Source organism: Carassius carassius, chromosome 18 (genome assembly GCF_963082965.1).
Source record: "Carassius carassius chromosome 18, fCarCar2.1, whole genome shotgun sequence".
NCBI classification, from domain to species: domain Eukaryota; kingdom Metazoa; phylum Chordata; class Actinopteri; order Cypriniformes; family Cyprinidae; genus Carassius; species Carassius carassius.
Window position 1 is genome coordinate 11,195,828 of NC_081772.1, and position 268,726 is coordinate 11,464,553.

General features: G+C 38.1%; 12 protein-coding genes and 1 long non-coding RNA gene across 33 annotated transcripts in view; 5 read left to right on the top strand and 8 right to left on the bottom strand.

The window, feature by feature from the left end:
- Positions 1-1,799: 1,799 nt before the first annotated feature.
- Positions 1,800-3,962, bottom strand: LOC132092366 (uncharacterized). The gene is made up of 3 exons (XR_009422220.1): positions 3,900-3,962; positions 2,687-2,755; positions 1,800-1,947 (listed from the first exon to the last, which is right to left on the bottom strand). It is a non-coding gene; the product is annotated as an uncharacterized LOC132092366 (long non-coding RNA).
- Positions 3,963-5,592: 1,630 nt separating this feature from the next.
- Positions 5,593-8,325, bottom strand: LOC132091713 (uncharacterized). The gene is made up of 7 exons (XM_059497844.1): positions 8,249-8,325; positions 7,775-7,907; positions 6,962-7,128; positions 6,292-6,445; positions 6,097-6,183; positions 5,676-5,846; positions 5,593-5,627 (listed from the first exon to the last, which is right to left on the bottom strand). Exons 3-7 carry the CDS (start codon positions 7,121-7,123, stop codon positions 5,593-5,595), a joined length of 609 nt encoding a protein of 202 aa, XP_059353827.1. The 5' UTR covers positions 7,124-7,128; positions 7,775-7,907; positions 8,249-8,325.
- A 2,139-nt stretch (positions 8,326-10,464) lies between these two features.
- Positions 10,465-14,410, bottom strand: LOC132091714 (apolipoprotein B-100-like). The gene is made up of 8 exons (XM_059497845.1): positions 14,208-14,410; positions 14,013-14,122; positions 13,719-13,926; positions 13,440-13,615; positions 13,172-13,332; positions 12,960-13,069; positions 12,480-12,853; positions 10,465-12,383 (listed from the first exon to the last, which is right to left on the bottom strand). The coding sequence occupies exons 4-8, from the start codon at positions 13,603-13,605 to the stop codon at positions 10,465-10,467; spliced, it is 2,730 nt and encodes a 909-aa protein (XP_059353828.1). The 5' UTR covers positions 13,606-13,615; positions 13,719-13,926; positions 14,013-14,122; positions 14,208-14,410.
- Positions 14,411-14,487: 77 nt separating this feature from the next.
- Positions 14,488-26,140, bottom strand: LOC132092362 (apolipoprotein B-100-like). The gene is made up of 17 exons (XM_059498559.1): positions 26,012-26,140; positions 18,662-18,691; positions 18,356-18,459; positions 18,123-18,268; positions 17,847-17,994; positions 17,600-17,748; positions 17,373-17,501; positions 17,200-17,285; positions 16,658-17,111; positions 16,457-16,571; positions 16,218-16,364; positions 15,934-16,139; positions 15,665-15,860; positions 15,400-15,576; positions 15,112-15,315; positions 14,836-15,003; positions 14,488-14,703 (listed from the first exon to the last, which is right to left on the bottom strand). Exons 1-17 carry the CDS (start codon positions 26,064-26,066, stop codon positions 14,494-14,496), a joined length of 2,724 nt encoding a protein of 907 aa, XP_059354542.1. The 5' UTR covers positions 26,067-26,140; the 3' UTR covers positions 14,488-14,493.
- LOC132092365 (hippocalcin-like protein 1) lies at positions 16,983-44,961 on the top strand. Of its 2 annotated transcripts, XM_059498562.1 has the most exons (5): positions 16,983-17,117; positions 17,874-18,011; positions 42,343-42,763; positions 43,311-43,416; positions 43,926-44,961. In XM_059498562.1, the coding sequence occupies exons 3-5, from the start codon at positions 42,386-42,388 to the stop codon at positions 44,021-44,023; spliced, it is 582 nt and encodes a 193-aa protein (XP_059354545.1). In that variant the 5' UTR covers positions 16,983-17,117; positions 17,874-18,011; positions 42,343-42,385; the 3' UTR covers positions 44,024-44,961. The 2 variants fall into 2 exon arrangements, with proteins under 2 accessions (XP_059354545.1, XP_059354544.1); XM_059498561.1 differs by lacking the exons at positions 16,983-17,117; positions 17,874-18,011 and adding an exon at positions 35,420-35,568.
- Positions 44,962-46,801: 1,840 nt separating this feature from the next.
- On the bottom strand, positions 46,802-52,180 carry LOC132092363 (protein disulfide-isomerase A6-like). Its single transcript, XM_059498560.1, has 13 exons — positions 52,015-52,180; positions 51,333-51,477; positions 50,914-50,971; positions 50,333-50,459; positions 50,102-50,208; positions 49,892-50,022; positions 49,579-49,693; positions 49,169-49,309; positions 48,954-49,038; positions 48,198-48,270; positions 47,886-48,044; positions 47,638-47,734; positions 46,802-47,556 (listed from the first exon to the last, which is right to left on the bottom strand). The coding sequence occupies exons 1-13, from the start codon at positions 52,028-52,030 to the stop codon at positions 47,488-47,490; spliced, it is 1,323 nt and encodes a 440-aa protein (XP_059354543.1). The 5' UTR covers positions 52,031-52,180; the 3' UTR covers positions 46,802-47,487.
- A 1,881-nt stretch (positions 52,181-54,061) lies between these two features.
- Positions 54,062-111,411, bottom strand: LOC132092367 (otoferlin-like). 9 transcript variants are annotated; one of them, XM_059498566.1, is made up of 48 exons: positions 111,132-111,411; positions 109,364-109,422; positions 93,563-93,651; positions 88,120-88,219; positions 87,643-87,839; positions 76,617-76,690; positions 76,154-76,280; positions 75,773-75,827; positions 74,833-74,964; positions 74,491-74,553; positions 74,269-74,353; positions 74,025-74,184; positions 73,625-73,811; positions 73,342-73,528; positions 72,994-73,217; positions 71,355-71,463; positions 71,020-71,209; positions 70,661-70,781; positions 70,421-70,521; positions 70,223-70,313; positions 70,014-70,130; positions 69,784-69,936; positions 69,473-69,662; positions 69,223-69,347; positions 68,692-68,826; positions 67,843-68,004; positions 67,555-67,626; positions 66,372-66,491; positions 66,083-66,244; positions 65,832-66,000; positions 65,083-65,237; positions 64,838-64,867; positions 64,592-64,735; positions 64,432-64,507; positions 63,759-63,895; positions 63,469-63,606; positions 63,236-63,373; positions 63,032-63,159; positions 62,753-62,923; positions 62,428-62,588; positions 62,194-62,336; positions 61,865-61,953; positions 59,003-59,101; positions 57,078-57,319; positions 56,699-56,877; positions 56,426-56,526; positions 55,278-55,479; positions 54,359-54,497 (listed from the first exon to the last, which is right to left on the bottom strand). In XM_059498566.1, exons 1-47 carry the CDS (start codon positions 111,208-111,210, stop codon positions 55,299-55,301), a joined length of 6,147 nt encoding a protein of 2,048 aa, XP_059354549.1. In that variant the 5' UTR covers positions 111,211-111,411; the 3' UTR covers positions 54,359-54,497; positions 55,278-55,298. The 9 variants fall into 9 exon arrangements, with proteins under 9 accessions (XP_059354548.1, XP_059354553.1, XP_059354550.1 ...); XM_059498565.1 differs by lacking the exon at positions 55,278-55,479 and having other exon boundaries at positions 54,062-54,497; XM_059498567.1 differs by having other exon boundaries at positions 54,355-55,479; positions 65,098-65,237.
- Positions 111,412-125,055: 13,644 nt separating this feature from the next.
- On the top strand, positions 125,056-165,876 carry LOC132092369 (fibronectin type III domain-containing protein 1-like). The gene is made up of 22 exons (XM_059498572.1): positions 125,056-125,164; positions 129,789-129,983; positions 130,086-130,172; positions 133,737-133,796; positions 136,938-137,147; positions 137,335-137,433; positions 137,513-137,633; positions 138,137-138,324; positions 138,940-139,047; positions 140,538-140,726; positions 140,815-143,017; positions 143,119-143,230; positions 143,748-143,859; positions 143,939-144,283; positions 148,316-148,480; positions 157,960-158,196; positions 160,352-160,460; positions 164,461-164,540; positions 164,628-164,657; positions 164,833-164,994; positions 165,208-165,330; positions 165,469-165,876. The coding sequence occupies exons 1-22, from the start codon at positions 125,092-125,094 to the stop codon at positions 165,582-165,584; spliced, it is 5,124 nt and encodes a 1,707-aa protein (XP_059354555.1). The 5' UTR covers positions 125,056-125,091; the 3' UTR covers positions 165,585-165,876.
- A 21,290-nt stretch (positions 165,877-187,166) lies between these two features.
- On the bottom strand, positions 187,167-193,445 carry LOC132091859 (superoxide dismutase [Mn], mitochondrial). Its single transcript, XM_059497954.1, has 5 exons — positions 193,356-193,445; positions 192,348-192,550; positions 188,138-188,254; positions 187,819-187,998; positions 187,167-187,540 (listed from the first exon to the last, which is right to left on the bottom strand). The coding sequence occupies exons 1-5, from the start codon at positions 193,382-193,384 to the stop codon at positions 187,395-187,397; spliced, it is 675 nt and encodes a 224-aa protein (XP_059353937.1). The 5' UTR covers positions 193,385-193,445; the 3' UTR covers positions 187,167-187,394.
- A 1,108-nt stretch (positions 193,446-194,553) lies between these two features.
- Positions 194,554-201,053, top strand: LOC132092370 (pre-mRNA-splicing regulator WTAP-like). Of its 3 annotated transcripts, none has more exons than XM_059498574.1 (8): positions 194,554-194,740; positions 195,536-195,573; positions 195,670-195,725; positions 195,821-195,879; positions 196,012-196,139; positions 197,022-197,200; positions 199,594-199,748; positions 199,859-201,053. In XM_059498574.1, the coding sequence occupies exons 2-8, from the start codon at positions 195,544-195,546 to the stop codon at positions 200,506-200,508; spliced, it is 1,257 nt and encodes a 418-aa protein (XP_059354557.1). In that variant the 5' UTR covers positions 194,554-194,740; positions 195,536-195,543; the 3' UTR covers positions 200,509-201,053. The 3 variants fall into 3 exon arrangements, with proteins under 3 accessions (XP_059354557.1, XP_059354558.1, XP_059354556.1); XM_059498575.1 differs by lacking the exon at positions 194,554-194,740 and adding an exon at positions 194,825-194,875; XM_059498573.1 differs by lacking the exon at positions 194,554-194,740 and adding an exon at positions 194,858-194,886.
- Positions 201,054-201,362: 309 nt separating this feature from the next.
- LOC132092371 (acetyl-CoA acetyltransferase, cytosolic-like) lies at positions 201,363-208,502 on the top strand. The gene is made up of 9 exons (XM_059498576.1): positions 201,363-201,543; positions 203,519-203,653; positions 203,763-203,944; positions 204,035-204,152; positions 204,241-204,384; positions 204,889-205,011; positions 205,115-205,269; positions 205,846-205,956; positions 207,917-208,502. Exons 1-9 carry the CDS (start codon positions 201,417-201,419, stop codon positions 208,085-208,087), a joined length of 1,266 nt encoding a protein of 421 aa, XP_059354559.1. The 5' UTR covers positions 201,363-201,416; the 3' UTR covers positions 208,088-208,502.
- Positions 208,503-217,732: 9,230 nt separating this feature from the next.
- Positions 217,733-220,859, top strand: LOC132092372 (heme-binding protein 2-like). The gene is made up of 5 exons (XM_059498577.1): positions 217,733-217,840; positions 218,405-218,492; positions 218,690-218,825; positions 219,627-219,807; positions 220,298-220,859. The coding sequence occupies exons 2-5, from the start codon at positions 218,418-218,420 to the stop codon at positions 220,476-220,478; spliced, it is 573 nt and encodes a 190-aa protein (XP_059354560.1). The 5' UTR covers positions 217,733-217,840; positions 218,405-218,417; the 3' UTR covers positions 220,479-220,859.
- A 2,238-nt stretch (positions 220,860-223,097) lies between these two features.
- LOC132092374 (NHS-like protein 1) overlaps positions 223,098-268,726 on the bottom strand; it is a 99,688-nt gene continuing 54,059 nt past the window's right edge. For 2 of the 10 annotated variants that reach the window (XM_059498578.1, XM_059498583.1), the window contains exons 2-9: positions 239,033-239,185; positions 238,059-238,186; positions 236,174-236,366; positions 234,878-235,009; positions 229,304-232,495; positions 227,494-227,620; positions 226,233-226,271; positions 223,098-225,054 (exon numbers count right to left, since the gene is read on the bottom strand). In XM_059498578.1, the coding sequence (XP_059354561.1) occupies positions 224,430-225,054; positions 226,233-226,271; positions 227,494-227,620; positions 229,304-232,495; positions 234,878-235,009; positions 236,174-236,366; positions 238,059-238,186; positions 239,033-239,185 (4,589 nt within the window). In that variant the 3' untranslated portion in view covers positions 223,098-224,429. Of the gene's footprint in view, positions 225,055-226,232; positions 226,272-227,493; positions 227,621-229,303; positions 232,496-234,877; positions 235,010-236,173; positions 236,367-238,058; positions 238,187-239,032; positions 239,186-242,577; positions 242,784-259,052; positions 259,481-262,357; positions 262,485-267,934; positions 268,432-268,726 lie in introns of those variants that run through there. The other 8 variants (XM_059498581.1, XM_059498585.1, XM_059498579.1 and 5 more) reach the window with 8 other exon arrangements.

Genomic DNA, 268,726 nt, shown 5'->3' on the forward strand with positions numbered 1-268,726 from the left:
AGACAAACTGGTCCTCAAAAACATAGTTTTACACACACACACACACACACACACACACACACACACACACACAAAGATAGTTGTTGTACAAGCACACTCTCTCTCTCTCTGTGTGCATTTATATTCGGGACACACATGGCTTATATCAGTGGCGTACGTTTGATTTTGAATTGATGTAGGCCTACTGGCGCTCGTTGTATGTGTGCATGCAATGTATTTTTTCCCCTCGGGGCTTGCCGTAGATGCTGTCGCGGGATTTTGGAGTTAGTGATTGATGTGTGGTAATAAAGTGGAGAAGGGTTCAAACTGCTATCGTTTATTATTTTATTATTTCTGTTAGTATAATGTGAAACCTGTACGAACGTTTGGTTACATTAAAGATGATTAAAACCATATTAAAGTTAAAATCTATAAATATATTTTAAGTTCTCCTCTTAGGTTATTAACTATTAGTAGTATTACTTTAACCCATGTATGGTGTTCGGGTCTGTTGGACTCGTTTTCATTTTTTATCAAAAGAAAAATGATACAATTAATTATTTTCTCAAACTGACTCATTGGCCTTGGCTCATTTTCTGTGAGAAATCAGAACACATTTTCAATGAAAACACACTGTACACCCCCCTACACATTTATATTACACACAGGATGTTCGGGTCCACTGGACCAGGGGCTAATACAAGTGTGGAAATTGTAGGTCCTGTGTACCTTTACTCCTCCTCCTGTCAGGGCCTGCTGTTAGTGTGTGTGTGTTCTTGTATATGGTTTATGAGGACACAAATGCGTATAATGACATGGGTATTACAACGTAAACATGGTTTATGATGACATCTGTGTCCTCATACTAAAACGTACTAAATGGTGTTTTTTGAAATTCAAAAAATGGCAAAAGTTTTCTGTGATTGGTAGGTTTATGGGTCGGGTTAGTGTAGGGGGATAGATTATACAGTTTGTACATTAGAAAAACCATTATGCCTATGGAGAGTGACCGTACACCACATATCCAAGTGTGTGTGTTGTGTCTGTATGTATGTGTGTGCATGAGTGTGTGTGCGCGTGTGAGAGAGAGATTGTGTGTAAGTGTGAAAGAGTGCAAGAGTGAGTTTTGTGTTTCTACTCCTGCCATTCCCACACGAGGTTGCAATTCTTAAATGTGATCTAACAAAGGTAAAGAGAAAATATTAACCATATATGCGGTTTATATTGCTTCTAATTGGGATGAAGTAAACATCTGTTGAGTATTTTAACATAACATTTTTGATTGTGTCGAATTAAAAACCCAAAAATGCAGCGGGTCCAACCAGACCCACGAACACCGGCTGAGTAACAAAAATATGAACACCACACAAGGGTTAAGTAGACTATTAGGCCTATTGTTAGTCAATTTGTTCAACATTGAATCTACACAAAACGGAAGCAATGCCAACTAGGTGGCTTCAGTGATAGCAACGTCCATAAACCATTTAAAACATGTTCAACTGTATACCAAAGTTTCCACAAATATCACAAACCATCTTTTCAATTTAATTTTTGCCAAGCATCTCCCAGTGACAGCAAGACTGTTAAACATGTAAAGTTATGATGAAGGTTAGGTCCTTGATAAAACTCAGCCCTACTGAACCAATGATGAAACATATATATATATATATAAAAAAAACAAGTAGACTCAATTCAGAACAATATAACTTTATTGGTCCCTTTATTTTTGTGTGTGTGAATGGGTTGGGGCCGTCAAGACAGTAAAACTACTCAAACAAGTAACAAGTTATCTTCAGGGTGTTTGCATGGTGTTTTGACAGTGAAGGCACATGTTTTTTTTAAAGCTACATGCCGTGTGTGACCATGATTGGCACACTGTGCACTGGGACCATGAACGCCACTTCTTTTTAGCATTTTTCATCTTATCATCAAAATGGACACGGCAGATACAGCACAAATTGCCTCCATCTACCAAAGGAAAAACACAAATAACCAGTTAGTTGAAATCATACTCATCACAAACATCTCAAAGGCAGCTTGTTCATTTTTAACTGTTGCCAAAGGAATATGTGGGTATTGCACATCAATTAATCTCAGATCTTGCTGGTAATCAATCAAGATAAAAGCAGGTTTTCCTGGGTTCAATTTCAGAAAGCGGCTTTAGTATTTCGGGTTAGGCACCCTGAAATAAGGAAAACTCATGACACAGTTCTTCAGCTTCTTTCAGAGCTTAACATTGTTGCAGGTTTATGATTACTAATTGTAAGGTCATAACTGATACTGAAAAATTTGTTTTGTAAAAGAATATCCTAGGCAACATCCTTTGCACTCTCAATATATTTATACGTTACAGAGATTGGAATAAGGCTGTTAATTTCTTCTGTAAATTCTGCCTGCAATCTGACCCTTGAAAGACTTAAAAGTAAATCTAGTTAAATGCTGTTTCATCCTAAAAGGATTGGAGACCAATTTGTCACAGTCAAGTGTTTTTTTTTCCCCTTTTTAAAAGGTCTTAGTCCATGCTTCTGTTTCCATATCTATTCTTAATGTAGTATTGTAATCTGTTGAAACTGCCTCTTTTTGTAGATTCATAGATTATATAGATTCACTGCTAGTCTTGGCCAGGTCTACTACGAGGAAGAGCTCATTTGTCTCAATGAGACCGACTGTTAAATACAAATAAACACAATGTGGAAAGATACAGTACCTTTATCTGCAGTCATAACAATGGCTACAGTAGTGGCTGTTTCTAAGGACTCTTCCATCTGCTGTACACCTAAAGTACATAAAACACAACAACAACTTAATTACAAATTCATAATTCAACTTGTCAGCATTAATACTGTCAATAGTTAATTAGTAAATCATTGATTAAAAATACAGTTCCATTATTTGCATATAAATTCAATTCAGTCAATTCAAAGTGTAAAATTATCAGAATATCAACCTTATACTGTTTAATGTCACCTGGATAAATACTGTATTTATAAATTGTAATTTTCAAACAAGTGAGCTTTTCTCTTTGTGTCAAATGTCAACGGCAGACTTCTCAGAACAATAGGCCTTTATCACACTTCCTGCTTCCGGAACGCGGAGTAGGGATAAAGAACTTACGGTCAATAGTATTTCTCTATAAGGATTTAAATATTCAGCCTTAATGTCTAAACCATCCCAGGTAGCCTGACTACGAGCTATGAAGTTGTGAAACGAAGGTTTCTGCTCACTATAAGTTAGTATGAAATCGATCTTGTTTTAAGAAAAACAGGTTTTATCCGCAATCTTATGGAAAAAAACTACACTACCCACAATGCTAAGCGTAGCAGGAACATCTGCTGATTGGTCCAACTTGCTGTTACCATGGAAACGTTTACCTTACTGACGAACCAGGAACTGTCAGAGCGAGGCAGCGAGCTTGATACTTGATACTTTTGCCTTCTTGGCCGTTTTAAAAACTTTTTGTCGACTTGGTCCCAGACTTAAAACTCTTTATAAAATCAATTTGTAGGTCACGGTTTAGCTCTATTACAACAATGGCAGGCTACACACGCAGCTGTTGTAGTGTACCGGGTTGCTCTACATCAGGACGTAGACAGCCAAAAAGTTACCTCAGCTTTCACGCTTTCCCGAAGGAGGAAACACTCCGCAAGTCTTGGGTTAGATGAATAAGTTTATTATTAGATTAACCACATCGTCATAGGTGACTTCAGGCAGGTTGCAGATAGACTTGGTCAGGCAGTAACTATCGGACTCCACCATTGTAAAACGCTAACCGGAAGAGTCGTATCCCTACTAAAAGACGTACTTCCGGTCTTCAATTGTTGCGTGACATAGGCCTATTGTTTTAACTAAGTTCGAACTTAAGCAATACCAAAAACTGATTTGTAGCATTTGGTAAAATGTCTAACAAATACAAAAAATACCATTTTCACACATGGCCTCTAAAATTTCCTCCACTGCCTTCGTCTGGATGCCATCTGCTGTGTTTGGTGATATGAAAACATTAAACCATCATACAAAGGTGAAAATTTAATCTTTTGATTTAATATTATTGAAATAATGTATACCATGGTTAAATGTGCTGTGCAATGGCCAGTTACATATCTAGTAAACTATGCTCCTTAAGCTTAATGTTATACATTTATTTAAAGATAAAATAAAAACAACTCAGCGTACCTTCTGCATCAACATGCTCGGACATTCCCTCTGCCATGTCAGTGGGGTTGCATTGTGCTGCAAAAATGCATATTTTGATTTAATATTACTACAGTAATGTATACATTGTTTAAATGTGCTGTGCAATGGCCAGTTACATATCTAGTAAACTATGCTCCTTAGGTTTAATGTTATACATTTATTTAAAGATAAAATAAAAAACAACTCAGCGTACCTTCTGCATCCACATGCTTGGACATTCCCTCTGCCATGTCAGTGGGGTTGCATTGTGCTGCATCTGATGTATATTTTTTTAGGAAAAAACAAAACAAAAACAACTGTGTAATATGATCATAACAAATAATTAGACTTCCTACTGGAAAAAATAATAATCACACAGCAGTATCAATTAAGGAATATTATTTGCAGAAGTTATATTATACATAGAATTTAATTAGCATGAAAAAAAATGAAAACCATTGACAAGGGCCAGTCACTAGTCACATTTAACTAAAAAGCTATAGATATTCTGGAGATGTGCCTTTTTAGAAATTATGTTGCATTATAATGACAAAAATAGAAATAGTGTCACATCCTTTACTAACTGTCAAAGACACATACATATTCTGTAACCAGAATCATTTTTAATTCAATTTTAGTTATATAGCGCCAATTCATAATAAAAATTATCTCAAAGCACTTTTCAAGCAGAGTAGGTCTAGACCATACTCTTTATAATATTATTAACAAAGACTCAACAATTCCACTACTGTAGGGGTTAACTAATGTTAAAGCTGCCATCTGTAGGATTTTTTTTTTGATCATATTCAGTGAAACCGACACTATGCTCCAACAGAAAAACATAAATCAGCCGGTTATAGAAAAATACCCGCGCTTCCACCTCCACCTGGAGCCTGTTATTTGTTTAAAAAAAATACACTGCTCCCGGTTCTTCTAGTCCAATCAGCGCAGGGCTGTGTGAGAGCTGTCAATCACAGTTCATGCCCACGCCACAGATCCCCCCTCCCCTCTCGCGCACGTTACAATATCACATGCAGTCGCCTGAAGTTTGCTGGTGTGTTGGATTGTACGAAGCATGATGGCGGAGAGAAAATCTACTTACAAGCTTTCAATTCCTCGGTTAAGCTAGGAGCTAACCAGAGCTAGGAGGTCCAACAACCCAGGAAAAGAAAATTATGCTTCAATCTATGCTGAAGAGACAGGCGCGTTCACAGAAAACCAGGTACACACACCAGCACGAACTCCATGGGAGGGTGCTCATGGGAGTGGGGGAGGGGCATGAGAGTTGTTAACATTCAAAAACAATTCTATGTTCACTCAATCTTCCAGGGTTGCCGACTGCAGCTTTAACATGTAAACTTATCAATAAGAGCCCCATCTGATGATGCAGATGACCAAGCTGATTGATCAATGTTGCCAGTGCGACTCGACCAGAATGTATCAGATTTTCACCACTTTGTATAGAGCCAAATGGTCTGCCAAAACACAAGTGGAGAAAGACAAACACTGGTAATTTCACTTACCTATTTCAAACGTAATCTCCTCTGCTGCTTGCAATATTCCTACCAATTGGTTCCTTCCATAAAAGGAAGGCTTTTTCAGGGTAAGGCTATTGGGCAGTCCAGAAACTCTAATGACCAAGCCCTGATTCACTAGGGACTGGTAGGGGACCCTTCCAGTACCTCCGGCCTCCTCTTAAAGACATGGGCACACATATGTTAAACAATGTTACACAGTTGGACAATTGTGACCCTCCCTTCTAGTTGTTAGCCAGTGTAAAGGCTGCAGACAGTCATTTTGGTGAGGTGACAATCTAATGGTTGATGGGCAAACATTAGATAATTTATTTATTTGATAATACCATGGATTCATGAAGGTATAATAGGTTATCAAGATAAGCAGTTTCTTTACATCCTTTTTAAAAGTATTTGAAATTATGCTTACTGTATTTTTGGTTGAAGAGATCTTTTACTTTTCCCACCAAAACAGTGACGTGTTCTCTGGCACTGGGCATTGCGGCTGAGGAGCTGGCTACAGATGCAACAACAGACAACAATTAATTTCATAAAACTGTATTATGTAAATTTGCACTATTATGGGCCTGAGACGATTTCTGTGGATTTTAATATAAACCAATACCTTTGAAATGCAGTGCAAAGTTGTTCACTGTGTCAGATTTATCAAGGAAATCAGTGGCTCCTCTGCTGCTCATTTCAAAAACCTCTAATGAGGACTTTTGACGATCAAAGGACAAGATGGCTGTTTCCACACCCAACTCCTCAAGCTTGGACACCTTTACAATATTTAGATAAAGAAGACAACCGCAAAAATAGTAAATAATTTATTACCGGTATACACAAAATAGACAAAACTTACTTTTAAAAATCCAACATACACTGAGGAAACAACTCATAACAGGGCTTGGCAATATATGAAAACAGTGTTGTCACACATGGCAAATAAGTGGTCAGGGACCACCAGGGTTACAATAACTATACATTAGCTGTGTTTTTATATGCAACTAATAATTTGACTCATAGACATTTGTGACTACTAATGCTTCAATTGACCACCTTGATCTGAATAGACTAGCCTGTGAGAATATTTGATGTTGAAAGCCTTGTAAACAAAAATCAGATGGAATATTAATTTGGAATAAACTCATTTGAAATTATGATAAAATCTACAGATAAACAATCCAGTTGTCTAAAACAATGTTCTGCACACATTACAATTGCTGTTGATCATCCTTCCATCTAATTATGTAAGAATATCACTAATGCTTAGTAAATGAATCCTCTTTCCAAACCTCTAACTTCATCTTCTTGAGGTGCATTTTTATCCGGGCATCCCTCATCTCAGGGCTTAGGTCCTGTGCCTCCCCATGTGCCCTCAGTGCTGCTGCCTCCTCAACATACTTCTTTTTTTCTTCTTCCCCCAATGTGGCCCACCTTCCCTTAATATCATTCATTGTTCCTGAGGAAAAAATAGATGCACAGAAAACTTAACACAAAGTCAGCATCTTCTTTTTAAAGTAAATTTACATGACGACAATAAGTCGAAAACACTGGTTTTGGGTTGTGAAAAACCTACTTCTCTGTAACAACTCTGTAAAAACAAAATAACGTTAAATAGATCAACTGATGATTCTTTTGCAACTTGCGTGAGTGAAGTACTTGCTAAATACTAAAATATGTTTCATGACCTTTCATAACCCTCATGAAACTGATTTCAACAGGTTGTACAAAAACAAACAATTTAGTATAAAAATTAAAAGCAGTCGTTAAAGATGCTATAAGCGATCTTGGTTGGCGTACCTCTTGTTGATGTTTGAGCTAACACACAAAACGGAGGCTAGCTAGACCCTCTCTCCTCATCCGTGCAATAACCCCCCAAACCCACCCCACAACATTCTTGTCGGTTATTGGCTGGAACAGTTTGTTATGTTTTGTGCTGCTGGTCACTCTGTATGTTGCTCAGTTTGTTTGTGCTGCAGTTTGTGGAGCCTGGGATGTCTGCAGAGACTGTTTTTTTTTTTTTAACAGTGTGTTCAGTGTGTTGCGATATGTGAAAAATAAAACGTGCAAGATTGCTTATAGCACCTTTAAATTGTGTTTCTCACCTTTGTTTTTCAATATATCTCTACAAAAAAGATTATAAGGCGACAACTCTCGAATGTGAGTTTTGGCCTTTGATGGCCGGGGCTCAGATGAAGCATTATCCTTTTCTGACCTTTTGTAATTACCAATCCAGTTCTGAAAAACAAAAAACAGCAAAAGGGCATTACATCAATTAAACTGAATGTTAACAAAACACTTAATTTATATATATATATATATATATTTGACATGTTGTTTGTTAGTGTAGCACTAAAGTAAACCTTACTTCTACGACACTGGTGTCCAAACCAGTAGCCGATGCAGCTCTAGGAATTAATTCAGAACCAACTCGTGTCATTCCTTTTTCAAAGAATGACCTCAGGGTTTCCTTCTGAATTCCATTAATGGGAGTTCTCTCTTGTTAAATAATAATGAAGAAAGAAAAGGCTAATCAGTAATAAATCAGTAATAAAAAAAGACAGTGTTGCAGATCATACAATCGTTTTCAGACACTCTTGCCTAATGCTTCTAGATTAGCAACTGTAAGGCTTACCTCTCTGGGCCATCTTCAACCTAAAACATAAACATAGACTGGCACAAGACAGATTTGTGGACAATGAATTCCAAACAGCCCAAAACCAAATTTTATATTGTTCAACAAAAACAGAGCATGCATGGTAGTAATAAAAACAAACTTACCACAGAAGTTCTTGTAAAATTAAATGTATGCTGTAAAGGGAGACAAAAAGTTAGGTAAATAGATATTAATGTGACACAGGCAGGCAGAAAAATGTTTAGACAGACCTGTGCATTTGGGTTTTATTTTTCAAGTTCAGTGTCGAGGACACCAATAAATGGGACACAGACACCACAGTATATTTAACGTTAACGTTACTTCTAATAAATTGTCAGTGTTCCTCTTTTGCATTAATTTGTAAGCTTCCTCGTGTGGGATCAAATAATGCAGCCAAGCTTTGTTCAAACCCACAGAACTTTATTTTACATTCTAGTCAATATTCCAAGGTTTCCAAACAGCCATAAAATACGTCTTGGGTTTGAATATTTCACTCAAGTCAGTATGGGTAACGTTGGGCCTATGATATGGCTTCAGTGAAGCGTTATCGAGCATACACAATATTTGGAATAAGCCTTACTGTCAGTGTGTAAAAAGCAATTTTTACAGTTTAACTTTGCGTTTAACTATAAACTAAATTCCCCCATTAGCTTCAGAAATAAAAATATGCTTATTAGCAAATTTAATGCTCACATACAGCATGTAAAGTAGAGACAGGCTAATAACGTAATATGGCCTAGCTATTACGTTTGCAGACACATATCGCAATGCGCGTATTTCATGCAAATGTAGTACTCAGAAATATGGAAAGATTATTAAAATTAAAAAACGAGTGCTGCAAAATGATGGCTCCATTGTCGTTTTCCTTACTCAAAACCAATATAATAAATGGCAAAGCAAATGCTAAGTACATTACATTATGCATTTCTCATCCCACATGTAGCATTTACAAACGCATCTGGGATATTAATCACATCTTCATTATGTAACATCGTATCTGATGTACAGTACTGATTAAGACGAATGCAATGCATAATTAATTTAACATACATGAAGGGTTTAAATTACCCAAATGCACACATTTCAGATAGGCCTATACTAAACTCTGAGACAACATTCTAAACACTCACTCAAATAATATTAACATACGACGATTTATAATGCTACCACTATTTGGTAGTATAATAATGGATAGGAATATTATAATACGATATAATATTATTATAATATATAATAATGTATATTATTATCAGCTTTTGTAATGCTACCATTTACCCATGCTAACCATGTGCGCTCAGGCAGACTACGTTAACGTTAAGTTTAAATTATGTCATGATATTCATATAGTAAAACAGACAGTATTGCATCAAACATAGTTTATACTAAAACGTAAGTTTGTTGTGTGCACTATGTGTTGCATTTACCTGGAAAGAAGTAACTTTTGAAAAAGATTATTTAAAGATTAATAAAAACGAGGGCCGCAAAATTATGTCTTCCTCTTCTTTGCTCAGAATGAAGCGCATGACGTCGGATGACGACATGACGCAAGTTTTCCCCAACTAATTCATATGCATACAACGTTCTTTTTTAACATAAACACAAATAAGAAATTAAACAGTATTTGAAAGTATTAGACAATTAACATTTTACTATATTATAAAGAAATGCACAAACATACACGGCTATGCCTAGGCTACTCATATTACATCAACAATCATGTCACGCTCACGCAATACGATTTGTATGTATTGTTTTCTCTTATTGGCTAATTAATTACAGCTTAAAGGCTTAGTTTAATCATTTTAATGTCTTACCTGAAGATATCAAGCTGGAAATGTCGCAACGTTACCGCGTCGTCCAGTAGATTATTTGTGAGTGATCAACCATGTGGATGGATAATAACAGCCTTCTGAGCCTTCTAGTAGTCCTGCTCTTGTATATTTGTGGGTGATTAAGCATGTGGATGGGTGATAACAGCCTTCTGAGCCTTCTAGTAGTCCTGCTCTTGTACATTTGTGGGTGATTAACCATGTGGATGGGTGATAACAGCCTTCTGAGCCTTCTAGTAGGCGGAGGAGCCCCCTTCTGGCCCATATATATCAGCTGATAACCGCTGATAACGCCCATTCAATCGTGTGATCACAATCGAATCGGGTGAATCAGAGCACTTATGTACTTAGCTAGGTTCTGAATCTCTGCAATGATGTCTTCTCTGTTTATATAATACTGCATGGCCTCAGCAATCCTTAAAATTGTCATTTTGATATGTTGCAGGTCCACAGGAAATGTCTGAATCAATGGCAGGCTGTTAGTGTTTTTATCATATTTTAGGAAGGCTGAGAAAAAGTGGTCTTGGTTGTCAGCATCAACTCTGTTGAAGAGGTTTGTGATGATGGATCCAGACGCTTCTACTCCAAGTCTTTCAGGGTTGATGTAAGTACTCACATCTTGGTTAAACAAATGGTTGTTGACTTTAGATTTCAGTCTCATTGTGGCCTGCTGCTTAGATGGTGTCAGCACAGTATCAATCTTATTATCGAGGTTGATTTCAATTGATAGACCATTGTCCAAATTGTGAGCTGTTGAGACTTTGCATTCGTGTGAGTGTGCAAGAGCCAGTGGTTCTGCCTTCATAAGAAATTTTGTGTAAACTTGTGCGCTTTGTTTTCCATACAGATGCAAATCACCATCTGTATTGGCCATGGCATCAACACTGAATCTGAAGGGAACAGCAGTGGCATGAAAGTTACCATTGAAGCGTAAGTACTCTGAATTTAAAAGTGCATCACTGCTGAATGTGACTGAAAGTCCAGCAACCTCGATTTCTGTGTTGTGGCTCATGTGAGATCCCATAAGTTTTCCAGTAGAACCACACTTGGCAGTGAAAACCAGATCTTGATATTTCATCTCGTATGTCTGCTTCAGTTCATCATCACCAGAGAAAAGCTTCCATCTGCCATTCAAGTCAGCTGTGAATGGATGTGCCTTAAACTGGACATCATTAACCACAGTGATGTCCAGAACATGCAGATTATTGTGGATTGTCACTGAAGTACTATATGGTTCAATCTGAATGGAGATGTCATGCTTATAAGTTACAACATCATCTTTAACATCCATTATAGAATTGAATGCTACCGAGGACAGAGATCCAGACAGAGAATTTGTATTTTTAATTATCATTTCATCAAACTTACCCTTCGTCTCAGCTGACAAGGAAAGCTTTGAAGTGTCAAGGGCTCCACTGAATTTGTTCTCAAGTGTCAAAGGGACGAGAGAGCTTTCCAGTGAAGTTGTGCCACTCGTGGTCAGGCCATCCCTGGTCAGAGATAGGCTGCACTTGTGGGAAGCTGTCTGTTCGGTCAGATTTGCGGAGGCATCACTTTTTACATCCAGTCCATTGGCATCCAGTGTTGCTATAAACTGGGAATGGATATGATTTTCAACCCCAGCAAACAGATCGGCATTAGTGTCAATCTTAATGTTGACCAAATCAGGACTAGCACTAGCCTCAGCTACATTTCGGATGTTCAGACTGAGAATTTTTGCCCTTGTATCTGACTTCAGAGCAAGTAGAGACCCTGTATAGGTAACTTCAGCATCATGCATCAGAGTGTTCTCTAATGCAGTAGTTTTTGATATAACAGTGAGCTCTCCATTGGTAAAAACTGCTTCAATTGTATTCTCTGCCTGGAAATGTTCTGAGTTTACTTTCAGAGAGGAATCAATTTTCGCTTCTGGCTTAAATGGGAGTAGGATAAGTGACTGCCTGAGAGCAACTGTTCCATTCAGAGGGCCAGCCTTGATGGAGCCCATCAGATTACCGTCTCCGGAGATCTCATCCTTATTGACTCCAAACTGGCCTGTGTGTTCCAATGAAATCTTCAAATCCAAGGGACTGTTTGCCTCAATCTTACTGCTTGACTTAAATTTGATTTTTTCGGCAGTTGTCATTTCCTCAACATAATTAACACTGGCTTCAATTAGCTTGTGATCAAGAAAGGATTTCATCTCAGCCCTCAAATATTCCCCAGGTGTGTCTTCCACTAAAGCAGATCCTAAAAATAAGCATAATAACAATCAAGTAATAAGTATTTTATTACAGAATACGAAAAATTAAGTTAGGAAAAATTTAATTGCAAACCAACAAATACCTTCCACTTTGAAGGAGAGGAGATCCACTGGGCTAGTTCCAATGACTTCAAACATGGCAGAATAGCTTGGTTTCTCAACAAGTTCCCTGCCAGCAGAAGCTGTTGCCTCCATGTTGTAGAAGTTGCTGCTCAGCTTGCTGGACACCTCTGCTTTTGCCAAGTGAGGCAGTGACACAGACAGACTCTCAGGAACAAAGACCTCTGGAAGAGGAATGCTAATGGAAGCAACTTCCAGGCCAAGCTGAGGTACTTCCAGCTTTGGTGTATTCAAGGCAGCAGGGAAGTTGAAATCTCCAGAAGATTTCCCACCAAGAGGAATAGGAATGGAGATGGTATAATAATTCTGGCCAAACTTGTATTTAGCAGAACCCTCACTGTTAAAAAAAATGTATTAATGTACTTAACATTAATTAGTATGTGTAACATCATAGACATGATTCATGTTTCTGCATTTTGTTGCTGTATTTTTATTTCACTCACGCCTTCAGGAACAGCTTCTTGGGGACAGTGAATTCTGGGAAGGCAGGAATCCTAATGCCCTGGATATATGGGATGTTGGTGGCAAATTGTTCCAGGTAGGCATTTGAGGCCTAGATAATTATTGAATAAGTGTTCTAATTCATGTTATCTGTATTCCTATGTTTTGCTTAAATTTATGGGTTTGGAGAAACAAGGATTTATTTTGCATTTACCTCAAGTGATTGGATCAAGGCATCACGGATCTTCATGTCAGACATTCCAATCTGCTGGTCAAGCAGGTCACTGACTGTGGCTTTGATGGCATCAATATGAATATTGTTGTGAATCTCGGTGCTGACATCAGAAGTGACCTCAGCCTCAATCTTCTCCGCATCTGAAAAGAACATGAAAATTAGTTAATATGACAGAGGACTTCCAGTTTATTTGCTGAATATGAGTTGAAGTTGAATTTAAGGAAGTACACTTAAAATTCAAATATACCATATTTCAGAATGACTTTCTGAATAGAGGAGGTTGTCTCAGGGAGCCTAAGGTCACTCTCAAGCTCTACTGTGAGGCCCTCAGCATGTTTCAGTTGTGCAGTTACTTTAGCATCAGTCTGAAAATGAGGAATGAGCAGCTGAACCTGCAGCATGGCATCCTTCATTGACTCTATCCTAAATAAGGAAAAGCCCAAAAGTGTATTTGAACGATAATGTGTGATTATTAAAAATATAAATTATTATTGTTAGAACATATGTAATATGGACATGTGCACACTAAGCAAGGGCAACTAGAGATGCCTCAGGTATATTTTTGTTGATGAAGTCAATCTGAATGGAATTTGTGGCCCTGCTCTCTGTGCTGCGGTCAATAGAATGAACCCGAATTCCAGCTTCAAGGTCATAGTCAGGAATCTGGAGATCAGCTGAGACGCTGTATTTCTGTCTGTCAAACATCAGTTTTGCTGTGCCCTCAAACGATGTTCCTGTTATATGAAAAAATAGCTACATTTCAGTTGCTAGTTAATATGTCTAGAGATCTTAAGGGATTCTTTTGGAAGCACTGCTTTACCTTCTGCCTTCAGACCAAAAGTCACCATGTCAACCTTGTCTTCATACACATAGTCAACTGTAGTTGTGTATGCAGAAACCTCACCAGTGGGGTGGATCTCAATGGCAAATCTAAAGATGCAGGTCTATGTTCAATATTTGGGATTCCAAAAAAAGCAAGAAAACAAACAAATTAATAAAACAGTATTTCCCTTACTTGCTGTCACCAGTCAAGGGGAAGTAGGGAGAGGCATCACTGGAAAAGGCTGAGTATTGTATGGCACTGCAGTACTTAAATCCAGGGAGGAATGGAGTGCATTTTTGTGCTTTCACATGTTCCATCATTGGAGGAATAGTCTTTTTTTCAGTACCAGTTACTGAGAACAAAGAGTTGCTGTGCAGAAAAAACAAAATGCAGAATGTATTTGTAGAGCAATATTATTTTTTTGTTTGTTTGTTTGTTTGTTTATCATGATTGCATTTTTTGTGTTAACAGTAGCATCTTATGTCACACTGATGAGTTTTGATGGAGCTTGGGGTGTGGGAAAGGTCAACTTCAGCTGCTTTTTGGTTACAGCAACCCTTACTTTCAGGCCGCTCTCATGGTAGATGTTAGTATGCATCTCCAGGCCAGACTCAACATAGTCAGGTAAGAGAGCTCCAACCTCAGTCACAAACTCCACACCAACAGATGGCATGAAAGCCATCTCGCTCTGTGTGAAAAGACAAAGAAATAGGTGAAGTAATTTGGTATTAAAATTAAAATTATTGGTAGCTTGGTTAAAAAAATAAAATAAATTAAATATATACATAAATATATATATTTATTTATTTATATACCATACCATATCAGGGGCAATTTTCAGTCCTCCTTTCACTCCTGGAGCAAAAGTACCAGACAGGGCAAGTCTAAATGGAATTCCGGTACCAGTAGGTAGATAAAACTCATTGTCCATGAAGACATAGTGAAGAAAAAGGTTGTTGTTGACACTCGAGTAAAGGTTCCTTATGAACTGTAAAACAAATCATTAATTTGTTCAAATCATTCAAACAATATATTGGTGTTTTTGGGCATGGCAGATTGTTAAGCATTAATATTTATTTTACAGCCATACACTTACATCAACTGGGAACATATTTAAGAGTCTATTAGTCAGCAAGGTAGCAGAGTAGGCCATGTCTTCCATATCCTTGGTGTTGAGATAGCCTATTTCAGCCCCCAGAAGTCTCAGGTAGATCATAGCTTCTGGGTTATCCTGAACCTTCAGTTTCTGGATGAGCTTGTTAACATTATTCATTATTTCCTTGACGATGCTTTGAGGGGCCTAGAATGAGAAGGATATGTGAGTAATAAACTGAATCAAAGAAAGTTCTTGTAGCAACATTTTGAATTGTAAAATGTAAAAGACCTGTTGCATTTTTATGTTATCCCATAGGGTTGGGAACATGCTCTGCATAATGTCATTGCCCCTGGGCACTTTATCAGCTGCATAGTTAATGGTCTTCTGCATGGTGTCATGGAAGAATCCATCAATGCCGATTAGGGCATCAACGGTGGGTTCCAGTCCTTTACCATTCAACCCGATCTGTAAGAACAAAAAAATAATAAGATATCAAAAGAAAACTAGAGAAAAACTAAAGGAAACCATTTAAAAATGTAGAATAATTTTGTACCTCAAACATGTCTATGTCATATCCAAAAGCATTCAGAGTCATCTCCAGGATGACTTCATTGGGCAGAAGTTCTTCAGACTCAAAGATCACATTTCCTTCTAGAGAGCCAATTTTGTAATTGCGAGAGTACTTTGTTGGATCTGTGGAATTTCTGATCTTATTCCCTTGAAGGGTATTGAGAATCTTCTCTCTAAGTCTGAGAAGCAGAAGAGAAATGAAATAAAATTTTTATAATTAAGATGTTAAAATGTTTGAAGATTTATACTAACTCCTTAGTCTCAGATGCTGTGGAGCTCAGGATGTTGATAAAATGTGAGTTAACAAAGCTCATAGCCTGACAATTTTTAGGCAGAGCAGCAACCAGCTGAGCCAGTTCAGAGGGCTGAGGGTCTTTCATCACAATGAGATATGCAGCAACACGCTTCTGTATGGGAGCGGCTGAATCAAAAATGACCTTCATTAACACCTCTCTGCCCTGTTAGAAATATCAAATTTATGTTAGCCAATATTTATTTAAAATTACATTTATTATTTTATTGATATATCTGGTTACCTCATCAGGGACAGAAGTGAGTCTAAAAGCTTGAACAGCAGCTTGCTGGACCTCAGGGGATGCAGCAGGTTGGTTTATGCACTGGATAATTGCTGATTTCAGAGCAGGGCTTGCGGCTCCAACGGCAGAAGCCATGTTTCCAATGACCTTAGAGATTTCATATACAGATTTCAGTATCCACATATAAGCTGTTATTTATAACTTGGTGAAGCATGCTTAATGGAAAAAGTTGAACATACCCTCAGGGCCAGGTACATATGTTCCTGATCGCCTGTGCAGTCACTGATCTGTTCAAGGGCGTAATTGGCAACTCCCTGAATCTCAGGGGTGACTCTTCCTTCAGCTTCATAGAGTCTTGCATAAGGCAGATGAATAAACATTAAATTCTCATATAATGATTAAATACCATGACAAATGTTTACTTGTGCTTGTTTTCTCACCTCCTGACAGCATTGCTGAGAGCATAGTAGATGGGCTTGCTATCCTTGAACTTGGCCACCTTCAACATTTCCATAACAAGGCTTCTGGATGGGTTGGGAACCATTCCCATGGCATATGCTGCAGCATCAATTTCTACTGAGGAACGGTCAAACGTTCTGAGAACCTGCAAGATGGCAGTGGTACATTCTGGCGTGCCACACTGGAACAACGCCTGGTACACCAGGGAGCGAGAAATCTCAAGGGCCTCTGGTAGAGCAGTGCTCAGGCTATCAGCATTCATTTTGCGGATTGTAGCAATGAGCTTGTGAGCTAGGTAGGCTCTGTTGTGTCCATTGTTGGTCTCAGAAAGGCCATCCAGTTCCCTTAGAACTGACAGCATGACCTCTTTATCCTCAATTGGATGGACTGAGTCAATGCTTCCATCGAGGTGCAGTGTCTTCATGTTGGCTTCATCTAGAGGTGGGTAATCAAGATAATTCCATTAATTCAAATGCAATTACTGCAAACACAGGCTAATTTAAGTGTCTAAATGATTGCTTACCATGCTCAAAGATTCTGTCATTGTGCACAGACACTCCCACCAGAGTCAAGACTTGTTTTCCTACATTAGTAACTCCATACTGTACTCTGTTTATAATCAGAATGAATTAGCAGATCAATAAATGAAATGGTCAAAAAAAAAAAAAAATCCCATGTAGCTGTCAATGAACTCACTTGTAAGAGAAAGGCACAAGCATGTGGTTTTCAGTACAGGAAGCAAAGGTCATATGTTTCTGTGCATTATCAAACTTGTAGTTGCAGGTTTGGCTGCTTGTGATGAGCTGAGCAAGTGGGTAGTGCTGTGTGATGAAAAAAACAAGCAAGTTCAAACATTATTGAAGCCATCAAATATTCATCACACAGTTATTTTGCCTTATTCAAAGTCAGGATGACTTGCCAAGCCTGTGATAAAGGCCAGGGGACTGGTGTGGTCCTTGATGGGCCTAAAATTGTCACATTTAGACAGATCTCTGTTGAGGGTGACCTGGGTGGCAATGTTCTCTCTGGCGTTCACGGTGTACCCTGTCTTGCACATACCGTAGATAGTTGGCTGGTTTTGGGAAAGAAGTCAACGGATTAGTCAATGCATATCAACCTTTTACCAAATGAAAACTTTTCGCAACATTTTACAGGTAATGAATGACTGACCATTCTTCTGTTTCTTTCCTCCTCTAGCAGAGGCACTGCCAGAGCAGAGATTAGACCTCTCTTGATGTTCAAAATATTGACTGGTTCATCATCCTCAGGAAACAACTTGATGTCATCATTTCCCTCAACGGTGAACTTCAGTGGGTTCCTGAGAATCGAGATCAGGTTAGATGTTTAAAATGGTTTCTTCTTATCTGCTCAAAATAACTCTCTTATATCATTCTGATGTGTATATATATGTATATCGTTTGGTGTGGAATGCCTTGAGAAATGTACTTCTCCATGGCAGCCTTGAAAGCATCTGCACCAGCAGACGGCCCAAAGAGAGGATTTCCTTCTGTATCAACATCGATCACCTCACTCAACGCGCACTCCGTTGTGCGCACAATATAGCTGCATGTGTGTGGGACCTCAATTTCAACCTGTTTAAAAATAAATATGTATGAAATTTCAAGTTTTATGAAGAAAAAACAAACAAACAAAAATATTGGCTGTGTTGACATTTATACCTTGCATCTTGCTTTGGGGCCATTGGTTTCTCCATTCATGGCATTTAGAGACTCTGTTTCGTAGGTGTATTCATACTTGTGAAAGCTCTTGTATCTTCTGGCCACTAGGGGAGCAAAAATCGCATCTTAAATCTCTAGACTAAAACATTAGATTTTCTAAAAGAAAACACTTGACTTGACATGACTTGAAGAGATAAAGTATAAAATTGTATTATTACAGTAACACAGATACCATATAGAATTTCTTATACATCATTTATATTTTCTTAAAAAAATTGTTTTAAATAAAAATAGCTTAGCACTTACAAAGGCATGGTAATTCCTCATCTTGAGCATCTAAGGTGAAAAGACAACAAAGAGTAGAATATTGAACAATTTCAATCATTATATAATACATATGATAATTAAATGTTATTTGTTTAAAACAACAGAAAAAATTGTAATATAATACCAAAAAAAGATGAATAAATTATGATAACATAGATAAGACTGTTTCATATTTATTTTTATCATCTATCATTTTATTGTTATCATCAAAATTTAATATTCTTAATGTATGTTTATCAGCAGTTAATACTGTTGTAATATATATATATATATATATATATATATATATATACAGTACAGACCAAAAGTTTGGACACACCTTCTCATTCAAAGAGTTTTCTTTATTTTCATGACTATGAAAATTGTAGAGTCACACTGAAGGCATCAAAACTATGAATTAACACATGTGGAATTATATACATAACAAAAAAGTGTGAAACAACTGAAAATATGTCATAATGTAGGTTCTTCAAAGTAGCCACCTTTTGCTTTGATTACTGCTTTGCACAGTCTTGGCATTTTCTCGATGAGCTTCAAGAGGTAGTCACCTGAAATGGTTTTCACTTCACAGGTGTGCCCTGTCAGGTTTAATGAGTGTGATTTCTTGCCTTATAAGTGGAGTTGGGACCATCAGTTGTGTTGTGCGGGTGGTGAGTTACACACGAAAGACAAGCAGCGTTTGGTCCTCGGGAGCGCGAGGAACTTCAGCAACTTTGTGTTTTGTTGGTGAAACCCGTGAATAACGAGCAGAGACGAGTCTCTCGGAGAAAGGAGCGTATGGAAGTGGGAGTTTGGAAAGAGGTCAACTAAAATGGAGAAGAGGGAGAAGGCAGCGGGTAGGCACAACTATGTTGAGAATGGGTCAGAGTGGAAGGACACCGATATGGATGATAGTCAGGGGGGTATGGATGTAAGTCAAGAAGATAAAAAAAAGAGGGACAAAAGAGGAAACACTTTTGCTGGGATCAGTACAAAAAGGGCAAGGAGTAATGAGGATTATGGGAAAGTAATAAAAGATAATGGTATGAAAGGACTAGAGTTTAAAATCATATTGAGATTTGGTGAGGAGAGGGGAATTTCGTCAATAAGTCCAGTGAAATTAACAACTGTATTGAGAAACCAGGTCGGAGATATTATAGTAGCCAAGGTGTTGAGAGATGGTAATCTAATGATCGGTTGTAAAAATGAAGAACAGAGAGAGCGGGCTGGAAGGATTAAAGAAATTGGGAGGTTTAAAGTAATAAGTACAAGTCAAATTGAAAGAGGAAACATGTGGAGTAAGGGAGTGATATGGGGGGTACCAGTCGGGGTTACAATGGAGGAAATCAAAGCAAATCTTAAAGGAGGACATCTAAAAGGTGTCCGAAGGATGCAGATAACTCGGGAGGGAGTGAGGAGGGACAGTGAGCTTGTGATTCTGGAGTTTGAGGAGGAAGTACTCCCAAAGAATGTAACACTAGGTTTTTTGAGTTATAGTGTAAGAGAGTATGTTCCAAAGCCAATGAGGTGTTATAACTGTCAAAGGTTTGGACATACAGCAATAACATGTAAAGGCAGAAGAAGGTGTGCAAGATGTGGAGATGATCATGAGTATGGTCATTGTAATCACGAACAACCAAAGTGTTGTAATTGTGGGGGTAGTCATAGTGTGGCTTACGGTGGATGTGAGGTGATGAGAAGGGAAATGGAAGTACAACGAGCTAAAATTCAAAATAAGATCTCATATGCAGAAGCTGTGAAAATGGTTAGTAAGAGTGATGAAAGAAACCGAGAGGAAAGACAAAATACAAGAGTACCAGACCAAGATAAGGAAGAGATCGTAACGGTTGATCTAAAGAAGTTAGTCACTTTCATAGCAGGGGTGATAAATGCAACTATGGAGGTTAAATCTAAAACTGAGAGAATACAAATAATTGTAAAAGCAGCAATTCATCACCTAGATATCAGGGAGCTGACATGGGAGGAGGTGAGGAATGAGCTAAACCGTCAAGCAAGCCAGGAGCAAGTAGGGACTGGATAGTATTAATAATGGTCCTCTTGCTACAATGGAATGCTAGGAGCTTGATGGCCAACGGACAGGAATGTAAAAAGTACATTGATCTTCCCAATAAACCAGACATTATTTGTGTACAGGAAACTTGGTTGAGACCAAATTTAGAATTCAGATTAGATGGATATTCTTCTGTAAGGTGTGATAGGGGGGATGGAGTAGGGGGAGGATGTGCTACATTTATTGGAAATGATATTTCATTCAGAGAAGTGAGTGTAGGGGGGAAAGAACAAGAATATGTTAGTGTAGTGATATGGACAAATGAGGGAGAGTGTGTAATTATAAATTATTATAATCCATGTAGGAAATTAGAGTTGGAGCAGATAACACAAATAGTAGGGTTGGATGGTAATAAGGTGGTGGTATGTGGTGACTTTAATGCACATAGTACGTTATGGGGAGGAGTAAAAACAGATGTAAATGGTGTGGTTATAGAAGAATTGTTAGAAGAGAGAAACATGGTGTGTTTAAATGATGGGAGAGGGACTAGAATAGATGTACATACAGGGAACATCTCAGCATTAGATTTAACTTTAGTTTCTAGGAATTTAGCGGGAATATGTGAGTGGGATCTAGCTGAAGAATCATTGGTAGGTAGTGATCATTTTCCAATATGGTGTAGTGTTTTATTGGAAATGAATAAGGATCAAAGGGAATTAGTGGGGAAATGGATATTTAGTAGTGCAAAATGGGAAAGATATAAATATATGTGTGAGCTAGAAATGGACAAAATAGATCTAAATGAGGAAATAGAGGACATTGATAAAAATATTAGAACAACAATACTACAAGTTGCTAAAGAAACGATATCTAAAAGCAAAGGGAAAATGAAAAGAAAGGCAGTTCCCTGGTGGACAGAGGAGTGTGGGAAAATAGTGAAAGAAATGAATAAAGCACTCAGATTATTAAGAAAAACACATAATTTTCATAATTTGATTAAATATAAAGAAACACAAGCAAAGGTTAGGAAGATTATACGAAAAGCAAAAAAGCAAAGCTGGCAGACTTTCTGTAACAAAATTGGTAGAGCAACACCTGTTGGAGATGTGTGGAACATGATTAAGAGTATGCGAGGAATTCGAAGGGAATGGAAGTATCCAATATTGAAGATGGGGGAGGAAGCAGCAGTGTCTGACCAGGAGAAGGCAGAGATGATAGCGAAGGCATTTACTCTTATTCATAGTTCCGATAACTTAACGGAGGAGGGCAAGAGAGGAAGGACAATGACAAGATTAGCATATGGAGATTCACTTGAAAGAAGGGAGGATAGTAACAGTATAATGGATGCACCAATTACAATGGAAGAAATGAGAAGGGCAATAAAAAGATCTGGATTAACATCTCCGCGTAAAGATGATATCTGCTATGTAATGTTAGAACATTTAGGTGTTTTAGCATCTAAAAAATTGCTGGGGTTTTATAATAAAGTATGGGATTTAGGGAAATTGCCAGCTGGGTGGAAAGAAGCAGTAATTATTCCAATCAGGGAAAGATTTGTCAAGCCCAATGAATTATAGACCAATAGCACTTACATCACATGTAGGAAAGATAATGGAAAGGATCATTACAGATAGATTATCTTTTTATATGGAAAGTAGAGGAATTTTATCACCTCATCAGAGTGGATTTAGGAGGGGTAGAGGAACGATGGATCCTGTTATGTGTTTGGAAACCGAGATCAGGAAAGCTCAAGTTAATAAAGAGTCTGTAATGGCAGTGTTCTTTGATGTAGAAAAAGCCTACGATATGGTTTGGAAGGAGAGAGTAATGATAAAATTAAAAATGATAGGAATAGGAGGTAGAACATATAAGTGGATTAAGGGATTCTTGGATGAGAGAAGTATACAAGTAAGAATAGGGACAGCTGTTTCAAGAAGATACATGGTAGAGAATGGTACTCCTCAGGGCAGTGTAATTAGCCCTATACTCTTTTCCATAATGATTAATGATGTTTTTTCACAAGTACAGGGGGATATCGGACAGTCACTGTTTGCTGATGATGGAGCCTTATGGAAAAGGGGAAGGAACATTAATCATATTAAAGGTAAAATACAAGAGGCAATTAATGTGGTGGAGAGATGGTCAATTGCATGGGGATTTAAGTTTGCAATTGGGAAAACCAAGACAGTGTTTTTCACTAGAAAGAGAGGGGTTGAAGCTAAGGTAAAGATGTATGGGCAAGAAATAGAGCAAGTAAAAGTTTAGGTTTTTGGGTATGTGGTTTGATGATAAGTTAACATGGAATGAACATATCAGAAGGGTAAATACCAAGTGTAAAAAGATACTAAATGTGATGAGATGCTTAACAGGGTCAGAATGGGGGGCAAGTAGGCCTGCTAGTAAAAATGTGTATATAGCATTGATAAGATCAGTATTAGATTACGGGTGCATTGCTTATGGATCGGCAGCAAAAACGGCATTAAAAAAGTTGGATGTGGTGCAAGCTCAAGCTCTAAGACTATGCTGTGGGGCTATGAAAACAACTCCTGTGGCTGCTCTTCAGGTTGAGATGGGGGAAATGCCGTTGCACATTAGACGTAAGCAGTTAATGATGCACTACTGGATAAATTTACAAGGGCATTCTGGGGATCGACATCCTACAACTAAGATACTTCTCCCATGTTGGGAGAGTGAAAGGGCTAAACGGGGATGCTTTGCATTGAGATGTGAAGAAATAGCTGAAGACATGACATTAAATCAAGGTGGATATATCCCGACAGTGCCATTATCAGTGACACCACCTTGGTTGTTTCCTCCAGTGTCAGTAGATTTATATTTCCTGGAAAAAATGCAGGGTAAAAAAGGATTTGGAAATATAGCAGTACTGGTGGAAGATAGAATACAAACACTATATCAAACAAATGTTCAAATGTATACTGATGGATCCAAGGATCCTAATACAGGGAAAGCAGGTTTTGGTTTTAGTATTCCTACATTACATGTTTCTGGTAAGAGAAGGACTTCAGATCATCTATCAGTGTATACAGTTGAGATGGTGGCAATCGTAATAGCATTAGAGAAGGTAGAAGAATTACAAATTAAAAAAGTTATTATATGTACTGATTCATGCTCTGCATTAATGTCACTGCAGTCATTTACATCTAACAGCAGACAAGATATAGTAAATGAGATCTATGAAATATTGTATAGAATTAAAAATATGAACATGCAGGTAACATTTATGTGGATTCCGGCACACAGAGGGATTAAAGGAAATGAAGATGTGGATGCATTAGCAAAACAGGCGCTGATGCAGGAGGAGGTCTTGTGCGTTCCACTCAGTAAGTCTGAAGCAAAAGGAATAATTAAACGAAACATCATTAAGGAATGGCAGAACAGTTGGGATTCAGGAAACACAGGGCGACATCTCTATATATTACAGCAAAATGTGGGAACAGGAAGGATAACCAGAAGAAACAGTAAAGAGGAGAACATTTTGACAAGGCTAAGGGTAGGACATACTAGGCTTAATAAAACCTTGTACTTAATAAATAAGCACCCTTCAGGAGTGTGTGATCACTGTCAAATAGAGGAGTCAGTTGAGCATGTAATTCTTCATTGTCAAAAATTCTATAGAGAGCGGGAAGTATTAAGGGAGGAAAGTAGAAAGTTTGACCAGGAAGAATTAAGTTTAAAAAATGTTTTTGATATTGAAGTAGGGAAGTTATTTTGTTACTTGAGAGAAACTGGGTTGATAAATAGAATTTAGGGACAGGAAATATTTTTAGTATTATTACTAGTAGTAGCTGTATTTATTATTATTTATTAATTTTTTTACTCAAGGGAAGGAAAACTCTGACCCACACTCCAACATAGTAGGTGGGGGTAATGCACCATAATGCTGGTTGCCACCCGCCATTAAACGAAACAAAGAAGAAGTTGTGTTGTGCAGAAGTCAGGTGGATACACAGCTGATAGTCCTACTGAAAGGAATGTTAGAATTTGTATTATGGCAAGAAAAATGCAGCTAAGTACAGGAAAACGAGTGGCCATCATTACTTTAAGAAATGAAGGTCAGTCAGTCCGAAAAATTGGGAAAACTTTGAAAGTGTCCCCAAGTGCAGTCACAAAAACCATCAAGCGCTACAAAGAAACTGGCTCACATGCTTTGGTTCCAACCACCGTGTCTTTGTGCGACGCAGAAAAGGTGAACGGATGGACTCTACATACCTGGTTCCCACCGTGAAGCATGGAGGAGGAGGTGTGATGGTGTGGGGGTGCTTTGCTGGTGACACTGTTGGGGATTTATTCAAAATTGAAGGCATACTGAACCAGCATGGCTACCAAAGCATCTTGCAGCGGCATGCTTTTCCATCCGGTTTGCGTTTAGTTGGACCATTTATTTTTCCAAAGGACCATGACCCCAAACACACCTCCAGGTTGTGTAAGGGCTATTTGACCAAGGAGAGTGATGGGGTGCTGCGCCAGATGACCTGGCCTCCACAGTCACCGGACCTGAACCCAATCGAGATGGTTTAGGGGTGAGCTGGACCGCAGACAGAAGGCAAAAGGGCCAACAAGTGCTAAGCATCTCTCGGGGAACTCCTTCAAGACTGTTGGAAGACCATTTCAGGTGACTACCTCTTGAAGCTCTTTAAGAGAATGCCAAGAGTGTGCAAAGCAGTAATCAAAGCAAAAGGTGGCTACTTTGAAGAACCTAGAATGACATATTTTCAGTTGTTTCTCACTTTTTTTTTTGTGTGTGTGTTAATTCATAGTTTTGATGCCTTCAGTGTGAATCTACAATTTTCATAGTCATGAAAATAAAGAGAACTCTTTGAATGAGAAGGTGTGTGCAAACTTTTGGTCTGTACTGTATATATAATTATAGAAAATATTTTACAATATAAAAAACATTATTAAAGTTAAAATTATCTTTACAAATACTTTTTTTTTTTATTTTCTTATTTTTTAAAAATAGAAAAAGGATTTGCACATGGTTATGCTCCCTTTATTTCAAGAAGTTAAAAGCAGCAACGTTTCAGTCAAAGGCAAACCTGACAAAGGTCTTTGACCGAAACGTTGCTGGTTTTAAGTTCTTGAAATGAAGGGAGCATAACCGTGTGCAGATCCTTTATTTTTTATTTTTGATTAATCCCTTGATCTTGCACATGGTCAAGACTTTTTTTGGAAGTGCGTATCTTTTTTTTTTCTTTTTCTTATTTTTGTCCATAACTAAAAACAAATGAGTACTACTAGAACTGAAACATGAAGAAATGTATCATAAAACAAACTGCACCAGTCACAAATGTTTCTATTAAATCCTTAGTAGTACTTACTTGTTAAGAATATTCCACTTAGAAGCAACAAAAGGCAGAGCTTAGTGTCCCCCATAATGGGTTCAGTTAAGCTCTTTCATTAAGACTTTTGAGTATTCAGATGTGATCTGCTATTGATGACTTTATATATTAAGGCAGTTATGGGAGGAGAAATGGCAGCTGCAAAAAGTAAAGTCCCTACTCCAAAGTTCATATCTTATGCCTCTCTGGCAGGACAAAGGCAGCTATTTTCATAACCTACCTTTAAAAGTTTTAAACAGTAACAGCACAACAACTTCCTCCTGACTCCTCTTGCCGTGTAATGTGATGGAAGGTAGCCTATTTTTATTTCATGCCCACTTATGATGTTGCAAAGTAGGAAATTAGGCACCAAACCAGATGAGGTCATATAACTAATCTTGGAACCAACATGTGTATTTTGACTACATTTTGTTTTGACATCTATTGCCAAGGGTATTGCCAATCAGACATGAACTGATACTGGAATAAATGATTAAACCTTCTGCCCTTTAGTTTACTGTACTGTGTAATGAGTAAATACTAATCACTTCTGTCCTGGCAAGTCTTCTTGGGTACATAGAAAGTTGTTCGTCAAAGCTATATATATATATATATATATATATATATATATATATATTTATTTATTTATTTTTTTTGATTTAGGGAAAGCTATTCAAGCAGATTGTTCTAGAATTGGTCCCTAAACATCCTTATAAGCATCACAAGGTATTATGTTATGAAGCACATAGGGCTGCCCGCTAATAGTCGACTAACCTTTAGAACAGGCTTGGTCAACCAAAATGTTATTAGTCACAGAAGAGGAAAAATAATCCACAGGAAGTGGTGAGGTCACACAGTCCATGACAGACAGATCGTTAACAGCTGGATTTATTAGTAATTCAGTACATCCACATGCTCGCCTATTATTCCTCGACCTCAAATATGGTTTATCAGCTGAAATATGTAAGTAGTAGTAGCAACTTTACATGGCCACTCAATCTAATGTTAACCTAGAAAAATGTGTGCTATTCAAGTGTCTGTGCAGAGTATGAAAGCTGAACAGTAGCACGCTCACAGTATGACAAATGGAGGCACCGGTGCAGTCACTTACTCTTAACATACTCTGTCATTTAGTCATACAGAGTAATTCATCTTTCGAATTTGTAAAGCTTCTAAGTTTATTTGTGTGCACTCAATATAAAAACAAAACATTGTGTTTAAGTAAAATAATGAAAGCAAACAGGATGCGCTTCCTGCCGTCTATGCCTCTGTGAACTTGAGTGTGAAACTCCTTGTATACTTGCTTTACGGACATGAAAAATATATCTATAGAGATTGAAATGTATACTTTCAAATGAGACAATTCAAATCTGAAGACATGAATTTTCTCAGATTATGTAATCTGTGTGAAATTTGCATGCAGGCAAATCCACTAATATGGAGATGATGAGTCAAGAGAAGTTTTATAAATTAATGCACTAAACTGATCAAATTGTCATTTATTTATTTTAAGTTTGTCATGTAGTCTATGTCTTTTATGACCTGGAACTATGCACTCTTTGAGAGTCTTTAGTCAAGGCTCCACCCTAATCCTAACCCTGAGAAGATACAATTTTGTCTATTGGGGAAACTGACAGTTTGTATAAAAAAAAATTTCAGTTGAAAAGAGTCTTTTCAGTTGGAAAAAGAGAGCACATGCACAGCAGCCCCATTTTATCATGAAACTTGTCCACTGACATCAAGGTTCAGATATTGACAGACTTGCCTTTACTATTTACATAAAAAAGAAAAGTGCACTGATTATGTCTGGACATTTGTTTCTCATTCTAGTGCTTTAACAAAAATAAAGGAAAATAATATGCAATATATAAATATTTAAAAAAATAAAATGAAAAGCTGACCAACGTCCCTGTCTGCACAAACTATTATTTTGCATTATATGGTTTATGCCAGTATCACACTGGGACCTTGATGCAACTTGTAGAATTGACTCTTTTTTTTCTTGTTGAAATGTTCTTTTATGATTTTCTATATATATATATATATATATATATATATATATATATAAGAATACTCTGTAAAACTAGGGCACAATGGTATACCATTCTATAATTTTAGTTTTAAAAATGTTCACAGGTGTTTTACCCATATTATGAATTACGCATTGCCTTATGTTCTGTTTTGAGAGGGTTGAAGGAGATGTCTGTACTCTCAACAAAAAAGGTACTGGTAATATTCTTTTTTCTTTTTTTTACAGTGTAAAGTAATCTTATATTGTCCCTGTGTTCGTTTATTTTTGCTCTTTTGCTATTTTCAAACTATATAATTTCCACTGAAATTTAGAACTTAAATGGGTAAAACGGTTGAATGAAGATGTTTTTTTTTTTTCATAGATCTGATAAAATTAAAAATAACATTAACACTTGTGTCAAACATTCTTGTATATAATATATGAATAGTAAATTTGATAAATTTGACATTTTGATAACTGTTAATAAAAGAACTTTAAAAAATGAACCATCCATTTGTTAACCTAGTTAACCTAGTTAACCTTGCTGATGTTTGTGGTGCATTATATTGCACATGTAAGACAGAGACATGAGCAGGCATGCACGCAGACCCTCATGTGCTCATTCCCTCGTTAACATATGGTTATTAATTCTGCACTTTTATCAGTCTCTGAGCCAGGCATTATTCATAGCTGATGGACAAATGTGTGAACCTGACCTCAGTACAGTATACTGTACAAGAAAGATATGCAAAGACATTATCAAACACAGACAGTTGCACAACTACTGCGAGATAACTGTTATCTAATCAACAAAACCACAAATAAAAGCCCTTTTGTGAGGGTTTGCATGGGTGGCTTTATCAATGATTTTATTAAGGTATAAATTGTTATGAATTATTATTCATATTGATGACAAATATAATAATGAATTTTCTTTTTTCAGTTTATAGCTTTGATGATTTAGGAGTGTTGTATAGAATTATTGTATTGTAAATTCTAATCAGCTGCTTTCATTGCTGAAGTAAACACACAAAATACAAAAGATTTCACAGAGTATTGCCTAAGAAGCATTTGAGGTTTGTAATACACCCTTTTATCAGCACCTACTCTGATTACAGACAGTTTCTGATAAGGGCTTGAGCTTAAACAGTTTTTGGATGCTGTATATTATGCGATTACAGCAGCACAGGCTCATATATGTTAAACAGACAAAGAATCATTTTAATTTAACGCAAAAATTATTATTGTAAACTGAAATGGCAAGCGACAAAATAAACTAGATAAAAAAGTTTTGTCAAGGCAAACTTTAAGTTGGCTTGAGAAAGCTGGACCAAAAAGTTTGTAAAGATTAATAAGTTTAGGAACTTTAAAACGTTTGATGGTTTTCAGTCTGACATAGTTTGAAGTTTAAAGTAGTTTTAAAAGCTTAAAATTTGAATGTTTTGAAGGCAATACAGTCTGTCAGATAGATGGTTGTTAGGGTGTTGCTATGTGGCTGCTAGGGTACCCGGGGTTGGTTGCTAAGGTGTTGCTATATGGTTGGTAGGGTAGCCCACCTGGTTGGAAGAGGTGGGCCAGGGCACGGTTCGGTTGGGTTTGGGTGCGCTACCCGAGCAGTGTGTGTGGTGTGCAGAGCAGATATTATTTTGTGTGCGCTACTGTCATCATTACGACTGCAAACATATTCTATTACTACTACTACACTACACCATTCAATAAATTTAATTAAATCAAGTATATCAAAGGTTATAATGGCTCTGGTTCTTACCTTATTGCTGAACAGGAAATGTAGTTTGCAAGTAAAACTGCAAATTATTTCATTAACCTCAGCTGTCTCCATAATAATTTTCTGATTCATACAAGTGAAAATCAATGCACGGCTTAAATTATAAATTAATTATTGTTAATTATTCTGCAGAATATTAGCGAAAGTGGTTTTCTCCGTTATCTCATGCATGACGTAAGCATGCTCCAGCCCGAAATGTTTAATGTAAGTGTGAGTGCAGGCCAGCGGGGGATCGGGGAGGAGGGATAATTGTGCTCAGGCTCGGTTTAAAGCACTGTGCGTGAGTCTAATGGGCTTCAGTGTGTTTAGATTTGAATTTTGACAGTTGGAGTTTGACGGAATGTTCAGATGAGCCTGGACATTTAAATGTAAGTCTATGGGGTTTTTTATGATTTTTTATCTTAATTTTTATGAAAACCAGTGTAATTTATCAGTTAGAAAAGATATAGCTTGGACATATCAGTCTGAAGAGCTGGGCTGAGTTTGGAATCTAAAGAGTTAAAGCTCTAGGAGGAGTAGGAGTCAGAAATTTTAGTCTCAGCAGTAAGATGGCTTTCTCAAGCCAACTTAATAATTCATGAAAACCTGTTTGTGTGAGTTTAATATAATTTTACAATTTAAACCTGTTTTTTCATGTTTATTCACAAACAAGTGTATATAATAAATATTAAATTTTCTTAAAAACTCCTCGACTCTGTTGCTTGATATAAAGCATGCATACATTTTTTAGTGGACACATTCATGTACATGCTGCACAGCCTTTGATCAGGACATTTAGATCAGGACATCCAACCTTCGTTCTTGCATTGATGAGCTTATCTTTTGTCTTAGGAGGCAAGTTGCTTACCTTATTGAGTAGATAATGTCATGGTCCATGGACCTTCTTACTCAGAGTAAGCAGAGTCAGGGTCAGAGAGGCTTTATAATCATTTCAGCTCTATACAGCTTGTACACAGTGAAACGAAACATCGTTTCTCCAGGACCATGGTGCTACACAAGACAACTTTAACTACAAAACTCACATTGTACTGTGCAAAAGACTATACATAATTAAATTATTTAAAATAATCTAACATAATACTAAAACTGGAAAAAAGAAAACTAAAAGGTGAACATAAAACAAAGTACAGACTACGTAAAGTGCATATGTGCATGCCTGAATTATAGGGACATTTGCTATATATACTGTATATATATATATATATATATATATATATATACACACACACACACACACACACATACATAGAACAGGTGACAATATTAATAGACAAGGCACAATAATGAGATAGATTTTATGCAAATGTACGGATGTGCAAAGTGTGCAGTTGGATTCCAAGTATTTGTAATTCAGGTATTTATAGTAGGGCTGTATATGTGTGAGTGTAGTTGTCACGGTATTGTGTCCTGTCCTGCTATATTTTAAAGCAATCAGAGTCCTTTAAATAAATTAAATACATTTCTGTTGTTTAGACACATGGACTTTTAGCTGTGGTATGACTTAATGGTGACTGATATAGTGATTCTTTACTAGACTAAACCTTACAATAATTGCACTGATGCCTGAAAGCATTTCCTCTCAATGTAGCATTTGTCAGATACTTTGGTTAAGTTCAAAACATTCAATCAGCAGGGCCTTCTCTCTAAAAATAAAAGATGGTTATTTAAAGGTTCTTTACATCTATTTAGAACCATAGCATCCTGAAGAACACTTTTATGATGAAATGGTTCTTTGTGTTGAAGTTTATGGTTCTTTTTTTCCAGCCTTTTTTTTTTCAAATCAGTAACTTCACCTCTTTACTGATTTTCTGGAGCTCAGGGATCAAACTACACAGACTGTCAACACACTCTCAACAGGTAAACAATTTCATTCTTTAATTGAATTGCAAATTTAACTTTAAAATTGCTACTGGTTTCCAAACAAACATGTTCTTTTCTCTTTTATTTTTCTATTTTGGGGCTTTTGGCCTTCATGAACATAATTGTTTTTACTTAAATGAAAATTGTAACAATAAACTCAATTGTGTATTTCAGATTCATCACGTCCCACAACCTCATCCTCAGAGAGAAACTGCCCCTCAATCACACCAAAATGATAGACTTAACGGCATCATTGCACATGCTTATGCACATGCATATGATTGTGAAGATTTTTCATTGGAGCTTTGTCTTCATCACATCTATTTTTTGTTTTACTTCTTTATGTATTAATTGTTCAGTGTCAATTGAATGAATGTATAACAATGAATGTATAACAATAATAACTGTTGTTTTGAGCACTGACATATTTGCTGAAATTTCACATCAATAAAAAGTAACTAATTCGCACAATATGTTGTTGCTATTGTTGTTGTTGTTTTCATGTAAATCCCTAATAGAAACTACACACATTGCATTGCTGATTTTTTGGAGCTCAGCCATCCAACTACACAGACTGTCAACACACTTTTAACAGGTAAATGATTTCTTTCTTCAAGTGTCTATCATTTTTATCTTTCAAATTGTGACTGGTTTCCTATTCCCACCAATCATGTCTTTTTTCTCTTTTTACTTTAACAGAACATGAAAGTGCAACCAGCTCTGTTCAGTTAAGGATATGTCTATCTTCACCACTAAGTAACAAAAATATTGCATTTATATTGTTTTTATTTTAGTATAGTTAGTATTTTTTTTTCAAATACTACTTTTGGCCTTCATTAACAATTGTTTTTACTTAAACAAATGGAAGGAGACATATTTCAGATGCTGTTACATCCAACAACCTTGTCACCTGCAGAGAGAAACTGCCACCCAATAACACCAAATCAAGTCACCTTTATTAATATAGCATTTTTAAAATGCAGATTGTGTCAAAGCAACATTAATTAGCATTTATGTTTAATTAGGCAAAAGGACAATAGTAAACACAATTTTTTCAGTTAAAGGCAGTTCATCACTGCCACTACACATAAATACATAAATACACATAATGATGGAATTAAAGGCATCATAGAGGATCCTGAAGATCAATTGTAATTTAATACATTCTGCTAATAACTGTTGTTAGAGTACTGTAATTTAGCTGAAATTTGATGTCGTTAATAAAAAAAAAAAATAAAAGTACTTAATTGAAACTACAATTAATAGTTTTTATAATTTTTTGAATAATTTCAAAGCATGGTTCTTTGTGGAACCCTATAAAAATGGTTCTATTTAGCACCAACAAGTGTTCTGCTATATTGTTACAAGCTGAAGAACTTTTTCTGGTACTGTTTAGAACCATTTTTCTTAAGATATGAGACCTCAAAATGGGAGTGGGAATTGCTTACTGTGCAATAGATACATGTACTTTACTCACATGCTTTGCATGTGACACCCAACATGACATCTACACTTCATCATGATTAAGGGAGAATGTAGATTTGTGCATTTAATCTGTGGATGATACGCAGAAGACAGCAGCATTATCCCATAATCCATATACAGTTAATGGCAAGCCTGTCATTAAAAAAAGACTTGCATTTTGATTTTTCATCTTTTGAACAACATTGTATATTTGACAAAATTAAACAAAATCTTACTTTTCTTAAGAATTTCTAAATAACATTATGTGCAAATAATGCAAAGATTTTCTAAAATAATCTAGACACTTTTGAGAGAGGAGACATTTCCTTGCAGTCTGATTGGTGCTTATCTAATGGGTGGTTGTTTTTATGCTAAATCAACAGACAAAAATCAATCATCTCAAACCCAACAACCAGCATGTACTGTTTGTTTTGTAGTTAAACTTCAAATCAGTTCCTAAAATGAAAAATCTTAAAACTGGACTTTATAATGACAAACATTTTCAGTCTACCGCAGGAAGATTTGGCCTATTTTTTATTTTGTTTGTTTGTTTTTAAGTTTAGTTGGGTTGTGTTAAATTCAACTAAGTATAGATATTATATTGATTTGTTTTGAGTATTTAAATATATTATGCCATAAAAGATAGATAGATCAAAACAATCTGTGCATTTTATGTGTATATTTTTGTTGTATTATACTTTATGCAAACTGTTTTTAAGCAGAAAACATGCATGGAGTCAACATGGTGTGTTGAATGTATATAAATACAAAATATTATAAAAACATAAAATAAGTTTTATTTGCATAAACTCATAGAGCTTCATGCAACTACACCTTTGTTATTCCATAACAAGAGCAAAGCTCATTTGTATAATCATAGATCATATGTTTATTTCTGTTTTGGAGAGGATATAATGTATAGGGCCTAGAGATAAGTAAAGATTTCTCAAGGAATGTGTGTTGGAACGTATCAGAATGTTGTGAGGAAAAAACAGTTTTTACATATACAGGAATATACAGTAGTCTAATATCAGAAATTATGTCAAGCCTTGCACACTTTTTGCTACATGAGAAATCACAAGACCATATCTGCTGCCTCCTGGTGGAGATGTCGAACATATTTCCATCAGGGTTTTCAATCTCAAACAGTATTTACATTCACATTTACATTTAAACATTTAGTCATATAGAAGAGAAGTGGACCAAGTACTGAGCTTTGAGGAACTATATAAGCCTTGAGGAACAGTATATAAGTGCTATAATATTGTAAAATATAAAAATAATTTTGGAACTGTGAGAATGGTATTCAGATGGTCAGCTTGAGCTATTGAAAACATGTCAAACATAATAACTGAATTTTAAAATCTAAATTCATATTTAATCTCCGCAGGTTGATGTTAATTGGGTTAAATTGAGTCATTAGGTGCCAAGGCAGTTTGCAGTGATTGGATATTGAAAAAACAAAAAAACAAAACAAAAGACAAACTAAATAAAAAGTCTGCCACAACAGTACTTGACATTAATTAATCTGGATTTGCTGGCTGTATAGAGGAAATTCATTTAACAAAAACGTATTCAACATGAAACGGCATGTGAAACAAGATTTTATTAGGTAGATATATAGATATATAGACTCGTTATTTAATTAAATGTAAATATACTTTATTTACATTTTAGCTATTAGGCTTATGTTGTCAAACGCTTCCTTTTTGTAATCAAGAATAGAGAGAGAGAGAGAGAGAGAGAGAGAGAGAGAGAGAGAGAGAGCGAGAGCGCGAGAGAGGGAGAGAGGGAGAGAGAGAATGAAACCGTGTCCAGCTGCAGACAAGTACACGCTTTCTTTTTCGCTGGCGAACTGTTCTTTTTACAGTATATTGCAATCTGCTCTACTTCGAAGTGTACAGACTCGTCCAATGAGTAGCCTGTTGTCTTGCTCTCTCCAGAACTCTGTGTGTGCACATAAATGGTTTATTACTTGTCTTCAACCATATCGCAACGTGAAGCATGAGTTTAGAATGTGAATGTTCTCAAATGATACTGAAATCCTTTTCTTAGATCCACAAGTCCCCCCCTACAGTCTAGTGGTGGTCTCGTCCATTGACAGCGGAGCAGAGCTGTGTGTGGTGTCAAGTCTCTCGCTCAGTGATGAGGTGGTTTTAAGTGCGCCTTTGAGATGTTATGGAGCCTGTAGAATATTCTGCAATTTATAGTTGTTTCGCTTCGCTTTTATTAAAACGACATTCAAACTGTTAGACAACAAGATCGACCGGTACGTGTAAACGTACCTTATTTAGTTTTTTTTTGTATATACAAGCTTCGTTTTTTTCATGCAGCGAAAATGTTGAAAGTTTTGTGAGGACACTCCTTCAGGACCCGACGGACCAAGGCTACAGCTGACAAACTGAGGGACGTATCAGCTCTGTCATTTTCACAGAGGTAAGTTGATGTCTCTTTTCAGCGTCTAATAGATTTTTTTCAACAACATATGCCGCTGTTTGTAACCCATAATTTGCTCGCATTAATTTGACACATTAAATAACATGATTCCTCGATACACACCGAGTAAATTGACATATATGAATATATTAAGTTACTTTCTGTGTATAATATAACTGGGTGTATAATTATATTTCCACTCCTTGTGATAGCTCCCTTATGTTATATAAATATTTGCAGTGCAGCTTTTTAATGGAAGTCTATGGATGGACTGACAGGTTATTCTTCCAATTCAGTTGCCATTTGTATTCTTAATTTTTCCTGTATTATGATCACCTTGTGGATCACAGCATGATCTTCACAGCAGGAGTAAGAGGTCGATTTCTCACTTTTCCAATCAAGTCTCTCCATGATGCCTTGCAGTCATCTCAGTGGCATACCTGCCAGCCTGCCGTCACTGTCAGAACAAACCAGAACTGCTGTCAACATTACATTTCCATCTCTAATTTTAGCCTAGTTCTGGTAAATATCAGCAAAATGTGTCAAATTTTGGGTGGAAATCATCCTCGGTGGGAAATTTATTGGATGACCTCTTTACATCATTACATTTAGCGGCAAGCTATTTCGGGGAAAAATACCCTGAATTCCCAATTTTTTTAATGTATTTATTTATTTTATTTGCACTGTATAGCTTTTTGCACTGGTCTGTGAAAAAATACATGCCACGTGAGTCTGTGGAATCTGGTGGCATGACACAACATTCACGTTTGCCAGAGTGGCAGTGGGTCTATACTCTGTAAAAATCACTGGGTTATTTTTTCAACCCAAATACTGGGTTGAGACAGCTGGGTAAGACGTTGTGTGTTTTTTTACCCAATTTTGGGTTGAAAATTGGGAACACGGACGTGAAAGAGAGCACGCACGTCACGTTAACATCGGACGAAGCCAGTGCGAGAAGCCGTCATTTTCTCAGTGAGAAAGAAGCAAGAAGCGAGTGAAAGACATTATGGTAAGTAAAGATTAAAAATTTTAAGTTATTGTTTATTTATGGGAGTAGTTTGAGGTTTCATGAAAGGCGGAAATAAAAGAGCTTACTGTTTATTGAAAAATACTTAAGAAACTGAGGTCTCTTTTACTGAATGGAAGAGGTACTTTTAATATAAAGTCCGTGAGTGTTTTATGTCATATTTACATAAGATTTTACAATATCTGGACTTTTTGAGGTGTTAATAGATGGTTATTAACACATTTTCGTGTTCATTTGTTATCTTATTTTTCACGGTTAAACTGAATGTAGTTTCCTAAAGGAAACAGCGTTATATAATAAAGAGTAGCATAATTATTTTGAGGCTGTTGATGTGGTAATTGTTCAATGTTTTGCATGTAATATTTCAGACTTGTTGAGCTTGTGTCTTCATTGTGCCCACGCCGGGAGTTAACTACCCAGAAGCCTGCTTGTATGAGGAGGAAGCAATTTTCTTAGCTTCTTCAGAAGAGAGGGGTAAAGACGGTTTTAAGGCAAGTAAACTTCATAATTCCATGTTATCAATTATTTTTTTATTTTTACTAAGAGTAAAAGAATGTTTGTTTTTTGTTTTTGTAGAGCATCATTCTTCTGAGATTTATGTAAGTTATTTTTAGAAAATAAAATGTTCTGTTGTCTCCAGCCTGATTACTTCACATTTTGATTCAACAACAGTGTGATTTCAGGCTCATATTTCATGAAAACCGTTGATGTCTGTGTTTTTCATTGCAGAACTCAAACCAACTTTGGAGTTGTCTGATTTGGAGAGTCATCATTCTTTAGTCAAATTTTATCTTAAAAGTAATATTCAACAAATGTTCATGCTTTATTTATAAACTCTGTAGCTGTTAATGCCATACTTCTTCTTACATGCATGTTACTTTTTGACAGTTTTCTCTCGTTTTTAATAAATATTTACATTTTGATAGTTATTATTTGTGTGTAAAAGTGATTTTAAAATGAACAAGATTTGTAGGTTTAATGTAGGGCTGTACCTATCGAATATTTTAGTAATCGAGTATTCTACCAAAAATTCCATCGATTAATCGAGTAATCGGATAAAATGTTTTTTTGCAAAAGTGCAATTAAAGTGAAATATTAATTTCCTTTTTTAGAATTTTTTTTTTTTTTAAATGCATAGAATGCAATGCTTACTTCAAAAATAAACATTTAATTATTACCCATTGTTTCTCTCTACTTGTACTGTGAACAATGACAAAAAAGTTGACAGATGAATTAAGTGCATTTAAGTGCCATTCAGTTGGGGTTTTAAATAAAGTATTTTCTGAGATGCACATTGAACATTAAACACATAAAACATTAATTTAATTTATCTTTTAATTATTGAAAATTAACTTAACTTTTTTGTAAACAAAGGGGATTTACTATAAAAAATAAAACATGGAAGAAATGTTGTGTGATTAAACCTTAAAAAAAAATGTAAAAAAAAATTTTAGTAGTAGGCTATGTACATTCTACAGAATTTTATTTTGACGGGTTGACGTACCTTTACAGTTCTGTGTATGTGATGTGACGCTAGTTTTACTCAAATCAAACGATCAAATGCTCATGAAGTGACTGTCAGAGCAGTTCTGGAGATGTTGTTCATGTGTTCACATCCTTATTTAGTGAGACAGCAGACGCTGAAAGCGTCATGCGCGCTTCAGTGTGTTAAAGGATGACGCGCTTCTGCTCCATTCATTAACAGAGACACGCAGAACATGCAGGATTCATATTTAAATAGACTGTCCCGGCTTATTATTTACAGATATTAGTCCATATCGTGATTTGATGTAAGTGCAATGACCTATTTTTGATTAATTCATGCAAAATTTGTCGAATTCCGTGCCATTCCGCATTAAACTGTACATTACGTTTTTATGACTGGATTCCGTGATTCCCTCCACGTTTTCTGCATCGCGGAAATCATAGGGCCCTAGTTGTGGTATGCCAGCTCTATCTTGCAATGGACACATGCCACTACGTTCTCTTTACGTTTGCCCGTGCCCTAAAATCAAAACACTGCTGACTCCTTGCAGTCATAGACAGTAAAATAAATGGACACAGCGACCCCATTGGATTCAACTGAGAAAAATGAAGTCAATTAAGCACGCACTTCCTGGGGGTCGGGTGTACTGCGCAGACTCAAACTGAGCTTGATGACGTAGATGTCACGTGAGCAATCTGTAAGTCTTCTAACCGCTGTGCCAAGAGAAATCTGAATCACCCACCGAATCTTGCAGAGAAGGCGAGCATGAACAGAAGCACATTTTGGTAAGTATTCTGATTAATTATCTCCCTTGACTTTATGCCTCCACGTCCCCCCGATAGCCTCATAGACAGTAAAAGATTGCCTGCGAGCTTCTCTTCCTGTCCATACGTTAATTTCTCTACTGTGCGACAGAGAGTCGCTGGTTATGTCGCAATCGTTAGCCTATTTTTTACAAAAACTGCTTCTACGGGACCATAACGTAAGATACAAGGTAATGGAGGCTTTTATACATTCTCGTATTTCTTTAGAAATAATTAATGGACAAATGGAGTATTTAAACGCCTCAGATGTAAAATTATTTGCTGTCAAAGTGACTCCAAAATGAATGGGAGTCAATGGAATGCTAACAGCAGGTGGGGGTCCGCTAGCCAATGGCGGTACCCAGGGGTGCTTCAAAAAAATATGAAACCCTGCCCCCCTTGCTTGCAGTATGCGATTTCCTATGGCGATTTCGGACGCAGTGTCTCCTTCCACTTTGTGGGTGACGTAAACGCGTTGTGTCACATTAAAAAAATCATTGCAAAAGAACCTGACGTGAGATTTAAAATAAATTAAAAGAGGCTTCGATTTGCCTCGATCATTTTTGAGTTACTCGATTTACTCGAGGAATCATTTCAGCCCTAGTTTAATGCCTAGCTCGATTTGGGTTAATTTTAGTCTAGCAATGTAATAATTTTAAATCATAAAAAAGCAACCCATCATGCTGGGTTAAACATAATAACCCAACTTGTTGGGTTAAAATAACCCACCGCTGGGTTGCCAAAATAACCCAAATTAGGTTGTTTTCAACCCAGCAGTTTTTAGAGTGTAATGAGAGGAGGGAAGGTAATAAAAACAAGCTGTGCAACCAGGGCTACTTTTATTTTTTTCATACATTGATTGACATTTCCAAACCCATTTTCACCCTTAGCCTTTGAGGTTTTTTCCTTCTTCAGTGAATCAGTTTATTTGGTTCACAAAACTAATCTGAACATTTCATTTTGATCCAGATAACTTTCTGCTTCTTTATGTCCAGACCGTCAGTGAACAATAAGTTAAAAGATTAGATTTCAGTCTATTTGTGAGCAAATTATTCTTGTGAGTTGAATCTTTTCAATAAATCATTTAATTTGGTTCACAAGACCATTTAGAACGAATCAGTCTGTACAGTTCTCGAGTTCTACTCAGTTGACTAGTCCTCTATGATAAATCTATCAGTGAATAACTGATACAAAGTGAAAGGATTCAATTTCAGTCTATTAGACAATGTAATATTCTTTTCAGTTGCATCTTTTCATTTATTTGGTACACAAAAGCAATTTGAACAAAACAGTCTGATCCAGTTCTTGAGTATAGCTAAACTGACTGGTCTTCTATGTTAAGACTATTAGCGAAAAACAAGTGAAAAGATAATGTTTTTGTCTATTCCTCACACAAAGCTATCTTAGGATTTCAGAAGATTTCCATATAAAACATATCAACTACTTGTATGATACTTTATGGCTTTAGTTCTCATTCTTTGTAATTTAATGAAAAATGACCAGTAAGTTCTTCTATTTCTCATTTTGTGTTCCATGAAAAAAAAAGAAGAAGAAAAATAAAGAAGTTCACAGGCTTGGAATGACTGACAGTAGTAGTATTTGAATGATGTCAGAATTTACATTTTTGGCTGGACTATTCATTTAAGAAACATGAGTTCATTTTTGGGATGTTGACATAAGAAGCTATATGGTTTTCCCAGTTATCTTTAGGGTGTGTGAGTGCCAATTGTATCGTTTACAGAAAGACGCCAGTTGTGCAACCACCTGTAAAGCATTATGGTTTGTGACTTGAGTGGCAGAGGATATTTCTGAATCATGAAGTACTGGATAATAAAGTAATACACCATCTGCTCTCCACTCACAATTGATTTGAGGAGATGTGTCTCACACTTCGCTGTTCTGATTCAATTGTTTGCAAAGGGCTTTTCAAGCATTTGGAAAATTATGGCTGTGTTTTCTCCTCACTTCTCTCATCATATCTTTCATTTTGGTTCCTCTTTACAGAAAGACACATATATAGGCCGGACAATCAGCTCTCTATATATGCCCATATTCCACCCGTGGGCCTCTGGGGACCCTACATTTTTCTTTTTTTTCATTTGACTGCAGCATAAGCTTGCATTTTTTTCTTTCCGAATGGAAAGTTCTGGGTTTCTTGTGGTTTAGTGCGTGTCTGAGGGAAAAGAAGGAGGAAGCAGCAAGCTACGCCCATGTTTATGTCTGCTGCCAGGCCAGTAGCTTCACCCATGTGACTCGAGCCAAGGGAGGAGCCACCCTTATGATGGCCATGACAAACTAAGCAAGTGGGGCAAAACCATTTTCTGAAGAGGTGGACAACGTGTCTAGAGAATCAAGTTTAAATGCCTATTAAATATATTTCTCTTAGAATGATCCTATCCTACACTACTATCGAAGAAAAGAAAAACCTTCTTAAGAATGTTTAGCTTTAATTGAAATAAAGTGCAGATATAAATAAATATTTAAGGTATCTTTGAAAATGAAAGGTTTTTTAGGTCATTGTAACTTAGTAACCCATAAGTTTTTACTAAGAAAAAAAAACACTCTCGTAGATGCAGCATGAGATAGATAGCAGAAGCTGTTTAAGTCCCAAGAACACACAATTTATATCTGTAATGAACCATGATCTCACTTGCCACCCTGCAGTCTTGAAACCAGGAGCTTGTGGGCTAAAGTAAGACATCCTGCTACACTGGAAAGAAAGATGCTTTGCATGAAGATATATTTTTGCAAACTAAAATATGACCAGTCTGGTCATAGTAATAGATTTCTGCTTACACAGGTCTAATTGTGACCAATGATCTTTTTACTTTAAGAGTCAAGATCTTCAAAATATAAAAGTCAGATTCAGAAAGGAATAGGAATAGATCAACTGATAGATGGAGCAAGAGGCTGTAGTAAAAAAGTGCAAGAATATGGGAGCGAGTGCATATGGTCATGTAGCTTACATAACCTATCGTTAAATTTCACCTCCCGGCCACCTCACCATTTATATAGTCTTTATATGATTTGTTTAAATAGAACGAGCAGTGCTTCACACTCTGCTCCCTCTTAACGCCGCGAGCACAGGCTCGTGTGCAGTAAGATACACCAACCGTTCCAAATTACCCACACACATGCAAAAAAAAAAAAACACATCTCTTCATCATCTCCCTGGTAACCCACGCTGACTTGATTGTTGCTAAGGTTGGTTAGCCTAACCCACTGTGAAGGAGTCAATAAATTATCACCGTAACAAAGTATTAAATGGTTTCCATGGATACCAGGATTCACTTCCTCAGTTTGGAAGGGTAACACATTTTCCGATTATTCCAAAACCTACATCTGGCAGAGGAAATGTGAATCTCTTTATTATGGCATGTGCTGAAAGTATAAAAGAGGCACATTTTGGGTTCAAAATAGCTAAGTAGCTACTTTTTTCTTTGTGTTTGTACTGACAGGGAGCAGCAAGGGTCTGGGAATCATCTGTGAGAGTGTTTCGTCATGGGTAAACAGAACAGCAAGTTGCGACCCGAGGTCCTCAATGACCTGCGGGAGAACACTGAATTCACGGACCACGAGCTGCAGGAGTGGTACCGCGGCTTCTTGAAGGACTGCCCATCTGGCCACCTAACGGTAGAGGAATTCAAGAAGATCTATGCCAATTTCTTTCCCTACGGTGACGCTTCGAAGTTTGCAGAGCACGTCTTCCGCACCTTCGACACCAACGGCGATGCCACCATTGACTTCCGGGAGTTCATTATTGCCCTGAGCGTGACCTCACGTGGAGGTCTGGAGCAGAAGCTCCGCTGGGCCTTCAGCATGTATGATCTGGATGGCAACGGATACATCAGCCGAGCTGAAATGCTGGAGATCGTACAGGTGAGGTGCTGTTTAGTACTTGCTTCCTTTTGGTTTCATTTGCATTTCTGTATTTCACCCGGCGAGTCATTGTTTTCAGAGCAGCTTGTTCCATATCAATATTGGCTCAGTCTAATGTTTGGTGATACAGACCTCCTGAATAAACAGATCTCCTCAATCAAGTGTTCCACAGGCCATATGGTCTTGCCACAAATGGTGGCCAAGCACAAAGGATTTGTTCACTGGAGGTCTGTAGGGTCTGTTGACTCTCCATGTTAATAACGTAGATGGCTCTTTTACATGGGCGAACAAGGACATGTTATTTAACAATATCTGAAAGTGATATTAAATGTGTCTGGCAGAGAAAAGGGCTCATGGTCATTTGCATTGATTACGCTGATATGAGGTGTTGATTGAAGCTGTAACAGTTACAGCTGAGTTATGGAATTTTTGACTGTCAGTCGTAGCATTAAGACAGGCTTATCAAACTTGTTGCTACTGAAAACCTAAGCCTTTGTGACAGCAAATGACCATATGCTTTAACACACAGTTACATTAATCTTAACAGGCGATTTATAAAATGGTGTCATCTGTGATGAAGATGCCTGAGGATGAGTCGACGCCAGAGAAACGCACAGATAAGATATTTCGACAGATGGATACGGACAACGATGGTACGCCTCTCGAGATCCATCTCCCACTCACTGTTAATATTCATATAATAGTTGAACCACACAAAATGTCATAGAAACTGCACTTGAAGAAAAAATAAATAAATAATAATAATTATATATATATATATATATATATATATATATATATATATATATATATATATATATATATATATATCTCCTTTAATTAAGTTTCCATTTAGGTTTCCTAATCCAATATCAGAATTTAAACCATTTTCTTTTTACCCAATTTCCAAAGTTTTTTTAAGCCAAATTTTGTGCTTTCATGTCTTATGTAACTTTGGTTGCCAAGGAAATTTTAACAAAAATACTGATTCAGAAAATCTATTTTCACCATGTCCATGGCAACCACTGACACACAGATAAACCAATACTGTTTTATTTAGGATTCAAGTTCTAGGATATTTCATCAATATTTTCAACACTCAGATGTTACTCTTGTAAATGGGTGAAATAATCTTTTCATTTTTGCTTTTTCAAATTTATAGGCAGACTCTCTCTGGAGGAATTCATCAAAGGTGCCAAGAGTGACCCCTCTATTGTCAGACTACTGCAGTCTGACCAAAGCACCTCTCGGCAGTTATAAATACAGATCTTAAAAGCAGACAGGAAACTACACTGAAAAGGCAAGATTTTACTTAGACATGTTGTTTGAATTATTAATGAGACACTTGTATCTTTCCTGCTTAAAAAAGCACTTGTTAGTGGGTGGTGACCAGTTTCATCAGTATTCCAGCCTGTTTTTGGAATTGAATTGCTGAGTTGTCATAACATCTGGGCTCGGTCAGAATTTTGAAGAACCCTTGAAATCAATTGGCAAAATTGAGATATTTACATTTATATTTTAAAGGGGTCATATGATGTGATTTCAATTTTTCCTTTCTCTTTGGAGTGTTACAAGCTCTTGGTGCATTAAGAAGATCTGTAAAGTTGCAAAGACTAAAGTCTCAAATCCAAAGAGATATTCTTTATAAAAGTTAAGAGTCAACCACTCCCCCCTAAAACGGCTCATTCTAACATGCCTCCACGTCTTCGTCACGATGTGGGAAGATTTGCATAACACTGCCCAAATGTTCACGCAAAGAAAGAAGGGATAACTTTTATTCTCGCTGTTGCCACCGGCAACATGTCATGGAGAAGCTGTGTTTTGTTGTGAAAGCAAAGTTACTTTGTTTGGCCTTCCAAAAGAGAACACAACTAGAAATCAGTGGTTAAGTTGTATTTACAACACTGTTCCAGAACAGTTCAACCCAAATATTCAGATGTGTGCAGCGCATTTTGCGGAGGAAAATGATTGTTTCCTGTGAGAACAGCCTACAATGCAGGTGTCTGTTTCTATAAAGTGGGACAATTCCAACTTCGCAAGGACAGGCGTTTCTGACTCACAGTCTGTAAGTTTTAAAGAATTTGCCACTGATGATTCAAATGTGTGTTTTCAGCAGTGTAGAGTAGCGCTTGTTGTTTTTTCTTTCTCCGATCACAAATGCAGACATGGTTTTATGTTTATGCAGTGCGATACGCAACGCAACAATCACAACGCACTGGATAGATGGCCAATCAGCATAGACCTCACTTTTCAGAATAATGATCTTTGTAAAAATTTACACGTTTCAGGAAGGTGGGGCATAGAGGAGAAACAATAATGTACAGCATGTGGAAAATAATGTGTTTTTTGAACCTTAAACCACATAAACACATTGCATTACACCAAATACACAAAATTAAGTTATTTTTAGCAATGTCATATGACCCCTTTAAAACTTACTCTTCTGATTATTGCTTGCATTACACAGATTTTTGTCCAGTCAATTGCTTTTTAGAATGAATCTATACAATTGTCAAATGGCTTCATAGTTTCTTTAAGAGATGACCTAAAAAATAATTACATTTCCACAATTGTATTCCACTCAAAGTGTGAATTTATGGTTGTAAATATTCCATTTGTTTTGCATTAATTCCAAAAATCAATCTCAAATATATCCAGAGAACTATTTGCATGCTTCTGGCATGTCCTATTTTTACTAGGTGTTTTTTGATTGAACATTTTATACATCAGGTGGTTTAACTGCATCTGGAGCGACCTGCTGTCCTGCCAATCACTCTGAAACATTACAGTCTGTGTTCTGCAATTTAAAAGGAAAGTATTGCTTCTTTAAGTGTGTAAAAAAAATGGCAACAGTTTGGTCAGTAAGATTTTTTAAATTGTTTAAGGATACAATAAATTGATCAAAAGTGATAGTAAATACTTTTGCATTGTTACAATTATTAGATTTATATTTCATATAAATGCTGTTCTTTCGAACAAACTATTCAAAGAATCCTGGGAAAAATGTATCATGGTTTACACAAAAATATTCATCTGCACAACTGTTTTCAACATGGATAAAATATGTTTCTTGAGTATTTTTGATCAGACAAATGCAGTCTTGGTGAGCGCAAGATATTTTCAAAACAAAATGTTTTGAACAATGAATGCCCACTGCTGGGTGCTTGGGTTTCATTATCATGTATTTTGAGTTCAAATGTAGCTTTTAGATTTAAAATCTAATATGCTAGAATAAGTTTCTCAGGAGGTCAGAGAATGATTTGAATTATAATGCACATTGATGAACGGTTTTAAAGTGCGAATCATGCATGATAATTTTTCCTTTGTTTTGGTTTCAACTCTAAAGGAAACTTCTTTAATGTATCATAAGCAGTTAGTCAAACTTTTCACAACCGTTTCTGCCCTGAAGGTAAAAAATAACAGCAACCAGCAGCCTTTAGGCTGCTCATGAATATTTAAACACTGTTGTCTGTTTGGACATATGGAGCAGATAGAATGGCAGACAGGTGGTTTGTTTCTATTTGTCCTTTCACCAGTCCAGTATTAACATGAACAGTATAGATGCCGTTGGATAAGTAGCTCCATGGAATGTAACAGGAAAACATTGTGTATAAATACAGTGTATTCATGCTCTTTCGGTTAATGGAAACATTCTTTTACTCGGTTAATGCTCTTAATTTGCTCTTTTGCATGTATTGTATTTCAGTGCTCCATTTTCTCTCTCTCTTTCTATGTAGAATGATTGTTGAAGTAAAATGCCAAAATTAATATTTGTACTGGATATAAATTTATATTTGATTTATGTCATTTCTAATTTTGTATAGTGTTAAATCTGCTGTAAGGAATGATGGTTGACAAAAAAGTTATATTGCAGCTGGGAATGGGATTTTTGTGAAACCAAAGCATCAGTGTGAATCTTAATGTTGCATCATTACAGTGTATGTGTCTGCATGAATTCTCAATAAATCACTGATTCAAAGGCCACCGGTGTTCATCTGAGTAACTTTCTAGATGAGCTGTAGTAAAAAAAAAACCTAGTCAACTTATTATTTTTGTTTTATTTTCCTAAAAACTTTTTACTTTCAAAACAGTGCTGTGTAAGAAAAATCTACACAACGGCCACATTACACCCAGTCCAGCACATTAGACAAAAGGGCAAACAGGGATACAGGTTGGATGACATTCTTTTCAGAAAACCTATTTAAAAAAATAAAATCACATCAGAGGGAGAAAGGGTGAAAATGGAAACAACTTTAAGCATCTTGCAACTCCAGGGAAAGGAGCTGCTGAAATTACAGAGAGGCCAAATTAAATAACCACTAGTTTATCTCATTACCAGAAAGACCAGCACCATCCAATTAAATCTAGTCAATGAAAGTGTCTATGAAGAGCTCTGTGTGACATCTGCTTACTGGAAACAAGTGTTTGATAATCAGTGAGTCACATTCTGCTTCATCAAGCTGATTGAAAACTCCAATCAGTCACTAAATCAAAAAGTGAAGAAGGAACTTGAGGCAGAGTGTAGCTCAATCATGATGTATATACTGAAAAGCCTCGTTTCTCAACTAACATGGAGATTTTTTTCTTTTAAAAAGCTGCACAATCGTTTGCTTTATTTGCATCTTTTCAGAAGTCTTGAGGAAGTTTGTCTCCCAACCATCCCCTCATCCATGGGAGAGAGGACATGGGCATTCATTTGGAGTCTAAAATAGTTAAGACCAGACTCATAACTCAACCTTCTCCAGATCATCCAGATCCACATCACTCAGGTCAATCTCATCCTCCGTGGGCAACTGAGAAAAAGGCCAAAAAAGGGGGGTTGAAAATAAGGAAGGATGACATCCATACACCCCCACTTTATTTTCTATACTCACCACTCCATCTTTCCCATCCCAAGGTTCTACAGTGTTGATCTTAGGCAAAGCTCCACCTCCCACTGTAGCAGTGGAGCCACGGCCAACAGAAAGTTCCCTGCATAAATAAAGACATTAATAGTTTAACAGCATAAAACATGCTGACAGTTAGAAGGGCCCTTATAAACAACACCTACAGTTTACTGTATGCTAACAGTCTCTGTGACGTAACTTGTTACTCAGAAACATAAACAGCAGTCTTCTGTTACCTTAGGAATTCGTGGATGCCCATTTCACTGAATGAGCCTCTGAGCAGGGCGAACTTCATCTTGCGAGCATTAATGGCTGCCATAGCAGGATAGCCAAATCCACCGATCCCAAGAGCAGACTCCAGCTCCATCTGTGCCCCTGCTTCAGTCCATAACCAGCTGTACAGAGAGAGAGGGAAGAGTGTGATGTGTATGACTGTATCCTACTCATTATTCCCTAAAGTCTCATCTCTGGTACACAAGCAGTGACATGTACAAGTGTTATTTATGGGCAGGCTGATCTCAACTTGTATTCAGACTGAAAACACTGACCCCCACATCTTCTTCTTGTATTTCTCTGCCATCGTCCTCATCACCTCCAGGTAAGAGTTTCTTCCAGATGCACCTGCGATCATAGAAAAATACAGAGATTGAGCTTAGCTTCCACAAATGAACAGCATTCATTTATATTCATTAGAAATGTTGGCAACTAAATAGTAAAAAAATTAATAAAACTAAAATTAATTCAAATAAATAAAAATGACAAAAGCACCATAACATAACAGTTTTTTTAATTACTAAAATTTGAGAGATAAAATAAATATAATAGCACATAACATTCAAACTATAACAGTAATATTACATATAGTAATATAATCTATATCTATACATTTAATTTTGGCTGATGATAATTATTTGTAGGTTATGGCTGGTATCTGATCAACGGTTGGTACTGAAATTCTATACTATTTTGTGTAAATTATAATAAATCTAAAATCAAACATTTTAAATGCAACAAGTGAAATGAGGCATCCGCATTATACTGTATATTTAACTGTGATTAGTTATTTGTAAATATTAAGTGAATATTAGAAGATGGACTAATTTATGAAATGAGCATGCATAATACAATTTCCAACCCTGATCAATATATAATATAAAAATGTTTAATATTACATAACCAATATGGTTCCAGTATATTGGGCATCCCAAGTGAATCATTCTATTTAAGAGGATTCTCACTTTCATATTTTAATTTGTAAAACACAGATATCAGTATCTTGTTTTAAAGTTGAAATTGTATTGTACCCGTGTCTAAAATGTGAGGCAGCACAGATATGATACACAGCTGATAGTCCTCGCAGGTTTTCTTCAAAATGTCTTCATTCAAAATCTAAAAGGAAATAAAATTCACATAAAATAATTGTTCTTAAACAGGTAACAATACCCATTAATGTTTACTAATTAAAAACACGCTAGTTAAACCATATTCTTTTATCTTAAAAAATAGAAGAAAAGAATACCTCTCGAAGCTCTGGAGGAGGGATGTTGTCAGAGAAAAGATCCATGGCATGAGCAACAATGTCAGATCGGGTACGTCCTCCCTGATAGTCCTCTGGCTCCTCTCCTTTACGAAAGATCTTTATGGTGGGGAATCCTCGAATCTACCAAAAAAAAAAAAAAAACAGCAGAAATGACAGGAAGTCCATATGCAATTAGTGAACCCAAAAACCAGAAAAGAAGAAAAAAAAATGGAACGCAGAAACATTTATTTTGCAAGACTGGAATAAAGACAGACGTTCAACTAAAATGCCAAAATTGATTTATATTGTTTGTTGGGATATCACTGGAATCTAAAAATGAAACTAGAGATAATATAAGAATTGTTTCTATTGCAAGACAGTTGCAAGACAAGTGCTGACATCAGACGTACCCCATAGCGGCTTGCCAAGCCCTGGTGAACAGTAGCATCCACAGCACCCAGTTTCACTTTACCCTTTGTCTGCTCTTTGACTTCTGTGGCGGCTGCCATCCATTCCGGCTCAAGACTGGAAACATTAAAGAAAGTCAACAGGGGAAAGCCCAGCTGGCAGAGGAATATCATTGTCTTTGAATCCATGTTAATAATTGAAGATGTATTCTGCCCTTCAATAATGCATGGCACAGCATGTCAGATACTATTTCAGCAGAATGACAGACAGGCAGGTCTTATGATGTATGCGAGACACAAAGAGGAGGCAGCATACTTTTTGCAGTGTCCACACCAGGGAGCGAAGAACTCCACCATCCAGACATCACCACTGTCCAGTACAGTACTGTCAAAGTTATCATCGGTCAGCTCGACCACATCCTTCTTATTGCCGGCACCACCTCCACTCTGATCACAATGGAACACAAGAGTCAATCAAAAGGCAAACATAACAATATAACAAAGTCATCATGGTTGACTTCAATACCTGTCTGCCAGAGTCTGATCCTCCAGTCTTTCCACCAAGTCTGTCTTTCACCAGGGAGCGGAGAGCATTCAGAGCTGAGTCTACGATTGCCTGACTGCTACGACCACCTAACAGAGACAGAGAGAGAGAGAGAATAAACCATAGACAAGAGGAGCAACAGACTGTCATATCGCCATAAAACATTTCCTTTATGTACATGCCAAGATGTTTTATGAAGATGCAGTACTGAACCTTGATAGTCCTCTGGTTTGTGTTTGTTGGCGCCGAAGATCTTGATAGTTGGGAAGCCTCTGACTCCGTATTGGCCTCCAAGGGAGTTGTGCTGGTCTGCGTCCACAGCACCCACCTTCACAATGCCCTGTACAAAAACACGAACGGCATTAATCAAATAATCAAAAAAAAAAAAAAACTAAACAAAAAACAAGCATTTAAAAAAAAATGAAAAAAAAAAAATATATCTATTATTTAAGACCATTTATTTAATATTTAGAAAGTTTAATATTTTATGAAAACAGTGATGCAATTTTTTCAGACTGCACTTTGTTGAATATAAAGTTCAATAGAGCATTTTTTATTTATTTTTTTTATATATTTTTTTTTTATTATAAATGTATTTACTGTCACTTTTGATCACTTTCATACTTCCTTGCAGAATATTATGCAGAGTATTAATTTCATCAACGGTTCAATTCATCATTCTGTGCCAGTAAATTGAACTAGCTCTGCATAAGCACCATTTCTCTCGACTGTCAACCCTAATATCAATTGCTGAAGAGGAATTTTTTTTATGTAATCTAAAATTCAGAATTTACCTTTAAAGCTGTGGCTGCTTTCTTCCATTCAGGAGCCAAATTCTTACAGTGTCCACACCTTAAAAAGAAAAACAATATTACTGTACATAAACATCTAAACACAATAATGAAATGTATAGCCACACAGGTGTAATAATGATGCTCACGACTGTATTATACATCATATGCAAGCTAAAACTAATGGGATGTAAATCATGATGCAAATAAAGTGCCTGAAATATTAGAGAAGAATAACTAAACTACGTATGCTTTTTAACAATATCCACTTTGAAATGAGAGTATATACTGCTTAAGATATAAGCAACAGATTGGACTAATTCAGCACCAGCATTTCAGACAGGAACCTGATCTGTAACTACAGATCTACAGATCTCTGTGAGTGACACGCATCTGGGTTCGCCCAAACTCTTCCAACTCACCAGGGGGCATAAAACTCCACCAGCCAGAGACTGTCACTCTGCATGACTTCCCTGTTGAAGTTGGAGGGGTTGAGTTCAACCACATCATCACTGGCAGAGTAGAGACCGTGGACAGAGAGTACAGTCAGAGAACACGCCAACACACCTGAGAACATACAGATGATAAGATAAAGAAGGAGCATCAGTACTGGAGCATCTCAGGTGATTTCATCAGCTTTATTTAAAAAGCAACCATGCATCTTTCTGTAAAATCAAGAACCACAGGATCAAACCTTGCATGTGGTTCATAACGAACAGAACTTTCTAATTCCAGACTCTAAGCAGACACAATGGATGATTGCAGAATTTCAGTATGAACTGTGATTTTAATTATTAGACTCCAATTGTACAATACGAAGATGAATTTGCTGTAATGTATACTAGGCCCAACCACCTTCACTCACTGCACGTTTAACTATACTAAAATGTTACATTTATGCATTCAGTGTAAACAGAAGCTTTCTAAACCACTCAGGTGGTTTTACAGAATGTTTTGATTTCCCTTTTTATCATATTACCCTGTATCCTTCACACTGCAGTTCTACATGTTGACTAAAGTTAGATTCAGTTTGCTTGCACACACATCTGTCGATAAAACGCCACTCCACAGCTGAGTTCACACCGTTTTGTCATTATAACTCACCCAAGAACGCTCGCATGGTTGTTCTTTGTGCCAAGTCAATATCTTGTTCAATTCAGGCTGTGCAGAGATGTGTGCGTGCCGCGTGAACACTCCACCTCACTCACCGCATCGCACACAGCCGGTGTCTAACCAGCAGCGGCGCAACACAACACAGTCGTACCGTGGCCCGCGCTGATTGGCGCGCCTCCACCCAGAGACGAGCTCAGCCAATAGGGGCTCGACGTGTAGTTCTGTGCCTCAGTGAAGTACGGTAGCTGGGAGGTTGCAAAATTGTTTAATGTGTAATGTACTAAAGTAATTAATACTATCATAAAAATAATATATCTGATGACATTACGTTGCCATTTAATTTTTGCATTGTCCTGCACCCACATGATCCATTTTAATTAAATATAAAGATAAAGAAAAGGGTACATACATACATATTTAAATTAAGATGCATGCAATAATAAATACAAACCGAATCGCCTGTTTTAAAGAAACATTTTAATTTAAGCCACAATATTATAAATGTAGCAAAATAGGGAGGCGCTTTATTATTAAAATTACTTAAAGATACCTTTTACCTTAAAGGTAAAAATCCCCTTTTGTGTGACATTTCTAATCATGATTTTGCAAATAAATAAATAAATAGAAAATACACGCAGTTAGCATGAACATATAAAACTATTTGTGATACATAAATTGCCAACTATGAAATTAGCTTAAGCAACACAGTGAGGGAACATACAATACTGTGCTTTGAGATGATGTGGATATGTTTATATCCAGATGGATATGTTAATGACTTTCAGAAATAAATGTTTAAAATGACATAGATTTCCTGTGCTGCATGTATAGACACTGTTAGGTTGTAATAAAACAAATGAGTTAAACCAATGACAGTGCAACAGAAAGGCAAAAGAGCTCATAGTTGAAGAGACACCTCATAAAAAGCCTTCAATGGGCAAGAGTCTCTATACATACTTGGCAAGTGCCAAACACCAACATTTAATAATATTCTTAATTGACAGATGATATAATATTTGCCTTAAATCAGCAATAAATTGCATTTAATCAGCAATGCTTTGAAATGATTCCATCCATTCCTGCTTTGTGCATATTGTGCTGGCATCAGGTGATTATCCAGAAATGTTGAAGATCTTCTGGGTGAAAGCTGAAGGTAGGGAAAAGAACAGGAGTCCCAAAAAGATCAGTCCAGTAATGATGAGCAGAGTCACCACTGTTGCCAGTTTATACTGCCGGCAACACATTATGCAGGTCACTCGTATTGGACTCAACAACCACGACAGGCTGGTAGTCGGACGACTGTGTGAAAGAGAACAGGGTTATACTGTAAACTCTCTCACACCCATGCATAGCCACAGTATGGAAACAATAAACATGTTCAGTGTTTTATTTTAATCAGTTCATTTTATTAAGACTTCGTACTGACAAAAATAAATCAATCCATATTGCACACATGTAAACAAGAATTAAAAATACACTCTTTTTATATTAACAAGCTAAAGTCAGTGCAAACAGTTCCATGGTCAAATTTACCATTCATTATATAGAGCAACATTAAATAGCAAGCAAAAAGTACAATGCACACAGCAAGCAAAAACAACAGTATATTCTATCACATTCATATGTTCTTTAAACTTGAAATGTCAAATGAAATGGCATTCCCCTACTACTGTCATTGTTCCTCTAAAGGATAAACAACATTATCTTACCAGAGTAGGATAATGAAAGTGCAAACATCAAGGCAAAGTGTAACCAAATTACATACTGTATATATGAGGCCTACAAGCCTATCATTACATTTATAAGATTGTTGCTTCTGATGAACAACTCATCTTTCTTTAGACAAACTTGCATGCTTATTGTGCTTTTAGCAGCAACATATACACATGTAGACAATAACAACAAAATCCAATCCAATAATCTGAAGCAATGCATTAATTTGAACATATGCCAGAAATATATACCAGAAATGCTAGTCCAGTTTAGTTTATTTTGTACCAAAAATAGACACGTCACTGCTTTCTTTTTCTCCCTATGAACAGTTATTCTTGAAATGCATAAATAGAAAGATTAGTTAATTGATCTTTTTTTGGGTTAGACATGCAAATTGATACTGAAAAAGTCAAGATATTTGATACGTTATGCTTTGAGTGCAACTATGAGGGATGTTAAACTCTTAAGATGTTGTAAAAATAAAAGAAGTGCTGCAAGTTGTAATCAAATATTAGAAAAGGGCCACTTCAGAGAGCAAGGTCACATCAGAATTTCTTAAATGAACCCTTTTGACCCCTCTTTAGACCCTCAGCAGCTTCTTGACCAGATAGCCTGGCATGCTGTAGAGAAACAGGCCCACCATGATCAGCAGCAGCAGAGCTAAGATGATCTTGATGATGAGCCATTTGTAGCGGTTGCATATCAGGTAGCGGATGGCTTTCAGTGGGCTCAAAAACCACAGGAAGGTGGTGTCAGGCCGGCTGTGATTGGAAGAAGTGGTGGTGGTGAAGGGATTGCAGGTAAGAGGTGGTGAGTTGAAAGGTGAAAAGAATGATGGTGGTTAGAGAGGTAATACAAATGTTAGTGGTTAGTAAGAGGATTGCAAAGTTGTAAAATCTCTTTAAGGCATATTGTCCATTTAATGATAGTTCACTTAAAATGAAAACGTCTTAATATCTTAAGTATCTTTTCAAACCTGTATGACTATTTCTTCTTCTGAACACAAAATAATATATTCCCATTGATTTCCACATTATAGACACTTTTTTTTACTACTTTTGTTTTTCACAGAAGAAACAAAATGTCATACTGGTTTGGAACGATATGAGGTTGAGTAAATGATGACACAATTTTTCATTTCTGTGTGAACTATCCCACAGAGCTGGTAAAAATCGCATATGTGCATGATACTTTAAATTTGCAATGGACTGAGCTCAGAGCAGTGCACTTACACATCAGGCAATCATAGTTATGTTCATAAAGCATAGTAGCAGCCAGTCGATAATATAAAATAAAATCCATAATTAATAAAACTGGAACAGAAAACTCGAGACAAATGATAACCACAAAGACCTAAAGTGCAACATAAGTAAGAGATGGAATGATAATGACCAAATGAAAAACACTATCACACACAATCCATCAGGTCCGAGTTGTAGGCCTTTAAAGAAAGTATGAGTAGCAAAAAGACAGAAATGCATTTTGAATGGCTCAGAGAGAGACAGAAAGCAGAGAAAACAGAGGCAGTGATAGTGGGCTACCAGTGGTCTTCCCATCTCCCCTCACGCCCCTAGGAGTTTCTTAACCAGGTATCCAGGAATAGAGTAGAGGAAGAGCCCAACGAGGAGAAGGAGGAGAAACAGGGCCAGAGCCTCCAGGATCAGCCAGCGGTAGTTGTGCCAAATGAAGTATCGAATGGACTTCAGAGGGTTCATGAACCACATTAGACTGGTGTCTGGACGACTTTTTCCAAAACAGGAATGGGGGTTGGAATGAAGGAAATGAACAGGAAAGAATAGGCGGAGGAAAGGGCAGTCACATGAGGAAGGAAGGATGTGAAAAAGGAGAGTGGAGGTATTAGAAAGGGAAGTTAACAGTTTTAGAGGGGCATTCTTCACTCAAAAGAATGCTTCTGACTTAAGCCCACTTTACTTTACAGGTATGGCACAAACACTGACATTATCTATAGTATTTATATGAGACTCTTTATGTCTCCTTTCTATAGCCGTATAATTAGCACATCAACATCAGTTAGACTGTATACCCAAAATACGTCATGTATGCTGGCTACTATGGAAGCCAGTTCCAGCATCAGAGTAAAAAATAAAAGGGTAATTGTCAGTTTATTTCTTGTTATTGCAACTTTATATTTCACAGTGTTACCTTATAAACATTGTGATTTTATACACAGCCATGGGTTCAATCAACTTTTTAAAATAAATTAATATTTTTATTCAGAAAGGATTCATAAAATCTATAAAGAGTGACAGTAAAGACAATAATAGAAAACTATTTTATATTTACGTTAAAACGTTATAAAACGTTATTTTAAATTGTAATAATTTCAAAAAACTACTGTTTTTACTGTATTTTTTTATTAAATAATGAAGCATAAGAACATAAGATACTTCTTACAAAAACATTTTAAAAAATCTTACTGATCTCAAACAATTAAATGGTAGTGTACCTGCATGCAACTTTTCTTATTTATCTTATTTTAAACATATCTCAGAATTAACATTTTATTTTTCACTCTTGATTCAGAAACAGGTTTTCATAGTCTAGGCTATATGAGATATGATATATTGCATGTTTATTCACACACTGAAACTGCATCATTACTCAGATGTGCTAGGCACCATGTGAGTGGAAGCAAATGTGTGTGTGCATGACCGGCTTTATGTCTTACTTTGGTTTCTCAAGTGGCTCAGGTTCATTACGCCCGAGGCCGACCGGATTTTTCTCTGCCTCCTCCGTGGTCAATAGATGGAGCTCTGCCTCCACTTTTCCCTGCAAGCATGACATGGTTAGAATATTAATGAGGTAATCTTATACAATCATTTCAATACACTGCATGCTGGCAAATTACCAAGCAGATGTAAAATAACATTTGGGTAATAATTTTATCTGGCAATGAAATGCCTGTTTTAATATTTTCCATTTATTTATTTTATTAACTTACTGTGAGCTCAAACTCATCATTCTCATCCCGGGCCACAAATGGCCACCAGCCCTTCACTCTCTTCTGTTTGAAGATGGAGATGGTTGGTAGCTCATGCTCTTTGAGAACCATGTTGAGAGAGCACTGCTTAGCTGTTTTTGCCCCACGGGGAAACTTATTCAAGTCCAGCTCAATCGCACCTGCGAAAAACACAGAAAGCATGAAAAATGTATTTTGCTTAGGAATCAAACACATAAACTTTTAACTGAGCAAAATCTTATTTACAATAATTAGTTCATTCTTTGAAGCCAAAATGATCTTGAGTACATTTGAGGAAGTCATAAATATATCAAATAATGTGTGTTGTCTTTTTGTTGTTCTTTCTGAATTTGTAATGTACCCAGGAAGTCATCTGCAGAGAAATGGTCAGCATCCCATACTTGAAGGGTGAGTCGAGCAGGAATCTTGTACTCTGTCTCATCCCAGGAAAACATGGATTCCTTCTTAGAGATGACTATCTTCTCCTCAGCCATGAGATAGTCAAAAGGGAAGACAAAGCGCCAGTTGAAGTTCCCTTCCCCAGTTAGAGAGTGATAATGCACATCTGTGTCCTGTTTATCCTCCTGCTGTCCTTTTAGCCAGCTGAGCAGGGAGATAATTTTCAATTGTTAGAAGCAACACAATTTTAATATTTGTACAAACAGCAAAGTGAAGAACACTTATGGCCATCAGTCATTCAGTAAAATGAAGTTGCATGACAAAACATGCACAAATGTTCTGAAAAAAGAGTGCATTTATACACTTGTATAATGTGTGAAGTGTATATACAAACATACTTAATAGACAACATGCATAAAATAGCATTTATGCATATCAAGCTAATACTCCAATACTTGATCAGAAAACTGGAAAATTCCAAATTCTACCCCATTGTCATTGCAGTTACAAATAGAGGTTATTGAACATTTTAATGAAGTTCAAATTATTATATTTTTATAATAAAGTGCAAATAATATGTAGATTATTAATTTATGACATAGAAGAGTTATGTGCTTGTTGCTCTCATATAAATCACAGATGCATTCTCTGGAAACAGAAAAGAAAGAGATGTCAGACCTGACATCTAGTCAGTTTTCTGCAGTCAAAAAAATAGTTCACCCAAAAATGAACATTTGCTTAAACTGATTTCACCCACAAGTCATAGATGAGTTGTAGTTGTAGAGTTTGTTTCCTCATCGGAACAGATTTGGGGATATAGCATTTTATTTGTTTCTTAAAAACACACAGCATTTCCGTTCACAAGATGTTAACTGATTGACTGGAGTTGTTTGGATTACTTGTGGATTAACAAGATGTTTTTTATTAGCTATTTGGACTTTCATTCTGACGGCACCCATTCACTGCAGAGCAACCATTCATGAGCAAGTGAAGTACAGTAATTCTAAATTCTGATGAAAATGAAATCTTGATTTTTAACAGATTTTAATATTTGGGTCAACTATTCCTTTAAGTTGTGAGGCTTCGATCTGGAGAGCATACCAGTTTGAAACACAAGTCTGTCCCAACAGTATTACATAATTTAGAGGTACTGTATTTATTTGAACCACTAATAGCCAACTTTATGGATCAAATACATGCATTATTGTATGTGTAACTTTTCAAAAAAACAAATTAAGTCCTCTGGACAGATCCTTAACCAACATATTGGTATACAAACATACATATCTTATGCTTTCATGCAGTATTTGATGAAGACATACTAAATAAGACATACAGTACTAAACACTAGTACTATGGCACTATAAACCAAGACCATACCAGTTATTGAATCTTAAAACATCTATTTATAAGCAATTCAACTGAACAGCCAATTTAATTAATTTTAAATAACATTATACAGCAAGGTATTTCGAGGTAATAACTAGAAAGCAACATCATTTTGATTGATATGGTCCCGTTTAACTTGAAACTGTATGGAAGGTGGTATTTGTTCAGTTGTTGTGAATGGAAGGTGCAGATTTCTGCAGGCAATGGGCAAAGCAGTCAAGCCATGCAATCGTATCATCTTTACCCCCTGACATAGATGTCAGACATCTTCTCTCCTGTCAGGAAAGCATCGTCTTCTAGAACTACGTCATCAGTGTTCCAAATAATAACACGAAGCTCAAAGCTAGATAACAGCACAGCAATGACATGGGGGGCAGGGAGGTGGGATAGACAAAATAACACCAAACGCAGACAACAAAACAACAAAAGGAAACAGAAACAAACAAACAAAGGTAACCGATTAAACCACACCCTTTTCACACACCTGCCCATACCTACCCCCTCACAAAAATGTCACTGGACTTTTCCCCTGTGAAGTAATCATCGTCTTCCAGAATTACCTCGTCAGTATTCCATATTATCACCCTGAGCTCACATCTGGGAGATGAAAAGAATGGGATCGTCATCTCACTGTTAAAAGTGTTTTAACCCAAAAATGTGTGTCAACTACAGTAACTGTTTAGAGTAAAAAATATACTGTATATATATTATTTGAAACTATTAATATGAACAAAGTTATTTTGTCAGATTAGGTAAAAACTGCATTAATCTGGATAATGATACACATAGCTGCTTATGTTTATAATGCAAAGCAACTCACTATTTTACTTTTTTGCAGCATATGAATATCTCAAACTAAAGAAAGACTGCTCCACAGTGCAAAACTGGCACATTTTTAGATGATTAACATTAAAAATAAAGGCAGATGAGAGGCGTGAAGCCTGAAGAGTAAGTATGAGAGGAAAAAGAAAAAGCAGTATGTGTTCTATCTACAAACTGTTGGTTTTTAGTGTTTTTTTTTATCTATCTTTTATCAGTTTTTTTGTGGTTCCTTGTGGTATCTAAACTATAACTGAATGAATCACAGTAGTATCATTGTGTTTACTGTAAATAGAGTTAAATATGATTATAGAAAACAATTATAGAAAGCATGTGAGATAAAAATACATTCTTTAATTTGGTAATTTGCCATTCAGGGCCACTTCACCATCCAGAGCTTTTAAGACATTCAAAGAATATTAATTGCATAAGCAGTCAAGAAAACAAAGTAGTCTTTTCCTTGCTTAAGGGTATAATGTTTTAAGAGTGAATATGTGATCACAGCATGCTCATTATTAATGCTTCCTATTTTTTGTCTAATCCTCTTCAAGGCTAAACTTACTGATGCACATATCTATGGAATTACATTTGCTTCAATAAAAATGAACGAAACTTTATAAAACTGAACGTTACTTTTTCAGAAACTATCAAAAATATGCCATTACAAAAGAAGAAAAACACAATGAAAATGAAAAAAATTAACTCAGTCGCACAAATTAAACAGGCTCTTCAAATATGCTTCATTCTTTGTTACTGTTTTTCAAAGATTCGTTTTCACTAATCGTGGATTCTGAATGCATTGCCACAGATTTCGCTTACGATTCGCAGTTTTTCGTTTGGTGTTTTGACACAAACTTCTCGTGGGGGCGGGGTAAACAGTGATCTACTTTGATTGGATAGTGAGCTTTTGATGGACAGGTGCTCTCTGACCGGGAAGTACAGACGCCACTCAGTGGCAGGCATATTGGAAAGTTCTCGCGGTGATTTGTATTACTAAATATGTAAATAATATTTGACCTTCGATTATCTCAGTCTGTAAAGATGAGCTCTTGTCCTTCAAGGCAGCTTGAAGTAAGCTTGTGTTACTGAATGACAATAATAACCTGCAACAAACGGTTGCACACTGTAACATGAAAAACTTGATGTTATTAGTTACTTCAGTAACACAACCTTACTTCAAGCTGCCTTGAAGGACAAGCGGAGGAGGAAGACGATGCCGCTACGTGTCTCCTGAGAGCTCATCTTTACAGACTGAGACGATCGAAGGCAAATATTACAGTATTTACATATTTAGTAATACAAGGCACGACATATTACCTACAAATCACCGTGAGAGATTTTTTTTCTTTCTCTTTTTTATTAGCGCAGATAACAAAAACATATAAAAGTATAAGCCTACATCACATAATATCAACCACAAAAAAAAACAAAGAATAAAATAGAACTAAAGAACAGAGGGACAAAATCTAAACAAAATTACACAAGGATATCAAAGGCAGAGCAAAGTCTAACTGTCCTTATAGCTTTCTTATTAGTAGATACTGAGATTCCGTTCAAATAGTTTTCCATTTCTTTTAGGAAAACAGAGAAGACGGGTTTATAGTTGGAGAATTTGCATTTGTGAATGTGAAATTTGTTTAGGAAAATTGTTAAATTAATAACAAAAATTATATTTTCGTTTGTGGGGTCGGAGTCATAATACCCAAATAGAATGTTTTTCATATGTACTGAGAAGCCGCCTGGCAAAATCTTACACTTGACAAACACACCAATATCATCCCAGAGTTTCTGAGTGTACTGACATGACCGAAATAAGTGTTCAGTTTCTTTAGAACTCGAACAAAAAGAGCATGTAAGATCAATGTCAGATTTAAATCTGTGTATAAACTTCTTTACAGGGTAGAACCTGTGTATGAGCTTAAAATAAATTTCTTTCACTTTGTCTGTGGAAAAGAATTTTTGCGGTAGAGACCAGATTTAATCACCGCGAGAGGTTTCCAATATGCGCGCCACTGATTGATGTCGGTACTTCCCAGTCAGAGAGCACCTGTCAATCAAAAGCTCACTATCCAATCAGAGTAGATCACTGTTAAGCTTGCCCCCACTAGAAGTTTGTGTCAGAACACCAAACGAAAAACTGTGAACCGTAAGCCAAATCTGTGACAATGCAGAATCCACAATTAGCGAAAACAAATCTTTGAAAAACATTAAAAAAAGGATGAAGCATATTTGAAGAGCCTGTTAAATTTGTGCGACTAAGTTCATTTTTTTCATTTTTATTGTGTTTTTCTTCTTTTGTAATGGCATATTTTTGATAGTTTCTGAAAAAGTAACGTTCAGTTTTATAAAGTTTTGTTCATTTTTATTGAAGCAAAGGTAATTCCATACATATCAAAATGACATTTTGTTTCATGTACCTAGAGACTTTAAGGAAAAACATTATGTACAAATAAAATATTAATACCTTAACTACAACAAACTCCTGGAAATTAAGGAAAAGCAAGACTCTGTCGAGACTCTGAACGGAATCATCTACTGTACCTCTTTGGTTTGCGTGGCGATATGTCAATGGCTGATCCTGGTGCTGGTACATCCATAGGAAACATGTCCACCCACATTTCAATCCTTCCCTGTGGGATTATGAAAATTCAAGGAGCTGATAGTTACATTACATATTTCTTTTACAATGTTCATTTATGTTCCCTCATTTAACACACATAAATAAACTGCATCTGCTGAAGTTGATGCAGTTGTTTATTCTTGCTCTGAATTGCTTTACTAATGACGTAAATCTCATCAAGGTCACTTGGTGAACCTTGGAGTATGTCTTTGGTAATCACAGTGGTATTTTGTTGCACACCCTTGCGCACCTGCTCTATGCCTGGCTTGTCCGTGTTGAGGAGCGGCCTGGTCTCCACGTGCTCAGGGATGAGTTTGCAACCAACACGTGGGATCTCCTCCCAATGCCTAAGAACAGTAAGAGCCAAGTGTTCTTCTGTCTGCTTCTTCAGACCTGTTAGCCAAACAAAATTTATATATTTTCATAGACTGTATAACCAGAAAAAAATAATTATAACTCTGTATAAGCTCTGTAAATTTCTCACCACTGTCATCCTCAATTTCTGTTGGCCCAAGAAAGATGCGGTTTCCAACTTTGACCCTCCCACCAGGGCCATAGTGGGGTCCATCCAATTTACCTTCTTTGCACAACTTAGCAAGGATCTGAGTTGGCTTCTGAGGATCACGCCATACATTGTAACCATGGCTGGATGGTTTCGCAGAGAAACAAAAAATAGGACTTTATGGATTTTATGTATATTTGACAACCCCCAAATTAAAATACTTTAACATGTTGTTCTACAAAGATTTAAGTGGTTCTTGCTCCATGTGTTGATATCCTATAAAAAGTACAAGAAAGAAAGTACTCACACAGAGTAGTTGGACGCAATGCCACATGTGGCTCTATGTTTGCTGTAGTATCTGTTCTCCAAATCAATCTTAGTCTCACCAATCAGGTCATCAGTTCCAACCAAATCCCAATCATATACTGCCACAGTCAGCATGGACTCCATTGGAAATGTGGCCTCTATGTCGAATGACCTTAAGGACAGGAGAGAGAGGAGAGTGTGCTTTCAAGAAATTATTTTTTAGTTTGAGTTCTTAACAACTTATTGGTTTGGTTGGTTTACAATAGTATAGCCTACTCACTTTCCAAAGACTGGATTTAGCTGCTTGGATATGTAGTTTTCCTTGTCCCGAATCTCTGTCTTTCCCAATCGAATGACTATATAAGGGTCTGCTTTACCATTTATATCCGCAGGATGCAGGTCTGTGGCCTGAGAAGAGAGTCATGTTACTTTAAAGACGGTACCATATGAATAACAATTACAATTCAGAGTTGAATTCACTTACTCTGATGATATAAATTCTTATGAGAACATTGATAGGGTCATTGTGAGGAATACTTTGGAACATGCCCATGTTTGGATCAAATCCTGCCTCTCTGGTGATCTCCTCAGAGATTGGTAGTTTAAACATACAGAGGGAGCCCTGGTTCATAAGGAGACAGATTCAGACATTTCAAAATGAAGTGTTCATAGTCCCAATTTGAAGCCTGATTTATACATGATATATTCTTATATTACCTTAAATCTGCCCACAATCCTGTCATCATCAACCACATTGTGGTCATCATCATCTCCAGCCTTTCCTCTATACAGGTTGAAGGTGTGGAGCCAGTCCTCAAAGTTACCAAATTCAATCTCCAGCTCTTTATTGTAGACCTGAGATAAAGGTGTTTAAATTCACATTAAAATTAGCATAAATTGCTACAGATCGGAGTGTAGCTAACATATGTTCAAAAGGGTCAGGAAGATTTGAATGTTTTTACATTTTTTAATTTTGAACAGTATTCAAGTGTTCAAGAGGCACTGACCACAAGTTCATCAACTTTTCGTTTTGGAGGTTTTTCTGTGCCCTCATGGTTCTTCTTTTTGTCCTTGGAGCTCTTCTTGTCTTTGCTCTTCTCCTTGAGTTTGGTGCCTTTCACTGGCAAGTCATCAGCTTTGATCTCTGAAGTTAGGGGTGAATGGGTAGGTAAGGATGGAAATGAGGAAATGAGAAACGTATGAGCACAACACCAGTCTGAATGGATGTTTGTACTGAACAATGATGCTTCAAGCCATGAGAGTTATTTTAAAGACCCAAAATGCATGTATATTATATAGAAATGTACTTGATGGATTCCCTCAAAGTATAAAAGATCAAATACATTTAAATTCAATTGAATTAAAAGTCATGACTACAATGGAGACGGATATGTGATGACAGTGCTCATCTGAACACATTCCTAACCAGAACGTTAGTTCTACTCAGGAACACTACACCAATCATGATAGGTAAAAATTGATAGCCTGAATGCACTGTAAGTCGCTTTGGATAAAAGCGTCTGCTAAATGCATTTATTAAATTAAATTAAATTAAATTAAATTAAATTAAATTAAATTAAATTAAATTAAATTAAATTAAATTAAATTAAATTAAATGTAATGTAATGTAATGTAATGTAATTTAATTTACACCAGGTCCATGCTAAACTCTGTGGTTACCTGCACTCTCTGCTGCTATCTCCAAATCTTCTCTTTCCTCTGCCTCTGCCAGAGCGGCCTCCTGGGCTCTGAGATTCTGCATTCACATTAAGAATATTGCAGTAAAATATTAAAATATGACACACTACATGTGTGTAAAAAAGCTAAAAGTCCCTCCCACCTCCATCATAGTCTCTACTGAGGCAAAGTATTTGGACCACCAGTCCAACATGCTTTCATCGGGCTCTTCTTCATCCACTTCTTCTCCCTTCTTTGTTTTCTTCTTCTTCTTTTTCTCATTCTCTTTATCCATCTCATCTTCATTCTGTTAGTAAAAAAAGATTTAATTTAAAATGTAATGTGGATCCAAATGAATGTAAATAAAATATAAAACATTTACATCTTTCTGAACCAAAGCAAGACTTACCAAGTCAACTTTAACAACAGCATCTGTGGTCTGCAAGGACAGGGTCACACAAACATGCATCAAATACAAACAACATTCACAACAGATTCTACTATAACATACTAGCATACACATAACATGACTGTTGGTGCACTAACCTTAAAGGAGTAAAACATTCAGAACCACAGTTGGAACAAAAACACACCAAGCAGAGAAGTATTCTAAACCATAACAGTGTGTTATCACAGCAGGGCATATCTACTCACAGAATCAATCTTCACAACTGTGTTCATCTTCTTAATGTTGGGTTCAGGGTCCATATTGACCACAATATCACCTGAAGGATGAGAAATGGGGTGGGAGTGGGGGCAGGAATGAGATGTCCCATTCGTGAGAGCCATGTAGCCATTGGCCAGTCTAGCTGGTGTGGGCAGGGTCATATGATTTAGCCACCAATGACCCAAGACCAGCACCAGGACAGAAAGGATAAGACCATGAAAAGATCAGAGGAGGAAGGAATAGAGAAAAGGAATGAAAAGTCAGAAAAGCTGGAAAAAGATAAAGTCTATATCAAGAATTTAAAATAAAAGTAGGTAACACTACCGTTCAAAAGGTTTTTAAAATAAATCTCTTTGAAAGAAGTTAAAAATACAGTCAAAATATTTATATCTGAATATATTTTAAAATGTAATTTGTTTGTGTGGAGATTAATAAAACATTCAAAAGAACAGAATTTATGAACTTTTAAACAACAGTCTAATCCATTATAACTGAATTGATTACTTATATATATATATGTATATATTTGCTGCTGTTTCTCACACATTATGGTGTAAAGCATAAAACGTTATGCAATAATGACTGGAATTTGACTGATTTGACATTAAATGTGTAATTTATTTATAAATATTAATTATATTATTAATTAGAAGATCATTAGGAGAATCTTATTATATTGTATTGTTATGTTATTTTACTCAGATTTACAGTTAGTATATTTGTATATGATAGATACCAGTGTGAGTCCAGTTGTTAGCTCCAGTTGTCTTGTCTGGGGGGCTGTAGATGAACTTGCGAAGGCTGGTCACGGCATAAGAACCCACCAAGGTGAAGCGTCCAAATGCCCTGCAATCCACCACCCGTATATTGAGTGGTGGATGAAGTAGCTCATTTTCTGGCAGATCCTGCAGCACGAGATTACTCAAGTTAACTTTTTTTTTAAATCAGAAATGAAGTGAAGAATTTGTATTACATAATTTCACTCACCACTTCAAACCACTTTACTAACGTGCTGAAGTTTGGATTCTTCTTATAATTCTGAATGAGGGCTGACTGAACCCCTTTCCCTGCACACTCAATGTCCACACGAGGCCTGTCCACCTGGGCCAGGTTGATTCTTTTTAGGTCCCTAAGACCCCAGAACAGGACCTAAAGAGAATTAATGACCATGAGCTCAACAATACTGATGCAAAAATAATATGAGCTCCAGATGTAATAAATGCAATTGTTAACATAAGCAAATTGTGGTTGTGGCTTTCTGTGACAGTATTTTCACCTCTATGCGATATCTGCTGAGAACTGGTCTTATGCCCAATGGAACAGGCAGAATGGGTCCGCGGTCAGAATCAGTCAGGCCATCAATTGGAGGAAGTGCTGCCCGCCCTGCTGGACCAATCTGTGGATAAACAGATACTTTAGAATAAAATATAGGCCTATAAGTCATTAACTCATGAAAGACTGAAGTTATTACCGAATAATAATACTGATTAAATCCTCATTTTAATTTCAAACCTCTACCTTGTAGACTTGTGCCGGTATTCGGTAATGCGATATATTGCGGTGATTAACGATATTGTTATTGTGGGCACTTCTAAATACCGTGAATAAATATACATTACAAATTATGATGTAAACAAGCGGCGCATGAGAAGCACATGGAGGAACACGTGAGAGACGCGCTGAATGAAAGCACATTCACTCTCTGACAGCAGATGGCGCTAATACGCAGCCCTTACATAGTAAATAAAGCAGCTGTTACATTCTAAACCATATTTAAATAATTTACAAAAAAACATTCAGATTTGTGTTTTCCCTATGGTGTTTATTACAGAGCCAACTACTGAAATATTTAGACTTAATAGGCTATTTATCTTCAAACATTCTTTTTTTTTTTTAAATCTGGACAACAACATGCCATAGATATTGTTTGAAAGGGTTTTGATCTTGTATTGTTCATTCACACTTTACATTATGGCTTCATTAGTTAACATAAACTGCCAATGAAAAAATTATTCTGAACATTCATTAATCTTAGGTATTCCAATATTTAATAACACATTGTTAAAATTGAAAGTTGCAACTGTGTTATTTAATGAGCTAACATGAACTAAGACTTTTGTATTTTTTAACAAAGATTAATAACTTCTATAGTAAATGTAGCTATTGCTCATTGTTTAGCTGTACACTTATTGAATGAGCACTATTTTTTATAAGAAAAAGTTATTTAACCTGTTATACTGTATTATGACCACTTTTTGATAATTGATAATACCATATACCATGATAAAAGCATTATCAATTAACCGCAACAGGAAAATTTGAAACCGGCATATCCCTACTACCTTGTAAACAGGAAAAAAGCCAAAGCACAGCAATAGCAAAGAGGATGGAGTTACTAACTTAAGAAAGGAAAACAAAGCAGAATTAAAGAGGCAAAATTGTTATTTTGTTTATTGCACCTTGATCTGAGGTACAGCAAAGTCATGGACAGCAATAAGAGCACTCCTGATCTCCTCATCATCATAAGGAATCTGTTAAAGTTGCCATGGAAGAGTACAGCAGAAAGATGGTGGATTACGGAAAAATGAAATGGGAAATCACAAAAAAAGATCAAGAATCAAATACAAGTAGGAAGAAAAGAGAGAATGATCTGCGTCTGTGCTATTCAAGCAACATTTATGAAAAGATACTCAAGATGGAGTATGTACAAGATGATCACATCCACTTTGTGCTCTGTACGCTTGTACCTGCAGTAGTTCAAAAGCAGCCAACAGATCTCCTGCAGTGCAGTTTCCTCTGTAGAGCTGATAGTATTCCAGCTGAGGGGGAAACTGTGGGGGCCCGTAGTGTTCATCAACCATCTTAGTTAGTGGCTTTGCAAATGTTCGCCCAATGAACTCAGCTTTCCCCTAATTGCCACACAAAAAACACCGGTTGCAGTTCTGCCTCTCAAGACCAGGGGTCAGTGTGGTGGCAACATTCCTTGTAAAACTACTTGCAAATCATAGCTAATGTTTTGCTGGGACTTTAAGATCTCAAGCTTTGGTTGGCAATTACAAATATTTTTATTAAATGTTGAACATAAAAGTTCATAAAATGATATATGCTGTATCTGACAGCTGTCAATGAAATAAACCACAGCAACGATTACTACAAACTACTGTAGAGACTACAACTACAAAGAAACATCCAATTGTAAACTCTCTGAACTGCAAGAGAATCCAAGGGAATGCAAGAGGCAGTTTATCGCCACAGGAAACAGGTGTTTTATCACCATGTAAGTAAGGGAAATGATCTGATCTTGTTTTTGGGACAGAGTCCCAGTCAATTCCACTTCTTGCATGCCTTGGTTGAATTCAGCTATACAAACACAGACTGAAAGCAGTGTTGAGATAAGTGTTCACACTCTACTTAGCCAAAACGTTGTCCAACAAAAGGCCGGGACCACAAGATTTTAAACAGGAAGAAAAATCAAGTCATGGAAAGGATAATATCAACAGTACTGTGTGCTGAAAAAGTAAAACAATGACATTTAACTTTGTATATTTAGCTTTTATTTATGGGTATAAGTCTTGGGTTTTGCTATATAAACTTACCACAGTGTCTTGGTCATACAGTTCAATAACAATAATTGGAGGGTCGTCACGGAGTTCACCAGCCTCACCATAGAGTTCAACATTATCAAACACAAGCAACTGATCCCATGTAGGACAGAGTGTCTCATTGAGGACCTGAAATATACATACACAAACGTTGTATAAAAAATATAAAGTATAAAAAAATAAAAAACAGTAATTGTGACGACTATTAAAATCTCACGATTACGGTTAAATAACCCTTCATCCTTCTGTAGTAAGTTTTGTCTGTGTGTGAAGATGCTGCAGGCAGTGGTGTAGTGCAAATCCCTGTTGTTAAGTAAAGTAAACTTCAGCCAATTTCCCATGTGCAGGGAGTAGGAAGCAATGAACACTGTGTAGGGACCATTTCATTTGGAAAAAACTATTACTGTAAATTATTATGGATTTGTTACCGACATACAATTACAGCACCCATAATATTTGTTCACGGACAGCAGAGACAGCCCTTGAAATGCACACTCATAACCAAAGACTCCAACACACACTCACCTCTGTCACCTGGCTGTGGGTGGAGAAGAAAACCCTTGCAAAAGGGTCAGACAGGCCACTACTGTCAGCAGCAAACAGACTGCGAGCCTGATACATGTGGGCTCTCAGCTGAAAGACCTGCTTCACTACAGAACAGGATATTGAGGGTCAGTTATCACACACTGTACATGCTTTAACATACATGCAAACTTCAACAAAAGCAAAAAAAAAAGTACTAACCAATCATATTTAAAACATATAATAATCTTACTGTTATAAACCAGGCTGATGGGAGGAACAGCTTGTATGCCTGTTCCTTTCGTTGCCTTGTTTTCTTCAAAGCCGCTAGGGAGGCCACTCAGGTAGTCTTTCTTCTGTTTGTTCAACCCCAGCCACAAATACATCTCTAGTTTAGCCTGGACTGTCCATCCAGCAGGCCCAAAGCCTTTCTTTCCGGGCAGCTATAATGAACACAAGCAGAATGTTTACATCCATATTATCCAACTTAATTTAATTCCTTCTAATTAACGTGCTTATTCAGAGGAAGAAAGAGATGGAAATGGTATATAAAGTAGGAGTTACCCTGAGAAAAACAGCTTTAACTTTCCCACAGTCTTTTCCCATCTCTTCGCCAACAATTGAGTAGAGGATGTCTTTGGAGGGTATGCGGGCGTACGCTATGCGTTTGTTGTTGCTAATCATCCATATGAACACATCAGGGATGCTGTGCTGGGGCTTTTACAGAAAAATAAAACATTGAGACTGAGATGATCAGTGTGAATGGAGTAGTAAGACGATGTGATTTCTTTTACCTCATCTGCCAGGAAACGAAGTCTGTGAAGGAAATTGAACACTAGCTTGAGTTTGTCTCGAACTGTGTTTCTCTTCACTTGTGTGCGAATAGTCTTTGCCTGCTGAGCCATACTCTCCTGTGAACAATATAACCATGCAAATTACATTAAACAACCCATCAGCAGTTCTTAATGTCCAGGCTGAGACCATATAGGGCATGTAGGCGTACCATCTCTCTCATACAGGACTTCAGCCTCTCCTTGTCCAGCTTGGTTCTTCCGGATAGATTCTGATCTTTGTTTGCCAGTTTAACAAATCGACTTCAGTTGTGGAGAACAGGGAAAAAGTCAAAAGACTGTTGATTGTTATGTGTGCTGTATATATGTTAACTTTGATTCAAATTCAATTCACGTTTACATTCTCTCACCTGCAACTTGTGCTGAGCTCTTCTAATACACCTCTAAGTCTGCGTTCTGGATAAGCCTTCTCTGTTTTTATGATTTCTTGAACGTCATTCAGACCTTCCTCCTGTTTACATTGACAAACATGTACATGCTTAAACAGTATTATAATGTCTGATTTTACAAAAATAACCCAAAATCTAACAGCTTCGAAGGAGGAGATTGACATTTTAACAGTCAGACAGCAATTTTAGGGGGAGCCTGACCAGTTTATCTGCTATCTTGTCCATTATATTGGAGTTGTAGAGCCGTCTTCTCTGGTCTTGCCACCAGTTCTTGATGTAAATGCAGGGTTTCTTTTCAAAGTAAGGCAAGTGAAAGTAATTTCTGTAAATGGAGCAAAATGGATAGTTAAATTCCTAGATACAGAGCTCAAAATTAGCTGTTATCTATTTAAAAAAAGTGTGATTTTGACAAACTGCATATAGTTCAACTTGCCTATGAAAGTGATTTTCAGTCAGATAATTTTTACAGTGTAAAGTGTTTTCTCAAAACCATTTCTAAATAGTTTGATGACTCAGTATTTCTTTAACATTTGATCATTTTCCTTTCCCTAACCTCTGACCTGTCAGTGATAACTGGTTTCATAGGAGGGGTGGACGGCACAGACGTCAAATCTTCATCATCCTCTGCCTCTTCATCGCTGGAGTTGTGGATGAGCTCGGACTCCTCTTCTTCACTCTCCCCTCCATCCTCTTTCTTCTTCTTTGCTGATGAAGACTTGCTCATGCCGTCAATCTGGTTCCCATAGTTACCTAAGTGGAAAATTGTGTAAATGTGGTGCTGTACAATTTTTTATTTCAGATGTTTTGAATTTACTCAGGCACTTGCCTGACTATTTCCATATTGAAAAGTGCATGTTTTGAAAAGAGAAATCACAGGTGTTTGACTTCAGCTTACCGATAGTGACTTCAAAGCTGATAGGTTTATCTCCAATTTTTCTGTCTATCATTGTGGCCTCCAAGATTGACCCAAAAAGGAAAAACTCCTCCATTTTCCCTGTGGCACTCTGATAAAAAAAATAAAAAAATAAAAAAGTAAGATCCTTTAATGTCAAAATTATATCGAAATAGCTGTTATTGATTTTATTAACATGAAAAAAGTGTTAAATAACTATCAGCTGAATGGGACCGATGCAGCAAGTGTGTGAGCTCAGTCTGAAATCATAATTGACTTGAGATTATGGCAGCTCAGTGCTGCATTGTAACCCAGCCGGGGTTTCCTCTCAACTGATGCTGTGATTTTTGATCAAATATAAAACTCACTGATGTCCTAAGCAGAAAATAAGAAATGAATGAATGCCTTATCAAAATGTAGTTTTCTTTTCCACTGTAGTAACCACCAGTAACTATCTAACTGTGTTCCAAAATGTTTATGCTAAATCTATTATGGAAGAATCTTCACCTTTATTATAACGTGCACTATATTCTAAACCTTATAAAGCTTTCTATGATAAACAGACCGAAAGTTATTCATGATAAATCTTAAAGATTGACTAGTAGGAATGCGCAATTCATAAATTAATAGTACTTCTCAGTCAAATCTTTTGAAAACGATCAGTTGATCCACCTCCAAAAACAGATCTGAATGATTTGTTCAAGAAATTTACTTCTGGTCTGGTTCTCTAGCATTGCGCTGGATGGGAAGATTGCCAGGTGAATAATGACTTCAGCCATTCTGTGACACTTCAGTGGTGCATTTTGTGTATGCAGGTGATTTTGGAGCTTCACAGTCTCAGTTCTTATGCATAATTATTATATGGATTTATAATTATGCATAAGAACATAAGACACCATGGACTACTATGACTACTATGCTTTAATGCTGTATTCACTTTTACTTTCTGAAGAATAAAATCTCTATTTCCCTACATGTTACAGTAAATAATAAATTGTACAAAATGTATCCTTTTGTGGTCCACAGAAAAATGTATTTGTTTTGTAATGAGTAAATAACTTTTTGGAATTTTTATTTTTTGTGAACTGTGCCTCAGGAGTTTCACCTTCTCCTCTTCCAAACACTAAGAAAAGTTTTTATGTCTCTATTCTTCATGTAGCTTGGATCAATTCAAAGGCTTTTTAAACCGCCAGGTTAATCATGCCATGAAAGGCAGCTGGGACTATCAGCATCATATGCTTGCCTCTACATCAAGTGTAAAAACAAAACTTGTGCTTCAGTAAAATGCATCGACAGTATATTTGCTCCCAAAGAGCCACACAAAATCACACACAGCTGGACTCCCACATCTGCAGTGACTTTTTGACACAGAGCTTGGCCTTGTAATTTCCCAGTGGGCAACTAATATTTCGCAGAATCTGGACTGAGCTGAGCTTTTTAAACATTGTTAAATAATGAATATCGCAGGCCTGCAGATGGGTTAGAATAAATCAGATGACTTTCAAAAAACCTGTTTGTAATGTCATGGTGTGACAGGAAAGTGTAGAATAATTTATGATTCACAGAGATTTCAGCACTGATCTCAAGGGAAATGTCACAGTGCCTTGACCCAATCTCAAAAAGAGGAAATAAGTAATCTCACCTCTGAGATGTTGGACACCGGCTCTATTTGTACCTCAGTAGAGCTCATTATTTCTGCGGAAGAGGTGTCTAGGATCTCCACTGCGATACTAATGAGGAGGCGTGCCCTGAAGGACACACCTTCTCCCAGCCCCTCGTTCAAGTCCTGGTGCTCATCCATCAGGGTGTAGTTACGGGTAGAACCATACATATTCACCCAGGCCGGGCCCATAGTGGGAAGGAACCCTGGGGAGAGATGGAGCAGCAGTTAATTCTCTTGTTCTTTAAGAGCTCTGTTTATTTACAGCCTCCATTCACCCTGTACATTCATTAAACTGTTAGTGTTGCACTGGGACAGATCGGTCAGTACCTTTGTCTCCATCATTTGCGATCTTTCGTAGATCGATGAAATGAGTTCCTATGGCAACATCATTCACCTTGTCTGAATCACGGATCTGAACTTTCAGTCGCCTACACAAAGGTGGGAACATCTCGGTGAAGATTATTTGCTCATTCCAGATGGGCTCGTAGCTGCTTTTCTGAACTGATGTTTTACCCTGCACGTGTAAGGTGACATTTTAAAAAAGTCATCCATTACATGTATAATGTAATGCATATTGATCTCTTATTGAGTGTTTTCATGCGTTTCTTACTTTCTGCCCTGCAAATTGGACCAGGACATAAGGGTCCACAAGGTCCCTGTTCTCCCCGATAAAAGCTTTCTTCACGTTAGCCATGATGCTGGTGTTCATTTTAGGTAGTCCCTCAGCTCTATAAATCTTGACATAAAACCGAGCCCATAGTCTCTCTGATGGAACACCCTCCGGCAAAAGAAGATTCCTGCAATATATCATAAAGAACAGACCAACATGACATAGATTTATGAATAAAGAAATACATTTATGAATAAATAAGTCATTAGATGGTGTAGAATACAGTATGAACGTTAGTTCATGAACATCTGGGAATCTAAAATGCAGTCCAATACATTAATTAATTAACTAAATAAATGAATAAACATATGCATTTTAATGTATGATGTCCATTTCTGACCCCTCTATGTCATCCTCATCTGTTTCATTGGCCTTGTGGGGAATCTTGATTTTGTCTCCTTTTCCTATGACTGCAATGTCACACTTAACGTAACCTTTGCAGCCAGCTGTGATGTCATCATGGTCTGACAGCATTGCCCATTTGTGGTGGAACTGATGTTCTGTAAGAGACATGCACAAATTAAAAGACCTTTCCATCTAAGTATATCTCTTATTACGATTTCCATTATTCCATGGTTACTGACCAGGTTGTGAGTAAACAGTTCCCACATCTAATTTGAAGGTGCCCACCAGAATACCACTTCGTAGAAGGTTTTTAGAATGTATTACCTTAATTTTAGCATGAGAGAAGAGCAGAAGCACAAAATAATCATCTGCTGTTTTCAATGGTTTTTCATGTAGGTTTGTTATAATACGTTATGTATAATCATATGCTGAAAGTGTGAACAAAGGCTTAATCTACTCACTGATATCTTTAGGATCTTATCAAACATGACATCTGGAGGCACATGGAAGTCAAAGACAAAGTACTGTTGAAAGATAGAGAAAAATATTGAAATTAAGTATCTGGATATGAAGTTTATAAAAAAAATGAGGTTGTTCATGATTTCAAACAATGTGGGTGGATTTAGGCATTATGTTGGTGTTGATACAGCAATTACCATAATAAAAAAAAATACTACAAAATAATCTGTTTTTCCAAATACAATGAGATGATTCTTGCCCTTGTAATCCAATATACATTAGGCAATGAACTGTCTGAAATTATATAATTCCTTTGCTCAGATTTTCAGCAATGTAAATATAACCTCATTGTAGTAGGGGCAGTTTGTGGACTCCTTCATTGATGTATACTTCTTCTCCTCGCCAATTTCCACACAAACCACAGGATCCATGTTCAAACCAACCAACTGACGGGCCTCGATTACTGTAACACTAATCTGAAAGACATTTTAATAGGGATTTTATAAAAATGTAAAAACATACAGGATATAAAACACTGAGCTAGTATGTGTCTTAGATGCAGACTAAGACTGAAGAGGCCTTTATTAACATGGGTGTGGAATGTGTTACGCTTTTATTACTTTAGAGGGCTAATTAGTCAAGTTGGCTTTAGGGAATCAAAATAATGACAAATGAGCTACAGTATCTTGTACACATCTGTGGCTGGACAAATAAACAAAGCCAAACTTAATCAAGAGAAGGAAAATCATAATATTTGTAATTTTAGTTCTAGCTTATAAGTCAGCAGATCCATCTAAGTCAGATTTGCACAGTTCGAATGAACTACCAAATTGCACTCTCTCTCTTATTTTCCTTACATTGGTGTGGTCTTTATTACACTTCAAAGTTAATTTTTTATGAAACACATTAAAGGAAATAAACCTCTCTCTGCAAAATAACAGAAGCTGGATTCCAGAAGAATGCAGACAATAATTTTAAAGGAATTATACAGTGCCAGTACTGAAACAAATTTGCAGTTCAACTGCTCTACACAACAGCCATGCAGAGGACAATTATTGAGTAAACATCAAAGGCTTCTCTGACACACTGAAGCTCAAAGCCAATGTTGTTTATTTGGAATGGCTATGTATATCCAGGGCTTTGAGCAGAACTACTCAAGGATAAATGCCACTAATTTAACATGTCTGGTTGGCAATTCAAGGCCTGGAGTTATTGTCTTTCAGAAAGTGGGAAGTTTATTGAGCTCCCCTAACTTTCTCTGTGTTCTTTCGCCTCTCTTCATACCTGATAATCTACAGGACGCCATGAACTGGGCTCCATCTTAATGGTAGGCTTTGATCTGAAAAACAAAACGTGAAGATCAAACTTCATAAAACACATTTAAACTAGGACTGTCAATTAATCAGTCATCCTCATCAAATGAATTACATGAAATATTAAATCAGGTCTCTGTTGTGGATAAAATATCAACATGCATACTTTAAACTCAATAAACTGCTCTTACTCCTCAAAAAAAAAAAAAAAAAAAAAAAAAACAAGCACTCAGAAAAAGAAATACTGAAGGGTTTCTTCCCTGTGACCTTTTCAAAGGATGTGAACAGATAAACATCAAATGTGAAATTGTACTGCTTTAAAAATACACCATGTGCACATGAGATATGTTACCTTTTGTTGGAGACATTAGTGGTAACTGCAGTAACAGAGGCCAGTGAAATGGTATCATGGTCGACCCCACCGCCCAGACGCATGACCTTTCGATCCAGATTTTCTGCATCCAAAATGGCAGGATCATCTGCACACAAGAGCACTGCTGAGTTGAAATTGCATTTGAATTTTATGATTCTTTTTTCTTTCCTACATCTGATGTCTAAAATCTCCTGAAGCAAAACCAGTTAAGATTCAAGAAGTTTAAGTTCAAGAAGTACAATTAAAGTTAAGGTAATAAAAGTACAATAAACTTGAGCTACAGTATAAAGTGCTTTTAGCACTAAATTGATCCAAAATGCAGACACAAAATTTAGTAAGTTAAAAACAATGCCGTTTGTTTGTTTTCCTCTCTCAACAAATACTAAATAAATACAATTAACTGTCTTGTAAATCCAGCTCTCTAATAATCAGCAATATATACCTCCTTTTTTGTGTCCATCTTTAGAGACACGCGTCTTGCCCAGTTTCATGGCTGAAAACACACCTTTTCCTGTCCTATAATATAAAACAAACAATTGAAATGGGCATGAATGGGGGAAAAAAGTGACAATATTTGCACTGTGATTCAATTTTAAATCATCTCTACCTCTGGGCCTCCCAAACACTGAATAATTTATACCAGTTTAAACTCGGATATATGATTATGTTACATAGATATTGTATAAAAAGCAGTGAACAATCTGGATACATTTCACGATCAAATAAATTATTAATAAATAAGGCTTACACATAGGTAGAGCAAAGGATAGATATTCAAGTATCAGAATGATTTCAATTTACAAATGTTTGATCTATAGGTCAAGCATGGGAGGTTTCCCATGATGGAACATTTCTGTGATATTTATCACTCAGACCAGACACTCCTTTCAACAGCGAGCCCCTACTCACAATAGCCCCAGTGGTGTCCAATAACTCTGCACTGATATTATGGTGATTAGATATAAGTTCACCTACAAAGGGCTGATGATGTCACAAGCCGGCTGGACAAATAACGGTCCGTAATTATTCAACAAGATGAGCACAGTTCTCCAATTAGCTGTGATCTGTGGATATATATACTTTCTCAGGACAAGATGAAATATTTCCAGATCGTTTTGTCCCTTTATATTCTTTGAGAATTTTAAATAGAAAGAAAATGTATCAATATCACAGCACACTGACATCATATTATTTAGATGTTTGCCTTATATCACAGGTCAAGAAAGTACTGATTATGCAAATGCAGATACTTTTTTCACAACTTCAGACATTATTCTGTAATTAAATTTTTTTTTTTTTGCATCTCAGTTTTATGATGGAAGGACATCCTACCAAATTGCACTCACTCTCTTATTTTCCTTACATTGGTGTGGTCTTTATTACACTTCAAAATTAAATTTTTATGAAACACATTAAAGGAAATAAACCTCTCTCTGCAAAATAACAGAAGCTATATATATATATATATATTCTTCTTTGGTCATGCATATAGTGATGTATATACACACACATCACACACATTTAACACAAGCAACACAAGTTAAATTAAGCTTTCCTTATTAAAAGAAAAGAATTCCTTATTAAGCAAGTTTAGTTGAACAAGTTTATGAAATGCACAAGTGAACCAAACCACTCACATATACAGGATACTTACCTCACTCTGACAACCACCAGAAACTAACCTGCACCACCCAGGGTAAAAAATAAGGTATTCCTGACTATTGTACTATATGTCCATTTTCAGTTGCTAGTCCAGATCCAAGCAAAACACACACTTTAGACTGAACGGGACATCCACAATAAAGGAGAACTTGAGATGATGAACAGGTATGAGTGAAAAAGTAACAGGAGAGTATGTGACCAAACACACACACATACACATAGACATAATAATACACACCCACATTCCCTCACTCTCACTCTCTTACAGATGTGTCTGATATAATTACCTATATTAACATTTCTGAAGGATCAATTGACACTGAAAACTGGATTGACTGATGAAAATTCAACTCTGCGATTACAGGAATTAATTACAAATAATTGTAATACTTCGCAACAGTACTGTTTGTGCTGCATTTTTTATTATTATTAAAAATAAATACAGCATTAGTGGACATAAGAGCCTTCTTTCAAAACCATTAAAATATCTTACCAACCTAAAATGTTTGAATGGTAGTATTAGTATTAGTATATATATATATATATACTGTATATATACACACACACACACACTCACCTAAAGGATTATTAGGAACACCATACTAATACTGTGTTTGACCCCCTTCCGCCTTCAGAACTGCCTTAATTCTACGTGGCATTGATTCAACAAGGTGCTGAAAGCATTCTTTAGAAATGTTGGCCCATATTGATAGGATAGCATCTTGCAGTTGATGGAGATTTGTGGGATGCACATCCAGGGCTCAAAGCTCCCGTTCCACCACATCCCAAAGATGCTCTATTGGGTTGAGATCGGGTGACAGTGGGGGCCATTTTAGTACAGTGAACTCATTGTCATGTTCAAGAAACCAATTTGAAATGATTCGAGCTTTGTGACATGGTGCATTATCCTGCTGGAAGTAGCCATCAGAGGATGGGTACATGGTGGTCATAAAGGGATGGACATGGTCAGAAACAATGCTCAGGTAGGCCGTGGCATTTAAACGATGCCCAATTGGCACTAAGGGGCCTAAAGTTTGCCAAGAAAACATCCCCCACACCATTACCCCACCACCAGCAGCCTGCACAGTGGTAACAAGGCATGATGGATCCATGTTCTATTTCTGTTTGCGCCAAATTCTGACTCTACCATCTGAATGTCTTAACAGAAATTGAGACTCATCAGACCAGGCAGCATTTTTCCAGTCTTCAACTGTCCAATTTTGGTGAGCTCATGCAAATTGTAGCCTCTTTTTCCTATTTGTAGTGGAGATGAGTGGTATTCGGTGGGGTCTTCTGCTGTTGTAGCCCATCCGCCTCAAGGTTGTGCATGTTGTGGCTTCACAAATGCTTTGCTGCATACCTCGGTTGTAACGAGTGGTTATTTCAGTCAAAGTTGCTCTTCTATCAGCTTGAATCAGTCGGCCCATTCTCCTCTGACCTCTAGCATCAACAAGGCATTTTCGCCCACAGGACTGCCTCATACTGGATGTTTTTCCCTTTTCACACCATTCTTTGTAAACCCTAGAAATGGTTGTGTGTGAAAATCCCAGTAACTGAGCAGATTGTGAAATACTCATACCGGCCTGTCTGGCACCAACAACCATGCCACGCTCAAAATTGCTTAAATCACCTTTCTTTCCCATTCTGACATTCAGTTTGGAGTTCAGGAGATTGTCTTGACCAGGACCACACCACTAAATGCATTGTAGCAACTGCCATGTGATTGGTTGATTAGATAATTGCATTAATGAGAAATTTAACAGGTGTTCCTAATAATCCTTTAGGTGAGTATATATATATATATATATATATATATATATATACATATATATATATATATATATATATGTATATATATATATATATATATATATATATATATATATATATATATATATATATATATATATATATATATATATGTATATGTCAAATGTACAATGTCCTTTTTCTGTGTGTTGGGTCACCATACATAAATATATTCTAATATATATAATAACACTCCAGTCTAGGGTTAGACTTTCACTTGGACATCACCTATGATTAGAGTGGACAAAATCAAGAAGATAAGTCTGTTATTGTATCTAGACATGACAAGGTAACCTAACACTAATTAGATGATTTTTAGAGCGTGATGAGACCAGCTTTGTTAAATAAAAGGCCTCACTTCAGCAGTCAAGGAGAAATAGGCAACCTACACATATGAAATGATAAAGGGATTTATTGGAGCTAATTCTGTGCCACAGTAGGTCTACCTGTCTAGATACTGTAGGGTGTTCAGTAAATCATCAGTCTGATGAACAGCGTTGCTAAGAGAACAAAACCAGAGTCTCAGATTGCCTTCTTAGCTGAGATCTTTATGCCTAGGAGAAGGACATTTGTGGAGACTGTCAATTAATGAAGCACTTGAACACATTAAATGCCAAATGCTGCACTTTTACTGGCTTTCATATAGTATATCTCAATCTATCTACAGTATATTAAATGGACCATCTGATGTTTCCTTAAGAAGTGAAACCTTCGCAAAACGACAATCCCACTTTAATAAAGTGTGTGAATAACGAGTGTAATTCCCCCAGTTTACTGAAGAGTGACCTTTGCATTTAATTTAGTGTGTGGGGGTGAGATCAAGTGACATTTGAGATATTATGAGTGATGATGCAAAACTGGTATGCACAAAAAAAGTCACTGATCCTAAACCAATTATTCTAAACCCTGTTTAAGAATTATGACCTGTGCCTGTAACATAATACAAACAATACAACAACTGTCAACACAATATGAAAAGAGATAACATGACACCTGTGAGAGAAATGTGAAAGGCACTTCATTTGTATTTGCTTGAGGCATTCAGACATGATGGAATATGAACACTCAAAATCCTCGAATGTGGCATAATGTAGTACATCAAGACTACACAAAAAGTTAGAGTAAGATTGAACATAAATATCATTCAATAGTCTTGGACCAGTAAGATTTTGTCCTGTGTTTTAGTCTTTTATGCTCACCAAGGCTCCAATTGTTTGATCAAAAATACAATAAAACATTAATATTATGACAAATTATTAGATATACTGTAATTCAAAATAATATTTATATATTTTTATTTTTATATATATGAAATGTTAATTTATTCATGTGATGGCAATGCTGAATGTTTTTCATACTCAGTGTCATTGTAATATACTGATTTGGTGCTCACTAAAGGTTTTTTTTTTTTTTTTTTTTAAACAACTGACACTCAAAAACAGAATCTTTAAGAGCTTTCACATCCACGAAAAGTCTCAGAGTATGTCATAGGCCATTTCTCAACCATGACATGAAATACATGCACAACAATATATTTAAACAGATAAATGGGATGCATCGAAAAGCATAAAGCAGCGTATCCGTTGTATATTGCTCAAGCACTTGCGAGAACTTAGTGTCTGGGGCTAGTTTCTCTAGCCAAAAAAGCTAAGCTAAAATAGTCAAGTCAAGTCAAGTCAAGTCACTGATCAGAATAAAGTTGTGGGCTAACATACAGTAGCATAGTATTAACATAATTATTTTCCCATCTGGGTCACTATAAAATTATAAATATAAACTGTATAGATCAGCTACAGTTTAACAGTTTAAACACTATTCAGCAGAGGCATGCATACTCTGAAGTGTTTGCTCTAATACGAGTCTCCTTTGTATTTTTTTGTCATTTTTTTTCACAGAAATGCGTAAATGAATAAGCACATCTCTGTTTCATTAATAAGACTCTCTATTAAAGTAATGAATTTTTAAAAAATGAGTGCGCTTTTGAGCTTTTGTGCCCTAGTTTCTAAAGTGCATGTGGTGGTTCATTGTGACAGTTTTATGCAAGGAGGATGAGAGAATGGAGCGATTGAGTCTGAACATTATAATTCAACAAAGACAGCAAACTGGACCACTAGAGTAATGCAACAGCTCTAAAGTGGCAAACATCCCTGTGCAAATCCCTTTATTCTGTAAAGTTTCATTTGACTGCAAGCTTTTGCCTGTCACTGCACCAGGCTCAAGAGAATAACGCTCCTGCTCTCATGATTAAGCTTATCTTACAAACAGGAGGCTAAAACAATTTATCTGATCAGAACTGGCAATTTAAACATCTTAAACCAACCTAAGGTAGTTAGCTAGTCTTAGATAATTTAAACCACTTTGTCTGCTCTTCAAGATTGCATTAGATTTCGCTTTTCAGCCAGTCAGCCTATCCAGACAAAAATGTCCCAAAACCCCTCTACAACCATAAAGATAAACAGCATAAAAAGCTGACCCAAGCTGGGTCACCAGTGAATCACCCAAGGCCTGATTAAACCCACAACAGGGTGGTAATTTCTGCTTTACTAAACATGAAAGCACCTCTTCTAATGCAGCAACGTCCTTTATATGATAATGATGTTGCACACAAAAGGCCGATAGAAGCTGGATGGTCCAACTGAAGCCTCAAAAGCTTTATTAAACTGGTTCACTGATGCAGGTGCATTTTGTGGAGCTCTTCAAATAACATGTAAAAGAAAATGAACAAAACCCTTGTACAATTCTGAAAAATATAGAGCTTTAGATACATCACACATTTACAAGTGCAATAGTAATGCAAATCCATCACAACCATTTAAATCTAGCCTAGGATACAAGCCACATACCTAGTCCAATACTGGGAAAAAGGGAAAAGGATTTACCTGGATTTGTGAATCATGAATTAAACTGATCATTAAGCTGATACCATCTTCAACTAAGTCACAACAGACACAGTCTTTGTAAACAAACGTGAGAGTCCAATCAATGAGACAGAACTGGAGATATTGGTCAGGGCAGCCCTGCAATTCACAGGATGCATTGCCTGATGCAAAATAAAATAGACTATCATCAGTCAGTGTTTCTTGTGTTTATTCGGCATTCTATTTCCTGCAACTGTCCATGGACACTGGACTGTTTTCAAGAATGAAACAGCACCAGGAATGATACATTATTAAAAATGTTAATGTAAAGTAACCTTAAAACTGTGGAAAACTTTTTTTTATTATTATTACTTATAACAATTAATATGACTACATTAGTTTAAAATAACATTTAAGTGTCTAAATCAAATATCTTTAAAGATAACTGTTCAGTTTTCAGACTGTTCCAGACATAAGTAGATACAAAAATACATTTTGTAATTAATATTAATTCTTCAAAGTGTTATAGACGCTAATTGGTATGAAATATAAAGTAGCATTGAAGCCTGACTCTTAAAATTATATTCAGTTCATAACTAGGAAGCAGAGGTGGAAAGAGTACAAAAATATTCTACTCAAGTAAAAGTACCATTACATTAATGAAATTTTACTTAAGTACAAGTAAATGTACCAGTCTAAAAAATCCACTCAAGTAAAAGTAAAAAGTAGCTCATTTAAAATTTACTCAGAGTAAAAATTACTTAGTTACATTTTAACCAGTGGGAGGGAGTCAAAAATGGGACAGACCAAGGGTGTCAAACTCAGTTCCTGGAGGGCCACAGTCCTGCACAGTTTAGATTTAACCCTAATTAAACACACCTGATCCAGCTAATCTAATCATTTAGGTTTATTTGAAAACTACATGATATGTGTGCTGGAGCAGGGTTAGGGCTATGGCCCTCCAGGAACTGAGTTTGACACCCCTGGGATAGGTCTATTAATCTCAAACTAGTTGTTTTTAATTAAAGGAATCAGTTATTTAGAATAATAAAACATTTGGGCTGTTATCTGGCAAATCAGTATCAACATACTCATTTTTTCAATACAGAGGAAATGCAAAAGCTTCATCGGACGTGGCATTTAGATGTATTACACTGTTTAGTGCAGGACAAGAATGCATTTAACCTGCAGTTACAAATGCATGAATAATGTTTTGATATGCCAGACATAAAATGTTGAATACTCATTTGAAATTATAAAAACTTAATTATAAAAAAAAAAAAAATCAAAATATACTTTAAATGTGAAATTAAAATGGCCAGTATGTGTCAGCAAGTCACTGTTAATAAGTGAGTCATTGCGATTGAACCAAATCATTTAAACAGTTGATTCATTCAGAAACGAAACACTGTCATGTTGCTCAGAGATGCAAAATTTTGCTTTGGTGGCTGTGTTTGGAATAAATTTTTGTTGTAGAAATAGAGCAAAAACAATGGCAATATGGTGTCTAAAACGCAAGTCTCTTAGTTTACTGTCCTGTTGTAAAAAAAAAAAAAAAAAAAAAAAAATATATATATATATATATATATATATATATATATATATATCAGTGGCGGCTGCTGGTCTTTCAAAGAGGGGAAGCTCATTTTCGGCCTACATTATAACCCTCTGATGGTCTTCATTTGTAGTGACACTCGGGGTCTTTTTGACCCCAGACAATAACATTTCATTTTGTAATAGTAAAATATTTAAATTTTTTACAAATATAATTTTACTCTGTTCATTTATGTTTTTACTAAACTTTGTACAGTTTTTGGAGGATTTAAATCTTTTACATTTCTATAAATAAATAAATATTTATTTAAATAGGCTTTTTTTTTTTTTACAAAAAAAGAAAAAAGCATTTCAGGTAAAATTCACTTCATAAAAGACCCAGATTTCTAACTTTCATACATGGGGATACCATGGATAATTTTATAAGGTTTAATGTAAGATTTTTGCCCATTTTTGGGGAAATTCAGTTTAAAAATTGTAATAAATCACTTTAACCACTAGATGGCTATAGTGAGTGTGTGTGTGTGTGTGTGTGTGTGTGTGTGTGTGTGTGTGTGTGTGTGTGTGTGTGTGTGTGTGCGCGCGCACATTTTCAATCTGTCTTAGTTACCAATTTAATTTTGTGGTGGTTCTGCATTTTACAAATATCAAGAAATATTGCCGCAGTTTGTCTTTCGAATACACTTGAGAAATCCGCGATCATGGGACTGAGCGTGAAACAGCTTCGCCGACTTCTTATGGTGCAGACCGCTGTCAGTCAAAAGGAGATCGACAGATCCTCCAATCATCACGCGGAAGCCCAGTCTTCATTCACCTCCAGAGACGCTGAGCGTCCGTGGGCGGGACATAATCGCAGCATTTATCCAATGACCGTCTAGCTTCGGAGCACTGAAAAAAACTGTTCAAAGCAGCCCCATCGAAGTCAATGGACGCTCGGCTTCAACAGGGAAATGCACTGTGACGCTACGGGAATGTATGAGAAGAAAATCGAGTCAGCCGACATGTAGCTGATTAACACAATACATAATACACAATAGTACATATTTGACCGTTGGGTTTTTTTTACATTAGAGGGGAAGCTGAGCTTCCCTTGCAGTCTTAAAGAAATCCCCACTGATCTATATATATATATATATATATATATATATATATATGTGTGTGTGTGTGTGTGTGATTATGATTTTTAGAGGAAAAGACAGTATTCTTTGTGTGATTTTGATTCTAAATGATTTTGATTGATTTTATTCTAAATGCATTTCAACAGACTGAATCACACAGTGAAAGAACACTCTAAATGCGCGCGTACATCATTAAAACAACAATTATGATATTATCGCAGACAATATATATCGCACACTCCGCACCAGTCTTTTTGGCTAATTTGTGCAAAACCTCTTGCTAAAATGTCAAAGCATCATTTTAACCACCAATGCAATGACGCAATTATTTAGCTCACCTCTATATGCTTACGTGGGGTTGATGTCTTGTCGAGATTTTATAAACTGCTAGTTTGGTCTCCCTAGGCAAGCACAGCATACACAGCATAATAGAGCATACATATGGCCAGGGGTTCACTTCATTTCCTTGAGTTCAACTTCAGAATATGACGGGGTTTCGTTTTCAGCGGTGTCTGCACCACTAACGCCTGTTTTGTCCGTCTGCATCTTTCTTGTGATTTTAGCGCCAGTTTGCCATACCTTCCAGGGAGCGATTTTTTTTTTACTCAGTAATTAATGTGTTTTAAAATGTAGCGAAGTACAATACTTCAAACAAAATATACTTAAGTAAAAGTAAAATTACAGATTAAAAAAAATACTTAAAAAAGTAGAAGTACACAAAAAAGCTACTCAATTACAGTAACGCGAGTAAATGTAATTCGTTACTTTCCACCTCTGCTAGGAAGAAACTTTGAAAGAAAAAACATAGGCTCAGGGTTTTCAAAGAGTCTCAAGGCTTTGAAAGAGTGAATAGTGAAGTGACATTCAGCCAAGTATGGTGACTCATACTCGGAATTTGTGCTCTGCATTTAACCCATCCGAAATGCACACACACAGAGCAGTGAACACACACACACACACTGTGAGCACACACCCGGAGCAGTGGGCAGCCATTTATGCTGCCGCGCCCGGGGAGCAGTTGGGGGTTCGATGCCTTGCTCAAGGGCACCTAAGTCGTGGTATTGAAGGTGGAGAGAGAACTGTACATGCACTCCCCCCACCCACAATTCCTGCCAGGAAAGACTGGTCAGAAAAATAAAATATGTTGTATAAGGTCTCCAAATGCATTGCTTGCTTACTAGTGAGCAGAAAGGAATGGAGAAAAGAAACTGAATCTTTTCTGGTGTGTATGTTTGTGTTTGCTTGTTTGTCAAAGTTAAGAGCTGTCATCTATCCCAACTATGCAATGCATAATAAACTATCATATCCTATTTATTCAGACCTGAACGATTCCTTCTCTCTTATCTGCTCCCTGTCTCTTTTCATTTGCTCAGTTAATTAATGATAAATTAACATATGCTAAAGTTGCTTTATTAATAATAGTTCACTAACAAGAAATTTTCATGCATTAAGATAAGGCCCATATCCAGAGGCAACATGAACAGAGTAGTATATAGATTTAAATTGTCTTAAACTAGGAGCATCACTTTATCTTATGAATCCTGAGGGAAGGCATAAGAAGTCACACTAATATGGAAAATGAAATAGATTGTCTTCATAGAGATTTACTTGAAATAAAAAGAGAGTAAGCAACCAAAGGTAATCTGAACAGATAAGCAGCTCTCATAAAACACTTGCTAAAGAGAACATCAATCTAAAACAAACACAGATTTAAATGAATACTTGAATTCCAGAAATAACAATATGATTTATTGGCTTAATACTTACTAAATGAAATGGGACTTTCGAAACAATCCAAAACCACCTACAAATCTCTTGTGGCTGCTTTAATTTACCTAGTAGTAACTTCAAACGACTTTGCCGATATAGATTTTTCTAGCAGTAATCATCAATATGCATCAGTATGTAAACACATCCACAGAGAAACACTAACGGTGCCCACGCACAAACCATGATGGAGCACGCTTGTGTCTGTGTATGGCTATAGTTTATAGATCAGTGGACCTGTGGAGACTGGAAGGCTTAGTGGAAAACAGCGCATCCCACACACTCCAGTCATCCATGTCTTCATTACTCAGCAAAAATGTCCTCACTGTTAAAAAGATGTGCCAATAATGTTATTTGTTAATACAATGAGCAAATGTATGTTGTTTGATTAGATTACTTCTTTTATATAGCTGTATATATTTTTTTATATACAGTATATACCTCTGTATACACGTATATACAGTACTATATGTAACACCACGGTCCTGTTAAGCATGACATTGCGTTCGTTGACATGTCTTTATACTTACTTGACTTAACTTGACAAATATAATAAAAATGCAAGAATACTTTATCTTATTTCCTCCTCATTATCTTCTTCATCCCTATTATCATCACAGAATTATCTGTACCACTGCAAATAGAGGAAGATGATTAGGGTGTTTGTTTTAACTAAGGCTGGCTAAGATGACACACTTACTTGCGGAATGTGGGAATGCCGTGGACAGATCGTCCAGGTGATGCCCCGGAGCCCTGGCTGCGTCCAGAGAGTAGACTGTCTGTTTCAAACTGGAAAGTTCCATCACAGTCATCTGGAATATCAAGGAATTCACCATCGCTCCACACCTTCACACTCCCATCCATGGTCTGATATTTGATCTCTATGGAAATACTTGTCTGAAATACAAAATTATCAATAAAATATATAATAATTTAAATTAATTATACATATTTATGTCAAAATATTAATATGCACAGTACATATTTATTTAACTTTTTTACTTCAAGTGGATTACTGTATAAGATAAAATAAAAGACAAATTTCAAGCTTTTCTGATGTCTCATCTCAACAGAAAAAGAAATCAATAAAAATAAAGAATCAGTTATATGGTTTTTGCAGAGTATTAGACACACACACACACACACACACACATTGCCTGCGATCCTCACGTCTCACCTGTATGGCTGTGTTATTGTCATCAATAAGAGTGTCAGACACCTCCAAGTGACCCTCCTCCACCACCTTCTGCAGAACCATGCAGAAAGTGCCAATTAACCTGCAAACACAAAAAGATCAGTCAGACAGCTGTGTTAACGGTCTAACACTGCCCTTCACTCACTTTGGTCCGGCTCAATGTGCACTGAACTTAAAAAGGTGGTTTGGTCACAGTGAGGGACACACACTGTGACAACTGCAAAGACAATGAAAAATAGCAACACTGTGAGAAACACACACACTCACACACACAAATAGACTCTATACATGATATAAAATATTAAAGTATGTAAAGCTGAAATGGATATCATGAATGTCTTTACGAATGTCTTTACAAATGTTTTATATCTATTTTTAAACTTTATAAATTTACTGCTACTGCTATTAGCAGTCAGCCATGATTAATTTTAATACTGTTGAAATGTTGGTAATATTTTTGAAAGCTGCATTTATTTGATCAAAAATACAGCAAAAACAATAATATTGTGAAATATTATTCAAATTAAAAAAAAAGTAACTTTAAATTTTAAAACATAATTATTCCTGTGATGACAAAGGCGAAGGTTTCATCCTTTAAAAATCCTTCAGAAATCATTCTAATATGCTGATTTAGTGCTCAAGAAAATGTCTTCTTATCATCAATTACTGTTTTGAGCAATTTATTTTGTCTTTGCTGAATAAAAGTATTAATTAAAATATTTTTTTATTATTATTTTTCAAAAGCACTATTAATATATTTTGGTTAGGAAACAGCCTTTAACAGCATTAGAAAACAAATTGGGAACATACTACTAAACTGCTTGTACTGTTAAAATATATATATATATATTAAATTACACTTTTTATTGTTTAATTAATGCTGAATGCTGTCCCTTCTATGAATCATTTTTTCAAAAGAAGTTTAATTTCTTTATTACAACAAGAAAGCTGCTTTTTACATGCGTTTTATGTAACCACAATGTCTGTCATGAGTTTAGAAGCCACAGACACAAGACACATCAAGACATAAGAAGATCAACAAACACATGGGTGATAGTGATATTTCTTTGTTCTGATTGTTAACTCAACTCTCTATGAAAACTGAGGCAGTGAACCAAAGCAATCAGAAGCTCTGGACTGACCAATTAAATGCCACATGTAGTTAGCGTGCACACACTCTCTCTTGTCTATTACTGCATCACTGTCAGGAAGAGAAAGAGAGCCAGTGAATATGATGAGAAAACACATTAAACCACTCTAAACCGCTAACAGTTTTAGCACCTGCCTCTATGGTACAGCTATATTCAAATGTGAAATGACACACTCAGCACCATTGTTCATCCAGAAGGACTCGATAAAGGCAAAATTCTGATTGATATGTAGCCAAATCAGTGGTGAAATAATAACTTTTTGACTGTCATTGAACTGCATGCATCCACGGGTGAATAATTCACTGATTCACAGGTTCTGGCTCCCGATCAACTTTTCTAAAGACCCCACATACATTATTGATCCCCTGAGCAAACAACAGACAATTGACTTTCATCTGCTCCATAATTCACTGCGTCCTTCCTAGTCTAGTTGTTGTAGAGGTCAGAACTGGAGAATTCCCCAGCCATAAATATCCATATTTACAAAAGTAATGTAAAAACGAAATACACATTTTTTTTCAAGCATTACCCAACCATCAGTCTTTCCCAAATTGTTTACGCACATTTTTACAACGCAAATTTTCTACAGTACTGTATACTGAAACCATAAAACACTGTCAAGTTTATTTCTGATGATCTGATATGCATTCTAAATTATAATTATTACCAGTTTTGAGAAAAAATTGCTCACAGCAGCAGGGGCGGATCTAGAAAAATATTGATGGGGTAGCGAGAAGGGGGCAGGAATTTTTGAGGGGTGGCAACATAAGGCAGACATATGTATACTGAAATTTAGTCACAGTTATCACAGTTTGATGATAAATAGTATATGTTCACACTACAAAAGGGCACAGGCTGCCATTTACAAACTTAATCTCATGCAATCAATGTCTTGCATTTGAAACAGTTCATATAAGGAATAAGTGACCATACAATGTGATCTCACTTAATAGGAGAAAGAGGTGTGATAGAAGTAAGGGGCATTATCACAGGAAAGGCATTAATGTTAAGACACAGGTGATGAGTGGCAGATGTGGGAGAGGGGAAGCAAACTTTTTTTTTTGACTGTGACTGTATATACAAAATAAGAAACATAAAAAAAAAACACTGCTTCATATTCAGAAGGATTTACACCATTTACACCAGTGTCACATTTTAAACTTTGTTTCTCACTAATGCATACAGTATGCATCGACATGTAATTGAGAGCATTCTGAAAGATTAAGTGTTATCAACATGTCAATTTATTATAAGAAACACAAGACTTTAATAGCCAAAGACATTTACAGCTGGGGGGACTCAACTCATTTTCTACTGTTTAATGTTAATCACCATCTAACTCAACCAGTCAAGAGCTACATTTAGCATGATGTTATATGAATATGGTCCCTGAAGCATAGGTTTTATTAGCTGACAATAATAATAAATTAATAAACATTATAGGCACAAATACAAATGTACTTTAAAAACTTGGTTTTGAAAAATATGGTGATATGGCCAAATATGGCATTTTTGAAAATTTGGCCATAACTTTTAATTCGTTGCTGCGAACTGGGTTGCCAAGGTTTTCTTTAAGGGTGGCATTTGCCACCCCATGCCTCCCCGGTAGATCCGCCCCTGCACAGGGACATATCTAATACCAAGGAACTGCCGAGAAGGAGTTTTAACTTTGTTAGCGAGTAATATAAGTGGACGTGTTGGAGCCAGAATTTGAAGCTTTTCTGCATATTCGCTGTAGTTGTCATCAGTAGCACATCCTGATATAGAGCAGCAGTGCTCTCTCATTTAAATGCATGAAAATGCAGCCCAACTTCTGATATACATCCACTGACCTAAAGCATTACATGACATTGGATTTAAACCCAGGCTTACTTCTAGCCTATCTCTCTACTACTTTTTAAAATAAGGCAAGTATTTAAAACATACACATACTTCCATTTAAAAGTTTGGGGCTCGATAAGATGTTTAAATGTATCTCATCTTTGAATGTCTCTCTATCTCTTTGTCTTCATTTGATTGAAAATACAGCAAATTATTTTTACAATTTAAAATAATGTTTTCAATTTTAAGATATTTTAAAATGTAACGTATTCCTGTGATGGCAAAGCTGGATTTTCAGTCTTCAGCGTCACAAGATCTTTCAGAAGTCATTCTTACAGATAATATCTTACAGATAATCTTTTCATAAATCTTTGATAAATCATGTTCAAAAGTACTGTCTCTTTTGATTTAACTGATTTCTTCTCATGTTGACTTTAATTGCAGGATGGCGTCCTATTAAAGGGATAGTTCACTTTCAGATTAAATTTTCGTGTCTTAGGTCATCAATGTGTACTTACGATGGGGAATTGTTTAATTTGGACTTCTCTGTGCATGCTCTTTGAGGTGGTGACCATAGACCTCCATTATATGAGTCACAGACAAGAATGGTTTGACCTAAAAATATCAAAATGGTAACTACTGCAGAAACAAAGACACCTACATCTTGGATTCCCTAGAGGTAAGCTAAAACATATCAAAATTTAATTTGAAAGTGAACCATCCCTTTAATGCCTTTGCATAAACTACAGTGTCACCACCTGGTGGTCAATTGTTCATGAAATAACAGCAGTGCTGAATGAATCTTCCCAAGGCTAGGAAATCTTCATCTCTAATATACAGTACAACCTTTAAGTCTTGCATAAATAAGATTCACATCGGTTTCACACCTGGTGTTTTGTCCGGACCTACTGAGTTTGCAAAGTTTAGGATATCATATGGTGTTTGACGATACAGTCAACTACAGTACGTAATGCATATGATGGATAGAAATTACATCTGTAAATAACAAACAAATAGCTAATGAGCTGCATGGTTGACATATGGCACGGTGACATGTGAATTATTTAGCAGATGCTTTTCTCATACATTGTGATCCCAGGTGTCACTGAGACCACAATAGATGTGAACTCAAAACAATGCCTAAGATAACACAAAACAAAGCGCTGATCATTGATTGCACACCATAATTAAATTAACTTAATAGTCATGGTAGATTTTTCTACTGGGGCCCATGCACGACAGCTGTTGATTTACTTAGTGACGTCAATGTAGCCAGATCTGTTGAAATGGAACTGACTTAGACTGGAAGAGAGACATCAGATTCGCTCACAAGCAAGAGCAACAGAGAATCTGTTATCACCACTGCAACTTAACATCTCAACGCAATCTAGAATCTGATGTAGTCTAGAGAAACATCAGGAGGTTAACCATATACAGTATACACCTACACATACTGATGTCTGCATCAGCAAAAGTGTCACACCATTCAGGACACAGAATTTACATGTCATTCAGTGGAGAACAGCTAGTAATGACTGTCAGCCATTCCACCACCACTGGAGGAAGACAGTGGATGGAAACACACCACAGCAATTCTTCAGAAAAAGAGCAGTATGGGGGAAAACTTCACAAATTGAATACTGACAGATACAGGTACAAAAAAAAAGAAAAAAAAAACACACTGGACACTCCATTGCATCAACAAGTTTCTAGAAAATGCTGTAACCGTAACTGATAGTTACGGACCTCTATCCTGTGTCTGCTCTCTCATTCAGTGTAAATTAGAATGTACATTATAATAAAAGTAATAAACTATAAATTGAAATGGCTTTAATACTACCACTAGAAAACAATTAAAACATTATAATAATATTACAACACCTTAACATTAATTTTTTTTATAAACCTGAAGAAACATTTAAACCATTGTTTTAAAAAATATTTTTAAAATTTAACAATTCTACAGAAAATATAATTTACTTAAATAAATACATATTTAATATATAAAATACAATCAATGATTTACAGCACAAAACCTGCAGTAGGATGGCCTTACCCCTGCAGCTGTTATCATGTGTAATAATACCTCAAAATACCAGCATCACAAAGAGCTCAGCAGTTATGAGTTATGAGGTCGTATATGGTCAGATGGAAATAACAAAGACTTGGTGCAAAACAAACAAGCTTCAGTTTGTCTGAGAGAAAATATTTAAATAACCATTGTTTGGAGACCACAGGTTGAAGCCATGAATGTTAATTACTTGAGTTAAATGGAAAGTATTTAGGCTTTATTTATAGCCTTGCTTCACTCAATTTGTTATAATTCTTGTATATGTCTTGATTATATTGTATTTTCTAAACATAACCTCTGAAATACAGTATATAGAGATGTGTGTCAATAAATTTTTTTAGATGATCTGATGTTGCATAGCAAATTAAATGAATTCTCATACCTGTTAGTGAAGACTTTGCTGTAATTAAACACTTGGATCTCCAGCATCTCATTGCCATCCACTTGACTCCCAATTGGCCAACGGAAGGCCTGGAAAACAAACCAAACAAAGAAAAAAATCTATGCGTTTAAACAGATTGGATATCTTTCTTGCTAATTATTCACATTGCATTGGAATAAAATTAAATCCAAAAGAGCTCTAGCACCACACCGCACTATTAGACTATAATTTCTTATTATATCAAACCAAAACAAGCCAATAATCAGAATCATTATTGGCATTCCAATAAAACCTTAATCTGAATTTAAAAAAAAAAAGTATTCTGCAGGAAATCATTAATGACACGAGGAAATCAGCAGCTGAATGTTATTGATACTCTGTCATGCTTGGGGATCTACAGAATCTTGTTTATGCCTCAGACTACAATATAAAGAAGGTAATTGTTAGATATAGTTTAAAATAACAAATAGTCATATTGTGAGATATAAAGTTGCAATTGTGAAATATGTTTTTTTTTCACTCCGAGGTAGAAACTGGCAGATTTGATCGTTTCCACATCTATAAACATTTAATTAAAATGGTGCTTTTAAATTATTAATGTACCTCTTTTGTCTGACCAATATGACCAATTTTCAATCTAAATACTCTAGTCACTTGCCATTCATTTGTCATTAACTTCCCAAACTTTAGTATGGATCAGTGTGAATATTATAGAGCAGCGGTTCTCAATTCCAGTCCTCGTGCCCCCTGCTCTGCATATTTTTTTATGTCTCTCTTATTGCTTCAGATGTTTGTTATATTCGAAAGTAGTGCCCTGCAATGTGGACATCACAGGATATTCCACCATGATTCCAGTTCAAAACATACATATTTGATCCATTCAAAGTGCACTGAAGTGTGCGAGTCATGAACTTAAATTGTATTTATTTACAGAGGTATATGATGTCAAAAATTCCGTGTGTGAAGACGTTGCGCAGCGCAAATACGTGAATGAATGTTCCGAAGTGAGGTAAACTTCAACAGATTTTAGGGAGTAGGAACACAGTTCATGCACGGAGCTCACTTCTAATGAGCTGATTATCTGAATCAAATGTGTTAAAAAGAAACATGCAAAATATGCAGAGCAGGGGATCACAATGACTGGAATTGAGAACCGCTGCTATATAGGATATTGAAGGATGACCCACTTGCATTCCCTTTTAAACTAATTGTTGCAATCTATGACACAGCAGGAGTCTTTTCTAGCACTAGGGCTCTTAACAGTGGGATCATGCATTAACTTTCTACTGATCCCAGAACATGGACTCCCATTTGGCACACTGATCTATACAGACAAATGGGATGCCCTGAGGGCTGCTGAGGCATTCTGTTTCACTGCGATTATTGAGAACAGCGGTACTCCACTGCCAGGCTGTGGGCACACAATGTTTCTTGCCAAATTAATCAGTGCAGCGCTGAGACTGGCCAGGATGCTCTAGCAAGGGAAATTAGATTTGTTGTTGTATGGTTAAAAAGTTGGCATGGTCATGTGCAGGTAAATAGGGTTGTCACTTCTGTTTAATCCTGTTTTGAACAGTTAGCTTATTTAAGGAGTGACAGATGTATTCGACAGGCAAATTAAATCTTGAAAAATTAAAGACGTGATAAGTGATAACTGAACAACAGTACCCATAGTTGTTAATTGTGCAATTAAAAGCATATCAGAGATCTTTGTTTCTCTTTTCCGAGTATGGTGTAAACAAATAACATGGAAAAGAAGTAATGAGACCCCCCCACCCCAAACCCTGTTGCCTGTTTGCTTCTCTTTTTAAAGAGCAAACAGACAGTAACTCTGTAACAAAGGGCAAGTGGAAAAAATAACATAATAACATAATGAGGCCACTAGTTTCATCAGTATGCAGAAATGAGTCAATGATCCAGTGCAAATAGGGAAAAATTATATCTAAAATTAAACTCCAGTCTAATTAAAATTTTTTTTTAAAAATCTCCAGTCATGGAAATTGCACTGTGTACATTTTAACCTCAGAAATATTGTGTAAAAAGAAGTCTTACATCCAACTGTGCTTAAAATCACACATATAGTACATTACAATTTAAAGCTTTCTGTCAATGTGCTATGCAAATGAGGCTTACACAAGGAAATAAAGTATTTAAGAACATAATTAAGTGAAACTTAATGGGAGAAAAAACGGGAACACGGTAACACGGGAACATGGGATGATCTCAAAAGGAGGAATATGGCATGTATGGAAACGTACTCGGTTACTAAACGTAACCTCGGTTCTCTCTAGAAGAGCGAACGAGTACTACGTCTTAGCTAAGACGCTACGGGAAAAGTCTCTTTTCACGAAATACTGAAGCAAAAAGTTATCCTTAATTTTGTATTTTTGTAAAGCGCATTTGCAGCAGTACACAGCCATAGGCGAGACGGCTTCAAGGCGGGAACCTCCAGGTTATAGAACCTGATAAATGTAGACGGCGAGGCCCAACCCGCCGCCATACATATATCCTGCAAGGAGATCCCAGTAGACCACGCCCACGACGAGGCGACGCCTCTTGTGGAGTGTGCTCTGACGCCCAACGGGCACTGAAGGCCCCTGGAAGCGTAAGCTAACGCTATGGCGTCAACTATCCATCTGGATAGAGTCTGTCTCGAAACAGCCATTCCCTTGGAACGTCCACCGAATGAGACAAATAGCTGCTCCGTCTGCCGAAAGGCAGCAGAGCGAAACACATAAGCTCTTAAAACCCTGACAGGGCAAAGAAGACTCGAGTCTCCATCCTCCCCTGACACCGGCAGGGCAGACAGGGCAATAACCTGAGCCCGAAACGGTGTGTTGAGGGATTTCGGCACATAACCGTGCCTAGGTTTGAGTATGACCCTTGAGTCATTGGGCCCAAACTCCATGCACGACTGGCTTACCGAGAGCGCGTGCAAATCACCCACACGCTTCACAGAAGCGAGAGCCAACAAGAATACTGTCTTGAACGACAGATGCTGAAGGCTAACCGATTGGATAGGCTCAAAAGGGGGACCCTTCAAGGCCTCCAAAACCGCCGCGAGGTCCCACATAGGGACTGACGGAGGTCTGGGAGGATTCAGCCTCCTAGCTCCTCTGAGGAACCGGATGACTAAATCGTTCCTTCCTATTGACTGACCGGACGCCGTTTCAGAAAACGCCGCGATGGCCGCCACATAAACTTTGAGCGTGGATGGGGCTCTGCCCTTATCCAACAGCTCCTGTAGGAAGGAGAGGACCTCCGTCACCTCACAACTAAGGGGTGAATAACCTCGAGCTGTGCACCAGCTGGAGAACACCGACCACTTCGAGGCATACAGACGTCGTGTCGACGGAGCTCTAGCCTGAGTGATGGTATTTAGCACTCCCACTGCGAGATCAGCGGGTAACCGTTGAGTGCCCATACATGGAGGGACCACAACTCCGGTTGAGGGTGCCAAATCGAGCCCTTGGCCTGCGAGAGGAGATCTCTCCTCAACGGTACCGGCCATGGGGCGACATCTGCTAATTGCATCAAATCTGGGAACCATGGTTGGTTCTTCCAAAGAGGTGCCTCAAGCAGTATTGAACATCTCGTTTCTCTCTCACCTGCGGAAGGAGGGAGACGGGAGGGAACGCATAAAGCGGGCAGCACGGCCATTTCCGTGACAGCGCGCTTTCGTTCTTGGAAAAGAACGCGGGGCAGTGAGCGTTTTCGTGGGACGCAAAGAGGTCCACCTCCGCCATGCCAAATCTCTCCCACAACAGCCGGACTGTTTGCGGGTGTAGAGACCATTCGCCCGTAGGGACATTGCCTCTGGACAGCCTGTCTGGACCCAGATTCTGCAGTCCAGGCACATACACTGCTCTCAGCGAGCGCACGTTGCATTGAGCCCAAGTCAGGAGGCGTTCCGTCAGCCTGCACAGGTTTCGGGACCCGAGACCGCCCTGGCGATTTATGTAGGACACCACGGACATGTTGTCCGAACGGACTACGACGTGGTGATCCTTGATATGGGGACAAAAGCGCGTCAGCGCGTTCTCCACTGCCAGCATTTTCAGGCAGTTGATAGGACGGTCAAAGGACGGTCTGCCTTCGAGCAGCGCTCCCCATCCCGAAGTGGAGGCGTCCATCGACACCATTTTCACACTCGGGGAAGTCCCCAGGCTTACACCTGATCGGTACCAGCCGTTCGCTGTCCAAGGTGCTAGAGCCGCAACACAGCTCTGATCGACCTTGAAATGCAGCCGGCCAGACGCCCACGCTCTGCGCGGCACCCGAGCCTTCAGCCAGAACTGCAGGGGGCGCATGCGGAGCAGGCCCAGCCGCAGAACCGGAGATGCTGAGGCCATGAGACCCAGCATCTTTTGACAGTGTTTGAGCGACACAGTCGCGCCGCAGCGGAAAGAACTCGCTGCGCGCTGAATGCCCATCGTGCGCTGTGGTGACAGTCGCGCCGTCATGGAACACGAGTTCAGAACTATACCCAGAAACAGGATCGTCTGACTGGGGTTCAGCGAACTCTTCGCCCAATTGACACTGAGGCCGAGCTTCTCGAGGTGATCGAATCTCTCCACAAACTCGTTGACGGAAGATCCAAAGAGGCCGGCAGGAGTTAGCGGAGCGTCAAGAAACGCAGCGCGCTCAGACTCCTTGATGTCAGAAAGCGTCAGCCAAAAATGCCTCTCAGCCACCGTAGCGGAAGCCATAACCCGTCCCATGGCCTGTGCAGCGGACTTAGTAGCGCGGAGGGAGAGATCCGAAGCACTCCTCAGATCCGCGAGACAGATCGCTTCAGGTCCCATCTCATCCAGCTTGCGGAGAAGATCGCCCTGGAAAATCTGTAGCGACGCCATGGTGTGTAACGCAGACGCAGCCTGCCCAGCAGCAGAGAATTTCCGTGCGAGCAGCAATGACGTCATGCGGCAGGCTTTGGATGGCAACGCCGCCTTAGTCCGCCGTCCAGCAGAGGGCGGGCAAAGGTGCGCTGCTCTAGCCTGTTACCCCGGCGTCCAGTGTGGAGAATGCTGACGAAACAGATGAGCGGATTCTCGCCGAGAATGGAGCGTCCCAAGCCTTCGCCACTTCTTCGTGAAGCTCAGGAAGAAAAGGGGCGTGTTTTGAGCTTGAGGAAGAGCGCTCATCCGGAAGATAGCTACCATCCAGCCGGGAACGTGAAGGGGGCGCTGGTGCAGACCACTCGAGGCCGAGGCTCGCCGCGGCCAACGAGAGTACACGCATCAGCTCCTTATCGATATCCCCCCGTCTGCTGGGCCTCTGAGCAGCGGGCGCGAGATCCACGGAGCTCGCCCAACCCTCACTGCCCAAAGCAAGCAGAGAGCACGTGTCTTCTTCCTCCGACGCGGGCCTGAGATCCACTTCCTCCGATGATGCGTCGGCAAGCAGCGGACGCTGAGCATCGGGAAGCGATGCAGGGGAGACCGGCGAAGCGGAGGGAACCGGCGAGCTCGGCCGAGCTGGAGGCGGTTCTGGTAGGCGCTGCGAGCAGCGCTTCTTACGGTGCTGCGGCGCAGCGGATGATGCAGGCTTCGAGAAGGATGCCAGGCGAGTCCTCAGAGTCACCATAGGCATCAACTCGCAATGAGGGCATCCGCCATCAGCGAGCGCGAGCGCTGCATAGTCTTCACCCAGACAGGAGAAGCAGATGACGTGACGATCTCCTTCGCTGAGCGGGGTTCTGGATTGTAAAGGATATGGGCGCCGGATAGCGCAGCAGGAACGGCAGTGGAAGGCGGCAGTGGAAGGCGGCGGTGCCAGCGGCTTCAGGATGGCTCGTCCTGCTGATATGTTCTTCCAGACGGCGCTTGCTTCCTCGTGATCCAGCGATGCGTGAGCTTTGCTGAAGAGATGAAAAATCAGGTGAGTCAGCCTTTTCGAGCTCCTTTTATAGGTTGAGCCACACCCGTTTCGGCGGGAAGTGGCAAGAAGGGCGCGAAGCGCCCTTATTGGTCTGATGTTGCATCAGCCTGCGCTCGATAGGCTGTGCAGTTGCCGCAGAACAAGCCAATGAGCGAACGAGCCGTCTCGCCTATGGCTGTGTACTGCTGCAAATGCGCTTTACAAAAATACAAAATTAAGGATAATTTTTTGCTTCAGTATTTCGTGAAAAGAGACTTTTCCCGTAGCGTCTTAGCTAAGACGCAGTACGAGAGAGCTCTCGTAAGAGAACTGTGAAGTCATGTCGAACACAAATGGCTGAAGGGAGGATGTGTGCGAAATTTATTAGAGGTCTCAAACCACCTTCATTCGCACTTGAGCAGCTGCACAGACTCTGGTTCTCAAAACAAGGAAGTTATTTTTACTTTCAACAACAGCTTGTAAGACGCAGCCAAAAAATGCACTGAGCATTGGAAATCACCCTTATAGGGATGTTTCACCCAAAAATGAAAATTACTCCATGATTTACTCACCCTCAAGCTATCCTAGTTGCAGTGTTGGGGAGTAACTAGTTACATGTAACGGCGTTACGTAATTTAATTACAAAATAAATGTAACTGTAATCAGTTACAGTTACTAAGAAAAAGTGAGTAATTAAATTACAGTTACTTATGAAATTTTTAAAGATTACAAAGGGGATTACATTTCACACATACACATACAGATTTAAATGATTTCTTCGGAGACACACGGCCCTATAATTTCCGCGATGCAGAAACATAGTCTGGTTCGTAGAATCCAGTCATAAAAACGGGATTGCTATTGCCTAACGCGGACAGAATATGCCACATTTTGGACAAATAAATCAAAAGTAGGTCAGTACACTTGAATCAAAGCATAGCCTAGTGTCTGTTAATATTAAGCCGCGAAAGACATTATGAATCCTGCACGTTCTGAATGTCTGTGGAGAACAGGCGCGGACCGGACATCTGGAGAACCGGGACAATTCCCGGTGGCCTGGCAGACGATTTGTCCCGCTATTTTAATATTATTATTGTATAATTGCCTGCCGAATGTACTGTACTAAAGCGATCATTTCCGAATCCGCCATTCGATAATTACATCTCTAATAATTCATGGATCGGTTAGTTGTGACTGGCAATGGTTGGGCGCGCGCGCTCTCCGCGCCTCCGCCGAACGGTTTGGATCAGACTCAGAGTAATCAATGCAAGAGAGAGAGACCGGAGTGGAATGTAGCGCACAGCTGGAGCAGAGAAGCAAAACTACTGTTCAGGGTTTGCAGTGCAGGTCAGTTTCATCTGTAAAGATGCTATAGTAGTTTTGTATTTGTTCACTTAGTCAAGGCGCAACAGCACATTGATCACACTCACTCAAAATACTGCATAAATGACATCATTATTATCTATTGTAATGTTGCAGTAGTAATTAAGCTGAAAAATAATGAGATTTTATTATAGGTTTAGGGGAAGCTACGACAGACAACTACACAACCCTTACGAAAATGTATGTTTTAATATTTTGCTATAAATCCAGAGACAAAGGTTACTATTGCCACAAAGCACACAATACACCATGCCACAAATTAAAAATTATTTTACAAATGTATTTATTTAAAAACAAATACAAATGGTAATCCATTTGCAAATAAATAAAACAAGGTTAATGTACTTTTATATAATAAAAGCATGGCAAATTTGTCTGAGGGAAAAACATGACTCATGAATTAGGATTTTTCTATAAATATATTGAAGTGATGCACTCATTTTGACATGTAGGCAATTTAGAAAGTATAGTTTTGTTAAATCTTGAGTATTAAAGTCATGAGAGAAATGGATAACAGGGCAAAATAAAGAGACTGAAAAGAAAAATGGAAGTGAAGGTGCAGTTCAGGAGAGGACTTATAATTATTTTGCATGTCCCCAAACTAAAGATTTAAACCTTTTTTATGTCAGGTCCATACAAAAAATAGTGTTGTCCATGAATTTGTTTGTATGAGTTAGAGATTTCCTGGTCTGAAATTATTTCCCAGTCCACCCCTCATGGAAATTGATGCAGACTTGCGGTTTCATTTACTATACATAGGCCTACTGAAGCTCGGAGTGATTTCAACCTCTGCCGTCTCGATATATGAGTACATGAACACATAAACACAATCTCTATCATGAATCACTTCATGAGCATTTAACTTGTTTTGAGAAAACTATCATCATATACAAAGAGCAGCAATGTTTCAGGAGTTTAGTACACAGAATAGGAGGTATGCTTATTACATAAACATATTTGAGTTGATGTATATGCTTTTATTTATTATTTTTTAATTAACTTTTTCTTTCCAAACTATTGTTAGAAGCAGTGTTTCCTGTAACTATGCAAAGATTTGGTTTCAAAAAAAGTTTCACTAAACAATTTCTTTTAAATTTTAAATTTGCATTGAACTTCAGATCAATCTTAAAGTAAAATGCATAACTAAAGTCTGATTGTGTGGTGGATGTGTTCAAATTTGATCATCTTAATTCAGGTGATGAAGGATGGTGAAAGTCTGACAGTATTGAGCTCTACTTTAAGGTTAAACCTGCATAGTGTAAATGTTGACTAACGGTTGCAAATAAGCATTTATTAGAGATTTTTAAAAGTAATCAAAAAGTAATCAAAAGTAATCAGTTACATTACTTTAATAAAGTAATTGAAAAAGTTACACTACTATTACATTTTAAATAGGGTAACTTGTAATCTGTAACCTATTACATTTCCAAAGTAACCTTCCCAACACTGCCTAGTTGTATATGACATTCTTCTTTCAGACAAATACAACCGGAGTTATATTAAATAATGTCCAGGCTAATCCGTGCTCTATAATGGGAGTGGATGGTAACCCAAAATTTGAAGTCCAAAAAATTGCACCCATTCATCCACTGGATACCAGTCTCTCATGAACGTGTGTATAACAGTTAGCGAAAGCTAGAGATTAAGGTTTAGAAAGTTGTAAATATGGATATTTTTCTTACACAAATGCATCGCTTCGCTAAAGAAGGCCTATATTAACTCCCCCAGAGCCATGTGGACTTCTTTTATAATGGATGAGTGCATTTTTTGAGACTTCAAATTTTGGGCTACCATCCACTCCTATTATAGAGCATGGATTAGCCTGGACATTATTTAATATAACTCTGATTGTATTCTTCTTAAAGAAGAATGTCATATACACCTAGGATGGCTTGAGGGTGAGTAAATAATGGAGTAATTTTCATTTTGAGGTGAACTATCCCTTTAACAGATGAAAAGGTATGAATATGAAAATATGAGATTTAGCTGAAGAATGAAAGCTGTATCAGATGCAGGCAATCACACTTGCTCAGTCCATCTCTCTCTCACAATACTTTATTACACAAAATAAAGTGAACTTTTAATACATTAATACAATAAGCTTTTAATGAGGCAACCAAAATTCCTTCATTAATAGTTCATTAAAAGTGACGTTTTCGAATTAATAACAGAGACATGGGCTCAGCTGTTAAATCGTCAAACTGAGATTTTAACCCTTGGCAGAAGAAAGTAGTTCTGTAAAAAAGAGAGCTTTTAAAGACATTCAGTTGTTGTCACTTTTTTATTTACACACTTCTGCCATCGAACTGTTGTATAAATGCAATACCACACTCGTAGGCGTGTGATGGCTTTATACAGCTGTATTGCACTGCTAAGTGATATTGCTCATATACAGTGGGTACAGAAACTTATTTTTTTCACTCTTTGTTATACTGCAGCCATTTGCTAAAATCATTTTTTTCCTCATTAATGTACACACAGCACCCCATATTGACAGAAAAACAGAATTGTTGAAATTTTTGCATGTTTATTAAAAAGGAAAAACTGAAATATCACATGGTCCTAAGTATTCAGACCCTTTGCTGTGACACTCATATATTTAAAGGTCCTTTTAGATGTTTTAAATATTCTTCACACTAAGTAAAAAAAAAATATTATAAGAACTGTTCACTGAAAGGTTCTTTGGGATTCCCAAAATGATTCTTCCATGGCATAATTGTGAAAACCCCTTTTTGGAATCTTTCTAATGTTCTTGTTTCCTCTGCTTGTGACAGTCACTCAAATAATGTGCACCCTGCTTTTAACACAAACCTCAGTCATATTTTACCAACTTGCATTTAATTTTTCCAACCCATGCTCTCCTCCCCCTCTTATATAAGCTGTGAATAGATGAGCTCTCTGCTGATGGTGAAGACGTGAGACGATTTGAGTTTGCATTTCAGCTCTAAGAAACTAAGAGCCTCCTCACCATTTAAATGCAAGGAGAGTGAATTATTCAATGGCAAAGGATTACAAGCTTTGACATCCCATATTTCCCTCCCCATCACTTCTTACCTCTCTTTTGGTCTGTGATTCAGATAATGGAAAGATACATGAACACTCAACAATTTCAGCGAAATCAATGCCTCACTACAAAATGTGCACTGGACCTGACATCAAACTGCATCTCCAATCAGCCTACTCTGTCAAGCCCCCTGGTGTTTTTCTCTCTTGCTCTCGCTTGCCCTTCCACTTCTTTCTCCTCCTCTCCTACGTTTATCTGTCTCTTTCTCACAGACCATACATCTGATCTGATCTGCTCATTTAGCTGACGCTTTTATCCAAAGCGACTTACAATTGCTTATATATGTCAGAGGTCGCACGCCTCTGGAGCAACTAGGGGTTAAGTGTCTTGCTCAGGGACACATTGGTGTCTCACAGTGGATTCGAACCCGGGTCTCTCACACCAAAGGCATGTGTCTTATCCACTGCGCCAACACCACCCCATACATTTTAGTTGCTTCTTCTCCCTTATTTTTCTAGCTTCTTGCTATTTGAGCTATATTGATTTCTCAGCTTTTATGTTCATATTTATCTTCCAAGCTCTGTAATATTTCATACAAGTCACTTCCTGACATTAATCCAGGAAGTTAAAGCATTTCTTATTTCAGAATCTCAACTCTCAGGAACATTTCAGCTAATTAATCTTATTAAAAACAGATTGTTTTGATTTACCACAGTAATCCGGAATGATTTAATGAGACCATTACCTCTGCACTCTTCCCTTTCTACACCATATGGCCTCACAGTGTGTAATTTGTCCTGCAGCACCTCAAACACCTCACCCTCTGCAGACTTCTCTAGGTGACCTCACTCATTTATGAGTCACAGCAAGCTCACATCTTCCCTTTTCCTTTGGCATTAAATCTCTCAAGCATCATTAGAAAACGAGGCATGTATTTACATGCCTGTATGTTGTTTTACAAATTCTAAAGAAGGGACAATAATGTTAGACTCTACCAGAAGCCAGAAGCCAGAAGCATAGTAGTATGCAGATTGTATACTGTATGGCAATAGCATAGTTACATGCAAAATGCTAGCCTATTGTCGAATGATCTTAAAATAAGTCTGTGACGAGTGGGGCGGGGCCGAGGGACATGGGAGCGAGGCCGGGGGAGTGATTGGAGATGAACTACACCTGTTCGACCCACCGGTCTCGAGGCCCATGGAGGAGATGGAAGGATATAAAACTGGAGCGACGACAGTGAAGGACGAGAGAGGACCAGGCCTGGGATTTTAGTTGTGTTTTGGTTTTTATTTGCGCACACCAGTCGTCCGTGAGGGGCTGGTGCGCTGTTTTGTGTTTATTTTAAATTATTAAAATGTTGTTGATTGTCCGCCGGTTCCCGCCTCCTTCTTCCGGATGAATATGAAGGTTTGGTATCGTTACAAAGTCACCAGAACTTTTGTTCATTTATTTGTCTATGAACAGAATCCACACCTTCCTAGAAGACTATTTTACACCAATGGTTCTCAACTGATACAAAACCCAACATTGTTCTGATTAATATTAATTCACCTGTCTTTTAAGTCAAGGTGCATACAAAAAAATAAAATAATAATAATTTTAATTGCATGCCCCCCCCCCCCCCAAAAAAAAACTATACACAGAATACAAATTTAGCTGCTTGTCACCATGTATCTGCTGAAAGAATTAAAAATTACTTAATTCAGACATTTAGAAATATTTTAAATTAAGTTAAAATTAAAAACACAGCATCTAATGTGAAGTGTCAACATTTCGAATTTCAGAGAAATGTCAGTGAGAAGCATGTTGCTGAAAACTGTTATACAGAAGGGAAAAAAGCTGTTAAAATAATTAGACTGACAAAGGAGAGAGATTGGTGGAATTTAATGCTTCATTGGGCCATTTAGGAGAATAATCATATCAGATGAGATATGCAGGTCATGATGAGACAATTCCCCATCAGCATAATGAGAAAGCAACTCTCATTTCTTCACTGAGACACTGATGCAGTGTGATAGGCAAAGCTGAAGTTTTGTGAAGTGCATGTGAACTAGTGGGGGCTAGTTTTGCATGTTTCAGCAATTACAAGCACCAGCAGAGAGTGTTAAATGCATGGGAGAGTAATAAGGCAGGGGAAAATTCTGTTTGTCAGTCTTCACATATAAACATCATTTAAAGCATATGCACGCATTAATACAAACAGCAGCAGTGGTGCTATAATATCATCTTCATGATCTCTTGCAGACACATTTTTTAATCAAAAAAGGATTTGGGGCAAGCATTCATTTTTTAAACATACTTTTATTGCCTCTGGTTATATGATGTATTCCTGTACCACTATGTCATCACTTCAAGTATTCACTCATTAGAATTCACAGAATATGTATTTTACTAGGACCATATTTTAGTCATGGCACATAGTGTCCCAGCATTTATTGTTTTATGCACCCCCACAGCCCTGTCAGTGAGGCTCAAGTATCCTTTCTTCAAAATAAAACCACAAATATGTTCCTTCACTTACATTAAAGAAGTTATAAGAAACATTAACTTTTAAATTTAAAATAATTGACACTGTGAAAGAAAAACAGCTCACCATACAGCTTTTTCTGTAAATTATAAGACATCTGAGCTTGTTTGTCTTCTACAAGGGCCAATCCAGAGAAACTTTCTCTGAAATACCTAACAGCAAATGTATTTATTTAATAAAATCCAGATGGCATGTTTATACCATCTTCAATATGTCTACCAGTGGTGGAATGTAAATAGCATGGAAGCTCATGAACAAACATGAAATATCTAGTTAAAAGTTATGATTTACAGGTTAAAATACTTACAAGACTACCAAAGTGAAGTCTTTCCAAACACTCCTTGAAAGCTGTTTAAGAACTACCTGGGGTTCACGTTCCCCTGGTTGAGAATAACATTTTTAGACATTACAAGATTGCAAAGAAATTGCCTGCCACAAAGTATTCAGCAAAGTCTTTCTCCATCAATCACTCCCTTTTTATATATTTCCCATTAAAATGCTAAAGTACAAGCAACAGAATCTAAATCTGTATATCTGAACTGGATATTCTACCCACTAAAGTTTCATCTACCACAAGATGTGCCTTAACCAGTGCGAGCAACTAATGTTCATATCAGCAGCCGTGGCTGAACTCCTGCAGATAAATTCAATGTTTTAAGGACAAGCACTTCTGCAAAGCTTATGGGAAGAAGGGCAATTTTGCATGTAGCTGCAGCAAGCATCTGCTTGTAACATTGTCTGTCCATCACAGTCAACATCAGGTTGCTGGCCTGAAGCAGTGTGCAACGTGCTGCAATAATAAGCCATAATAACACACAGCTTCGAGAAGTGTTTAGATGTTATTTATATTACAGATTGTGTGGAGAAAATGCAACATTACTATGACAGCAGCATATATCTGGTTCAATTATGTACAAATTATTTATGTTTTTGCTTTTGTCAGTGTCTGTGAGCTTGTTGAAGATAAAAAGATAATTGCTCATGCATAAACTATGTCTGGGTCCATTCTGATTCAAATGAATAGGCTATTTGAGTGTACAATGAGTACAGCTGGCAATAGCCCTGAAAGGTGTACTCAGCTGCACATAGCAGGATTAGAAAACAGGGCTCCTGAGTTTAGTTGTTCTAGTAGTAAGAGATATTAAGACTGTTAGAAAACAAGTGGTGGGATACATGACCGAATAAGAGAAGCAGAACTTCAGAACAAATATGTTAGTAGAGACATAAGGAAAATTTAATTAAAAAACAGTCAACCCAAATATTAAAAAACTGTAATCATTTACTTGCCCTCATGTTTTTCAACCCCATAAGACTTTTGGACCTTCAAAACACATATATTAATGAAACCCGAAAGACTTCTGTCCCAACACTGAAAGACCACACAACCAAAACTTTATTGCATCAAAAAGTATAATACAATATTGCATTAAGCAATGGGTCTGGAATGACATGAGGGTGGGTATATTATGACAATTTATGTGCTGAATGCAATTTATGCAGCACAAAAACCCATCTTGTTTGTCGATTCTATGTTGTGCAGATGCAGCAAACTAATATATAATCTTGCATGTAGATACCAGTATTGGCTATTTAACAATGCAAAGCATGCTCGTCTACTCATTGTGCCTGAATATATACCCAGTTATAATGCTCTTTGATCGTCATTGATCTTCAAATGATGAATAAAAGCTGTCATGGTCAGCAGAAAATATACACAAACATCTTTTTTTAAATAAAGTCTGTTTACTTTCTGATTATGCCCTGTATTCGGTAAATGTCAGTGTTAGGTACAGTACACTAAAACTCACATTACTTCTGATGAATATGAAACCTGATCGTGCCTGCCTGACAAACCTGAATGAAAAAACAATGCATGTGCCAAACACAAACATGCTTTTAAATAAAAGAGAAAATAGAAGTGAGAGACACAGCATGTCCTACAGTATTAGGAGTGTTCTCTGAACCGTCTTTTTGATATAAGAGCTGTGATGTAATCATAAGTGGCGAGTGGGTTCAGTAGTTTTGAAGTGTATACCCACCCTCTCTAACTTCCCAGTAATGATTAAACTATTACCACAAAAGTATGAGTGAGAGATTGAAAGTAAATTTCAATTCTGGAGTTCAACCGGAAAGGTTATGGGGCATATATGAAAGCAAAATAAAACTAAATATTGTCACCACTTAGCAGAAAAAAAAAATTCAGCTTTATTCTTCTACATTTAGATAATCTCTATTAACTATTAAATTATAATTTCTATTAACATAGAAAAAGACCAACCAGCAAGAAAGGAAGCAGCACTTAGTTTTTAAATAGAATTAAAAATGCATTTTTATAATTCTTGCTGTTTGAAGCACTGAAAAAAAGGGGAAAAAAAACAAAAACTCCAAAGGTGAGATGAAGCTAACACTAGTGTGGGAGTCCCTGTCACAACTCACAGCAAAACAGAATTGACTTCTGCCTACTATTAGGACACATGATGAGGATATTCAGGTTTATCCAGCAAGTTATTATCAATGCAAATAAAAACCTCTTTATTGCTACAAGATCAGAAAATATTAATGGGGGGATATAATTCATGATGTGCACATGTTCTCAAGTCATATTTAAGTATGAGAAAGTAACAAAGATTTTCCTGCTATTCAAATGTATGCATGAGACTTGGACCTGAAGGAATATTTTGGAGCAAAGAAAGCGATCATTCAAAGAACTGTATTAGCCTAATAGTAATTTAGCTGGTTTGTCCACAGGCTTATTGCTACTTCATACTGATGTGTTTCTTGCCAGAGGGTCTGTGCAAATAGCATTATTAAGAATCACAGGGCTAAATGGGATGTGTTTGGTCACGGTTGAGCAGGCTGATTCCTCGTGTGATTCCTTCCCCACATCCTCTCTTGGGGAGAGAGAAATCAAATCTTTAGCGTATATATGTGTCGGTGCTACGAGGTCTACATCGTTACAGTGTCACACTTGAACATGCTTGAGATAATAGCCAAAGCTGGAGAGACAGCAGGGGAAAAACCTGACCTGCTCGAACCGAGCTTCATCCTCGCAGTTTTCCAGTACCCGAGAGAAGAAGGAAAGACCTGCATTGAGGAAAACAAGGTTAAAGGTCAATATGGAGCATAGCATCAAAGCAGTGCGATATATAAGAAAACTGTGATATAAATTGTGTGATATATTGAAGACTGCAATGTCAAATCCTATAAATGTACACGTAAACAAGTAAAACAAGTCATATTAGGCTGAATTATTTAATGTACCTGTATATGTTGTTTTGAAATGAGTTTAAGTTATGTAATCTCAAAACAGACAACAAAGTTCTCTTAGTCTCAGAGAAACAAGCAGCAGCTCATCTCCAACTCATTGCTGGCTGGACTGTTCAGGAGCTTTTCTACCCTCTATACATAGTGCTGTAGATCACAAAACGGTTTTCTTTTTCTTTTACTTTAAAGTCGTAAACAAGAATTCATAAAAGCATGACTAGGAATATTTTGTGAATTGTGCAGTACTGATGCCTTAATAGAGATAACTGCAGGCAAAAATCACAAGGCTCACAACCTAGATTAAAAAATGCTTTCCTTGGTGACAATAACAAGAAGACATAGATACAAGTTTATGTAACATGCATAAACTGGATGAAGACTTAATAAAAATTGACGGGCTGCCTGTAAAGCAAAATAAAAATCTTGATAGATTATTATTAAATAATGTACAGTCTTTATGGGGAGTTTTCAAATTTCAAAATTCCAGAGTAATCACATCTTATAATGTCTGACAGACAATATTTTTGTACTTTCCATAATTTTCTCTCTCTGATGAAACATTTTTTATTATGATTTTTAATTGTTCTCAGGTACTCAATCTAAGTTATGCAACCCACAGAGAAACAGGACACAGTTCCGTAGAGCCCTTCCGTTCCAGACAGCTTAGATCACGGCACACTGGGGGTGCTGAACATTAGAGGAAGACCAAAATGGGAGGGAAGGAAATGGTGGCAGGAGAGAGTCATTGCCCTCAGAGAGGGGGAGGGGGGATTGGTACATAACAACATATTGATCATACAGAGAAATTACTTCTATTATTTGAAGTGTCTCAGTCACCTTGACCATCATTTCTTTCAAAACATTCTTCTGTAAAAAGATTCCTATTAATACCTGAAGATGCTTACTCCTAGAACATGCATCAGGTCTTCTTTTCTTTCTTTTTTAAGCAATAAAATGTTGTTTGTCCTACCTCATTTCTGTTCCATTTAACTAAGGTGATTCTGTAATTGTTCTTTTTATATGCTAGAAACACATAAAACTTCACAAATATATTTGTATTTGTCTCCCAGCCCTTCTCTCTCACACACATACACAGAGAGCATTTTATGAGAAAGAAAATAATTGTCAGATAAACTCAGAAAACTGAGTTATCCATTTGATTAAAATTTATCGCTTGAAATTAACGATAAATAAAATAATACTGCTGTGAAAATTGAGACCCTACATTTACAAATTTAATGAAACCAGAAAGCAGCTCAAGCTTGTGTCTGAGGCAATAATGTTGATTTCTTTATACCAGCAAGGTAGGTTTCAATCATCTAAAGTGATATTAAAAGCCCTCCATGTTCTTTGATAAAGACATGCCGGTTCAGGATAACTGGATATCTATAACTTTTCATCAGAACCTCAAGTTACGCACTAATGCACGATATAAATATCAGGATAAAATAACATTAAACCTATGTATAACACAAGATACTTAATATACAGATGCACGCAAACTATATATTATGAATATTGCTCTATACCTCTGAAAGTCACTTTAGCGATGCGGTCCCCCTTTCCACGAAGCTCCGTGACAGTCTTCAGGTACACTACTAAAGCCATTTCAGCTTAAAATAAGATAAAATAAAAAGACTAAAATAGGATAAAAAATGTTTAATCACAGAGACCGCGCATCAATCTTGAGCAACGCTGCATAACTTCTTATAAAATCATATCCTAACTGCTTTTATTCGCTACATAAAACCGGGAAAAATCCTCTCATCTTATATACTGCACCCTCTGTGCGGAATAACATAAAAAGAGCAATTAATAATTTAAAAGCGTTCATTTTTTTCTAGCTTTTCTATACGCACATGTACATTCGTCAGTTCCTGCTCCGAGACTCTTTTCACTCTGCGATGCGCCTCGCCACTCCGCTCGAGCGCAGTGTGATGACGGATGACGCCAGCATGGGGCAGTCGCTCACAGTCAAAGCTCTTTATCAGGGAAGGATTCTTGCAGAAACCAGATAACATTAAAAACGCTTTTTACTAGATTTATTATTCGTCAAGGCAAAATCATAGTTCCCTTTCATAAGTCACTTTGATGCTGCGGTGACGTCCCCGTATGGGAACACCCCTCGGTGTGACGAATGTCTGAAGCCCTATACCATCCCGCCATTCCTATTGGCCAAATAGCGCTTGGCACAACCCCATGCATGCGTACGCACCGTATACCTGGGTGCCGCGCGCTATTTCGCTCAGATTTCATTTCCTTCAGGAAAGCGAATCATCTGTGCCCTAGGAATCATTCGCGTTCTCAGCGGTTTTCTCCAAGCAGTGTTAACTCCTCTTCGCAGACACGATGAAATTTCTCCAAATTGTTTTGAGAGGCGGTCACTTCGGTGGTGGATAAATTTAGGGCAGTGAAACAGCAATCAGCCGCCTTCCGCCAGCTGATTCCTCGCAGGCCCAGGGAGGTTGACCGCCAGCAGGCACCCGCGTGTTCTCGCTCAACCTCCTCTCACCGCCAACGAGTTGCCTCACGAGAAGAGCCTTCACTTATGGCGCCCCCTCGTAAGGATTGGGGTCCTAAGGTTTTTCCACCGGCTCGCCAGCGACAATGAAAGAGGTTAGACCTGAGCTCGATGGCTAATGCCTCTCGTTCTCGGGCCCCGAATAGCAGCTGCTGATACTCTCGCTGCTTTCCAGGGACTGTGCCCTCCACTAGAGAGCGCTGTTGGACTGCTTTTGCGCATCCAACCCTCTCACTGCAGTCCCCACACTCAAACATTGACTATCTCACTGCAAAGGGAGCTTCGAGCAGCATTGGATCGAGTTATCATGCCAAGCGTTCCCTCAGACACTCTGCACAATTCAGCTTTCAGAATCCATGGGTTCAAGGGTCTGGCAAAGAGGGCCCGTTTATGACGGCTCACATAGCCGACGCTTTTTCGCTAGCGGCAGAGCCCGATGATCATCTTTCTGCCGTGGATATGCTTCAGGATTATACACAACGAGACGCAACGACTTTGATGCATGCGCTTCCCCTGCTTACGAACGCCGCAAGCTTTTCATGCCCGGACATTTTAACGCGTATGAAAAGGCAGAAGGCGGAAATCTTGAAACCGCTAATGTTGTTTCGGGCCGCGTGGGAACGCTTGCCCGGCATTTCACAATGGTTGTTACACACAATTTGTCACGGATACACCATTCAGTTTCGAAAAGGCCCGCCTCCTTTCCGCGGAATTCTTCCCACGGTTGTGAAGTACACCCCTCTCAGATGGAGTCAGGTTTTTACAGCCACTATTTTGTTGTGCCAAAAAAGACGGCGGGTTGCGACCCATTTTGGATTTACGCCGTTTGAATCTTGCACTCAGGACGAGCAAATTCAAGATGTTAACGGTAAAGTCTATTTTGTCTCAGATTCAACCAAACAACTGGTTTGTCACGATCGATCTGAAGGATGCATATTTTCATAGTCAGATCATCAAGAGACACAGGAAGTTCCTCAGATTCGCTTTAGAGGACAAAGCGTATCAATACCACGTTCTTCCCTTTGGCTTAGCTCTGGCTCCCTGAACTTTTTCAAAATGCATGGACGCAGCTCTGGCCCCGTTGCGGCTCCAGGGCATTCGCGTGTTGAACTACTTAGACGATTGGCTGGTGTTAGCACAATCGCAGACTCAAGCATACTCTCACCGGGATCTTGTGCTGAATCATCTAAATAGCCTGGGCTTATGCCCGAATTTCCAGAAGAGTGTTCCTTTCTGGAACAGACTTGGACTCTCGCGCGATGACAGCAAAACTATCTCTCCCGCGCGCTCAGTCTATTGCGTCATGCGTTCGTCGCTTCAAAGCGGGTCGCACAGTGACGGTGCACTTGTGCCTCAGATTTTTAGGTCTGATGGCAGCGGCATCCCCTGTAATCCCTCTGGGATTACTTCATATGCGCCCTTTTCAGTGGTGGACGAAAAGTCGGAACATTTCACCACGTTGTCTTCCGCATCGGACTATTTCGGTGACACGGAGGTGTGTTATGTCAATAAAACAGTGGATGTCAACCGAATTCCTTCTAGCCAGAGTTCGGCTGGGGATTTGTGCTTCCCGAGAGACTGTCACGACGGACGCGTCTTTGACGGGTTGGGGAGCTGTTTGTCAAGGGCGCCCAGCTCACGGAGTGTGGACGGCGACACAACGCAGTTGGCATATAAACAGGTTGGAATTACTGGCAGTTTTTCTAGCTCTCCAGTACTTCTTGAATCTGCTGATCGGCCGTCATGTACTGCTCAGGTCAGACAACATAGCAGTTGTGTCGTATCTGAATCATCAAGGAGGATTACGCTCTCGCCCCCTGTGCAGGCTGGCAAGAAATATTCTTCTTTGGTCTCAGAACAGATTTCTGTCGATCCGAGCGGTTCATGTCCCCGGACTTTTGAACTTCGGAGCGGATTTGCTATCCAGACAGACTCTTGAACAGGGGGAATGGAGGTTGCACCCCCAAACGGTGGTTTGGGGGAATGGTTTGGCACCCAAGGCCAGATCTATGGAAGCTGTGGGCGTGGCCTCTGAGCGGAGTATGTCCCGGTCTTTCTGTTGAAATCACAGAGACTATAATGAATTCTAGAGCAGCTTCTACAAGACGCTTATATGCTTTCAAATGGAAACTGTTTACGACCTGGTGTGGAATTCGTAATATGGATCCAGTTTACTGCCCAGTGGCTTCAGTACTGGAGTTCCTTCAGGACCGTTTCTCTGATGGAGTAACGCCAGCCACTCTGAAAGTTTACGTGGCAGCCATTTCAGCTAACCACGTATATATAGATGGTGCCTCAGTGGGCCGTCATCCGCTGGTTTCTCGTTTTATACAGGGTACGTGACGGCTGAGGCCTTTCCGCCCTGCACGAGTTCCTTCATGGGATTTATCCATTGTGTTGCAAGGTTTATCAGGGCATCCGTTTGAGTCCTTGGAGATTATACCGGATAAAATCCTGACTCTAAAGACAGTTCTTCTTGTGGCTTTATCCTCCCTCAAGAGAGTTGGGGATTTACAGGCTCTTTCTGTTTCACCCTCGTGCATGGAATTTGCACCCCGACTCTGTGAAGATATTGCTGCGACCAAGGCCTAATTATGTCCCTAAGGTCGCTTCTAACCCTTTCCGCTTTCAACAACTGCTTTACTCCCTGTAGAGGCGGGGTCAGGAGTTCTGAGTCTTTGCCCTGTCAGAGAGCTAAAGACTTATGTTGATCGAACAGCCCCATGGCGTGAGTCTGACCAGCTGTTTGTCTGTTTCGGACACAAGAATAAAGGCCATGCTGTCACAAAACAACGCATGTCCCATTGGCTGGTGGAGGCAATATCTTTAGCCTATGAAGCGCGCGGACTCGCTTCGCCCTTAAGAATTAGAGCTCATTCCACGAGAGCAGTGGCTTCTTCACAAGCTTTTCTCAGTGGATCTTCTATGGATAATATCTGTGCTGCGACAGGATGGTCCTCACCGAGCACTTTTATCAAGTTTTACAGTCTGGATGTGAGGAAGGCTCCTGGCTCCCGGGTTCTCTCCGCTTGAGCAGATGCTTCCTTGGATCACAGCTATCAGGTATGTCAGGCGTTATGGTATAGGGTTCCCATACGGTGACGTTACCGCAGCTTCGAAGTGACCTATGAAAGGGAACATCTCGGTTAAGTATGTAACCACGGTTCCCTGAATAGGGAACAAGATGCTGCGGTCCCGGCCGTTCCACACCTTGATAGCATTCTTCTTCTTCAGTTCATGAAATCTGAGAGAAATAGCGCGCTGCACCCAGGTATACAATGCGTAAGCATGCGTGGGGTGGTGACAAGCGCTATTTGGCCGATAGGATTGGCGGGATGGTATAGGGCTTCAGACATTCGTCACACTGAGGGGTGTTCTCATACGGTGACGTCACCGCAGCATCTCGTTCCCTATTCAGGGAACCGTGGTTACATATGTAACCGAGATGTTTTGATATATTGTATATTAGCATAAATTTGACAGACTAGCTATTAATAAAAACGAATGCTAGGTTGCCGTTTTGTTGTCTTATCTGTGATGCAAGTCATGCAGGTATTTAGACATTGTGACGGTGGATTAAGGAAAGTCTGGAAGCAGATGCGAGTTAACTAATTTCTCAGGTAAAATACACTCGGGAGTCACCGGACGGACGGAGGGATCAAAAAGACGTGATAAAGAGTCGGGTTTGACATTCTTGGAACCCGGGCGGTACGATAGGGTAAATTAAAAATGACCGAAAAAAAGTGCCCACCGAGCCTGCCTGGAATTGAGTCTTTTGGCAGTTCTAATTTATTCTAAGTTCTTATGTGCGGTGACATGGATGGGGAGAGACACAGGAAGGACAGGAATGTTCAGGTGATGTGCAAGTGAAGAATCAATGAAATTACCTTCGGCTCCGGAGTCCAGAAGGGCGTGACACTCGTGATGTTGATTCTTCCACCGCAGTTTCACCGGAAGGAGGGTCGATGATGTAGGTGAGGACTTCTCAGCGGAGATCCCACCCGATAGTAGCCTCAAGTTTACTATCGGGCTGGCTCTTTTACCGGGCATGAGTAGGTGTTATGAGCAGAGCCTCCACAGTACAAACACAGTCCTTGGGACCTCCGCCGTTCCCTCTCCCTCCGGGACAGCCGAGCTCTACCCATCTGCATGGGCTTGTGGTCGTCGACAGAACCGACCGTGTTCTCTCGACTCAAGCGCCCCCTAACAGGAGAGATGGTAGATCTTGAAGGACTGGGTTGGCGGCCCAAGCGATTAATCTGTGCGTCAACTCGTAGAGCCAGTTCAATGAGTCCGTTGAGAGTGGGGGGCAGCTCGAGGAGCTAGATCTCTTGCTGAACACGGTCGGATAACCTATGCAGGAATCTATCCCACTGCGCCGCCTCGTTCCACTGGCACGCGGCCGCCAGGGTGCGGAACACGATGGAGTAGTCGGTTACTGAGGAAGAGCCTTGACGGAGTTCTGAGAGTCGATGAGTGGCTTCCCTGCCGGTCGCGGCCTGGTCGAAGACTCTCCTCATTTCCTCAGAGAGGGCGTGGAACGAGGCACAACACGTGTGTTGGTTTTCCCACACCGCCATCCCCCATAAAGCCGCCTTGCCAGACAATAATGTGAGCGTGAACGCTACTTTAGAATTCTCAGTAGCGAAGGTGCGGGGCTGTAGGGCGAAATGCATTGAACACTTAGTTAAGGAAGTTCTACAAAACGCTGGCTCACCCGCATAGTTCTCTGGCGCCGGAAGTCGCGGCTCAGGCCGGAAGTGGTCCTGGGGAATCTCCCGGGGGACGGACGGCGCAGGCGGTGCGATGGGCGCAGTGGGAGACGTTAGTTGATGGATCTGCTGGGTGATCTCGGACACCTGTGCCACCAGCGCTTGGACACCGCGTCCGGTGTTTGAGATGCTCTCCTGCTGCTGATCCATTCTTTTGACGCTGTGATGCATGAAATCCGTGAGTGTATTGGTGCTCGCTGCTTCCATGGTGGTGAGATCGTTATGTGATGGTGGATTAAGGAAAGTCTGGAAGCAGATGCGAGTTAACAGATTTAATGGGCTGAGAGGAATACAAATAGACAAACTGTAATAACGAAGAGCTAGGATCGAAGTGCAATGAAAGAGTTTATTGAGAGAGCGACGACACAAGTCTCTGTAAACGGGAACACAGGTTGCTGCAGGTTATGCAGGGAAAAGGTAGAGGGTCCTCGATGAATGGGTCAGTGGCTCTGTCTTGATTTAGTGAACGGCTGGAATGCAGCAGGTTAACGGGGAGACCGGCTAGCGGAGCCTTGACCTCTCGTCCCCACGTATTGGGCGGCCGCTATGCTCTGAGCGCTGCTCAGGTAGATCCTCGACAGCGGTAGGGCTGGACACAGTAGAAGAGAGGTTAATAGGCAGTGATAAGGTGTAGCTGACCTGAACCTGACTGTAGACAGGACCGTGACAAGACAAGACGGATACAGCAGGGTTTGTAGAAAGCCACCAGCATCATACTCCGATGAAATAATCCGACAAATGGCAAGAAAACAGAGGACATTAAATAGCAAGCGAGTTAGAGAGGGAACAGGTGGAACGGATCAGCGAAAAGGCTACAAATGAGAAACAGCTGAAGAGGGAAAGGGAAAGAGTGAGGTAATGACCAGCAGAGGGAGGAAAAGGAAAGGAGAGACAGAGGGGAGAACCAGACTCATAACAGTGCCCCCCCCTCAACGAGCGCCCCCTGGCGCTCTCGAGGGAGGGGTCTGGCTGTTCCGGAGGAAATCATCAATGAGAGAGCGATCCAGGACGTCCCGGGAGGGTACCCAGCTTCTCTCCCCAGGACCGTAACCCTCCCAATCTACTAAGAATTAATGGCCACGACCGCGACGACGCATATCAAGAATCTTGCGTACAGTGTAGACAGACGTGCCAACGGCCTGAATAGGAGGAACGGAAACACGAGAAGGAACGCGAACGACTGATTTAATGCAGGAAACGTGAAAAACCGGGTGAATGCGCCGGAGCTTAGGAGGAAGCCTCAACATTACCGTGACAGGATTAATGACCTTGGAAATCTGAAAAGGTCCGATAAAACGGGGAGCTAATTTACGAGACGGTGCCTGGAGAGGCAAATTGGTAGTGGAAAGCCACACCCGTTGACCACACACGTACCTAGGACTCTTGACGATACGTTTGTTAGCATTGCTTAGAGTGCGAGCCCTAGACCGACACAGGGATGCTCTCACCCGTCTCCATGTACCCTTACAGCGTTTAATAAAAGCCTGAACGGAGGGAACGTTGGACTTGGTCTCTTGCGAGGAGAACAGGGGGGGTTGGTATCCCAGACAACAGTGAAACGGCGATAGACCAGTAGCAGAGGACGGGAGCGAATTGTGAGCATATTCTGCCCAAGGTAATTGTTCGACCCACGAGGAGGGGTTCCGAAACGCCAGGCTGCGCAGCAACCGGCCGACTATCTGGTTTGTGCGCTCCGCTTGCCCGTTGGTTTGGGGGTGAAAACCTGACGAGAGGCTGACGGACGCACCAATCAGACGACAGAATTCCTTCCAGAATTGAGACGCGAACTGGGGTCCACTATCGGAAACTACGTCAGAGGGAAGCCCGTGATTCTTGAAAACGTGAGATACCAGTACTTGAGCGGTCTCCTTGGCAGAGGGGAGCTTAGGGAGCGGTATAAAGTGAGCGGACTTGGAAAACCGGTCTACCACCATGAGAATAACAGTATTACCAGCCGAGGGAGGAAGGCCGGTAATAAAGTCAAGGCCAATGTGGGACCAAGGACGCAAAGGAATGGGAAGTGGTCTAAGGAGGCCGGCAGGCGGAGAGTGACCAGACTTAGTCTGAGCGCAAACAGCGCAAGAGGCCACGACGCGACGTACATCGGGTTCTAAAGTGGGCCACCAAAATCGTTGACGGACCGTAGCTAACGTGCCCCTAACGCCGGGGTGGGCAGTCAATTTGGAAGAGTGGGCCCACTGAATTACAGCCGAGCGAGCGGAAACCGGGACAAAAAGGAGGTCTTTAGGAACGTTATGCGGAGAAATAGAATGGGACAGTGCGCGCTTAACGAGCCTCTCTATACCCCAGAAAGCGGCACCAATCACTCGCCCCGGAGGGATTATCTCCCGGGGCATGGGGATGTCGCCAGAGGGGTCAAATAGACGAGACAAGGAGTCTGGTTTGACGTTCTTAGAGCCAGGTCGATAGGAGATAGTAAAATCGAAACGAGCAAAAAATAACGACCAGCGTGCCTGGCGCGCATTGAGTCTCTTGGCAGAACGAATGTACTGTAGATTTCTATGATCAGTCCAGACTATGAACGGAACGGTAGAGCCCTCTAACCATTGTCTCCACTGGTCTAACGCTAAACGAATGGCCAGGAGTTCACGATCCCCCACATCATAATTCCGTTCCGCAGGCGAGAGGCGACGAGAAAAAAACGCGCACGGATGAATCTTATTATCAGAGTCTGAACGTTGAGAGAGAACGCCCCCAACGCCCGTCTCAGACGCATCAACCTCGACAATGAACTGTTTGGATACATCAGGAGTCATGAGAATGGGCGTGGAGGTAAATAGATGCTTTAAACGATCAAAAGCCCGCTGAGCAGACTCAGTCCACCTGAAGCTGGTCTTATTCGATGTGAGAGCGGTAAGGGGTGCGGCTATCTGGCTGAAATTGCGTATAAAGCGCCGATAGAAATTGGCGAATCCAAGAAAACGCTGCAACGCGACTCGCGACTCAGGAATGGGCCACTCGGTAACGGCTTGTACCTTACCAGGGTCCATGCTTATCCCCCCCGCTGAGATTACGGAACCAAGAAAGGTGACGGTGTGGGCATGAAACGTGCATTTCTCGGCCTTAACGAACAAACGGTTCTCCAGGAGGCGCTGGAGAACACGGCGAACATGTTGGACATGAACCTGGAGAGACGGCGAGAAAATCAGAATATCGTCTAAATAAACGAAGACGAAAACGTTAAGCATATCTCTCAGAACGTCGTTGATAAATGCTTGAAAGACTGCAGGTGCATTGACGAGGCCGAACGGAAGCACCCGATATTCAAAGTGCCCAAGAGGGGTATTGAAAGTGGTCTTCCATTCGTCCCCCTCCCTTATGCGGATCAGATGATACGCGCTACGCAAATCTAACTTAGTGAAGACCCTAGCCCCCTGTAAAAGCTCGAACGCGGATGCCATAAGCGGCAGGGGATAACGATTCTCAACAGTAATCTTGTTTAGCCCCCGGTAATCGATACAGGGCCGAAGAGAGCCGTCTTTTTTCTTTACAAAGAAAAACCCCGCACCTGCAGGCGAAGACGATGCGACAATTGTTCCCGCGGCTAACGAGTCAGACAGATAACTCTCAAGAGCTTTGCGTTCAGGACCCGTTAGAGAATACAAACTACCATGAGGGGGCGAAGTACCGGGTAACAGATCAATACTACAATCATAGGGACGGTGTGGAGGAAGAGAAGTGGCCCGGGACCGACTAAAGACCGCCCTCAGATTGTGATACTCCTCCGGAACCCCAGTCAAATCGGCCGGCTCCTCCTGAAAGACAGAGATGGGAGAGACAGAAGGGTTAGCGGATAACAGACAATTGACATGACAAGACAGGTTCCATGACAGAATACTATTACTAGACCAATCGAGGTGAGGATTATGTCTGGCTAACCAGGGGTGACCTAGAACTAGCGGGGCGTAGGGGGAATGAAAAATTAGGAAGGAAAGGGTCTCATGATGGTTACCAGAAACGGTTAGAGCTAACGGGATAGACTGAAGGTCGATACTGGGCAGAGGACTACCATCTAAAGCAAAAAGGGGTGTGGTCTGCTTACGGCTCCTCAACGGAATACCTTGTCTACGTGCCCAAGCTTCGTCGAGGAAATTCTCCTCAGCTCCAGAGTCTATTAAAGCCTTGCATGAAACGGTGGTACCAGCCCAGCTCAAGGTTATAGGAATGGATGTGCAGGACGTGGACGAGGAGATCAAGGAAGTTGCGCTCGCCAGTACCCCCTCTTCTACTGGCAAGCGTTGGCTTTTACGGGGCAGTTCAAAACAAAGTGACTGGCCGATCCGCAGTACAGGCAAAGTCGATGGATAAGGCGCCGTTCTCTCTCCTTCGCTGATATACGCAGACCGCCCAGCGACATCGGCTCTGGAACCGGAGTTGAGCAGGGAGGAGAAGTCGCTGCAGCCGTAGAACGGGAGGTGGAGTCAGCGCCTCTGACGCGGCGACGTTGATCAAACCTCTTCTCCACCCGGATAGCGAGATCAATGAGTTGGTCGAGACTCATAGGTAGCTCGCGGGCAATGACCTCATCCTTGACCTGAGCGCTCAGTCCCTCCAGAAAGCGAGCCGTGAGGGCTGTTTCGTTCCACCCGCAGGTGGTCGCGAGAGTACGGAACTCTATTGAGTAATCCACCACGGATCGTCCTCCCTGACGGAGTGAGGAAAGCTGGCAGGAGGCCTCTTCACCATGGGCCGAACGGTCGAATACCCGCAACATCTCTCCCTTGAAAGTATCGAAGCGCATGGTATATTCCGCCCTCGCCTCCCACGCCGCTGCTCCCCAATTGCATGCACGCCCAGTCAGAAGGGAAATGACATAGGCAACCCGGGCTCGCTCATGGGCATAGGTGGCTGGTTGGAGAGAGAAAACCACCTCACACTGCGTGAGAAACGGACGACACTGACTGGGCTCTCCACTATAGCACGGGGGTTATTCACACGCGGCTCCGGTGTATCAGGCGTCCCAGGAGAGGGCGGAGAAGCTCTCCGGAGCAACTGAACCTGGGTGGATAAATCAGATAGCTGAGCGGCCAGCGTCTCGACCACACGACGAGTAGCGGTAAGTTCCTCATCATGTCTTCCTAACATCGCTCCTTGCAGTTCGACAGCCGTGTGAGTGGTTCTTTCCTTAGCTGGATCCATGTTGGTCGGATTATTCTGTAATAACGAAGAGCTAGGATCCAAGTGCAGTGAAAGAGTTTATTGAGAGAGCGACGACACAAGTCTCTGTAAACGGGAACACAGGTTGCTGCAGGTTATGCAGGGAAAAGGTCACTCATAACAGAAACGGCAAATAGCTAAGAACAAAGGATAGATCACGGGACGGTCTCCGTAGAGGGTCCTCGATGAATAGGTCAGTGGCTCTCTCTTGATTTAGTGAACGGCTGGAATGCAGCAGGTTAACGGGGAGACCGGCTAGCGGAGCCTTGACCTCTCGTCCCCACGTATTGGGCGGCCGCTATGCTCTGAGTGCTGCTCAGGTAGATCCTCGACAGCGGGAGGGCTGGACACAGTAGAAGAGAGGTTAATAGGCAGTGATAAGGTGTAGCTGACCTGAACCTGACTGTAGACAGGACCGTGACAAGACAAGACGGATACAGCAGGGTTTGTAGAAAGCCACCAGCATCATACTCCGATGAAATAATCCGACAACTGGCAAGAAAACAGAGGACATTAAATAGCAAGCGAGTTAGAGAGGGAACAGGTGGAACGGATCAGCGAAAAGGCTACAAATGAGAAACAGCTGAAGAGGGAAAGGGAAAGAGTGAGGTAATGACCAGCAGAGGGAGAAAAAGGAAAGGAGAGACAGAGGGGAGAACCAGACTCATAACACAAACAAACAAAGATGCTGAGGAGACGACACTTTGTGGTGGTGGGAAGGAGGTGAGGAATCCGGATGGTGGCGGAGAGAAGGTGAGTAGTCCGGATGATGATGGCGAGTAGGCAGCAGGAGAAGATAGCACAGGAACTGCGGGGAATAGAGCCGAAGGTAAGTGTCCGTGGCTGAGTGAACGTGTGGAGAGTGGATGAGGTTCTAGGGAAAACACAGACATCCAACGCATACAACACTAAAGCCAGACGAACAGGGTAACCACATCAAACAAGTAACAACGATCTCACAAACACAAGACGTGAGACAAGCCAATATATAGTGGATGAGTAATGAGTGGCAGCTGTTGCTGATGACAATTAACGGAGACGCCCACAAGCTAATCAGTGCAGACGCGAAACAGACAGATTTCACCACAAAGTGCAAACACCCCGAGATCACGGTTTACCAACCGTGACAGACGTGCAGCAGCGTATGATCTGATAATAGTTGTAGTAGGCTATTCTTATCTACTCAGCCATGACTTTAAGATGAAATTGGACTCTCATTACGCATAACACAGCCTACATCCCATCGTCTTTGATGCCCGAGGAAAAACATAGCTTATTTCTTATTTTGAGTGCAGAAGAGTTTTTTGAAACATTATTTGTCACCTTGGATTGATTTTCAGGGTTAAGTTTTGACATTCAGGGACATTGATGAGAGTACTTTTCTTTTTTTGTGTTAATGTTAATGTTAAATATATAAATCAATTAATTGAAATATTTAAACTTGAATTAACAGTTATGGCTGCTACCCTTTTTCTGTGTTTAATTTCTGACCCTGTAGCAGGTCATAAAACAATATTACAACACCTGTTAATATTAAAATTGCTGCATCATGAGCCCCCATGTGCAAGACAATATCTATACTGGGTCCGATACAACATTGATTTCAAAAGACAGAAGGAGATCAAGGACTTCAACATGGTCAGAATAAGCATTAAGATGTGATTATAGATCATGTTCTAAACTGATATCTCACTGATTATAAATGAACATTTTGGACTTCTCTTTTCCCCAGCTGTCACAGAAGCACAGGGAATATTACAAAGATAAGACTGGCACTGTGCAGCCTGTCAATTACGAGGATTAGAAGATCCCTCCAGAGTCAGAAATGTACCTTACTAAGCCATAGCTATTTTAGTTTATATAACTATTTTACATGTTATCATTTAACTGAGAACCAAGAATGTAAAATATGCATTTATAGTATGTGCCTATATGAGACATTTAAGGTCAGCATGAAACATGATCAATTGTAAACGACTTCCATGTTGTGATGTATTTATGAGTGAAACTGTTCATCTAACAAGAAAAAAAGGGCAAAAAACAAAAAGCAAGTTATGAAATTTTGATTAAAGTACAAAGTCATGTATATGTGTCTGTGTTTGTGTGTTATGTATATAATATTTAATTATATAATTGTTTAAATAATATATATTACTTTTTATAATTAACATGCATTAAAATAAGTAGGGCTTATTTTGCAGTCTGTGTTCAGTCACAAACAAGTCTCAAGGGATCACTAATTACATTTATTATGTTTAATAAAAAATAATAATAAATGAGAAAAACATGTTGCTCTTTTTGTGCCTCTTGATTATCATACATAATTTATGTATAGATGTATACTTCCATAGGACAGGAATGTTTTAAGGCCAATATGATAATGATCCATTGGCTATTTTGTTCTTTGCAGTGCATACCGTACACTTTAAAATCGTATCTTAAACTTTTGACTTTTTATTGTAAAAATAATTTATTTTAGAGGTCATATATTATTTAGGTATAATATATATATATATATATATATATATATATATATATATATATATATATATATATATATATATATAAGCATACTGTTTAGAATTTGCTTAGTGAGATTGCTTCAGTTTGTAGGCGAATTCCAAATTGCGCGCATGCGCATATAATTTATTGTCTATAATTTTAGAACTGAATATAAATTACAGTAGCCTACTGATTAAATACAAACACCATAACTTAATATACCAATTACGCTTAAGTATTACCACGAGTACAGAATAAGGTTTGGGTAAACACGTTATAAAAATAAACAGAGCACTAGTGAGTTCTACACCAGAGGAAGTGTTTCCAAATACTTTCCATCGCCTTGTTCTGGAAATATCTGGGTTGCCCCAAGTCCCATTCGTCCCCAGAAGAGGGAGACAACGTTTGGGAAAGAGCGCACAGACTGACGGTAGCTGACAGCGGAGCATCCGAGCATCCCATAACCTTGCTTCCCTCAGTGTAGCGGATTGCCGTGATACTGAAGCACTGTCTGCAATGTCTCCTGCACGGGCACGAGCTCTTCTCGGGCTCCTGGTTACACTCTGCACCCAGAGCCCACTACTGTCGGGTAGGTCAATCTGCTTATCTCAATAATTCACAAAATCAAGCTTTGTATTATATTCAAATTATGTATAATTTAAATTTAGAACTATTTTAAAAGTAAATCGTTAAGTATATTTTTGTCTAGTAGCTTATAATTGCCAGGGCTTTCTGTAATGATGCTGTCATCTTGTACTTTAAAGATTATTTCAAAGCACTTATGACCAATGGCTTGAATTAATCACCTGCGGTTTGTGAATCTGGACGTCTAAGTCCTGTTTTTGTTATTTAAAAAAAATTTCCAGCACTAATAATGCATGATGGGCAAGACAGTAATTGAACAGCTAAGCCACAGGCAGGTGCACAAACTTTATATATTTATTTTTATTTTTTAAAAAATCAAGTCAAATATTTAGCCATTTGAATCAGTTTCCAATAAGGTGATCATAGAAGTATGTCTACATGTCTACATGTACGTGTATGAGATTAATACTTACTGTACAACATCGACTGATGCTAATGTCACCTTTGCAATTACAGTTTTCTTACAATGTCACCTTTGTAATTACAGTTTTTCTTTGGTACATTTCTCAGATCAGAATTGAAATTCTCAAAACTACCTGTTCAATTCTCACATCATTGTGTCACTTGTGCACTTCAAAAAAGCAGTTTCTCATATCTTTGAACAAGTTGCAAATGCTTTGGTACATCCATGCAAATTATTATGTACAATTCTCTGTTGTTTCCTACATTATCAGTTGCTAATGTCATGTTGCTCGAAATTTATTATATAGTTTTCTGTGCAATAGTCGTACCCCCCAAAACATCGAGTCTTTAGTTCATCGTATAAGTCATTAAATGCAAAATGGTTAATCTAGTTGTCATAAACTGCCAAGCACACTTTTTTTTTTACACATTATTATTAGACTGTTTGTCAATCTGGCATGAATTGTGCAAGTGAATATTTACTAATGAGGAGAATGTAGATGATAAACCAATGATAAACTATTTCTCTGAAATAGCTCAAAGGTTCATCTCATGAATCTTCAGTTGGAAAGCTTATACAGTATAGACAGAGGACAACACAAGAGTTACAAATTCTGAAAATTGACTTATTTTCATCTTTGTGCCCATATTTCTTTTTCCTTTTCTATATCACAATGACATTGTAAAGGTTTTTTTTTTATGGCCAGACCACTAGTAAAAGTGTAACTGGGAATTCTATCCAGTCTCTTTCAATCAATATCCCACATACAGTAATGTGTAAATTTGTACTTTTGAAATGGATATATGGCATACATAAGCATATTGCATACTGTTCAATACAGTAACTGTCATCCAAAATGTTGCCATAGTTTACATCAGAACATCTCTCCAGAGTACACTGTTATATTGACAACATGACTAAGCAATTTGACTGTTATTTTTGTGCAAGAGACTGGCTTTTGCAGGTAATCCATGGTGTTTTGCTATTTGTACGAGTTGTTTTGAGAAATGCACTTACTGTTTTGCAAATTGTGAGTTTAATTCGAGAAATGTACCAAAGCGACTGAGAAAAACTGTAATTTCTGTAGCTAATTTAGTAGAGTTTGTGTGCATTTAAAAATCTATATATCCTGATTGGTTTCCCTATACATACAGACAGACAGACAGACAGACAGATAGACAGATAGATAGATAGATAGATAGATAGATAGATAGATAGATAGATAGATAGATAGATAGATAGATAGATAGATAGATGGGATGTAAGTGCAGTTCTTAGTAAATGTTTTATCAAATTAGAGCCAGGACAGGAAGTACTGTTAACCTCTTTAAAAGGTCACAGATGTTTTAGAAATTATTTCGCTTTCAGCTCTTCAAATCAATTTTAGCCACATTTTCTCTCCCTCCACATCTTTCTTTCACCCTGCCTGTCCCACCTAATTCTGAGGAGAATGCAGTGAACCAGAGGATTCTTGGATGAGAAAAGTGGTAGCTAAGTCCTACTGAGCTGTTTTAGCTGCCACGTTACAACGGGTCTTTTCTTTCTCACTTGCTCTTTCAAAGTGTTTTGGAAATGTTCTTTATATGAGGTCACCCCAGTGCTGCCTGGGACTGCCATCAGCAGCTGCATTTTATCCAGTATTCTTCTCTTTTCCTCTTCTCTCCATCTTCAACAAAACAAAATACATTCAACACAACTAAACCTTGAAGCCACCACCTGCTCAGATATGATGTAGACAGTAAAACAAAGAAAGAAAAAAAACCTTCTAGATCTTAGAATGGTGCCCAACTGCAGCTTCAAAACCGTTCCAGACATCCGCTTGACAGATAAAAGATATATTGGAAGGAATGAGTCTCAGGGTTTTGTTCCACAACCCTGGACTTTAACATCAAGTCTGTTGATATTCCGGTAAGAATGAGCTTATGTTGTGAGGTAAGAGCTCTGCCAGAGAGTGAGAAGAAGAGAAGAATCATGCCCTGACCAGCTACTGGAATTTAATCATGCTCAGATATTAACCAAGGAATTTGCGGAAAGTCTTTGATTGACGTAAGCAAGGCTGGAGGGTTTAGAATCTGTCGATAAGTGAGTGTGCTATAGTAGCTGGCACAATGCCCACACTCAACCTGTCACTCAGGTGCTTGAGCATTGTCTATCATCAGATTCCCTCTTATGAAACACCTGGGTATTTTGTATCTCAGGCGGTCTATCTAAAAGCTATCTATTGTTGACTCAAACAATAATACACTCTAAATGCTTCTTACATTTGTGTGAATGTCCTCCAGGCACCTGAATTAAAATAATAAGCAAAGAGTATGTTTGTGAGAGTTTATGTATGCCTTTTACTGAGAAAATTATGTCAGAGCAGCAGGTGCTTGCCCTACAGGTCTTTCCAAAAGAACTGACAAGAGGACTACAGGGCATTTACTTTTACCTTCCTAATAAAGGAATGGACAATGGCCAAGGGCCACTATGAAAGAGTTTCAGGACAGCTGACAGTTCTTACGTTCCAACAATCTTACATTTGTTTTAAGTATGTACATGTGATTTTATGCCTTGCTAATCTAAATATTAGATTTTCTGTGATTTATTGAACACTGATTTACGAATTCTGCTGATGGAAATATGTCGTCAATCAAACATCGATGTCAGAATTGCGTTAGCAAATTGTGATAGTCTTGGAAACATCAGTTAGAATAGGTTAAAAATTACAACGTTTATTTTTTAATAGCTGCCATGAAGTCAATTTGTAACATTTCCAGCTATTACTGCAAATTAAAAGCAATACATTATTTGTTTTAATTTAAAAAAATAACAATGTTTAAGAAAAGAATGTAAAACATGAAAGAATGTCCTTATCTGACATTAATAATATAAAAAAAATCTGTAACCCACTTTACCAGGGGTTTAGTGAAAATTTCTTCACACCCCCAACATCTTTAGAGACAATATCACCAGTCTGTGTTTTTATATAATCGCAACCATTTTTTTTATTTAAAAAAGTATATATATTTTTTTCAAAATACAATGAAAAACTGACATAACTATTATTATTTTTATTTATTTATTTTTTTTGTCTCCTCAATAGCTGTTGTTTAAACTGATTAATTGAGGAACAGTTCTTAAAACTTCTGGAATCACAGTTAATTATCTTTTATTACTTACTGCAGAATTACCCAAATTTGAGAACCACTGATCTAGGTGATGTCCACTTCATAATACGAGCCTCAGTTAGTTTCCTCCAGTTTAAAATGTTTATTTTTGGAGAAAGATCTTATTCTTATGTCTAACAAGTCTTGATTTAATCAAAATGTGAACCCACCCTACATCATAAATTTTTATATGGGCCAATTCACAGACTGAAGTTGTGTGTGTGTGTGTGTGTGTGTGTGTGTTAGTTGTGGTAAGTGCAATGACGTGTGATGTGGTTCCAGATTATGTGGAGAGATGTTCCATTGCCAATATTACATTATAAAGCTGTGACTTAGAGTCATATGTCCATGTACACTTAAATAAATGACAAGAGATTGATCTCTCTCACTGGACTTTATGCCAGGGTCATACTGTTGTAAAGTAAACTGGCACAGTGATGAGAAATTTTCTCTGTAGGGTTATAAAAACAGCCTAAGCACACTAAAGAATTTCAGACAGTTTCCAGTTTAATTAACTGAGAGCTATAGCTCTTATTGCTCTTGTTTAAGCCGTAAGGAAGTTAATTTCTACAATAGTTCTACATTAAACACTATGACTCCCACTAAGCGAATATTCATGCTAAGTTTACAATTTAGTTTCATTTTCCCTTGATATATGGCCCTCTACATTACATAATTCTGATTGGTCAATCACATAATTGCATGCATTCATTCATGTAGAGCATAATGACCGCTAAACTGTAAATGTGTGGAATATTGTGTAGTCTCATCTGTTAGGCATTACTGCTAAATAAAACTCTTTAAGGTTATATAAGACCTCTTTGCTTAATTTTGTGGTCATGATTTGGGATTTATTTTGTGACAGTCACCCTCAATATCCCATACTTAGTCTAATAGTAGCTTATAAGATTAAGTTAATTCTTGATTTGCTGAACTTAGAAACTGCAATCTTGCAAAAACGAACTTACCAGACTGCAATTGCAATGTGATTGACAGACAACTGTACTCTCTCCCAGGTTCTAAGCCACTGCCGCCACGCAATGTGAAGCTGACCTCAGTGGATAAGGGGTTAAAGGTCACGTGGGATCCACCCAGCGAGTTGGATGGACAGCCTGTTGACAGCTACAGCATCGGCTACGGGAAGTCCATGAAGTCACTGCGCTTCGTCACTGTGGACAAGGACAGACGGTCAGAGTTACTAGAGGATGTAGGTAAGAGTGAAAATCATTTATTCATTCAATTAAAAGCTAGAGACACACATTGAGTACTTGAGCACTATTTCAGGCTCTCATGTGCATGTTGTGTTGTTTTAGAGCCTGGAGTCCTGCATTTTCTCAAGATGAGTGCAGAGAATAAGGATGGGATGAGTAAACCTGTCTACAGGGCAGAGACTCCAGGAGGTGTGTGCTTGTATGTGTGTTTGGATAGAGACCTGCATGTTTCTCTATGACTCTCTATTTTCTTCACTGTTGTACAATGATGCATGACTATATAAAACACAGCATGCACATAAAACACATATGCATGCTTTTAAACACATATGCATGCTTTTAAACTTAACCAAAAAGTGTATCATGTATGTCGTTCCAAACCTCTATGCATTTCTTTGCTTGTGCAGAACACATTTGACAAATGTATTTTTTTTGTCCATTTGTTGAAAGTCAATGAGGTCCAGTGTTGTTTGGACCTCAAGTCTTCTTTTATTTTCTCCAAAAGTCATACAGGTTTGGAATGACATGATGTCAAACTTTTTACATCTAGGGCAATTTCCTTTAAGTATAACAAAACAGGAATCCCTCAGCGTTGTATACATACAGTGGCCCCTGAAATTTTTTTGACACTGTTTAAGTTGAACACAAAAATGAATTACTTACAAGATCAAATATTAAACTTCACAAACTATGGAGATCTACTACCGTTCAAATGTTTGGGGTCTTCTTTTTTTAAAAGAAGTATCTTATGCATGCCAGAATTGCATTTATGTGTTCAGAAAATACAGTAAAAATAATCATATTGTGAAATATTTTTACAATTTAATATAAATATTTTATATTTTTTATATATATTTTTCAATGTAATTTATTGCTGTGATGACAAAGCTGAATTTTCAGCAGCAATTACTCCAGTCATCAGTATCACATAGTACATCAAAATCATTCTAATACTGTATGCTTACTGTCCTTGGTGCTCAAGAAACATTTCTTATTATTATCAATCTTGAATTTTTTGTGATACATTTTTCCTTTTTCTATTCTTTTGCAATATTTTTTTCTGGATTCATTGATGAAAAGAACCGCATTTATTTAAAATAAAAATCTTTTGTAACATTATAAATGTCTTTACTGTCACTTGATCAATGTACTGTAATGCATCCTTGCTGAATAAAAATATTAATTTCTTTGTGACAGACCAGTGGTGTATATATAATTCAAATATATATTTCTAATTTAATACATTTGAAAATAAATAAAGGACAGCACAACAAACCTTTCTTTCATTAATTTTTAACTGTGGCTTAAGTGTACACAAAATTTTACTGGTCACTGTATACATTCTCTGAAAAAGTGCAAAAGCTGTCACTGTGGCAGCACCCTTTCAAAAAGTACTACTATTTATCCCTAAAGTGTGCATATAAGAACCATAAATGTACATATTAGCTGGAGTGCACATTCTAGTACCTAGAGTGTACATGGATGTCATTAATTGTCTAAATTTACACTTTTATTAGCCTCATTTATTTAGACTCTAACACACATTATTATTTGGTTTTTACAAGAAAAATATTTATAACTTTAGTGCTCGCTATGCTTTAAGCTCATTTCACAATATTAAGCCAGACTAGATGGCTAACACACACTAATGTGTAGACTGCAGGGTGTAGGGATAAATAGTCGTTTCTGTTTTTCAAATAACTGGCATCTGTTGAGATTGAAAACCCCAAAGATAGAGCATTTATGTGGGCAGTGCTTGTTTTTGTATCCAACCGAGAGCTTGAGTCAAGAGCCTTAAAGGGTTAGTTCACCCAGATAGCAAAATTATGTAATGAATAACTTACCCTCATGTTGTTTCAAACCCGTAAGACCTCCGTTTATTTTTGGAACACAGTTTAAGATATTTTAGATTTAGTCCGAGAGCTCTCAGTCCCTCCATTGAAGCTGTGTGTATGGTATACTGTCCATGTCCAGAAAGGTAAGAAAAACATCATCAAAGTAGTCCATGTGACATCAGATGGTCAGTTAGATTTTTTGAAGCATCGAAAATACATTTTGGTCCAAAAATAGCAAAAACGACGACTTTATTCAGCATTGTCTTCTCTTCCGTGTCTGTTGTGTGAGAGAGTTCAAAACAAAGCAGTCTGGATATCCGGTTCGCGAACGAATCATTCAGTTCACCAAATCGAACTGAATAGTTTTAAACAGTTCGCATCTCTAATACGCATTAATCCACAAATGACTTAAGCTGTTAACTTTTTTAATGTGGCTGACACTCCCTCTAAGTCGTTGTTTTTGCTATTTTTGGACCAAAATGTACTTTCGATGCTTCAAAAAATTCTAACTGACCCTCTGATGTCACATGGACTACTTTGATGATGTTCATCTTCAGTTCTCTCTTCACAGCAGTTCAGTCAGTGTACTGTTTGAGTGCATGCATTACCCTGGGATATTGGTTTGTTTGAACTCAGAGGGAGTGTCAGCCACGTTAAAAAAGTTAACAGCTTAAGTCATTTGTGGATTAATGCGTATTAGAGATGCGAACTGTTTAAAACGATTCAGTTCTATTTGGTGAACTGAATGATTCGTTCGCGAACCGGATATCCAGACTGCTTTGTTTTGAACTCTCTCACACAACAAGACAATGCTGAATAAAGTCGTCGTTTTTGCTATTTTTGGACCAAAATGTATTTTCGATGCTTTAAAAAATTCTAACTGACCCTCTGATGTCACATGGACTACTTTGATGATGTTTTTCTTACCTTTCTGGACATGGACAGTATACCGTACACACAGCTTCAATGGAGGGACTGAGAGCTCTCGGACTAAATCTAAAATATCTTAAACTGTGTTCCAAAGATAAAAGGAGGTCTTACGGGTTTGAAACAACATGAGGGTAAGTTATTAATTACATAATTTTGCTATCTGGGTGAACTAACCCTTTAAGCCTTGTGTTGTGGTATCCAGTCACTCGTCCAATGCATGTCACATAAAGGTTTTCACTTAATAATGTTTTTTTTTTTTGTATGTCCATGTCCCTCTCTAACATGCAGGATCTAGGCATATTGCTGCTTGTCCCACAGCAGTTATAATAGAATAGCATACATATAATCTTGCAAAAAAAAACATTGGTTGTTTGATTGCATTATGTGCTAAGGTTTTTTATTTATTTATTTATTTATTTATTTTTACACATAATATAATATAATATAATATAATATAATATAATATAATATAATGTAATGTAATGTAATGTAATATAATATAATATAATATAATATAATATAATATAATATAATATAATATAATATAATATAATATAATATAACTCAGTTTCTATTGAGTAATTCAGTTATAAAAGCATCTTATCCATAGTTGATAAGGTCACATGTCTTACTTATTTATTATGCACAGATTTGAATTTGTATGGTAAGGCTAAACAATTTCATCAAAATAAATTACATATACAATATAATTACAATATAATACTAAAAACTAAAATCAATTGTTTTCAAAAGTGAATTTAAGCATAACAACATAATAATGTACAGCATGAAAAATTGAATGTTTTGAGATTTTCTAAAAAAAAATGTTTAAAAATAAAAATTTATAAACTAATTGAATGTGTATTCAATGTTTTAAAAGTGTTTTTATGATATTAATATTAATGCAAAGATACAATATGGCCAATAACTGTTATGGTATATATTGTGCTTCCTTATGTATAACCATGTTGCTCTTTGTTTATTGCAGGGGGAGACTGGGTGAAATTGGATGGTTTTGCTGTCGAGCCTTTCAATAGATCCTCTCCAGGTAGGCCCAATATTTTCCCAGCCTATATTTATGCACAACCGTTTTATGAAGACTTTTGTCAAGCAGTTTCAAGATAAACATAAAAGAGTTATGAGAACATAGTCATGAGAATACAATTTTATGTAAAATCCATCCTTCTTGGAATGCAAGTTCCACTTCAGACAACTTCAAGTTCTTAAAAATGTAGTTATTTCTGTACATTAATGGCAAATGACAGATTTCAGACTTGCAGGCTTCTGGAAAACATCTATGTTGCTACTCCTTTGGGAAAGTTTAAAGTTTGGACGTGTCTGAATGCCAGAGAACTCTGATACACCAAGTTTCTGCAAAGACAATGGCAGTTTGTCAACTGTGAATTTGTTTAAATCAAAACTTTTATTTATCTTCTTTATGAATCCACTGAGCCCATCGGAAGTCAAATTCTGTACACATGAGACCTCTGAAGAGAATAAGGAATCCCGAAGAGTGTTTTAGTTTCTTACAATATCAAGAGAGTAAAAGAGATGAAAACACATTAAATGGAGAATCCCACAAACAAATTACATGGCAGAGCAGAAGACCACCACGTCCGTGTGGTCAAGACCGAAGCCCCCCAGGGTGGAGCAGAAGACCACCACGTCCGTGTGGTCGAGACCGAAGCCCACCAGGGCGGAGCAGAAGACCACCACAACCGTGTGGTCGGGACAGAAGCCCCCCAGGGCGGAGCAGAAGACCACCACATCCGTGTGGTCGAGACCGAAGACCACCACAGTGGGATCAAATTGACAGGAGAGCAAGTCTGGTTGGGCAAGTCTGAAACAGAGAACATGAACAAGTTAAGGGTAGCCTCCGTGGCTACGACAGGATCAGTCGAGCGCTCAGAGAGTTCGGCTGAGACGTGACTAGGCTCAGGAAGTTCCACAGGGGCGAGGAGAGGCTCTAGTAGTTCAGCAGAGACATGGAGAGGCTCTGGTAGTTCAGCAGAGACGTGGAGAGGCTCTGGTAGTTCAGCAGAGACGTGGAGAGACTCTGGTAATCCCATGGTGTTTAAACTGGATTCCAGAAGATCAATGCTGATTTGACTCTGCTCATGAAGATCATTGGTGACTTGCATTTGTTCATGAAGATCATTGGTGACTTGCATTTGTTCATGAAGATCATTGGTGACTTGCATTTGTTCATGAAGATCAATGGTGACTTGCCCTTGTTCATGAAGATCATTGGTGACTTGCATCTGTTCATGAAGATCATTGGTGACTTGCATTTGTTCATGAAGATCAATGGTGACTTGCCTTTGTTCATGAAGATCGTTGGTGACCTGCATTTGTTCATGAAGATCAATGGTGACTTGCCTTTGTTCATGAATTTCACCGGTGACTTGGCTTGACTCCGGAGTGTCGACGGTGACTAGCCCTGACTCTGGAAGGTCAATGGTGACTAGCCCTGACTCTGGAAGGTCAACGGTGACTAACCCTGACTCTGGAAGGTCAACGGTGACTAGCCCTGACTCTGGAGGGTCAACGGTGACTAGCCCTGACTCTGGAAGGTCAACGGTGACTAGCCCTGACTCTGGAAGGTCAATGGTGACTAGCCCTGACTCTGGAGGGTCCACGAGCACCTGACTCGACTCTGGAGGGTCAACGGGAACCTGACTCGACTCTGGAGGGTCAACAGGAACCTGACTCGACTCTGGAGGGTCAACGGGAACCTGACTCGACTCTGGAGGGTCCACGGGAACCTGACTCGAATCTGGAGGGTCAACGGGAACCTGACTCGACTCTGGAGGGTCAACGGGAACCTGACTTGACTCTGGAGGGTCAACGGGAACCTGACTCGACTCTGAAGGGTCCACGGGAACCTGACTCGACTCTGGAGGGTCCACGGGAACCTGACTCGACTCTGGAAAGTCAACAAGGACCTGACTCGACGGCCATCTTGGGCAGTAGTGCTGGGCTGGCGGCCATCTTGCATCGTGGCGCTGGGCTGGTGACCACTTTGTGCTGTGGCGCTGTGCTGGCGTCCATCTTGCCTCGTGGTGCTGGGCTGGCGGCCATCTTGTGCAGTGTCGCTGGACCTGCGGCCATCATGGGCAGTAGAGCTGGGCCGGCGGCCATTCTGCGCAGTGGCTCTGGGCTGGCGGCCATCTTGTGCAGTGGCGCTGGGCTGGCGGCCATCTTGTGCAGTGGCGCTGGCTCGGCAGACGTGCGCTTCCTCTCCCTTCTCCGTCCGCCATGGTGAGACGGCAGCTTTGATCCGTACCACACGAGCCCCTGGTCGAAGGGGGGCCATGGTCGAGAGCGATGCTGAACCTCCTCTCAACCACTCACTCGTCGGCAACCTCCCCTGGTCCCGCGAAACACGACCAGGCGGGTTCCCTCAAACCGACTCCTTCTCTCCCGCTCAGTGGCTGGGGAAGAAACATCAACAGACATACCGCTGGATCTCTTGTGTGACGGAGTCATGAAAACTACAAGGACTCCCTCCGTGACACATACTAAAACAGACAGGGTATAAATACACAGGGAAATGACAATGCTAATGGGGAATTGGCTGAGTGCAATGATTAATGACCAGTGACAGCTGAGTGAAATGATAGACAGAGATCGTGGGGAATGTGGTTTATGAAGAGACAGACACCGTGGGGAAGGAGGACATCTAATGGTTACCCAAGGGAACACAAACCAGACACTGTGACAATGTGTCTTTGTTATTTGCCAGGGTTTTTTTTTATGTAAGAGATTGCAAGTGTAATGAGATTTAAAATTATAAAACCACAAGTGAAAATGCTTTTTTGGTTTACAAATGTTGTGTGCTTCATTGTAAGCAAGAAAATCGAACCTTTGAAACCTTTTTTTTTATATAAATCAAATTTGTGAATTTCTTCATATTTTGTCATAACGTATATATCACATAATGTTCAAATTAGATGTTGAATCCCAAATTTTCAGTTTGGACTCAGACTTCATGGACCCCACTATGTTTAATAATGTAAAATAAACAGTACCATCAGTGTTATCAGTGTTAAGTCAAGTCAGCTGAGGACAGATCTCTTTCTAAAGCACATTTAAAACAACAGAAGTTGGTCCAAAGTGCTGTACAGCATAACATTATAATAATAACAGATTAATAACACATTATTTGCTCTGTCTCTCTCTTCATTAGGCAGGATGGTGTCTATAACTTCATCACAGATGAACCCACGGCCCCCAACTCAGAGGACAGCACTAGGACAGCAGAGGGCCCCTCAGCCATCCTCAGGACCAGAACCTCCTCTTCCAGTAAGACGCCTCCCTCTGCGACCCCAAAACAAACACAGAGTGGACCTCAGCCAGCACCAAGCAGACCAGCGTAATGCTAAAAAGCACAAAATGGGTAAGCATAAAAGTCTGGATGTTTAAGGGCTAAAAGGAATAGTGTTTGAGACATACATAGTGTATGCATTTGAATTTAGGTTAAAATATTTGTAAATAGACCTCAGATTGCATGTATTCAGTATGTCCAATAGCAGGTAATGTGTAATGATACATGGCCGTATCTGGTATCCCCCCTCTGTTCATAGCATCTGAGTCCGTCTATGTGGTATCACTGCAGGCACCCAGAGCCCATGGGAGGAGTGCACCCATCACCACGGCTACCATGAATAAAAAAGTAACAACAGGTATATCACAGATCACAGTGGTACTAACTAGAAATCCATATACAGTATCTTAACTCCCTTTTTTATGCCTTTATGTTAGAGCCGGAGGTTGTGGATGACATAGAGGACATCACAGTTAGAGTATTATCTCCTCAGTCTGTCCTTATTACCTGGATTGATCCACTTGTTGAAAAGAAGAAGGAAATACCAGGAGGATCCAGGTAAAAATGAATTATATCATTTTTAAAATGGTGGGCCAATTGGTATGTTGGGTGCATTATATATATTCTACTGTTCAGAAGGTTAGTAAGATGTCTTTTGCTCATCAACACTGCATTTATTTGATCAAAAATACAGTAAAAGAGTTTTGAAATATTAAATACAATTTAAAAGGAATGTTTTTTTACATTTACATTTAATGCGTTTTAAATTATAATTAATTCCCGTGATGGCAAACCTGGATTTTTTGCAGCCATTACTTCAATCAACAGTGTGATCATCATTCTAATTTGCATATTTGGTGCTCAGTAAACATTTCTTATAATTATCCGTGTTAAAGCAGTTGATGAATAGGATGTTTAAAGAACAACATTATTTGAAACAGACATCTTTTTGTAATGAATGTACTATGAATGTCTTTACTGTGTCTGTGTCTTTTCTGATTAGAGACCCCAAAGTTTGGAACCATAGTATATACTGAGCTTTAGAATTAATGTGTGTGCAGGTATTATACTGTGAAATACAGAGAGAAAGGAGAATCTGCTCGATGGGAATACAAGGACACCACTCAGAGACGTCTCATAGTTGAAACGCTCTCTGCGGACAGCATGTACGAGTTTTCTATTTGTATCTCGCAAGGAGATCAGAAGGGAAAATGGAGTGCATCTGTGTTCCAGAGAACCCCTGAATCAGGTTTGTTTACACTCCCTGAACTTTAACCCAGATGTTTTGCTTAGTTTGCATTGCTGAGCAGATAAATCCAGATATTATTTGTTATTAAAGTGATATAATAACAAATACTAGATTTAATTATCTTCAAACTAAAAGGGTCAATGTCAGATTGAACAACATACAGAATTAAAAGATTATGATAAAAAATTTACTAGAAGTTCTTTTTTTATTTAACATGGTTTAAATCCAATTTAAAAAGCTGTTTCTCTAAGTGAATTGAATTAGATTCTGCTCTTTTATTGCATGTCTGAAAATATACTAATGAAGCAAAGGATAAGCAAAAGGGTGTTTGTATTGTTTTGTACACCCATACAAATGCACAAATACTCAAAACAATCTTGCCTTAGTTTCTGAAACCATGTAAGCATGTTCTAACATCTCTGTTTACTCTCTATTTGATCGGTTTTCTCTATTTTTGAATAATCAGAATGACTTCATTCCTATTGTTTCCATCTGAAAAATCTCAACGCAGAAAAAATAAGTAAAGTTTAAGAGAATACACAGTGCTCCATATTGTTTGTAAAATCATTTGTTTGTCAGTCCTAGTTTGACTTTTACTCATCGTTGTCAATGCAGCTCCTTCTGGCCCTCCAGAAAACTTTCAAGTAAAACCACTTAGAGGAAAAGGTACTGCTGTCACAGCAACCTGGGATCCGCCTGAGCAAATAAATGGGCGAATAAGAGGTAAGGCCACAGGGTATGTAGGCTGTCAGTTCAGTGAGATCCACATTAACCATAGGAATAAATATTTGTTTATTATGTAATCACACAACATTACTCTTGCCTTGTATCTGTTGTATCTGAATATTTAGCTGGAATAGGAGAAAGTATTTTAACACTGATAATATTTTATAAAGATATCTGTCAGTTCTTTCTATGGGTTTTGAAATTTGCCCTACAAAAAGAACATAAAACGACTTTGGCATTTGGAAATTAAAACATCACTAACAGTTGACCATATGTCTTCCCTGAATCCCCTTATCTGTGTGCAGTGCAAAAATATATGGGAATGATAAGCCTTCATCATTACTTTTTTCCAGCAGGCATGTAGAGCACCTGTCTGTAAAGCTAAACCAACACAAATGTACATGTGGAAAACACAAACTGTGTCAGGGATCTGCAAGAAATGGGACCCAAATGCAGAATGAGCAGAAACGGTTCAAACAGATGGGCAGGGCAGACAATACGGGCAGGAGGGATGACCACAGAGACGGTCCAAGATGACCACGGGCTTGAGCACAGAGGAAGCAGCTCCAGAGGAAGGGCCAGGCAGAGACAGGAAACCCGTAGCTTCAAGTGAAACTCAAATGTCACCAGTCTAGTCGCCAGGTAGAGACTCACGAGACTTGACACGTGAGAGAGGTGAGCTGCTTCCAGGCAGTGGGGTTCAGTGGCCAGGAAATCTGAGTGGGGGCAAGACAGGACAATACACAAAACAAGACTAGACTCAAAACGACACACAGACAATAGAAAACAAAGAGTGAACAAAAGGCAAAATAACCAAAATTATCCAAAGAAATAAACCAGTTTAAAAACAAAGCCAGGATCCAAAAAAGGAACTGCACTCTCAAACTGAGTAAATGAAACCCTAAATCAAAAAGAGAAAAACAAAAACTAGGTTAGGATGTGCACAATCAAAAAACAAGATCTAGATAAAACTAAAAGGCCAAAAAGGAACCGAGGATATAGACTAACTAGACAAGAGATCAAAAACAACTTGAGCAAGATCAAAAGGATAACTTCTGGCCCAAGAAGCAGATAAACACCAAAAACGAACCAGCAGAGACACAAGGAAAGAGAACCCGATATATAGAGCAGTACACATGAGGATCAGGTGAAAACAATCAAGCAGACAAGGGCTAAACAAGGGGGCGTGACCAGGGGTAACAAGGAGGTGGGACAAGGGGAGCACGTGGCAGACACGAACAAAGACAGAACCATGTGCTTAGACACAAAACAAACAAAGAAACATGGAACAGAGACAAGATGGACAGGACTGTCAGGGCAGGATCCTGACAAACTGTTCCCTTTCCATGTGGAAGGAACTTTCCTTTTTTTATTTATTATAGATTTATTGGTTCAATCCTGGGTATTTCCAGTGTTCATTGGAAAATATTCAGCTATGGTATCCAAATTAAATTGAACGTACTGATTAATTTGACATCTACTTACAGAATACATCCTTTCCTATGCTCCTGCTATGAAACCCTTTGGTTCAAAGTCAGTTACATACCGTGGCACCACCACCTCTGCTACCATAGATGGACTTATGCCAGGTGACCGCTATATCTTCAAAATTCGTGGAGTCAATAGGAAGGGCCAAGGACCACAGACTAAAGCCGTCGTTGTTGCAATGCCTGCATGTAAGTATTCCCAAAGATGTTTCTCCAATAAACTTCAGCAGCTATAAAGAAACTTGGTTAAGAGCAGTATCTTATTTTTTGTCTCCAGCCAGCTCTACTCATTTAAGGAACACAGACAGCCACAAGGCAAGTCAAAGTGCCTCCAATACATCATCAAACAATGAATCAGACAATCAGGAGCCAGATGAGATGGAAGAGTCTGATACTCAGACCACAACTCAAGCACCACCCACCAATAGACGAGGACGCCCTCTTTCTCAAACAAGGTCCTATCATAGCATCTTCTTCTCTGTGAGGGGTTCTGTCAGAAACGGAGGTTCTAGATCAAGGTCAAACTCCCATTTATCCTCCACTCATGCCAAGGATGGAGAAGGAAATACAAATGAGGAAAAGAAACCAACAGACAGTCCAACAGAAGAGGAAATCAGAGCAAATGAGGCTATCGATGACACAAAACCAGAGAGACGTAATAAAGCTTCGCCACAAATAGAGGAACATTCAAAATACTCACCTGACACTAAAGAATCAAAACCCAATCAGTCTGAATCTTTCCATAAAACATCTGAGGACAAACTTCCTTCTTGGACCCCTCGCACATCCTCAGGTGTTGATATTAGCAGATTAAGAAGGCCTAATTCTCGATCAAGACTGCGGAGTGAAGATTCTTCAAATTTGTTGCAAAACCAAGAGTCTGCAACTACAAGAAAGAACCGAACAGCAGTCTCCTATCCTGAGGGAAAGAACTCGTACAACCTGATAAGTGTCACAGAAAGGACACTTTCAGCGATCTCACCTCAGGAAACCATGCCTGGACCAGAGAAAAAATCTGAATCAGAATCATCCTCATCCCTCTTTTCTTCTCCAACTTCCTCTTCCACCTCATCTTCTTCAGTATCTTCTCATTTGTCATCCTTACCATCATCATCATCAGGTACAAGAAGGATTTCCTCCACTTCAGGTCGAGTCACTACTTCAGGATCTGGTGCCATGTACCCTAATGGAAGAAGAGTTGGAATTTCAACTAGAGCTCAGAGACTTCAAACCGGAAAGCACAAACTTGATTCATCTTCAACATCTGCTTCTTCACAGTCCACACTGCCAATGGGAACAAGGACAAACAGTCACGATACAACAGAGGAGCATGATACCAACCACAAGAACATGGAGCTAGATGACACAAAGGGTGAAAAACCAACTGAAGAACCCCCAAAAAAACATTCTGATACAACTGAAGAGGAACACCCAGAACAAAAGGAAAATTATAATAACAAAGAAGAGAAAAGAAATAGTTATGGTTCCACTTCCCATTCTTTTTCAAAGAATAACCCTTCTACAAAAGGAAGAAGTTCACCCCTTTCATTACCAAACCAAAATTCTAGGATAGTTACAGGGAGTCGCAGACAAGATGGGAGAATACCGTGGAGTAGGACTGCCTCATCTATAGGTGCAGGAAGGCCAATCATTACAGGTTTTCCTTCTCGTTCTACTGCTGTGAGCTCTCAAGACAATAAAACTAAAATTTCACCCACAACATACCCTTCAAAGCATGAGGTTAATCCTGTCTCAAATAAACATAGTGTGCTAAATAAAGAAGCAAATGTTGCAATAAGTTCCAACAATCCCAGTAATAATGAAGATGTAAAAATTAGCAATGATCATGAAGATGATTATCTTTATGAGGGAAGCAAAGAGACCTTGAACAGGCAAAGCAAAGATGCCAGCTCAAGTGCTGCACCTAAAACAACAACAACAACAACAACTGGGAGTGAACCTCACAGACCTGCCCAGAACTTTGAGAATGAAAGTGTGGATAGAGAACAAAGTAGAACCAGTACCAGTTCAAAGTCAATTCCTTCAGTTGCCCAAAAAGTCCCTGTTTTGGCTTCTAATGGTCGGGTCCACTCCCCTGTGGTGGCAAGCCGTCTGAAAGGTTCACGGTTTCCGAGTAGGGTGTATCCAGTACAACACAGAAGACTGGGCTCTGTTTCCACACCAAGCTCTTCATCATCTTCATCACACTCCTCTTCAGCATCAACATCTTCCTTCTCTCAAAATAGTCCAGCAGAATCACCATTTATCTCAGAACAGCACACAGCTGACAGGAGTAATAATAATTTTAGAATCGCCCAAAGTTCAGTTTCTCGCTCTTTCAATGGGCTGTCTGCTGGTGAAAGCTCTAGTGGGAATTTATCTCCTGAGTCTCGAAATCCAGTGATGGGATCAAGGCTACGGTCAATTTCAAAGGAAAACACTCTTGTCAATGGCTACAAACCTAGTTATGAAAAAGGCAAGCATTATGTTGTCTGCAAGGATGTCCATGCTGTACATACAACAAATTTATTGTGTGCATAAGTATACTTTTACTCATTCCTCTAATTCAATGTTCAGGCAGAAATGGACGGCCAAATCTCACAGCTGCAAATGGCAAAGTATCCACAACATCTGATGAAAATTCGAAACCAAAAGGAGTCCAACATATCACAGGTCCTGATGGAACAAAATGGGTGTGTTTATTTGCAGTGTTAATTATTGCTACATTTGGCAAGCGCTGAATGTCCCTAAATCCATTAAGATGCTTTATATATGCTATTAGTTTATTTACTACTGTCCAACATAATTTATACACTTTGTTTCTTGTTCTAATTTCTAAACTACATACCAGGTTTTTTAGCACTGATAGTGACCCTCTGGTTTCATCAATGATTTCATTTTGTTAAACATAAATGATAGAATGTAAATTAGATCTGTAATGTACAAGATACTGTAAACCTACTGTCCATATCCATGGCTTCTGTTACATCTGTTGTCTGGAAACATTAATAAATCAGACAGTACAGCAGTCCAAACAGAATTATCTTTAAAGGAAGCAAAGATGTGAACAGTTTCGTCTCTCTAGTCATGCATGGAAACTCCACAAGCAGGGACCTTAGGACACTTTTTCAAGCAAGACTGTTTGACTTTTGTCTCATTTTGTTTTGAAAGAAAGATTCTTCTTTAATAAAGTTTTATTGACTCTTTTAGATAATAGATCTGGATAAGAGTGTCCTAATGAATGAAAATGGAAGAGTCCTTCAGGATTCAAGGGGAAGACCCAGAAAAGTTGTCCTTGGGGAGGATGGCAAGACTATTTTTGGTGAGTGGCTTACAATTTTACTTTCATAGAAATAAGAAGCCTGTTTTAAATTGACTTTAATCTATGTTTGCAAAATTAGATGACCAGGGCAGCCCACTGGTAAACCAGGAAGGATTAGCATTATTTGGTCATGGAAGAGAAAGTCGACCTGTGATTAATCCAAGTGACAAGTACCTTACTGTGGGAGGAAAAACCATTGTGGGCTTGGACCGCCCTAAACCAAGGACTACAACCCCGACTACAACAACCACTACAACCACAACTACAACACCAGAACCTACAACAACAGAAATGGTAACAGAAACATTGGAGCAGTCAACATTAGCTGCTGCGCCTACATGTCCACCTGGACTTTATTCTCGACTGGACAAGAATGGTTTCCCTATATTGGATGCCGATGGAATACTTAACTGCTACTCTGAAGGTGAGATGAACTCTTTGCAGCCATACTTAAAGGGTTAGTTCACCCGAGAATGAAAATGTGTCCATCTTCTACTCACCATTGAAGCATCCTAGCTGTGTGTGACGTTTTTCTTTCAGAATAATCCAATCTGAGTTATATTAAAAATTGTTTTTGATTTTCTAAGCCTAGAGGTAAGCGGGTGTTTGTTGTCAACAATTTTAGAAGACATGAAATAAAGTGTGCACATCTGTATTAAAACGTCCCTCACACGGCTTCGGAAAATAAATGCCTCCTGTAGTGAATCCATGCGTTTTTGTAAGATAAATATCCAGATTTCAAACATAATAAACACTTCTTTTTCTCACTTCTGCTGACTGTTGGGAACTGGAAGACATGCAGGCAGATGTCATAGTATGTCAGCGCTGCCTGGTTATCCCCCGGATGTGCCTGAATAACCTCTGTTATGCCTTGAATCTGTCTGTGAAAAGCATGCTTTTTTGGAGAAACTGTAGAAAAATCATTTTCCTCTAACTGCTGCATACTTTTAGCAATTCTAGCAATAGCCTCCTATCCTGACTTAATATGTGAAGAAACCTATCAGATATTCCCCCCAAAAGTGTAAACACTTGGTGTGTTTGTTTGAGCATCCTGAGTAACACAACATAGGAATATTGTCCCAACCAGTGCATCATTTTAGCAAGGGACTTTCTGTTTGTCTGACCAGTAAAATATTTCTTTCAAACTATCTTTGCACTTCTGTTTGGTGACGCTACTGGCAGAATTTGCCTCTCTCTAGAGAGAGAGAGAGAGATATGTTTACACTTTTTGGGGGAGGAAATCAACAAATGTTATACAGTTTTCTCCACCAAGTCGGGACAGGAGAAAATAGTTGATCGCTGAACAAATTACACACATCACCTTTAAGATTAATAATGCGAGTTAACTAAGTGTAACTGAGCTTTAATGTGGTTGCACATCTCATCAGTTATTTGGTGTTTTTGTCTAGAAAATCATGAACCTGGCAATAGTTGCTTCATTTAAGAGTGGAAGGTAGTATGAGGAAAAAGATATGTGAAATGTGAAAACTTAATTCTTAAAGGTAATGCTACATTTCTGTCTGAATGTAGGTGTGACGAGTGGGGCATGGGACTCGAGACCGGTGGGTCGAGCAGGTGTCGCTCATTTCCAATCACTCCACCGGTCTCGCTCCTGTTCCCACGGCTCTCGGCCCCGCCCCACTCGTCACAGTAGGCTGAATGCTAATTGTTGATGTAGATTTGTTAATTGCCACAGTTCACCAGTCCAAATTAAACTGAGCCAAAATGAATGATGTGTCCCACAATTGTAAGTTGCTTTGGATAAAAGCATCTGCAAAATGACAAAATGTTAATATACATTTATTAGTACCACTTGGGGGAGGATTCCTCTGGTTTCCAGCTTCCCTAAGAAAACACAGTTCAGAGATGTGTTATGGTTATGGTCAGCATGGCATCTGATGATGTTGTTATTAATGAAGATAGTGTTGGCTGATTGCTTTGTTTAATGGCTGCCAAGCTACAAGCAGATTGTTTTTACATTTTGCTTTTTGTATGGCCATTTGTACTCCATTTCTCTATTAATCTATTAAACTTTCTAGATTGTTTGCTTTTGTTCAAGAGGTGCATTCCTGCTTTTTATTTTTCATTTTTCCATACAGAGTGTATTTAAGTGCTTTGAACGGCTAACGACATTGGCTTTATTCTCATGAAGTGCTTTGGATGGCTAGTCATGCACCATATCAAGTCTAGTTTGCATTACGGTACAACCTCTCAAGCACTGATGCCATCGCCACTGCCCTCCAATCAGCACTCACACATCTAGACAAAAAATACTCATACGTCAGTGTGCTGTTCTTAGACTTCAGTTCAGCATTCAACACAATTATCCCTCAACAGTTCATTCACAAACTGGTCCACCTGGGGCTCAACACTTCACTGTGCAACTGGCTGTTGGCCTTTCTGACTGGAAGACCTCAGGCAGTACGGGTCGGCAACAACACATCCAGCACCATCACACTGAACACTGGGGCCCATCAAGGATGTGTGCTGAGCCCCCTCCTCTTCACTATGCTGACACATGACTGGACACCATCACACAACTCCAACCTCTTCATTAAGTTGACACAACTGTAGTGGGTCTAATTAGCAACAGAGATGAGAAAACTACCGGAACGAGGTGAGCAACCTGGCCGGGTGGTGCAGTTACAACAATCTTTCTCTGAATGTGGAGAAGACAAAGCAGATTGTTGTTGACTTCAGGAGAGTGCACACTCAACATGCTCCCTTGACCATCAATGGTGCGACTGTGGAGAAAGTGAGCAGCACAAAGTTCCTGGGTGTGCACATCACAGAGGACCTTTCCTGGACTGACAACACCACAGCACTGGCCAAGAAAGCACAGCAGTGTCTCTACTTCCTCCGCAAACTGAGAAGAGCCAGAGCCCCTGTTTCTCAATTTCAGGGGACCAAAAACAATAATTTCAGTTTTAGCTTCATTAATTTGGAGAAAGTTATTTTTAACCATTTCTTGACATCATCAAGACAGTCCAACAACTGTTGAATGGAATCAGCAGCTTTCAATGGGATATACAACTGCTCTATATATATCAGCGTATAGATGAAATGAAACGTCTTCTAATAATATTCCCTTATGGAAGCATATATAAGATAAAAAGGAGTGGGCCCAAAATGGAGGGACACCATTAATAACAGGATTAATGGAGGGACACCACTAATAATAGGAGCTAAAGAAGAAAACAATTTGCCCAATGATACAGAAAAGGACCTGTCTCTGAGATATGAAGTGAACCACTGTAAGGCGGTACCCTTGATACCAATCAAATGCTCTAAATGCCAAATAAGTACATCGCGATCAACTGAATCAAATGCAGCTGTAAGATCTAGTAGTATTAAAACAGCATTTTTACCAGCATCAACTGCAAGTAAAATATCATTAGATACCTTTAACAAAGCAGACTCTGTGCTATGATAAGCAGTGAAGCCAGATTGGAAAGGTTCCAATAAATTTGCTGAATTTAAAAACAGGATCAATTGTGATTGCACAACTTTTTCTAACAACTTTGACAAGAAAGACAGCTTAGAGACTGGGCGATAATTATTAAAAGAACCCTCATCCAAACCCTGTTTCTTAAGTAAAGGTTGAACAACAGCATGCTTAAAACAATTTGGCACTAAACCAGCATCCAAAGATGAATTTATCTGCTCACTACCTCACTCAGTTACCTCTTCAGTCAGTTTAAATAAAGAATTGCTTTCTGAGCTTTTTGTCAAGTTAATGAAACTGAATAAGCTATTTTGCTCTACAATCATTTTATCTGCATTGTTTGTTTACTTCACTGGTTTGCACTCTATCTGCCATGTGCCTTTTGCTACCTTTTTAAACTTTATTTTATTTATTTATTTTTACATGCCCTTATTTGTAAAGTTGTATTTTTTATTGAATCTGTATCTATCTGTACTTTTATGCTCTACTGTTAGTGTTATCTGTATGCTCAAAGGGTCTGAGAGTAATGCAATTTCAATTATCTGTATGTATGTGCTGTACATGTGGAAGAATTGACAATAAAGCAGACTTTGACTTTGACTTTATACTGTAGGTTGCAAAGTGAAGAGTTGTATGATTCAGTGTGCACAAACTTGGATGACCTTTCTGGAATAACAACTAGACTTTGGGCAAGAAAGAATAGTTTGGGCACATTCTCACTACCATAAAAGAGCAATAGCATTAACTTTGAAAGCAATGTTAAATAAAGTTGCATGTACAGTGGACCGAAAAACGTAACTGGCTCATTTCGGACACTTAAATCCCACATAATGGTCATTTCTTTACAATAAATGCCACTTGGATTCATATTTTGTTATATAACACAAAGGTGTTAATACATTTTTAAATGTGACATGAGTGTCCAAACACTCCTTGGGCCACAGTAAGATGGGAGTCAGCATCCTGCGAACTTTTATTCTTCCTGTTTTTGATTACTACTCTATCTTACAGGTGGGCTTTTTGAGGAGACTACCACAACCCCAGTCCCACTTCCTACAACAACACTGGTTCCCACAACAGAGTCTCTTACAACAGACCCTCCAACTCCTGAGACACGGCCTTTTAACAACACCCCTACCTCTGAGTTTGATGTGGCTGGAAAGAAACGGTTCACAGGTAATACCTTTACTACATATTACAAAAGTTAGTACTCTGGTATAAAATGCCATATTTCCTGTTCTTATTGGTTCCAAACTCAGTAATACCATGCAGAGATTGAATCTCTCAGGAAACACAACTGGCCGCTCACAGTTAATTTCTTTCCAATCACCTCAGCATTTCCTGTAGATGTTAGGCACTAGAGAGTTGAATGGTGAATGTGAAGGAAATTTATCTGGCCTACAAGTGTAAGTCATTCCCTTGCTGATGCTTAAAAGCAGCATACAGCTGACCTTAGCTAGGATTTACATGCAAATACTTATTGTCCCTTGGTAGTTAAATGATCTTCCAAATTCCACCCAATCAGCTCAGTCAGAGTTCATAATAATTTTCAAAAAGAGAGACACAACCCTTCTGTAAAAACTTGAATCCCTAATTCTCAACCAATATGTTCACAAATGCTCTAAAAGTGCTGGTTCCTTTAGCGTAATCAGGTGTTTTTACACCTGGATCGCGTTTGGATCGCCAAATATAAATATACCCAACACCGTTTAATTGGATTGTGATCCGATTACTGAACTACATTAAGAGGTGTCTGGGACAGATTTTGACCACATTTGATTTAGATGTAAATACAAACATGTTTTGTTTATCCACATGCAGCTACACAAGGAATAAATTTGATTATGCTGTAAATAAACATGTCACTTTGACAGACTGAGCCGTTCAAGTCCTGTGTTGCAAGTTCTTTTAATTATGCTGCTCTTGCTGTGTGAAAAAGACAAAAGACACCACACTCTTGTGATTTTCTGACCTGATTCAAATTGTGTTACTGTGTTGTTGTATTCTCGACAAAGAGAGTGTTTTACCACCGTTTCTTCCCATTTATTCACTTCTTGCCCCATTAACATCCTTTATTGGGCATTTGAAAATACATTTTGAAGGATCCAGTTTTGTATTGTGCAATCCAGTCACACTGAAAATGCATTGGAATGGAGATGTTAATGTAATTGGGCTAAAATATCCAGATACTATCTGGATATGACACAAATTGTAATGGCAGGTGTAAAAAGGTCCTATTTTTAGTATTTAACATGAATTAAAACTGTTAAATAAACTAACTTATGGGATATGACCTCCAGTATAGTTGTGAAAAATTACTAGTAGAAGTTACTAGTAAATGTATACACTGTATCATTCATGAGTTTGGGGTCTGTCAGATTATTATTATTATATTATCATTATTTATGTTTTTGAAAGAAATCAAATATTGTATATATTTGATCAAATATAAAGTACAAACCATAATATATTATGAAATATCATTACAAATGATAATAACTACTGTCTATTTTACAATGTAATTTATTCTATGATGGTAAAGCTGAATTCTCAGCAGCCATCACTTCAGTCTTCAGTGTCACATGATTCTTAAGAAATCATTCTAAAATGCATTTTTGGTGCTCATTTCTTTTTATCATTGTTGCTTAATAGCTGCTTAATATTTGTATGTAAACTGATATTTTTCTCAGGATTCTTTGATCAAAAAACAAATTGACAGAACAGCATTTATTTGAAATATACATATTTTATAATATTAGAAAAATCTTTACTGTCACTTTTGATCAATTTAATGCATCCTTGCTGAATAAAACTATGAATTGCTTTCAAATAAAAAACCTTGCTAAATCCAAACTTCTGAAAAGTAGTATTGTAGTAGTAGTACTGTAAATTGAGAGCAAATGGGATAATAAGAGGAAGATATAAAAAAAAAGATGTCTTTACCTTTAGGCTCTCTTTTTTGGATTATCTAAGTTTACTTTCTACTACTAGAGGTCTCTCCCCTATGGCCAGAGTGTAACTTACCTTGTCAACCCTCAGGTCCATGTCTAATAACACATAGCGTGTGTTGGTTGAGGCTATTTTAGAGTCCACTGACTTCACAGGCTCCGAGGACTCAGTTTCTTTCATGTGGGCAACTTCTGTAGGAAATATTTAAGAATGCCTGAGTGAAAGTTTTTAGACTAGGCTCTATAAATTACGGCTGAATGTCTGTGGGTTTGGGCTTCCTTCCCAAATTCTTCAAGACTCAGTATTTTTGTTAGGATACAGGTGTGTGCCTAAAAAATATATATTTTGATTTGTGATTACTATTAAGTTCCATTCCAACCAATTCACAAATAGTGCAATTGTATTCCACTTAGCAGTGGATTAGTGTAATCATGATGTGACCCCTTGCAACCTGATACCTGACTCTAGTCAAGCTTTTTCAGGTTCAGCATGAATTTGTTTACTAAGACTGACTTGACTATAACAGCTTTTGAACATTAAGTTCAGCAGACTCCATTTTTCTGAGCTTAAATCACCACAGGCTGCACCTAGCTATGGAACATTGTTTCAGATTCAGTTTGCATGCAGAGACTGTGCCAGATGAGTTTCAGAAATGGTTATGCTGAGCTGGAGCTTTGGTTAGTGAGCTGGCAAATTTAGTTTTGCCCCTCATTGACTCTTTACAGTACTGCACTTGCAGTAGAGAAGTTCAGATTACTATAGTTATAAGTGTCTGCTAAACTCATCTACCGCAGCTCTGCACATGTCCGACCTGGTGTCCAATAAAGGCATGTGACAAAAGCGTAATGGACTTGGAGACCCAGCATTTCTACTTTTTTTGCTCTCTCTTTTTCTTTACTTTCTTTTCTAAGTTTAGTATATTTTGGGTACATAAGTTCTTAATCTACAGACAAACTGATTTCACACTACAGTAGCAATACACTGTTAATAATTATGCTATTAATTTAACAAGCTAATTTTAAACTTATAAAAGTCATACAATAAAATAAAGAATGAATGGCCAAACATCTTTACACATGAAACAAATAAAATAAATGAATAAAAATAATTGTAAAAGATTCTGTTTTATTGGTTTGTAAGGCCGCTTTTTAAATGTCTATTTAGCATTTTTTTCTGCAACAATAACGTCTTTCAATTACAATTATTTTAGTATTTTCTTTTTCAAATATTGATGTTGGTGTGAAATATTAACATGGGATTAAATTACTAATTTGAATAATGAATAGTCATATGTAATTAATTTGAAACGTCTACTTGATTGATAACCCTAAACCTGCTGAAAATCTGTGGTTAACAGTGCATCAAGTGTCAAGTCTCGGGAATCACTGATTAAGTTACTTGTTGCATTTCTTGAATGCATATCTTACGACAAAACAAGAGTCATAGGGTTTTATTTCTTATTTTTTTATTATTAGCCAGCAATCCAAGAGCTACTGTTTCATGGCTCCTCTAATGTGCTTGTCTTGGCAAAAATGTGACATCAACTGCTCTGGCTAGATACATAGGAAAACAGCAGAAGAATGAGAAAAATATTATGAGCCAACTCTTCATTGTTTTATGTGGGAGGCCCTCAGTGGTCCATAGGTTGGTGATTGTAATGCATTTATATTGCAGTATTAGAAAATGGCTATGCCCAGCAGAGCTATGTGAGGAAATAGAGATAACAGAAATATTAAGACCACTAGAGCCAGAAGCTCCGCTTAGCTTTTTAAATACAAAGTATGATTATTGAAAGAACTGAGGAACCAAGCTGTGCCTTTATAGAAATACCACATGTTCCAGGCTGTGGCCACAGGATTTGGACTCATAATGCTGATATTTGTACTGATGGGAACAAGAGGAGGTGCTTAAAGCCATAGTTAAATTGAGCTGAGGAAGCTGTCATTCAATAAAATGATGGGGCAAGTGTAACTTGGCTATGATTGTGGAGCACTTAAAAGAAATCAACATTACGAAGGGTCCAGCTCCACCAACACAAGCATCATACCTTTAAAAATCAGCTCCAGGAACATAGAAAATACAACTCTTTGGTAAAATGTCTCATCCTCAATGCACTGAGAGATAAATCCTGACACTCCATACTTTGGGCTGCACAAACTTAAACATATGCAAGACATTAATACAGCAAACATGTCAAGAAAGTAGTCCTGAAAAAAGGAAGTGAGCTAAATGTACTGAAATCAGCTGAGAGCTGCTTCCTTCTGGCTCAAACATCAGAGATTTCCTTAAATATTTATGGCTTTCATATGCTAGGGTGTTCTCTGCTCTTCAGTCTGCCAACAAATCCACTGTATTTCAAAACATCTCTGTTGTGTTTGCTCCCACCTTGGCATACAACTCGTAGGTGTGAATGCCGTAGCTGTAGTACTTGATATGCATATACGAAGTGTACAGAAGTTGTGTCTTGACACTTCTTCGTATGCATTATCCAGTTTTTCTCTTCATTAGTGGTTTTCTTTTCAGACATTGTATTGTAGCTTTTGGTTTATCGCCCATATTGAATGCAGCTTGTATGTGTATGTGAGTCTCAGTCAGTCTCAGCAGAGCCACATGCACAGAAGTGTGTTTTTTGTTCTGTATCAGGGTCAACATCACATGGAGCTCTTGATTAGCTCCAGGTGTGAATCTTGTGGCCCAATCAGACAGGGGGTTCTGGAAGTGTTCACAGCTGTGGATCCAGCTGGCACTGTGTGGGATGACAGAAATAACAAAAATTTAATTGAGTCAACAGGAAAAAGTCTACAGCAAAATATCAACAATGTTAGCTTTTATTATCTGCAACCACAAGCAAGAGTAAATTTGATACCATTTTAAACTATACAACTATCTAATCCAAACAACACAACAGAAATGTAATGCTTACCAAACGATACTTTGAGTGCACTATATTAAAATAGAAATGAATATCACAATATTTCACGATATTGCAGTTTTTTATCAAATAAATGCAGCCTTGGTGAACATAGGAGACTTCTTTCAAAAATATATAAAAAAAAAAACTTACATAATATTTTTTTACCTAATTAATACAGTCCAAAGTCTGAGATCTTTTTTTTTTCACTGTAGTAAGTTCGTGAGAGGAAAGGAAGAGGACAAAGGGGTCAGCTGGACTGCTGACAAATTTATTAACTCAAACTCAAACTTTATAAACACCAATGGTGACTTTTACTCTGACATCAACACAGACACGATCGCACAACACTTCCAGGTTACTCGTTCCGGTTCCGTTTCCGGTTCGCATCAGCAGTCTCTCTCTCGACTGCTTCTGTCTCTCCTGGCGTTTTATACTCTCTCCGCGCCAATTACTGAAACAAGAGACAGGGGTTGATAGTTTTTGCCCAAACCACTCACTTACCGCTCGTCTCCTGATTCTCTCTCCCGCTGCAGACTTTGCTAAACCACGCCCCCCCCTGCCACATACCCCCACCGCCCGTCTCAGGCAGGGGAGCCAGCCAATAATTAGGAATAAACCGTCTATAATATCCCACCAGCCCCAAGAACTGCCTTACCTCCTTTTTGGTCTTGGGACATGGGCAGGTCGCAATAGCGGCTGTCTTGACAATTTGGGGACGCACCTGTCCATGCCCAAAGTGGAAGCCCAGATACCTTACTTCCACACGCCCCATCGCACACTTCTTTGGGTTGGCCGTGAGTCCCGCCCCCCTCAGCGATCTCAGGACAGCCCTCAGATGCTGCATATGCCGATGCCAATCATTACTAAATATAATGATATCATCCAGGTAGGCAGCCGCATATGCAGCATGGGGCCACAGAATCTTATCCATGAGGCGCTGAAAGGTAGCCGGTGCCCCGAACAACCCAAATGGAAGGGTAACAAACTGGTGTAATCCAAACGGCGTTGTGAAAGCTGTCTTTTCTTTGGATAAAGGAGACAAGGGGATCTGCCAATAAACCTTTCTGAAGTCCAATGTCGAATAAAAACGAGCCGTGCCTAGCCGATCAAGCAACTCGTCAACCCGTGGCATTGGATACGCGTCGAATTTCAACACAGCATTCACCTTGCGGTAATCCACACAGAACCGGACTGAGCTGTCTGTTTTCGGAACTAAAACTATCGGGCTCGGCCAGTTACTATTGGATTCTTCTATTACCCCCATGTCAAGCATTGCGCCTAATTCAGCCTGAACTTACTTTTTCTTTTGCTCAGGTAAGCGATACGGCCGGCTGCGAACTACCACGCCCGGCTCGGTCTCAATATGGTGCTGAATCAGGTTAGTACGGCCTGGTAGGGGCGAGAAGACGTCGGCAAACTCTGCCTGTAATTTCGTTTAATCAGTGAGTTGGGACGGCGAGAGGTGATCTCCCCCTGGGGCCAGGGCGAGGGATTGTGGTTTGACATTCGCCTCTGGTCCGAGATCATCCTCCCCGCCAATCACCGTTGCCAACATCACTGATTCCGCCTCATTCCATTTTTTTAGGAGGTTGAGGTGATAGATCTGACGGGCCCCGTTCCTATCGGACCGTATTACCTCATAATTGAGATTAATTATAATTACCTCATAATTGCGATCTCAAACGGTCCCTGCCACTTAGCCATTAATTTAGAGCTCGACGTTGGGAGTAATACAAGTACTTTCTCTCCCGGTGCAAATTTGCGTAATCTAGTTCCCCTGTTATACAGCTGGCTCTGGTGGTCCTGGGCTTGTAACAAATTCTCCATTGATAGCCGCCCCAACGTGTGGAGTTTTGTTCTCAAGTCCAGCACATACTGAATTTCGTTTTTGCCCTGAGATGGTCCCTCCTCCCAAGTTTCTCTCAGTACATCCAGCACCCCTCGGGTCTGGCGTCCATAGAGAAGCTCAAAGGGGAAAAACCCCGTGGAGGCTTGTGGGACCTCTCGCACAGCGAATAACAAAGGCTCTAGCCACCTATCTTCTTGAACGAATTTACGGATCATGGCTTTAAGTGTGCGATTAAACCGTTCGACCAGGCCATCTGTCTGTGGGTGATAGACGCTAGTTCAAATCGATTTAATGCCCAATTAATCTGTACAGTTCGCGTAGCGTACGTGACATAAACGCTGTGCCCTGATCGGTGAGGATCTCTTTTGGAACCCCCACCCGGGAGATAAGACGAAACAGGGCATCCGCAACACTCTTAGCGGAAATGTTGCGGAGGGCCACTGCTTCAGGATATCGTGCTGCATAGTCAACTATGACTAATGCAAAGCGATGTCCCCGTGCAGATCGCTCTAATGGCCCGATGAGATCAATACCAATTCTCTCGAAGGGGACCTGCATTAAGGGAAGAGGGCGCAAAAGGTGCATTTGGGGCGGCCGGTGGGTTCACCAACTGACATTCCAGACAAGACGCACACCACCTGCGCACGTTGTCATGAATGCCCGGCCAAAAGAAACGGGTCATGAGGCGATTCAGTGTTGCTGCCTGTCCCAAATAGGATTAGAATGAGCCACATGGAAAAGCATTTCCCTGCGGCTCTTCGGAATCAACAACTGGGTTGTATTCACGTTTGTCCGAGCGTATTGGGGACACTCGATACAACTGATCTCTTAAAATGGCAAAATACGGATAGGTGAGTGGGTGGGCAGGTTGGAGAGGCTGGCCATTGATGGAGCGGACCTGTTGAAAAGCATGTTTTAATGTCTCATCCTGAGACTGCTCCAGAGGAAAGTCATCACGCTCTGAGAGAATAAGTCTCCCGATTTCGCTCGGTTCCACTGAAGCAGAACCCAGCGGTCCTGGCTCAGTTTCTCCCACCTGCACCCGCACGGCCTCCTTCCGTGCCTTATTTCCGCAAGAGGCATCCGCATATAACGACCCCAATAAAACAGTAAACGTGGGCCAATTCGATCCCAAAATTATCAGATGCCGGAGGTGGGGACTAACTGCCACCTCCACACTATGCTTTGGTTCCCGGAAATGAATAACAATCGGGACCACCGGATACTCCACCACATCCCCGTGTACGCACCGCACCTTAACCATGCGGCTTGTATCCAATGCCCCCGGTTGAATCAGGCTTTGATGGATTGAGGTTTGGTTACATCCTGAATCCACCAAGGCCGGATATGTACCCCCCTTGATACTCACAGGTATTTGGTACTCGCCAGCCTGACCGGGGGTGGTCTGTGGGACATCCGGGACCCGGATGATTGTCCCCACCTCCATCACTGGACACCTGTCCACGAAATGCTCTGGGTCCCCGCAACGCCAACAGGCCAGCCCAGACCTCCCCGCCGCCCCAGTGGCAGGGAGTGGATTGGAGAATTGGCGCGGAGAGAGCGGAGAAACAGAAGTGCTGTCCCCTCTGGCAGCCATCAGCCCCGCCCCCCTGGGCGGGACAAGAGGAAGGCCGGGTGGACGGGACCTAGGGAGAGGGACAGGTCGAGAGAGAGAAGGGGAGGAGAGAAAGGGAGAGAGGGAGAGAGATGTTAAGGGTTCGCCGACCCCTGGGCACGCCACCATGTGGTCCTCTGCTAGATGGATGGCCGAGTCCAGTGACGTGAGACGGTGGCACTGGACCCACTCGGCTGTTTTCTTCGGTAGCCGAGCGATGAATTGCTCCAGCACCACGAGGTCGATGAGGTGTTCCACGTCACTCCCCTCGGCCAGTAACCTCTTGCGGCAGAAGTCCCGGAGCTGCTGGGTCATCGCGAAGGGCCGACCGGATTCCCCCAGGTCCAGGGAACGGAACCGCTGAATGATGGCCCTCTTTAGGTCGTTGAAGACTAGTAGGTTCGCCACCGGTAGCTGTTGTGCGGCCACCTGGGACTCGCCCGAGAGCAGGGGGATCAGACGGACTGGCCATTGGTCGCGGGGCCAGCCGCACGCTTCCGCTGATTTTTCAAACAGTTCTAGGAATACTTCTGGGTCATCTTGTGCTCCCATCTTGTGGAGGGGTAAGTGAGCGGGAACCTCTCGGGGTCCTCCTGCTGGGCTTGAAGGATGACGTGGAATCGCCGCTCCTGATCCGTTCTCGTCCGCATATGGCGTCCATAGGAGGGACTCTGCATAGAGGCGGCACTCCTTCTTCCTTTCCCGGGTTTCAGCACCAGTGTAGTAAGTTCGTGAGAGCAAAGGAAGAGGACAAAGGGGTCGGCTGGACTGCTGACGAATTTATTAACTCAAACTCAAACTTTATAAACACCAATGGTGACTTTTACTCTGACATCAACACAGACACGATCGCACAACACTTCCGGGTTACTCGTTCCGGTTCCGTTTCCGGTTCACGTCAGCAGTCCGTCTCTCTCTCGACTGCTTCTGTCTCTCCTGGCGTTTTATACTCTCTCCGCGCCAATTACTGAAACAAGAGACAGGTGTTGATAGTTTTTACCCAAACCACTCACTTACCGCTCGTCTCCTGATTATCTCTCCCGCTGCAGACTTCGCTAAACCATGCCCCCCTGCCACATTCACTTTTTCAAAACAAAACTTGTTTTATATATACCGAGAACCTACATTTTAGTTTTTTATGATTTTGAATTATAAAAAATAGTTATTATGCAAAATAAAGAATAAATATGTAAGATTCTGCACTATTTATTTTTGATCATGTGACTTTTTACAGATGTTCAGATTATCAGGTTTCACACAAATTTGTGAAATGCAATCAGCTCTAGTGTTGCTGCCATTTTGCCTTTCTCTTCTTTTCCTGCTTTCAGCTCCGTATGTAAACTACATCCGCAAGGACCCTGGAGCTCCCTGCTCCCTGACTGAGGCTCTGGAATACCTTCAAGTGGATGTTTTAGCAGACTTGATGGAGAAGGACCAACAATCAATCAATCAAAAGCAGCCACCCAAAAACAAGCCCCATAATGTCACTGTAGTTGCCATGGAGGGCTGTCACTCCTTTGTGATTTTAGACTGGGCACTTCCACTGAAAGATGACATGGTGTCTGGTGAGTGTGTGTAGCAGTTCCTTTTTAATTATTTAAAAATGCTGTTGCAGTTGCAGAACTGAGAGAAATTTACTTCTGTAAGTTTCACCACATTGTTTACTAGATGTAATATACAAATATCTAATATAAATTAAATTTACAAGCCTTATTTTGCATTGGGGTTTAGGCTTATGATAAAAGTCAAGATCACATTTGAGGAATTGACAATTATTGACTATTATTGTTAAATTTAATAAGTCTCGTGACTTATTGAGTTGTTCCATCTTCCATGGACTGAGCTTCAACTGCTTTTTTAAACATACCAAATGTGCAGCGATTTCTTAAAATGCATCAAACAGGAGTGAAAAGCACACAGTCAAGTTTATGGATTATCCTATAACGTCCTGTTTCTCTATCTGCAATGTGTAAGCAATATCTCATGAAGCAAGTAATTTGTGCATAGGGCCTATGTTTGATATAGCAACACTGAAAAGGATTTATAGCACATAATACTGACAGAGAAAAAGACGCATCAGACATGTCAACATGAATTTGTCATTTGAAAGTTGAGAAAGACAGCTATGTAATTAGACAGTTGACTGCATGCTTTCCTTGTTTGGTAATAGCATGACATTAAAGGGATAGTAATCAAACAATGAAAATTCTGTTTTTATTTATTCACCCTCGTGTCATTCCAAACCATTCATGATTTTTTTTCCTTCTGTGGAAAATAAAAGAAGATATTTTGAGAAATGTTTCAGCAGTTTTTTTATATGTAGGAAGTCAGTGGTCACTGAAACTGTTTAGTTGCCAACATTCTTCAAAGCATCTTGTTTTGTATTCCACAGAAGAAAGAAATGCATACAGCTTTAGAACAAAATGAGGGTGAGTAAATCACAACAGATATATCCCTTTAATTGTGCAGGCATACAGCACTGACATTTGTGAATTGACATTCCATAATACACCTCATATTCAGAGAAAGCGCTGTTTACTGTAAAAACAATAGAGATGCTTAATTTTAATTATGCTATATTTTAGCTCGTTTCGTAATTCGTAGTATTGTTTTTATGGTTTGTAAATAAGTTGAAGGATTGTGCGCTGAAATACCACATTCTGAAGTAAACTACGTAAATTTGTAAACGTGTAGTATGCTGAACTGTCTTGAACTGGTTTCGATTTAATGTGCATTTCCAAACACAAAGCTTTATATATAAGACTTCTCTAACATATAGACCCTGACAGTTTCATCCCGATTCACACAAACAGGGTGGCAATCCCCATAGTCACTGTTAGTGTCATGATATGATGTGTGCAGAGGTTTAAATGTAGGCGATTCTCTGCCAACTGACAACCAATAAAGTTGCCTTAGATGAATGGTGCAACTTTTCCAACACATGAAAAATAAATTCCACATGCTCTTGAATAAAAGTTTACAAGACAATCTCATATTACTGTATGGGTTTCAGAATGATTTTTGCATTACTAGATCTAACTTCCTACTTTTTTTTAGTTATTTTAAGTTATTAGTATAGATTACTACTACTAAAGCTTTATTTTTTACCATTAATATATTTACAAATTCAATATATGTATTTATTAGTGTGTACACTGTGTTGAAAATTCAGCCTTGCCATCACAGGAAAGAATTACATATTATAATATATTAAATAATATATTAAAACGGAAAAAAGTTATTTTCAATTGTAATGTTTTTTCAAACTATTATTATTATTTTTTGTGAGGAGACCTTCAAAAACATTGAAAAAACTTACCGACCCCAAACTTATACGAATAGTATTGTATGTGAAGTTAGCAACTGATGCATGTTTATTAACAGCTGAAATTGCTATGAGAACCTTGTTTCTTTAATAATCTCCTTTAATATAAATGTATATATTTTTTCTCCACTCTACTTCACTCCTTTTCAGTCATCCACCCTTCTTTCATAAAGCTCCACTGCTGCACTGCCTCTCTCTTTCATATTAAATGATGGAAAATACATGCATGTGCTTTTGTTTTGGCAGCCATTTAGTCCTTGCATGGCATAATAAGGAACTAGGATTATACTGAGGAATCCCTTCGCAGACATGACCAATACGTGCTTATGTATTTCAATGTGTTTGAACCTCCCACATTTAGAGTATGCTTTAATTGTTTGCCCTGTTTTTTATAGGCTATATGGTACACAGTGCATCCTATGACGATGTCCTAAATAACAGATGGTCAACCAGATCCTCAAGTGGAACCCACCTTCCTGTTGAAAATCTCAAGCCCAATTCCAGGTGTGATGATGTGACAGGATTCATGAACAGATACAAACATATAGCTTTTGCATGTTTGCAAACGTTAATGTTAAGAGATTACATTTTAGACACTATATTTCCTGTTTTTGCTTTATTTCTCCAAAAAAACAGCCACAGCACTTTTTTTGTGTCTCTGAGCAACAGGACGCTGTTTTGTTCCCGAATGAATCAACCATTTAAATGATTCGGTTCAATCGTAATGACTCACTTATTAACAGTGACTTACTGCTGCGTACTGGCGGTTTTAATTTCAAATTTTTACGGTATGTTTTAATTTTTTTAAATAATTTTAAACATCAGTTTTAAATATTTTATGTTTAAATATCAAAAAATTATTCATGCATTTTCAACTGCAGGTTAAGGTATTCCATGTCCCTCTGATCTGCATTAAACACTGTGTAAATGCATGTAAATGACTCTTCTAATGCAGCATATGTTTCCTTTGCATTGCAAATATCAATTCTGTTGATGCTGAATTAATTTGCCTGGTAACAACCCAAATGCAGGAATCTACATTAAAAGATTGTGAACACTTTTAGAAAAAAATGACTTAATGGTAAAAATGTCTATAAAACTTGATGGAAATTATTAATTTCAAAACTGCTGTGAACTGACCACACAGAATATGAAAAATATCAAAACATTCAGTAGGAGTCAGCTGTCCATGGGAGTAAGATATCAGCACAATAACACACTCAGCAAAATATTGTCCAATTATCATTAATGATAAAATCCCAGAATATTTTGGAGATATATATTTTTTTATCAATATCACACAACCCTAATTTATATTATTTAATTGATATAATAATTTAGTGATGATAATTGTTTAAATTAATATATTAAGTAATACTTTTGACTTTAAAGGCTGAAATGTAAAGTTTATAATTTTATAAAACTTTATTTTTGTGAAAATTTATTTTTGTGTATTTTTGTATCTCAAGAGTTACAGTTGTATCTGAACTGTAAATTAAGCTTTTTACAGTACTTTTGTGTTATTTTATAGTACTTTATATAGTACTATAGACATTGCCCTACCCCGCTCATATGGTAATCATTTGATGTGTTCAGGCCTTAAAAAAGGTCTTAAAAAGTCTTAAATTTGAGCTTAAACATCCTGCAGAAACCCTGAATAGTGATGTATATTTACCCAAAAATCTTTTGCTGGGTCTTAAACTATCTGTGACAACATAACTGATCTAAGATGTAGTTGAATGTTAAATATGTTACAGGTTAAGACATGGGAGCTGGGGACTAAGATATAATTAGTACGGCTGTCATAGTTAACTTGTTAACGTATATATTCAGTTAAACATCGTATTAATTCCATTCTGTAATGTGTGATTTCTAACTAATCGGAATCTTTAGAGCAGACTGGAACTGATAAATCAAATGCCATTTGCTAAATGTAATTTATTTAGATAACTTTCTTTATTTATTTATTTATTTCAAAGTATGGTGAAATGTAAAAAAAAAAAAAAAGATTCATTGGTCAAAATTGACAGTGAAGATATTTATATTTTCCACTTTTTTCTAAAAAGATTTGTTTTGTACTTTCTATTCAGTAAAGAATGCTAAAAAGAACCAGTTTCTTGAATGCTGCTTATGTTGTACAGTAAACACATTTTTGCAGCAGTAGATATTATAAGGGAGGTGTTTATGGCATGTGAAGACATGCCTACCAGACCCATCTAAATACTTTCTTCACTAAGCATTGGTGCATAACAGCAGGCATGATCTGTCCCACAGAGCTGGAACGCACATCATTCAGAAAGTTTTACACATCCCTTACTCATTTTTATTTATTAAATATTTTTGCTCTTTCAGTTATGATTTCAAAGTGTAGCACTCTCAGCACATATTAAGCTTTAAAATGCAAACCCAAACACACAGAGATCTTGTCTGGACCTGCACACGGGTTACTTACACATGCATAAACACACACAGCTGTGTGAAACATCCCAGGTTTGATTGACATTTTCTTTTTTGTACATCTTCCCAGACAGGCAGATGCACTCTCTCCATCAATGCCATGAGAAAACACATGAATTCATTTGCACTCATTAGAGATGTCTGGTTCATAAGTGTGGAATTAGTGGATGAAGTTGTTTTTATTGTACTCTGGGATTCATTTAGAAGCCTCTATTATTAGAGCCTCTCAGTCGAACTCACTGAATGACAACTTGAAGTGTTGATAAGTTTTATGAATGATTTATAATAGGTTTTAGAAATAGGTAAATAGTCTAGACTTTGGAAAATAACAGCTCCTTCTTAGTCAAAGTAACAATGACAAACCACTTGGATGCCATATCGAGACTGGAGCTTGCATCAATTCCACAAAGAATTATGGTCAGAAGAACAAGGAATAATAAGACACACATGTGGATACGCATATTCTTAATAATTTATGGTTGCACATGGACACACAAACAGTAACACACACATCCTCGTTGAAATATGACAGGCCCCCTCCCCAGTCTTCCTCTGGCGGTCTGACTGTGATTGTCCATTTTCTCTTTATTTTGGTCAGAGTTTCCACATGGCCATGCTAATTTGATCCAGCAGTGCGGATTTTATGTCATTAAACGGGTCCTGAGTTAAACCAAGTGAAGCGTGAGCTTACTGAACAGCCTCTTACTGGCAGAAAAGAAGGCTGTGAGTGCTGTTTGTGCTGCCCTTTGAACTTAATCACACTTCTCTGTTTTGATTTCTTTACTTGTCTAATTTATACTCAGAAGCCCCTTTCACACTGCACGTCGGACCCGGCATATTGCCGGAACATTGCCGGGCCGCCTTCTGTGTGAAAGCAACCACGTCCCGGGATTGATTCCGGCATTGATCCCGGGTCGGGGACCTAGTAACATTGCCGGGTTCAACCCGGGACGAGCGCTGTGTGAACAAAAGCTAGATCTAATGCTGTGTCGAAGTGATGACACGCGTTATCGATTCTTTTACCGGCTCTTTTGAAGGAAGATCAACGTTCGCGACAAAAAAATATGTACAAACTGTAATGAAGCAGAGATCAGTTAGTTCCTCACTTTCCGCGCTGACGCTGAGATCGTTCGCTTGCTTCAGTGAAAGTATAACGTGCCTAACGTTTTCGACTTGTACATTATACTTCACGCCCTGATGTTACGTGTCGTTACGGGATCTTTACGGGTTGTGTGTGAAAGCACGCATATATCCCGGGTAATCACTGGCAGTGTGAAAGTGCAAAATCTAGCCACCCGGGAACAATTGCCGGAACACTTTACCCGTGTATTTGCCGGAATCGCAGTGTGAAAGGGGCTTAAGGTAAATGATGTGCCAGTGTCAAGGTAGAATAAGTGTTGTGGTCTGGTATTTGTCACAAAGACATTTTGTCTGATTGGAAATGCCACGTTGATGTGTTATTCTCTTGCTCAAACTCTAACATGCAGTCTCTTCTTGTCATTACACTTTGTTAGGCTTCTCTTTTGCCAGAGGCAAACTTTCTCTCATGCCTGTTTTTGTTATTACACAATTTATAAATAATAATATATTATTTTCCCTTTTATTTCTGTTATTTTAAACACACATTATTCCCCTTTATTTATACATTTGTTCAATTATTATTTTCATTTTTTCCTATCCTATTTTAATAATAATAATTAAAAAAATCTTACTGTTACTTACAGTTATCCATGAAAATACTGGATAATACTTGGAAGAAAATTACCAGTACATTTTCTGTTATAATCTTTTTTTACAGTGGTTTTATTTCCTACACATTTTCCCCTTTTCTTTCTTTTCATTTGTTTTCATTTTCTTTCCCTTTCTTTCCACTTTTTTGCCTTTTTCTCATCAATCCTATATATCTGTGTCATTCGATCCTTGTTTATGAATAGGTGTTCACAGTTGAATTTTATATGTAGATAACATGCTTTGTAAAAAATAGATAGCAAACCATGATTTAAATATGACAGATTTAATACATACATGCTTTCATTCTTGTTCTCAGGTATTACTTCAAAGTTCAAGCCAAGAATATCTTTGGATTGGGGCCACTCAGTGAAACTTTAACGTATGTCACAGAGTCAGGTGAGCCTTGTGTCTGAACCCACATAAAGGTTTTTGGATTAAAAAAATGTTCATAAATAACATAAAATTTCTTCTTTTTTTATCTAGATGACCCCCTGCTCATAGAGAGACCCCCAGGTAATAGTTATAGCTTTTTTTGCACTAACAAGCAAAAAAAAGAAAAAAAAAGAAATAGAAAACAGCATGTCTAAACCTTTTCAGAAGGATCATTGTTAGCTTTTTCATGATATTTTTTCAACAGTCATGCTCTGACATAAAAAATATGTGTAATTGACATTTATTTCCTTTCAAGGTGGTGAGCCCATCTGGGTCCCATTCTCATTCAGGTATAACCCCGCCCACAGTTCCTGTAAAGGAAGTCAGTTTGTCAAGCGCACCTGGTATAGGAAGTTTGTTGGTGTCGTCCTCTGCAACTCGCTGCGCTATAAGATCTTCATGGGAGATGGACTGAGAGGTGCTGCCCTTTCTTTTTAACAACATAAGGCATTTAAAACTTTAATCTAATGATTAGTGTGTCTGTAATATGAAGCGCCCTGTTTTTAGAGTGCTGGCCTAAAAGCCTTGGAACTATCCGATCCAAACCACAGTTTTCCTCAGCTATACACAAGGAGCTGTCTGAGGTTTGGGTCCTGAGGGATACTCAAGCTATGACTGTTTTCCATTTCAGAAACATTCTACAGCATTGCTGATACATTTGGCCATGGAGAGGACCACTGCCAATTTGTGGACTCATATCTAGATGGAAGGACAGGACCACACAATCTCTCCCTGAACCTACCCACAGCTCAAGGTATGACATATATAAGCATGCTCTGTAGTTTGTCTTCACTTCAGGTTTCAAATCATCATGTCATGTGCGTGTTTACTTACTGCTGCCTAAGAGGGTGATCAGCCAGCATTGTAACATGACGCCGTTTGTGGATTTCAGGATATTATCGGTCATACAGACAAGAACCAGTGAATTTCGGGGCCATCGGCAGGCGCACACCACATCCTTTCGTTGGCTGGTATGAATGTGGAGTTCCAATCCCTGGAAAGTGGTAACGGGGGGGAAACTCCAACAGGACAATTTTACAGGCAATCACATTCCACGTGTTCTGTCCCTATGTCTCTGAGCCACCATGGCAACCAAACCTAAATCACATAGCAACTGCTTCTGACGGAAGGAATATAGTACTTTGAGTAACACTAATATTTCTATATATTCGATATCAAGCATTTTTTTTAAAAATCTGTCTGTATATAAGGAAATTGCAGCATGTGTATTTGAGTTTATTAACAATGTTTTATTTTCATGTGTTGCGTTCCACCTGGAATATTTATCTTGCAGTAACTTCAAAGAAACACAAATTGGTGGCTAGTTAATTATCAAAGCACAACATCAAATGACTTCGTAATGTCTGGGAAGATGACTTTTGCAATGATGTAACAAATTGTGAGTGATATTTGCCGTTTATATAACTTGCTGAGATTTTGTATTCTTAAATTTTTTGTGTTACTCTCTTTTTTAACAAAGGTTGGCATGAAAGTATTGCCCATATTAGGGCAGATTGAAAATGTATATATATTTTTATTTGCTCAGGAACAGTTAAAATTTGATTAAAGGTGCTATGGAGAAAACCTTTTTATCTCCCACTGATGCATAATAAGGTATATAATCTAAAATAATTGTATATTATATATTATAGTTTTAATTCTATTTTCTATTAATTATATTGATCAGCATCCTACTAATCACTTTTGTGAACTTTAAAGACCCACACTGCTAAATTTCTAGAAAAATACGAAGAGTACATTTAATTATTTGCTGTACAGTGTATTAACAATACAAACAACAAGAATTAAAGTCAGGGAAATATTACAGTCACCATCTCAATTAATATTTTGGTATCCACCACGTTGTCAAGAATGGTTGAATTTTTTCTGATTGAAATGTATGTGTTTGTGGTCATGCTGCTGTGGTGGGCTTTCCACATAATAATAGATGGTAATAACTGATTCTCCCATTCTAAATACATTTCAAATGAGGTGTTTTAGCAATAACGCTTTATTCTGACACATTTAAAAAGCCTATAACTTCTAAAATTACAAATGCATAGAAAGCACTTTCCTCCTACACTCCATGCCCTATATTTGATTGTGCTTTATATCTTTACTTTCTAATTTATTATTCCCATCTTTTGTACAAGAAGACTGAATACTTTCCCATCATTTAAAATAAACAATACTTATGGCATGCCAGCTCAATAACTGGCATCCAGTCACATATTCTGGCATTGTTAGAAAGGTCTGTCATCATTTGGCCTGCCTGCTATAATGAGTCTCACTCTGGCATCAGCTGGATTCAATTTAAGAAAGAAAAAGCAAGGTTTCTTATCTGTGAGTACAGCAGTTCCTTATCAAGTAAGACTCACAGATTTTTTTTTTATTTGGCATCCGGTCACACTCCACCTATGGGATCTCTTATGTGTTTTTGCAGAGTTTGGTGTTGTAACGGTCATTTTAAAGAATAGATAAGCTATATTAGAACATCATATGTCCCTTTTAAGAGTAAACTTGCCTGGCTTGCCCTCAACTCGCCCTTAACTTGCCCTAATTAAATCAACAAATATCCGTAAAGCTCACATCAAAGAGAAACAAAAAGAATCTAAAACCTTTGGCTATTTACAAGAAAATCAAAATGTATCAATTTCATCTTCTGTAAAAGGGAACAGTATTTAGAGATAATGAGTCTGATGTGGGCTGCTAGTTTGGACAAACACATCTGTTGAAGATGTTAAAAGAGGAAGCAGGTGAGAAAGAGACTGTTTTCTACAAAAACGCCTTTTGATTTTCATACAGAGTGGCGTGCAACGAAACAATATCTTGTGGTAAATATGTTTACAAACTTAAGATGTTGATTTGGAGAACATGAATGAGCTGTCAGTGATCTTGTCTTCACAACAGCCAGACAACATTGCCACATGGGAACTATAATCAAATAACTAAGGTTTTAAGCTGTTTACTTCAGTCCAGTGATGACTTTCAAATAAGCAGAAAAGATAGCACTACACGTCACACACTTCATTTACATTTTTCCAAACAATAATGGAATCAGTAATAAATAAATAAAATTAAACATTTCAAGGACCAAAATTGGCTGTAGAGTAAAGTTCATCATTTTTACTGCTGGCAGCTTCCACTGGGCAACATGTCAGAATGACCAGATGTGTGCAATTATTTATATTTTTGGTATTTTAAGAGTAATCTGTGGCATAGAACTAGGTCATGAAAGGTCGGGTGACCATGCGGCCAGGATTTCTAAATTGGTTATAGGTGTTTTCGGATTGAAGTGGTGCTGCACAGTCCAATCAGTGTTCAAGGTACAACGAGAGCTATAGAGAGCAGATGCTCTGCATGCTGTCCAATCACTCTCATGGTACTTTGTTATCAAACTGGATTGATCTGCAGCACCGCTTCAAGCCGAATACACCTTTTGGCTTTGTTTTCTATTGGTTTCATACTTTTTCAGTAAAGACTAAAAAGAAATTTGAACAATAGAATAGCATGCAGGCATTGGACATAATCGACCACTCATGGCACGCGAGAAGGTGGGATCTACAGAGAATGGTCCAACCAATGCAAATTTTAGACATTTTTGGCAATTTAGAAATCCCAGCCGGGACATGTCCATGAAAAGAGGATTTATGGTCACCCTAATAAAAATTTTATTTGCTTATCAAAGATTCATTTTGCTCAGTAATTTGCCATTAAACATGTAGTGTTTTGGAAAAGCTTTGAAAAAATGAGGATCTGCTGAATGATGCTATACTGGGAATTAAAGCATTAAAAAGCCATTATCATTTCATTTTGTGAAGAACCACACATGTGAGGCATCAAGCTCTGTTAAACAATTCCATTAATGGCTACACACGTAGTGTTCCCTCCTTTGTTTTGGCCAGATGCTTTTGTAAACCCAAATGGCTGTAGGCAAAACCAAGGAAGTTGGCCAAGCAATTAAAACTTCGGTTCATTTCAACAGTTCTGAAGATTTACAATGTGCTTGTGAATCCGGATTTTCTCTTTTTCTCTTTTGGGTGTTGTATCAGTGTCGTTTTTTTACATTTTTATATTTTTTTATTTTTCGGTGATTTTCATCAGATGAGACCGAGTTATCTTATTTGAGAATATGGGACATGATTACCTAAAATTTTGAATAACAGAATAGTTGTTCAAATTGAAGTAAAGCAGGATCTAAACTGTTTTCACGTGCTATTTGTGCATCTCTTTTCAAAGTAGGTCATGCGCTACTTGGGCTGGAAAATGTTACCACTCATACTAAAAGGATTAAATCATCGAAAGAAAGTCAGGACAGAGAGAGCAAAGAAAGAGGGTGAGAGAGCAATTAACCTGCTGAAAAAATGCCATAATGCTTAATATAATCCACCATAGCTTCATGTTTATTGGTTACTGATTTGTATGAGACACTAATATTTCTCAAATACACAATTCACTCCTGGGAATTAATTCATTATTACAGAATTCCATAAAATAAATATACTGTAACATAAGAAGTACATTAATCGCAGAGCAGTATTCATTTATTCGCACAAAAGTAAATAAAAAAAACTGAGGTAAAGGTCTACTTAATACATTTGGCATGGAGTGACATCCTACTGATAAGTGCATAATTTTTGCCTCTTCATGCCTGTGCTTCTTTAGCCGGTGCCAGACTCGAGCAGACTGTGCTGAGGGCCAGTATGAGTTTTATGTCCATGCTATGAAGTCCAGAACATGACAGAATGACTATAATAGGTCTTTACAGTGACAGTCAATAAGGCTACTACATTACTGGGATCATGTCCCCATAACAAACTCATTGACAGCTACATAGAAGAAGAAATCTGGCTTCCTGTCAGTCTCATGCAAGTTTGACCAGGACAGATAAGTCATTTATATCCAAGCTCTGGTGTTTTTCTAGACCCTGGAAGTTTAATATGTACCCTGTGTACTTTTAACATTGATTTACATAGACTGAGTTTCCCTGCCAAACTGCATTGAGTTTAATGTATACTGGGACCACCAGTCTCAGTGTACAATTGATTATTTAAAATTAATCTCTGTAATGCCATGTTTGGCACCCAATTTAGTCATGCATAAAACTCCTGCACTTTATGAAAGGTACTGGCCTCTCTGTGGTGAAGGGCAAAAGGCCCACCGCTGTAAAATCGTTTAAAAGCAGTCAAAGGTTGTGCTGGTGTGCATTAAGTGTTTTGTGCACTGTTAGGACACACAAGAGAGTGTGTATGGCTGTAAATTAAAACACTGTTGACAACACAGTTTGGCACTAGCTTAGAAAAGTCCATTACATCACCAGCACACAGAGACACCTTAAACTATATAGATTACAATATTTAAGATTGAAGCATAAGATGAACATAAAGGAAATGGTGCACAAAACATCCAAGCTTTAAGAAAGTCTGATAACATCTGTCCCAAGCTCTTAAGAACAGATACATATGTAACCAGATCTAGCATTAATGCATTCCAGATATGGCATATTTTTGTTTGTTAAATGTCCATTAATTTTCCATCACAGTAAGGCCCTTTCTAAGCACATTCCCATTTATGGATAAAAAAATACAATAAAATGAATTAGTTTTTTATCATTGAAAGTGTTACTGGTGAACCAGTGATGTTATTGTTGACTAAAACTATTAAAAACACTTTTTTTCGGTAACTGAAATCCCAGAAAATAAATACATAAAATACATCTAAAATAATAAATCTCTTTAACTGCATTTAATTAATCATAATGTCCACAATGTTTCCATTTTACCTTGTTTTTTTTGTAATCTGCATCACAATCTCCAACAATCAAAGGAAAATCACTCTGAGGTTTTTCATCTCTTAGAATACCTGAGACATAATGTAATATGTTTCTGGAGTTCTTGGTGGTTACTCCCTCTTGCATTGCAGTTATTTCCCAGTTTTTTATTGTTTTGTTTTTTACCGTTTTTCTTTCATTCCAGTTATGATCAATCCTGCCAAAATACAGACTCACCTAGTCTCTGCATGGAAAACCTGACATAACTCACCAGAAGAGATAAACATGCAGCAGAGAAAGCAAGGACCCAGAGTTCCTGCATCCAGATGGTTGCTCCGAACCAACTAACCCTGCCACACCGAGGCGTTGCGTTCATGGGACTCTGGAAATCACATAAATGGTGTCATAATGGTGTCATATTTTAATATACACTCATAGTATCTATAATATTCATATAATGTGCTTTGGTATGATCATATCTTGTGCAATAACCAAATAGTGTCAAAAGGTTTCTGTAATTACTCCAGCAGTTTCCTTGTGCTGCTGGAGTAATTACAGAAACCTGCTAGACATGAGACTGCTAGACATGAGACTCATGAAGACCAAAAAAAAATGCAGCACTCCACCCGTCTGACAGACCACCATTTGTTTTTGTGTTTGGGTGTAACCACGGACCACTCCATGTGACAAGACTGCTGTGTGTGCAAGTATATATCTTTAATATATATATATTCAGTATCTGGCTATGCTCAGCCTACTGTATCATGAATGGTCTGAAATGGCTTTTCCAATGTGCTTGCTGAGGGATGAATAAAGATTAACACATTTGATGAGCTAAAGGTCATAATAAAACCAGACCAGGACCCAGCGGTGTGTTCTGAGGTGCTATTGTACTGTAAAACTTATAATTAATGATGCTGTCAACACTGGATGTGTTGCGATTAGTAGACGCAGAGCCCCGTCATATTTCTGACTAGGCCAGTTCACAAGAGGGCTGCATCCGACATGGCATACTCTCTACAGGGCCATTCACACAGAACAATGGAAAAGTATGGAGTCAATATAATGCCTTATATACACGCAAAAAAATTTAGTTTTGCAAAAGAAAATAAAGTTTTGCAAACGAAAATTAAAGGATTGAGGAAAATAAATTTGCTTTTTGCAAACAAAAATAAAGAATTGCAAAACATAAATGAAACAGGGCGAAAGGTTAGAGAAAAACGTACTGTGCCATGGTATAACAGTAATACTCACTCTCTCAAGAAAGTAACTCGTAGTCTTGAATGCAAATGGAGAAAAACTAACTTGGAAGTTTTTAAAATTGCATGGAAAAACAGTATGTCCAGCTATAGACAGGCTCTAAAAACTGCTAGGGCAGAGCATATCCACAAACTCATTGAAAATAACCAAAACAATCCAAGGTTTTTATTTAGCACAGTGGCTAAATTAACAAATTACCAGATGCCACCTGATTCAAATATTCCACCAACGTTAAATAGTAATGACTTTATGAATTTCTTCACTGATAAAATAGATAACATTAGAAATACAATAGCGAATGTAGATTCTACAGCGTCTAACACTTCAGTTTCATCCATCGCACCCAAAGATAAACTGCAGTGCTTTACAAATATAGGACAGGAAGAGCTAAATAAACTTATCACTGTATCTAAACCAACAACATGTTTATTAGATCCTGTACCCACTAAATTACTAAAAGAGCTGTTACCTGTAGCCGAAGAACCGCTTCTCAATATCATTAACTCGTCGTTATCTTTAGGTCACGTCCCAAAACCATTCAAGCTGGCGGTTATCAAGCCTCTTATTAAGAAACCAAAACTAGATCCTAGTGTACTGGCAAATTATAGGCCTATTTCAAATCTTCCATTTATGTCTAAAATTTTAGAAAAAGTTGTGTCTGCTCAATTGAGCACCTTCCTGCATAAAAATGATCTGTATGAAGAATTTCATACAGAATTTCATCATTTGCCCCACCATAGCACAGAAACTGCACTTGTTAAAATTACAAATGACCTGCTTCTTGCGTCAGATCAAGGCTGCATCTCATTTCTAGTCTTACTTGATCTTAGTGCTGCGTTCGACACCATAGATCATGACATACTCATAGATCGATTACAAAACTATACAGGTATTCAAGGGCAGGCTCTAAGATGGTTTAGATCCTACCTGTCCGATCGCTACCATTTTGTTTACTTAAATGGGGTGTCATCTCATTTATCATCAGTAAAATATGGAGTGCCACAAGGATCCGTCCTAGGTCCCCTTCTATTTTCAATATACATGTTGCCCCTTGGTAATATTATTAGAAAATACGGAATTAGCTTCCACTGTTATGCTGATGATACTCAGCTATATATCTCAACGAGACCAGATGAAACTTCCCAATTATCTAAGCTAACAGAGTGTGTTAAAAATGTAAAAGATTGAATGACAAATAATTTTCTCCAATTAAATTCGGATAAGACAGAGATATTAATTATTGGACCAAAAAACACCACACAGAATCTTGTAGATTACAATCTGCAACTAGACGGATGTACTGTTACTTCCTCTACAGTCAGAAATCTGGGTGTTATATTGGATAGCAATTTGTCTTTTGAAAATCATATTTCCAATGTTACAAAAACTGCATTCTTCCATCTTAGAAACATTGCCAAGCTACGAAACATGTTATCTGTTTCTGATGCAGAAAAGCTAGTTCATGCTTTCATGACCTCTAGACTGGACTATTGTAATGCACTTCTAGGTGGTTGTCCTGCTTCGTCAATAAACAAGCTACAGGTAGTCCAAAATGCAGCAGCTAGAGTCCTTACCAGGTCAAGAAAATATGATCATATTACCCCAATTTTACAGTCTCTGCACTGGCTACCTATTAAGTTCCGTATCAGTTACAAATTATCATTACTTACCTATAAGGCCCTAAATGGTTTAGCTCCTGCGTACCTAACTAGCCTTCTACCACGCTACAACCCATCACGCACCCTAAGGTCACAAAACGCTGGACTTTTGGTAGTTCCTAGGATAGCAAAGTCCACTAAAGGAGGTAGAGCTTTTTCACATTTGGCTCCCAAACTCTGGAATAGCCTTCCTGATAATGTTCAGGGTTCAGACACACTCTCTCTGTTTAAATCTAGATTAAAAACGCATCTCTTTCGCCAAGCATTCGAATAATGTATCTCTTAAATTGTGAGTGTAGTTGCATCTGCATTTTTATTCTTTAGCTTGGGTTAAACTAATTTTACTTTGTTGGATCAGCAGCTATGCTAATGATGTCTCTATTTTGTTTCTATGTTTTGCCACGGGATTTACATCCCGTGGTAACTAGGATTTACACAAGCTCCAGTCTGGATCCAGAACACCTGAGAAGAGATAATGCTGACCCTCAGAGGACCCCAGATGATCCTAACCTTGAATCAACAAACAGAACTAACAATTATTGCTACATGTGTGACTGCATCATATAATTACTATTAATTAATAATATTGATAGTTCATCATCTAGCTGACTACGTCTTGTATTATTATTATTATTTTTATTTTTCTAAAATCCTGTCAAACGTGCACAAACTACTAGCTACTACTAAATATTGTAGAAACATTATTTTCTGTAAAGTTGCTTTGTAACGATTTGTATTGTAAAAAGCGCTATACAAATAAACTTGAATTGAATTCAATTGAATTGAAAGCAATGATTTTGCAATAAATATTTTCCATGGTCATATCTACTAATTTATTTGCAATGCTGCTTTTATTTTTTGCGTGTCAGTCTAGTTTGAGCTTGCGATACCATTTTCCCTTTGCGCTTCACTTTTCTGCGTGTCTGGCTTTGTGGCACTGTTTTATACAACAGTCATCGGCCCGAGACTGATCCAGGTCCTGTCATGATGAGCAGAGGCTTGCAAGTGGATCGTTTCTTTTTATTCAATAGCATTAAAACATGCATGTTTTCATTTTATTAACTTTATTAACAAATGTATATGTGTATTAGCAGCGTTGGCTCAAGTTACAGAAGTTGTTACCATGAACATCTGCTGTTTATTTGAGTAGGTAATTGTTTTAAATAATTAATTACTTTGTGGCAGTTAAAAAGTACATTCTATATGTGCACACTATGAATGTAATGTTCTTATTGTCTTGTGTCGCTAGAAATAGTCATCCAGGTACTGTTTTATAAATATTATAAATATTATGAATTCGGCATACTTTTTTTTTCACATACTCATTTTTGCATACTATATAGTAGTATGCAATTTTGGATGCAGTTCAGCTCAGTTTTACATTACCGTAACAACAGTAATAAATCTATCGACTGACACGGTCACACTAACAAATCATTCACATTCCTTAACAGGTGAGTTTGACTAAGCACTGAACTCCAATTTCTCATCAAAAAATTTAAAAAATAAATAAATAAAGTGACCAGTTGATTCTTGAACAAATGGAGTTGATGGTTTCAGAGTCTCCTTTTACAATTTTGACATGGAGGAGCGTGATCACAATATCTGTGCATTCTAGTGGCAATGTACAATGTATTCGTTTAAAGTATTCTGTGTTAGTTTTGTTGGCAAAATTAAATGTTTTTTTTTTTTTTTTTTTGCTCTTCTCATGTTGTATTTCACCATATGCCACTATTTAAATCTCTCTTTCCCCTTTGAATTTGGAAGTGCAATGATGGATTAAATAATAGAATCTCACATTCAATTATACAAACTTTTTAATACCTTTTAACTTTAATACAAGATTGTTCACTTTCAAATGACATCGACGTCAACCTAAACTTCAGCCCAAAATAATGAGTTGTCTTTACCTCTGCCTCTGAGTTTGATGGGTGTCAAGTGAACAGGCTGACATTTTCAGATCAAGTCAAGTTTATTATTTTTGGATGAAAAACGTCAGAAGTCAGATGGTCCCCAAAAAGCAAATCAAGAGACTGATATTGCTTTCACACAGCAACAAATGAAGTTCTAATATTTATGTCTGCTTGACAAGCCTGTTTGAGAGTGTGTGATTTGATCGTAGTCCATCTTTTATTCCTCAGTTTCCTTTGTATACACATCCCAAAATGGCTGCGTTTCTATGGCAGCATCATCAAGAGGTAAACACTTAGAGAGAGATGAAGTCACACGTTTAGAGCTAAATCAATGGTGTAAACGCCTCCTGATAGTGTTGAAGAACCATCAGAGCACACTTAGGTTGCTTAAAAATAAAAACAAACATGCCCATGAGGCCTGTTCTTCATAAAAAAGGATACTTCTGTAGTGATAAACAACCTGTTTTTTCCTGAAACGTGTCTTTGAGCAGCAAGAATGAAAATTTGTTCACAAATTGGACATTGCTATCTGATTTTTTTTCAATTCAATAAAATAAGGAATGGTATGTTTTCTTTTACTTCAGTGCTTTACAAAACATACTTTATGACCTTAACTTCACCACATTTCAGAATATATTATTACTTTTAAATCTGAAGTTAAGATATCAAGACTTTAGCTGGGTTATCACAGACATGGTCACATTTGTGAAAAATATTTTTTATATAAACTTTTGAGTATTTGTTGTGTTATTTGTAATTGGGTATTTAATAAACAAATCAGCAAGCCCAAAAAGTAACACAAAAATAGTGTGATGCATTACTTTCCATGAAAAGTAACTAACACAATTTTTGGGGAGTAATGTAATGTTTTTATTGCATTACTTTTCAAAGTAACTTTCCCCAAGACTGATGTTTACCATTTTAACAGGAAAGTTAAGAGACAGTGTACCAGACTCAAGCGGGTGTTATCATAATAGCTGTTATCTTTCATTAGCACATGCCATATACCAACAACTCAAAAATACAAAATAATTTTGTGGAAGATGAATCCAAACCCACTGAATGCCATTTGGATCCAGATATACCAAGATTTCTAATGTGCTGTTCCCTCTAACAGGCAAACCCCTCATTGATTAACCCTGCCATATAACAATAACTATTCTGTCTCAAAACAAATTGCTCACACCTGAGATAGATTCTAAAATCCCACACTAAGGTTCAAGAAAATGTTCCTTGTGTTCCTTTTTTTATTTAAGAAAAACAATGATGATACAAATACGCTGCAATAAAACAAATGTAATGGTTTTAATGGTCAGCCCTTCTGGCTTCAATCTGCTGGGTCAGATCAGCTTTGCTGCTCTTTTTTATGCATCCATTAAGTCTCAGTATAACGGAATGACAGGCAGTTGTAGAACACAGAACTCCTCCTGATTCCTTGGACAGCGTTATGGAAAATGTAACTTGCTCAATGTCTTCTTTTCTGTGTGAGAAATGAAACCTCATGTATCAAATGCACCACAGGTAGAATATTTGTGTTATTGTGGAAGAATTAATGGCATGTTCCAAAGATGCTCTTCAGTCTTGACTAGATGTTTGCAGAGATGAAACTATGGAATGCAAAGAACAGTGTATTATTCATATTGCATTTCATGCTGACACAAACTCATTCAAAGTGGTCTGAGGTGCTGAGTGAGAAGAAGTATTTTCTGTGATGAAGGACAAAGAGCTTCCCTTCTTCACATTTGTTTGAATTACTGACATTAGAGCAAGCACTTGAATACAAATAAAAAACGCTAATAAAGTCTGACCTTCTCTCAGAGCAGAGGCTTTGTCTCATACTGCGTAAGTATGCTAAAGCATTGCAGATGTCGTTTTTCAATATTGATTAAGGTTTTAATCTAAAATAAGGAATAAGAAATATCATCTGTTGTTTATAAAACAATGGCTTCTGACTTTTTAAACTATAAAGACTGATAATTGCTTTGACCAAAAGTTTTTACAGATGATTCTTTGTTCTTATTCTTATTAAAGAACCATGCAAAAAAAGCCTATCTGCAAAAAACAGCAAGTATCACAGCAGGTATCAAGTTAGAAATTCCCTAGTGTTAAACAACAGAAGAAACTTTCAAAAGTGTATAAAAAAGTAATAATATCTTGGACCAATATTTTTTTACAGATGGACTTTTATGACATGGTTCTTTTTTATAACAATAATAATGAAAATAATAATTAGTAGTTGTACGTGGTTCTGCATTTCAGTTTTTGAAAAAATATATATATAAAAAAGAAAATCGGTATTCAACATCACCAGATTTTATTTTATTTTGTGGAACATCTGTCAGTATAACACCAAAAATATTTAGTTCAAAGTATCCATAATTAAATGAGTCATTCTGATGAGAAAAAGGATAACATGTTTCCCTCACTCTTGCATCATCTAATGATAAAACCACTCACTTTCCTCTCGAGATACACCAGTTCAGTGATACCTTCAGTACTGCTCAGATGGACAGCAGAGAAAAACAGACACAGTGAAGGAGAAGGGGGGGGGGGGGGAGAGAAAACATCTGGACAGACTGACAATTACGTAGCAGAGACATTTATCTTATCTGCATCCTTGCACGGTCGTCAGACTTGAATTATAATTTAATGCTTTCCATTGGGATGTATTCCTGTGCCAGAAGTATCGTCATGAGTGCTTAGACACAAGGAGACAAACATTCTGGCCAACAAGATAGAGCAGCAATGGGAGAAGAAGAAGAAGAAGAATGATGGAGGGGCAGAGAGACGAGCAGGCAGGAGAACTGACAGATGCTGAAACTCATGAAACATAGTTGGGCAAGACGGATTCGTTAGTCAGAACAGAAACTCATGTGCAATGGTAGCATAAGGCACTGCTACATCTGCAGTAAAAATACATCCACCATATGAGCAGATGTATAGATATGCTTTAATGAAAATAGATGACAAGTGAGGCAAAGAAATCATGCACAATTGATCTGTACAATTCAATAACCAAATACATATACGGATGAATAGAGGGTTTTTTTCTCCCGTCTCATTAAATTTGCAAAATTCCATACAGAAATAACATCTTGAAAACTCATTAAGTTTCACTCAAGTCAGGCTACATGGAAAAACATAAAAGTTGCTTTCATTTACTTAGCCCCACGGCAACAGGATTTCCAACGTAATATAGAGCATAATGGCTTATTAATAACCCTGCATTAAATAATATCCTGAACTGACTCTACAGAACGCAGTGTGACTGAACATGCCAAAAAAGAGAAAACCAGGAGTTTACCCACCTGCTCAGCTGCATTTCATTCTCTGCTTGTCATTGTGTTAATCTGTGCTAATAATTACTTTTAATTAAAAAGTAATGGCAATAATTGTAAACATCCCTATCCACCTGAGATTTAAACCGCTGCTAGAAATTACTTTTGACAGTCTAAGCCCCATTGTGTCACAAACTAAGCATATTCCAGAGCCCTTTGGGAGTGTCATTTTGTCCTCTCTTCATCATATAATCATTGATTTTAGCACTCAACATCATCAAGAAAGTTTAATTACAAAATCTTTTCCCCTTTGACTTGGTGTGGGACCATCAACCTAAAAAATTACAAAGGTCATTTTGCAACACTTCATTTTGTAACCACCAGAATGCAAAAATGTAGACGACTCAATTAAAATCACACTACTATAAAATTCAATACAATGACTGACTTGACTTCCTGAATGAAACAATGTCTTTGAAGGAATCCAATAAGCCATTAATCAAATGACTCATTCATTAATAGATTCAATGTTTGATTCATTGACTCACTTTCAGTGTCACCGTGGCTGTACTTCCCATATTTTGGATACTTTTTTTGTGGATATTGTTATGGATATATGGATCTGCTAAATGTAAATGTATGTCTTTATCTGCACAGAGTCTGCTTCATCACTGCCAAACAATAGAAGACATTAGTGGATTGCACGTAAATATTCACCTCATTCAGCACTTTGTTTTCTTACTAATTCTCTTAAGATTCTTTATAGCTGATAGAAGCGCATATGATATGATTGCCGAAATATTATCAAGGAAAATGATTATCAGGTACATATAGGATTAAATCTACTGGATTTATCAGCATTAATTTGTTGTGTCTCACCCCTGCTTGAATGAATCTGTGTTCTGAAGGAATCATTTTACTAATTCCCAAACTCCAATGCAAAATTGACAGGCTGGAGTCAGAATAGCACAATACCACACTACTTTTTAAAATTCTGAAATATTAGGTTTTATGTACATTTTACCCCATAACTTTGGCAATAAAATATTGTGTACACCCAGTCAAAATGTACAACATATGGCTGTTCTCTCTGGTCAATAAGCCTCATATATCAGAGTGTCCGACCCCGGCTGGTCCTGTGATAGATTGGTCACCTGTCCAGGGTGTTTTTCTGCCTTTGGCCTGAGATAAGCTGGGAAAAGCTCCAACACTCCCCTGTGACCCTACATTGTATAAGCAGGTATTGAAGATGGATGGAGGCTGGATGGACAGAAGGTAGTGTTGTTATGATCAAAGCATGGCCTCATCTCAGTACTGACATATTTAGAGGGTCTGGACAACATAAGTAAGACACTTATCAAGGCCACCCTCTGAATAGCTTCAGTGTTTCTTGGATTTCTGTCAAGTCTGTGTAGAATGACCTTTTTAAATACTTAAAGAAGAAAACCCTTTCAGTTCTTAAAAGGTTAGGGTAAGGCAAATAGAAAAATACATTGTACGCAATGTTTCAGATCCTAATCAATGAAGGTTCAGTTGATTAATTGACAAAAGTTCAGTTCACAAAAAATCTATTTCAATTCTTTTGTGTTGTCTTGCAACAATGTTGTTGTTACACAGACAAACTTTGTGTGTGCTCATATAACATTTGCTAGAAACTATGCGTTCATTGACAAAGCATTGAAATATGGTTTTTACGTCCATTATATTAGTTCATCACAAAAATGGAAAATGAAATGCAACATATCCTGTGGGAAATACCTTTGCAAGAATGCAACAGAGAGCGCAAAATGAAAGCAAATTAACATAAAAACATTTATTTATTTCCTTTATCATCCTATTTCAGATTTTTTTTCCATGACCATGGCTCCATAATAATCCTATTGCAGTCACCACATGATTTGTTGGAACTCAACAACTTGTAAAAAATCAGCAACATTTTCCCCATTTGACATCGTTTGTTAGACTCAACTCTGTTAGGCTAGTTGGTTTAAATGTTTTTATATACATTTAGTTTCCAAAGTGTATGCGTCTCAAATGTCAATATGCTGTATAAACTCCTTTCTTAATGGTCACTATATGGCAGTAGTCGTTAGCAGGTCATTGTAGGTTAAAGACCTCATTTGGTCTTATCCAATCGTAACTCGTCTGGAAGCAGGAAATAGGGCTGAAGATGACTACTCAGACCATATTACTGTTTTCCATTGCTCAGGGCTCCATAGCTCATTGCTTTGTTTCCATGGCTCAAGGGTTTTTGGTTCACATTATGCATTTAGTTCAAGTACTTTGTAGACCTGCACTAAATTCCAGCTTTTCAAAGATCATAGGGTTTTTGTTGAGACTGAAATGGTTTAGTCAATTCTTTTGTCATTTCTGAGGTTTTCATACATGGCATTCATTCAGCATTCTTGAGAATGTTCCCTTTGACTTTCTTTCATAATTTTGTTGTTTTTGTAAATAATGCCCAACCAACTCTTTGACCTGTTTTGCACTAGTCTGACTGCCTTCTAAAACACATAATGCATCTGTAACCTTTATCTAATATAGCAAAATTGAACACCATTTTCATTGAGTTTATTGTTCATAAATGTTTTCAGTGACGAGTGGGCTGAATGAAAGAAGAAATTAATAAACAAATAATGATACCAAAGAGACATAAATATTTCGCTAAAAGGTTAGTTGTGTACTTTCTTCTGGAGTCTCTCGGCTGTGGAGATTTAAAGCATCTGTTTTTGTCCAAAGATCTGCTGATGGAAAAACCCCTGGCAGAGAGAAAGAGGAATCTTTTACAAACAAGCAAACAAAAAAGTGAACGTGCAAACATACCCTGCCAAATGTACACACACCGAAAAGATACAAAAGCTTTAATGCTGAACTCTGAAATACATTATGATATCCACTTTGTTTGGCAGATACACGGCTCTTTGCACAATACTTCTGGTTCTGATCTCTGTCAGAACTTGCCTAAAAAGATCAGGTGGTGTTAAGGGGTTAAAGCGATTCTAGTCTGCCCTTTTGAGGCCATAAAACAACCTTGCTCTTTAACCTCTGATTCTCTGTCAGCCTCCCTTTCCATTTTGATCCGAGCCTCATGCTCTTCAGACCTCACTTGAAAGGGCCAGGTCTGGATTTAGCAATAACGTAAAAACAAGGACATAATAAAAGACACTAAGCAAATAACCAAATTACCATCTGACTTCAGTAGAAGAGTTGCACCGTTGTTATCAGAGGATAAAGTGATGTATTTATGGCCATTAGTAACTGGAACAACAGGAGGATGGGGGGAGAGTTGTTTTCTAAGATGGATCAACCCAAAAATCTTGACCTACAGATGTATGGAGTGATGCATGGATACTGCAGCAATGAGCTTCCTGTGGTAAAAAAAAGACAAGCTCTTATTAAGCGACAAGTGTTCATTCTGACCTGAATGCAGAATTCTTTCCATTTGTTGTCTCTTTTGTCTTTCCTTTGGATGTTTCAAGTTGCTTGTGCAAACAGAGGGATATTTATAACCGTCCGATGACAAGAATTAGCAAGAGTGCAACGCCTGAGTGGAGCTTTATGTCAGACGTATCCCAGAGCCTCCGTGTATCTCTGACAATAAGCCTATTTTAAATGCGATGTAACCTCCAGTGATTTTTCACATAATTTTTTCCATAAAAAGGAGAAAATCAGTAAATCAAAAAAATAAAAACCTGACCTAGATTTCCCATGTACCTTGAATAAAAATGGAATCATGTGAGAGATAGCTAAATGTAGAATTATTCCTGCATGAATTTTAAATTAATATTCCAGGTTCAATGCCAATAACTGTTTAGCAACAAAATGTTAAAATAAATTTGTTTTTATATGATTTTAATGTGGAAAATTTGCTTACTAACCTATAAAACTTAGCACTGTAGTAGCACATCAACCCTAAAATAACAGTTAAAATGATCTAAACAGCTTTACAGCACAAATAATACACAATTTTTAACAGGAGAAGTGTTTTTATTATACTATAAGCTTCAAATTTATAATTGTAAGTTTTTTTAATTCAGCCCTGTTTGTTTTTCAAGTGCCTTACAGTAACCTCATTTTTTAAAGAAAACAATTGGGGTCAAATTATTTTCTGTGGTATAGTCGAAATATGCCACAAGTGCTGTTGATTTCAGCTTAACTTGTACTGAACCCAGGAAAATGCCTATATGATCTATGCAGTTTTGGAGTTCAAATATCCTCACCTGACCTTTTTGGATTGCAATTTAGAGTAATGATGGTTGTTTCTCTGCACCTATTTGTTCCTTTATACATGGGCCAACTGATCTGTCAGTTTGAAATGTGTTGCCTCATGATTTGGCACTGTGGATTTATTTTTATTTCACTGGCACTGGGTTCTCTGAGGGGTCCTGCACCATTGTTTGTTCTTGTTAGTTGTATATACAAAATCTGTATCACAAAGCTGGCTTTCGGTAAGAAACTACTGCCAGAAAAAATGAAGTGCATGTCTAGCAGGCTTTGTGTTACCTACCCTTTCCAAAACAACATGTAGGAAATGAGAACTCAATTGCTCTTTAAACTCATGGGTCAATTTAAAACAAAATAAGGGTTTCATGGTTGCCAGTCCTGTGCTATTCTAAAGAATTCTTTATGTGTGATACCGTCTGACAAATCGGAAGATACTGGTGTTTTCCTTAATTATATAAGCATTTTGGCGAGCCAAAGTATTTTCATGTTAACCATCAGATCACTGAGAACCAGATGTAACACATAAAATCACGTTGACCTCTCATGATAGCCTCTTTTGAACAATGTTGGATGGAGCCTCAAAGTGAAACAATTCAATTTTCCGTCTAATTAGCTGGAAAGTTTACAAAGTTTACTACTTTTTCAAAGTAGTGCTTGAACATGAGCAGATCGAAGTTTGATCCTTCAGGCAGGTGTTCCTCTATTCGATCTCTCCATGATCACTTTTCTTTGGCAGGGCAAAGCTCTTGAACATATGTGTATGTTTTATGATGGCGAGCTGCTGATACAGTTCTACTCGGCCATAAGTCTGTACTGTGTTCATCCATAACTGTCTGGTTTGGGTCAGCCATCAAATCAGACATCAAGAGACCACAACGGACAGTCAGGACAGCTGAGAGGATCATTGATGCTCCCCTGCCCAACCTCATTGATCTTTACACCTCCAGATTGAGGAAAAGAGCTAAAAAAAAAATCACTTTAGACCCAAGAGCTAAAGTGTCAAACTTTCTGTTTCATGACTTCTCACACAAGACCCACATAAGCAGTAATTAATGTGGCAAGGAAATGTTGAGGAAGAAATGTTGCCTTGCCAACTAACTGAAATAAGTTTAAGTACTAAAATTACTAAAACAATCTGACACAAATTAAAGCTGTATAGAACTAATTAAAATGCATAAACAATTTAAAATAAAATGAAAATATGAAAGTAATAGATCATTTTAAATATTAACAGTATATAATCAATTTTAAAATAACACTAGCTACTTATTGTATACTTATTATCTCTTAAAAAATAAAAAGATAAACAAAAACTCCTATAAAAAAATATTTTGTTCTCTTTTTCTTTTTTAGTTGCCAGTTCCACTGTGCCAAATGTAAAATCTGGGATGACAGAAATTGAATGCGGCCCTACTGACGGAGTAATTTACATTGAAGTATGGTCATATACTCACATAATCTCTCACTGAATGTTCCTTTGATCTTGGAACACATGAGAAATCATAACATGTTGTTCATCAGCCTCATTATATATGAGAAATGTACTGAATTCCAGAACAAGACATTTGAACTGTAATCTCTGTCTGAAGAGATACATTATATTCAATACCAACCCCTGGTCTACCACCACATTTAATCTTTCAGAAATAATAGTACTGTACACTTTATGTAACGCAAAAGGTCCTTTTTCCTAACCCAAACCCTCCATTAAAAGTACCATAATGGTATTGTGGTCAGGCAAACGTGCTTTGTTCATCTATCAACAATAAAAATCTAGAATATGTCGATAAGAAACACAACACACTGCTCTAAGCATTACAGGATCATGTGGATAATCTTTTACTGTCAATAATTCCAAGTTGAGGGTCAAAAGATTCTCTTTCTCCCTCTTCTGTTATGATTATAGACTAATGGTCTCAGAGCAGACATGTTTCCATTTATGCACAATACTTCTTAATGAAAGACTATTCACAGCAACAGCATATGAAAGTCTGAGAAGAACATTTATCCTATATATTCTAAATAAATCAGTATGGTAGCTAAAATACTAAACTTAAAAATTCTACAATCAGTGATATGACTATATGAGATTGCAAAAACACTCCTTTTTAAAGTCAGTATGTCATAGTCATCAACAGAAGAGAAAACATATGCATTTTATCACTCATCTCTGGGTGGTATATGGGGCTATCTTTAATCATGGACAAATACTTTCCTTGGCAGAGAGAGTGAAAGTGAAGTTAGCAAGCATAAGAAAAGGAAATTATGAAAGGTTACTAACAAAAGGCTGTTTGTTTTTTACTTTCGACACAATAAATCTATTAAACTATTATGAAAAAAACTAACACTTAATCATTTATATGGGGTGCAAATAAGAAGACCACAGGAAAGATGGAAGGATCAATAGAAATAAAGAGCACGGAATAAGAGAAAACAGGAAAAGGGGTCACAGCGCTCTTGGAAAAAGACAGGGTGGTGTTAGAAAATGAGCAGCAGACAAAGGTTGGTAGAAGAGGGAGGGCTGAGATTGATGAATAGATGTTGGTATGTTCCTTCCAGAAGCTGAAGAAACTCTACTCTTGACTGCAAGCCTGTCTACTTTAAGAGCCATGGTGGAAGGAAGCAAACTCTGGCACTCTGAATTTAAGAGCAAAAAAGTAGGCTATACACCAAAACATGCCATGAGTCCGAGTTGGAAAAAGACTAGCATTAAAGGGTTTTTCCAGTGAGCAGGCAGAATTTGAGAACAAAACATCTGACATTTCTGTTGCACCTGAACCCTAACAGAAGCCACGACCTAGGCATCTTCTAAAGTGATTAAATATGTGTCTAACTGTGATTTGATGACGAATGACATAAGGCTTTGGCAAATCACAGGCCTGTACCAAAGTAAAGTAAGTCTCTCTGGATCTGGATTGTATGACTCAGAACCTAATCATCTTAAGTTACTAATAACTAATTTCACGTTTCATTAAAAGTGAATTTTATTGACACAGAAAGGAACGTCAGTGAGAGAATTCATACTCAAAACAGGCTGAGAGTGGGTGTATGAAACTCAATTTGAGTTCAACAGCCTCATGGGTCATGTTTTTGGGGCTCCAAGTGAATAAAAGTTCCAAACTGCACCAAACACATGGACTCAAAGGAAGTCTTCTGGCTCAAAAATCTTGGTCTGGCCTATAAAAAAAGGAAAACTGTCAGCTGCTAATGTAATAACGCCAAAATGAAAATGCATACACCTGCAGGAAAAGAATAAAACACTTTCCTAGAGAAGACCCTAAAGCCATCACAATGTTTTCTCTGCATTTTAATTTTAAAGGAAAGAACCGTTTAAATGCTTTTCGAACGAGAGCATGACTTGGTCACTACATCTCCAAAGTGCTTGTGCATGTGCTTTGAACACCTTGCAAATTGCAGTCTCTCAATATAAATTAATGCGAAAGTGAAAGTGAAAGTGACGTGACATTCAGCCAAGTAGGGTGACCCATACTCAGAATTTGTGCTCTGCATTTAACCCATCCGAAGTGCACACACACAGAGCAGTGAACACACACACACACTGTGAGCACACACCCGGAGCAGTGGGCAGCCATTTATGCTGCGGCGCCCGGGGAGCAGTTGGGGGTTCGATGTCTTGCTCAAGGGCACCTAAGTCGTGGTATTGAGGGTGGAGAGAGCATCAGTGTCCACAAAAATGAGTGAAGATATGAAGACACAAGGCACTTTTGATCATATACTAGGAAAAGAGAAAACAACTGACAGATTAAAAAGGCCACTATAGTCACTTCCCTTTCAAGTGATGGAAAACTAGTTAAGGGAAAACACATTCAAGTCTGGTTATCTAGTCTTTCTTACAAAGCCCTCCTTACATTTTAAACCTGCTGGTATTTGGCACCCTCTGCTGTTCCTACAAGGAGAAAACACTTCATGCACTGTTTTAAACACTTGGTAAGCATCGGTTGTCAGTCTACTGTATTAAAAAGATCCCCAAGTAATTTAATCAGTACTAGTAGCAGCCTAGTCATTTCCGATTTCACTGCACTTGAACAACATGCTTTTTAACATGAAAACCATTCATGACAGTTTTATATAACTCCCCCATTCACTGGGAATTTCTTTTAATTTATTTATTTATTCATTTTACCAGCCCTGAGTTCAATGATGACTCCTTTATTGAGCGTATATGATTTTAAACATCAGAAAATTTTAAAACAAAAGTTACAACATAACGGGATTAAAAGACTGAACGCAGTCTAACAGTTCCTATGGTAAAGCATTATGTCAGCAGTGCAAATGGTCTTGGGTTCAATTCCCAGGGAACACACAACTGATCAAAAAAAATGTATAGCATGAATGCACTGTAAGTCGCTTTGAATACAAGCATCTGCTAAAATGTACATTTTAATAAATACTATTCATTTTATATTAGTAATATTAAAATGAATGTTTTAGAATATTAATGTTGAATCAAGAAAACACAACAAAGATGATTTTCATATAACCTTTTAATTTTAATTTACTGAAAGCATGAACGTACATATAATGAAAATCAAGCTACGAGTTTCAATGCACAATTCTGCATGGAAAACGAACTAGTCAAGAATCTTACCACCTCTCTGGAGTCTCAATTAGGTTTGGTGGTTGTAATGTGGTCTATTTGTGTGCTTCGAAGGTCCTAATGGACACTGTGTTCCTTTCCCCAAGTGTGGTGCAATTTATTTCTTGGCAGCTTGTAAACGCTCGCTGACATTCTCCCAGTTCACAACATTCCAGATGGCCTTAACATAGTCCGGTCTAACATTCTTGTACTGGAGATAGTATGCATGCTCCCAGACATCTATCCCAAGTAATGGGATGAGACCTCAAATTTAAAAGGGAAAGAGACAATATTAAAGTTTAAAGACTTTAAAAGCTATACAAACAGATTGATTTCTTTCTCCCTGCAGTGTACCAGACCATTGCTTTACCTTAAGAAACACATACAACTGTTACAAAAACAGAACTATGGATGACTCTTGTGAATAAGTCAGAGCTTTTTTTTGTGTATTCACTGAGGGTCTTGTTAAGAGTGTATGAAAAATGAATCTGTTTAGATTCCAAAATAGATCTGTTCACTACCATTCATTGTGGTAGACTTACCTGTAGTGCCCTGCAAAGGGTCTTGGTTAGAACAAGCAGCAATCCTCAGTCTTCCACTGTCCTTATCAAAGCCCAGCCAGCCCCATCCTGAGCCCTGAACGGCCACTGTGGCAGCTGATATCTTCTCCTTCATCTTCTGAAATGAGCCAAAGTCACGCTTAATGGCTTCCAACAGCTCACCTTAATAAATAAAAAATTCCAATATTTATCACATACAACTATATGCTTCATAAATGACAATTGAAATAGCAGTATGAATATGTTCAACATCTATTCATGTGTATAATACACAAAACAGTTCAAGAAGAGTGACTCCTACCCTGTGGTTCTCCTCCACCATTTGGTGACAGATTTGTCCAGAATATGGTATGATTAATATGGCCACCACCGTTAAATTTCAAAGCAGGCTGAAGGGAGACTTGAGTTGTCACATCACCTGTAACACAGCAAGGTCAAACCTAAATACCTGTTATATGCAATGAAGACAATTCAGATAATATGCCAAGTCCTTAGAATTTTGTAAAAGTAAACTAACATTTATATTGCCACTACTAAACCATTTATCAAACATATACTGGCCTACATTGTAAGAGATTGAAGGAATGAGGTTTATGTAATGGTCTAATTTTATTATTATTTATATGCTTATGTAGTATTTAACATTTTGAATTAGCTTAATTATTTTCTTTTTTCAGTTCTCATTTGAATTTTAGTTTAAGTTTTATTTAAAAAAAAAAGTATGTGCTATTGTTATATATATATATATATATATATATATATATATATAATTTTATGTTCCTAGTTATATAATTCAATTTTAGTTGCCATTTAATTTTAACTTTATTTCAACCTTTGGCATTTTATTTTAACTAGCTGCCAGGCAACATTTTGTTTCAGTTTTTATAAATATACATTTGTCTTCTAAAATTTGTATTTTATTTTAGCTTTATTTCAGTTAAGGAAAATCATTTTAATAGTTTAGTTAACAATAACAAAAATGAAATTTATCAGACTGATCATCAAAAACAAAATCAACAGTCTTGGACTGATTTGTTTGATATCCTTACCACTTTTACACAAACCGGATAAACAAGAGAGGAGGAGGTGTGGCTCTCTATATAGATAAATATATTCATTGTAGTATTGTGGACAATATGTGTTTAGTGGTGGATGATCTATTTAAATGTGTGACTGTTAAATTGGTACTTCCAAAAAATAGAAATATTATTGTAAGCTGCATTTATAGGATGCCGGGATCCGACTTGACAATATTCAGGGAATGGATAGAAAAAATATTTACTAATAACAATAAAAAATATATTATATGTGGGGATTTTAATATTAAATTGTTAAATCCCCATAAACACAAAAGTACAGATGAGTTTCTTGATACCATGTTTTCATTGGGTTTGTACCCACTCATCACCAGACCCACCAGAATAACATCACATAGTGCCACACTTATAGATAACATATTCTGTAATATTTTTGACAATAACATAACAGGTGGTTTGTTAGTGAATGATGTCAGTGATCACTTACCAGTGTTCATGGTATACGATCTTAACTGTAAATTATCTAAAACTACAAAGTGAATATTACCGTAGAGTCATAACTGATCAATTAATTATAGCACTGAAAAATGAGTTGGCAAGCCAAAACCGGGAACCTATTTATCAATTTTCCGATGTAAATGCAGCATTCAACACATTTCTTGACATTTTTATTACACTCTATAACAAACACTGTCCGATCAAAAAATGTACAATAAAAAAATATATAAAAACACCCTGGATAACAAAAGGGCTTGCGAACTCGTGTAAAAAGAAAAATTTTCTATTTAGGCAATTTTTTAGGTATAGAACTAGTGAAACTGAACAAAAGTATAAAACATAAAAACAAATTAACTAGCATATTGAGAGTAAGTAGAAGAGAATATTATACTGATTTATTGATTAATAAGAAATATGACAAAATCAATTTGGAAAGTTTTGAACACCGTTATTGGTCGTGGTTCCAACAGCTCATGTTATCCGGAGTACTTTGTGGAAAATGGCACAATTATACGAGACAAAATAATGATCGCGGATAGATTTAATCATTTTTTTGTCAACGTTGGACCTGAACTGGCGCAAAAAATTCCATCTACCAACGAACAGATTAAGGGACTAATTTATATAAATTCTAATACCATGTTCCTCACTCCAACTGATGAGAGGGAGGTTATGAAAGTAATCAGGGACTGCAAGAACAAAACATCTCAAGACATATATAACATCGATATGAGGATTGTTGCAGAAGAAGTTATAAATCCATTCACATATATCTGTAACTTATCCTTTCAACTCGGTCATTTTCCATCGCAAATGAAAACTGCTAAAGTTAAACCAATTTTAAAGTCAGGGGACAAACACTGTTTTAATAACTATCGACCTGTTTCCCTCCTGCCACAGTTTTCCAAAATTTTAGAAAAATTATATGACAAAAGACTTCGGAGCTTCATTGATAAACACCAATTACTATCTGATTGTCAATATGGGTTCAGGGAAAATAGATGTACTTCACATGCATTCATTGATTTACTGGAAGAAATTACAGATGGTATTGAAGGAAATAAATTTGTTTTGGGAATTTTTATAGATCATCAAAAGGCCTTTGATACCATTGATCACCAGATTTTAATAAAAAAAGATGGAGGATATGGCATAAGGGGAATAGCAAAAAAATGGTTGGAGAGCTATCTAGGTGAGAGGAGACAGATTGTTGAGATTGATCAATATAAATCAGGGTTTCTGAATATAACGTGTGAAGTACCGCAGGGGTCAATACTGGGACCTACACTATTCCTAATGTATATTAATGAATTATGTAAATTATCAACGAAATTATCAACCTTTTTGCCGATGATACCAATATTATCTGTGCCGATGATAACCTGGAGCAACTTTTGGTTTCGGTAACGTTGGAATTGGTAAAGTTAAAAACCTGGTTTAATACTAACAAACTGTCATTGAATTTGAAAAAGACAAAAATCATGCTGTTTAGTAATCGTAAATGTAATATACCTGTTAAAATTGTTATTGATGACACACTAATAGAAAAGGTTCAACAAAATAAATTTTGGGGTGTTATAATAGATGAAAAGATCTCTTGGAAACCCCACATAAGCTACCTGAGGACAAAAGTGGCTAAATGTGTTGGAATGATGAAGAGATCATGTAATTTACTGAACACTAAAGCTCGACTTCTACTGTATCATTCATTTATTATGTCATATTTACATTATTGTGTTGAAATTTGGGGGAACTGTTACAAAACCCACTTACAGCCCTTGATCACTCTGCAGAAAAAGGCTATTAGGATTGTCTCTGGTGTTCATTACAGACATCATTCCAATCCATTGTTTGTAGAGCTGGAAGTACTTAAACTGCAGGACGTGATCAACTTTAAAACTGCTCAAATTTTGATCAGGGCATCTCAAAACTCTCTGCCTTCTAATGTTCAAAATTTATTCTGTTATAGAGATGCTCATCATAGTCACACACTAAGAGGAAATAAAAATAAATATCTGCCCAAATTTAGAACCACTTTAAAATCAATGTGTATCTCAGTGCGGGGAGTGAAGATTTGGAATGATTTGGTGGATGAATTAAAAACCTGTCCAAATATTATTCATTTCAAACATTTGTTAAAAAAAAATGTATTAAGAAAATATGTAGATGACAGAGAGTGATGCCCTCAGCATGAAGCCAGTGGTGAGAGGGTGTAGGGCCAGAGAGTGTTTGGGCCAGTGTCTCTTGTAAGTGTGTGTGTTGTGCGTGCGTTGTTTTGTCTTGCCCGTCTTATACCATTTATATAGAGACTATTGTTCTACTGTATGTATTGTACAGGAATACTGTTGTTCTTGAATTATTCTGTTTGTATATTGGTTTTGTATTTTATTTTGTGTTGAATTTGAGGAGGTTTGGAATCATATAAGCGTTTGCTTCGTCCACCTCCTTTTCAAACCATGCACTTGTATAATTTGTCTGTTATGTTGCCTGTTATGTTGATTTGTGAGAAAATTAGAATGCAGGTTTGAAATAAACATCATCAATAAACTTTTCCAACAACGGCTGTCACCTGAAGAACCAACAGATGCATAACCATGTTTTAGTGCATGTAAAAGAGGTTCACTTATGATTCTCCTATCAAATCTTTTTTTGTCCAGCTACAACAGACTTGTTGACTTAGTCTTTTTTTTTTCTTTTCCAGGCAAAATATCCCTAAGACTAGGGGATAGGTTTGCTTGAATTTGTGCAGTACCATTTCATTATGGAACGTTAATAAAGATTGTGAAGTGATTGAGCAGTCAGATCAAAGTCCAAAGTAGTTTGTTGGTGTTGGGCAGTGTAATTTTTTGCCTAGAATCCCACTGTCCTGTCTGACAACAATTGTGAAGGACAGCAAAAAAATGAAAATAAATAAAATGATAATGTGGAGTGTAAACCAGGCTCAATCATTTACAAAGCAATCTCATTTGAACTTACCCTTGGCCAGTGCCTCTTGATATTTATCCTCCGTGACATTGAGGTTGTTGACATAAGTTGCATGGTGCTTGCTGTGGTGAAGCTGCATAATCTCAGCACAGATGTGAGGCTCAAGTGCACCATAGTCATATGGGAGGTCAGGCAGTGTGTGCTTCTGTCTGGAGGCCACAGCACCCAAGACGGGGTTCAGGGTGGCAGCACACCTGGAATCAACAATAGGAAATAAAACTATTAAATAATTTAAATGTATGAAGTAAATAAGCATTGCAATAAATGTAATGCAAGATTTTGGCAGGGTGTGTTGGATATGTTGCAAGATATATTGGATTACTGTGGTGAGCTCCTACAGGATTGTTGCTCCATGGCAGCAGTCAGGTGACCAGAACAAAGCTTTTCAAACTGGGGTCCAGGGATTTATTCATTTTAATATAGGTTTTTAAAAACATTTCCTTCCCACAATAAAAGAGGTTACTTAAGAGGTTAGAATTATAATATTTTAGGTGTCATATATAATTTATAGTATGCTTGTTTCCAACAAAGCTAGTGAGGCTGATTTGACCACGTGTCTTCTGATATAGTTTAATATAATTATTATTGTCCCAACAGGTTTGTATGGTTAGTTCAATAAGAATCTAGCTGTACACATTCATTGATGGTTATACAACAAGCTAAGCTGTTGTTTGGCAGTCTCAAATCGACAGCAGCTCAATGTAACTTCATGCATAAAGCTCTAATTCAACAAAAAAATCTATATTTTTGCGTGCATCTTTTAATCATTTTGAGTCTAATTTCATCCCATATTTTCCATACTACTGATTAAAACTGCACTCGCAATATCAGTTACGCAAACTACTATGGTATGACGCTGTTAGCATGGTCACTCTACCAAACACATAAAAGTGCGCAGTTTATTCATACCGCCATTGATTTAGTAATTAAAAAATGCCTGGTTATACAGTCAACGTTAGCTGCATACAATACGAGAGTTGATTCAGACTTTATCTTTACCTGCGGACATATCCGACTCTACACAGCATGCTCTAGTCTAGTCCGTCACACAGCGAGCGACACACGCGCTGAACAGACCTAAGCTTTCTCCATTACAGCCTGCCCTTGAAATTTCAACTTCAACTTGGACTAGAAGTTACCATTATTTCAAAATAGGGGTCATGTGAAAAATATAAGTATTTTTCTCATTGATGGACAATCAGATGGACAACCTATTTAACATTATCTACGCGAGAAATATTAGATCAGTGGGTTTAAAAAAAAAATTAGTTTATATATCCAGATGAACGAGATTTATGTAAGTTAAAGACGGTACACAAATCGAGCACCCCCTGTGCCAATTGGTATAATTCAGCCAGTCATTCTAGGCCTTGCTATTACAGTGAGTAGTCACTGACACAAATAGCTTCCTTACTCCAGCTGAAACATAGCAACACAGTGTCACTCACATGCTCCTTATTTAAGTTTGTGTATATTCTGTCTGTATATACTCTTAGTTGATGGAGACCCGCTTTCTTTTCTTTTTCTTTTTATTGAATCACTGAAATTAAACATTTTACAGTAGCCAGGGACTGAACACAAAGAAAAAGAAATACAAAATTACAATGAAAAAAATGAATAATAGTGGCTTAATTTCTGATTTCAAAATAAGAAACAATGGTTTATATTTTCCGTATTTGCATTTATGAATACTAAACTTTGCCAGCAACACTAATAAATTAATCAAATAGTATTCCTTATGGAATGACATGTCATACGTGAAAAAACCAGACCTCCTGTTGTATAACTTTCCGGAATAAACTGTGTTGATGGTTTGATATGGCATAAAATCTGGAAATTACCTCATAAATATTTAATAAAAAATAAAGTACAATACATTTAATTCAAACTCATTTATAAATATTACCCCAGTAACTTTTTCCTTGTAAACAGATTTAACTGTGATATTGGTAGCCTACACTATGTACATTTTGTGGTCTACATACAGAAAACCTTTTTTAGTTATTTTGGAGTTGTCCTTACTCAACCATTTTTGGTCAGATTTCTGCTCATTTGTAAGAAAATATATTATGCACAGCTTTCAACTTTGTTTTGAAAATGTTTTATTTGGTTTTTTTTTTCAGTTATGACACGCTTTCTTACTCCAGCGGCAACATGGCAACACAGAGTCACTCACATGCTCCTCCCCTTCAGCGCTCGCGCGAGCTCGCTGATGCTGTGCGGCTGAACATCGCGCACACGCTGGTCATGGCGGACGGACTGTCATCCCCTTCGCCTAAATAAAGAACGTAGCTTTTCCTCCTCCAGAGAAACTCATAATTAAGATCTTCAGATCTCGTATTGGAAGAAATACGCGTCATTCTGGTCGAGGTGAATCGGGTCTGGTAAGTGTTAATGGTTATATTTTCTCTTTTCAGATAAAGTGCTGCTTCTCGGAGAAGGAGAGCCTCTTCCTTCTCCGCCATTTTGTGACAGCGAAACTGCTCCAAGAAGGCGCCGCACATTTTTATTACTCAAATGTCTATTGGCGGTAATTTATTGACTTTATTTTAAGACGAACTTGTGTTATTGGCTACGTAAGCTTCATGTTTTCCCCGACAGGAGCTTCATGAGATTGTATCAGAATGGCGCGGTTGTTTGCAGCGCGGAGCGTTTAGCATGTCAACTCCTCAAACAGCCGATCTCGTTTTCCCTAGAAGATAAGATTATTGTTGTCGATGTTGATTTGCACGAAGATAAGCTAACCGTTAAAATGTAATGGAGGCCGATAAGACTACGTTGCTATTTCGTTTCTAAAAATGTTAAATGTAGAGACGAAGATGCATGAAATGTTTGACCAGTGAGCCCGTGTAATTTCTCGGTTAGTGGAACAGTTTCGTTTTCAAGCGATTTTTTTTCTCTGTTTTTGCTGCGTTTTTACTATCTTTTGCCTTTTAAATGCACGACTGTGAAGACTAGATGTAACAGACAAGTTCTTCCCCTGTAATTGTTGCGATTATGTAAAAACGAGCGAATCTCTCGCCTGGTGGTCTATATTTGTAATAGCTCATGTGTAGGCGTGTGAAATCCACGCTACTGTCTCTAGGTCTTTGCTTCATATTACTGCTCGGAATGTGTGTATATATTTGAGTCGTGTGCATTCACTGGATGCTTGATCTGTTCGCTTCTGTCTTTCACAGAGATCAGAATGACCAATGAAGAACCTCTCCTGAAGAAGGTGAGCTCATTGTCGCAGTCTAATCTGATTATATGTGTCGCTTTCCACCAACATGGTCTCTTTTTAAGTCTTTATTTCCTTTTTTTGTCATTGCAGGTTCGCCTTAGTGAATCTGACATGAAGACCCTGACTCGAGAGGAGCTGTGCACAAGGTGTTTAGCCATTCTGTAGTGCAATAAGTTTTAAGAGTGTGTATTTTGATGCTTTACAGATGGTAATGCTGATGTGGTTTTTTTCCCGGGTGTAGGTGGAAACAGCACGAAGCCTATGTCCAGATGCTTGAGACAAAATATGCTGATTTAAACTGTAAGTTTGCACATCACAGATATTCTGAATAATTAAGTCTTGAGTGGTTCACTAAAGCCAAGAATATTAGACTTGGTTTTATGTTGTGCAGAAAATAACTAATGCCTTTTTTTCATGTTGAAATGTCTGCAGCCAATGATGTGACAGGCCTGAAAGAGTCTGAGGAAAAGTTGAAGCAACAACAGCAGGAATCCGCTCGCAGGGAGAACATTCTGGTGATGAGGCTTGCTACTAAAGAGCAGGAAATGCAAGAGTGTACAGTAAGTACTATGTTCCTTTTTTCCTTCTGCTTTATGCTCAGTACTTGAAGGAAATGTGTCAGTTTGCTGTAATGATATCCCTTATGAAAATTAACCATGGTTACTATAGTTAAACCATGGTAACCACAAATTAACCATGGTTTTCCTGAATTAACCATAGTTTAACCATGGTATTTGTAGTAAATCTGTGTTTATACAAATGGTAGTCAACACGCCAAAAAAACATAGTTTTACTATAATAAAACCATGGTTATTTTTCGTAAGGGATGGACTGTAGTAGACGTTCCACAGCTTGTGGATGTAGTGTATCAATAAAAGTAGAAACCGCAGATGCAGTTGTCCTTTATACTGACTTGTCTGTGAAGCATCAGTGAACATTTACCTAATAGCTGCTGTTTTATTCAGTCAAATGTGTATCCGAATGTTTATCATGCAAATTCTCACTGTGATTGATCAAAGTTGTTGTATGGACACAGAAATTGGAATATTGTTTTCTGCACTTAAACATGGGAACAGCAGACAAAAGGCAAAAGAACAGCAAATGCATGTTAGTGGAGAATTTGGGATAGTGCACCTTTAAGCGCTACTTTCCCAGTCAGGCATCAGTTATGTTCATTTGGACAGTTGTTGCAGGTTAATGTGTTGCTCTGAAAAGTTTGAAGTTTTAACCTTTTTTATTATTTATTAAAGTTACATTGTTAAAATTATAATATATATAGTTATTAGTTGTTTTTTGAAACCATTGTAGTGAAATCATAATAGTATACTAGCTTCAAAGCTAGAGTGTCAATTTTTTAAAACTGGCCATCACATGCCTTCATTGACTTCTTATTTGTCATTTTTTTAAATGCTGAGATTTTAATGGTTTCTCTTACCTTGCAGACCCAAATCCAGTACCTGAAGCAAGTCCAGCAACCGAGCGCGGCTCAGCTGAGAACCTCCATGGTGGACCCAGCCATCAACTTATTTTTCCTCAAAATGAAGGCTGAACTGGAACAGACTAAAGACAAACTGGAGCAAGCCCAAAATGAACTGAGTGCCTGGAAATTTACACCTGATAGGTAAACTAAAATAACTCCCCCCTCCAAACAAAAAGTCAAGACTTTCCTGATTCACCCCCCACCTTCTCCTCTGCAGGAGTGCAGATAATGGTGGGGGAAGACTGAAATGTTTTGCTCACAACGAGACTCAGACTTTAAAGCCAAAGCTCAGAACAAAAGACATTTTTCTTTCATATTTCCCTGCTATTACAAATACCGTAATGTAAAATCAGAACAAAACACAACAGTTTTGGTCAGGTGACACTTTTGTTTCAGCTTTCTCTCTCCCCTACACCCCTCATGGTACAGAAGCCTGAAGGAATCGGGACTGTTCCTGAAGAGGTGGTCACGTCGGAAACGCCCCCCCCTTCCAGCCCATGTTAGAAAGCTTCCTGTAACAAAAAAGGCGGCATATGAAAGACTTGAGCAAAGCGTTGGCTCTGGAGCTGATTGAACTGTAGCTTAAAGATCACTGATTGAACATTTAAAACATGACATGGCCCTACTAAATGTGTTGCAGAGGAATATTCCCCCATTTAAACTTTGAGACTGGTTAAGAATCTAGACTGTAACACAGGGAGGTGTGAATGTAGTGTGATGCAATGAAATGGGGAGGAGTTAAGCAATCTTAAGACTTTGGGGCAGAAGCCTTTGTTATGAGATAAGACTTTGGGGGACTTTCTGATCTGCAGAGACTTTGGTAAATGTTCATCTCACAGGTGCGACACACGGTACGGTTTTTTCAAACCTTTTCTTCTTTTTTTTTTGTGTTCGTAATATTATACTTTGTTTTTGCTCTGGAAATGCACCTTGCATTTACAGCAGTGTGGTCCAAATGAATTGAGCGATTTGGTAATCTTCTTAAATTGGCTGTTGCGCTGCTGCAGATGCAAACATAATTGTTGTTTTTTCAATGTGAATGCAAATGTGTGTTAGAGAAAATTATTCAAGCTGTTTAAATGTTTGTATATAATAATTTGTTCATCATGTGTACCTTTTCTAATCCACTTTTTATTTAGCGGTCAACCAGTGAGGATTTCAGTTATTTAGTTCATTTTTCTTGGGTCACGTCCAAGTCTATTGTAGGTTTTTTTGCTTAGTAGATATTTTATAGCAATTACATTTTTATGTTAAAGTTGCATTTACCATCTTAGTGATTCAGAAGTAGTTTGAGCTTCTCCTTTGCAAATCTATTAAAACTTGGTATAAGGCAATTTTTTTTTTGAAAATCTTTTTTGTGGCATTATGTAATTTCGTCAGAGATTTCATTGGAGGTTAGCAGCAGGTTGTCCAGAAAAGATGGTGAACCAGTTTAAGGAGATCTATATTTGACCTCACATTTAACCTCAAACTACTTGTAATGTTAAATACCTGCATTTTCTCTGAATTCCAGTTCAATTAGTTTGATGTCAGTAGCTAACTTGCTATTACTATCCTGCTTTATGTGGCACCAAGGCACCCTAGTGACCACTAAATTCAAAGTGAAAACATCTTTATGCAGTATATCAAATACAGTAAAGACTGCAGTTTTCCAGTAGATGTGGGTTGCATTTACCTACCTCTAAATATGCTGCTGAATTAAATGAAGTGCTCTGCCTTTGCAGTTATTTTATCAATTCAATGATAATACAAGAAATTGAGTTGCCTATTGTCTGGAAAGTTTCAGTGCATTTTTTTTAAGACCATTCTAAATAACATTGTCTCAATTGATGCAATTATTGCTTGGTTGCTCATAGCAGTGTTTAGATTAACAGGTAGGTACTTTCATTGGATCTGTTCATCTCTGCTTTTTGATTTTAAAATGAAACTTGATTTTAGCAACTTGTTCAATGGCCTATTGGAATGCTACCATACTAGATCTGTTCAGATGTATTGCACTTGTTGGTTTAAGTTGATTTGGTCTGATAACTTCCAACTATCTCTTCCCAGAATTGTTTGAACTGTTAGTTGATTTTCTTGATTGTCGTTGACTGTTTATATGCACACCAGGAAACTGCTTATTGCAAGAGAGCTGCCCAAATGTCATTGCGTTTACATGTGCTGTGTTAGCAGTGCATTTTTAAACGGCATATACATGTGGCACAATTGGTAATTGGCTTTCTCCACTATGTTGTTACTTTTAGTCGTCTTATCTTTTCCACTCACATGCACTCTTTAAAAAGCTGTGAGAAACCTGTCACATAAGGCTTAATCTCTTGCAGAAATCCAGGCATGTTAAACCTCTTAGTTTGCTTTTAAAAAAATACACTATTTTCTTAAGTGCATATAAACATCTTTTGCTGGTCAACAGTTTTTATCAGTGTGGCAGTTGGAGAGTTTGTTGGAAGCTGTTTCTGGTTGGCTAATGTTACCACCCAGTTTGTAAATGCAGTGGCTATGTTCACGATGTGATGTTAGACTTGTTTCCCTTGCAGCCAGACTGGTAAGAAGCTGATGGCGAAATGTCGCATGCTGATCCAGGAGAATCAGGAGTTGGGCAGGCAGCTGTCTCAGGGGCGCATCGCCCAGCTGGAGGCCGAGCTCGCCTTGCAGAAGAAGTACAGCGAAGAGCTCAAGAGCAGTCAAGATGGTGAGCAAAATCCTTCTCCATTCATCCAACTCCATTTATGGTTTGTTTTCATGGAACTTAAACTCAATCTTTGTTGTCTGTTTTTGTACCTTTGCCTTTTTTGGGTCCAGAGCTCAATGACTTCATTATTCAGTTAGATGAGGAAGTGGAGGGCATGCAGAGCACCATCCTGGTTCTTCAGCAGCAGCTGAAGGAGAGCAGGCAGCAGTTGTCTCAGTTGAACTCCCAATGCACTTCTAGTGGATCTGGTCCAAGCAGAAATTCACCTTCAACGGCCTCTGAACCTCCCATACAAAGTGAATCTGCGAATGCCTCGTGCTCAAACGTTGTGAAAGACTGCGGAAGGGTTTCCAACGGACCCTCCAACGGGAACTCGTCTCAGAGGAGTGCATCTGGGGCCAGTCTGTATAGGGAAGCGAGCAGTGCAGATGAAGATTACCCACCATCACCATCTGTCTTCAGCCCCTCTCATGGTGGCATGTTGAAATTTTCCAACCACTCAGAAGTTGCAGTGAGCCAGAGGGGTGGAGAAGGTTATGTGACTCAACTAAGTGCGGGCTATGAGATCGTGGACTCACCAACGGGCAGTGAGACGTCAGTGACCCAGCACTCGAACGATACAGACTCCAATGCTGACTCCCATGAGGCCGCTGCTGTCTCCAAAGGCAGCAGGACTGCTGGTATGCGGCACAGCACTCAGAATGGCCTGGACTCCTCTGCAGCAACAGTTGCCTCCAGTGCCTCCACAGGGTCTTTGTAATGTTCTAATAGTTACGTTTTTTTTTTTTTTTTTTTAAGTGATGATAAACAAGGAAATCGCACACTTCAGGCCAGTTAGTTATTGTTTGAGAAATGGTCAAATGCATCACTTTTGTTTTTCTACCCAACCTTCCATCACAACCTATTACAATGCGACATGTTCAAAGCTGATTACGTTTATAAAATAAGCAGAATTGTGTTTGTATATTTGAATTCATTTTTTTTTTTTAATGAATGACTTTTAAACCACTTTTTTTCTCTCTCTCTGTCAGATATAAACATTTGGTTCTGTACTGTTAATTTGCTTGCTTGTTAGAACTCGGAAATCATTTAGCTATGTGTTGTATCATAATGCTCAATTAAGTCTTGAAGGTGACAGTTCAGAGAGTCCTTAGATTCCTGATGTTGAACTTTTCTTTTTTTTCCTCCACATGAGAAAACATTTTGTTTGACTTGTGTGTAGTTTGAGATGTATCTTGGTAAATTCTTATTTCAATCCTTTTCATGTACTGACCAAATATCAATAAAGAATTTTAATGACTCAAACCTTGCTTTGATTTTCTGCTTTGAATGAATTCTATCAAAAAAATTACATCTGTTAATCAACATGTTTTCACTGTAATTCCTAAGCAGGAAAATGCAATTAAATCTGTGTATTTAGTGAGACTGTAAAGTGATCTTTGACATGTTTTGGATCTAAAGATGCTTTTTAATTAAACAGATTTTTAATGAGATCCAGTATGCAGAAACAACATTTTGCTTAATTTTGTTAGCCATCCGCACCATTAGATGGCGCAAAACCAGTGCATCAGACTAGCAGATCTCGGTGATGATGCTTTCGAGCTTTTATCTTATCAAATGAATGAGACAGCGTGAAGTAGGAGGCTCCTTCAGACAACCTGTGTATATATGTATGTAGAGAGAGAAAGCCAGCCTACCGGACACACAACAAGAAATCTGCCAAGAAAATCCAGCATTACAGCAAAGATGAACACGGACGCGATTGTTATCGTTTCTGCCGCGAGGACTCCTATAGGTAAACTTAATCTCATGTCTCATATCATGGTATTTTTCCATTCGATGCTGAACACCTCTATGTAGCTGCGAACTGTATTGTATCCTGTTGACCGATTATACCAAAAAAAGTTTATTCTCCTGTGTCACTAACTCCTGAGTTAACAAGTTAACCAGATAATAATCTGCACGACGACGATGATGAAAAAGAGTCTGTTTGCTTCAGTTGTGTATCGTCAAAGTATGTGTCTGATTTGTTCATTTTAATTAGCTAATGCTCTAGCTATCCGGACCGGCAGTAGTGTTGTGTCCATAGACAGTAAAAGAGCATCACAGTCCCGCCCCCAGCCCGAGAGCGCTTAGGTGCCGGAAGTAAATTTCCCATTCATTTTTCCCATTGACGTTTTGGAAAATCCGTATCTAAAGAGTTTTAGAGCATGTCTGAGGATAACCAGCTGCGGCTGAACTCATAAGCATATAACATATCATTTCGAGGGAAAAAAACGAAGAGAAAATACAAAAAAGTAAAAGGTACAAGAATGTGTACATATTTTCATTTCTGAGCGAAGGAACTACTCATCCCATAAACCACCGCGCCTCACTGAAGTCGACTGAAGCCACAACCGCGAAAGAGCTTTTATGAGCGACTTCCTAATCTGACGACGGCCATGCGAACTTTATCCTCCAGTGAATTTTAATTTTTATAGTGAATGTGCAGTTAATAGCAGTTCTTTCAGTATTAAACTTGTAAATAAATAGTGTTTTATATAGGTATTGTGTATTGAATTTTATATTCATCATTGTGTATTTTATATTGTGTGCGTGTGTGAAAGCGGTTAACGATAACGTCAGCAATATGGTGCAGTGCATTGTACCTGACTGCAATCACCTTTCAGTCATCAACACACGTCGTTGCCATTAATTATTACACAAATGTTCAGTAAATGCTCGAGGAAGTATGCCAAGGCTAAATATTGCTCCCTGCAAAACTCACCAAAACTTTGTAGGTCCCTCATGCTGGCCCTGAAGTGGGTTTCACCCCTTTGAACACTTTTGTTTTCCTCCTTGAAAAAAGCCATCATGGCAGCCAAGGAGATCATGATTGCACTGATAAGTCTACCGTGCAAAAACGCAACAGTTTTTTTTATAATTTTATTTTTATATTAATGCTCTTCGGTCTTCACGGACCTTCGCGGGTTTGAATTACAGGAGTTCCACCAATCAGATGCATCACTGTGGGATTGTTCAGGATTGTGGGTAATGAAGTACTTATCCAAGACATCGCGAATACAAGGCATTTATCTCAAAACAAGGTTAGTGCCCCATGAACTTTTGGCGTTTATATGAGCATATACAATCGCTTAGTACAGCAATAGCTGGTTTTAGGTCTACCATGTATGGTTACGTTTATGGCTTATACCCCAACTGGCAATGGAGAAATTCCATTGAATTCTTACTTCCGGCACCAGTTGTGGGCGGGACTGTGATGCTCTATGGTCCTAAACGGCTCTGGGCTCTGGTCCTAAAGAAACGGAAAGCTGCTCTGATTGCTTGCTCCGAGTTCTCGCCAGTGTTCTCGTGCTCTGATTGGTTCATTTATTGTAGCGCCATGGCCAGGAGAAATTTTATTGACTCGTTTTTTTGAATCCTTTATCATTCAAATTATATACATTCATATATAACTTTAAAAATTCTGCACATTACGTAAATTATGTTGTTGTCTTCTATAAGTATTAATCATGGAAACAGTACCAATATTTAAATATTATAATAATAGCATTGAGCAAAGAATTAGTAAATTAGAAATAACATAAAAACGTTTGCTTTTTTTTTTCTTTCTTTCTTTTTTTTGGTCTGTGTACACATGCATGCTCTATAATGATTTTGACATGGTAAAAAGCAAACGTTGGTATATGGGCAATATAGCTTTATTTGCCTTTTTTTCTTTCATAAATAATTTTTCAGTTAAAATAAGTTTGCTCTTTTTTTATTGACAGGATCATTCAATGGAGCCCTTAGTAGTATGCCTCTCCATGATCTAGGGACATTAGTCATCAAAGATGTGCTGAAAAGAGCCGATGTAAAGCCAGAAGAAGTCTCAGAGGTCATCATGGGTCATGTCCTCACTGCAGGTATAGCACAACATGTAGTATACTTTAGCCTATTCACCATATAAATACAGAACTCATCAATGACAGTAACTCACAGGGAATTGATAGTCCTCTCCTACATTTACTTTAGGTCATGGAATGAATCCTGCTCGGCAGGCAAGTGTTGGTGCTGGTATCCCATACTCCGTGCCAGCATGGAGCTGTCAGATGATCTGTGGATCTGGCCTGAAGGCTGTGTGTCTTGGTGCTCAGTCCATCATGACTAAAGAATCCACTATAGTAGTAGCAGGAGGGATGGAGAGCATGAGTCGGGTAAGACATCTGTAAAGACACTCATGTTAGAGCACTTCTGCTATTTTTAAGGAACAGGTGATGATAACCATGCAACACTTTGTCTTTCAGACTCCTCATATAGTGCAGATGAGGTCAGGGGTGAAGATGGGAGATGCTACTTTGCAGGACTCTGTATTGACTGATGGACTCATAGATGCCTTTAACAATTACCACATGGGAGTCACAGGTATTTTTAATTTTTTTAAACAGACAGCCTACCTTGATTGTGTCCTTTACTAGGCCACTGATCTAGTTTTGGTCATGTGTCTGTGCAGCTGAGAATGTGGCTAAGCAGTGGGGGGTGTCCCGCGAGGCTCAGGACCAGTTTGCCGTAACGTCCCAGAACAGAACTGAAGCAGCTCAGAAGGCTGGATATTTCGACCAGGAGATTGTGCCAGTTACTGTTCCCTCTAGAAAAGGCAAGAGGTTCTTTTGTGTTTAGAAATATGATTTAATTTTTTAATAATAAAGTTTTTGAGAAACGTCTCTTGATATAAAAAAACATTTGATTAAAAAAGAAATATTGAAAAATATTACAATTTAAAATGCCTGTTTGCTTTTTAAATGTTTTTTAAATTGTAATTTACAGATGTGATGGCAAAGCTGAATTTCCAGCAGTCATTAGTGTCGCATGAGCCATGATCCAGAATTCATTCTAATATGCAGATTTAGTGCTAAAGAAACATTTCTTATGATTATCAGTTGAAAACAGTCAAACTGCGTAATATTTTTGGTGAAACTCTTGATAAATTCTTTCAGGATTCTATGAATAGAAAAATCAAAAGAACAGCATTAATTTAAAATATTGTTTTTAATTACTCTCTGTACAATTTTTTTTTGTAATGTTTGTATATCCTTAAGCTTGTATTTATCTCTGATGACACTGAATATCAATTCAAATAAACCCTTTATTACCATATCAGGTCCAGTCGAGGTCAAAGCTGATGAGTTTCCTCGGCATGGCAGTAATATTGATGCTATGTCCAAACTGAAGCCCTGTTTTGTGAAGAATGCTTCCGGTACAGTGACAGCTGGCAATGCATCAGGTAAATGGTGACATCTTTCACACTCAGTTATGATGTAACTTAAGTGTCATTTTCACTGCATACAGATAGTAGTGCTTTGTTTCCATTGGTTTTTGTTTAACAGGCATAAATGATGGGGCCGCAGCTACTGTTCTCATGAGCCAATCAGAGGCCCACAGGCGGGGCTTAAAACCAATGGCACGCATCACATCCTGGGCTCAGGCAGGCCTTGATCCTTCAATCATGGGCACAGGACCAATTCCAGCCATAAGGAAAGCTGTGGGTGTCTGTGGAGTCATCGCAGCACTTAATTCACTCACACGAATGAAGAATGAATTGCTATAATCAGTGCTTATCCTGAAAGATCTACAATCTGAGCCAAGAATTTGATTGTGTCAAGATTCTATTTATAAACCATTTTGGGTTCACTACACAACATAATAACAAAACATAACATTTACTAATTAATTAATTAATTAAAGTGGTTTCTGCTACAGTCCTTGCAAACTTATTGTTAAAACATTACTATTATTATTATTATTTTTGGTTTGCACTAGTAATAATGATTCTATGGCCCGGTTTCACAGACAGGGCTTAGACTGAGCCAGGATTAGACCATAGATCAATTAGGACATTTAAGTAATTTTTATAAACATGCTTGGAAAAAAACATTACCGATGTGCATCTTAAAACTAAAAAGGCACTGATATATTTTTAAGATCAGTCAGTGCAAGTTTATTTCAGTGGAAACAGCTCAGACTTACATTTTAGTCTAGGACTAGTCTTAAGCCCTGTCTGTGAAACCAGGGGAAAATCTTGGTTTTTTAAAGTGAATTTAATCTGCTTTCTAACCAGGTTGAGAAAGCCAGATGGAAGCTGGATGAGGTCGATCTGTTTGAGATAAATGAAGCGTTTGCTGCTCAGTCCGTTGCAGTGGTAAAGGAGCTCGGTCTAAATCCTGATAAGGTTTGTAGCTGCTTTACACAATATTATATTGACAAACAGTTACCCAATGATTTCTGTACCATGGTAATAACATTGACCATTATTGCAAATATAAGAGGTACATCTCACTTGACCTGTGTTCACTAAAGCCATCTGTCAATGACCAGACTACATGAAAATGACTAAAATGAACTTTTTGCCTAAGTTAAAAATTATAATTATAATATTTATAGAAAGATATCTTTCTCATTTTTACATTCTTCTTGTGTACAGCTGGTCAATTATAACATTTCCTTGGATGTGTGCACAGCATAATTTAACACTTCTTTCGTCTCAGGTAGAGCTGAAACAACGAATCGATTTAATCGATTAAAATCGATTATTAAAATAGTTGTCAACTAATTTAGTCATCGATTCGTTGCTAAATAACTTTTATTTGCCGTAAGCGGCTCATTTCGTGCATATTTCAAATCTGCGGTGACCAAAGTGTGGCAGTAATGAGCCACCGGAGGTTTTACTCAGCCAGTACAGCAGGAGAAGTAGCGAATAGCCAATAGCTGGCCTCGTTTTGTCACGTGCTTCCCGAACAGCGTCTCTGCAGCATTCAGCAGGATGTGGGAGTACTTTACTTTGAGCCTTCAAAAAAGAAGAGTAACCTGTAAACTCTGCACTACGGAACTGTTTAAGGGGACGTTCACATATCGCGTCTTTTGCGCGCTCAAGTTCGTTATTTCCAACACCGCATCGAGTTAAAACATTTCAACTTTTCAGAATGCAGCAAGCGCACCGCGGGTCATGTGACAAGAACTAACCAATCAGCTTCATCCTTTCCCGTAACAACGTTAAAAGCTCAGTCAAGATGAAAGGAACAGCTGATCATAGTTGTATATGGATTTCCATTTTGAAATAAATTTAGTAGCAGAGCTACTGCAAGCGATTTTTTGAGCTGCAAATCCATTTATCCTTTGCTGAAATTTCCGCGTCTTCAAGGAGAGAGCACGTCATGGTTGCTTAGCAAAGGCAGACGCCTCAGGGGCGCTTCTGCACGAGCGCTTTGGAAAGGAGGAGAAAGTGGCGCGCCTAGCGTTTTCCACGCGTTTTTAGGCGCGATATGTGAACAGCCCCTAAGACTTTCATTTGTGCAGATTCTCCAGTACAATGTTGTTTGCAAATGTTTAGTCGTAAAAGCTGATAACATTGCTTTTTAACAGTTAACATTTAAAGCTTTACAAACATGTTCTGTGATCAGTTTGTCGTTTACCAGTTCAAAATTCAGTCGTGCAGCCTAATTATGACTGAATGAGAGAGATAAATGTTTAAAGATATTTGAAATACACTTTTTGTCTAAGTATTCACTGCTCTTTTTCACACAGCAGGTTTTTTGTGTGTGTCCAATTTTTTTTCTGGACAACCTTCTGATGGATTTTACTTTAAATTGTGAGTTCCATTCAGGTTTCATGCCATTGGCACTTTTTTCGAAGGATTGTTTACAATTTCACAGCAAAAGCTATAAAACTGTTTTCCAGTAAATAATAAAATACAATGCACTGCAATTTTATTCTGTTTTATCCTTATTCTTCGTGAAAATATGTTCTGAAAGATTCCTTAATAAGCTTTGTCCGGGATGTTAAACTACTTTAGGAGCTCTAAGGACTGCCATGGTGAAAACATTTGATATCTCCTTGTGAAATTTGCTAGAGTATGGGTCAGTGTTTTGATTGCAGAAGAGTTCGACAAAGGATTACTAACACAATAAAACAACTCCAGGTATATTTTTAATGAGGATATGACAATGCAAAATGGTTAAAATCTCTTAAAAATCTATGCTGAAGGATAAAGACCATTTATTAATAATTTACTTGGGGAAAAAATGGGAAAAACTAAAATATAAGCACACAAACCGATTAATCGATTAATCGTAAAAATAATCGACAGATTAATCGATTATCAAAATAATCGTTAGTTGCAGCCCTAGTCTCAGGTGAATGTGTGTGGAGGGGCGATCTCTCTCGGACATCCTCTTGGTATGTCTGGCTGTAGAGTGTTGGTGACCCTGCTTCATGCACTTCAGAGGACTGGGGGACGGAAAGGGGTCGCTTCACTATGTATAGGTGGAGGAATGGGTATAGCCATGTGTGTAGAGAGCAAATGAGCATTGAGTACTGCTGATATAGACTTCCAAACTGTAATTGTGTGCTTTTAATCAGGCCTTGAATCCAGTTTGTCATATATATTTAAAACCGATGTTTTAAATCTTAACGGGCTATAATGAGACTAAAGCAAGTACATACTCAAGTCAGTACTTATATACACCATAAAGGAAGGGAAATCTATGGTAAAATTCACATTTGGTAAATTCTGGTGAAATCATCTCTAATGTATCATCATAAACAGTGGCATTTTGCACTTAATACTAATGTTTTTTTGTTTTTGTTTTTATGGTACAAGAAGAGTACTTATATATCAGCTTTTAAGACATTCCTTTTCTGTTTTAGTCATCTATGGTTGCTGATTTACTCTTATTTTACAGCTTTTATTGGTATTAAAACTGGGTCTGTCCAAAAGCATATCAACGATAACTTTATTGAATTATGAAAATAATGTTGCGGTGTGTGTTCTGTGTGTATTAATGCATCAGCTGAAAGAAATCAGTCTGTTTCCAGCAGTATGGAAATGGGACCTAGTCTGCTTTTAATACTCTCTACCAATGTTAATTTATACCTCAGGGGAAAGCTGTTTAAATATTTAGTCTGTGTTGTGCTCTTAATCTCACTGCTTAATAAAGAATTTAATGGAGAGCCCTGTGTCCTACAGTGCATGCGGTAAATAAGACCACTTTTTGGTAAATCGTGCAGATTTTTCAAATTTCTCATTGCGGTAGTTAATTAAACATACTAACCTCATGCCTTATCACGGATTATTTGTAAATTGGATCTTAAGGAGATGATTACTCTCCAACCTTGTCAGCCTCATATATCGAGAAGCACCCGCCTGCAGATCGAGGCGGGGCTGCACCTGGGGCGGGGTTGCACGTGGAGCCCCGCCCCACACCTACTCTGATTGGTTGAATCGTCTTTCATTGACTTACATGATAGGAAATGTGTACGAAGTTGGTGTAGGACGGAGAATGCGGTTTAAAAAGCTAAAAACGCTGTACAGTTTCATAAAGCCTTCATAATGCACAAAAGAAAAAAGAAAAACATTAGCCTGTAACTCGCCATGTCCCTGAAATGGTTGTTTTGTTAAATTAAGCTGATCTTTAGGCTAACATACGAATATAGTAAATTAATTGGGTTGATTATCCACAGTAAGACGATCAGGTCTTCAGATAGAAGAATGAATTATGAATTAAATAATTTTAGAAAATATGATTATTTCATATCATCAGAGTATGAGAAAGGAAAATGAAAGGGGTGTACCATTACTGTTTTAAATTATATAGCATGACAAGACAATTATTGTTACATATAATTATCCGTCATGCAGTTGATAAATGACACTGCAATAGTCTAATGTGTCTGCCAATTCAATTTTTATGAAACTTTTAATTTTCTTTACTACAATGCAAAACATAGACTTTTTCTCCCCTTTATTTCTGTGATGATTCTGAAAGGACATACCTGTAAACCGTTGCTATAGTAACGAACACAATTTCATGATAATTGTGCTCTTATTTTAGTGCAGTCTCACAGCCACTGTCAAATATTGAGATAAACTTTATAAAGTATCATCTATTTATAATAAATTGGTATCTTCTCCGATATCCATTTTGTGACCATTGAGCCGATTCTTTTCAATCAGCTGGAATGATTCGGAACATTCTACGTTTAATGTGGCTTAATGCAGTAAAACAGTGTTTTTAAAAGACCAAACTCAGTAATCAAATTAATAATAAAGCATTCTATTCACTGACAGGCAGATGAGTCTAGAATAAGAATACAATGTGTTTAATTACGTGTTAAGCGTTTTCCTCCCATAGAAAACCATTAGACTAAAAGGAAAACGCGTAACGTGGCGTAATGCATTAAAACGTGTTTTAAAAAGACCAAACTCAGTAAACATTTTTAATAACACATTTTATTTACAGACAAGCAGGTTATGGGTGGAAATTAAACACTTTGTGTTCGTGTTCTGTGCTCATATCTGCTTGTCTGTGAATATAATGCTTTATTAATAATTTGTTTACTGAGTTTGGTCTTTTTAAAACACCGTTTTAATGCATAACGCCACGTACTTTCACGTTAAGCGTGCTTTTAGAGTGTCCCAATTATTCATTTGTGAATTAATCTGGTAAAGAAGAGTAAACTTGCAGCAGCTAACATCTCTTGATTCAATAAATCAGACATAGTAAGTCAAGTTAACAAAAAACTGCATCATAGTAAAGGCTTTGTAAAACTGTACAGCGTTTTTAGCTTATTAAACAGCATTATCTGTCCTACACCAACTTCGCACACATTTCCTATCATGTAAGGCAATGAAAGACGATCGAACCAATCAGAGTAGGTGTGTGGCGGGGCTGCACGTGCAACCCCGCCCCATGTGCAGCCCCGCCTCGATCTGCAGGCTGCAGCTGGGTGTACTTGCATATATCACCTTTACTGTGTGACATGTGACAGCGTCGTGGAGAATTGATCGAGTAACCGGTAGGTGGCGTCAAATCTCAGATGGCGCTGGCAGTTGTTTGTTTTCTCGGCCTGCGCTGTGGAGTGCTACAGCTGATTGTTGTCATGAAGTCTGAACCGTTTAAAACGAGTCAGAATCCTCATATCAAACCTACATTGTTAATAAATGGACAAACAGTTTAACACATTGTACTTAAAATAATGTAGCCACACAAGAGCTCATCATGCACTGTCCAACTGAACAATAAATGATTCACTTTACATCTTACTCTCATTCACATTCGCCATGCCGCTCTTTATTATATCGAGACCAGATATTTGCATCAAGTCCATCTTCTAGTACGGGTACTTACAAAATAATATAATATATCAGTTAGTTACTATACCGCTATATGACCTCCATTTAGTTTTTGTGTAAAGCCACCCTCAAAAAAGTAGCATATTATCATAAGTACACCTGTTATCATGCAGTAGAGATGTACCATAGGCGTTCTTTGAAAGTGCATTACAGTACTATGCAGTTATCATGGTAAATGCATTGTCGTGGCCAAAAGTTTTGGCAGTGAAAATAATTTGTTTTGCAGTTTGCTGCTGTTTTGGTGTTCATTCACATTGTTAATAGATTATTGTATAGAGTGATCAAATGCAATTTAAATAACTGCTAGCAGTTATATAACGGGACAAGCAGAAACCCACAAATTGTGATAAACTCTGAGAATTAATAAGGCAAGAATGGATCGCCATCAGTCAAGATTTGGCCTGGATGCTAAAATCCATCATGCCAGAGCGAATTGTTGAACAAGGTTCAACTCTGAAAATATTGACTCATTATATTTTTTGCCAATAAAAGCCATTAAATCTTATGATATGCTTATCATTGTTTTTCAGTATACCATAGAAATGTGGAAAAATAATTGACAAATACTAAAGCAGCAAACTGTAAAACACAAAATTTGTGTCACTGCCAAAACTTTTGGCCACGACTGTATGGGATAATCATTTAGTACCTGGTCTATAGGCCAGGTGAGCGTGATTTGACCAAGTACAACATGCTTGTTAATCCTGGAACATCTTTCCAATCAACCAATCAGAACAGAGAGACAACTTTTGAGGAAATATCTGTTTTAGGCTTACAATCAGGATCAAGTGCTTCTACACCTTTGTTAATCAGCTATCATTTCCTTCTAATTTTAGGAATAAATTATGTTTAAGTTTAGGTTTAGGGGTAGGGGTTGGGTCCCTAAATCTGTATTTTTGGCCAGTAGGCCTAATGTTGATCCAAGAACATGTCTTACTTGGCAAAATCACAGCAACCCTATAGGCCTATATCAAATTACAATAGTATTATCATCTCATACCATCAATGTACCATGGTACAGCTTTGTATATGATTGGTGATCAGCTGAATTTTGTAGTTTATATATTATTTGTGACGTTTTTATTTAAAAAATACTTCGTACCATTGCGGCTGTTCTGTATATATACTAAAATGTAACGATAAAACCCTCTCCTTCTTTCTCCAGAGATGTAAAGTATTCGAGAAAATGTAATTAATAACTGTACTTTTCAATTTGTATACGACTATATATGAGTAAGATACTAGCAACTTTTATTCTCTACTTAACTACATTTTTGAATAAGAATCTGTACTCTTTACTCCGCTACATTTGTAATGCATGTTGCAATTGCACAATAAATCTTTTGCATGGCACCTAGCTTTTTTTGCAGCAGTTTATTTCTGCTACAAAAGAAGTAATATCACTAACTACAAGGCACTGAAAATACTATAGCATGTGCGTTTTGGCCTTACTCACCCAAACTTGTTCTTTAGTAAGTAGTTGTGAATCGCATGTGTGTGATGAGGTATGACTGCAGCTGGTGCCAGCGATGAGGCCGAAACATCCAGTGCAGCAAGGCTTTGACTTTTAAATTTTTAGTTAACATCATTTTATTTATCTGTTGTACTGAAGAGACCTTTTTTATTTTATTTTATTTTAGCAATTTTGAGGAGTTTTTTTTTTTTTTTTTTTAGAAAATAAATGTGATTGCTCAGATATTTTAAGACTTGTACTCAAGTTGTCTTGGAATTGGTGGGTTGTAACTTGTAATGAAGTAAATTTTAACTGTAAAGTATGTGTACTTTTACTGTGTATGCTTTACACTTCTGTCTTTCTCCTGAGTAAAGAGGAGCGTATTTTGGAGTTGGAAACGGAGAATGCTCCCCTTCATTTGAGACTCGCTGAGGTATGGATGAAACAAATTCAGTGTAAAATCCATCTAACTCCACTAATGGGGGTCGACTCTGTTGCATATAAAAGTTTGACCTGCCAGATGGTTTCACTGAAAGATGAGTGGCTTGCAGACAGGTGACAGGTGCTTGCCAGTCTCACCTAATTTACTCAAATGCCTAATAACTGGGTATGAAGAACAGTTGTATTCAGTTAGATATAAAATGCTAAAAATGACAGTAAACACAATGATAGTTACAAAATATTTCTGTTTATATAAATGCTGTTCTTTTGAACTTTATATTCATCAGAGACACCTGAGAAATATTTTGAAGGACAACTTTGCTTTAAAAAGTTATTTTAAATTGTAAAATAATTTGTACAATTAAATTGTAATTGTAAAAAAAAAAAAATCTTACGTACTCCAGACTTTTGAAGGGTAGTATATCAAAATACCATAGACTTATCATCTCTGCAATGTTTTTTGTAAGGTGAAAAAATTATGTGAATGCACTGATCAGTTTATATGTGTTCCCATTGACCTTTCCTTAACCTTTTCAAGTGTTTGAATAAACTCCGCAGTGAGAGAGAGGAAGAAATCCACATCCAGAAACAGAAACATCAGCAGCAGAGGAAAGTGCAAAGTCCACACATGCAGCTCTCTCCAAACTTCTGTCTAAAGTTCAGGTGATGGCAAATCACTGCTTTGAAACAAGTGCTAGACTACGAACCAAGCATCATCACGTGATCTGTGTTGCTCTCAGATGCTGAAACAGGACTTAAGGGATGTATTTACCATCTACATGGGGTTTGCTAAAGAGCTGGAGGAACAAAGCAAGCAGCTGTTTGAATGTGTGTGCACTGCCAGAAATACTATTCAGGATTTCCAAAATGATGACCTCCAGAGTGAGTGTGAACTCACATACCACCATATCAGTTCATCTGTATTTTCTGTGAATATTTGTACCTCCACTTAATGGGTCTCATTCACTAATTGTGTGTACACATAATTATATTCAGTCATTCGACAAGGGGACATGACGGCCTGGATCATGAACCTCACCTCTTAACCTCCATCTTCTCTTCTATTTAATCTTCTGCTCTCATTCCCTTCATTCTTCACCATCTGTCTCTTCCTTCTTCTGTCTCCTTCTCTACCACATAAACCAGCCGTGTTGTGACAGTAGATATGTGGTGCAGTATTCAGAAATTATCCACAGTCCCCCTCAGCATCTCCTCCAGGGAAAGCTGCTGTCAGCAGCGACAGAAAGGTTATGTGTCCTGTGCATCACCTGCTGCACACCACAGTGAAAAGCCTCCCGCAGGGCCTGTGGATCTTTATTGTCATTTATATAGTTGTATTTGTAAAACTTCAAGCCAAACAGCACCTCACTGGGTCTCAAAGTGCAAATGAAAAACTGTTACTGGCAAAAAGCATTTAAGCGTTCATTGCACTGTAGCTATTGAACTGTTATTGTATAAAAATAAGCAATTTAAACTGTTAAACTGTGGCTTGACTTATTTCTCTGCTGTCAAGTATTTTCTCATTCAGTTTAATCTCTGGCCCTGGACCAGACACTTCCTACTACATTACTAGTGTATATAATCACTACTCTTGTTTCTATAGTTGAGTCATTAAACGGACTGCAATGTCCCATGAGTTAGTGGTTTCTGTATGTAACCTTAGTGTCTGATTGGTCCCGCACTAATTTGCAGATTCATATTTTAATGTATACAAATAGATAGTTGCGAATATTTTTTTTTTTTGCTTTTCCGCAGAGCTCCGTGTTCAGGTGAATGCACTTGAGCACTTTTTACAGGAAGAGAAGAAGAGGTGCAGAGAGGAGCGGGTCAGGAGGAGGCTGCTCCACAACACCCTGGTTGTACGTACAGTTTGGTTTGACTCACTGTTCTTAATGTATTTACAGGGTACCTTTGCAATTTATTTAAAGTCAAGATGTACACTAAATATCATATTACATTATCTACTTCTGTGTTGACTAATATTATTGACATTATATTTGACATTATATTTCAGTTATGAATATTTAAAGTATTTCAGAACAATTTCTACCTGACTTATTCTTAAACTGTCTGTGTAAGCAGTCAGGATGATTGAGTTAAACAAAAAAAAACAAAAAAAGTGGAAATACACATACAATGATTGTATCCCAGTCTGAGGATCCCACAGCTGCAGTGCAGGACTCTCAACAGGGTATCATTCCAAAAGCAGCCAATGAGCTATTCTAGTAAGCCTCGGCTCACATCCCTCTCACAGCACACATAAAATCACTACACATTTCACTTATCTACAATATTACAATATACAGTCTGTCTGCATTGACAAATGTCCCAGGCTGATCTCTGAGAAGCCAGCAGACAGTCATACGGTGGAGATGTCAGTGGTGGAGGTCTATAATAATGAAGTTCTGGACCAGCTGGCCAGAGATGAAGGTGGGGCGACAGTTGGGGTGAAGAGAAAGGCCATCACCACCAGCACAGGCACCAGTGAGGTGCCCTGCCTAACATATGAGTGAGTCACAGAAGTCAGCGAGAAGATACAACATATCACACATTTCAGTTTTGATCTTTGCAGTTTATGGTCATCACAATTTTGGTACTGTTTAGACATTTTTAGTCATGTTAATGCATGTATGGGTTGCATTTAAGTTCACAGTCAGCATTTATTTTTTGTTAGACCTTCTCCGTTGTACCTTGAGCTTTTGCTGCATGCACACATGACTGTCACAGGTTTGACTTGACCTTTGTGTGTGTCTCTGTCTGTCAGGTTGGTGTGGAACTCTGCAGATATGATGCAGCTGATCAATTCTGTGTTAAAACTAAGATCTCACCCTGGTGGACATGGACTCCTCCAGATCTCATTTCATCGCCATCGTCACCTCCAGAAGCCAGTCCCCAACTCACACAATTTATGACTGTAAAATGTTCCCTCAAGCCATACATTGCTATCTGCAGCACACGCGGTTACGGCTGTTAAGTGAGACCAAGCGTATTATCTAAAGACGCACACACAAACAGTCATTCAGACAGCTCAATTTTCTCACACACCACCTGGATTAGTTATCTTCACGTACACACACACACACACACACACACACACACACACACACACACACTCATAACCAAACCTCACAAAGAGAAACCTGCACAGTGGCTGTAGAAACACATTTTCAAACTGTTTAGCACCATGGTATTTATGCAGCATGGGACAGTGTGTTATCCTGCATAAAAATCCTTTATTTCCGAGAACACTATACTTAATTTTATACCACAGCAGAAAATGGTCAGTTATGAACTCCACATATCTTAAGTCATTTTGACACCCTAAAATGACCTTACATCTCACTTCCCAATATTCCAACCCAAATCATCACCCACCACCTCCTTTTTGATGTTGCAGTCTCATTGGAATAGGATGGCCATTAACCAACTATCAGAAATGCATTTATCTGGACCATCCATCGTACTGAAGCATTTGTAAGTGAATTAAACAGTTTGAAAACAAGTCTTCATACATTTCTAACCCACTGTGCAGGTTTCTCTTTTTGAGGTTTGGTCAGCAGTGAATGAAACGCAGCTTTACACACAACTGTCAGTCTGCATGGAGAGGATCTTGAGATTCCAGTAGCTTCAAACACCTGTCTGCTGCTCTGCAGTGGCTTTTATTTACAGCTGGTAATTCAATACAGTTCATTTGTTTGACAGAAACTTTCCTTAAATCTTTATCTGACCAAGATCTTATGTGCTCTAAATCACTCACAAATCTTTTGATGGTTCAATAATCTCTATTTGCTTTTAACAAAATATTCTTTGTTTTGATGCCTTTTGCAAGATATTCTTCAGAAAGGTCTTATTTTTCCTCACCATATTTCATGAGAACTGTGACTAATAATGTGGAACAACCTCTTTAAGTAGGGTTTCCATTTACCTAAGAAGACTTGGCAAACTATTGACTATTGCTAACTATTGACTAAAACTATTGCTTTGCTTTTATTTGAACCACAGTTAAAACCAGTTCAACCAGTCAGGTTTTAACATGCCACAATAAGTGTCATAGATAAATCCTGCTCACATTCTTTCCTCCCGAGCCTCACCTGACCATCCTGTCAACATATTTCCTTTCTGCCACAGGAGGAGATGCCAGGCTTCTGATAATGCTCTGCATATCTCTCACTCAGCGCTTCCTCAGCGAATCTCTTCAGTCCCTCCCTGGGAGTCCAAAGAGAGCCATCATGCAGGAAAAACACAACCCCGAAGATGAAGTGACCAACAGGGAGTTTCATTTGATAGCTGCTTGTGTATTTTTATTTTTATGAATTTTGGTCACAGGTTTATGGTGCTCAGGTCATATTGAAAGTTGCAGTGTTTTGTAAGAAGACTTTAGGGTTAATTTATGTTGATATCATGCTAACGCTAGTTAGAGATTCAGTATCATCAATTTTGGACAGGTTACACACAATCTCTTGCACACTGGGGATATTCCTCTGGAAAAAAAAAGTTTATAGGTTTTTGTGTCTAGTGTGAGTGGAATACTTCATAGATTATGTGTGTCTGCAAAATATTGATATGCGATGATGAAAAATGTAAGGCTTTTAAGTAATAGTGTTAGCAAATTGACTCTAGTTGACCTTATATTTTACTGAGAGGTAACCCGCCTTTCTAATGTATAATTTAAGAATGTAAACATTCATGAATGATTAAAAAAGCTTTAAATATAATAACATTTATTTCAAATATGTTGTTCCACTGCTGCCAAAGAGCACTGATGTAATGTTTCTTCCCCAGTAGCGCTGCTGGGTCGTGTCTTTCTTTATTTACATATTCGTCACAACCAATCGGAGCCTTCTCATGCGTGATGTAACGTGAAAACACGGAAGTGTCAGTGTAAGCGTTACTTAAGCAGAGACTTGTTACATAGCGCACGTAACTGTATCATCTTTATCTAGAGGTTACAACACACTGTCTGACGGACAATAAAATATAAAGCTCGAGCTTCTCTTAGTTCTTAGTCACTTGCTACTAAACGGCGGACAGGTAAGTTACGTTTATAAATCACTGAAATCTAACAATTGTGTAATAATATACTGGTAGTTTGACATCAGCACAATTTGGCAAAATTTGGACAGTCTTCATGAACAGAAGTGACCCATAAATCATTCATATGCATTTTTTATTGGAGTCGCGTAAGGGGGGAAGCTAATCATGATGTTGTATTTGTAAAAATTTTATTTTCCTCAGTACTGCGCGATAAAACAGCACAAAATACCGTTTACAGAATGTCAAAACATAAAATAATAGATTTAAGTTGTATTTACTTTTAATTATCATCTAGAATATCTCCTATAGCATTGTAATAATCATGTTAATATGGGCAGAGTATCAGTATTCAGTATTGATTGGAAAAATAATTCTCCCCGTTTTTTTTTTTTTTTTTTCTCACGTAATGACACATATAGATATAGAAAGATATTTTAGGTAAAAAAAAAATATGGAATGATTAACCTGGTGTCAGGTGTGGAGTTTTGATTTTGACATTTCTAAATTGTATTTTGTCTAAATAGTTTGCAACTTTATTAATCCATTTTTAATTTTGAACAGCATTTCAGTCAAGATGCTTAAAGCCATCGGTCAAACCTTTTTTTCTTCTGGACTCCAGAACCCAAAGTTCACTGCTAAACAGAGTAAGGTTAGTGTGTACATGTGACTTTGCCAGAAACCTTTCAAACTTTACTGCAGACTTTGGATATGTTCATTTTTCTTAGCAGGGATAATGCTTAGTTCTTGATGTAGTCCTAAACTCATGTCTAGATTAAAGCAGACCTTGTATTATTGTTTAATGGCTCATTTGTTTCCAGTCATATTTGATGAATATATGCTTTTTAGGGTGAAGACTATGAGGTTCGCACTTACCACACGACAAACTGGGTGAGCACACCTGTGACTGGCATGGAGCAGGACCCAGCCTTAAGCACAGGCTTCAGAAGACTCTTCAAATACATTCAGGGGAATAATGACAAAAGTAAGTGGGGATGTTCCTGTAGGTGACTAGAGAGCAGATAATAGTAGACATTCAAGATTAGAGCTTTCAGCCATTATTTCTGCATTTTGGGCCTGTGATTATGACATTTTTATTACACAACATGTATACAGTGGAAAATAACATAAGCACATAGCTGAGAAATCACCTCATGCACAAAGCCAAAATTCAGTTACCCCATATTTTCCGGACCATAAGTCGAACTTTTTTTCATTGTTTGGCTGGTCCTGCGACTTATAGTCAGGTGCGACTTATTTATCAAAATTAATTTGACATGAACCGAGAGAAATGAACCAAGAGAAATGAACTACAGAGAAAACATTACCATCTACAGCCGCGAGAGGGCGCTCTATGCTGCTCAGTGCTCCTGTAGTCTACACTGAAAACATAGAGCGCCCTCTCGCGGCAGTAGACGGTAATGTTTTCTCTTGGTTCTTGGTTCTAAATAAATGCGACTTATAGTCCAGTGCGACTTATATAGGTTTTTTCCCCTCGTCATGACGTATTTTTGGACTGATGCGACTTATACTTAGGTGCGACTTATAGTCCGAAAAATACGGTATGTGGAAATGGTTTTCTGTGAGCTATATGACTGCAATGAATCGCATCTTGATATGCCCTTATAATAATAAAAAGCATGTGGCAGGTTGTGTTCCCACAGAGTAATTGTGCTAATGATTCACCGGATGACATTGCATTTGCAAGATAACTTTAGCAGACATTTCAGACACTGAGATCAGTGCATGTTTCAACTCCTTTACTTCAGTGCTTGTCCTGTATCAGAGTGTAAGGTGGAGATGACGGCACCAGTGAGTTGTCTCATTCAGCCTGGTGCTGGACCCGCTTGTGAAAGCATCTTCACTGTGTCCTTCTTCATCCCTGAGGAACATCAGGCTGACCCACCCAAACCCACAGATCCAGATGTTTTCATTGAGAACAGACAAGAGGTCACGCTGTTTGTGAGGTATGTTTATGTCTTTTATACTGTAAATGAAAATGCTACACTAGCATTCAAAATTTTGGGGTCAGTTTATATATATATATATATATATCAAGGATGTGAAAAATATGATTTCTGAAAGATCATGTGACACTGAAGACTGGAGTAATGCCTTCTGTAAATTCAGCTTTGCCATCACATGAAGAAATCATATATTAAATATATAAAGTTTACAAAGTTATTTGCAATTTTAATAATATTTCACAATATTACTATTTTGACTTTTTTTTTAATTTATTTTATAATCAAATAAATGTGGTCTTACTGAGCATAAGATACTTCTTTTATAAACATTAAAATGTATAAGAATCCAATCCTTTGAGTGGCAGTTTATTTTGCAAGGGATTTTAGACCAGGTCTAACCAAGTGTCTCAGAAAAACTATATTACATAGCTCTGGTTTAAAATAATTGTGTTGTCCTAGCTTCACATTTGCTTGGCCTTGTTTTTTGCAGGACCTATGGAGGCTTTGCTAACAGCGAGAGCAGCCGTGTGGAGCTTCTGAAACTGATAGAGAGCCTCAAGAGGGATGGGATGAAATTCAAGGAGGCCCCATTCTACAGAGCGGGATATGACAGCCCCTTCAAACTGACCAACCGCAGGAACGAGGTGTGGCTGATCAAAGATGGGGAATAAAAGCTCTTAAGGATCAAATGGTCATGCCATATGATGTGAATGAAGAATAGGTCAATCTGTTTGTTTGAACTTAACAATAGTTTTTGTGCAGATGCTTTGTTTACTATGCACCTCAAGTGCCTGAATGTTTTTATAAAATAATTTAACACTACTAATTGTATATCTGACCAATATATTTTACAGCAACAATAATACTTTAGGTACGTATAATTAACTGTGAAATCATACAAAAAGAATGTTGCGCTAATTTCTAATCGACTGTTTCTGTCAGTAATAATGTCTCAAAGCACTTATGTTTGTAGAGGCACAAGTACTTGACTGAATCACTAACTTGTGAAATATCTGTATTTCTGTAATATCTGAATAAATATGTATTGTGATCTGTTTCTATTGCACTCGGTATTGATTCTAACCGTTTAAGGGAACAATGACATTGTATGAACTTGTATTTTGTCAGTTTGGTCTAAAATCACAATATATGTAAGTTTTCTGGGCGAGAGGTCGCATTTTCAAAACAACAACAGAGGCGCCGCTTGATGACGCTATGATGGAGAGTAGAACGATGGGAGATGTATGCTCTTTCCAAAGTTATTCAGACAGCGAATAAATTATACAGAGAAAGTGAACAAAGAACATTAACATGAACACTATGACTGACTTAAGTCTAGCTTTAAGCACTCTCAAAAAACTTCCCTTATAATCAATGTAAACTGTCTATACACAGTTTGACGAATGAATGTTTGTCATACATCATATTATGTACATCAGCACTTTCTTGTTTATGATTGAGTTCGCGAGAGAGCAGAATTCAGTAAGCGCGTGCACTGCATCAAAAACTACAGGGTTTCAGTGATGACTCAGCTTGACGCCTTTGGCCATTGCCTTCATAAGTTTAACAGAAACATGTGTGATTGGTTATAATGCGTAAAACGCGTTAATAGAGTCATGATGCAACATTGAGCAGATTAAATTTAATGCTGCAGTCAACCCTTTTAATTTGTCATTTTACTTGCGACAGCGGTAATGGATTTAGTTGAACTTTGCAGAGCCATTTTTGTCTATGTGTGTTACCATAGTTACAAGCGGTAACCGGGGATAGTGCGGATATTACGTCAGTGATTGGTGAGGAGGAGCCTTTATTTCAAATTTGATTTTTTTTCTGGATTGATTTACAAATGCTTGGAAATATTTGGGACAACGTCAACTAAATTAAATATATGATATCACACTGTGCAAGTGTTTTTTGTTGTTGTTTGTTTTTAGTTTGTTGTTGAAAATCTTACATATTGTGCCTTTAAAATAACTTGTACTCATTTTTAAACGTTTTAAAAAATAAAAATCCTTTTACTCATCCATATTACTCATTTTAATTTAGTTAAGTCTTGTCACTTGTCAACCTGTCTGAGCACTGGAAGCTTCTGTCACCAAGACAAATTCATTGTGTGTGTAAGCACAGTTGGCAATAAAGCTCTTTCTGACTGATAATTAGCCTGGGTTAGCACAGCACAGGTGATCGACTTTTTTGCTGTGCTGTGTGCCTGTTATCAGTCTTTTTTTTTAAAAATATAACACAAATTGTAGCCTTTAAATTCTGTCCATTTTATGAAGAAACAAAATAAATTGGTTTTTCCACTCTTTAATGTGGCGTGAGATCACAGTATTAACCTTAGTTCAAGCGGCATGTGAATCAACTAAAACATGAATTAAGCACCAGAACATGAATTAATATCAGAAACACGTTGAAAAAAATCAGGACATCTTTAAGAATGCCTCATGTAATCGATAAATCAGTGTTTAAAAAATGTCAATAAAACCTTGAAATATTTTAATAAATCTGTCAGTTAACCGCCACATAATGTTTTTTTTTTGAGTAGGTATATATATATATATATATACACACACACACACACACACACATATTTACTGTGGCCAAAAATTAGGAATTTCCCTCATTTTAATTAGAAGGTTCCCCTCAGCGGGCCCCCAATCAGCCCAGGCCCCATATGCACATGCTTACCCAGACACAACACCACCTGCTGGCGGATGTAAGATTTTTTTTAATATTCTTTAATATATTATGTAAAATGGCATAATGTAGGTTTCAGACAACACATTTATTCATTGTATGAACAGAAACAAGACATGAATTTACTCTTTATTTTGGTCATTTAGAAAGAGCCAGCAAAAGTTGACCTGATAAAGGACATAACTTCAGGTGGTAGCTAGAGAAATCCTACAAGGCCAAACACTCTCCGCACTGTCATCTGGTTTATTTTCAAAGTAACGGTTGCTTGAATATCATGTTCACAAGCTCAGCACAAAAGATGACGTGCATGTGGAGAAACAAGGGGTTAACTTCTATCTCTCTGTTGCAGCCGAATCATAATCAAGGATAGAGGATAGAACCCATAAAGATCAATTTGTATACGATATCGGTCCAGGTCACTATATCAAGCTTTAAGCGATGGCCAGTAGGACAGAAAGAGGGCTTGATGACCATACAAAGCCTCTGGAGTAGATGTACTGCTGTTGATGTCAAAGTGACGGTGCTAATGAGATTGTGGTTTGGCTGGCGGCTGACAGGTGGCAGTGAATAAAAGACAGAAACAAGACAGATGGGAAATTGTAAAATATCACCATGTTTTATTACAGAGACATACTATTAAGAGTTAGCAGCTTGCTTCCTCTTTAACCATCATTCTTTCTTCTGCTTTACTGATCTGCGTTTACATCGGTAGGATGGGTGAAGGACCAAAACAGAAATTCTGTGACTGGTGAATCTGGACTCCTGACCACAACATCTGTCCCATCTAATTTCACCTCCATCCCAAAAAGCCTACCTCCAGCTACAGTATATCAAACCACATTCTGGCTATTTGCAAAATAAATACTCTACAAAAGGAAGCCACTCCTAGGTTTCTAAAATGTGCAAATTCTTTGAAAATAAGTCCAGGCGTTAATTAACATTTCTGTAGGTATATACATAAAAAAAACATTATAAAACTGCAAAAGAAAACACTCGACAGGTAAACAGGAGGATTAGTAATTAAGCGGTTACTTTCGCTAGATGTTAAAACAGAAATCAGGCTGTTAAGTTAACAGTGTCCCATTTGACTCTTTGGTAACAACACAATTACAAGTAAACCAGTCATTTGTTTCAAGTAAGAATTAACTCTTTAAAATAACCAACACAGACACAATGCTTTTTAGGTGACAAATAAAAGAAGTCGATGAACACAGTGCAAACCTACACACCATAAACCAAACACAAACAAGCCGTCATTACTCCAATCCCTCGGCCCACAATTCCTTTTCCATTCCAGACACTTCCTATAGTTTGAACAGTACGGAAAGATAGTCTCTTGGAATCGGTCAGTGTGCTCTTTATCTTGGTCTTTGTAGACCGGCATACTCAAGCGGTAAGGCGCTGACAGAGCTGCCGAAGTGAAGTTTGAAATGTGACGCACCTCATGGTGTTGACAAAACATTCATCAACTTGAACTACTACAGCCAAAACAAGCAGTCACATAGTAATTCTTTCATTACAACTTTCTTTTACTGCTTCACCAAAAAGCAAGCCCACACAAATCTGTTACTGCTGAAGAATGGAAATAAAAAGCTGAACAAAATAAGAGAATTAATTGCTAAACTTTGGAAAGATGCATCTAGTATTGCCACTGAAAGCGGAGTTTTCTCCGAAAAGGTCAAATTGGATTACATTGTTTTTTTTTCTTTTTCTGAAGAACTGCAGATACAGCAGTATATCATTTACTGCTTGAGCTGACTGCTTGATCTACTTAGATCCTCAAGTCTTAGCCCACACTACAACATCAGACAGCGCTGCCTGGATGAGCGGGTGGCAAGACCTTCTAGAGTTCCTGGTCCTCTGCCCTCAGTCAATCTCTGGTGCCGAGAAGACGTTCTGCCTTTGCCAAGGAGCCGTTTGGTATTCTAGCTGCTGCTCTGCTCACATAAAGTGCTGTTAGAGTCTTTAGAAATGGGAAGGGGCATGTTTGAAGGAGGAACAGGGCATGTTTCTTCAGAGTCTGTGAGTTCTCCATCCCTCTCGCAAATAACAGTCATGGGGCTGCTGAGGATCCGGCTGCGGGCGTTATACTTGCTGCTGGCGGCGGAGGGTGGCATGCGAGATCGGCCGTACTTCGAACTGATTAACGACGGGGACGTTGAGAACATTCCGTCATTGCGCAGCCAGTCGTCGGGCTTCCTCTTGCTCCGGCCCGGTGAAGAGCAGGGACTCTCACCTGTTGGAGTTGCTGAATCAAATGAGGAGTCGAGAGAGTGAGCCCTCTGAAATCTGGGGTCGGTGCTGCGCAGCATCTCTGCAGCAGACATGCGGAAGCTGGTCTCAGAGCGACTGCCTTTCTTTAGCAGGAGGGCCTTGAAGGTGTCGCTGCTGGTCGAGGATTTGCGCAGGCTGCGCTGGATGGAGCCCGTTTGCCGTGGCACAGGGGAAGTTAAGACAGGGGCTATTCCTGAAGGGGTGACTGGTGGGGATAGAGGACCTTGTGAACGGTCCTCTTCAGATTCCTTGCGCCCTAGAACCTTCCGCTTTGACCTAGAGACAAAGATGAAGTATTGTCAGATAAGTTGTTTCGTCAAAACAGAAATAAAGCAATGAAAACCAAAGGAGGAATGCACAATATCTCAGTATCAGTCAACAGCATCTGAAGATATAAGATATTTGTGTTCATTTCTTCTACTTCTACATTTAGATTACCTTTGCCATCATCTACAGCTCACTTAAGGTTAATCTTTAACACACTACTAGTTAAATAACACTGTTAAATATAGCAAATTATGTAACAATACTGTAATAACAACTGGCTTTAGTCTTTTTTTTTTATGTAGTTAAAATTGTGTCAAATTAAACTATTGTCTATTTACCAATTGTTTTAAAATTGAACATTTTAAAATCATGCATCCCTAAACCAAAAGTCAAAAAATATTTTTGAAATATTAGCTAAAGCTTATATTAGTAAACAGTAGACGGGAGAACATTAGTTCATTTAGTCCAAACAAAAAATCTTTTTGTGTATGAAACTATTATTTAAAGAAAAAAAAGTTGACAGGGCTGCCACTTCACTGCCGGCACTAACGCTTAACTAAAATGCTTCACTTCTGTTAACAACTAATCTAACTACTCCCGAAGCTGAGTGAATGGAATAAGGAGTCAAGTTTTGTGATAAATTTTTTCAGTCTTGATCAGCCTATACCCTATGATTTCTGTTCTATTTTCTCATTAAACTCTAGCCTCCAGCAAACCAAAACTTCACCGCAAAATTGGAAAAGCAGGAATAACTTAATGCAGGACAAAAATAGTGGGATTGTTGAGGTGTGTGTGGGGGGGGGGGGGGGGGGTGTTTAATACAAATTCATTGTTAAAAGCCAAACCAAAGAGGAATACTGCAAGCATTGCAACTTTATGGAAGTGCAGACATAATGGAAGCTTAATCAACAAAGCAAACTGGGCAAAGTGCCCAGCATCATTTTAACCTGGAGGCCTGTTCATTCACCCAACCAACCAGAAGGGGGACCTTGGGTCAATGAATGCTCAGGATCACATCAAATTCATTTGCATGGCATAACTGCTGCAGATTAGGGAGCATGGGATTATCTGTGGGATGAAGCAGAAATTCATCCCAAATCTGAGATGCGTTGGGAGATTATAGAGCTAATCCCACTCGCATCATAACGAGACGAACTGCCAACGGCTAATTAATTGCCAGACCGCACCTCATATGTTGGGGGGTGTTCATGTTCAACTGGTCCAGGCTGAACAAAGAGAAGGAAAAGGAGTATAGAAAAGATCAGGAAAGACCAAAGATGAAGAGAACAACAGATACGACATCGTGGGAAAATTACAAGGGATGTGGAAGCAAGAGTTGAAATGGTCAGATATACAATATCTAAAAATATGAGAAAAAAAATCGAAATATCCTAAACAAATCCTTTAAACAAGATAAATATCTAAAATAATAATAATAATAATTGCAAATATATATGATTAAAACAAGATTAATTTACTTGAGAAGCCAAACCGCATAAGGTGCAGAGAAAAAATTACTATTTTAGTAACTGTAATAGGATTCATTTCTAACCAAAATGTATGCTTATCTTGATTTAAGCATGTTGTTATATTTTGAACTAGAAAATTTGAAAAATACTGAATAAATACCTATTTTGTTTTGCAGTGTAAAATCCTTGAAAACAGCAGGTCAAATCTTAAGATAATTGCTATATACACTGTGGTTGTAATCTATCTTTTACTCCAGTTTTATTATTTGATTAATCTAAAGCTCAGTGCTTTGAGAGTGGCATCAGGCAAACCGCAGGATTTATGGAGCACATAGCATCTGGTGCTCTGTAACACTACATCTAAACTGGTCTTCCATTTCAAGGATATCTTTTGCTCTAATATCTGTGTGAGACTGCAGCAGTCCAGAGCAGAAGGAAGAGCAAAGCCGCACACACACTGTACCAGAGGAAACCAAATCCTCTCAAGTGAAATTGTGTGATGTGCTGAAGAACTTTAAAAACCTGCCCATTACACGTGACTATAGCAAGCCTGCATACGTAATACGGCTGTGTGAACTCAAACATAACATAATGAATTTTAAATAATGCACTTTTCACTGTGCATCACAGGTGCATTTTTTTATGTGAAGGACTGCAGTAAGGCTACGAGTGTTTTATAATGGAATTAGAAGAGATCCATCTTTTATTTTTTTTACACAGCCAAACTATGTTTGAGCATCCAGTGGGATAATACTTCAGCCTGGGGCATTTCTCAGTCTGATAGACAGGGACCACAGAAGCTCTACTCTTACAAGCTGCTTTCCTTCCACGCTCCATCTTTGATGAATGTATCTGAGATTGGATAGGACAGCTCGCTTTAAAATTATGAATGCGGTTTATGGGACGAGGGAGGGATGGAGTGGAAAGGAAGTAGACCAGACTGGAAAAGGGTTCACAGCAAAGTATTGTGGGAATTTACCTGTGAATGACAGCAAAGAGGTCCTCTGTGGTGCGGGGCCGTGTGGGGGTCACCATGTCCCCACAGCTGTCGCTGTTGATGCTGGGAGACTGAGAGACGTCCAATGTGCTGGACTCAAACACCTCACCTGGTAGAACATTCATATATTAAACTCATATAATAATTATATATATATATATATATATATATATAGAAAGAGAGAGAGAGAGAGAGAGAGAGAGAGAGAGAGAGAGAGACTTGTTGTAATACCACAGTGTTACTATCATAAAGTATAGCACTTCCAACACCAAGGTCATAGGGTTTGATTCCTTGAATACAAAAACATCTCAAATGTATCAAAGCTACTAAATGCATACATGTAATGTAAATGTTCTCTTATAATAACAAACTCAGCTGTCAAAGTGATACTCTCTTGCTCATAAATGCCCTGCAGTCTAAAATTCAATACTGGTACACCAAAATGCATAGGCATGTCTGGACAAATTTCTCTAACAAAAACATCCAAAGCACGAAGAGGAAACCCTTCTATGGAAATTTAAAACACTGGTAGAGCTAGAACATGGTATTATGCAAAATATAAGAAAACACAAGATTTTTAAAGAGTCAATCAAAAGTACCAAGACACATACAGCTGTCAATAAATCCAAGGGCACACACATATGCTTCATGCTCTTCAATTATAATATGCATTAAGACAGTAAAAATCTGTAAGTTTAATATTATCTTACATTGTTATGGTCGTATCCACCTTTCCAGAGTTCAGTTGCTCTGCTCTCTTCTCATCTCACATCTGCACTTGCCTGAGCTGCTGAGGGTGATCTCACGTTACAGGCTCTCTTCCCTACCCCTCCCTTACTTCTCTTTTTCTATACACACTGTCAGCTCCACCCCCCTCCCCATCACGTTTAAACGGCTCTCCCTAGGGAATGCTGTCCCATTCTATCCTGACTCTGACTAGAAGTGTGAGGGGGAGAGAGTGTAAACGCTGTGACAATGGCGATTTTAAAAGACATCCACATGTTTTCTTTAGCTGTAGAGATTTAAAATATATAAAAAAGAAATACCAAAAAAAAAGTAGTTATGTAAGCTGCACACCTTTAAACAGCCTCTGCTTTGATTACCATATTAAAGAAATGTCTGTGTATAGTTGGTGTCAGTTGTCATATATTCATTATTTAAAAATAATTATTTAAATATTTAATTTATTAAGATTATTATTCATTTACATTTGTCATGTCATGTAACATGCATGCAAAACAACTAGTCTATAAATTAAATAATGAACAATAGAAGAATAAGAGAGAGAAGTAAAAAACAAGAGAATGAGATTGTAATGGAGGATGAAAGAATCAAAAGTCTAAGGGACAGATGGTGAGAGGGGATGGGTGGCTGAATGAATGAATATAGTGAATGAATGAATATAGTAATAGAATTGGACAAAGAGAGAGAGAGAAGTAAAATTATTGAATCCAAAGGGCTGCTGCAGTGTTGTCCCATTCTAAGCCCTGATTCTCCCATTGGTGGAGGTGAGCAAAATCAGACACCTATTGATTTACATGCACAAATACATTCATCCACAAGGTCTCTTTTTCTTTACAATGCTATTTCAACACAAGCTGAAGTGCCAATATGCACCCCCTTGATCTCATCATCTCTCTTTATGTAATTTAGAGCTTAAGATCACAATGTCATCCAATAATGTCTCTGACTCTTTAAAAAGGCCAGAGTATTTAAAATTGTATGATTTTGTGTCATCCAGTTTTATAAATTACATCCAACCCCAGAGTATAATTAGGAAAATCTAACTCACCACTTTCATCATCTTTAGAGCCAAAAGATCCTGTGCTGCTGGTTACATCTTCATCATCTCTTTCTTCATCCTCTTCTTCAGAGGTGCCCTTGTCTGCATCAGGAATGATGGTACGAGGAATCTGGGAGAACTCTTGAGTGTCACCATTTGTGGGAGAAATCTCCTTAGGAGGTGCAGAAATGTCAATGCTATCCTTCTCAGTTGTCTTTTCTTCCTGTTCTGGCACAGGTGTGGGGTCCAGATTTTCAGCTGTAGTAGTAGAGATGTTAGCGTCATTCTGAGAACTCTGCAAATCACTGAAATGATCCACTGAGGAAAAGATGAGAGAAAACTTGGGCTTTTTGGAGACCACAGGAGGCTTCTTCTTGGGTGTAGTGTTCTTCTCAGGTGATGCCAGGGCAGTCTCAAGACCATCTACTTCAGCTGTGACCTTAACCTCATCAAGATCAATGGAACCATTTGTAAGGAAGGATGTCTGTTCAGAATGTGATATTACACCGTCAGGTTTTGCTTCAACATGGCTATCCTGACTGTGCTGCATGGAGAGTTTTTTCTGTGGCGATGATGGCCTTAAATTTGGAGGTATGCAAAGGATGTCCTGAGGAACTGTGGGGTGCCCTGTTTTTTGAGACTTCTCTGGGGTTTGGGGTCTGGCTAACTGGCTAACTCCATTGTTTTCAGGCTGTTTTGCTGGCCGAAGCTGCACACTCTGAAGGGCAAAAGGGGTGATGAGAGGCATGCCAATCTTACTGGGCTCCTCTGAATGCGGGGACACTGGTTTTCTTTCTAGGTTCACTGGTTTTAGGCTACCTTTAATTTCCTTTAAGCAAGAAGAGGAAGGTGTAGGTGGTGTCAAGCTGGGTAGGTGTTGATTTTGGGGTGGCGAATAAGCAGGGATGGTAGAAAATGCAGGCAGTGGTGGTGGAGGAGGTGGTGGAGGACTGAAAGAACTATTGAGGCTAGACAAAACAGGGTCAGTCAACACCTCTGGAGGTGGAGGCGGTGGAAATTCAGGGGAGGAATTGATGTAAGGAGGGTTCATTGATGCTTGTTGATGGGGGGTTGTGGGTAAAGGAGGTAGCGGAGGAGGACATTTCTGGTCTATAGTGCACACAGGGCTGGAGGGTGAAAGGGAAGGAGAAAAGGATGAAGGATTAAAAGGTACAAGAGCCACAGGGCCAGCTGGAAGAGGAGGTGGAGGAGGAACATTGTTCCTGTTGGAATCAGAGGTGTTGGAGGAAAGAGAAGTGGAAGAAGATGATATGGATAGAGATGAAAGCAAGGATGATTTTCTTTCAGGCACTCTGGGTTTGGGCTTGCCTGATGGGGACATGCATCTCATGAAGGAGGGGACAGGAGTGCCTGCTGTTGGAGTGTTGGATTGACTCGAGTATCCACTTGATGGAGAAGTCAACCGATGTACCCGATCTGGTGATGAGGTGCCTGTTCTGGGCTTCACACACACATCACTTCCTTCTTGAGCAGGAGGATGATTAGCCTGGTTACCATTGTGGAGGTTTTGTGCATTTGCTATCTCAATCACTTGTCCAGCAGAAAGTGTATTGGTGCACGGTGACTGTGTCTGATCTCCAGATGGACGAGGGTACTCCATGTAGTAGCCCCAGGAGTCTGCATAATCAGAACGGAGGCTACTAGTGTCACTTTGAGAAGGTGTGACATGACAAATGGAGTACACATGAGCCATCCCTGTAGCTGATACACCACTGCTGCCTGCACTGATGCTGCTCTGACTCCTGGAACGGAGCATCCAGGAGTCCTCATAGTCACTACAAGGACTGTGAGACGGTGAGGTGGAGGACCTTTTGCCTTTCAGCCCATTCTGAAGTGACTGTTGGAGCGTGGCAATCAATGACTCATTGAGAAGAGTACCATTGCTAATATCTGACTGTCCAATACAGGCAGTGGGAGAACTGGTTTTCTTAGGCTTTCGTCGTAGAGAGTCTGTGCGTGCTGGTGGAAGAGGTGGTTTCTTGGGCTTGCGTAGAGAAATGGAACGTGACAGTGACCGGTCACTGTACAAGCTGTTTCGGTCTTCTTGCTGACCTAGGCACTCATACATACTGTGTCTTGCCGTTCTTCCTCCTATTCCATGACAATGGCCGCTACCCTGGCTCCTTGACCTAAGGCCTGAATCCAGATGCATGGAAGTGTAGAAGCCATCATTGTCCACTGAGTAGAGTGAACTAGAGTCTGTGCCTTTTGAGGAGCGTTCAAGGCTACTATAGAGATGATTTACGGGTGTTGAGCAGCTTGAAGATAGCGTCCTTTTGGGCAAGACATTCTCAGGAGTGTCATAAATCCATTGCTCTTCTGAAGACAATGTTCCTGCGGCAAGGGTTCTGTGGCTGTGCAAACTGCTATCTGACTGGCCAGTCTCACTGCAGGTATCCTTCATGCCTGCTTCTGGTGTGTGTGATCCTGTGCCCACACTACTGGTGCTCTTACTGTTGACAGTTGAGACCATGCTAAGAGCTCTAGCTTTAGTGTACGGTGACCCAGCAAGTGGGCTCTGGCCAGGGCTTGATGTGGTGTGAAGTGCAATAACCTCAGCAGAACATGACAGAGTAGCATTTGGTATAAAGGAGGTTGAGTAGGCTGCATGTGGAGAAACTACACAGGCTGGACCCGAGACCGATCCCCACTCCCTTTGAGTACCTCTCACCTCCTGAGATTTTGGCCGTGCTTGGGTGCATACCCTGGGGGCATTCCTCATGTGCACCACAGTATCATCTACTTGTAATTTTCTAATCTGCTGAGTTGCTTTTGCAGTGGAGTCTTCTTGCCTGGAAGGGGTGCTACTGTAAAGGTGCTCTGTGTTAAGAGAGACTCTTGCACCTCGTGGCAAGCTGTGAAAATGTTGGATATCATTGCCAAACTGTGGAGCCATTACACCAATTGAATTTCCATGGGAGCTCCCATCAGAAACAGAAGAGATGTTTGTGGCAGAGGTGGAAATGCCAGCCATCTGAGCAGCAATTCCTTGGCCTTTCTGAGCCCGTATTCTCCTCACAGAGGGTGGGACGATTTTCACATTCTCAGTCTGGCAGCCAGAATCCTTTGTTATAGATTGACGGAGAGTTGAATTCCCATTTATGACTCGCCCAAGTGTTGAATACTGTCCAGGGATGAACATGGACTGTGGCCGAAGCTCTCCTCCACACCCTTTCACCACTGCAGAGAAAACAAAAAAGAGGCAATGAGAAATACTACAGCTGTTTGTTTTTCTCCCCTCCATCTCTTTGTGACATCAGATGACAATCAAATTAACCCTCTCTACTGAGAGCTAATTAATTTGATTAGCTGCAGCCACATGTGGCATATCGATGACTTCTGGAAACTTTGATGAAGACTGATAACTTAATGGATGGTACCAAATATGTTGTCCATTCCTGAGTGTCAATGAAAGTGTGTGCACTAAATCAAGGATCTTAGCTGGTGCTCGAAAGGGGTACAGACACATAGTGTAGCATGGTGTAACCACAAATATTTAAGGACTTATTAATTTATCCATGCAAACACGTTTAGAGCAGGGGTTTTCAAATTGGGGTCTGTGACACAAAGCCAGGGGGTCCACAAAATAATTTGCTATACCGTATTTTCTGGACTGCAACTCACGTGTTTTTATCTTCTGAAACGTGCTATGATTTATATTCCAAAGTGACTTATATAATGCATTAATGTCAAATAAGCAAAGTGTAAACATTTAAGAGTGGGCTCTTATATAGCTACATATTTTTCTCATGTCTGTTTGACAAGTAGACAGTATCACAGAGTTTTTCTTAATTTTAGGAAGTGTTTCACATAAAGCAAAAGAGCAAGTGCATTTTGTTAGTTATCTTTATTTTACAAAAGCACAATGTTTCACTGCTCTTATCTGATGGATATCATATATTTCCGCTGATATAAGGAATCCAAAGTTTTTGCATTGGCGCCTCCCGTGAGCACACGACAAATCGGTTGTAGCAATGCAACCTGACATCACAGCCATGTTAGTGTTTATAATGTTTTTTTCCCCTAACATTCATTTTATTTAGACCTATTCAGTATTTAAATTTATTTCTGAAAGTAATAGTAAAATGCGACTTACACACCAATGCATCTTGTTTTGTTTTTTCCCCCCTGACCTTGTGTAACTTTCCGGAAAATATGAACATTTTAATTATAATATGCTGTACTATTAAAAAGTACATATACAATGTGGACCATTTGCACCAATAAAACATTCATATTATGTTCATTCCTCCTACACACATTAAACTTTAGCCTTAAACTCTGTTATAATTATGTGGGGGTCCTTGTAAAATCCTCTCCTCTGTAAGGGGTCCCTGGCTCCAAAAAGTTTGAAAACCCCTGGTTTAGAGTTTAGTTGAAAACCACAGGCTGTTAATGCATTATGTCTCCTGGTACCATCATACACATCACAGAGTGCAACCTTGCATCTTCTTAATGTCACGCTCACTGTTAGTGAATAAATTACCATACAAAAGTAATCATGACATTCCAACCACCAGACAGAGACATTAAAAGCAAGTCTTAAAAGCATTTCTTTAGATCAACTTAATTTTTAGACCCAGGAATATGACACTGGTGCATGAAGTTAGCCCTTACCCTTGCATATGTAAACAGAATGGGACTTAATACAGATTTATTATGCTTCGCTATCAGCAAAACATCTTTAAAGGGCTTTCTCCCCCACACCCATCTGTTCTGATAAAAGAAGGGTTGATTAAAAGCATATCTACAAATAGGAAACACGAAAAGTGATGCAAAATCCCTTTCCACGATCCCCATAATCTGGCATGTGCGCAAACAAAAATGGCATCTTAACAATTATGTTAAGTGTTTTTGAAAATGTATATATATAAAAATGTGTATATATATATATATATATATATAAAGCTTGCTAATATACTGGCTCATAATACACACCCAACAATGACTATCTGCAATTTTCTTTCTTCTACTATGTCTTTTTACCTCTTCCCTCCCCCTCTATTACTTCCTTGCTTTTTCCAGAGGAATCTGAATAGGGGATTATGCAGTGGCTTCAGTTAGCTGCAAAGCAAAATGTAGCATGCCATCACCAACAATGGCTCGGAAATCAGCACTTGCATACACTACCAGAAAGCAAACTAAACAGAATCAGGGACTGTGACGCAGGGGAGTGGTGGGAAATAGAATGCCGCTGGATGCAGCTGTTGGATGCTGGGATTATATAACAGAGAGTGTTAAGAGCATGCATGCAAAGACTCCCAATTTAGGGCACGAGAGATTTTGTTATGATTAGCAAATCAATACATGAGAATAGACTCTTGAGACAGTAATCTTAAATAGGAATGGATTTATTTTGGATAGAGAAAGAACTCAGATTTGAATCAATCTAAGATTTCTAAAATCAATGCAAAAAAAATAGCACTGAGAATAGAATGAGGCACAGTCATGTCAAACTACATTAGATGGTCATGACAACTACAGTACTACATGAAACTCATCTAAATGGAAACAAATGAGGCAGGAGCAGCAGCAGAGCGAGCTGGCAAAGCCATACCATACCTAGTTCCTGTTGGACGCTGTCAGGCACCCCTGAAATAGTCTTTCTCCGCTTAACCTTCTTGGGCCGACGGACCAGAGTGTCAGTGTTTATAAGGGAGCGGCGGATGCTGGCCTGCCTGTCAAACGTCTCCCCTGGAGACCAGTTGACGAGGGCAGACAGGCAAAAGGGCCAGTTAGTAACATACATGCATCACACATGCAGCGCACACACATCCAATTCCAGTACAACTTTCATGCAAAGCAACACGCATTCTGCACAAGCAAATGATGTGAAAACCAAAGACAAAACTGCATACATATCTAAACTCAATTAAGTTTAAGTGTGTCTGTATCAAGAATTTAACTACCGGTAAGTTCAAGACTGGGTTGACATATATGCATGCAAACTGCATTTGCCTTCGCAAGGCTGTATGGGGGATACAGCTCTGATCTGTGGTATACTAGGGGGATCCTAGATCTAAATAGTATGAAGTATATCAAGAGGGAACCCTTGTTTGAAATATAATATTAGAAACAGTATTTTATCTATAAAAGCAATTTTGTGCTGTAATATGTGCTTTAGCCCTGCAAAAGCAAAGGAACTCCAGAGACTGGGCACTGTTGACTAAGCTTCAGCACGCTGGGATGTCTGACTAAGTCACGGAGCTGACAGACTGAATTAATGTGGGCTTGTGTATGTGTGTGTGTGCTTTAAAATCTAATGCAGCTTCTTCCTGAGTCATAGTGAAGTTCAGAATTTTTCTGAAGGGATTGGAAATACAGAGTTTATTCTGTCTGAGGAAGAGACAATGTCGTAGGTGAGACTGTGTTCTTTTGGATAAGCTGTGTGTGAGTGTGTACTTCACAGTGATGCACAGCTGAATTTGTGCACTGGCAGGTAGATTTAATGCTCAAGAAAATACTCTCAAAGGTCAAAGAGAGAGAAGGATATGTCAGAACTGTTAATATGAGAACTGTTAATGTACTCAGACACATTCATATTAGATCTATCCACATGGTTATATATCCAGAACAGATAGTAAGTAGTGGTCATGCATGCAGTACTCAAATGATAGAAACATGCATATCAGTTAGAAAAAAGTTATTAGGAATTACAAATAAAATCAAGTTGCTAATTCTAAGATTTTTCTGAGAGATCCACATGAAAAAACTATGAGTGTAACACACAGTCCAACTACATGGATTCAATACTGACAAACATATGGGCTCATCGAAGACACAATATGGAAGTGACATTTTTTACATTTCTGCAGTGCTGGCTGGTTTGACTGGCAGCTGACAGGATGTATTTCTTACCTGTGACATTGATGGGGACAATATCTGTGAGAACAGCCCGAGCCTGCTGCCTCATCTTCTCTTCTGGAGTGGGCAGGGGTGGAGCTTTGGACCGTGACATTTGTCCATCAATCTCAACCCCCTCCACCTCCCTTGGACTCTGTGCTTTCATTTGGCAGGAGTCTTTCTCTTCCTCTCCTGAAGATGCTGTGGACTGGAAAAGAGGTGAAAATACAGTGAGTTTCATAACTGCAGGGAGATTTTTTGCGACTACTAGGGAGTTTCAGGTGCCTACCTACACCCCTTATTTCTTCTTATAACTTTAGCCAAGGGTTGTTTAAGGGTTGTGTGCACCAACTTATTGGAACTCCAGGAGTATACAGAGCAGTTTCACGAGCAACTAACCATTAAGCCACACACTCACATAAAAACACACTGAGAAACTCAGAGAAAAAACAGAGAACGGGAGCTGAGGGGGATAAAACCAGTGAAGCGTTAAAACTCTGTTCACGCATTGTAATTCTGAAATGGGAATGCAGTTCGCAGCAGAGTTACAAATGGACCATCTGAAGTTTCAATGTAACACCTGGGCCTCCCTCAGCCTCCCTAACAAACCAACTGTAGTTAAATCACTACAATACATTTAATTATCCATCCAGGTCACTAACAATGGTCCAAAACCTATTCACAGCTGCCTGAGGTCTTGTTGTATGTTTCAGCATTTTATTACCTGTCTTGCCTCAGTCAAAGTGGAATGACAATAAAGAGTATGAAAAACAATACCTTACATTTTGGAAGTGACTTCTACACAAGCTTGCTCCAATAAAATAGTTAAATTAATTTTTTAATAAAACAAAAAACAACGCAACAAAAGCCTTTTCAAAAGCAGCAAACAATTTTTATACTTTATGATGTTAAGCCATGAAAAAAAACATCTTGAAATGTGGAAAAAAGCAGGATAAAGAAAAAAAAGGAAAAGAAAAAGAAAATAGAAACATAAGTATAAGGCCAGTCCAGCACTGTAACCTGAGTTAACCTCATCACAATGGGCTGGGAAAGCAGGTCTAGGGTGGTAAAGAAGGTTAAAAGGGCATGGGATCCTTTAGGGAGGGCTAAGGGTAGTAGGAGGACAAAAGGATCCCTGAATCTTCGCTTTTACAGGGTCTGACCTTTTTTCAGGGCCCCTGAACGCAGTGTGATTAGGAACGATAAAGAAATGAGGGAGAATGAGGGCAAGTTTAAGATTGCCATGCTATAAACAAAACCACATAATTTTTGAATCCATTCAATAAAAGTCATTTTCTTTGAAACCCATGTTCAATGTGCACAGACTGAACAGAAGCTTTGTAGAACAAAAAAATCACAGTAAATAACACAAGCACAGTCACTGCTTTATAGCACTATTCTGAGCAATAGTTTCATTAGAGTGTCAGTCTCCTGGGGTTCAGCTCTCATAATGGGGCCACACATGGCTGACAACATTAATGAAGCCAGCAGAGATACTGAAGAACTTAGGCGGGAACTCCACAGAGGCACATGTGGGAGGTTGTGATTCAGTACCCAGAGCCCATCTGCAGGCAGACACTCTCTCCAGCAGAGGGTAGCCAAATACTGTTCAGGGTTATGCATTTGGGTTGGAATTTTTGTACTGTACACTTTCTGTACTGATTTTATAACAGATCATTCCTTTTATGGCCAATAATCAATATGATGGCAAATATTGTAGATCTATACTAACAAATATTAAACTTAACACCACTTTAATTATTATAATTTTTTTTTAAATCAGGCATCAAAACATTAAAATACATACGTATATGTAAACATACTATAAACTATATTATTAAATCTGTTTAAAACCAATACTAATAACCAGAAAATCCACAAAATTCTTAAATATGCCTACCTTTTTATCAGCGTCATCATCTTCGATATCCTCGTCCTCATGTTGGGAGTTTGTGGAGCCTGAGAAGGCGGGCCCCTGTGAGTAGTACTGTGAGCTGCGGAAGCCGTCTTTTCTCAGTTTATCACATTCTGTGGGAACACAGCAGATACATCAGGACAAGTCTGAAAGGAAGTTTTTAATAACTTTCAAACATGAACTGAAAACATAGAAGTAGATAGTGTTTATTTGGCTCCCTCTAGTGGTCTGAGAGTGAAAGCAATTGTTTGAGCCAACTAAAAACAATTCAATTCAAATTTTATTTAGTATCTTTACACTAACTTTACAGAAAAAAATATGGCTGCTGTTAGACAGACTTGGTAAAGAGATTAGAAAAAAGTAGTAGACTGAGATATGTTCTGCTCAGAATGTTTGTGTGTGTGTTTGACTGTGCAGACTATATCATACTGGCTTTTTAAGCTAAATGTTGCAGATGGCAGCTATGTCCCCTTGGAACACATCCCACAATCCCTTCAGTCATCCAGTCAGCTGAATCCAGCAGTCTCTCTCTTGACAAACATGCTCATCTGCTGCATGTCTTTCCTAATTTCCTGACTTTCTTTTTCTGACACTGCACTGCAGCTGTGCGATGCACCCCATTAAACAGCTGAAGTGTGTCATTTCTGTGCCACTAATGGCACCAAACTGAACTGCAAAAATACTGAGTTGTTTTGCAAACAGGTTTTCCAAATTATTCCATCATTCGCTATTTGCCAAAGAAAAGTCTTAAGTCTGTCATAAAAAGTTTTTATGCACTACCTTTTTTCATAATTAAAGAGAGCCTGCCAGAAAAGAAAATGTGAGTGAGAAGTTTAAACAGCATTGAGAAAAGTGTTTAGTGTTACAGATCTACCCGTCTTCATGCTCAGTGTGTTTGTTCCATAGCAATGCTGATGGCATGAGAGTTGATTCTGGTGTGTAAGGTGTGACGCTCTTACCTCTGAGAGCCGTTTTAAGGTTCACTTTGGCCTGGCGGTGCAGGTCCTCCACGCAGGCCGGTCTGGAGCCCGGTAGAAAGACGTTCTCCTGCTGGTGCCATGGAGCCGTGTAGTGCACAGTCCACTTTTTCTCTTCATCCAGATTAGATACAGCTAAAAAAATTAAAAAAAACACACAAAGGTTAAAAATTGCCACAATAAACATTGAACACACCTGTTTACTTGTGACGTGACATGACATTCAGCCAAGTATGGTGACCCATACTCAGAATTCGTGCTCTGCCTTTAACCCATCCAAGTGCACACACACAGAGCAGTGAACACACACACACTGTGAACACACCCGGAGCAGTGTAGCTAAACTCAGGCCACCTAATGCAAAGAACATGTCCATATAACCAAACGCAAGTAATAGTGACCATATGTGTCCATTTGTGGACTAACTGTGTGTCAAAACAATGCCAAAAGGATTCTTGAAGTCTTTCATTTTGTTTTAAAGTTGACTACGGTCTTGTGTTAAAACTGAAATGAGTAAACCCTAAAAACTCGAACAAGAGAGTGACTTACAGTGAACAAGAAGACCAGTACAAGCTTGCAGAGGTGCAAATGAGCTATGAGGTAAAGAGGAATTCTTGGAGGAAAGACCCCTGGAGCTTGAACCCCCAGCTGTCCCGACAGCAAACAAACAAAAACAACAGGCAGGTCGTTTTAACATGAGAGGAAGGGAATGTAGAAGAGCAGTGGTGGGGGAGTTTTCTCACAGGTGTGAGAAGCTGTGTGTCCACAGGTGGCACTGGGCCATTAGGACGTGATGGCCCATCATGTGAGAGCTGCCAGACTGAGAAGAACCCGCAGGAGGCCATTGTGTTTATTCATAAGACATCAGGACTTTCAATTTAGAAGTGATTCTTACTCTTCAGAGAAACTAATAAATACTGATGTGTGACTGCAAATCTATCTACCAAGGGCTTCTGTACAGGAGATTTCTGTGTAGGAGATTTTTTTAATTTAGTTTTCAATTTATAAATAAGTAAAAAAGCAAAAAAGGCATAACATAAATAATAAATATATTAATAATAAATATAATTACAATTTTAAAATTACGTTTAATTATAATAGTATTAATTAATATATAATATTATTAATTCATAATTTTTTTATGTTTATGAAAGAAGTCTTGTTGCTCACCAAGGTTGCATTAATTTTTGATTAAAAATACAATAAAATAAACAGTAATATGAAACATAATAATAATAATAATAATAATAATAACAGCAGGTATACTTTTTAATATTTTTATTGAAACCTTGATGTCACTGTCACTTTTGATTAAATTAATGCATCCTTGGTGAGTAACACTATTATGTTATACATACAGAAATTTGGATCCAAAAGTACATTATGAAAAGACACCAGTGGGGACAGGAGGAAGGTATCAAACTCAAGCAATCAAACCTGCAATCAAAAAAGTGTGACACACAACAACACCTTTTGAACTTATTGTTGATCAAAACAATTCTGGGACATTTTATCCTCAAAGGCATCATCTTTAAATGTGCAGACATCAGACAGAACAAAGCAGACAAACACAGGGGAGGAGGCAGAGGGCATTTAGTACTGCAGAAACACACATTATAAATCCAGCCAATGACACAATCATCTAACAAGTGCTGCAGGTTCACGTGATCTAATTTAGGACATAAATTAACTGTTTAAAGTCTGTTAGGCCACCAAACATCAAGTCAAAAGAGCAGAGGGCTTTAGCTTTTAGCTGTGTATTATTACGCATTTTGAACAAAAATCTAATCACCAGCTTGTCCCCGGAATGAGTCCACAGTCTGAAATATTGATGCGTGAGTTTGCCTCAGGCTAGTATCTAAATGTTATGTGATCATGGCTTTATCTAACTAAACAAGTCAATAATCTACCAACCAGCTCACTCTGTCACATAACCAGACCAATGCAAAATCTGTACAAACACAATTCCACAGAACTGGAACATCATTCGAGCTCTATCCTTAACTCTAGGCATGTGCATAAAGTGCACAATTTATTTATTTAAAAATAACAACTGTTTTCAAAAAGTTCTCCTGCACACGTGGCAGAAGAAAAAGCGAAAATGATACCTAAACACATTTGTTCAATCTACAACCTATACCATTTGCTGGACAACAAATCCAAATACACAAAAAGCATTAAATCAACCTTCATAATCAGTGTGAGAGAGAAAAGTGAGTGAGCGAGCTCTTTGAAGTGCCTTCAATAAATATCACTTTATTCTAGAATAGGCAATACACATGCTCCCACTCAGATAGCCCTGTCCACCACCCATTAAACCTGTGTGTGCTCGCAGCGAGCAAGGAGAGCGGCAACAGGAACAAAAACCTGCATTGTGCCCAACATCAATCTCCACATCAGCCTGAGTTCAGCACTCAGAATCATCTTATTCAAAACTCCGATAATCCCTCTGTTCCTGCTCATACCTACAAAAAAACACACACACTTTGCAGTCACCATCCACCACATGTAATACTGGAATATGGATGAGCTCCTCCACCAAATTTTGGCTCAGTAGATAAATGATCAAAATTAAAATAAATCATAATTAAAAATTTTTTTTATTACAGTGTACTACTGAGACTTTTTTTTTTAAAATAACAAATTATAATTAATAATGGAGTATGTTTTATGAAAGCATGCTATTTATTGTAATCTTATTAATTAAAGTATTTAATAGCAATGAACCTCAGGTTTTAGTAGATCGACCAGTATCTGGTTCAAGTGCAAATCATATTAAACAACTATTATTAAAAAGTGTCTCCCACAGATTGTGTATCTATGTTGATCAGTGCTGTACAGATAATAAATTCTGATTAATACAGATAAGACATTAATTTGTTTTAATGTTAATTTATTCGTAACACTAACAATATGTCAATATTCGTAACAATGCATTTTTTTTCTTCTATTTTTCTAACACAAGGAGAAAAAGAGATGAAGGGTAAAAGTAATCTAAATGTAAAACTAGGAGGGAATTGAGCATGCACATAGTCACATAGTAAAATAAAATATTGATCAATACAGATAAATTAAACAGCATTTTTGTAATATATTATCGACTGATGACCGATATGGTACCAACATATTGTGCTACAGTAAATATTTGAAACCAGAGTAGGTATAATAAAATATGCACACAACCACAATTTACGCATTAAAAGGTAATTCTCTGGTCATCATAAACAGCATCAAGGTGTTAACAGGTTTGTATATGAAGTGTACAGGAAATGACTCATCTGTCCATGTTGAGATACAGATTTACAGCTCTTTACGAACTTTGTACTTAAACACCTGATCAAAGTACTGACATGCCACACATTCTGACACCTTCAGTTAAATAGCTTAAATTTTAAATAAATTTTAAATAAACTACTAGCTGACATTAATAAAATCCACAGCTATTCAAACAAGATCACAAAAATAACCAGAAACCTGTTTGATCTTCATCAGACAGCACTGAAGGAACATGTTCAAAGAGTTCTTACCCTTGCGTTTGAAGTATTTAATGACGGACTTGAGCGAAGTCCCAATGAACACCATTATAGCAGCGTGAGAGGCAGGTGGACCCCGTGTACAATTGTCACGGCCTCCCAGTACACAGGAGCACTGGATGGGAAACAAACCTGTATCTTCTTTCCAACGAGTCAGTATGCGCCTCTCCCAATTTGATCAACGCTTATCGACTCCACAATGAGCCCCTCCTACATATACACACACCCTCAACCCAACCCTGGGAAACACCTCCTCCTCCCTTACACACACACACACACACACACACTCCCTGGGGTTCAGAAGGAGGGGTGTAGTATATGCCCCTCTGTTCATTTGTGGTCTGGTTACCAAGGTGCTCTCCGGTGCGGCTCATCCAAAGTATCTGCCATGCTTCTACTCTAATACAGGTTCATAGGAAGGAGACATCGCAAAAGAGATCTCTTTAATCAATTAATGGTTTCTCCTATGCAGCAATTATAGTATGCTAAAGTCTTAGATTTTTTTTCTAAGAAAAAGACTCCTGTAAACTACTGTCTCTTCTAGAGTCAAGGATGATATCTCAATAGTCTCAAACTGTACTAAGATTTGCCAAGATACTAAATTTTTTGGTTCTACTATTACAGTATACACAAGTCTATAGGGGAAAAAATACAAATGCAATGTCTTTTTCTCCAAGACAGCAATGAAATATAATAGAGGCTTTTTTCTTCAGCTTTTCTCCTGAGAAAAGATCCTCTATAGTCTGCAATAAAAAGTCAATGATTTCAACATGAACTCAAAATTTCTCCATATAATTATATATTCTTTAAGGTCTAAAATGTCTAAGGTTTAAAATGTCTTTGAAAAAAATACTGACATTAAACCTTTGAACAGTCGTATATATTTACACAATATCAAAAATCAAGAATGTAACCAAATATTTAAGTCTGAGGGCACAAGTTTAAGTATAAAGCATTGTGAATCCCATATTGACCAACCACTAATCTGAATATTTTGGGCCCTGTCATGGGACCTGTCAACAAATAGGCTATGCCTATTTTCTAAGACATTTTAGTAGAAATTTTTTTGATAATATGTGATACAAGCATAAATAAGAACGAAGTTAAGTTTCTTGGGCTATGAAAAAACAGCCTCTGAGCAATAAAACTCTCACTCCTGCTTTATGATGTTTTGCTTTCATCTGTTGATGTGCTTATACTCATACATTCACATATGTGCGCATCCGTCTCAGTCTTCGCTGGAGGACAGAACGAGCAGGTCTCCCACTGATAAACCGGTTTGTCATGTTAGCACACAGCCACTGAATCTAGACCACTGGAATATAGATCACACACACACAATCTGCCCCATTGTCTACATGCACACACACACACACACACACACACCATGACCCTGTTTCTTTTGCTTATAAGGGGGTTGCAGAGGGATCTGAATAGAAGGGGGGATGACGGGTGGGTAAATTTGGACCTGAATTAGGTTGCAAATGATTACTGAACTAGAGGAGGTAATGCATTGAACACCCCTTCCCCCTAAAATATTCAAGTCACCCCCACAGCAAGCCAGACTCACCTTTCTAGGCCATTTCTGGTTTTTACTTGCTTATAATTGGTTGTTAAAATGTTTTTATTTTATTTTTTTATTTTTTTTTATGTGTAACAAGTGCATCTGAAAGAGGAAACAAGCATGTGCTGCTCTCTTTTACTTACTGCCAAGTTGTTACAGTGAGACTTTTGTCTGTGTGCGGCCCATATCCAGCCCTTTATATCTCGAGCCTATTCTCTCAGCACATGTTTGTGTGTGTATTCCAGACCCGTGGTTTCCATGCTGTCTGGCACATGTACAGTATCAGGATTATGCAGCTCATGTGGGCTGCAGTAATTAACACGCTATTGTTCTGTTCTCACTCCACAGACGGCTCAACATCTCTGTCACTGCAGGATTACAGTCATTTCAGACAACTGTCTATCTGTGCGTGTGTGTGTGTGTGTTTATCCCATGGCTAGTCACTGTAACAGAAATTAGAAATGTTTATAAAGAATTAGGGAAACAGACTTGTTAATAGTAACTCAGATGAGAGGCATGTATGTTCATTAAGCCCATTTCACACTGCGATTCCGGCAAATAGACGGGTAAAGTGTTCCAGCAATTGTTCCCGGGTGGCTAGATTTTGCACTTTCACACTGCCAGTGATTACCCGGGATATATGCGTGCTTTCACACACAACCCGTAAAGATCCCGTAACGACACGTGACATCAGGGCGTGACGTGTAATGTACGAGTCGAAAACGTTAGGCAAGTTATACTTTCACTGAAGCAAGTGAACAATCTCAGCGTCAGCGCGGAAAGTGAGGAACTAACTGATCTCTGCTTCATTACAGTTTGCACATATTTTTCCGTCGCGAATGTTGATCTTGCTTCAAAACACCTGGTAAAAGAGTCGTGCGATAACGTGCGTCATCACTTCGACACAGCATTAGATCTGGCTTTTGTTCACACAGCGCTCGTCCCGGGATTGAACCCGGCAATGTTACTAGGTCCCCGACCCGGGATCAATGCCGGAATCAATCCCGGGACGTGTTTGCTTTCACACAGAAGGCGACCCGGCAATGTTCTGGCAATTTGCCGGGTCTGACGTGCAGTGTGAAAGGGGCTTTAGTGTCTGAAATCTATCCATGAGATTCCAGTGTAAAGCTTATGAACAGCCGATCTGAGCGCTTGAACCTCTCCACTTTCCACACTTGATCACACTCACTCGTTTAATGTGTGTGTATGTACAGTATAATGGAGCTGGTGTCATAACCCTTCCCTTTCACACGCACACACGTGTGCTTTCTCAAACCATTTCCTGCAATTCTGAAAAGTTAAAAAATGCATCTTATGCAATTTGGTCCAAACGTTTGACATCCACCAAAATTTTTAATATTGTAAAAAACTATAAACAAAAGTAATGCTAAGAACAGAACCATTTAAGATTCAGCACTATTTTTGGTCACTAATCAAATATGCAATTTTTTTACATTTATATTAATTTTTCAATTTACCTTAAAATAATTATTTAATTATAAAAATAAGATTTTTTTCTTTTTTAAACCTGAACATAAACTTTGTTTTTTTTAATTATTTGAAATATTTTTTGATTAAAAAAAAAAAAAAATTGTATAAAATAAAACAGAAACTAATAAAATATGCCAATTTATCCCATTCCAATTAATTTTACAGTTTCTTCTTAAAACTTCTTTAAAATTATTTTTTTTCTTATTTAAACCTGGACATAAACCAACAGTTTTAGGTCACTAATCACTTGATTGATGACATACATTTTTTTTTTTAAATTCCACTTTTTTTTATTTTTTTATTTTTTTTAAGACAACTTCAGGCTATAATTTATTTTAATACTCCTGACCATTTTCTTCTCTGTCCTCTCATAAACTTCTTTCCTCCCCTATTTCTCATTCGCTTTCCTGTCATTGCTTTTGATGCTTATTAAAGTAGACCTAATCCCTATTGATTTTTCCCTTTTCTCTCATACCCTCTCCTGTGGGGTTTTGCTTGTCTGATCCTAAAAAGCATTCGTCTGATTTATACTAGAAAAAGAGAAACAGGGAGTGTGTGGCAGGTACGAGCAGATCTCTAGCCATCACTGAACCTGTTCTGAGTGTTTGTTCAGTGTACTGAGGTCAGCTCTCACATACTAAACACAAACACAGCTGTCCCTGCTATCACTAACACAGATATTCTGTATTTTCAATCAGCAGTTAGACACTTTGGAGTGAAGAGAGAAAGTTCTTCAGTTTTTTGCAGGCTAGGTTGAAACCTCAGCTGATCAACAAATAAGTGTCACGGCATGCTAACAAATCCTTTCAACTTTAGGGAGGAAAACAGAATTAATGAAGTACACTAAAGAATCAGGATTTCCGAGAAGTTAGAGATTAAGCACCAAAGCACATGCTCATAAATCCACATAAAGTTGCTGGTTAGTTAGAAAGATTGTTTTCTTTTCTTCCAGGCCAGTCTTAATGACACTGGGTACATGGCCACTTTCCCAAACACCTTGGACACGCAATCAAACAACTCTCAAGAGACTCATTTAGACAAACAGTCACACACATACATTTCCTGTTTTCTTTCTCACTTTTGTCTTCATCATTTTATTGACTGACCTGCAACGTCAGCAATCACTGGGTCTCTGCAGAAAGAAAACAAGATAAAGAGCTAGAGAAACTACATAACCTGAAGTGCATGTGCACAGACCACAACCACACACACACACACACACACACACACACACACACACACACAATTCTGCCTCTGCTTCAGACCCTAAACACTTTGTCTTTGACCCATAACAAACCACTCAATCCCACACTATGAGACACAGTAGCTGTAAAACACTTATCAACCGTCTACTGCAACACATGAGACAAGAGAAATCTGCATAAAAACAAACATCGCCTACATGGTTCTGAAAGAAAGACAATAAAAGGCTGCAGGCTTAGAAAGTGTTTGAAATCAAGCCTGGGCTTATTAGCATTTAGTTTGATTTGCAGATAAGGCTTGTTAATAGAGGAGTAGCTGCTAGAAGGACAGAAAGCATCCAGACGACCACTCAACGCTGGTACTCCACCGATCCTGAGTGAAATTTCCTCAAGTCAGTAGGTCAGGAGGCCTGTTTTCATTCAGGAGTTGTGTCCTAAAAAGGAGACTCAAGCCATGTCTGGCCATAGTCTGCATGAGAGTATGTGTGTGTGTTTGTGTGTGTAAAAGGTCAAGCATTGTGTTGAATAATAGGCTTGGGCCCCTCACTGAAGGCATTCCGCACTATTGTATTGTCAACTAGAACGTCTAATGGTTAAAGTTAGACTGAATACAACACACATAACGTACAAGCTTACTGAGGGAGGAAAACCTTCAACAGACTACAAACACTATCAGATCTGACAAGATGAATAAAGTTCTGAAATCAAAGAAGGAAGGAAAACCAGAGATGGATGAAGAAAAAAAAAATTCCCTTTGAAGTAGAGTCGTTCAGAAAGCCACACCTTGGTGTGAACAGAAAAGCTGAGCATGAAAAGAGAGATGCAGTAAAACATCATTCAAAGGGGAAAGATCTGACAGGAGGGAAAGCATTATCTGTTGCTGTTAGTGAGCCAGCTCCCTTATGAATTACAAATCACTGAAAATTGATTCAGATCAATAGTTGAAGTGAGGAAACCCATTTTGAGAAACTCCTGCAGAAATTAGGAGTTTCCTAATTCTCCCCCTAGCTCCAAAAGTCTCTCTCTAAACTTTCTCTCTCCTTACTCCATCTGCATCTAAAATTATTAAAAAGTAAATAAATTAAAAAGAAAAATTATAATTATAACAATAATAATTTTATGAAAAACCAAATGTAGTCCCATTATTATTTTTAAAATTTGCCTTTCACTAAGCTTCCTACACCACAGTAACAGTCATAGTTGGCATCTTTTTTCTGTGTTCTTGTCAAAAGGAGAACAACAACCCTGGCTGGCTATAAAGACCAACAACAGTCTGTTTTCTGAACACAAATAAACGTGCAATGTTCAGCAAGTTGTCTTTTCTACAGGACACCAGGCGGGTAGCTGTTAATTTGTCCTCCTCATTCATTAAGTCTTTTTTCTATTTTAGTTATATTAAAGTGAAGTAATTTCACCCCATTCTCTCCATGATATACAGCATGACAGTATGATTTGAGCTAGGGCTGGGCGATATGATGATATAAATCAGTTGGACGAAATTAAAAGTCTATCGATTCATATTGTGCTCTATCATTTATTTTGTGATGCCGCAAAATACATTGTTTACAGCAATACGTTTTCATTATTTGAATGACGGCAGTCTTAACATGCATTACACAGGGATGCAGGTAGATGCGTGAATAACAGCATGCGTGCACGCTCACGTCACGTTGCTGTGCGCGTGGTCATGAAAACTTAATGTTTGCATGTGTTTTTAAGCACTGCAGTTTAAAACCACTGATTTTAGGCCATTGGAGGAGTGCGTAAGCCACGCATCAGCTGCTAATAGAGCTACAGTAAATCAGTAATACTGTTAAATATTACTACAATTGAAAAGAACTTTTCTATTTTAAAATATTTTAAAATCTAAACGATTCCTGTGATGACAAAGCTGAATTTACAGCAGATGTTACTCCAGTATTTAGTGTTACATGGTTTCAATGTAGAAAACCCTTTTTTAGGATTCTCTGATGAGTAAAAAGTTCAAAAGAACAGCATTTATATGTAATAATTATTTGATTATGAATAGGAGTGTAACAATATACCAATGCCATGGTTCAGTTCATATCACGGTTTTCAAACCAAGGTTTAATTTAAAAAAATAAAATAAATAAATAAAATAATGCCTAAATATTGTGGACAATAAACAGAAAATAAAAATGATTTTAATCAAATATGTAATAACTCAAACTGACACTTGAGAGTCGCGAGCTGTTTGAGAGGCAACTCTGCGCTTTCGCTAAGAGCACATTGAAGACCGTCTCTCGGAGAGTGCGCAAGTACTTTATGGGTTAAAATTGTTTGAATGTTTAAATTGACATGACTTAAAATGCAAGTGACAATTCTGTCAACTATCCAGTCATAGTTATTAATATTCTGCATTGTTGTTTATGCTGCACATGCTGCGTGCTGAAGAGATAATTATCGTAGTAGATCTCTACAATGAAGTGCTTTACTGGAGCGTAACTCAACAATGCATCTTATACAAGTAAAATAATATATATACACAATATATAACTCTGTGGATCCATTCTTTCCATATAATTGCGCTGAAACATGGCAAATTATTTTAGTCGTATTCTCATTGTAATTTTACGTAGCCTATGACAGATTTGTTCTGCACATGTTGCCCTTAATAGCACCTTCCTTTTCAAATTGATTCAAGCTATTCATAACCATCATGGCTGTACGGATTTGAGGTGACTCAGCAGGGGGCGGTGTAGGGTATCATGATGCGCATCGTCTCTTGAGTAATGTGGTACTGTGGGTGGTGTATCATGGTTTTCGGTTTGGTTTTAATATCGTTACACCGCTATTTATGAACAATGTATATGTTTTGGAGTTCCTGGGGTTCAATTAGTAGAGTTTGACTCCCTGGAACTTCTCTTCTTCAAAAATCTGCCAAATGCATAATCATGTTTTGTATTTGTGCATCCACTTGTGGACCTGATGTACAACAGCTGTCTGAGGGGAGCCATTACTGAAGAAAAGCTTCAGTTTGAGCAATAGTCTCGTGGCACCTCATCAGCTGAAGATTTTCCATTGCAATGACCTGCCAAAGTACACAAAGTTCTCCATTTTCCCAATGCACAGAGCACAGAGAATTAGATGAGGCAGAATGCATGGAAACAAGTAAACCTCACACACATGGGGCGTTTCAGGAGACATCAGACATGCACACGCACCTCTGTCTAAAAGTCTTCTGCAATACGGATTTGAAGGACAGGATAAATAATTGGACAGCATTCTCAAACTCTTTGTGCATTAAATGCAATAGGTGCACATGCTTGCTGTAAAAGTAAATGGGGATAGTATGTCTATACAGTGTCTCAAAGACTTGCCTCATAACACGATCAACCTCTAATGCAGCTCATTGGATTCATGGTGGACAAGCCATGTGTTCTGTCTAGTCCCATTTATATTAACGGTTGGGACAAAGGCAACCTTGCAAATGGGCACGTAACATTTTCTTTAATATATCTGACAAATTCAATAACAAATAAAACTTCAAGAATGTACTTTGAGATATAAGTGCATTTGGAAAGATGTCTGGCTGATTGTGGTTTCATTTTTTACAGTAGGATTATGTCATTAATCAGTGTTTATTATAAATGTACTATTTATATTAGTAAAATTATATTAGTAAAGTATATAATAGTCCTTATTTCATTGGCTAGAAGCATTATGATTAATTAGCACTGCTTCAAACGCAAACTACAAAACAAAACAATTGGTCACTTACCAGTAGTCAAATGTGATACACTATCATTCAAACGTATGATGATTGTTTGATGAATATAACATTTAAAAGAACAGAATTTATATGATATATATATACATCTTTTGTAACATTATAGTCATTATGTCTTTACTGTCACTTTTGATCAATTTAATGTATTTTTAATGAATGTATTAATTTCCCTTTACCCCAAACTTTTGAATGTAATATGAGACTATAACAGATTAATATAGCAATAATATATTAAGAATATAACATAACCTTTAATATTAACGTTCGTCATTAATTAGTTGCAACATAATAATGGTCCATAAGGAGTCAGTAAGAATTTAACCCACTTCACTCCAACCAGGGCTACTGCTCATCCAACCCAATCAAAAGTGACCCCAAAAGGGTGAGACCAAATCGAAGAGTGTAAAAAGCAATCTATGAGCTACAGGATGTCTAGGCCTGATTAGGAGACGATAAACAGCATGTGGATAGATTTCCCATAAAGCTTGTGATCATGGAGGGGGACAGATCTCTCGGGATGGGGGGTAAATAGGTCTGATTTCAATGTAATGGAGCAAACTGACCCATATTTGCAGCTATACACCAAAACCAGTGCTCTATGGACAGAAATGGTGCATGATTAACTTTAGATTCTGGATAAACCCAGGAGTGCGATGAATGACAAAAGAGATCTGTCAGGACTGAGCAACAAAGCTCTTACAAGACACTTTGAACTGATTAAACTTTGCAAAAATGAACAAGCTGCATGGGAGAAAAATTAAGAATATAACAGGCAAAAAGAACTATGTGAGAGATTTGCAAAATTGTTTTTAGTCAGATTTGCACTGAGGCTCCAGCAACAGTGACAAGATGGAGTCACAGGCTGCTGTGGAAATAGGATGTGACGATGCCAGGATGTACCATCGGAACAACAATCTATCCTTTTGTCATTTAACACTAGAGATCAGGGATACTGAGAATATACATGCAGCATTAATAACACACATCCATAAATATATATATATATATATATATATATATATATATATATATATATATATATATATATATATATATATATAAATATATATATAGCAGAGATAACAATCCGGTTCAGTCCACAGAGACCCTAAATGGAAGCATGAGCACTAACAGGCTTTTAATGAGGAACACACATCTGACAGCTGCCATGATAGTGCTGCAGATATTCATCCCACATTAAAACATAATTCTTAATAACCCATCATTATCCTGAATATCAATTTACCAATAAGAGTATCATTTAATCTATCCTCTTAAAGCAGAGGCAATATTCAAATAGGCATCTTTGAGGACACCTGGATTTGGACAGACTAATTTCCTTAAGTGGCAAGTAGAGCTACAAGTGCATGCTCCAGGGTGAGGGGTTGTGTAAAGGGGGTTTGTATATCCTGTAGTCCTACCCCCAAAAACCTGTCCAGTCTCTCTGAATTACACACACCTCCTCCTCCTCTCTTGTGTCCTATCAATATGATGAAGCACCAGTGATGAAAAAACAGGGTTCATTTAATATAGATCTTAAAACCACTTTGATAACATGCCTCTCCCCCTGAGGACTCCCAAAGGAGTCTGGGCAATTCACTGATCAAATACTGAACTTTAAAACGCCTCTGGGATTAACTCTGACAGGGACAACATATTTCACTTTAATGAAATATTCCAAATAGGTGTACTTATTTGCAACACATATGTAAATAGCAGACTTGAGAAAGACTTGTTAGTGTGCACTGCAGGTTGATTTAATTTTTAATTACCTTAAAAACCATAACCAGTATGAAAATCCTTTTGAGGTCAGTGTTGTATTGGGACACAGGACAATCATGGCTCAGACATGAACAATTCGTTAGTTATATGTACAGTATACCATTGGTCAAAGAAAATACAGGTCAAAGGACAATGCCAACATGGCAGAATAAATATGTCAGTGAAAGTATTTATACCGGCATACCTACAGAACACACTATAATCAACAATTCATTGAGTTACAGCACAGTACGCACTATGAAAGTGCAGGAATTCAAATGCAGCCAATGAAAACTTGTGGAAAAGCAAGCAACACTAAAACTTAAACAATTGGAAATATAAAAATGAAAGCTAATTTTTATATATTAATGAATACTATAATATAGGCTAATATAATATAACTTATGTTCAAAGCACATTGCAATAAGGCTTTCCAATGGAAGAGGTATGAAGAGGACCCAAGTTTCATGTATGGTTGTGAAATGTATGATTGGCGCCATCTAGTGTTTAGATTAGGTTTGAACACAACTAATTGTCAAACTGGTCTTTTAGTGACCTGTAGACAGCTCATTCTGTAAGTCATCAGGTTTCAAAGGAGTGTTCAGTTTATATTCAGCATATCAGAACATTACCTGTGAATCTGTCCAAGCAGCATTAAGAGAACAGCATTAAACAGGGCCCTAACAGCATTAATCCCTGTAGCATCCCATCTTCTGTCCACATCTTTGAGACTGCCTAAATCCTTCTATTCACACTCTCCATTCATCTTTTATATCATAACAAGTCTCTGAAGAGTCACAGCGGTCTAACTCTGGTCAGCGATAGAGTGGAAATCTCTCCTCTCTAGCCTTCATCATTACAGGACCATGACTCTATCCAGAATTCGGTTCTGAGTCAAATGATGCTAGAAAGGCCCTTATGAGGCACATCATGTCAATCACATTTAATAAGTAATTTATTAAGTAATTCAACCATTTTCCAGTTTGAAAACACACAAAGTAATGTCACTCTATGAGAAAACAGTTTGAAAACATTCAGATCATGACTTGTGAGTTGCACTGTGACATTTAGTCACTGATTTGTCACAGATGACAGCTACTGTTGCCTGTATATCAGATACTGACTACATTGTCTGAACAAACTGATCTGATTTCATTACATACAAAACAACCGTGCAAACAGTCTGTCCTGAAGATCACATTCAAGAACCAAATTGGATTTGTGTGCAGTGTGAACATGTGGCTAGACGGATCAAAAACTGGTCAGCTGGCAAACCTATTTATCAGAGTTAATGAGACTTAATTAAAGACTGAGCTCAAGCTAAATCAGCTGCTGTTGTTATACCTGTTTGCATTGAGATCACAAACACCTGCTGCATCCAACAAATCCTTTAACTGAGGTGTGTGTGTGTGTGTGTGTGTGTGTGTGTGTGTGTCTTCAACACATGACATATAAATTGGAGACTGTTTACTGTAATAAAATCTGGCCTGGAGCTAAATGGAAGGTGAAAAGTGAAGAATGGAAAAGTGAATCAGATACACTGGCAATTCAATGCTAAAGAGCAGAAGTTTTTCCAAGGCCATGAAGGCTGGCCTGGCATTAACAGTATAAATGATCTAAAATAATTCACTTAAATGATCCTGGCCCTGCCTTTTAACCCCTACTGACCTTTCGTCTAATGTCATTTAGCACAATTCTTTAAGATATATGGCTTTGAGGAACCAGTCAATATGTGTGATGGCTGCCAGACCTCATGCTCTAAATATGTGCCCTCTGTTTAGGGATGACCTGTAACCTAATTACCTGGCACACTGTTCAGAGAGGAAACATACTGTAGTTTGTTGTGAGATAATCACAACGGACCTGAAATAAGATACAAGTAGAGATGGATACAACAGTATGCTTAAGTGTTTGTATCGTTGGGAAAAAAACACTACACTACACTGACCAGAGTTTAACAATAAGGGGTTTGCTGCTTGCATGGACATGGGTCCCATCACAAAAAATAAACATAAAAAAAAAATAATTCTACAATTTACTATTGTTCAGATTGCTCAAGGTTTGGTTCGGTTCAGGCCAGGGTTTTAGGGTCATGGTTCGGTATGTTCTATGTTCAGGGAAAAACCTGGACAATGAATACAAGATAACAGTACTGGCCTGATTGAGGCCCACACCTTTTGACTGATTTCCAATTATATTTTAAGATTTTATAAATTTCCATGGTTTTTTCCAAGCTTGGAACCCACATCATTTCAACTCCAAATCAATCATGTGTCTATGGTCTTCTCCCCCTTTCTAGTCGGCAAACACCTGATGTCCAGCACTAAATAAAAATAGTCTTAACCCTCAATCCCCTTAAGCAAGTAATCCTTCAACCAAAACTTAATTACAGCTGCCATGATGGAACAGGAGGCCCAATTAGTGCCAAAACTAAACCAAACAAGCCCTGAAAGAGTCCATTAGACCCAGTCTCATCATGATGGAGAGGCACTGGTTTGACAGAAGTTTATTCAGAGAAGGAATGAGTGTTTAAAATCTCTCCCACTCTCTCTCTCTCTCTCTCACACACACACACACACACATCGTTACATTCATATGTAGTGACCTCCTGTCACCTTCAGCTAACACACAATACAAAGAACCACATGAAGATGCTCTCTAAAGTTAATTAGTGGCCATTAGAGATGCCATGTGCCTGGAGAGTGTGAGAAATAGGCCACTAAAATATAGATTTAAGATTCACTCACAACTGACATATTGAAGCAACCAGATCTATATGGGAGTGGTGATTGCCAGGGTTGACTGGATGTTGCTATGCAGTTGCTAGGGTGTTGTGGGTGGTTCCTAGAGTTTTTTTTTAGAAATGCACCAATGTGGACATTTTAGTTTATACTGATACATAATAATATATATTAAATCTGATAAACAATATATTGCCCAATATTAAATCTAATTAAACATTTTTTAACTGATTACTGAAAAATAACATTATGTGGAAAACCATGTTTTTTTTTCTTTTTTTAGTATAAAGCAGCTATACATGCTTATGATGTTTTTAACAATCTACTATTAATAATGTGGGGTCTCACGATCATTTGGCAACATGTTATCAGCCTGTTTTACTTAACGAACCAATACTGATATGAGTGCATCCTTTTGCCGTTTTATTGTTCAATGTATATAAATAAAGTGTGAAAAATTATATCTCTCTTCAATAAGACATAATTATGGGACCATTGATGGTCTTAGCAAACACATTGTGTTCAATACTTAGGCCTAGAGTTTTTGTTGTAACCCTCAGTATGAATAAGTAGCACTTACAATTGAGAAACTCCATCTAAAAACAAAAGGTGCAGCCTTCCATAATGATTGACAGCTCTCGTTCCTCCTCGAAAAACACAGGACGCTGACTCCACGCCGAGTGACACTTCTTTACAGCTGAGTAGCTCCACCCCCAATTCTTGATGAAGGAGGTGAACATATGATGAAGGAGGTGGGGGTGAGAGAAAGAAAGGGATATGGAAAGAGGAAAGAAGTAAAAGAATCCAGAATGTCTTTAAGGAATGGTAACATAAGCAGTAAGGATTCTTTTGTCCCAGTCCTGCCATCAGCAGGGGTTATGTGTGCTTGCCTGAGGGGATTTGACGATTAACAAAGTGCCTTTGTCATGCTGCGCGACTGAACTGTAAGATTTAGTTAGGAAGGGGAAAGACGAAGCCTTTTGTATTCACAATTCACAACAAGGGGCTAAGGCTACCCACAATCCCTTACTGAGATTAAGCATACAAGGACAGTGCAAACAATAGTAACGGACCAAAATAACTTTGGCCTGCTTAAGCAGGGGTCTGATGGTCATCAGGGCAGTAAATCGTCCTGTATCTGCCCTGAGATGGCTGCTGAGGTCAGGCTAAGTATGATAATGATGTTAATACATGCTCTTCGATTGGAGTTAACTGTGAACAAATGCTGGATGAATCTAGGTACATCATAATCATCTTCTAGAACCTAGAAGATGACTGTATTCTTGAAATGGTGGCCTATAATCTCCACCCAGGTTCCTCTGTAATACTTTAAGGACAGTATTTTGCTCTGACTATCTATATCAGTTTCTCAGATTCTCCAGAATATCAATTTTCTATGATTTTCTCATCGACATTTTGGCTCCAATTTCCAACTCCCTCTAGAAATGAATTTTGTTAAACACGTCTCATTATTCAGTGTCTGCTCCTGCCAGTTTCTGTCAGTCCCTTGAGAGATCTGTGAAACACCTGCATACTGTAACACTGCTTCATCCACGACTAGTGTCATCCAACAATACAAGACAGTGAAGGAGAGAAAGGACAAAAAATAACTGGGAAAAGCAAGAGGGGAAAGAAACACTTAGTTATCACTTTTGCCTTATGGCACGGTGCTCCATCGTGCTGGAAAATGCATTGTTCTTCACCAAACTGTTGTTGGATTGTTGGAAGAAGTTGCTGTTGGAGGGTGTTTTGGTACCATTCTTTATTCATGGCTGTGTTTTTGGGCAGAATTGTGAGTGAGCCCACTCCCTTGGATGAGAAGCAACCCCACACATGAATGGTGTCAGGATGCTTTACTGTTGGCATGACACAGGACTGATTGTAGCGCTCTCCTTTTCTTCTCTGGACAAGCCTTTTTCCAGATGCCCCAAACAATTGGAAAGGGGCTTCATCGGAGAATATGACTTTGCCCCAGTCCTCAGCAGTCCATTCACTATACTTTCTGCAGAAGATCAATCTGTCCCTGATGTTTTTTTTGGAGAGAAGTGGCTTCTTTGCTGCCCTTCTTGACACCAGGCCATCTTCCAAAAGTCTTCGCCTCACTGTGCGTGCAGATGCGCTCACACCTCCCTGCTGCCATTCCTGAGCAAGCTCTGCACTGGTGGCACGATCCCGCAGCTGAATCCTCTTTAGGAGACGATCCTGGCGTTTGCTGGACTTTCTTGGACGCCCTGAAGCCTTCTTTACAAGAATTGAACCTCTTTCCTTGAAGTTCTTGATGATCTGCACGCGTTTCTTTGCAGGTCACCATGGTTAACAATGGAAGAACAATGATTTCAAGCATCACCCTCCTTTTAACATGTCAAGTCTGCCTTTCTAACCCAATCAGCCTGACATAATGATCTCCAGCCTTGTGCTCGTCAACATTCTCACCTGAGTTAACAAGACGATTACTAAAATGATCTCAGCAGGTCCTTTAATGACACCAATGAAATGCAGTGGAAGGTTTTTTTGGGATTAAGTTAATTTTCATGGCAAAGAAGGACTATGCAATTCATCTGATCACTCTTCATAACATTCTGGAGTATATGCAAATTGCTTTTATAAAAACGTAAGCAGCAACTTTTCCAATTTCCAATATTTATGTAATTCTCGAAACTTTTGCCCATGACTGTACATATCGCCCAAAGTGTGTTCAAGTTTTTTTTCTAACATTTATCATTTTCTATAGTCACTAGCATCTCTATTTATCTCTACTTAGTATATCAATCATATATAAAACCTCCCATAAAGCCTTTTTTGTCCCTCTTATCGCCTGCATTATAAAATATCTCCATCCTCTTCTTTTTTTATCACAACATCTTCTCCCTCTTCAATCTCAACCCCATGCACACACATTCATTGTCCCTCTCTTCACCTCTCTGGTCCGTTTTCTCCCCTCCACTGGTTTCATCAGATAATAATTGACTCAGTGAGGTGATGGGGAGACTGTATCTGGGTCAGTTCTGTCCCCTCCATCAGAATCAGGAAAGATCAGTCAGCTGTTCCTCATTGTCCTGGGTTCCCATGGGTAGCTCGGTCACTTCTCTTCTGTTTCTTATCATTGTACTGTAACTGAGCATCTGATATGACTCATATAGACAATCAAAACATGCTAACGTGTGCTTAAAGGGCCTATCTAGACAACTAAACACTATGCATGATTAAAGACAGAGTCTGAAATGGTCTTAAAAAGCCTATGTTTATCATTAGCCATAAATGCATCCCCATCCATCAGACTCTCACCTTTTGTGCTTCCTGTGCACTTCATACCATAACCTTTAGAGCCACCCACTGATCGCATATCAGTAAATTATGAATAGCCAACGGGTCATATCTGTGATGCTATGACAGATCAATAAATGGCATTCTGCATCATATTGAGTGAATGAAGCTAACCTTATTAAGGACAGGAAGGGAAGAGGTCCCAAGGGATCAAGCCAAAAAGGCTCAGTCATGTCTCTAAAGGTCAAAGATCACAAAATCTCAACAGAACAATCTCTGTATTGATTGGTACAAAAGCAGTCACACCAAAGACAATGACAGCAGACCCAGCATGTTCCGTTACACAAGCAAGCTCAGCTGCTAAAATCAACTTAAATGGGAAAAGGTGTGGAAAAGTTTTGAAAAAGTGCTGCTTAAACAGTTTACTTAAAAGAGATAATTCACCCAAAAATGAAAATTCTGTCATAATTTGCTAATTTGGAATGACATGAGGGTGAATTAATGATTACAGAGCTTTCATTATTAAGAGAACTATCCATTTAAATAACCATTTCAACACATATCTAGCACTGTGCAAAAGTTGCGATCGGACTATTCCATTGATATCAAACTAAACTAGCTACTAAATTCACTACAATGACACCAGCCAACCTATTACTACATTCAAAACCATGCAATCACTGCCGTATACTTACAGGGAAAGCAAGATAGCGAGTTCCTCTTGCAACAAGACTGAGAGCGTGTGAGAGTGTCCCCTTGTAATCCTTCTACTCTTAGCATTGGTTTAGGGGTCCACAGTGATTCTGGTCTCTGATAGACCTTGGAGGCCAGCAGTCTGCGCCTGATACTGCACTCGTTCTTGGTGCCGGGGGTCTGGGCCAGTTCCAGGGACGGAGACTGAAGCTGTGAGGGTGCATTGTTGCCCATCTTGCAGGTGCAAAGGTTGGCATCCCGCACTTGGTAGCAGCAATCCACTACATTCACGATAGAGAGGTGCTGAGCATATGTCAGCATGCTGCAGGATCCTCAGGCCTGGAGCTGTCCTGGAGGCGGTCCTTGATTTGAACTCCCTCCCTCTCACACAAACCCTTCATCCGCCAACCTCAGATCTGTCCCCTGCCCTCCCATCCTCAATCCCGGGGGGAGGAGGCAGTGGATGGGGCATGTTCTCTGTAATACACAAGGGACCTGCGGTGGATCTCCAGAAGACAAACCCCTCTCCTCCTCTCCACACTCTTTTCTTTTGGGCTGCTTCAGTGAGGCTGCTTGAATTTAATTGATTTGCGCAAACAAAAGCCGCAATCCACAGAGAGTCAGATTACACACAGATTTGCTTCTCCAAAACAAGCAAGAACACCCTCTGCTACTCTTCAAAAAAGTATGGCTAACCAAAGGAAAAAAACAGTGCACTTTATTTTTGCGACCTTGAACATTATGGTTCCATAACTAACAAAATCAATACATTTGTTCCAGTTTTCTTAAATCCTTGTTAACGTTAGTTAATAAAAATACAACTGTTCATTGTTAGTTCATGTTTGCTTAGATTCATTAAATAATATTAACACATACAACTTAAAATTAATTTAAAAAATTTAATTAAAATTAAAATTAACATAACTAAAATTAAATGCCTAAGAAGTATTTTTTATTGTTAGTTCATGTTACGTAATATAGTAAAAATATTAAAACATAAAATAAAAACATATTAAAGTATAAAATAAAATAACTATAAATAATAAAACAGTATTAAAATATTAATAAATATGAGCCAAAATAGACAAATAAATATTTTGCAGGAAGTCACGGTTTAGAAAGTTTCAGATGTTGGAGAACTGATGATTCAAGCATTCATATACTAGAAAACACCTCACAGGATGTTAACACAGCAGTCTTAACGTGTTCAAACTGTTTTTTGGGGATCTGATATTAAGTTGTTGTATGAAGTAACTAGTAACTACTGATCTCTCCACCTCTCTGGACACAAATGAGAACTAACTTTCATCCTTTTGGTCCTCCCGGAGTTTTGTTCAGTGTGTTTGGCTCCTCTTGCTCATCTTGGGTTAATCTCTTAGCCCGGATTATCAGACTGACACACACACACACACACACACACACACACACACAGTCACACAGATGCCCACATGGTACAGGTAATTAAGGTTAAATGCAAGAGCTCAAGCACCTCTGCCAACACAGAAACAGGTTGATGTCTGTTGGCTTTAAGGTAAACATCAAACACAGAGTTAGCACTACACTGAATTGCAGATCTTAACCAGATTTAGTTAGTCTAAATTGCACATTAAACCACATCTTTCTTAAAACAGTAGGCATGAACTTCCTTAAAAAGAAAGCTGAATCATTTCCTTCGTCAAATTACATTCCCAGTCAGAGACTCAGCAGAAACTCTGGCCAAGGAAAACAGGAGTTCACTACTGAACAGTACACACACAGTACTATTGACTGTGGTTTAATATGAGCATTTAATCATGTGGACTAATCTAAATACAATCTGATTAAAATGAATTGTGTTGGGTGCTGCTAACCTGCTGAGGTGACACATTGTGTACCTCAGGTAATCACGACAGTTTAGTGAGCAAGACTACAAAGAGGAACAGCGACCTCTAGCTGTGGATGAAATAATACAGTATTGTCCCATAAAGCTTTTCAAACACTTTTTTTTGTTGTTGTTCTGTGATTGGGCGAGAATAACCAGTTCAACAGGCCAACACCTGGCACAAACTGAAATTAACCAACAGACACTAATCTTCATCTTCATCCTCATTCTTATTCCTTTCTACAGAAGTGTCACAACAAAAACTTGATATCTATGGAAATATAAAACAATTAAAAACACAGACACCATGTGATTCTACAGAAGTATTTGAATGCATGTGCTGTATGAAGTAACATATCCCTTTTACGTGCTATGTTAATGCAAATGCAAGTTAAATCTGAAATCTACATTCCATAATCACATTTCTGTTCCTTCATTATAACAACAACAACAACGACAACAAAATAAAACGTAAATTGGAACGTAGGCAGCATCTTGGGTCTAATCAAGAGTTATGCAATAAATAAAACTGCGCCTTTCTCTAATAAGGCAGATTTACTGCTTGATCTGCTTTTACATCAAAAATCATTAAAAGTCTGCAGAAGTAGGACAACATCTAAGTGGATGAAATCTATGTATTGTTGCATGCAAGAAAAAAAAGTAGTAAAAATGATTTTTAATGCATAGCAGTATGATATAGTAATATAAATAGTTTTTAATTATCTAGTAGAGGAATATATTTATAACTTTATTGCATCTAGTAGTCATGACTTAATTCATTTAAAGTGACAAAACGAGACAAGAACAAGTCCATTCCAACAAATTATTTGATGTTGAAAAAGCTTAATATATTTACCCATATATTTTTATTTTTAGGTGAATATATTTATATTTATGATTTGTTTTTGTCTTAGATGACAACAGAGATGAAACTCTAAGGATGAAGATGCACAGTAATGCAAAAGGGAGTTTTCCATAAAATGATCTCAATATTAGAGGGAGAAACGAAAACAAAGAGAGTGCCATGGAACGAGAGAAAATAAGGTATCCGAACGAACACACTCTTGGTGTCCACTGCCCATGGGCTAGCACCATGCCACGACAGCTGACTAGCACACACATGCTTACAAAACACAAAATGAATGCATTTATATATTACTGCAAAGCTTGCCAACAAATTTGAAATATACTGTTTTATTTATGGAGACAAAACAGAGGGTTTAAAATAAAAAATAAAAAAAGATAAAAAATGTTACAGAAAGAAGAAAAATGACAAAGGAAACAGAAATCCCAAAGCAAAAAGTAGTTTTTTCCAACCACAAAGACCCTCTTTCCCCTTTAATATCAGGCAAAGATTCCCCTATGCTGTTATGTTTTTCTCTCAAACACACATAATGTGGATACAAACAACAAAAAACTGAATGCATACAGACAAAAATGTCCCACCTTCCAGGCATGACATGGCTCTATGTCCATTAGAGATCACTGGAGATGTCAATCACACTCCAGCGAGCGAACCAATTTCCAAATACACACACCGGCCTGCTCATGGGAACATACGCAAACTCACTGACACTCCCTTCTCTCTCTCTCTCTCTCTCTCTCTCTCTCCCTCTTTCCCTCTCTCTCTCTCTCTCTCTCTCTCACTCGCTCGTTCTCCCACCACAGACACTCCCACTTTCCTGTCATCTTAGTACCACCTCTTCCCTGTTTTTCTCTTTCCCTTGTTATTTCTCTCTTTCTCTGTACTTTTAAAGACGTGTATGGACACATTTGGGCACTCATTCGTGGGAACACTGATGCTTTAAAAACAAATGATTTAAAAACCCTACGGTTGCCCCATGTCTGAACATGTTTCCTTATTAAAGTGTGCCAAAAACAGTTTGTGTGTTTGTAAATGCATTGACAGAGTAATGACAGCAGGCAATTACTGACAGAGTTCATGAATCAATTTGATTTCATTTCACAAACTATGGATTTGATTAGATTCTGATCTCAAATCAAATCAATATCGATTCATATATCAGGTATAGTACATGTCAAGGGGTGCAGAATCCCTAGCGAATCCACTGCACATAAGGTCGTTTTTACATAAACTTTTTAATGATATATTATGTTGATACTTCAATTTGTAGCAAAAATATAAACATTTAAACAGTGGCCGTGTTAAAAAAAAAAAAATATATATATATATATATATATATGTATATATTCTGTATTGAATAATCAATATTTAATAACAAAAACAGATAAAGATATATAAAGCAGTCTGCAAAAATACCTGGATGACCTACTGCTTGCATCAAAATTTTTAGAAATTGTTCACCCAAAAATGAACAGTTTTCTAGTATTAAAATTGCTGGTAGATTATAGGATGTTTTTATAAGCTGTTTGGACTCTCATTCTGACGGCACCCATTCTCATTGGTAAACAAGTGATGTGATGCCAAATTACTCCAAGTCTATCCCTAAGAAGAAACAAACACTTTTATATATTGGACGGCTTAAGGGTGATAAAATTTTCATTTTTGGGTGAAGTATTCCTCCAAGCATGAATCCCATTTTGCCGTTACATGAGATCAGTAGAGAAATCGTCATCAAATGCAGTATTGTCTGAATGTGAACATGGTTTGAGATGCAGTTTTGCTTGTCTAGTAATCATTTTTGTCCTGTTAAAAGCAAATACAGACACTTTACAGCACAGTGTAGTTTAAAAGTGCGTGTGCATTTGTGAAAGATTTTAGACAGTCAGCAGTTCCAGGACAGAGGCGGCTCAGGCTTAACCCCTTTTTGAACCACAATCACTTATTCCCTCCAAACACTGGCTGTGTTATCAAACCCAACAACAGCTAACAGCTGTCCCAGCTAAACATTTTAGCATCAACCACCCTTCACAGACAGTCCTGTTTGTTTGTGACTGTGTGCCAAATACGTGTGGTTTTTATAGAGATCCTTTACTACTCTAAGCTATGTGCTTACATGCCAGATGTGTGTACCTCAATCAGCTTAAAAGAACAGTTATGGATGGATGCAGCTCAGGTCATTTACAGAAGAAAACACTATAAATGATAAATAAAAGATTGAAATCAATGAAATATTGAGATTAAGTGTTAAAACAACGTCACAGATACCAAAACTACTGAATAACGTCAGGTGAATCAAATTTGGTTAGCTAGCTGCATTACTGTAGACTAGCTTGTTTTCCATTGTCTTTATCAACAAATTATTTTAATGTCAGTCAGTTCAAAAAAAGAGTTTTTTTTTTACACCATATTGAAAGGTTGTGGGTCAAGTAATTACAATTAAAATTTGAGAGCGGTTCAAGTCAGCAAGTCATATTTATAATATCACATGAAAGAAGTAAATGCACAGCACAAGTTTAGCTGTCTCTTATTTATCTTCCTAAACAAATGATAACAATTTTTTTTTAAATGCACTACAAATTACTTTGTATAAAATCATTTGACAAATGGGTAAATGTTTCAATACTGACACCTACTGGCCCATAAATGTGCCAAAAACAGCATTTTATACAATGATTTATGAATAAGAGACTGACTGTTGACTTACCTGAGTGTCACAAACAGCAGCCCATCACAAACAGCACATAAAGAACAGAGACAGAAAGAAAAAAAAGTCTGATTTAAACGCCGTAGTCAGAGCAGATATTACTCAATTTTTGCTTATTGAGAGCTTGTTAATTCTGACTGGTTTGTGTGGTAACGTTACTGACCCTCCTAACCCGTGCTGTCACCTGAAACTGGGCAAACTGTGTAATGGAGAGTATTCAGAAGCTAAACGAATCAAGCTCATTTATGAAGAGAAAAGACGAATTGCTTGCATAAAAAAAAAAAAAAAAAAAAAGTTTAAATCAGCGTACATGTGAAACAGAGATGGCTTTGCCACTGATTTATGATGCTGGTTTCTGCATTAATAAGAGCGTCATTAGCAAACAACCCAACCCACATGACCTCAACTATTTTAACAAAATCAACTCATCAGTTAATCCACAAACATCAAAAGTACAGATTTTGACCCAAGGCTGTCTTCGGGACAGACATTTCTCTCCAGCAGGCATGTGAGTCTGTCCCAGGGAGAATCAGGGCAGCCACACAATCGATCAATTCATTTCCATAGCAACCGACAAAAACATCCTGTCGCTGGGCAACCCACACTCCGAAATTATGGGTCTACTACAAGGGCCTGACAGCCCAAAATTATAGGATGCATTTAAATAAAGAGTGCAGGAGCAGCAGTTAGGGCAGTTTAATTAGGCTTGCATGTACTATACCAGCGCGTAAGTGCCAAAAGAATAAATATATGTTTTAAATTTAGAAGCTTGTATGCTTGTTAACATCAAGATTTTAACATAGACTAGAAATGTAGGTGCTTTCGGAGAAATTTCCTGTATTGTTTCCTGTTTTGGAAAAGGAGTATTTTTCCTGCTATGCCTCGGGAATAGCACTGGGCATGGATGTGTCTGAATACATATAGCTTGACTTATGATATAAAAACAGAAAGAGGCTAAATGAAACCTCTTTATCAGTAAAAAAAAAAAAAAAAAAAAAAAAAAAAAAAATTATATATATATATATGATGGAAAGTTCCCTTAATGTTCAATGATTTTTAAAACAATTAAAATGAATTTAATCAACATTCAGAAATAACAGCTCCACAATTTAATGGGAATCGTAGCAAAATGTCATTAGAACATATTTTTCTTAGCTGGGGCTTGCCATATCATGCCAATTGCTCAATTGTTAAAAAAGGAGTGTCATTTGATAGATAAAATCTTGTTTATGACTTTACACCAAACAATTCAGAACTCTTCACAAATGCACACTGCTATGAAAATAACATGCACCAGGTATTTGTACAGGTCACAAACTATGTAAACCCACATTGCCATTAATAAAGCATCACTACGCTGGAAATGCACTTATGCTGGAAGAGAAACGAACAGGCAAATCTGTTCTACAAAACATCTGATTGTCAAAAGTCATGCCAAATAGAGCGTGGGAGTCAACAGTGACAGCTGAGGAAAGACTAATGTTACTCCTCCGAGTCCAGCGCTGGGATCACCCCTACAGTAACTTTACACTACCCTGATAGAATATCTCATTAGAACCAGCATAGAGTTACAGCAGCACACCAAACTCACACACACACACACACACGCGTGCACTCAAACAGGCCAACCAATAAACAAAAGTCTACAGAGATACCAGGGTGGAGTTTCTGATTCCGTGCAGGAGTGGCAGATTTGACATTTGATTTGCAAAGCATTTAGACCAACGCAAAGAGATATGCATGAGACTGACTGATGTGATCAGCTGTTGGTAATCGGTTTCAGTCTCACCCTAGAAAAGAACCTAACCTGAAAGATTTAACTGATACACATTTGTTTTCAAACAAACGTCTTCTTTTAACATAAAGTACATTAAAACCACAATTCTTAGCTAAAACTCCCTGATCCCAACAAGTAATTCTGCTCACTTACCTCATCTCAAATTTTTGCAGACATTATTTTAATTTAAAAAGTAAAAATAAAAGGTAATTCCGTCCATTAAATGAAAGCGCATTAAGACATTCAGTCTCAGAGCTGAACAGCTGTGTCTGACGGACTGACCACAGCAGGCACATTGAGGGCATCTTTGCCCTTGTCTGCACACACACACTTGGCATGGGCTCTCACACCCGTATCGCCACCAGTCAGTGACATCACCCATTTACGCAGACGTTTTTCTAGCACTCTCTTCCCATTTCCTACAGTAACTCAAAGCCCTCTGGTCAACTCTCTGTACTCCAGCCCTACAGGCCTCACTTAACCCGCCGTGAAAGACGTGATAATGGCTCAAATAAAGACAAACCTGCAATAAAAAAGACAGTGACCTAGTTTCTCCCTCCTTGTAAACAACTTACTCTCTCACTTCCTGCAAGAGCAATACATCCAAATACAATAGAGGACTATTACTACTAGGCTGTTAAACCAGACATATCATGGAGAAATTTGATCACCAGTTTACTATATACAACTAATACATACAGTGGTATGATAACATTTTAATGAACCTTTTAAGGTTTTTCAAGAAGTATATTTCAAAAAAGGACAGTAAGTGTACTGTGCATGTCTATCAAAATAATTAATAAATGTACTATATATAAGTACTATATAATATAATATAATTATATAATATATATATAGTTTTTATATACATAAAAATAAATCAACAGTTATTTCCCAATATCTCATTGCAACATTTTCTGCTCAACATATTTTACTCAATGTAATATAACAGTTTCATTGAGTCATTTCAAATGAAACTGACATGCTCTAACGTGTTTGGAATTTGTAAATAACAGAACTTTCCTTATTACTTTAGAATTTTGATGTATGCAGTTTTTATGATGTCATATTAATGTTGAGACTAAATGTTTTAAATTGTATACAAAATTTAAACGGATTAAACATTTGTCACACTATAGGATTTAAATGAACCACAAAAAAGTTTCACAAAAATATTTCTGATCAGAGGTTTAGGGTTTTTAAGATTATTATTTTTATTAATTACTTTTATTCTGAAATCCTGAATTACATTGATCAAAGTGAAAGGAAAGACAGTTTTACATTATTACAAAATTCAGTTTTAAATAAATTCTGCTCTTTTCAAACTGGTTGGATCTTGTAAAACACGTATTACGCAAACACAACTGTTTTCTACATTGATAACAAATCCTGTTTCTTGAGCACCAAATCAACATATTAGAATGATTTCTGAAAGATCATTTGAAACTGAAGACCGGATTAATGGCTGCTGAAACCTCAGCTTTGTCTTCACAAAAATAAATGACATTTTTAAATATTTTACAATAAAAAAAAAAAATGGTAATTTGGAACGGCAGTGTATCTTATTACACTGACTTTCCATTACATTAGAGAGGAGACCTCAGGAGCCTTTCAGATCCCTGACCACAAATTACACATGCTCACACACACACACACACACACACTGTGTATCCTCACCTATATAGTGCTGGGGCTCATACACCCAGTCATCATCATCTTCATCCACTCCATGTGGAGTGTTGGAGTGTCTATGGAGGCTGTTCTGGCTGCGGAACAGTTTACGGGTCTGCTTTGACAGCGAGGACACACTTAGCCAGCTGAGAGTGCGGGAGATCGGGGCGGCCTTTTCTGCCTTCTCTCGGTCCCTCCCAAAAGACCCAGAACGCTTGTCCCTCATCATACCCTCTTTAAAAGCAGGGGATAAGATCGAGGTCAATTAAAGTAACAAGTGTTAATCCACGACGCACTGTTCCTCACGAGTCTGGGATCAAAAGCAGAACTACATCACACGGTTTACGCTTAAAGATCATGAAGTGATTCGGTTTTAAATCCATGAAGCTCCAGCGAAATGAAAGAATGTCTGATCTCCAATTAATGTCCCACTAAATGAAATTTACTGGTTCATATCCACAGGTGTTTTTGCAACCTGGATGACAATTTTCAGTCTTTTTTGCCTACTATTAGATAGAAAAAAACCTCCACTGTGAGTCCTGGAAATCCCAACACGAGTACTGCAGACCACAAGCAGTAATTAACTCAAGCAGCAGGCTGGAAAATCACCGGTCTTCCCCCGACGTCCACCAGGAGACACGGAGCAGTTTAAAAGCCACAACAGTTTTTTGGTGAACACCTTTAAACCTGAAGTTGAAGCTGAAGAAAATTAGGCTCAAGAAGGTTTAATATTCAGTTTTAGTACTTTTAAATGCTATTAGTGATTATCTTACAACATCCATGTGACACTGGTCTAAA

What these genes read in the sequence shown, in the direction of transcription:
- LOC132091713 (XM_059497844.1), bottom strand. Translation starts at nt 7,123, where the DNA reads ATGAATGATATTAAGGGAAGGTGGGCCACATTGGGGGAAGAAGAAAAA. An exon ending in TCTCTTCAACCAAAAATACA is followed by an intron (nt 5,847 to 6,096) that starts GTAAGCATAATT and finishes CATGTCTTTAAG; the next exon opens with AGGAGGCCGGAGGTACTGGA. An exon ending in GGAGATTACGTTTGAAATAG is followed by an intron (nt 5,628 to 5,675) that starts GTAAGTGAAATT and finishes GTGTTTTGGCAG; the next exon opens with ACCATTTGGCTCTATACAAA.
- LOC132092370 (XM_059498573.1), top strand. An exon ending in CGAGAGGAGCTGTGCACAAG is followed by an intron (nt 195,726 to 195,820) that starts GTGTTTAGCCAT and finishes TCCCGGGTGTAG; the next exon opens with GTGGAAACAGCACGAAGCCT. An exon ending in GCTCAAGAGCAGTCAAGATG is followed by an intron (nt 199,749 to 199,858) that starts GTGAGCAAAATC and finishes TTTTGGGTCCAG; the next exon opens with AGCTCAATGACTTCATTATT.
- LOC132092367 (XM_059498565.1), bottom strand. Translation starts at nt 111,210, where the DNA reads ATGGCTTTAGTAGTGTACCTGAAGACTGTCACGGAGCTTCGTGGAAAG. An exon ending in TAACAACTGGACTCACACTG is followed by an intron (nt 65,238 to 65,831) that starts GTATCTATCATA and finishes TGCCCACACCAG; the next exon opens with CTAGACTGGCCAATGGCTAC. An exon ending in CTGTTGTTAAAGTTGACTTG is followed by an intron (nt 64,736 to 64,837) that starts GTAAGTCTTGCT and finishes TTTTACTAACAG; the next exon opens with AATGAAGATGAGATGGATAA.
- LOC132092371 (XM_059498576.1), top strand. Translation starts at nt 201,417, where the DNA reads ATGTATGTAGAGAGAGAAAGCCAGCCTACCGGACACACAACAAGAAAT. An exon ending in TACTGTTCCCTCTAGAAAAG is followed by an intron (nt 204,385 to 204,888) that starts GCAAGAGGTTCT and finishes TTACCATATCAG; the next exon opens with GTCCAGTCGAGGTCAAAGCT. An exon ending in TTCCAGCCATAAGGAAAGCT is followed by an intron (nt 205,270 to 205,845) that starts GTGGGTGTCTGT and finishes CTTTCTAACCAG; the next exon opens with GTTGAGAAAGCCAGATGGAA.
- LOC132092369 (XM_059498572.1), top strand. Translation starts at nt 125,092, where the DNA reads ATGTCTCCTGCACGGGCACGAGCTCTTCTCGGGCTCCTGGTTACACTC. An exon ending in TGCTAAAAAGCACAAAATGG is followed by an intron (nt 137,148 to 137,334) that starts GTAAGCATAAAA and finishes CTCTGTTCATAG; the next exon opens with CATCTGAGTCCGTCTATGTG. An exon ending in AATCTCAAGCCCAATTCCAG is followed by an intron (nt 160,461 to 164,460) that starts GTGTGATGATGT and finishes TCTTGTTCTCAG; the next exon opens with GTATTACTTCAAAGTTCAAG.
- LOC132091859 (XM_059497954.1), bottom strand. Translation starts at nt 193,384, where the DNA reads ATGCTGTGTAGAGTCGGATATGTCCGCAG. An exon ending in AGAGTCGGATATGTCCGCAG is followed by an intron (nt 192,551 to 193,355) that starts GTAAAGATAAAG and finishes TGTTGATTCCAG; the next exon opens with GTGTGCTGCCACCCTGAACC. An exon ending in CCCTTTGCAGGGCACTACAG is followed by an intron (nt 187,541 to 187,818) that starts GTAAGTCTACCA and finishes TTTAAATTTGAG; the next exon opens with GTCTCATCCCATTACTTGGG.
- LOC132092363 (XM_059498560.1), bottom strand. An exon ending in CTCCTCCAGAGCTTCGAGAG is followed by an intron (nt 49,039 to 49,168) that starts GTATTCTTTTCT and finishes ATTTCCTTTTAG; the next exon opens with ATTTTGAATGAAGACATTTT. An exon ending in GCCTCACATTTTAGACACGG is followed by an intron (nt 48,271 to 48,953) that starts GTACAATACAAT and finishes CTATGATCGCAG; the next exon opens with GTGCATCTGGAAGAAACTCT.
- LOC132091714 (XM_059497845.1), bottom strand. Translation starts at nt 13,605, where the DNA reads ATGAAGGATGCCATGCTGCAGGTTCAGCTGCTCATTCCTCATTTTCAG. An exon ending in CCTTGATCCAATCACTTGAG is followed by an intron (nt 13,070 to 13,171) that starts GTAAATGCAAAA and finishes ATAATTATCTAG; the next exon opens with GCCTCAAATGCCTACCTGGA. An exon ending in CCTCTCCTTCAAAGTGGAAG is followed by an intron (nt 12,384 to 12,479) that starts GTATTTGTTGGT and finishes GCTTATTTTTAG; the next exon opens with GATCTGCTTTAGTGGAAGAC.
- LOC132092365 (XM_059498562.1), top strand. Translation starts at nt 42,386, where the DNA reads ATGGGTAAACAGAACAGCAAGTTGCGACCCGAGGTCCTCAATGACCTG. An exon ending in AAATGCTGGAGATCGTACAG is followed by an intron (nt 42,764 to 43,310) that starts GTGAGGTGCTGT and finishes TAATCTTAACAG; the next exon opens with GCGATTTATAAAATGGTGTC. An exon ending in GATGGATACGGACAACGATG is followed by an intron (nt 43,417 to 43,925) that starts GTACGCCTCTCG and finishes TCAAATTTATAG; the next exon opens with GCAGACTCTCTCTGGAGGAA.
- LOC132092372 (XM_059498577.1), top strand. Translation starts at nt 218,418, where the DNA reads ATGCTTAAAGCCATCGGTCAAACCTTTTTTTCTTCTGGACTCCAGAAC. An exon ending in TCAGGGGAATAATGACAAAA is followed by an intron (nt 218,826 to 219,626) that starts GTAAGTGGGGAT and finishes GTCCTGTATCAG; the next exon opens with AGTGTAAGGTGGAGATGACG. An exon ending in GAGGTCACGCTGTTTGTGAG is followed by an intron (nt 219,808 to 220,297) that starts GTATGTTTATGT and finishes TGTTTTTTGCAG; the next exon opens with GACCTATGGAGGCTTTGCTA.
- LOC132092362 (XM_059498559.1), bottom strand. Translation starts at nt 26,066, where the DNA reads ATGGGGGACACTAAGCTCTGCCTTTTGTTGCTTCTAAGTGGAATATTC. An exon ending in ATATGTACCTGGCCCTGAGG is followed by an intron (nt 16,365 to 16,456) that starts GTATGTTCAACT and finishes GAAATCTCTAAG; the next exon opens with GTCATTGGAAACATGGCTTC. An exon ending in TAAATATGTTCCCAGTTGAT is followed by an intron (nt 15,004 to 15,111) that starts GTAAGTGTATGG and finishes TTTGTTTTACAG; the next exon opens with TTCATAAGGAACCTTTACTC.